This window comes from Myxocyprinus asiaticus, chromosome 41 (assembly GCF_019703515.2).
Source record: "Myxocyprinus asiaticus isolate MX2 ecotype Aquarium Trade chromosome 41, UBuf_Myxa_2, whole genome shotgun sequence".
Taxonomy (NCBI): domain Eukaryota; kingdom Metazoa; phylum Chordata; class Actinopteri; order Cypriniformes; family Catostomidae; genus Myxocyprinus; species Myxocyprinus asiaticus.
This window is the reverse complement of record NC_059384.1, coordinates 29,233,916-29,522,273: the sequence shown is the minus strand read 5'-3', so window position 1 is coordinate 29,522,273 and position 288,358 is coordinate 29,233,916. Positions and strand designations below refer to the sequence as shown.

General features: G+C 38.4%; 1 protein-coding gene and 1 long non-coding RNA gene across 2 annotated transcripts; one reads left to right on the top strand and one right to left on the bottom strand.

Moving 5' to 3' along the window:
• Nucleotides 1–75,359: 75,359 nt before the first annotated feature.
• Nucleotides 75,360–80,128, bottom strand: LOC127431423 (uncharacterized). Its single transcript, XR_007895604.1, has 3 exons — nucleotides 80,059–80,128; nucleotides 75,599–75,634; nucleotides 75,360–75,422 (listed from the first exon to the last, which is right to left on the bottom strand). It is a non-coding gene; the product is annotated as an uncharacterized LOC127431423 (long non-coding RNA).
• A 204-nt stretch (nucleotides 80,129–80,332) lies between these two features.
• LOC127431974 (double-stranded RNA-specific editase B2-like) lies at nucleotides 80,333–262,285 on the top strand. Its single transcript, XM_051682678.1, has 3 exons — nucleotides 80,333–80,644; nucleotides 254,027–254,113; nucleotides 261,062–262,285. The coding sequence occupies exons 1-3, from the start codon at nucleotides 80,575–80,577 to the stop codon at nucleotides 262,102–262,104; spliced, it is 1,200 nt and encodes a 399-aa protein (XP_051538638.1). The 5' UTR covers nucleotides 80,333–80,574; the 3' UTR covers nucleotides 262,105–262,285.
• The last annotated feature ends 26,073 nt before the right edge of the window (nucleotides 262,286–288,358 follow it).

The following is a 288,358-nucleotide window of genomic DNA, read 5'->3' as shown; positions in this document are numbered from 1 at the left end:
TGATGAAGATGAAGCCGAGAGATTGTAAAAAGGTTGATATGGTTTTAGGGATAGTGGGGAGTCGTCCGGAAATAGCTGAAGGCTGGAAGCCTGAGTTGATACATTATCTGATAAAGAGCAAAGATGCTGCCTGTTCTGGATGTGCCATTATCTACAAAGAAGAGGGAGCAGAGAGAGAGAGAGAGAGAGAGAGAGAGAGAGAGAGATAGAGAGAGAGATAACAGCATGATAGTATCATCTTAGTAGTCTATTGATGGACAGACTCCCTTCAGCCCCTTTATGACGGCATTCGCCATTTTCTGCAACTTAAATCGATAATCCGATCTCTGCTGATATGCTGAAGAAAATCTCAAGTACATTTTAAAAAATAACTTTCAGATTACTAACAAAATCAATAATTTTTATGTGTAGAAAGTTGGAAAACTATCAATTTGTCATGTATTATCATCAGAAAAAGGAATTATGGCCACATTAGAATCTCCAACCGTCAGAATAGGTTTCTTAACCGTTAAAGACCAATCAAGATATTTTTTGTGTGTATTGGGGTGTCTTGTAGGCAAAAATATTGATCTATTGTTAGGGTCTATATGTTTTTAGCCCTGTGAGAGTTTGGCTTCCAAGTTTGTCTTGGGGAGATGAAGGATGGGCTCAGGTAAGACATTGATAGGATTCATTCTCTCTGAAGGCCTCTTCATCATTTTCTTCACCCCTCCTTCTGTCTCAGCAGCCTCACCCTCCGTAGGCTGTGGCTCTGTCTCTGCATCTTTTGGTATTTGGGTCAAGTTAGAACCTGGTTTTATTCTTTTATCATTATGCATAATTGTAATTTTTTTTAATTGACTCCGATTACCTTTAACTACATCTGCAAATGCTGCATTGAGCCAAGGAGAAGACTTGTCACTCTTGGTGGTGGTTACATTTCTAGGTATATTAGTGTTTGAGAAGGGGCCCATGATTAAATTAATTCTGTGGAGAGTGGCAAACATTCAGCTCGTCATTTGTATTTAGTTGTGTGTATTTTTAACCTTTTAATCTTCCTTTCATAGGCAAGATCATTGAAAAGGTTGTTTTCAGTCAGCTGAACAAATTCTTTAACACGAATGGCTACTTGAACAATTTCCAGTCTGGTTTCCAACCACATCACAGCACAGAGACAGCGCTCATAAAGATACTTAATGATATTTGGCTAAATACTGATTCAGGCAAAATATCAGTGCTGGTATTACTAGATCTCAGTGCTGCCTTTGACACTGTTGACCACAACATTCTCCTAGACAGATTGGAAAACTGGGTAGGGCTCTCTGGGACGGTCCTCAGCTGGTTCAGGTCATACCTAGAAGGGAGGGGTTACTGTGTGAACATAGGCATTGCCCAATTGGGCCTTACCCTATTTCAGATGTTGATTTGTCCTTATTGCAGGTCTTGAAGACGTTCTAGAAAGGGAATGTTGTTCAGGATACCTAAAAATCCTTTGTAGGGGGTATTCAAGAGGCGTTTTCCCTTTTGAGAGGCACTGAAAGAGTCTTTGAAGCTCTGCAAAAAACTGTCCCCATGAGTATTCACTTTAGTAACAGGTTGTAGGGTTAGGCTTAGATTAGGGTTAGGGTTTAGGGTAAGGGTTGGGGTAGAGTTAGGTTTAGGGGTTAGGGTTTTTACACAGAAACTGGCCCAAAAGTTGTTGAGTGTGTGTGTGGGGGGGGGGGGGGGGGTGGTTATGCTGTCCTTTTCTGCATATCGCGGCGCCGTTTTATGGCGCGTTCCGCATAACGCGGCGGCCCATGCGGCCCCATTTCGCGGCCGGCCCACCGGGAAAAGTCCCGGTTCTCCCAATGGCCAGTCCGCCACTGGTTAAGGGTTAGGGGAACAGTGTAACTACAGATGTAATTAAATGCAGGTACTTTAAATGTAAGTATAATGCAACAACACATATGTACATAATAAGCACATTGTATCAAATGCTTAAGTACATAGTAGTTAAAGACACTTAATGTAAAGTGTGTCCATATTTTGTAATCAGAATTTTGGATTTTGGTAAACCAACATTAACTTTTATTCTAACTCCTAACCTAACCCTAACACTTACTTTTTGCGTGTTCCTCACACAATGCTATCTTATGACATTTAAACACTTTTACTATAGCGTATGACTTAAGACGAGACATTTTCACCCAAAAATGAAAATTCTCTCATCATTTACTCACCCTCATGCCATCCCAGATGTGTATGACTTTCTTTCTTCAGCAGAACACAAATGAAGGTTTATAGGGAAATATTTCAGCTCTGTATGGCCACAGAATAAAAGTGGATGTTAAAGCTCAAAAAATCACTAAACCTGTTGTAAAAGTAATCAATAAACCCACAGCAGTTAAATGAATGTCTTATAAACCAATACGATTGCTTTGGGTGAGAAACAGATCAATATTTAAGTCCTTTTCACTATAATTGTTTACTTCCGGTCACTCTTCGATGTGCGCCCATGAGGGGACTCGGTTCACCCATCGGTTCATGCGCTGGCATGCTCAAATGAAAGCAAAACCTATGAAGCTTGTGAACAGTGTTCTCTTGTAAACAAATCAAGCTACACTTCGCGTCATTTCTCACATGAACATGCCAATGCGCTTACGTCACACGAGAGGCAGTGTCTACCGAGTCCCCTCATGGACGCGCATCCCAAAATCTTGAATTGTGCTTAAACAATGCCGACAGCATGTCTAAATTAACAGTGTTATCAGCGGCCTCAATTCATGCTAAGTGAATTCACTCCCTAAGTATTTGTTTGCAGAGAATAAATCTTAAATCAAGTAAATGTATCTTGTTTTTAAAATGTATACATATTTTTACTGGAAAACAAGACAAACATACTAATGAATGTATTTTTGCAGTGCTGGAGCCTCATTTCACAGCAAGCTTTTGGAACTGGAGCTGCTAATAAGGATGAGAGAAATTTTGCAGCAGTCATCCACCTCATTCCTCTACCTGTCCTTCCTAATAAATAAATAAAATAAAATAATAATCCCCGCAGCAGCTGCAGCAGGAGGTGTAGATTGATTTAGCTGAGTGTGGCAGGTCTCTGGTTATCTGTGCCCTGTTCACCCAAGCCTGCGTTCTCTGCGTCAGTATGTGAAAGTGGGACAGTGAAGGTTCAGTTATGTAACGAGAAGTCTTATCTCCCCACAGCGAGCTCCATGATGCTCCCTCTGCCAAGGATTAGTCACCACACCTCTTTGGGTACAAAAATTACACACCGAAACATGGTACGACAGAACTTTAAAGTTTAAGACAGAACTGCTTTACACCTTTTGATTGTTCTATGGTAAACAATTCATGTAACTACGAACAAATAGTTTACAGAGAAGTTGAGTTTAGTCTATTTCTATTTTGTTTTGTTTTGTTAGCATGGCAATTTGACTATTACATTGCAAATACTTTCAAGTTAAATAAGAGTATTTAATTTATTATGGGCAGAAATGTTGTCAAAATCAATTGCTTAGATGACAGTGTGCCTGTAGATGAAGTAACCAAGTCAGAACCAGTCAAATTTCAAAACTAAATGGCATTAAGATATTAAGGGCCGATGTGAAAGCCTCTAAATGTCAAAATTTCTATTCTTTTTTTTATCCTCCTTTTCTCACAATTTCCACTACTTAGTAGGTCCTCGTGGTGGCACGGTTACTCACCTCAATTCGGGTGGCGTCTCAGTTGCCTCCGCTTCTGAGACTGTCAATCCACGGAGACTCCACATGTGGAGACTCATGCAACTCCCCGCAATCCACGCACAACTTACCACGTGCCACACTGAGAGCGTGAACCACTAATCGTAACCATGAGGAGGTTACCCCATGTGACTCTACCCTCCCTAGCAACTGGGCCAATTTGTTTGCTTAGGAGACCTGGCTGGCTGGACTTGGCTCAGCACACCCTGGATTCGAACTCACGACTCCAGGGGTGGTAGTCAGCATCAATACTCACTGAGCTACTCTACACTGAACTAATCTAAATGTCCTTAAAACAAGATAATACCTTATGGAAATTTTATCAGAACCTAAAAAAATATCTAATGTACTTAAAACATGATAATACCTTATGGAAATGTTATCAAAACCTATTTTCATAGAATAAATCTTGAATATCTTATTTAAATAAATAATCATGAGTAATAATCAATATAAATAAATTTTAGAGATTTGTAATTTTTCAAGTTGTGACAGTTCAGACATTTCAGGGAACACAAAAGGGTAAATTTTAATAGAAACCTACAAAAACATGAGTAAAACAGATTTTTATTACACCATTTAATTTAATATTAAAATATATTTTTAATTAGTTTTACAATTGAATATAATAAAAAAATATTTGAATATTTATAAGTATCATATGTAGATAATTTTAACATAAATACATTTTGAAAATTTCTAGTACCACAAATTAGCAAACAAACACAAATTGTGGTCTTTTATTTCAAACAATGCTAAATGCTTTTTTCACAGTGTTATTGCAAGTCAGGGGGCGGAGCCGTGGATGACTCAGGAGTGGGCGCTGATTGTGGCAGGGGAATGGCCTTCGTGGCCGTGGATGCTGGCTGCGACGGGGGAAAGGCCTCCGCAGCCGTGAGCACTGGCAGCTGCAACTGGGTAGCGGCTTCCGTGGCCGTGGGCACCGACAGAGTTTGGGGAACAGCCTCCGTGGCCATGAGCACTGGCAGTGACAGGGAAACAACTTCCGTGGCTGTGGGCACTGGCAGGGGAACAGCCTTTGTGGTTGTGAACACAGGTAGTGAAAGGGGAACAGCCTTCATGGCTGTGAGCACTGGCAGCGGCTGGGGAACGGCCTCTTTGGCCGGGAGCGCTGGCAGCGGCTGGAGAATGACCTCCATGGCCGGGAGCAACAGGGCCAGATCGAACATCTGGCAGAGCTCCGTGGCTAATGCCAAAAACGAGGTGCAACAAGGGCGTTCATTGTCCCACATGGCGGTTACCCAATCAGTGGCCTTTCTGGTGAGGCACAGGATGATGTAAGCCACCTTCATTCTCTCCAAAGGGAAGGCAGAGGATTGTAAGGTGAAGAACAGAGCACATTGTGACAGAAAGGTGCTGCAGTATCACAGTAGGGAGCTGGAGGAAGGATGTGAGCCTCTGGGTGCCATGGGGCATGGGGAACCACTGAAGCCAGTGGGGGTGTGACTTGAGAGTAACCGGCATCGGGAGAGTTGTTGGACCACCGTGGTGAGTTTAGCGAGCTGCGATGCCATCATCTCCAATGCCTGATTAGATGCGGAGATTTGATAATGTTGATGCCCCAGTGCAAGAGGGCGGAGCGAAGATTAGATTCCTTAGCTAGGTCCATGATTGGCTGGATTGTTCTGTCAGAGCGAAAGTGAGAACAACAGAGACCCAATAGCAGAGGAACAGTTCAAAGGATTTATTAACAGAAATTTAGAGCCGTCACTGAGTAGTGGAATCTTAAGTGTAAGACCAGCTGAAACAAAGAACACTGGAAAGCATCCACTCTCCCGACACGCGGGCAGAGACAAAGTATCCTCCGTGGAACACCACTGACATGCAGCATAGTGTCATGATCAGCGTTCCCATGGAAATGCTAATTCCGCATGCCAGCGGCACCTGAAACACGAGGGCAAAACGTAAACACGCCTTGACCAAAACAAACAAGGAATGATGATGCCACGGTCCTCATCAGACAAAAACTCAACCTGACAAGATGACAGGCCTGCGACATCACTGGAGGGCACACGGCGGTAACTCACGCATGGCGGTAACCAACAACCGGACCCGTGCACCCACACAAAGCAAATACATGAAACACAAGACAGACAGGGGACAATGATGTTATGGCCCCGTCAGACAGAAACCCAACCTGACCAGTTATTAGTATTAGTATTAGTATTAGTATTAGTATTACTATTATTATTATTATTATTATTATTATTATTAACCCACAAAACAATTCATGGAACAGCAAAGATAAAAATCTTAACACCGAAAAATATCAAACCATTGTCTTGGCTATTTAAAACAAATATGACAACTTTCCCTGACCTGACACACACACATATACATATATATATGGGGGGGGGGGGGGCAATCTGGCCATTTCTTATTATTGGAGGGGACTTGTCCCCCTCAATGTATATTGTGGTTACGGCCCTGCCTGTAGGTAAATAAAACTGTGTACATGCAGCTTGTCCTCTGGAGTGCATTCGCCCCTAAGATCGGTGGCTCCCACTTGACCTGAATAGAAGTGCCCTACTTTAAATGAGCTCAGAGCCACTCAGGCCAAGAGCAATAAATATTTAAAACCTATATTTATTTACCTCTATGAATACTCTTGGTCCATCAAAAGACTTAGTTTTACTAAATGTATATAACTTTGATGCCTTACCTGCAACATTGAGAGATGATGATATATATGAGTGATTCCTAACCAGTGGCACATACTTTTTTATTTTAATTTCGCTTTTAAAATGTTCAAAAATATCTATTTCAATCATTTTTGATCACCTAAATCAAAATAATACAAATTGTTTTTATGTCACGGTAAAAGATACCATTCTGTTTTAATAAAATCCATTATAATATGAGTTTAATTACAGGAACACATTTCAGGTTTGGTGTCGATGAAAGGGTACTCGAGTCTTACCAATGGGTCTGTGAGGGTATCAAGGACAAACAATTGGGAAACGCTGTTCATCATCATCATCAGTCCCTTAGCCTTTAGACCGTTAGGGCACCACTTGAACTTGCAGCTGTTATCTCTCTCCACGCCTCTCTGTCCTCTGCCTTTCTCATTGCGTCGCATATTCGCAAACCCGTCCATACACGGATGTTGACCTCCCATCTCTTCCTTTGGCCACCTCTTCTTCTTCCTCCTGGCACAGTCCCCTGCAGGATTGTTTTCGCAAGACCATTGGAACGTATAACATGCCCAAACCACCTCAACTTTCGCCTTTTCACGATAGACAGGAGATCTTCGTACGGCCTGATGGATTGCCAGATTCTGTTCCTCACTTCTTCGTTTGTGATGTGGTCCTTGTAAGAGATGCCGAGGAGAACACGAAAGCATCTCATCTCTATTGCCTGTATTCACTTTTCAATTTCAGCGGTCAGGGTCCACGACTCACATGCATAGAGGAATATTGAGTTGACCAAGGAGCACATCAGTCTTATTTTCGACTTGAGTGATATGTTTTTGTCTCTCCAAATTGTCCTCAGTTTTGCTCGAGCAGTTGTTGTCTGGGCAATTCTGGATATTACTTCGGGCTTGGATCCTTCATCCGTAATGATTGTGCCTAAGTACTTAAATTTGGGGACTATATCTAACTTCTTGTCGCCGATCTTTATGTTGGTGCCAATACCATTGGTGTTGTTCGTCATCAACTTTGTCTTTTCTGCATTAATTTTCATTCCGAAAGCTGTCGATGTTCTGTCTAGCCTTTCCACCAAATTGGTGATCTCCTCTTCATTCCCGGCTAGTCCGTCAATGTCGTCGGCAAATCTCAGGTTCGTCACTGTCCTACCTCCGATGCTTACAGAGCCTTCGTGGTCTTCCAAGGCTTCATTCATAATTCTTTCCAGGAATATATTGAATAGCGTCGGTGAGATTAGGCATCCTTGTCTGACTCCGACTGTCGTCCTGAACCAGTCACCTATGCTGCCACTGAAGTATACTGCACTGGTGGCTTTTTCATAGAACTGCTCTATGACTCTGATCAAGTTCTCATTGATGTTATACAGCTTCATGTTCGCCCACAAGGCTGCGTGCCATACCATATCAAACGCCTTCTTGAAATCTATGAAAACATGGTAGAGGTCTTGTTGATGTTGCAGGTACTTCTCACATATTATCTGGAGATTAAAGATCTGCTCCATTGTGCTGCGTCCTTCCCTGAACCCTGCCTGCTGTTCTGCCAAGATCATCTCTGCCTGTGGCTTTAGTCTGTTCAACAAGATCTTCAAAATAACTTTGCTTGCATGGCATATTAGACTGATGGTGCGGAAATTTGAGCACTGTTGGAGGTTGCCTTTCTTGGGGAGGGTGATAACTAGTGACTGCGTCCATGGCATGGGCCATTGCCCTGTATTTTGCCTGCAAGATTTTGTTGCAAATTGCTAATAGGGCGCTTATTACTGACTCTCCACCTGCTTGAATAAGCTCTATTGGGACGTTGTCCACACCCGCTGATTTCCCCTTCTTTAGGGCTTTTAATGCTGCTTCCACTTTTTCTTGAAGGATGGGGTCGTTCTCAGTGTTAGTCACTGGTTGGACGTTCAGTACCTCTGGATCTCCCATGCTACTGTGCTTGTACAGATCTGAGCAGTATTCTGTCCATCTTTTCAAGATGTCGTGGTCGTTGGTTAGGCACCTGCCATCTTTGTCCTGTATTGTGGTCACTCGTCCTTGCTTCGTGTCTGTCAGATCTTTTTCCAGCTTGTATGCTCTCTTGTTATTGTTTTTACTGAGGTTGTCTTCGATATCTTTACATTGTTCTTCGATCCACATTTCTCTGGCCTGTTTCATCTTTTTCTTTATTTCTTGGTTTACTGTTCTATATGTAATTGCTCCTTCTGTCGTATTCTTTTTCTTCTTTTCTTCTCGCCTCTTGTCACAGAGGTCAAGGATGTCATTTGTGACCCATGGTTTCTTGACTGGACGATGTTTACCAAGGATCTCACTGGCTGTTTCAGTCATAGCTGTGTTGAAATTGTCGATCCACGTGTCCATGTCAGTGTCGTAAACGTCTAGCATTGTAAGCGGGGCAAATTTCCCTCCAATCATCACTTGAAATGCTTGTGCTACTCTTGGATCCTTAAGCTTATCAAGGTCAAACTTGATTCTTGAGGGGCCCTGTTTGGTGACTTTCTTCAAGTGGAGTCTAAAAGTCATCATGACTAGCTCGTGGTCGATTCCTATATAACGGCTTCTGGGAAGCTTCTTGTTTTGGTGATGTTAACACTGGACTTGAAGCGCCTCTTCACCAAGTTGTAGTCTATCTGGTTGTGGTACTCTCCATTTGGGCTATGCCAGGTCCAACTGAAGCTCGTTGTAGTTGGCGAATTCCAATAGTCTCAGGCCTCTCTCGTTATTCTCTGCATTGCAGTAGCGTCCACACATGCCATTCCAGGTCTGACAAGCCTCTTCTCCTACTTTGGCATTCCAATCGCCTTGTAAACCAGGATGTCTTTCTTCGGGATCTGGTCCACGACTTCTTGCAGTTGGCTATAGAAGTCTTGCATTTCCTCATCATCATAGTCTGATGTTGGGGCGTAAGCCTGTACTATCAAGATGTTGAAGGGGTAGCCCTTAGGCGTATGGTGATTAGTCGACTTGATATAGGCCGACATTCCATGGCAGTGTTTACATTGTTCTTGTGCACAAGGAATCCAACACCTTGCTCATGTTTGTCCATTTTGCCACTGAAGTATAGTTTGTGGCCTTCCAGGGTAGATGTTTCCCCAATGTTTTTCCAGCGAACTTCACAGAGCCTAAGAATATTCCAGTGATATCTGTTCATCTCATGTGTTAGTTCTTCCAACTTTCCTGCTGCTCTCAATGTCCTCACATTCCAAGTGCCAATGGTGATGTTATTTCTAGCACGTATTCTGCTTGGTGCTTCAGTAGCATACTTTCCACCTCCGCTCCGGTGCACAGCAAGAGGCGCAGTCCTTGTTAACCCGGGCGACGACTGAGCCGGTATGGTTTGAGATTTGGTTGTCATTTTCATGTGGTGTGTCAAGTGCAAGTGAAACCTGGTGGTGCCCATCCCTCTCCAGGCTTTAACCACAGCCAATTTCCGCCAACTAGGTGGGTCGCCTTGGTTATGAACACGTAGCCGTTGAATTCTATCCTGGAACACTGCCATCTTGGCCGGTGACACGCATCTAGAGTGACCTTCGCCCAGTGGTGCCATGTTAACACCACCCCCTCACGAGGTTTAGCCTGCCTGCTGAAGTGGTGTGGCGCTCGGAGCCAGCACGTGAGATATTTAGGAGATGGATGAGGACCAGTGATACCCGTCCACCCTACTAGGTAAAGCACAGCATGCCAAGCATCGAAGGTACTATCTCTTTCCAGAGCTCCCTACACCATAAACACTGTTATATACTATGAAAATGTGAAATGGTGCTGGTATATTGTAGACACTGTTATTGCTGTTTCATGATCATGGTCTTGATTGTTAATGCACTCTCACTTTAAAGTTAGTGAAATGTGTTATTTAGTTTGACATTTGTGCAACACTCAGCATTTATCAGTCATCTTAGTGATGGGCTTATGTTACTCCAGCCACATACAAAGAAAAATAACATGTGATAACCTGTGAATATGCTGGGCCCAAAGTTGGACAGTAAAAATATTGCTTGGTAAATAACATTTAAGTGTCTGTCTATAATATCCCTACCAGTCTGTCTCTTATAATAACTGTTATCGGAACCAAAGCCAACATCTGAGACGATTATATTCTCTTTTGGGTTAATAGCCAGATCTATGTAATAGTGCATGAAGCAATTGTACTGTACATGAGTTGGTCTGAGAGTACAATAGCGCACTGCTAAAATGATACGATGGGCACTCCATTATCAAAACAACTATTGACTTTGCAACACCAATAACTTTCTGTTTTTCTTGCTTCCTTCTTTCTGCATGTTGAACATGGATCAATGAGTTTCTTTAACAGACTTTGACGTTCATTTTCACTTAATAAATGTAAGAAGATAAACATATGATGTTCTTTTTATCATCTATGACCAAATACTGTAATTCCAAGTGGCTGCTAACATCACAGCAATTTGTTTGTCCATCTATGACTGTTATCATCACTGATCTATGACAATTATCTTGTAAGACATAGATGGATGAAACTCACCAAGACTGTTAAAAACATGTCAGGGTCATATTTCACCCTGATGATAAATTTTAAGAATTTAAGTTGTTAATCACTGATAGAATTTCAATTCATTTTAACATTACAAATATACTTGTGCTAGAAGCACATTTTATGTAAGAATAGATATCACATTGACAATAAAAATATTAAGGACATTTCCTCCACAATTCACATTACCGTAATGCGGAAACAAATCGTATTGTCATTGTTATAATGCGAAAATAGTGATGAAGAAAAAAATGAACTGTAGAGTATTTATGCATGGTTGGTAGTATTTGTCATTAATTTATACTGCTTTAAAACAATTTTTAATGAAAGACTATTTTGTACCATTAAGATTCTTTGCATTGTGAAATGATTTTCATTTAAGCACATTCCTCCTCCCCAAAATTCTCATTACAACATTGCAAAAAATGTAAATAAAATTTTTAATCACCAAGTATTTATATGGTATCGTAGTATTTGTTGTACTGCCTGTAATTTATGTGATTTTTATTTAAAAACCAATGTATTACAGTATTTTTACTAATGGATTACATGTCACGGTTCCAGCATTTGTGCTGGCTCATATTGTTGTTTGTTTTTCTCTCTCCCTCATGTCTCAGAGGTGGAGCCGGCACACGTTATCAGCGTTTCCATTGGGAAACACTGATCATGGCAATGATTTACTCGCCCGTTCCACCTGCTTCTCACTGATTGCAGTCCCTGCTTATTCCTTGTGTTTTCCCTCTTTCTTTGCCAGTTTATTGTTTGCTGTCATGTGTTAACCGTGCTCTCTTGTTTAGTTGGAGACTGCTTGTGTGTCTATTGGTTGGGGTGGACCTGGCCATCCGAGTTGATCAATGCCTGACTCAGCGTTGTGATCATCGTCGATGCCGCACTTTGCCCTCTCAGGCAGCTGATCTTCACCCACGACCCACTCCTTCTACCTGATCATCTGACTCTTTTCTCAACTCTGAGTCCATGCAGGTGGGTAGATTCCGGTGTCAGATAAGGAAAGGCAGCGGCGGCTTCTTAAGTGGTTATGCTTTTTTTGCGGCCGATTGCGCCACCTCTCTGCTTGGAGCTCTTTTTGTTCTTCACATTGTCATAACTCTACTGTCTCCCCTGTCCAGTCTTGTGTTTCGTTGGAGGATGAGCCAGCGGATTTGTCCAGAGTACCGTTGGCGTACCATGACTTGAGCATGGTTTTCAGCCAGTCCTGCGCTATGATCCTCCCTCCTCATCTCCCGTACGACTGTGTTATAGAATTGCTTCCTGGCACCTCTCCTCCTCGATGACAGCTATATTCATTCTCAACTCCCAAGAGGCAGCCAGTCTCATCTGCCCTTCCTCTTCACCCGCAGGGGCGGGGTTCTTCTTCGTGGAGAAGAAGTATGGCTCACTTAGACCCTGCATAAATTATCAGGGGCTGAATGACATCACGGTGAAGAATCGTTATCCTTTGCTGTTGATGTCCTCAGCCTCCGAACTCATGCAGGGAGTGTCCGTATTTACGAAGTTAGACCTACGCAACGCTTATCACCTGGTCCGTATCAGGAAGGGGGATGAGTGGAAGATGGCATTTAACACCCATAGGGGGCACTTTGAATATTTGGTCATGCCTTTCAGATTGATCAACACCCCCGCCGACTTCCAGGAGCTCGTGAATGACATGCTTAGAGACATGGTCGATCGTTTTGTTTTTGTTTATCTTACATTTACATTTATGCATTTGGCAGACGCTTTTATCCAAACATATAAAACTTACAGACTTACAGTGCACTTATTACAGGGACAATCCCCCCGGAGCAACCTGGAATTAAGTGTCTTGCTCAAGGACACAATGGTGGTGGCTGTGGGGATCAAACCAGCAACCTGATTAGGAGTCTGATTACCAGTTATGCGCTTTAGCCCACTACGCCACCACCACTCACACACATGAGTGACAATATTCAGGCAGGTGCTTCGGCGGCTTTTGGAGAATCAGCTGTTTGTCAAGGTGGAGAAGTGCGCTTTTCATGCACAGTCGGTTCTGTTCTTGGGGTTCATTGTTTTGTCCAAGGGATTGTGTATGGTTTCTCATACGATTCTCACAAGGCACTGCAGAGGTTTCAGGGGTTGCCAACATTTATCGGAGGTTTATAAAAAATTATAGCCAACTTGCCACAACCCTGATGGATCTCACCTCCACGCGCACTGAATTTTGTTGGTCTCCGTGGGCTGAAGCCGCATTTTCTAAATTTAAAGAGCGGTTTTCCATCACACTTATTTTAATTACCCCCGACCCTGCTAGTTAGTTCATTGTGGAGGTGGATGCGTCCGAGGTCAGTGTTGGAGCGGTCCTCTCACAGCGCTCTCCCTCAGATGGAAATATGCATCCGTGTGCATAATTTTCACACCACTTAACACCAGCAGAACAGAATTACAATGTTGGAAACTGGGAATTACTGGCTATCTGGTTCGCCTTGGGCGAGTCGCGTTATTGGTTAGAGGTACCGGGGATATCTTTTGTGGTTTGGACTGATCACAAGAACCTAGAGTACATCTGTAGTGCTAAATATCTTAACTCTAGGCAGGCTCACTGGGCATTGTATTTCACACATTTTGATTTCACCCTGTCGTATTGCCCGGGCTCCAAAAACATCAAGCCCGATTCATTATCTTATGTTTTGAAATCGAGCCCTCCACCCCCCCAGTGGATACCATCCTCCCTGCCCCTCGAGTGGTATGCATGGTATCCTGGGAGGCTAAAGTCCGCACTGCTCTACATAACACCGCGCCCCCGCCACATGCCCAGTGGGTAAGCTGTTTGTTCCGTGATCAGTTCGAATGCACGTCCTTCAGTGGGGTCACTTGTCTAATGTTGCCTGCCACCCTGGGGCTACTCGTTCCCAGACGCTCATTAGACAGTATGTCTGGTGGCTATCGCTTGTGCAGGACAATCGCCAGTTCATTGCCGCTTGTCCAGTTTGTGCGACTAATAAGAACTCCTGTAACCCCCCAGCTGGGCTCCTCCAACCGCTGTCAGTCCCTTCGTGACCCTGGTAGCACATAGCCATAAACTTTGTGCAACACAGTTGTTTTGATTGTAGTGGACCAGTTCTCGAAGGCAGCTCATTTTGTTCCTTACTCTCAGCGAGGGAAACAGTGGTAGTGGTCATTAATCACATCTTCCAAATCCATAGCCTCCCTGTCTACATGGTTTCTGACAGAGGCCCCCAGTTTGTGTCACGTTTTTGGGCAGATTTCTGTCGACAGCTGGGGGCTACAGTGGGTTTGCCCTCTGGGTTTCACCCCCAGACAAATGGGCAAGCAGTGCGAGCTAACCAAGAACTGGAAAAGACCCTGCGATATATGGCCTCCCGTAACCCTTCTTCTTGGAGCAAAAGTTTAGTTTGGGTCGAGTGTGCCATAACTCGTTGCCATCGTCGTCTATGGGGTTGACATCCTACCAGTGTAGCCTCGGTTACCAGCCCCCTCTGTTTCCCACCCAAGAGCCCGATGCTCAGGTACCGTCCATTCACGCATGCTGACGCACCTAGAGAGCCACCAGAGAAGCCGTCTCTCATGACTGGCACTCATGATAAAAGGTCAGCGGACCAACACCGGTCTAAGTCCATGACTTACGTGTGCAAGGTTTGGTTGTCGTTTCCAAAATTAAACCCATTTTGCGTTCTAATTTGACCCCCGCCCCATTACAGTAATGAGATTCAGCCATAAAGAATACTGTGAATTACAAAACACAAAAATGCAAAGAATCTTAATGTTCCTGTACATACGCTTCATATTCTATCCAAAATAAAAAATATATTTTCATTTTGTTGTGAGATACGACCCAGTAGTTTTTTTGTTTTGTTTTTTTTTTTCTGTGAAATTTATCCAAATATTATATATATTGATTTTATTATATTAAAACATCAGTTATGGCTGACATAACTGTCTATATACTGACTATAAATGGAGATGATTTAGTACTGTGGCTTCTCTCCCTAGAAGTCGCCATCCAGCCAAGATGACTCAAAGGGCACACCACAGAATGCTCAATGAGGTAAAAAAGTGACAGCTAAATCAGAAGGAATCACTGGAACTGGTTAACATCTATGTTCATGAGTCTACTATACGGAAAACATTAAACAGGTATGTGCCTATGGCAGGACACTTTGAAGGGAGCTGCTGCTTTTCAATAAAAACATTGCTGCTTGCCTGAAGTTTGCCAAAGACCACCTTGACATTCCAAAATGCTACTTGGAAAATGTTTTGTGGACTGATGAAACTACGGTTGAATTGTTTGCAAAGAACACACAGCACTTTGTATAGCGTAAAAACGGCAACACGTACCATGTGGTGGAGGGTGCATCATGATTTGGGGCTGCTTTGCTGCTTAGGGTCCTGGACCATTTGACATCATAGAGGGAAAAATGAATTCCCAAGTTTATCAAGATATCCTACTGGATATTGTCAGAGTGGCTGTGTGCCAGCAGAAGCTCAGTAGAAGTTGGGTGTTGCAGCTGGACAATGACCCTAAACATTGAAGTAAATCCACTACAGAATGGCTTCAAAAAATAAAATCTACTTTTTGGAGTAGCCCAGTCAGAAACCAGACCTTAACCCAATAGATATGAGTTGGAATGACCTCAAGAAAGCAGATCACACCAGACATCCTAAGAAAACGGCTGGACTGAAGCAATTCTGTAAGGTAGAATAGTCCAAAATTCCTTCTGAACGTTGTGCAGGTCTAATCTGCAGCTACCGGAAATGCTTGGTTTAGGTTAATGCTGCCAAAGGAGGATCAAGCAGTTATTAAATCCAAGGGTTCACTTACTTTTTTCATAGCACTATGAATGTGGATGTGTTCAATAAAGACAAGAAATAATATAATTGTTTGTGTGTTGTTAGCTTAAGCACATTGTGTTTGTCTAAACTTGTGACTTTGATGAAGATGAGATCACATTATGACCAATTAATTCAGAAAACCAGCTAATTATATATATATATATATATATATATATATATATATATATATAAACAGAGAAAAAATGTAAAAGAGATCCAGAGACAGTGAGAATGAAAGGGAGTGGGAGCACGTGAGGTGTGTTGAGATTTATAAGAGGAGACAAATAGCCTGTGGGTGATTTGTAGGTTCTTTGGTTTGTGCTAAACTCGCTCCAAGCTACACAGTAGCAGATCATCTAACTCTTTTCCCAAGTGGCACCAGCTAACAGGGCCTGGTTCCTCTGCATGGGTAATTAAGTGAGATAGCCTTGAGGGAGTGTACGACAGCTCCCGTTTGGTTAGCGCTGGTCCTTAGTCGTACTAAACAAATCAAGCGCACATTCACTTACGCTGTACCTCTTATGCTCAGCATGACTATTTGGAATTACAGTAATCCAGTTATGTATTTCAAAGACATCACATCAGCTGATCTTAGTGTCTTAAAGGAAAAATCCACCCAAAAATCAAGGTTCTGTCATTCTAAACCTGTTTAGTTCAATGGAGCACAACAACAGAACTTTTAAAAGAATGTCTACTCTGCTTTTTTCCATACAATGAAAATGTATAGTGACTGTGATGCTGTCAGATGCTACTACCTTTACCTTAACTACACTTTTTTTAGCGTGACAGTAGCTCCGCTATTTTCACAGTAGTGTAGCTTCTCAATTAACACATTATGTTTTCCAATGAGTATCACTGTAGCGTCACAAAATGTTACATTTTTCACATTGTATTGCTAACGCAGCAGTGGATCTGAGCGAGTAATCAAACATGCTCATTTCTCTCTCTCATATGGCAGTGGGAAAACCAAATCATTTAAGAGAATCGGTTCTTTCAAACAGTTTGTGTAAATAAACCGGTTAAAATAATCAATTTACTTGTATTTATTGCCGAGAACTTCAATTTATTTTAGTGAGTCAGTTCTTTGGAATGCTTTATGAACATGAACTAGTTCACATAAATGATTCACTGATTCACTTGAGCCCCGCACAGCCTTAAAGGGACTTTGCACTGTTCATCTCTATATTTTGACTCTAGGGTGTTTTCTAGTTCATTAGTGTATTAATCTCATGCAGTGTACACATGCATGGACGTTGTATTTTGGCTTTGCTATATGCAATGCATAATTTTTTTAAACCAACTGATCTCAATTCAGAAGACTCTGGGCTGTCAGTAAACGGCTAATCTTTCCACGTACGGATTCATGAGACAAAACAACATGTCGCCGACCGCAGTGGAGTTTGCCTTTGGGAGAAACACCAACAAAACTACATCTGGTAAGAAACCTGATTAAGTTTTTACATTAAAACCTGTTTGAATCAAAAGATTAGAGTCTTTAGTTCCATCCAATATGCCATTTTTAGAATATGAGCGATTTACTGTGAAACGTCACGCTGTAAAACACAGTGTACTCTAATGTGTAGTTTAGTGCATTTTTTCCTTAAAAATCCTACATTTACTGTGCATTATTGCACTGAGAATCAATAAGTTAATCCAAAAACTGAACAATTTAGCTCTCAGAGGCTTTATATGGAGTTAGGATGAAAATAAGGTGCATTTCAAACTGTTCTAAGACTATTGCAGACAGACATCACACTGGAGGTTAAGTCATTCAATAAATAGGGAGCAAGGGAGCATCCTATAGCTTTATAATGTAGTTAACAAAGCTTCAAGATACTTTTTGATAGTGGCTTGTATTGTAGCTAACTACTTTTTAAAGGAGTAGCGTCAATGTAATTTAACTATGTTTAAGTTATGAGTAGCTTGTAGTTTGAGAAGCTATAGTTCAAACCAGCAGCAACAGTGAAGGAAACATTATGTTTCGTGTGTTCACAAAGCTATCATGAGCCATATGGACTACTTTTATGAGACTCTTGTGGTTCTTTTTTTGTCCTTTTTGGAAATTGACTGTTGTGGTCCTTAACTGTCATGGCAGAAAGAAAGTCATACGGGTTTAAAAAAATAGAACATATATGAGGGTAAGCAAATCACATAATTCTTTTTTTTTTTTCAAGAGAAGAGGTGATGAGAGAAAGAAAACAGATGAGTAAAGAAGACTAGGAAGAGAGGTGCAGAGTTTGCAGGCAGGTAGAGTTAAATGTGACAGGAATTACACTCATTTGGAAATGCTGTGGTTTTAAGGAGTCCAAATCTCTACCTGTCAGTCTGCACAGCTGAAGGGGGGCCCTCCCAGGGGCTGATGCAGGAGGAAAAAAAAATGCAGATAGGAGGCCATCCTCTTGGATAATCCATACTAAGCACTAATCTGCTGAAGTGTGCTTCAAATCACCTGGGCGCACTTCTCTACATCACTGTAGGCTTTGAAGTAGAAGTGCACAGAAAACGATAATGAACACAAAAGGCTAATCTTACGAAAGAAAAGTAAGAAATGAGGAAATGCATGTCTCCGAGATGACAGATGCAAGGATTTCTTTTATCCGCATGCTGAATCATTACACCTGTCGGCTAGCACTGATGGTACGCTTAAATATGTGGCCATGGCTGAAAGCACCATATTTGAAAAGGTAGGACGGGTTGTTTCACTGAAAGAGTATTAAAGTGTCTATATTCAAGGCTTTTATATTAACCCCTTGAAAATCAAAGGCAGAGACTGTGGCGTTACACTAACACTCCTCATGTGAAATGAGCAGCACCTACATTCATAATTTTGCTGCCTGCAATGGCGGTCCAACGTGAGCTGGGCCCAGAGCACTTCAGTCATATTTCAAATCACAGTACAGTATGTAATGCATTTTGACAAGTAAATTGCTAGCCTTTTTGCTGATATTGTTGCACATGATAATGAATGCTTAGGAATTGCCACAGGAATAATGCACATCAAAGACTGATGCAAATGACATGCTTATAACAGATGACAAGGTGTGGCTGTTTAGATTTGTGAGTAAAAGTTTATGTAGTGAAAAGAGTGATGGCCAGTGCAACAATGTTTTTATAATAGCCATTTGTGGCAAATATTTTTTGTGCACAGATGCCAATTCCCTGAAACCTGGTAACTGGGTCAGTCTCAGGAAACAGTGCCATTTGTGCCAGAAAATTTCAGAAAATATGTTTTTTTAATTTTTTTATTTCATTTAAAAAAGTTACCACTTACAAAAATCGAGAGTTCATGGCAAATTTGCGGCATACTTAAGGCAAATTGTCTGTTGTTGCCAAAGGTTTGCTGCAAACATTTGTGGCAAATCACAAGCTCATTTGCATCTGAAAATAATGAGTGGTAAATTTGTGTCAAGTTTGCAGCTGGTTTGCCAGAACTCTTGATTTTTGTAAGGGACTGCTGAAATATCAGGAAATCAAAAACCTCCGCACACCAGACTTATCACACTGTGAATTTGGTGACATAATCAACAGGAATGCATATTTGATTAACTCTACCCCCTAACCCAAATCCCAACCCTAAACCTTACCGTCAGTTGAGTAAAAAGTAATTTTAGAGTGAAAATGCAACCTCTGTATCATGCTTACTATTGTTTAAATGAATGCAATTACTTCCTGGTTTCCATGGGACCAGAACCAGCGACTCAGAGATTATCAGTAGCGCCACGGGGAACAGTGAACACAATTAAATTGATGACTGATGGGGGATGCCGCTTGTCAGCAATTCAGCAAAATGGGGTCAATTTCAGGGTACAAGAATATTTGGAAGCAGCATGTCGATTTTCTCTTATTATGTTGCATAGAATGGGGAGACCTCAGCAGAGGGACCTGCCTCCATATACAGTGGCAAGAAAAAGTATGTGAACCCTTTGGAATTAGCTTGTTTTCTGTATTAATTGGTCATAAATTGTGATCTTATCTTCACTGAAGTCACAGGTATAGACAACACAATATGCTTATGCTAACAACACACAAACAATTATAATATTTCATGTCTTTATTGAACACAACCCATTAAACATTCACAGTGCAGTGGAAAAAGTAAGTGAACCTCTGAGATTAGACCTGCTTAATGTTCAGAAGGAATTTTGGACCATTCTTCCTTGCAGAACTGAAATCATTCCACAGCATCTCTATTGGTTTAAGGTCTGGCCTCTGACTGGGCCAATCCAAAAGGTGAATTCTGTAGTGGATTTACTTCGATGTTTAGGATCATTGTCCTGCTGCATCACCCAACTTCTGCTGAGCTTCAGCTGGCACACAGCCACCCTGATATTATCCTGTAGGATATCTTGATAAACTTGGGAGTTAATGTTTCCCTCGATGGTGGCAAGAAGTCCAGGCCCCGAAGCAGAAAAACAGCCCCAAATCATGATGCTCCTTCCAACGTACTAATGCGTTGGGATGATGTTTTCATGTTGGTATGTGGTACCCTTTTTTTACACCATACATAGTGCTGTATGCTCTTCTCAAACAATTCAACCATAGTTTCATCAGTCCACAAAACATTTTCCCAGTAGCATTGTGGAGTGTCAAGTGGGTCTTTGGCAAACTTCAGGCACACAGCAATGTTTTGTTTTTTTGGAAAGCAGTGGCTTCCTTCGTGGTGTCCTGACATGGACACCATGTCTGTTTAATGTTTTATTCAAGTCTATTCAAGTAGACTCATGAATAGACATGTTGACCAGTTTCAATGATTCCTTCAAGTCTTTAACTGTCACTCTATGGTTCTTTTTTTTTACCTCATAGAACATTCTGCTGTGTGCCCTTTGAGTCAACTTGTGTGGATGGCCACTTCTAGGGAGAGTAGCCACAGTACTAAATCGTCTCTATTTATAGACAGTTTGTCTAACTGTGGGCATATGAATATCTAATCTCTTCGAGATATCTTTGTAACCCTTTCCATCTTTATGCAAAGCAACAAAGCAAGCAATTGATTGTAGGTCTTCTGAGATCTCTTTTTGCGAGGCATGTTCAACATCAGTAGATGCTTCTTGTGAATAGCATACTCAAAATGTTTTAGTGCTTTTTACAGTTCAAGTAGCTTTAACCCACACTTCCAATCTCGTTTCATTAATTGGATGCCAGGCCAACTCCTGACTCTAATTAGCTTTTGTTGATGTCATTAGCTTAGGTGTTCCCATACTTTTCCCAACCTACACTGTGAATGTTTGAATGATGTATTCAATATGTAGAACATTACAATAATTTGTGTGTTATTAGATAAACAGATTGTGTTTGTTCATTATTGTATCTTACATGAAGATCAAACCATATTTGAAGACAAATTTAAACATTAATGCAGGTAATACTAAAGGGTTCAAAATACTTTTTCTTTTCACTGTATTCAGATAAGTGGTCAACTGTTATTTTTCCAATTAAACTTAAACTATTGCCCAAAATCCTAAATATATGTTTACAGCTTTGCACAGTAGACATTGTTTCTAACCCTAAGCCTAACTCTAGCGTGCTACATTATTTAAACCATGTCACAGTAAGTTAAGAGAGTAAACTGTGTTGTAATCACTCAGTTTCTGTGTGCCTTGTAATAAATCACAAATGGTAACGCTTTACAGTTATGTTCCCTTTGTTAAGGGTTTATAAAGGGGTTACAAATGCATTATAAATCATCGATATGTGGTTGTAATAACATTAATAAAAAGGGCGACTTTTCAAGCAGTCCTTGCCAGATAGTGAGCATTTTAACTTACATGTTATGAAAGCTTAATAAATACACTTATTCATACTTGTATTAATCAAAAACATAAAATGCCATTATTAATGATTTGCCACATTGCAACAAAAATAGATTATTATAGTGAGATTAAAATGAGTCATTCTGCCACAGTCCACTTTCTGTTTATACAAATTACTGTAATGTGACTTTTCATGTCACATTGGTGTCAAAATAATGGTGCTACTCCGAGTGCTGTCCCAACTGAACTAATCCTAGTAACCAAAAGTCCTCTGCAAAAAAAAAAAATGATCTCTTTATGATCATTCACAGCATATATCAAATAATAAAGCCTGATGACCATTAAACCATACTGAACTTTGTGTACATAAGTTTCTAATGCAAACTCCTTAATAAATTCTTCATATGTGTCCACTTTACATTAAGATACATTTTCATAGGTTATTAAGTGTTATGAAGCCTTTATAACACAAAAGGTAAAATGGCTCACTATTTGGCAAGTATTGCATGACAGTTGTCCTTTTTATTCATGTTGTTATAACCGCACATTAGTGATTTATAATGCATTTGTAAATGAATTAATAATTATTTAGTTACTAACTCTTATAAAACAAATTGTCACAAATTATAATTGAAAAACAATATTAATAATCCATAACATTGCTTACTCAAAATGTTTTGTGAACCCTATTACATTTTTGGTGTTAAATGTTACAGGATTGAAATTTTAGAAGATCAGAGATAATTTCATTATCAAATATCATTTTGTGCCAAAGAACATCTTTTACACTACTTTTTTGTTGTTGTTGCCAAGAATAATATTTATTCTCCAATAGATTGATCACTATGATTTTTCCCATAACATAGTGGAACTTTTGAGCTTGATGAGGTCAATACAAGTGTAAATACTGTACACTGTACAACCATGTTCCAAAGCAAAGTTTGAAGTGTTTAACCATTTTGGCCACTGTAACCAGCACTTTCTAGGGAACATGTTTACCAAAAGTGATAATTCAATGTTCACCTAAACTTCTTAGACTTTAACCTGTCTGTCTTTTCCCATTCTGTGGTCTTCGTTTTGGTTCTGTTTATCCAACTTGCAACATGACCTGCACTGATAGTACACCTGGGGATGACAATTGCAAGCCTGTCCACCCTCCACACACCAATACAGAGGAAAAACACAGTGGATAGTGATTGAAAAGTGTCAGCTACACAAGGTTTGTTTTTCTTGGCTGGAACAGCTTGTTGTCTCAGAGTGACAGATGACAAGTCGTTGCCGGGTGCTGACGAGGTAACGATGATTGCGGCAGGAATAATGAAGGGCATGCTGACAGCGAGCATGATTACATTTAGATCTCTATCTCCCCTGCCAATAAACCAACACGGCTGCTTCTTTACCTGCTGAGATTAATTAAATCAAAGATAAAGATAATAAAGGTAATTGCGACTGCTGTCATCATGGTTCATAGTCAGAATCATACTCCTGCTGTTTACACACATACACACAGGGACTACACACATATTCACACACAGACAGGTGTGTAAGCATCAGTAGAAACACACTGTATATGTGCAAGTGTGTAGCAAATAATAATATAAAAATATTCTAAAATAAATTATATATTTTAGTATGTATAAATATAATATAATTAAATATTTTTTAAGGAAAATTATGACTAATATATATATATATATAAAGACTGTACATCAAATACTAATATGTACAAATACTTAATAAAAAATATTTATATCCCATACAATATTGAGAATGAGGTGTCATTTCTTATATTTTCTCTGTTGTTTTTGGGGGTGAAATGTGACCTGGAAATGTTTTCGTGAGATTCACCCATATGTGATACATTATGTTCTAAACACTGCTTATTATGGACTGTTAAGACTTTCTAGATAAAGAAAAAGTACTCAATGCATAGTGCACTTTTTCACCTGTGAGCCATCATCCGGAGAATCTCAAGACTTCTGACTCCGCATCAAAGCCTTATGTTATGAAAGAGATGGAAAACTGCTGCACATCATCCAGCATGAAACAGAGAAAGGATATCATTCCTGTGATCTTCAGTCCACAGAGACCCACAGTCATAAACTGCATAATGATCATATTATAGGCGTCATAAAGCTCTGTTTTTGTAGTCCTGTGAAGCTCGTTAGAGAGAGATATGAAACTTAAAACATTACCCTTGAATAACTTTGGATTTAGAACTTCATTTCTTTATTCTCTTTCTCACATCTTCATTGTTAGCTGGCAGCTTTTAGAATGATTCTTTAATGTGAACATTTTCATATATTTCATCTCTTTCTATTCACAATATTATGTTTAATGCAAAAATAACTTCAGTGTTAATCCACCAAGTGTAAAAATGAGGGACCTCAGAGTGTTTGGGTTCTTTGTGAACTGAATGGACTCTGTTACTCTTCAAGGACTAAGAAATTCTGAAAAACAAAAAAACACTAGTATTAAATGACAAATTAATGCAAAATAGCATTATTTTTATTAGTGGTCTCAAACTTCTGAACCACACTGTATCTCTTCGTGGAGATCTCAGAATTCTTTCATTAAAGTAGCAACTTTATCTCAGATGCTTGTCCTCACACTTATTTTCTCTGGAGAAATAAAAATAAAATACCCATGAGACAATTGTTGATATGCAGTAAAAGTATAGAGCTATAAAAATTAATGTGTATTGCAAAGCTTAGATGCAGTAATTTGGTTTTGTGAGATTTTGATGAGAAATAAAATTTAATATCTCTGACTTTTGATTGCTGACTTGGGCAAATTTGAGCACAGTTTGAGACATTATTGAGGAGACACGTGAGATTACTGGGGTCTTTTTTTTCTGGATAAAAATCTTAGAAGCATCAGTGATAAAGTCTCCATTTGCTCTTTATTTAATCTAATTTCTGTCTAGGAGAAACAACTGAGCTTTTAAAGAGATCTCATTTTAAATTTTTCTTTCCTATGGGATTCAATTAATCCAGACTGATCTCACTGTGAATTCGGAGACAGGAGTTTGAAAGGTCTGCTGCTGAAATCGGTCTGTGCCTGCCGAAGTTCAAATCACTGCCTCCCAGTGGCCAGGGAGACCAGAGCAGATCAGGTGGACAGCCAGGAGACCAAGGAGATGACCTCAAGGTGGGGACAGGGTCAGGAGGCCTGGGAGGTGGCCGCAGGGCCGAGACAGGGTCAGGAGGCGTGGGAGGTGGCCGCAGGACAAGGACTGAGTCAGGAGGCCTGGGAGGTGGCCTCAGGACAGGGACAGGGTCAGGCGGCGGAGCTGCTGTAGGAGTCTCTGGGGGAGCAGGGCCATGGAAGACTCTGGGGACGGAGCCATGGAAGACTCTGGGGACGGAGCCGTGGGAGGCTCGAGACACAGAGTCCTGTATGAATGGGAAACGACCTCCGTGGTCGCGAACATGGGAAGAGACTTGGAAATGACCTCTGTGGTCGTGTACATGGGATGAGACTTGGGAACGACCTCTGTAGTTGTGGGCATGGGCAGAGATTCGTGAACGACCTCTGTAGTCGTTGGCATGGGCAGAGACTCGTGAACGACCTCCGTGGTCGTGGGCATGGGCAGAAACTCGGAAACGACCTCCGTGGTCGTGTACATGGGCAGAGACTTGGGAACGACCTCAGTAGTCGTGAACATGGGCAGAGACTTGGGAACGACCTCAGTAATCGTGAACATGGGCAGAGACTCGGAAACGACCTCCGTGGTCGTGTACATGGGAAGAGACTTGGGAACAGAAACTTTTCTTCTCTTCCCCTCCTCTGGATGGCCGAAGTTGGCAACACTGACTCTGGGACGGACGAGGCTGGCAACGCTGACTCTGGGACGGACGAGGCTGGCAGCTCGTTGACCGTGGCAGGCGTGGGCGCTGGCTCGTTGACCGTGGCAGGCGTGGGCGCTGGCTCGTTGACCGTGGTAGGTGTGGGCGCAGACAATTTTTGAGGTAGGGTCTTCATGGACCTACGCACCGACATCAGTGGCTGATCATACAACTTGGAAACAGGGGCCATGGAAGGCTTCGAGACGGGGGCTGTGGAAGGCTTCGAGACAGGGGCCGTGGAAGGCTTCGAGACAGGGGCCGTGGAAGGCTTCGAGACAGGGGCCGTGGAAGGCTTCAACAAGGGAGCCGAAGACGCAGGTTTTGGCCCGGGGTTCCCACCATAATCCACTGTATAAAGGGAACCGCAAAGTTCCAGAGCCTTCTCCACGTATTCACCGAGAGTCCAGTGAGGATCAGCCGGAGGCATCAGTTCCCTCAGTGCACTATTCAGACCGGTCTGGAAGAAAACCACCAGAGAGCGGTCTGGATAGTGCACTACATTTGCCAGCTCTAAAAACTCACGGACATGATCCTCAACTGGACGGTCCCCTTGTTAAAGGAGCAAAATTCTGATGGCCGCTAGATCCATTTTTTGGTTAGTCTTTCTGTAACGAGGCTGGCGAGGATGGAGGATCTAAGTGCAGCTTTTAATTGAAACAAAAGATGAACAAAGTAACTCAGAATAAAAATGAAAACAAAACACAGGGAACCAGGTACAGAACATGACAATACATGTGAATACTGACAAAGGAAACAGGGAAAACAAGGGCTAAAATACACAGGGGCAAACAAGGGAATGAGGAACACCTGTTGAAACAATCAGGGGAAAACCAATCATAAAATGAAACTACAAAAGGACTACAAACTAACAGGAAACAGGAACATGGGAACTAAACAATCATTTCAACATAAAAGTCCATGCAAAAAACAGGGAATATGTGACAATATCATGTCGCTTCTATGGCACTTTTGCTTCACTTTCACTTTCGTTTCAAGCATCCTTGGCTAGGTTCGAGGCTTGGTCTATGAGTCCAAAATCCAACACTCTATCAGGTGAGCTACCACAGTGAATCACATTGGAATAAGTGTGTAAATGTAGGTGGGTCTGTAATACAAGTGTTAAAGTGTATTGTTTTTCAATGATGCTTTATAGTAAAAGTGTTTTGGTATAATAACATAGCAGGGTGTGAGTAATCGATCGTAAAATAAGTGTTTATAAAGTCATAAACAGCCATAGTACACTTGATTTGTGTGAAAGTGAATAAAACGCACAGATTTATAGTGCCTCTGGTGTTAATTTCACCAGAAAACTGCAGAAAACCGTAGAAAGTGGCACTTAAAACTCAGTTTGCAAAAATATAGTTATAGTACCGTTCAATCTTTGAGACTAGGTTTATTTGTAAATAACGTACAGGATGTAGTCAACAGGACTGCATATTTTATTAACTTTACCCCCTAATCCAATCCCCAACCCTTAATCTAAATGTCAGTGGAGAAAACATAATTCTAGAGTGAAAATGCAACCTCCAAATTGTGCTCACCATTACTTAAGTGAACATGTTTACTTCCTGGTTTCCATGGGCCAGAACCTGTCCAAGAGATTTTGTGTGCAACTTTCTATCAGTAGTGCCAGAGAGAAAGGTAAACACTTTTGATCTTGGCAAATCTGAGTGACATCTGTTCTGAATATCTAGATGAGACACATGTGAGATTCGAGTCTTTTTGTAAGGAGAAGCAGGGGTCTTCAGAAAAGTCTCTATTTGCTCTCCATTTAATCTCATTGCTGTCTTGGAGAAACAATTGTGATATTTAAGAGATCTCATCTGGGATATTTTTTTGCTGTGGGCTGTCAGATAGGCACCACAGTGGTATGGGTGACAGTGGGCATGAGTGTCTGCTGGTACAGAGATTACTCTTTAATGTCTCTTAAAAATGGTTCTTCTCAGGTCTGAGGTGATGTAATACAAAAAACAAACCTCTAGATCTGAACACCCACTGATGTAGTTTTCAGAACTCAAGAGCTTTGTTCACTAAACTGCAGTGCTTTGTGTGCGATATGCGATCAGATCGAATCCTTTTTTAATTTTTTTCATCACTGACATTATAGCTAAAACTGTTTTTTCATCCAGGTTCTGTTTTAGTTCCCCAGTAATTTGCTTGGCTTTTTTTTTTTATAAGGTTCAGGCCATATGGGGGATTTACGTGTACAAAGCTAGACTTTTCCTTGATACCATTAGCATATGGAACATATGGATTTTGACACTTTAGCAGACACTTGAAGGCAAACACATTAGTGTATAAAACACAGAGATGATGACTTGTGAGATAAAACAGTCTTGGCTTGATTTCCTTACATGTGTATAATGGGTTTATCTCAAACTCTTATACTGGAGTTGTCTTTCTTTAATGTTATTAGTCACCAAGAGTGTTTATGCTTATAGAGTTCTATATTTTTGAGTTTTATTGGAATAATATACACTCACTGAGCCCTTTATTAGGAACACTATGGTCCTAATAAAGTCCCGATGTGGTCTTCTGCTGTTGTAGCCCATCTGCCTCAAGGTTCGATGTGTTGTGTATTCTGAGATGCTATTCTTCTCACTACAATTGTAGACAGTGGTTATCTGAGTTACCGTAGCCTTCCTGTCAGCTCAAACCAGTCTGGCCATTCTCCGTTGACCTCTCTCATCAACAAGGCGTTTCCATCCACAGGACTGCCTCTCACTTGATGTTTTTTGTTTTTGGCACCATTCTGAGTAAACTCTAGAGACTGTTGTGCTTGAAAATCCCAGGAAATCAGCAGTTACAGAAATACTCAAACCAGCCCATCTGGCACCAACAATCATGCCACAGTCGAAATCACTGAGATCACATTTTTTCCCCATTCTGATGGTTGATGTGAACTTTAGCTGAAGCTCCTGACCCTTATCTGCATGATTTTATGCACTGCACTGCTGCCACACAGTTGGCTGATTAGATAATCGCATGACTATGTAGATGTAAAGGTGTTCCTATTAAAGTGCTCAAAGTATATATACAAGGAAAATTTGATTAAACATGTTTGAGTTCATTTTGATATCTCTGACTTTTGCAGACTTTGGTCTAAGCACAGATTGTGATATTAAATTAATCTATTTTGTTTTCTCTTTCCTGTAAGATCGAGCAGACAAGCAAAATAGAAATAATACGTTAATTCTCAGAATTATTTTTCTTTTCTTCCTCCCCTTTTCTCCCCAATTTGGAATGCCCAATTCGCAATGCACTCTAAGTCCTCGTGGTGGCGTAGTGACTCGCCTCAATCCGGGTGGTGGAGGACAGATCTCAGTTGCCTCCATGGCTGAGACCTTCAATATGCGCATCTTATCACGTGACTTGTTGAGCACGTTACACGCAATTCTCCATGGCATCCATGCACAACTCACCACGCCCCACCGAGAGCAAGAACCACACATTATAGTGACCATGAGGAAGTTACCCCATGTGACTCTTCCCTCCCTAGCAACCGGGCCAATTTGGTTGCTTAGCACAGTGTTTCCCAACCTTTTTTCTGCCACGGCACACTTTTTACGACTAAAAATTTATACGGCACACCACTATCCCACATAGGCTAACCATCGTCAATATTTTTCCTTTTCAAGAACTTGTCCATGTTTTCTGTCTGTCTTAGTAGCATGTTTACTTGTAATGTTTGGAATTCGTCTATGCAAAAAAAAAAAAAAAAAAAAAATCACATAGGTAGGCTACGCTGTGTGAGGTCACAGGTGGCAAGAGCGCTAAATGGGTAGATTTGTTCTTGCAATGCCACAACAAATTATAGAGATGCAAACTCATGAGGGGCAAAAAAGGTAAGACAATCACTGGTCCACGAACATTTTTTCTGGGGATATTTTTTTTTTAAAGAATAAGCTAAAAGCACCAATTCCAGCTATTTTAGTGATTCAAGTTTATTCAAGTTTACAACTGTGCAGAATTAGCTGCAAAATAAAGAGTATTTTGGTGAGGCTTGCTTCTGTTTCACAAATTTGTTCAATTTTATTAACTGATTAGTTCAGTGACCCCTTCTGGAAATGTCACTAGGTGGTGACAAATGAGCATCTTATGTGCTATGAGTGAGTCAGTGAATCATTTTGAGTCGTTCATGACCGAAATCTACCAAGAGACTTTATAGTGTTTAAGCATTAAAAGAACAAAGAAGATCTATAGTCTTCCTTCAGTCTGAGCATTATTTTTCATCCAAAATAATAGTATTTTGTAATAATAGTCTAATAATAGTGAGTTTCAATAACGTCCTTACCTTCTCCTTTATTAAAATTTGCATGGCTACAAATCTACTGACTTCAGTATAAGAATTATAAACACAAAGCAGATCTACGGTATCATTTTCCTACAGTAGCCTATTTAAACTGCTGAGCATGGCTTTTATCAGAAAAGACCACAATAATAGACAAATAATAATAATTGTGAGTTTCAATAATGTTCTTTCGTCACTGTACAGCGCATTTCACATGAGTTGAGTCGAGGCGTCAACACTCCGTTCAGCGCCAGCGTCAAGCGCCGCACTGCCCTCCACATGACAAGCATTGCAGAAAGCATCATAGATGGAGCAATTTTACGAGTTTGCCACGTAAAAAAGCGGGAGGTGTGCACAATAAACATTGAAAACATGTATTTGGAAGAGAGAAAAAAAGCTTGCAGTTGCTTTGGTAGCAGAAAGTAATAAAATGACTTGTTTATGTTTAGGTCTAAGCCTTTTCTTGGTGAATTTAAATTAGTTCAATAACTGGGGTCTCTGATATTCGTAAATGATAAGGTAATATTTAATTAAAAGAAATTATGAGACATTCAATGTCTCTTCACAAATTTGGACAGTTTTTAAATTTCTTGTTGCTTAGTACTCTCAAAGACATTATTGGTGAAGCAAAAACGTGTGTGTGAAAAACACTTTGATGTAAAGTGGCGTCACTTCATAGATTTCAATGTATTATGCAGCGCTGACACGAGTCATGTGAAAGACCCTTAACGCGTATAAATATCAGTCACTTTTGCACATTAATCATTGCTCTTCATAATCACAAAAGTGACCGATTATGGTTTCAAAATGGCGAATTCCTCCGAAAAGTGAGGAGTTTGGGTCCTTTTTTACATTTTTTTTATGCATTTATTTATTTGGTGGAATTTGATAATTTTCCACGGCACACCTGACAATCTTTGACGGCACACTAGTGTACCGGGGCACAGTGGTTGGGAAACACTGGCTTAGGAGACCTGGCTGGAGTCACTCAGCACACCCTGGATTCGAACTCACAAATCCAGGGGTGGTAGTCAGCGTCAATACTCGCTGAGCTACCCAGGCCCCCAATTCTCAGAATTCTTAAAATAATGTATTTCTCAGAAAAGTAATGTTATGCCATTATTCAAACACAAGCAAACAATAACTTTTTCCCATTGCCAAGTTTTCACCCAAACTTGGCAAAAATAAATATATAATGGGGCAGAAAAAGTCTTTCCTGAATTAGAAAAGTCCAGCTTGAAAGGGTCACTGGTGTCCAAGTCTTTAGAGACCCATGGCTCTGAACACAACATATTTCAAGGTGGCAGGGAGGCCAGTCCGGCAGTTCGTCTGTGTAAGCACTACAGCAGAGAAGAGCCAAAGAGGCCAAAAGATTTTTAGGATGCTGACTCCATACATTCTGTCTTTAAGAGTTTTAGCACACAGAGTGCATTTGAGGAAATACCAGTGTCCTACTTTAAGTAGTGCACAATTTTTTATTACATGCACCAAATGGCATTTACAAAGTGGCTCACATTTGCAAACCATGAAAAATAATATCACTGTTCCGTTTTCATAAAAAATTAATTACTTTACTAAATGAATCAGTCAGTCGCTTTGTTCCAAAACCAGGCATTATAAGTGCTCCTGATGCGAAGGCGGTTCCAAAAGGCAGGCAGAAACGTTATGCTGCCATGTCCTTACTAATATGTTTTGTAGTTGATATACAGTTGAAAACTCAGTTTTCAGTTTCCAACGTCATCGTTTATTAACATATGCAGTACTAGAGAGCGTTTTTGAAAGTCTCAAAGGAAGTATCACAGATTATAGGCAAAGCAGAATATGCTGTGCTAAGATCAATTGAAAAGACATATTAGAATGCAATTGCGTTTTCTTAATATAGTTGGTAGAACTCACACTCGCATGTGATATCCACGATGCCTTCACAGCACATCTATGAAATGTTTCGCATCTCAGTTGACCCAACTTTTTTGACCCAATATTACCAGCCACCTGGATTTTTTACTGCTACCTTTATCCGATTCATGTATACAGTATAAAGGCTATTCACAATCCATATACAGTAAAATTTAAACTGCTGGATTTAAAGTGATTTGAACTCAGAGCACCTCCTGAGATGGCCTGAGATAATTTACAGTGCTCACATAAAGAGCAAAACTGTTTACAGTCCACTGACATAGAGCAGAAAGAAAACTCTTCATATGCGCATTCTGCAAGAAGTGCTTGTAAGCGACAGAGCGCCATTTAAACATCTCAACAAACAGCAAATCAGACATGCGCACTGGCTGCTTTTCTTTTGTCTGTTCTTCAAAATATAATCAAATGTGTTCCTTCAAGTGCAGGTCTTTGTGTCTAAGCAATGACATCTCTAGTCAAATGTCACTTTTGCCCTGTTTAGACCTGGTATTAACATCCGTATCAGGAGATCCAATCACTAGTGGACAGCGCTAAATACAGGTGCAAACAGGGTCTGAAACGTACAGGTCGCTGGTAAGCTAAATTACCAATTAAAGTGGTGGTCTAATGCTGCTCAGGTGATTGAAACGGTCAACTTGCATCACAAGATAGATGTGAAAAGCTACACTCAAACTTTATATGTGCTGCATAATATGGATACGGACACAGCTGCATGTGCATCAGCAAGGAGAACATGACAATATATCATCATATTGACATTTTGAACACAGCTTTACCATGTTCCAGCTGAGCAACTGCAACTGAGATGAATGGCAATGCTAACAATTATCTCTCTATCTGGGTATTTTAGACCTCCTTAGTCAACTGTAAAAATAAATTGTGAGTTTAGCCTACAGCGCTATTTGAATGGCACACAGAGTTGCTGCATATATAGAGCATTCCAGGTCTGTTACATACTGTATGAGGTTCCATCTCGGTTGGGATGCTCCCTTAGAAGGTAGCCTGAGTAGGCAATAGAGAGCATGGCAGCTCACTAGGTTTTGGAATAGTGCCTGTATGTTGTGAATTTGTTGTCATCCAGTGAGCTGCTCATTAGATTGGTAATGAAAACTCTTCCATTGTGTGTCCAGTAGTTTTCCAGGTTTCAGGTTGGACTGTAGTCCCCAGTGTGTAGGGCTGAGGAGAAGACAGAAACATGTCTTAATCACAGAGCTGTGGTCATACAGAAGCAGAGAAACAGACTCATTATCAACAAGCTTCTGTGTCCACCTCCAGACCCCAGGAGAGCTCAGAAAAGGCCCAACCTAATCCCTCAGCTAGATCAGAGCTGGACCAGTTGAAACCCTTCAGCTAATGAGATGCAGCAAAGAAACCCTTATGGTACGTGTAATAAAGTACACACAATAAAAGACCAGGCACATGATAGAAAGAGAGAGAAAAAGAGGGGGCAAAAGGAAGTCTTGTCTCCTCTGCAAATTAACCAGGGTTTTGGAGAGCAGTAACTAAGTTAATTTGAAGAAATAGGCTGGCCCAAATAATATACAGATATAATTTATCTTAAATCTATGTCATTTACAACAACAACCGCAACTACCGCTCCACTGATGATGCCATTGCATCTACAATACACACTGCTCTCTCCCACCTGGAAAAAAGGAACACTTATGTGAGAATGCTGTTTGTAGACTACAGCTCAGCATTCAACACCATAGTGCCCTCCAAGCTAGATGAGAAACTCCGGGCTCTGGGCTTAAACAGCTCACTGTGCAGCTGGATCCTGGACTTCCTGTCAAGCAGACGCCAGGTGGTTAGAATAGGCAGCAATATCTCCTCATCACTGACCCTCAACACTGGAGCCCCGCAGGGCTGTGTTCTCAGCCCACTACTGTATTCCTTGTACACACATGACTGTGTGGCAACACATAGCTCCAATGCCATCATTAAGTTTGCTGATGACACGACGGTGGTAGGTCTGATCACTGACAATGATGAAACAGCCTACAGAGAGGAGGTGCACACTCTGACACACTGGTGTCAGGAGCACAACCTCTCCCTCAACGTCAGTAAGACAAAGGAGCTTGTGGTGGACTTCAGAAGAAAAGACAGAGAACACAGTCCCATCACCATCAATGGAGCACCAGTGGAGAGAGTCAGCAGCTTCAAGTTCCTGGGTGTCCACATCACTGAGGAACTCGCATGGTCCATCCACACTGAAGTCGTTGTGAAGAAGGCTCATCAGCGCCTCTTCTTCCTGAGATGGCTGAGGAAGTTTGGAATGAACCGCCACATCCTCACACGGTTCTACACCTGCACTGTGGAGAGCATCCTGACTGGCTGCATCTCCGCCTGGTACGGCAATAGCACCGCCCACAACCGCAAAGCACTGCAAGGGGTGGTGCGAACTGCCAGACACATCATTGGAGGTGAGCTTCCCTCCCTCCAGGAAATATATATAAGGCGGTGTGTGAAAAAAGCTCGGAGGATCATCAGAGACTCCAGCCACCCGAGCCATGGGCTGTTCTCACTGCTACCATCAGGTAGGCGGTATCGCAGCATCAGGACCCGCACCAGCCGACTCCATGATAGCTTCTTCCCCCAAGCAATCAGACTTCTGAACTCTTGATCTCCCACGATCAAAATACATCAGCACTGCACTTTATTACCCTTACTCTTATATCTCACACCGGACTGTCATAAATTATATCATTATTATATTATGTTCTCTCTTAACAACTGACTATCAACCGACAGCCTGAATGTCAATACAGTACAATACTGTACATTCTATATATATATATATATATATATATATATATATATATATATACTTTTTTATATATTTTTATTTTTTATTTTTATTGAATAATGTGTATCTATATAGTGCGTATTGTATACTGTACAGTGTATGTTATTATTTGTATACTGTTGAGTGTAATTATGTGTATAACAGATGTTTAAATTGTGTTGTGTTAATTTGATGTTATTGTAAATTGGTATATGTCTCATCACTGTCACAACTGCTATGTTGATCGGAACTGCACCCAAGAATTTCACACACCATTGCACTTGTGTATATGGCTGTGTGACAATAAATTGATTTGATTTGATATTATTTTTATTTGATTTGATTTACAGGTGTATCATTTTGCTATCAATAATTTTGTGTGTCTGGGTTTGCTGACATGTTTGGAGGGCTGGAGGTTTGGAGAAATTACTGAGTGCACCTTTAAGTCCTTTTCACAATAACTGTTTACTTCTGGTCGCTCTCCGATGCCTGTCCACAACGGGACCTTCCCTCCAACTTTTGCGTGACGTAAGCGCGCTGACATGTTCAAATGAAAGCAAAACCAATGAAGCTTGTGAACAGCATTCTCTTGTAAATAACTCCAGGGGTTAAGCTGCACTGCCGATTGTATCATTCAGTTCTCACGTGAACATTTCAACATGCTTATGTCAAGCCAGAGGCAAAGGGAACTGAGTCTCATTGTGGCATCGAAGAGCGACCGGAAGTAAACAATTACATTGAAAAAGACTTAAATATTTATGTGTTTCTCACCCAAAGCGATTGTATTGCTTTAGATTACATTAATTTAAACACTGGAGTCATATGGATTGCTTTTACTACGATTGTCTGTGCTTTTTGGTGCTTTAAAGTACTACTATCACCATCCACTTGCATTTTATGGACCTACAGACCTGAAACATTTTTCTAAAAATCTTTGTTTGTGTTCAGCAAAAGACAGAAAGTCATACACATCTGGGATAGCATGATGGTGAGTAAATGATGAGAAAATGTTCATTTTGGGGTGAACTATCACTTTAAGAGATAGTAGCCTACTGTTAGTAGTACTCTTTTGTGAAGATACAAGATAGTAATATTTCAATAAGCGAAATAATAAAAAATGTAAAGAATAAAATATGAGAGAATAAAATATGTTTGCTATTCCAGCAATGTATTTCAAAGCTTTTAAATGTTCAAGATCTTCAGATATCACTTACAGTATATGTCTTGGAGAATGTGTGCTGTGCTTACAAGTATGCAATTTATTTATCAAAAGAGTAAAAGGTCAGGTAAAAATATCTGAGCAAATGTCAAACTGGTAATTTGTATCTTTACACAGCCTTTCAACTCAAGCGTATCTGCACAGGACTGCTGCTGCATATTGCTGTCCGAAATCGACATATTGCTTTCGAAAGTTCATGTACCCTGAAACCAACACCATTCTTTCAAAATACTGACAAGCGCCATCCCCCATCAGACATTTTTGCACCCATTCAAAATATGTTCACCTTTCCATCTAGCACTACTGATAGTATGTTTCATGAGCAAACTCTGAGACATTGGTTGTAGTCTAAGGAAGCCAGGAAGTAAATGTGTTCACATACACAATTGTGAGTGTGATTCTCGTGTTGCATTTTCACTATGAAATGACATTTTTATGCCACTGACTGTTAGGTTTAGTGTTTGGGTTTGGGTGCTTAATAAAATTAGCATTCCTGTTGACTGTAATACATCATTTACAACTAAAAATACAACTAGCTTTTGGCGCCACTCTGTGGACATTTCACCTGGAAACTGGAGCTCGCACATCCGTTCAACAACACTTCCAGCTTCAGTCACTGGGGGCAGTGGTTTGAATTTTGGTAAGCATGGAGAGATTAAAGCAGCAGAACTTGCAACCTATTGTTAAATTCTTTGTCATCAGTCCAAAACTACTCGATGGCAACATCGTATGTTTAGTCCCTTTAACAATCACCAGACCATGGCAAATCACTGCAAATAATCTCAGTTACAACTGAAAGTTGGATCTGGTACTTGGAACCACATTTAGCTGATCATTCAGGTCGTGTGACAGATTATCAATTCCTGTGCAGAAAAAAAAATGTTTTATTTTTGTCTTTTTCTGAGATTATATCATTGCAATACTATAATCATGTTGTCCAGAAGATTGCTCTCAAGAATTTATTTAGTACTGACCTGTGAAGTTTTTATTTTCAGAATTTTAAAGATCTACCTCTCATTAGATGTGATTGTAGAGTGAAAATCACCAGCATATTCCTTGTGTTACCTTTGGCATGTTTGCACGGAGGGGTCAAAGAGCCTCTATATGTCAACCTGTTGCGGCCACGCTAAGGGACCAAAGCTTGTTTAGTGATGTGAGACAGGGAGCATGTCTTTAATAAGCTGCAACAGGGTACTGGCCCGCCGTCTCCTCCTCTGGAGTCAGCAGCACCTCAAGTCGCTGCGAGCCACTCACATCCTGGAAGACCTCAACACTGCAGCGGATGTGCTGTCATGGCAGGTTATCCTCAGGGGAGAGTGGAGACTCCACCCTCAGGTGGTCCAACTGATCTGGAGTCGATTCGGACAGGCACAGGTAGACCTGTTCGCCTCCCAATAATCCTCCCACTGCCCACTCTGGTACGCCCTGACCGAGGCACCTCTCGGTATAGATGCGCTGGCACACAGCTGGCCCCCTGGACTGCGCAAATATGCATTTCCCCCAGTGAGCCTACTTGCACAGACCCTGTGCAAGGTCAGGGAGGATGAGGAGCAGGTCGTCCTGGTAGCACCCTACTGGCCCACCCAGACATGGTTCTCGGCCCTCACGCTCCTCGCGACAGCACCCCCCTGGCGATTTCCCCTGAGGAAGGACCTTCTTTCTCAGGGACAGTGCACCATCTGGCACCCATGACCAGACCTCTGGAATCTCCATGTCTGGCCCCTAGATGTGACGCAGAAGACCTAAGTGGTCTACCATCCGCGGTGGTAGACACGATCACTCAGGCTAGGGCCCCCTCTACGAGGCACCTGTATGCCTTTAAGTGGCGTCTGTTCGCTAAGTGGTGTTCTTCCTGATGGGAAGACCCCCAGAGATGCGCAGTCGGATCGGTACTTTCCTTCCTGCAGGAGAGGTTGGAAGGGCGGCTGTCCCCTTCCACCTTGAAGGTGTATGTAGCCGCTATAGTGGCACACCACGACACAGTGGACGGTAAGTCCTTATGGAAGCACGACCTGATCATCAGGTTCCTGAGAGGCGCCAGGAGGCTGAATCCCTCCAGACCATGTCTCGTTCCCTCATGGGACCTCTCTGTAGTTCTTCAGGGTCTACAGAGAGTCCTCTTTGAGCCTTTGCAGTTAGTTGAGCTTAAGGCATTCTCCTTGAAGGCTGCCCTCTTGACTGCGCTCACTTCCATCAAGAGGGTAGGAGACCTGCAAGCGTTCTCTGTCAGTGAAACGTGCCTGGAGTTTGGGCCGGGCTACTCTCACGTGATCCTGAGACCTCGACCGGGCTATGTGCCCAAGATTCCCACGACCCCTTTTAGGGACCAGGTGGTGAACCTGCAATTGCTTCCACAGGAGGAGGCAGACCCAGCCCTGATGTTGCTGTGTCCGGTGCGCACTTTACACATCTATTTGGATCACACGCAGAGCTTTAGAGTCTCTGAGCAGCTCTTTGTCTGCTTTGGTGGACAGCGGAAAGGAAGTGCTGTCTCCAAGCAGTGGATCGACCACTGGCTCATTGACGCAATAACTATGGCATATCACACCCAGGACGTGCCACCCCTGGTAGGGCTACGAGCCCATTCTACCAGGGGTTTAGTGGCCTCCTGGGCCTTGGCCAGGGGCGCTTCTCTAACACACATTTGCAGAGCAGTGGGCTGGGCAACACCCAACACCTTTGCGAGATTCAACAACCTCCGGGTGGAACCGGTTTCGTCCCGTGTAGTGGCACGCACAAGCAGATAAGTCCGGTACAGCCAGCTGGGTGTATCACTTGCGCATAGTGCATTTCACCTCCCCTGAGCTGAAGACATGCGCCGTTAATTCCCAGTAGTGTTCACAAACTGTGTTCCCTGGTTGATTTCCTCCGAGCCCTGTGGCAGACGACTTTTCGGAGAGACTCGCTGCCAGCCCAGTACACATGCTAACTAAAGCCCTGTGCTGGGGTAGGTCTCCCATGCGAAGGAGGTTACGTGTCGGCCTGGTGCGCTGGCTACGAGGCACACAGTGGTCTGCCCATCACACACCGCCAGTTCATGTAACACAGTTCAGCCATTTGCAGCGTTTTTTATAGGGACCCCTAGTGTCACTACATCGACACAACATCGAGTGAGTGACAGATAGGGAACATCCTGGTTACTTGCGTAACCTCCGTTCCCTGATTGAGGGAACCAGACATTGTGTCCCTCCTGCCACAATGCTGAACTACCCGCTGAAATGGCCGGGACCTTGTCTCGGCTCCTCAGCATAAAACCCGAATGAGTGGTTGCATACCCAGCTCCTTTTATACCCGTATGTCCGGGGGAGTGGTATGCAAATACCACTCGCCAATTTTCATTGGCCTTTTATCAAAGACCAGAGGTGTCTCAGGCTCCCAAGAGTGACCCCTAGTGTCACTACATCGACACAACGTCCCGTTCCCTCCATCAGGGAACGGAGGTTACGCAAGTAACCAGGACATTTTCTATCTCCATCTGCATCACACAGACAATTTTAGAATAATAAACTCATGTCCACTGAAGTCCAGCTACGAATGGCTTCATTTTAGTAGTCTCTGCACTTTAAAGGAATATTTCACCCCAAAATTATAATTCTCTCATCATTTACTCACCCTCATACCTTCTCAAACTTGTATGACTTTCTTTTTTCTTCGAAACACAAACAAAGATATTTTCCTAGATGTATGATGTGTTTATATCCATACAATGCAAGTCAGTGGAGTCCAAAACTTTCAAGCTCCAAAAATCTAGATAATTTATAGTGAATAAAGACTTTAATTTTGGTCCGTTTCTCACCCAAAACTATTGTATCACTTGAGAAGACCTGTATTGAACCACTTGGATTACCTTTATGACACCTTTATGTCCTTTTTGGAGCTTGAAAGTTTTGGACCCCATTGAATTGTATTGTATGGACAAATGTAACAGGAGCCAGCTGGTATGTGATAGCTGTGCAGTATGTGTAAACCTCACTCCCCTGGCCGCAAGAGGCGCACTAGCGACTGACACTAGAGGCTGTAGCCTTTAGCCTCCTCGTTAGCGTGCCCGCCTCCCATGTGGGCTGACGCTGGTTCGAATACCGATCGGAGCAGGTAAAGCAGATCCGGTTACAGTGGTGCCTTGACCCGGATGGGAGTGAGGTTTGGGAGGGTGAGTGTAACGGGAGCCAGCTGGTACATGATAGCTGTGCAGTATGTGTAAACCTCACTCCCCTGACCTCAAGAGGCACACTAGTGACTGATGCTAGGGGCTTTATCCTTTAGCCTCCTCGTTAGTGCGGCCCCCTCCCATGCTGGCTGACGCCTGTTCGAATCCCGCTCAGAGCGGGTCAAGCAGAACAGGTTACACAAAAACGCCTCATACATTCTTCAAAATATCTTTGTTTTCTGCAGAAGAAAGAAAGTCATCCAAGCTTGGGACGGCATGATGGTGAGTAAATTATGACAAAATTATCATTTTTGGGTGAAAGATCCCACTGGAATAGGAACATGTATTTTCTCACACTAAGTCTTTTAAATAGGATGGAATCAGTAACATAAAAATGTACGCTTGTGTTCAGATAACAACAGTCAAGTGAATTCTCTCTACCTGAGAGAATGCTTACAAAGCTCTTGAGTACAAGGCAGCAATCTCAACTTTACACCTGAACAACTTGAATGTCCCTTAATGTGTCAGTCATGAAGGCAGTCACGCGCAGGTCTCAGTAAGGCTTCGTGTTTAATTGCTCCCTGGTGATCATTTGAGAGAACGCATTCACTCGAATCTCAGAAGGTTCTGAGGAATGTGAGCAGAGATGTTTTCTAACATGATATATCACAGTGTGTTTCAAAAAGGTAAATCTTTCCTTCTACCACTGTGGGGAGCAGCTCAGACGACACTTGACTGAACTCAAAAATGTTTAAAAGCACAAATCTTGGCATAGTGACATTTCTCCAGCAATCCAAGTCAAGCGTGATTTATTAAAATGTGTGACACTCACCATCGAGGGATTAATTTACAAGGTTTAACCATGTGAATAGTTTTTGTGATGGTGTGAAAAGTAATATTTCAGCATCACCCCCACCCCCCACACCATGATACCATGATAAAGGAGCTGTTCAAAAACCTAGTGAGTTGTCTTGCTGTTTACTGCCTACAGAGGCAGCTTCCTATTAAGGCAACATCCAAACTGGCATGAAATCTCATAAGTGACTGAAATTGAACACTTTGTCAAGGCAGCAACCCCATAAGTCCTACAAATAGCACTGCTCACACCAACCATACAGGAGACTTGACTTGAGAGTTTGGCATTAGCATGTTGCTAAGCTAACAACACAATACACTAATAAGCATGAAATACATAAACACAAATCTATTTTTAATCAGGCTCCTTTCCAAAACATATGTGAGGCAGCTTTTTAAGACACCACCAGTACACTCCCAATGCGAAGGCTGTTCCAAAATCTTCCCTTATAAAAATCAATGACAAATTTGCCGCAAATTCGCCACTAATCATTTTCACATGCAAATGAGGTTTGAGGCAAACTTGCGGCAAATTTTCCATTGTTGCCAAAGGTTTGTTGCAGTTTCACCACAACCGGTGAAGAGCTGCAAACTTCAGGCAAACATTTGCGGTGAATCGCAAGTTCATTTGCATGTGAAAATAATGAATGGCAAGTTTGTGGCAAGTTTGCGGCTAGTTTGCCAGAACTCTAGATTTTTTATAAGGGTTATGCTGCCTTCTAAGATACCAACATGTTCACACAGGAACTCAACATATTGCTACCGAATGTTCTGGTACCCTTACATCGACCCCATTCCACAGAGTTACTGACAAGCGGCATCTCCCATCCAACATGTTTGCATCAATTCTAATGTGTTTACCTTTTTCTGTTGTGATACCAAAGTTCCTTTCGAGGCAAGCCACTCATCTCAGCAGCCATCACCAAAACTCTTGGTCAAGATTACGATCAGATACATTTTTTCAAAACAGCAGTAAAACCTGACAACAATCTTATTATAAATTGTGCTTCAAAAACACACACACACACACACACACACAAAAAAAGCGCTAACAGGCAATCAAAGAGGTGATTGACTCTTTTACCTGTAAGGCGGGACCTCCTTTTCTACAGCCACCATATTGGGCATTCCAATTTCTCCAAAACATTTTAAAACAAGTTTAATCTCAGCTAAACTTCCTCTGGTGCTACTGATAGCACGTTGTACAAACAGCCTCAGAGACACGGGTTCTGTTACATGGAAACCTGGAAGTAAACACGTTCACATAAACAATGGCAGGTGCAATTCAGAGGTTGCATTTTCGCTCTAAAGGTGGTCTCACACAGGACATGTCTGGCAGACAACATGGAGCATTCTAAAATTTGAAACAGTTGTTTTTTATGAATGTATGCACACCGCCACCGCTTGGCATCTGTAGGTGGTGCCCAGCTCCGACTCCGTAGTCTGCTCGAATTTCTGCTATGCCACGGAGTACACAATGTGTATTTTAATAGACACCTACAGTATAATTAATTCCATATTGAACAGTAGTGATAACATTGTTCAGTCTGATTAAAAGTTTACTTTTTTTACCCTTTATTTGTGTGCGCTGTGTGTTTTTCTCAGAATATGATGACATTGGTAACACAGTAATGTCAAACTTTATTGAGATCAACTTAAATCTCCCGTCCTCTTCTTGTTTGCAGCACTTTTTTGTATTAAGCTGCTGCCTGTGTAGGATGTTCAAAATTGTTCTCATATGAGGTTCCATTCCAGTTAAGATGCTGCAGTAAAAGGAAGCTTCTTATGTAGGCTGCAGACATCAATGAAGCTCTCCATGTTTTAGAGAGTGCCTAGATTAATTTTTATCGATAATTTTCTGTAATGAATGAAATGGGAAGTATATATTTAATTTCATAGAAAATATACTTCATTCTTCTGCTCAACATTTTTCTGGCTTCATCTACCATTATTTTTACCTCCTGGGATTCCCCTATCCGTGAAGGACACTTGCTATGCTGTCTTGGAATTTTGGCCAAAAGAATGTATCTTTAAAGGCAGCATAAGGTTGTTGCCCATTTTTTGGAGCAGCCTTCACATCGGGAATTTGCCTATGATGTCTCAAAATGCTTCCTAGGTAGGCAGCTCACTAGATTTGGAATAAAGCTAATGTGTCTCTGAAGATATTTTGGATCTTTGGCTTTATTTCATATAAACCGTGTTTAAAATAACATCTTATTCTCAAAGAGCTCAGAGACATAATTTGGCTGCAATCTGCTTCCATCAGTGGAAATCGCTGGAGAACTATTAAGTTTGATAGAATGATTACAGTTTCTGCAGTTTCAATTGTTGGCCAGATTTCCTGTGCTTCGGATTTGTTGTTTACCTCTAGAGAGCACATTTTTTAAACCTTCACTATAAATAATTCTTAGATCAAATAAATAATAATTTTGGTTTACTCACTGTTGTGAAGTTCTAATAACTTTCAGAAGCACAAGTAATTAATCTCGATGCAGATTTTGTGTTATAATACAGTCTCTCTTTTTAAGTCGAACAAACATAGCAGGGGAGTTGAACTAATGCCTTTTTGAAGATCTTTATTTCTGAAGGTGTTGAAGAATGTGGTGTGTGGCATTTTAAGATATTAAATGAGTGTATTTTGTCATATGTAATGTTGTCAGTAATTTAAGAGAACAAGCACTTGTCATAGAAAACATAAGTTGAAGCACATCATACTGAGCAATTTAAAACTATTAAAGTATAAATAAAGGGGGAAATTTGCCTAGAACTCTTTTTTTAAAGGTGCACTCAGTACAGTAACTTCTGTCTTTGTATCATCTTGGACTTACACTGACACCTAGTGGCTTGGATGCAGCATTGATTAAAATCAATAGTTTTCAGTTTCAGTTGCCATTATAGAAATTTAGTATTTACAGTCAGCCGTGATTACTTTAATCAATGAGTGAAAGTGTCAAATAACAGGATGGTTACTGAGATTAAGCGAGTAGTATTCAGCTGGTCATGTGATTCTAACATGGCAGCCCCCATTAGAAGACCCTCCCCATGTAGAATAAAACAGCTTTTATAAGGTTACTGATATGACTGGTGTCTTTATCTCATGTGAGTGCTCATGATTTCCTACATACATTGCAAAATTACAATTCATGTCTTTAGGAGTTAAACTTTTTTGATGAGGACAAAATTACTGAGGTCCTTAAACAGGCAACGTGCACCACAAGAAACATACTCTTTAGTTTCTTATAGGGGGTATGAGAGAGTATTTCACCCAATCTTATTATTATTTATCATAGTTGGGTCTGTTTTGAGTATGTGGGTCACATGACTTGGTTCAAATTTTCTGTGATCGTTAAGTCAGCCTGACCTAAAACCAACATGGCCGCCCATGGTGAGGGACTTTGTGATATATAATTACATTTTAATCTTCGGGGGGGGATAATAAAACTTCTAATATTAATTGTAAACATTGTCTTAAGATGCAGAAGTAGAAAATTAAGTCATATGTTGTTCATGCTGTTATTTGGTACTTTCTGAAGTGTTCGTATCCCCTGAGATACGTTGCCAGATTATGGGAAGAAAAGGGTTACTCCACAATATTACACATGCACATGTATTACACTTACACATGTCAAACATGCAACCTTAAAGTTAAACTTTTCTCAGATTTGTTACACACACACACACACACACACACACACACACACACACACACACACACACACATCTCTCTCTCTCTCTCTCTCTCTCTCTCTCTCTCTCTCTCTCACACACACACACACACATATGATATGATATATTTTAAAATAAGAGGGGAAGTCAGAAACTCATAATTTTTTTGCATCAAATAAAACAGAAATATTGATGACTTTGACTTTTTTGTACCTTAATAGGGCAACGTATCCTGGGAGATACTACTCATAGAATCCAAAATATATCAAATATATAAAAAACTTCCTTTGGCTATTTTTTACTTAAGACCAAATGATATAAAAAGTGACATGAAATGATTTTTTGCTAATCATTTTCCACTCTTGCCTGTTTAAGGATGAAGTTAATACAACTTAAGAATTCTTAAATAGTTACGCAATATAAATAGCAAATTGTTACGATGATAACAGATTGTAAGCAATAGCAGCGTGACATTTTAAGTACAAACAAGACATTTATTAAACATTAAGTAAATTAATGCCAACTGTTGTTTTTTTTTTTTTTTTTGGTGGAAATCAGCATTATGCCGCAAATGCTGTTGACTGAGCTTAACTTGTACTGAACCTGGAATATTCCTTTAAGTTCTATAAACACCTCACTTTTAATAGTGCTCAATATGAAAGTAGAATTACATTGATCTTGTCATCTTTGCAACAATTATTTGCAAAGTTTTTCATTTGCAAATGTCGTATGATATCAAGCACTTTATCCATTGCAATTCCACTTATGTATTATAAAGACTGGAATGCCCCTGCAAATGTTTTTACATAGGTCTTACCAAGAGGAGTTTAAGAGAAAGGGTGGCAGAGCTCAGGTACGCAATATGCACTGGCAACACAAACTAACCAATGGCTAAACACTACATACAAGACAAACATGGAAATGACAGCACTTTGGAATTATTGGGAATAGAACAGGTGTCATTTGGTACCAGAGGTGCAGACAGGTTGAAAAGACTAAAGCAGCGTGAGACTTATTGGATACACACATTAAAAGCTCTTTTGTATCCTGGTCTCAATGAGGACATTGATTTTTCTCCATTCCTTTAATCATGGACTGAACTTGTATATTGTATTCTTGTTAATATTGAGGTCTGATTTCTATGGTAATGTAAAAACTGTGCCTGATTCTATGTGTATTTATTTTACTTTTATTTATTTTTTATGGCAATGTTAGTAAGTGTTTAATTTGTTTTTGATTATTGGTGTTAAATAATTTCAGGCCTCTAATAGCTACAACCTGTCCTGTAGCAGAGCACTATTGTGAGACTATTAAGTCACTTCCTGTTTCTCCATTTTGTGACACCCTGATGAAGGCCTGTTTGGGCCGATACACGTTGGTGCTTTTTAAGATGTAGCCCCTATAATAAAGGTTTTTAATATTGAAATTCCAGGTGAGTGCCTGGATGGTGGAGTGTTTTTTTCTTCTTCATGTAACCAGCCCCCTTTCTGGAGCACCCGAGGCCTTTTTTGAGTACCAGATGTGATCTTGGACATAATTTCTTTTCTTTATAGTTTAACATAAGTTGGACTTGCTCTTGGCAAACTTATGGAATACCACCGCTTATGGACAGAGACTCAAGACTGGTAAAAATTCATTTATTTAGCAACCCACCAGAAGAACCATGATTAATCCTATATGACGAAACATCTCCCTGCAGATATATTGCATTTCTGAAGGAAAGTTTACCTTTCGAGAGACAGATGTTTAATTTACCTCATAAACTAAATAATAACCTTTCCCTGGGGTTGTGTAAATCTTTTTGGCAGTTATAGGGAATACATATGCAAGCACAATTGCCACGAAGTTGCATATATTCCAGGAATAGAAGATTACCAGTTAACTTGATGATGTCCTATACATATAATCTGGTTGTTGATGCACGCTCTAGAATTGCAAAGTTAAGCTTTGGTGAGTTCTGCTGAGTGTAGCCACTTTATGATGCAAGTTATCAGGACTTTACAGAGAAAATTCCTGCATGCAGACTTCACTTGGTTCTGTTTGATTACGCCACCAAATGTCATTTTGGAAGATGCCGCACAATAATGTTAATTTAAAAAGCCTGGAATTATTATTTATTTAATTAGCTTCTGAAATGCAAAGATGACCCATCAAAGTATTTGTAATCACTGACAGAGGCTAGGGAGGAATTGGTTTAATGTGTGTATGTGTGGATGTCCTTGTATATTCCAACACTGCATTTATTCTCTGTCCTTTAAATATCTTGAACAAAGAAGATTAAGAAGTGAGAAAATTATTGTTATTCACAGGAACAAGAAAACTAATTTTACAGTTAGCACGTTCAGTGTTTTAATTAAAGGAGAACAAATGTCATTTTCTGGGTGATATACTGAAATGCAGGTGTAATTTTGGAAGATCTCAGGACCTGCTTTTAAGACAGGTGCCAAAAAGAAAGGGCTATATGAAATAATATCTCACCTTATATTTCACCCAACATCATGTAGTGGTTGTTTTATGTGTAGAAATTCTTTCTAACATTCCTGGTCTGATGTTATTCCAATCTATATATATATACACTGTGTATATATATATATATATATATATATATATATATATATACATATATACAGTGTATATTTAAACTTTTGAAAAAACTTAATTAGGGACAAATTTGTTTGTTTTGGAAAAATGACGCAACAACTGCCGTAATTTTTGAAGAAAACAAAATATAGAAATCATTTTTACACAATAAATATTAAAATTATGTTTATTTCACAACTTAGATTATCATAATCTAACATTTTAATAATTGTTATTTTTCTAATGAATTTTCATAGTTTAATATTGAAAGTCTTTCAAATCTATATACAAAAGGCATTTAAAAGGACCAAAAATAAATGAAGGCATGAAGAAAAAAAAAAAAAAAAAAAAAATCCAAATTTGTTTTAATGTGACCTTCACACAACAAAAAGAAAGATTTTGTAAAATGAATACACTGTTGAAGTTGAACCCGAAGTTGAAGAAACACTCTTCCATTGGATACTATTAAACATACTGTACATACAGTGGCAAGAAAAATATGTGAACCCTTTGGAATTAGCTTTTTTCTGCATTAATTGGTCATAAAATATTATGTCATCTTCTTTAAAGTCACGTATAGACAAACACAATGTGCTTAAGCTAATATCACATAAACAATTATAATCTTTCATGTCTTTATTGAACACATCTCATTAAACATTTACAGTGCTGTGGAAAAAGTAAGTGAACCCTAGGATTTAATAACTAGTCGATCCTCCTTTTGGCAGCAATAACCTCAACTAAGTGTTTCTGGTAGATGTGGATTAGACCTGCACAACATTCAGAAGGAATTTTGGACTATTCTTCTTACAGAACTGCTTCAGCTCAGCCATATTCTTAGAATGTCTGGTGTGAACGGCTCTCTTGAGGTCATTCCACAGCATCTCTATTGGGTAAAGATCTGGGCTCTGACTGGGCCACTCCAAAAGAAGGATTTTTTTTAAGCCATTCTGTAGTGGATTTACTTCGATGTTTAGGGTCATTATCATGTTACATCACCCATCCTGTTATCCTGTAGGATATCTAGATAAACTTGGGAATTCATTTTTTCCTCAATGATGGAAAGCGGTCCAGGCCCTGAAGCAGCAAAACAGCCCCAAATCATTATGCTCCCTCCAACATACTGTACTTCATCATTGGTATGATGTTTTCATGTTGGAATGCGGTGCCCTTTTTACGCCATATGTAGTGCTGTGTGTTCTTCCAACACAATTCAACCGTAGTTTCATCAGTCCACAAAACATCTTCCCTGTAGTGTTGTGGAGTGTCAAGGTGGTCTTTGTTAAACCTCAGGGTGCACAGCAATGTTTTTGTTGAAAAGTCGCGGCTACCTTCGTGGTGTCCTGCCATGGACACTGTGCCTGTTTAAAGTTTTCTGTGTAGTAGACTCATGAACAGATGTTAACCAGTTCCAATGAATCCTTCAAGTCTTTAGCTGTCACTCTAGGGTTCTTTTTTACCTCATTGAGCATTCTGTGTTGTGCCCTTAAGTCATCTTCACTGGACAGCCACTTCTAGGGAGAGTAGCCACAGTCCCAAATCATCTCCCATACAACTGTGGACACATGAATATTTAAGCTCTTCAAGATAACTTTGTAACCCTTTCCAGCTTTATACAATGCAACAATTCTTGATTGTAGGTCTTCTGAGATTTCAGATGCTTCTTGTGAATAGCAAACTCAAAATGTTTGAGTGCTTTTTATAACTCAAAGTAGCTCTAACCCACACCTCCAATCTCATTTTATTAATTGGATGTCAGGTTTGCTAGCTCCTGACTCAAATAAGATTTTTTTTATTTACATCACTAGCCTAGGGGTTCACATACTTTTTACAACTAAACTGTGAATGTTTAAATGATGTATTCAATATGTACAAGAACAATACAATAATTTGTGTGTTATTAGTTAAAACAGATTGTGTTTGTTCATTATTGTAACTTTTTGTAATTTAAAACATTTTTGTACCACTATGAACCTTTTATACAACCTGGCATAGCAATGGGAAAAAAAAGTGTTGGGTCAGGAATTAGGACTGAAAAAGAGAGAGCGAGCACTCAGCTGTACGCTTTAAGTTCAGAAGATTTGTGTCTCTGTTTGAGAAAGTTGCATTCTGATGAGATGCCTCGCTCATTATGGCCATCTCACAAACAGATAAACACGGCCAGTCAATGTGCTGCCACATCTGAGATATGGTGATAAAGCTAAATCTTCCTAAAGATTTTAAATTATAACTACGGCAAGAATTGAGGTCAAGAAAATACAGCCCACCTGTTACAGTAATTTCATTTTGCACATCTAATCACTATATATTTTCATAGTTTATTGCTTTGTTTGTTGATCAGATCTGTTTTTTGTTTTTCTTTTAATCTGCTATTTTTAATGACAGACATTTGTAGGGATGGGTCACAATGGATGACTAGTTGACTAGTTGTCTGACAACCGGTCAACAAGTTTTAGATATTTTAAAGTGTATTTTATATTTTTATTTTATGTTTTTAATGGCGGTGCTTTAATTAGTGTGCTAACAGTGTGCTGTGCCACTTTGCATGGTTTTAAAATGTACCTTGAGTCTCCTACGATGCTGTCTTCATGTGCTATCATAATTTTCCTAATTCCCACTTCTGAAGTGGTAAATACAAGTATGTCGCGTTCAAGTGCTTTGTCATTGGAAAAAACTTTCATTCATATATATTTTTTGAGGAACTTTTATTTTGACACCATAAAAAAATATTACTCAGCTTGCGGACAATAATGGAATTTTGGTCAAATGCAAGCTATTTTTATGCTGTAAAAATGTACAACATGCATCAAATGTTGCTGGTATACATAAATGAATATGACCAAAACAGTAAGAGCTAACAATTAGCTGTATTTAGAAAAATGAACAAAACCTGTCATGCAAAACAGAAACCGTCCTCTCCTCCGCCATGTTGAAAGTTTAGGACTCCTCCCATCTTGGAAACTTAGGTATCAAAATTATCTCTGATTTTCCCAGTCATAATTACGACTTGAGGGGTCATTCATGTGCAACTTCTGAGTGGGAAACGATTTACATATCGTATTTATGATCATTTCGATAGCACGTGGAGGCAGCATCAGTCCAGCTGTTTTTAAACACAAGAACTTGTCCAATGTAAACGCCCACTAAGAAACCCAATCAATTTGGGTCAGCTGAACCTAAAACCAGCCTAATTATTTAAAGCTACCTTAAAGGAATATTCTGAGTTCAATACAAGTTAGGCTCAATCGACAGCATTTGTGGCATAATGTTGATTACCACAAAAATGTATTTCGACTCATCCATCCTTTTCTTTAAAAAAATAAAAGCAAAAATCGAGGTTATTGTGAGGTAACTACAATGGAAGTGAATTTTTTGAGTGTTTAAAGGCAGATATGTGAGGCTTATAATTTTATAAAAGCACTTACATGAATTCTTCTGTTAAAATCCATCGTATTATTTGAGCTGTAAAAGTGTTTGAATCATAATTTTTACAGTCATTTTAGGGTTTTGGTGTTTGTTGACTACATCGTCATGAAAACAAAGTTGTAAAATTGGCTATAACTTTACACAGAAAAGATTAGTAAGCAATTTTATCACACTAAAATCATGTTAACACACATATTGTTTATGTATTTTAATGTTTACGGATTGGCCCCATTGTAAATGCCTCAATGGAACATAGATTTTAGCTTTTTTTTAAAGGACAGACAAGTCAAAATTATTTTTTGTAGTAATCAATATTATGCCACAAATGCTGTCGATTGAGCCTAACTTGTATTGAACCTGGAATATTAATTTAAGACTGATTAGTTGACTAGTCATCCAGGCAACTAATGATTACTCAATTTTGAAAATATTTAGTTTTGCATGTCAACAGTCATTTCTTACACAATACTATTATTACTTAAGAATGACTGACATTTTTTGGCCTCTGGAGGGATCTTCTGCTATTATTTTTATCTGACATCTCTTTGCCTTCCAGGCAGGTCTGTCTACGTTTGTCGATGAAGGAAAGGAAATGGGACATATTACTCCTGTGTTATCTCACATCGGCCTGACTGCCCACGTTGTCTGTTTAATTTACCAAGGGTTGAGGAAGTGAAACCTCAGACAGTGTCAGCCCTCCGTGCTCTTTCACAGGACAAAAGACGAGGCTTCAAACACAGGCCAGGCGACTTAACTTGAGGGATTTATACTGTAGCTTTCTTTTCATTTGTCCCTAAATCTAACTCTAACTTTGTCAGACATCGTTTCTGCCCTTTAATACTAACATCTCCCTGCAGACAATTAGGAAATCTTTTCCCATGCCCCTCTATGGAGTTTTTGCACGTTTTGTACTTTAAGTGTAGGCATAATTAAGATTTTGTACAGACATATTCATTTGTAATTTTGACATGTGTATCTTGATTCATTTTTTATCAGACTGCCAAATGATGATTTATTTTTTATTTTTTTATTATTAGATAAAAATGCACGATTTTAAGCAGACGTAACTTTTTGAATTAAGCATGCAATGAGGTCTTGACAACAAGTTTAGATTGTATACCTGTGGTTAAATAGGTGCAGGAAAGAGAAGACCAATAACAATGCAGAATGCATCCTCTTAAGAAAGAGGACCAATCATAATGTTGTATGCAGATGTTATATTTATGTAATCTTTGTCTGTTTTGAATGCTGAACATTTTTTCATCAATATGTTCATTCTGACATATATATTCAGATTTATATTTATATATTCAGACTTATAACTATATATTCAGGATTACAACTATACAAGTACATACTCAGATTTATATTTATATTTGCAGAATTACAACTATATATTCAATATTTACAACTACATATTTGTATGCATGTTCAGGATTTACAAGTATATGTTTGGATTTAAATGTATATATTCAGACTTACAGTTATATATTCAGGATTTACAACTATATATTCTAATTTATATTTATAAATCCAGATTTACAAATATATATTCAAATGTATATTTACATTTTTGGAATTAAAACTATATATTCAGGTTTTAAATTTATATATTTAGATTTCATATATTAATACATTATATATATATATATATATATATATATATATATAAACTCAGCAAAAAAAAGAAACCTCCCTTTATCAGGACACTGTATTTTAAAGATAATTTTGTAAAAATCCAAATAACTTTACAGATCTTAACTGTAAAGGGTTTAAACAATGTTTTCCATGCTATTAATGAACATGCACCTGTGGAACGACCGTTAAGACACTAACAGCTTACAGACGGTAGGCAGTTAAGGTCACAGTTATAAACTTAGGACACTAAAGAGACCTTTCTACTGACTCTGAAAAACACCAAAAGAAAGATGCCCAGGGTCCCTACTCATCTGTGTGAACGTACCTTAGGCATGCTGCATGGAGATATGAGGACTGCAGATGTGGCCAGGGCAAGAAATTGCAATGTCCGTACTGTGAGACGCCTAAGACAGCGCTACAGGGAGACAGGAAGGACAGCTAACCGTCCTCACAGTGGCAGACCCACCTTCGCTGGACCAGACAGGACTGACAAAAAGTGCTCTTCACTGATGAGTCGTGGATTTTTTTTATCTCACCAGGGGTGATGGTCGTACTAGCGTTTATCATTGAAGGAATGAGCGTTACACTGAGACCTGTACTCTGGAGTGGGATTGATTTGGAGGTGGAAGGTCAGTCATGGTCTGGGGCGGTGTGTCACAGCATCATCGTACTGAGCTTGTTGTCATTGCAGGCAATCTCAACGCTGTGCGTTACAGGGAAGACATCCTCCTCCCTCACGTGGTACCCTTCCTGCAGGCTCATCCTGACATGACCCTCCAGCATGACAATGCCACCAGCCATACTGCTCCTTCTATGTGTGATTTCCTGCAAGACAGGAATGTCAGTGTTCTGCCATGGCCAGTGAAGAGCCCGGACCTCAATCCCATTGAGCACATCTGGGACCTGTTGGATCGGAGGGTGAGGGCTGGGGCCATTCCCCCCAGAAATGTCCGGGAACTTGCAAGTGCCTTGGTGGAAGTGTGGGGTAACATTTCACAGCAAGAACTGGCAAATCTGGTGCAGTCCATGAGGAGGAAATGCACTGCAGTACTTAATACAGCTGGTGGCCACACCAGATACTGACTGTTACTTTTGATTTTGACCCCCCCTTTGTTCAGGGATACATTATTCCATTTCTGTTAGTCACATGTCTGTGAAACTTGTTCAGTTTATGTCTTAGTTGTTGAATCTTTTTATGTTCATACAAATATTTACACATGTTAAGTTTGCTGAAAATAAAAGCAGTTGAAAGTGAGAGGACGTTTCTTTTTTTTTTGCTGAGTTTATATGCATATATTCAGATTTACAACTATATATTCAAGATTACAAGTATATACTCAGATTTATATTTGCGGAATTACAACTATATATTCAATATTTACAACTACATATTTGGATTTACAACTATATATTCAGATTTATATATTCAGAATTACAACTATATATTCTAATTTATAAATCCAGACTTACAAATATATATATTTTTGGAATTAAAACTATATATTCAGGTTTCACATTTATATATTTAGATTTTATATACATATTAAATATGAAACATTTAATTTAAGAAGCAAATACAATTAGAAAATAATATAGAAATACATTAAAACATGGGCCAACAATTATGCATAACAAATAACAGACTGTGTGTTACTCACAATTGTGGCAAATGAAGGCTTATACCCAGTCCCATTTTGAGCAGTCTTTGTGAGTCCAGTAGAAGTACTTTGGAAAGCAGTGTTACAACCCTTCATGCATGGTCAGTCATTTAAAATTAAACAAGAGAACCTGATGATTCAGATGATACCAGTTCTCTCACTTAACATTCATGAACATGATTGCAAATCATATTATAATATAGACCACAAATTAATATTTTCTTACCTCAAAACAGTTTTTGGTCCTGACTTACACATCTACTATCACCTCAGGAGGGTGGTGGGCATGTATGACAGTTCATCCCTGTAGCTAATCTCTAATTGGTTAAACCAATGGTGTTACAACACTTCCCCGTCTCCCCTGCAGTGTTTCCTTGCAAGCACTGTAAAAATTACATCTGTTAAACGTGTGAATATGTTTTCACATTAATTAATGTTGCTGTTTTCATAGCACACTGTCATGAGTTGTCATTAATCTGTCAAAGGGACAGGTCTGAATGTCCAGAACACATTTCTAAATGTTTATTACTACCATCTGCTGTTCATATGAAGAAAGATGATTCTCTTCCCTGTTTCTGAAATGTGTGGCTGTAAAGAAGCATATTTGCAAGCAAAAAATAATCCTAGCAACATTTTCCTTTCTACTCCGGTGTATTATCAATTCAGTAAAAGATAAATCGCAATATTTTTAACATAATATAAATGAGATATCACTTAAAACAATTGAATCGACCATTATAAATGTATTAAGAATACACGTTCTTGATTTAATTGTGAAGGATTTGTCGCTCTGTGTTATTCCAAAGAAAATATGATTTGTCTTTGGAATCATTTATCAGAATGTAATAATTTGCTCTGCCTCTAAATTGACCTACCCTTTTAAAGGAATTGTTCACCCAAAATGAAAATTCTCTCATCATTTACTCACCCTTATGCCATCTAAGATGTATATGACTTTCTTTCTTCTGCAGAACACAAACAAAGATTTTCAGCTCTGTCTCCATGCAATGCAAGTGAATTGTGACTAGAACTTTGAAGGTCCAAAAATCACATAAATCAGCATAAAAGTAATCCATGAGACTCCAGGGGTTAAATCTATCACTTCAGAAGCGATATGATAGGTGTGGGTGAGAAACAGATCAATATTTAAGTAACTTTTTACTATAAATTCTCCTCCCTGCCCAGTAGATGGCAATATGCAAGAATGTGAAAGTGAAAGTGGAGATTTATAGTAAAAATAAATTAAGACAGAATTTTGTATTTTGGGGTGAACTATCCCTTTAACTTATGTCAAGCACTTTTATGTTTTAGCCCTTCCCCTCCAACCACCTGGCTCCATTTTGGTATGTAACCGTTTTACTATCCAATCAATTCCCAATAGATAAAATCAAGTCCCGCCATGCATTTTTTATTTATTTTTTTCCAATTTAATATCTTGTTTCACTCTGAAATATGTCACATTACACCATTTCATGATTTTATATAATATTTGAGATCCACATTGAATTGTATTTTTTTTTTTAATTGTCCATTTACATTACTTGCTTATTTTGTAGGGTCTCATGTGAATGTTCGTGGTCTGACCTCATCTCTCTCTCTCTCTCTCTCTCTCTCTCTCTTCATCCCTAGCATCTTGATAACCTATCTGTGATTGGATTATAGATTGATTACATGCCATTCAACATTTTATACCAGAAATCAAGGAGTGAATAAGTAAGAAAAAGAAAGAAAGAGTTTAAATTCAGTGCGATAATCAGTGAGAGAAAAAACGTCTGCAATGGAGCAGAAATCACATGTATGTAACGCTGGTGGTGAATTCTTATACAACTATTATGGAGATGCTTTTTATTTAGCCAGTTATTTGCACTACTGTAGTATAATGTGAATTTATTTAGTCATTTATTTTTTCATTTATTGATTAATTGACTTTTGCAACATGGAAATTTTATCAGAATTACTTATTTAAAAAATATTGTAATTAGTTTTTATTAATAGTGCTGTCGATTCAACGTGTCAGTTTAGTGTGATTAATTAAATCACACTAAATAACGCGTTAAAAAGTAAACGAGTTAAAGAAATTAATAATGCCTCCTTTCTCCTACAGTATGTAAATTCTATAATTTCATGTTTTTACGAGACACATCAGCAGGGGGCAGTCAGCACGCCTCAATGAACCTCACAAGCAGCACAGCAACAGAATGAGAGCCAGTCACAGGATGTATTCATTACAGCTTAACTAAGCACAACAGAATGCAGGGATCTTGTGGCACAATTTTCAAAGTTACTTTTAACTTGTCACATCATCCTTTAAACGCTCAGTTTATGACGCTGAAAACCAGTGAAACATAGACACATACTTACAATTAAAAATAGCACAGGCAGAACCCTAGAGCACATCCTGTGAGAATAGGACAGACTGACTAACTTAGTTTAAAAATAATGGATTGCTGTGGACTTTAGGCTTGTTCAATGATAAGGAAATAAAGTGAACAATAGTATATTGACTTCTAAAGCCACTATTTGTATTGTCTAATAATCAATGCTTTACTCGTCTGCCAAAAATGAAGTATATTTTAATCAGAATATCTGATTATACTTGGAATAACATATAGATTTTGCCCTTATGGAAAGAAATTGTTTTTTATTCACCAAAGTGGCATTCCACTGATCACAATGTATAGTCAGGACATTAATAATGTGAAAAATTACTATTTGCTTTGTAGATCCTTGACATTCTAGCTGTCAGTTTGTCCAGATACTTAGGTGACATTTCACCCCACACTTCCTGAAGCACTTGCCATAGATGTGGCTGCCTTGTCGGGCACTTCTCACACACCTTACAGTCTAGCTGATCCCACAAAAGCTCAATGGGGTTAAGATCCATAACACTCTTTTCCAATTATCTGTTGTCCAATGTCTGTGTTTCTTTGCCCACTCTAATCTTTTCTTTTTGTTTTTCTGTTTCAAAAGTGTTTATTTCTTTGCAGTTCTTCCCATAAGGTCTGCACCCCTGAGTCTTCTCTTTACTGTTGTACATGAAACTGGTGTTGAGCGGGTATAATTCAATGAAGCTGTCAGCTGAGGACATGTGAGGCGTCTATTTCTCAAACTAGAGACTCTGATGTACTTATCCTCTTGTTTAGTTGTACATCTGGCCTTCCACATCTCTTTCTGTCCTTGATAGAGCCAGTTGTCCTTTGTCTTTGAAGACTGTAGTGTACACCTTTGTATGAAATCTTCAGTTTTTTTGGCAATTTCAAGCAATGACTGACTGATGAGTTTCTAGAGAAAGCTGTTTCTTTTTTGCCATTTTTGACCTAATATTGACCTTAATATCTATTCTGTTACACACTGTGGCAACTCAAAAACAAACACAAAGACATTGTTAAGCTTCATTTAATGAACCAAATAGCTTTCAACTGTGTTTGATATAATGGCAAGTGATGTTCGAGTACCAAATAAGCATTTTAGCACAATTACTCAAGGATAAGGTGTTGGAGTGATGGCTGCTGGAAATGGGGCCTGTCTAGATTTGATCAAAAATTACTTTTTTCAAATAGTGATGGTGCTGTTTTTTACATCAGTAAATGTGCTGACTATACTTTGTGATCAGCTGAATGCCACTTTGGTGAATTAAAGTACCAATTTCCTTCCGAAACAGCAAAATTTTTACATTATTCCAAACTTTTTGCCACATATATATATATATATATTAGGGCTGTCGATTTTACACGATAATTCATTGCGATTAATTATATAAAAAATAACATGTTAAATAAATTAACGCAATTAATCATGTCCCTGGACTGTAGTAAGGAAGATTCCTGAGTAACTCTATCTTCAAGTATTACCTGTATTCTCCAGGAGGCAGTAAGCAAAACTTATACAGAGAACAAACCAACCCTTCAGCAGACAACACAACACGAGGACGCATTCTTGCACACAGCTAGATGGAGCACAGATCCGAACTTAGGGATCTCAAGACGTGTTTTCTAAGTATTAAACTACGTTTAACTTGACACAGCCATCTAAAAATGGTATTTTGATGCAACCAAAATGAGACGCTCCAAAAGTATCCATCGACGCAGGTGTACACTGATGCGGCCTTTGAAAAAACTCAGATTTGACAATTTCAGTTGCAAAATGGATTACTGTGAACTGCAGGCCAGTGATTTGCTTATGTTCAATAATATGCAAATAAAAAATATATAGGATTCTAAAGCCACTTTTTGTATTGTCTCATCAACAACGTAATGCATTTTAATTATCTGAATATTCTTTATATATATATATAGTTTTGTAGAAGCGGGGGCGCGGTCGAGCGTTTGCCTGAGGGAGAGAGGAAGCGGTAAGGGTTTCCACCTGGGGTGAATTGTGGCTAATGACTTGTTCTGTGTTTACAGTGAAAAACGGGGGAAATAAAAGCGGCCCAGTCCAGAGAGAGAGGAGCGAGATACACACCAGAGACTGTGTGTCTGTTATTAAGAGTGTTTTGATTTATGCTGAAAAGCAGACTTTTGTTTGGGTGTAAGCTGAAAAGCAATTTCTGTTTTACTGATAATAAAGACTGACTCACGGGACTGTGGAAACTGGATCTCGCTTCCTCCTTTATCTATCCCACAACGAACCTTGTTACACTGGTGCCGAAACCTGAGAAGGAGGAAGGATACGCTACTATGGAGTCATCCTCGCCACTGGAAGAGGTCTTCCGATCCCTCGCTGGCATCCAACAGGCCCAACACCAGACCCTCATGGAGTTGCAGAAGGAGCAGCAACAACGCTTCAAGGCGCTCCTTCAGGCCCAACAGGAGGACCGGCGGGTCTTGCGGAGCTTGTTACCCCAGGAGATGGTGTTCGCTGTGATCCCGGCAGCAATGAACCCCCACGTGATGCTCACCAAAATGGGGGCCCAAGACGACACGGAGGCCTACCTGGAGCAGTTTGAACACACATCCAGAGCCCTACAATGGCTGCGGGTACAATGGGCGGTTCATCTCCTGCCGCTGCTGACCGGAGAAGCCCAGCTCACGGCAGAACAACTGTCAGTCACCACCCTCTTGGACTACACACCATTGAAGAAAGCCATCCTGCAATGGGTCGGCCGCAATCCAGAAGATCACTGCCAGTGGTTTCGTTCACTGACACTGAGCGAGGTGGCCGCCCATTCGCGTTTACACAATTTTCACAAAAGTTTCCGTGATGCCTGCCGGTGGTGCGTGCTGGCTGATGAGGAGAGCAACGGCAATGATATTATCAACATCATGGTACTGGAACAATTCATCTCCCGGCTGCCAAAGGGGACAGAGGAGTGGGTTCAGTGCCACCAACCGGCGTTGCTGGATGAAGTGGTCCAGTTGGCAGAGGACCATATGGCTACGTATCCGGGGGCTGGCGCACCCCGCTTTCTCTCTCACTGCTCCCCTGTTCCCTCCCCCTCCCCTCCTTTCTTCCGCCCTGTTCTGTTCCCCTGGAAATGGGGGAACATTCCCCTGAAACCAGCTCCCCGGCTTCAGGGGTTCCCTAACATGCAAGTAAACCCCGTCTCTCTCTCTCTCTCTCCCTGCTCTTCTCCCCAGGTTGGGGAAACCGCTGCCACAGGGGCGTGAAACTTGGGCCTGTCTGTTTTAGTTGCAGGGAGCCGGGACATGTCCGAGACCAGTGCCCGGTAATAGAGGTGGAGGCGCTGATCCGGGTCCCCGACACCCCACAGACTACCTCCGATCGAGCAGGGATGTACCAGATGTACCTGTGAGTATTAAGGGGGTACATACCAAGCCTTGGTGTATTCAAGTTGTAACCAAACCTCCATTCATCAATGCTTGGTTCAAAAGGAGGCATTGGATATAAATAATCGGGTGAGGGTGAGGTGTGTGCATGGGGATATTCATGATTATTCTGTAGTGACCATCACCATTCTATTCTGTGGCCAAAAGCATAATATTGAGGCTGTGGTTATTCCCCGCCTCACTCATCCACTAATTTTGGGAACCAATTGACCGGCTTTTCAAAAGTTATTAAAGGGACTGTGTGTGGATGGGTCCTGTGATACAGTGAATCGGTGTAGGGTGTGCAAAGCGCTGGTTGAGGAGGCGTTACCTGGACCGTCTGCATCAGCTCCATGTCAGGAGGATGCCATGGAGGCGGAGGTCTCGACTAGAGGACACCCTGTAGGGGATTTCCCTCTTAAGCACGCGTTTGACCAAGTGAAAATAATTGATGGTCAGGGTCTTCCGCCGGGCATTGCACTCACTTATCCGTATTTTTCAATTATAAATGATCAGTTGTATTGAGTGACGCAGGACGCTCAGACAAAGGAAGATACAACCCAGTTATTAGTACCTACGAGCCGTCGGGAAATGTTATTTCAGGTGGCTCATCATAATCCGATGGCAGGTCATTTGGGACAGGAAAAAACACTAAACCATCTCATGGCCCGCTTCTGTTGGCCATGCATTCGCGGGGATGTTTGCCGGTGGTGTGCAACATGCCGCGAATGTCAGCTGGTGAATCCGCCAGCCACTCCAAAAGCTCTTCCGTTGATCGAGGTCCCCTTCGGAAGAATTGGCATGGACCTCGTCGGGCCATTAGAATGGACAGCACATGGGCATCGCTTTGTGTTATTTCTGGTGGACTACGCAACATGATACCCAGAAGCAGTGTCTTTGCACAACATCTCAGCACGTGTTGCGGAGGCACTCTTCACAATTATCTCCTGAGTGGGGATTCCGAAAGAAATCCTCACTGATCAGGGCACTACTTTCATGTCACGTACACATCACAAACTGTATGAATTATTGGGTATTAAATCGTTTTGAACAAGCGTGTATCACCCACAAAAGGACTGTTTGGTCGAACTATTTAATCAGACATTGAAAAACATGATTCGTAAGTTCATGCACGAATATCGCTCGGAATTGGGATAAGTGGTTCGAACCCCTGTTATTTCACTTGTGGAGACCACCTCTCACTGCCACAAGTCACGGAGATTGTCAGGCTGCAAAAGGAATTCTCCGACGTGTTCTCGCCTCTTCCCGGCCACACTAATCTCATAGAACACCACATCGAAACAACCCCAGGGTAGTGGTGCACAGTCGCCCCTACCGTTTACCCGAATATGGGCAGGTGCTGTGAATTGTGGCTTGTTCTGTGTTTGCAGTGAGAGATGGGGTAGATAAAAGCGGCCCAGTCCACAGAGCGAGGAGAGAGATACACACCAGAGACTGCATGTCTATTACTGAAAGTGTTTTGATTTATGCTGAAAAGCAGACTTTTGTTTGCGTGTAAGCTGAAAAGCGATTTCTGTTTTATTGATAATAAAGTCTGACTCACATGGACTGTGGAAACCAGCTCCCGCTTCCTCCTTTATCTGTCCCACAACGAACCTTGTTACAGATTTGTTATTATTTAAATATAATTATTTCATCATTATTTATTGAATTATTGTTATTTGAGGTGCTTTCTCAGCAAATATTTCTGTATGTGATTAATTGTGATTAATTCAATTAATTAAGTGACACACCACTAATTATTTCAATTAAAAATTTTAATCTATTGACAGTCCTAATATATAAATTAATATCTGAATTAGATAGATAGATAGATAGATAGATAGATAGATAGAATTATCTTTATATGGGGGCATTTCTCAACAAATGTTGATATATGTGTGATTAATTTGATTAATTAATTGCCATGTTATGCAATTTATTCAATTAAAAATTTGTATCGTTTGAAATCCCTTTTCAAAATTTTACCATAAAATAATGTTTTTGACAGGCTAAAGACATAAGTTATGCCCGAGTGAATTCATTTTATCTGAACACATCATTCAAGCAGAAAATGAGAAAACACTTTATTGTTTCACAAATCGTACAAATGAAACAACAATGCAGGCCATCTGTTGTGGGCCTCAAATCAGTGAGAGAATGCAATTACCTTTTCTGATGTCACAGAAGGCAATATATGCCAGCTTGCAGACTAGTCTGAAAGCATGTGCAATTTCTGCCAACTTAATAAAAGACAGATTTATTAAAATACAGCACTAAATACTGCAGTTGTATTCACGAGGATTAAGGCACCAGGACAGCATATGGCAAAACATTGTAGTCAAAATGAAAAATAAATAGAAGACAAATACATAAACAAACCAAAAACTCTGTGACTGTAATTTTTTCAAATCCATCTAAAATGCAATGTCCCGCTACCTTGTGTGTATTTTTTCTCCTCCTTTTAGTAAATCCAGAAAAAAATATATTTTGCTGCCTAAGTCCTACCAAGTGTCAGGCAGGATATTGGCGAAGTAGCTTAACATCTTGCGCTTACATTCCTCTCCAAACTTGTTGAGCGGCTTCAGATGTAGCTGTGCTTGGAGGAAGTGGTCTCAAGGATTACTGTCGGGGCGTAAAAGAGGCAATTAATCAGCGTCTCAGAAATACTGTGATGTACCGAGGAACTTCAAGGTCTTTCAGAGTCTTTTCAGAAAGATGATCCAATGCTCACTAATTTGTGCTGAGTGGGCAGAGAGAAAGAGTTGATGGAAAAACGTACTTAATGTGTTTGTGCTACAGATATGTGACTAATTGAAATATGCTGGACCATGCCATCTATAAGCTTCTAAAAATGATCCACAGTGAGGTATCAAAATGATGGGCAAAAACAATGAAGCGTTTGACTGTGCATAATGAACTGCCATAAGCCAGAGGACTTGTAGATGAAAACTACAGCAGAAACATTTGAGCTTTGTCACTTATGTCACAAGAATTATGACATACAGTATAGTGTTTGATTTGTGCTTCTCAGTAAACAGCAATGTATTCCAGTGTTAAATGTTGGGACTCATAGGAAAAAAAACCATGTGACCCGGTCATAATCTCACTTTAGAAAATATTGACCAGTATAATTAAATTAACATTGTTAGGTCTAGCCATTGTTGGCTTGGTCACTATCCTGAAACATTCCCAATCTGACAGATGGATCTTCAGAACAGTTTAAATTGTTTTAATGTGTTTGTCAGATACCCTTAACCCTTGAATGCATAGCTTGGGTCTTTAGTGACCCGGGACCTCATTCCACCCCCTTTACTTCATCCATTTTTTGGAGATATAATAAACCCCACATCCTCCTAAACCTTTATGAATAGTGTAAAAAAAAAAAAATAAAAAAAATAAAAAAAATCAAATTGCTTAATTTCCAAAAGTAAATTGGGTCATTAGTGACCTGATATATGCAATAGTGTCACAATTAGGGCTGTCAATAGATTACATTTTTTAAAATCTAATTTATTACACGGTATGCTGATTAATTAATCAAATTAATCACAATTAATCACATATATACAGTAAATAAGCTCCTCAAATAAAATAATTTAATATATAATTAAGAAATAATTATAGTTATATTTAAATAATTATAAATAAAATATATATATTTTATAAAATATAATTCAGATATTTAAAAAAGTAACACTTTTTTTAGTGTCCTTGTTACACATATTACATGTATTGACTATAGTAATAACAGTCAATTATGCATAATTACAAGCAACTAACCCTAAACCAAACCCTTACCCTAACCCTAAACCTATAGTAAGTTAATGTCAAATAGTAATAATCAGTAATTACTTGTGTAATTACACTGTAACAAGGACACTGAAATAAATTGTAACCCAAAAAAGTTACATTATTGTGGCACATGAGTAAAAGCATTGATAAGACAGCACAAAAAGTTGCTTTAGAATCCAATATATTATTTATTTCTATATTATTGAACATAAGCTTATCATCGGCCTACAGTTCAAAGCAATCCATCTTGCAAATTAATTTGTCAATCAGTCTGAGATTTATAGACCAATCCTTTGGCAACGTCACCACTTACATCACACACGGAAGTGGTGGCTGGAACCGTGCACAAACAATATATTTTTATCAGATTCTGTTGTTGAAAAATGACTTCGAGGGCTCTTGCTGACGGCTGTGGCTACAAGCCATCAACAGAGCTGATTGGACTGAGGAGATCATTTCAACTACAGGCTTTGCAGCAAACATTTATAGAGAACATTATTTCAGGTATCTTGTTAACTCATATCATTATAATAATGGTATAGCTAAGAATATTTGTGTATTTATGATGGTTTTGTGTCTTACTTTCGTTTTATCATCTAATCTGTCAAATCTAACACAACAGTTTGCCGGCTTTCTGCCACCACGTACTGCGCACGCGCTGAAATGAATGGGATTGGTCTATTATACAGGCTTTTCTGGACGCATCTGGACATGTGTCAGATGGACACTTTTGGAGTCTCTCACTTTAGTTGCGTTGCGTCATAGACATCCGTTTTTAGGGTGCTGTGTTAAGTTAAACATAGTTTGAAACTTAGAAAAACATGTCTTGAGATCCCTGCATTCAGAATAGCGCTCCATCAAGTGTTTAAACACATATTAACGCATATTGGTTGTGTCCGAAACCAGGAAAATGCTGCCTCCGGAAGCTGTATATGAAAGAAGGAATGGATCAAGGCACGTCCGAATCTAATGTTTGCGTCACATCCTGTCTACTGAAATACCTTCTTCTGACCTATTTTTGAAGGCAGCATAGATGTGTCCTTTGCTGCCTATGAAATCCCACAATCCTGTGCATGCGGATCCACAGCGGTTGCGCTGAAGAAAAAAAATGGCGGCTGAAAAGGCAGTTGATAGCCAATTTGTGTATAAATTTAAATTTTGATTAATGTTTTTCAACTTTTTATTCCATTTCTAGCAAGAAAGTGGTATTGTAGTTATTAAATACACACTTGGTTATTGCCAAAACTCTCTTGATTTTATTCTAGATTATTTGACCCTTGTGGTTCATTTGGACTGAACGAAGGAGACATGTTACTTTTAGTGGACACCAGATGGCAATAATCATTTGCTGATATCATAGCAACGATGTGACCTTATGCTGCCTCAATAGCCTGTCCAAAACCAGTTTCTGGAGTTACCTTCATACGCAAATGTTGTCTGTTGAGTCATTGACTGATGGGACAGCGAGGCAACAAGACAGCTACCATTGGTTTCGGATGCAGCCATTAGGTGCATCCCAAACCGCGCACTTCTGCACTATTCTACGCCATTTTGTAGTGTAAGTAGAACGAGTAGTAGGTTTACACTGAAAATCCAGCAAAAAGAAGTGTACATAAGTAACCGGATGTTGCACTGTTTCAACAGTCAAAACAAAATGTGGAATGCTGGACAAATCATGCACGCGGCTTGCCATACATAGCGGAAGGGGTGGAGTTACCTGGCTGCGCTGCTGGTCTGATGGATACAGCACCTTACAATCATCCATGTGATTATCTAAGCCAATCCTGTGGCAGCAGTGCCGTGCATAAAATCATGCAGATATGGGTCAGGAGTGGCACGAGGGGGACCTACACAATATTAGGCAGGTGGTTTTAATGTTGTGGCTGATCGATGTATATTTCTTTGTTTATTACAAAACAAATGAGAACTATATTCATCCAGATGACTACCATATCACATGGAATTTCTGTGCAACAATGGTAAATTATCAGTCTCCCTTATGCGTGTATACATACATATCGTCACTGTCTGATGAAAAACACTTATCTCCACTTTTGGCAATTTTGACTTTTTACCAAAGACGGAATATGCCAAATGACCTCTACCTACTGTCTGAATTGTGCATCGAAATGACCAATGAAAAGATGTTTAATCATCTGTTTAACAAGTATCTTGTAAGATTGTTAATGAGAAAAGGAGTTTTTCCATGCTCTTGAAAAATTAGTTTTTTGGAGATATGTGTTTTTCATCAGACAGTGACAATATTATACATGCTATTTGTTACTTAAGGTGGCACTGTTGTTTTAGTGATTGACTTGATTTACATTTGACTGCAATTTGACAAAAAAAGCAATGTGGAAGTAAACTATAGCAAGTGCAACACATAAACAGTATGATATGGTTATTGACATTCGGTTGTACTGAAATTCTCAACAAGTACCTGAGAAAATACACTTGTGTAGCTTATTTGTAGCTCAATATAGCTTATTTTAAGCTCAGTTAGAACAATTTTACACTGGGCATTTTATAGATCCTCTTGTGATAGATATAGATGCCAGGTTTCAAAAGACCTGAGGTATGTAATAATGTTTGGTGAAACACCCATACATTAAAGGGTTAAAGAAATGTTCAAAACAAGTAAAGCTCTGAGAACAGCATCTGTTACATGCTGCCAGTTACCACTGAAAATTGTGTTTACTTGCCCCTTAGTTAGCTAAAAGGATGTTTATAGTAAAGCATTTACAGTGGAAGTCTATTGAGCAAGATATTCCACAGGGGTTAAAAGCAGAAATGTAAATCTTGTATTTTTGTGTTTTGATTAATTCTTCTGTAAAAAAAAAAAATGTTTGGTTTTTGAGTTGTTAAGTTGTCTGCATAAAATGTTTAGGTCTTTTGGCTATTCCGGTGTATTGCCCATAGACTTCCATTGTGTTGTACAATATATTGACCCCTGGAACATTCTTTAGTAAATGCCCTGTCAGAAAACATGATTTTTATTTTGTGAAATCATCTTAAATCTTGTCTTCTCTGATAATCTGTATAGGCCAGCATTTCTATGAAGAACGTTTGCGCTGCACCTGACAGAGAGCGCAAGAATAACACAGGCAAAAACAAATGCAGTTGTACAGCTCACCTTCAGGAACAAAGGCTGGTGTGATTGGACCTGGCACAGCCAGAGCATTACCTCAGGACTTGCTTTTACAGTTTTCAGTGCCCTACTGTCATATTGGATGTGTGTTTAAGCAACACCCGAAACAAGTGGAAGGGAAAGAGCCATTTTTCACACACTTTAACGCCTCGTGAAGTCGCCTCATGTCCCCAAGTTCCTGCCCAGTACTACCACTTGTAAACATGGATACAATTGATTTTTTCTCCTCTTTTTCTTCCAAATTCACCTTTAAACTTTCCTGTACTTCTGTGCTAAGCTTCACAGGCAGGAAATGCTCATAATGAGCTTGTTGTGAAAGGCCAGCTGAAGCAGTTCAGACACTGTCTGTCCCTGTTCACAAAGTGATTTAAATAGGTGAATTTATTTAAACAAAGAGCAGCTTGTTGTTAATGAATTTCAGTCATGAATATAAATCGTGTTGAATATTAAAGGGATACATATCATAATGTTTTAAAAGTTTTCCACTTGTAATGTTAGTAAAGGTTTTGCACCAAAAATAGTTTTGATTTAGAATATTTGGATGACCATTTTTGCACTTTCTCTGAACATTAGAATTAGGAATTTAATTTTACTACATTACAATTTTATTGATAACGTACCTTTACTGTACCTTTAAGATTTCTATGTAAACACCTTCGCATATTAAATGAGTAACAACATTTACTGATGGGTTTGTTGGTACAATATAGTTTGCGCTGCTACATCCTTCAATTGCAGCCTTTGCAAAGCCTACTACGTAATTTTTGTCTTTTATTTTACGTGATTTTTGTGAATCGATTACGTCAGCAAAAAATCTTGATAAATCCCTAAAACAGTTTAGAATATCACCTCACCACCACACTTCAGTGTTGTTGTCCCCTCAGAATGGGCCTTTCTGTCAGGATAAATATATAATCTTTGGCTGTCCTCTTGCAGACGTACCTTTGGCACTTCCAGTCTAAGATGTTAAACACATATTGTTTCGCAATGCCCCCAACCCCCAGCGTTACTCCGGCAATGCCAGCTACATAATAACAGTCATTTTGAATTAAACTTAGTCATCCCATAATGCCCCTCTGTCAGAATGATTATGCTCCACCTCCACACCCCTCTGCTAAAGGAAGTCAATTGTTTTGTGTTTGTGATAGTGCATATGTCTGAAATCATGTGCCTGAGAAAAGATGCAATAAGACTATATTTACAATAAGATTATATTTACTGTCAGTATTTCCCAACCTTGTGACCATGACCCTTTAATGCATAGCTCAGGTCTTTAGTGACTTGGGAACTCATTCAACCCCCTTTAACTCATCAATTTTTTGGAGGTTTGCCCACACCTCTTTAGTATATAGAGCTTGTGGTGGACTTCAGAAGAAAAGACAGAGAACACAGTCCCATCACCATCAATGGAGCACCAGTGGAGAGAGTCAGCAGCTTCAAGTTCCTGGGTGTCCACATCACTGAGGAACTCACATGGTCCATCCACACTGAAGTCGTTGTGAAGAAGGCTCATCAGCGCCTCTTCTTCCTGAGATGGCTGAAGAAGTTTGGAATGGATAGCCACATCCTTACATGGTTCTACACCTGCACTGTGGAGAGCATCCTGACTGGCTGCATCTCCGCCTGGTACGGCAATAGCACCGCCCACAACCGCAAAGCACTGCAAAGGGTGGTGCGAACTGCCAGATACATCATCGGAGGTGAGCTTCCCTCCCTCCAGGAAATATATACAAGGCGGTGTGTGAAAAAAGCTCGGAGGATCATCAGAGACTCCAGCCACCCGAGCCATGGGCTGTTCTCACTGCTACCATCAGGTAGGCGGTATCGCAGCATCAGGACCCGCACCAGCCGACTCCATGATAGCTTCTTCCCCCAAGCAATCAGACTTCTGAACTCTTGATCTCCCACCATCAAATACATCAGCACTGCACTTTATTACTCTTACTCTTATATCTCTCACCGGACTGTCATAAATTATATTATTATTATATTATATCCTCTCTTAACAACTGACTATCAACCGACAGCCTGAATGTCAATACAGTACAATACTGTACATTCTATATATATATATATATATATATATATATATATATATATATATATATATATATATATATATACTTTTTTATATATTTTTATTTTTTATTTTTATTGAATAATGTGTATCTATATAGTGCGTATTGTATACTGTACAGTGTATGTTATTATTTGTATACTGTTGAGTGTAATTATGTGTATAACAGATGTTTAATTGTGCTGTGTTAATTTGATGTTACTGTAAATTGGTACTGTCTCATCACTGTCACGACTGCTATGTTGATCGGAACTGCACCCAAGAATTTCACACACCATTGCACTTGTGTATATGGCTGTGTGACAATAAAGTAATTTGATTTGATTTGATATTCCTCAACTTTTCTCTTCTGTATAGTGTAACAACAACAACAAAAAAGGCACAAAAAAATTAAAAAAATAATAATCTTAGCAGCCACTAATTAGCAACCTAGCAACAACCAAGATCACCCTAGTAACCACTTAACATTAACCTAGCACCTTAGCAACCATAAAACAACATGCTCCAAACCTCTGAATATTTTAGTGACCACGTAGCATTTAGAACACCTTAGCAACTGCATAGCAATGCCATGGCAACCATTTAAATACCCTAGCACAGTGATGTTGAGTTTTGAACGGACCACCCAGAGAACCCTAGCAACCACTTAACAATGACTTAGCAACCACCCAGAACACCTTAACAAACCAGTGGCGATTTGCTAAATTGGTAAGTGCTTTTTGCATGTTATAGCAACATCAGGAGTTTTCAAAGTGTAAATTAGGCTGCTTGAGCAGTCAGTGTTGGATCAAGTTTTGAAAAGTAACCGTGTACCCTGACGAAACAAAATTAATTTAAGCAAAATTTTAATCGCAAATATTATTAGAGAGCTTTTTCTTGGTATTAGACCTCCTTGGTTCTGGCTTTCGTGCGTGGACATGTTTTTTAAATTTCAATTGGTATTATTAGTTGACTGCCACGTAATGTATGATATACTGTGTCTTATTCATTGTGAAACTGTGTTTTCTTAATGGCATGAATCACACTGAAGGCCTAGACTTAGAATGCACGGGCCGTGGCTGTAACAACCACATAGCAACACCCTAGCAACTTCTCAGAACACCTTAGCAACTGCCTAGCAATGCCCTGGAAACCACTTAAAACACGCCAGAGCAGTGGAGGCAAGTTTGGCACAGGAACATCCAGAAAACGCCAGCAACCACCCAGAGCACCCTAGCAACCACTTAGCAACATCCTAGCAACCACCTAGAACACTTTAGCAGCTTGTCTACCTTAGCAACCACATAGCAACAACCTTAAAACCACTCAGAACACCTAAGAAACTGCATAGCAATGCCCTGGAAACTACTTACAACACCCTAGAAAGGTGGTGGTGAATTTTGCATGGGATCACCCAAGAAATCACTTAGCAATGACCTAGCAACCACCAATAGCACCCCAGTAACCACTTAGCAACCGCATAGTAACACCCTAGTAAAATCTATTTGTGTATATGATTATTATATGATTTGAAAATGTGTTTGGTTTCATGGAGTGTAGAGAATTTGAACCATTGATATAGTGTAGCAGATAAGTTCCAATGTGGTGGGTGAATTTGTGCTTCAGAAATGTCTGTGTGTTTGCCTGAAGACAAGAGGTTTTTCAAATGTATGTCTGTGTGTATTTTGTGGTGTGTGTATATGTGTGTGGAGGGTAAGACATCTATGGCTGGCAGATGAAGGCAGATCGTCAGACCCCTTGCAATCCTCATGTGAGGTGCCTCAGCACAAGATAAGACCTAATCCCTCCCAGAGAGCTGGAAAGTCAATATCCACACACACACACACACACACACACACACACACACACACACACACACACACACACACACACACTCATGTTGGTGCGGCTATCCTTATAAGGACTCTCCATAGACATAATGATTTTTATACTGTACAAACTATAGATTCTATCCCCTAACCCTAACCCTACCCCTAACACTGCATTTTTACATTAAAAAAAATAAAATAAATAAAAATCGCTTGTTTTTTAAGTGATTTGAATTATGGGGACACTAGAAATGTCCTCATAAACCACATTTATAGCATAATACCCTTGTAATTACCAGTTTGTAACCTAAAAAATTTCCTCGTAACCCCCCATCCCCCTCCCCACCCCCAACCACACACCAAAGGCTCCAAACCTTTGTCAGTGTCATTTAGTACAAAATCTGGCCAACAAGAAGGTGTTTTGCATTCGTAACATCTCGCATGGGCGAACTTTTAGGAAAAATTCTTATCGGCTGCTAAACACTTTCTTACTGCCATTGGTTCACGTCATCAGTAGGTGTGAACTGGAGCTCCACCTACTACTTTGTTAACGTGTTTCAGTCAGTATTCAACCAGCATGCAAGACCATGTCATGCGATTTATCTACTTAAATACTCTCAAGTGCCCATTCAATCATGCACCATCTGCAGCAAAAGCCATTCACACACCTGCCTAAATAAGATATGCCTCTATCATCATTCTTTTGTCAGTATCATGAATATTATGAACACTCTTCCATAAACCTATTTTTGCAGTAGTATCAGTGTCATCATAAATTAAAACAACAGAGTGTAATCGGCGCATATTATGACTGCGTATAGCATGCTAGCGCATTAGCGCCATGAATGCAGAATGTAAACAAGACAAAGTAAACATTTTTTACAGCACATATATTACTTTAAATCATCATCACTGACCTCATGTGAATTCTACTCATAGAATAAGGTATAAAGTCATTGATAACACACTTCAATGTCACATTAGTTTAGGTTTTACATGTAGCGTCCTCATATTTAAATGCTCCTCTAAACGCCTCCCACAGTGTTGTGACTGGTGTCTGAATGTTCACAAATATTATACTGTTCTTCGGCTGTTTAGAACTTATTTTTACATCTGAACGAAGAATGAAGAAGGACTTCTCCGGAAATATATCAGGGCCTTAAGGCACTATCAGCTGCCATTGTATTGAAACCAGTGAATAGGACTTAGTGAATCTATGCAAACTTTTTTTTCTGTAATATATCGCGATTAATCATGGTACATTAAAACATTAAGATATAATTATAAATATTTTTAATTTACAGTATATTTGGTCTCAAAGAATTTGGATGTCTTCATTTATTTTAATTATGTACATGTTCAAATGTTTTTAGTGCGGATAGAGTTAATTTGACACATTTTTACAGGTATAAATCTTTGGAGCAAGTTTATTTATGCATGTCATAAAATCAGCGCACATGCTGTAATTAAAAGTTTTCTAGTGAACTTTTTAATAATAGGATAGGACATGCATCGCGCGTAATGAATAAGCGTGTACTGCTCAACACAATCAGTTTCTGTGTTAGGATGTGCAGTCGAGTCAAGCGTGTACCTCCTGGAAATTTATATATGCTTATTTTAGCCACAGAAAGTGGGGAAAAACCATTAGTGAAGTTTCATGAAGTGAAATATTTTAACCAGTCAACTATTATTCACAGAAATAAATGCGTTACATTTCCCAGTCCTATATAAAACTCCTCCTTTTTGTGTTCTGCATAAGAAAGTCATTGAGGTTTGGACCGACATGGGGGTGATTACACTAAATGATAATAGAATTTTCTTTCTTGGATGAACTATTCCTTTAATTATTCAATGATATTCACATATTGTTTTGTTAATAATTACCTCTCAAGTGTATCTGTCAGCACTGCTAATTTGATATCGCAAGATAATAACTTGAATTTTACTCTTACATTATGTTATTAAGCATTATGTTTATGAGAAAACCGGTGCCAAGCAAGAACCCTCATTCCACATTTTCTTCTCTCTCTCCTTCTGTTCTGCTGCGAGTATATAGAAACTAATGAATGACTACCATTCCCCCAGGAAGAGTGTTAAATAAATAGTCCACCAGGCACTCTCACAAAATAGAAGTGATCATATCATAAGACATAAAGCATCTGTCATAATAGACAAGACGTTAAATTCACAGCACAATCACAAGGAGTCACACTAAATTTGATTACCGGCTATATAAAACAGTGTGCTACATTAGCAGCAGTACAAAAGGCCATCTCTTATAACATTCAATGTATTTTATGACTCACAATGCCATCGCTGCCGAAGTGTTGCATTTTGTTTGGATCATATCAAATTTCCTTAAACAAATGGGGCTTTTTTTTTCTTTTTTTTTTTTAGTAGCGTCACTGTGCTTTCCTGAGCAGAAAACACAGAATCAGAGGGTACTGAGGGTAGAGAAATATTGTTTTGATTTTTCCTTTCCTAGATTTCACAGGATCAGGAGAAGCAGGAAGTTCCCTGGAGTGGTAATGACAAGACAGACAGAGAAGATGAAGAGAGAGCAGATAAAAATGTAGTGTTGAGAGAGAGACAATGTGAAATGATGAGGGACTTCCTTCAGTGTTCAAGAAAGTAGTTTTTGTGTTGAAAAGAGGGGGAAAAATCTGGAGGAAAAAAAAAAAAAGATTTGGCATGCCACATTGACTTGAACAGAAAATTCTATGCTTAAATTAACTTTTAAGGTTTTGCATGGATTAAAATGAACGTTCGTTTTAGGAGTTTTTAGCATGGGTGTCACTTTGTTTGTGGGGACAAAATTGGCAAAAACAAAAAGTGGGAAGGACATGTCCCACCCGTCCCACCAGTAAATGACGCCTTTGGTTCTTAGTAGGTGTAAGACAAGGAATACACATAGTTAGTGGTACTTGCTAGGCAAACATAACTATTATTATTAAAATCATATTAACATTTATTTCGATTTTTAATGTTTATTATTACGCAGCGCTCTGGAATAATCAATTCTGATAGGTCAATCATGCCATCTAGCGGTCTGATATTTCTGAATAACAACTGCACATCTGGGGTTTACGTCATATCAGACCCTTCATCCGACGGCTGTGACGTAAATTTTTTTAGGTGAAACCGGAAGGTTAATTTGCCATGGGTTCACTCTGGAATTTCCTATGGGTTTTTACAATGAGGTTTACAAATAAAATAAGGTCTGTGGTAAACATTACTTGAAGATAATTGGACATCTTGTTCTACAACATAAATTACACACAGTCATACCTTAATTTTTTTATTTATGCTGCACGAGTTGCTAAATAAGGACTAAAACTACCACAAGCACGTGAGTGTACATGCAGAAAATCGTTGTACTCCTTAAAGGAATAGTTCACCCAAAAATGAAAATGATCTCATCATTTACTCGCCCTCATGCCATCCCAGATGTGTATGACTTTTTTCTTCTGCTGAACACAAACAAAGATTTTTACAAGAATATCTCAACTCTGTAGGTCCATATAATGCAAGTGAATGGTGACCAAAATTCCAAAAGCTCCAAAAAGGAGATAAAGTCAGCATAAAAGTAATTCATAATACTCCAGTGGTTTAATCAATGTCTTCTAAAGCGATCCAGTTGGTTTTGGGTGACAACAGCCCAAATTGTAACTCTTTTTTCACTGTACATCTTGACATCGCAGGCTCAATTTCATGATTTCAAGCTTGATTACACTTCCTAGTGTTTGACACATGCACAGAGCGCTAGATGGCGCTATAGGAAGTGTAATCGAGCTTAAACCATTATCATTGTCTGCTGTCACTGTTCTGGTTCTGGTCACCATTCACTTGCATTGTATGGACCTACAGAGCTGAGATATTTTTCTAAAAATCTTCGTTTATGTTCAGCAGAAGAAAGAAAGTCATACACATCTGGGATGGAATAAGGGTGAATAAATGATGAGAGAATTTTCATTTTTGGGTGAACTATCCTTTTAAAGCAACTTGTTACTTTATTTGTTAAACATGGTGGCTTGAAAATTCACATTTGAGCTAGGACTGTATGTAATTTATGTTGTAGAACAAGACTTCCAAGTATTTTCCAATAATGTTTACCATAGACCTCATTTTACTCAACATCCAAAACTGCCATTATAAAAACCCATAGGAAAATCCCGAGGTATAACATGTGTCTCCAAAATGCTAATTCTCTTCTGGGTTTTGGGACTACAAACAGAAGAGCTCTATTGTGAGATTTTTTACTTCTCATATCACTCTGCAATCTTTACAAGTAAGCTAATAATAATCAAAAAAATCAACTCAAATCAATGTTTCCTGTCCATTTATTTATTTATTTGGCAAGTAGTCTTGTCATTTTCACGAAATAAACACAGACAGATGTGTGACGCAAATCAGAGCCATTTTTAGAGACTAGCGATTTCTTTCTTACATAATAACCTAATTTAGATGTAAATCAATAATTCATGTCCTTAAATTTTTTTATTTGGTAGGTAGCCGTATAATAAGTGGGATAATATACAGTCAGCCGGTCATTGTCACAAAATAAACTGCAGCTTTACGTTATCCCTAAGCGTCCTGTGTTGGGTTTCTTTGATTTTGAATCTAGTTCTGTCTTGTGAAGTTTTGTACCTCAGACATGAAACAAAGTTCAGCACCATGGACAGCGTTTGGGCAAGATAAAACTATCACCAGCTGCCCTTTCTGTCTGCACACTAAATTAAAATCAGACCAGTGGTTCTCAACCAGGGGGCCGGGTCCCACTAGCGGGCCTCAGCTCATTTCCAAGGGGGCCTCAAGATTACTTAAAATTAATTTAAAATAAGAAATAATACAACTTAACTAAAATGCTAAAAAAATACTTTAAGATGTATGCCTACAAATTATTATCAGGAAGTTTCTTGCTGTAACTTCTAGAATCAAAAATTATCCAAGATTAATTAGTTTATCAGACACGTCTAGTTTCGGGTGAGGGGGCCTTCAAATATTGTCTTGGACAGTGGGCCTTGGAGTCAAAAAGGTTGAGAACCGCTGAGTCAGACCACATGTGTACATCTATAAAGCCTTCTGCAGAATGAAGAAAAAGGCAGAAAACTCTGTACTAGTAGCTTGACATAGATTGATATGTGAGGGGAAGAGGAAAATGTCCTCTTGAGATTATGTAGCCGAGAAAAAATGCCAGTTTTTTCATATTTTTTCTTAATTCATGCAACAGTGGAGACTTGAGCCTGTCTGCTTTTGGCTTAATTATTTACTTGCCTTAATTGAAAAGTGTTGTGTGTTCATTCTAATCCTCAGCAGCGGTTGTTCTATGATCCAACTCTGAAAGCACATGAAACATAAGCAGTGACATGCAGTTGTTTCATTTATACAAGTGAAATGAAGTACTGTGATCAGGTGTCACAGTGAATCATTGGTGTTAAGACTGGTGTTAAAGGGATAATTCACAAAAACAGTATAATTCATTTTTTTTCACAATTTAATGATCATTTGCTTACCCTCATGCCATCTCAATTCGTACGACTGACTTTCTTCTGCAGAAAACACACAAAGATATTTTGAAGGATGTGTGATGTGTTTTTGTCCATACAATGTAAGTCAATGGGGTCCAAAACTTTCAAACTCCAAAATGACAAAGTTAGCATAAAAGAAATCCGTACAACTCGAGTGGTTTAATCCATATCTACTGATGAGATACGACATGATTTAGGTGAAAAACAGAAAACAATTAAAGTCCCAGTAACACATTGTACACTGAGAAAAGAAATGTAATTACTAGTAAGATCTACTTGCGAAATAAAAATTAAGGAAAATCTACTTAACTTCATGACATAGTATTGATTAAAGTGAGTAAATTTAACCTAAACATTTTAGTAAATACAATAACTTTTACTTAAAAATATGTTATACAAGGTACTTAAATAAACTTTCAATAAACATCTTATTAGAAAATGTCACGTTTTGAATTTTCCTTAAAAACATATGTTTAACCATATACTCTATGACATACGGAAGCCTCCCACAGGTGCACTTAATGCATGCTATGTAGTATATGAAACAACATCACCCTGCATTACCGGCTATAGAAATGAAGTCTGGAGCTGCGCATGCACACCTCAACATTTGGTGCACGAAACACCATGACGGTGACAATCGACAGCTACATTTGTTTTAATCATGAACAGGTAATTTTGAAAAGAAAATGAACTTAAGACTGCACAAAACAAGAAGTTACCAAATGTAAAAATGAACTTAACAATAAAACTGTGTAAATAAACTTGCAAATAGTGAATCCATGCAAGCTCATTAATTATTCAAGCCCAGTCCATGCTGGGAACACCAGCTTTGAAAAGTTAAGTAAAATGTACTTATTTTATTTACCTGTGAAATTTACTCAAATTAGCAAATAAATATGACAAGGTTTTCTACTTTAGGATTGATACATTATGATACATTGTAAAAAAAAAAATTAAAATAAAATCATAAATACTATTTACTTATAAGCTAGAGCATTAATTTTTACATGTTTGAATGAAGAATTTCCTTAATATTTTCAAGTTCACGCTTAAACTATCTTATTCAATGTAGAAAGTGTTTGATCTTTTCTGCTATATTTACTTCACCACAAAAAAAATTGTGTGTAATACCTAACGAAATTACTTCCTTAAAGTGACCATTGTAAACTTCAATAAGGGCCCTTCATAAGGGATTCAGTTCCTCACTTTGGTTTGGAACGACCCTTCCAATTTTGAATTTGCCCTTAATCTGCTCTATCATCTTTACCTATACGCTGCTCCTGCAGTCACTTTCTATTGGATGAGATGAGCAGTGCAGTGACATGTACATTCTCTAAGAACTGACCTAAAAATCAGTGGATAACCTTCAGTAGCTGTCTGTCTGTCTGCATCAACTGTCCTTCTTTTCCTCTTTCAGTTTGTGTGGCTCTCATTCTTGTTTCACGTGTATGTGCACAAAGAAGGAATTGTTTGTGAATAGAAGAGCTGTACTGGTGTTTCATCCTTCACACACACACACACACACACACACACACACACACACACACACACGCACACGCACACACATACTATGTTTTTATATAATTGTAGGGACTATCCATAGACTTCCATGCATATTTTGGATTTTATACAGATCTAACGATAATTTCTATCCCCTAACCCTAACCCTGCCCCTAAACCTAACCCTCACAGAAACCTTTTTGCATTTTTACATTTTCAAAAAAAAAACATCGTTTAGTATGTTTAATAAGCCTCTCCGGTTTTACTATCCTTGTGGGGACATTTGGTCCCCACAATGTAGTATAAACATGTACACACACACACACACACACACACACACACATACACACACACACACACACACCCTATGGTGTTATCAGGAAACGGTTGCCCCGCCAAACATTCATTATGTCCCCAGATAGTGGCATTGGCAACTTGTCACCCTCATTGATTTCTCGTAAACTGCAATTTACATAGATCTTTGTGGGTACCAGTGTCCCTATAGACCAATCAACACCCTTTAAAGGGATAGTTCACCCAAAAATGAAAACTCTGTCTTCATTTACTTACCTGCATATTGTTTCAAACCCGTATGACTTCCTTTATTTCGTGGAATGTAAAAGGAGATGTCTGGCAAAAAATGATGCAGTCAAAGTGAGGCTAACATTTTGCCCAACATCTCCTTTTGTGTTCCAATTAAGGAAGAAATAAAGTCTGATGGGTTTGGAACAACATTAGGATGAGCAAAACAGAACCGTGTTAACAACCCCTTCACACATACAGGTACTCATGCAAACACAACTTTTTTCCCCCTCTAGCCCTCATGGAAATGTTTCAAGCACAAAAAAGAATCTCAAAGTGACTTTACTGTCAGCAAATATGCCGTGTTTTCAAATGTACTTTCACTCTGTCGCCATCTTTTTTTTTTCTGCAGTAAATGTCACCAAGTAGTCGCACTGCTGGTATTTTAGATGAAGTCTAATGACATTTGACAGGGGAAAAAAAATTCCTTTTGTTTTGTTTGCAAAATGTCAACATCAATGCATGTATGTCTGCGATTATTTCAGTTTAGAAATCTGTCGATCAGCAGATTGGAGGAGGTATTTGCTTAAGGGAGCGACTAAGGTTGGTTCAGGAAGTGGATTTTTAAAGCAGCACTTAAATGTATTATCTAAAAAATTATTTTTATGGTCCTTGTGAACATGGATCAGTTGTCGAATCATCCTCATAACACCTATTGCATTAGATCATATTTGAATATTTTTTATTTTTAATAAAAATAGAGAATATGTGGCAAACTATTAGTTAAAAACTACAACTATCATTATTATTACTATTATTAAAAGTAGTAGTAGTATTAGTAGTAGTAGTAGTATATTAAATCTGAAGTGTATAATCTCTGCAACACTAAACGGAATTGCTAAAACAACATTTGATTTCAAAGAGTTTTCCTTAACACCTCTCCACTTTTCCATTGGTGAAAAAAACAAAAAAAACAGATGGTCCTGAATCAAACTCACATCATTGTTTGAGTCAATGTTGCTGTACTGGCCTGGTCAAAATGCTCAAACAAACAGAGCAATGTTTTGATAGCATTTCGACACAGGTTTTGACACTTTTCGGGGAAATCAACCTATGAATGGTTTACTTATATTTGTCTCTGTATATTAAGCTGGGAAATAATAAATTATTTATGGAAAAAATTACAAACTTCAGATTTAAGCTTGTCTCTGGAGCACTTTAAAGGGATCGTTCACCCAAAACTGAAACTTCTCTCATCATTTACTCACCCTCATGCCATCCCAAATGTGAATGACTTTCTTTCTTCTGCAGAACACAAATTAAGATTTTTAGAAAAATATCTCATCTCTGTAGGTCCATACAGTGCAAGTGAATGGTGGCCAGAAATCTGAAGGTCTAAAAAGCATATAAAGGCAGCATAAAAGTAATCCACAAGACTCCAGTGGTTAAATCCATACCTTCAGAAGTGATAGGATAGGTGTGGGTGAGAAACAGATTAATATATAAGTCCCTTTTTACTATAAATTCTCCTCCCTGCCCAGTAGATGGCGATATGCATGAAGAATGCGAATCGCCAAAAACACAAGAAGAAGAATGTGAAAGTGAAAGTGGAGATTTACAGTAAAAAAGGGATTAAGATATTGATCTGTTTCTCACCCACACTTATCATATTGCTTCTAAAGACATGGATTTAACCACTGGAGTTTTATGGATTACTTTTTTGCTGCTTTTATATGCTGTTTGGAGCTTCAAAGTTCTGGCCACAATTCACTTGCATTGTATGGACCTACAGAGCTGAAATATGATTTGAAAAATCTTCGTTTTGTGTTGAGCAGAAGAAAGTCATACACATCTGGGATGGCATGAGGGTGAGGAAATGATGAGAGAGTTTTCATTTTTGGGTGAACTATCCCTTTTTCTGTATGAGAGATTTGATTCCATTTCCAACCATTGGATTGCCGTCCTAGACCAGATCCCTGTTGGCACACCCACAAAAACATTAAAATATGTTTAATTAAACTTAGAATGACTGATTCTCCCCTGCTGTTAAAAACGTTAAATAAATAAAGTGAGAGAAACACCCCCTCAAATAATCTGTGCTGTGACACATCTGGAGGGTTCAAAGAATGGTCTGACATGCTGTCGATTACCACAGAAAATAATTTTGACTCATGCCTCAGTTTATACAAACAATCAACAATTTTGTTTACGGTAATGCACTCTCAATAGAAGTCTATAGGGAAAGGCATTGCACTGGAAAACATTCAAAATACACAATGTTTTAAAACGCTACTGACCCGTTATGGGGGCATTTTGTCACAAAAGGTCAATGTTTGCTCTGGGCATTTACAGCAGGAATGGTCAATAGCTGTTCTGTTGGAAGACTTTAAGAAAGTGACTTTTAACAAAAATAAACTTACCCTGAGAAATATTCACCCACTGGAGTAAAAAGTATGACAACTTTTGCTGTCCCATGCAGGCAGATCTCACCCTGTCCGTCATTTCATCCCGCATCATTCATTTATTCAGAGATGAAGGCTGAGTGTACATGCCTGCATGGGATGGGATGGAGGAGGTGTGTCATAAGCCATGATGTCACGGCGCCAAGACTCTCATGATTGGCTCTAATTATAATCCGCGGCAGCAAATAGACACGCGTCCTGCATGATTGGATTCAAAGTGGCTGGTGCCAAAAAAGCGCAGGAGCTCCGGCAGCCCGTGCCACTAGCGTTTTCACGCGAGAGAAGGACGCGGCGCTCCCGCTGAGCTGCCAGTGAAGTCATGCAGACTCGTGCAGCACTTTCAAAGCGAGTTATTCAGAGCTTACTATAAGAGTGTGAGGCGGAATAAGGCGAAGCTGATATTCCTCGAGCGCTCTGAAGCAGAACAACTTTTAGAAACATCAAACGGCACAAGTTCTCCTGAATCTGAGTACCATGGCATCGGTCCCCAGCAGCCAAGTCAAATGCAAGTTCAAGAGGAGGAGGAGAAGGTCAAAGCGAAAAGGTAAAGTTGCTCTTTGTCAGAATAGATGTCCTAAATAAACGCCTTTTTTCCCCTGAAGCCGAAATAACGGTGCAGTTGAGCGCAAATCGGCTGGAACATACAGCAATGATGAGTAATGATCATTTCTCCAAAACTGCGCAGCTGTACAATCACATTGACGTCTGGATGTCTACACATTTGTTGATGCTTCAGGCGCGGAGGTCGCATTAGTATCGGTATCATTCTCCTGTCCAAGTTTTTGCCAACACAACAAAGCTCTATTCGGACACATATATATGCAGGCTCGTCAGTGGAAATACTCCGATCGCTCTGTTTATTTCTCGGTTTGTGCTGCATCTGGACAGATGCTTCATTTGCATTGGATTTAGGGACTAGATATAGGCTGCTGTATGTCCTTGTCTTAACCTAACTACAAGATTTGACCTCAGTTTTGCTGTGATTTTAACATCCTGTGACCCATTCAGTCTTTTGTAAACACTGTTGCCAATATATGGGATTTTGATTTTAGAGATGTCTATATAAAATATATTAAACACTAGAACTACACTGTAAAAAGTGGCAGTTGATACATTAAGGAGCTGTTTCTGCCTGACTTAACATTTACAAAAGTAGTTTTGTTGGTGTAACCTCATGTATACAGGTTGATTCAGTGTTTTTAAATAATATTTTTGACTTGAATCAAACCGGTTAATTTAGATGTGCCCACAAGAAGCACAATTTTTAGCTTAGCATTTTTTTCCATTGTATATAACTAATATATATATATATATATCTACTGTAACTACACTTTACGATATTTAAATATGTTCTTTGGTGAAACCTAATGTAGTCAGGTTGATTTAGTAATTAAGTAATATTAAAAAATTGAAATAATTTAAAAAATTTAATAAAACCATTTAATTTATAATGTTACTAGATAAAGTACATTTTTAGGTTACCTGACAAAAATTATTTATTTGATTTTTTTTTTTTTTTTTTTGTACAAGAGTGTGTTGTAGTATAGTTCTATGCAATAACAGAACAGTGAGTATATACTTATTTAAAAAAATAAAATAAAAATAAATATATATATAAAATTATTATTATTATTATTTTTGACAGCTTACATTTAGTAACCATTGGAATATACTGCATTATACGGCTTAAAATAGGAAGTTAAAATATAGCCCACACTGCACTAAAAAATTTTTTGTCAGACACTGTATCCTGAAAATGTGTCGTAACATCTAAATTACTGGTCATGTTCATAATTCAATATACTGTATATTTACAAGTCAACATTTTTATTTAACATGACTGATTTAACCTTAATACATTATGTTACACCAACAAAATAATGGTTTATGGTTATATCAGGAAGTTAAGTAACAACTGCAACTTTTCACTTATGCATATAATACTCACCTGGTTATATCTAAAAGTCTACATGTAAAACAAAGCTCTTTTTCAAAATATTTTTAGGGGTACACTACTGCCAATATAGAGATTAAATACAGTAATTTGCATCCACCGACACTAACAACAGCAACAACCACAATAATGGTAGAATTGCTGATGAATTATAATAACTGTTGTTGCTGTTATTGTTATATACTGTTATATACATCTTTTTTTAATGCAAGCACAGGATATTAAAATATTGTAGAAAGTTAGCGGGCATGCTTGCTGCTCATCTTACATTGGTGGCTGGTAATAAATGGTGGCGTTTGATGGTGGTCAGGTTTAAAGAGACCTCCACCTTTGCTCTGACAGGTTTGCGTGGTGTGCTTCACCCCATCACTGCTTATCGTGTGACCCGACAGGTGCATGGGCCTTGAGCTGGATTGGCTGATAACGGCGCATTGATCTGGCACGTTGCTTGCGGTCAGTTCCGTCTCTTTGCCTTTGCTGGCAACTGGACACAAATTTGCTTCCGAGTTTATTAACATTTTTTCTCACTGTCTGCATTGGTTCATCGCATGAGCACCAGCTTGAACGATCAAAAACTTGAACAAGTTTCCTAAATGTATAACATATATATTTTAAAGAGGAAATCCCCTTTAAAGAATTATTGCTAATGTTACTTTTGAGTACATAGTGATAGAAATATTCAGTGGCCTGCAGCGTGGACGCATTCCATAAAGTGCTACTAGCATTGTGCTATACACATACAGATGTCTGTCGACAACTGCAACTTGACCTGTCACCTAAAGTATTAATAACCCAAGCAGTTGTGAGAACATAGACAATAGCTGTAGTGTAACGCCGAGGCAAATATATTTACATAATGGAAATGACAGAATTGGTCACAGAACATTAAGCATTGCATATGAACATTAGAGGAGAGCGTAAAAGTGTGTGCGTATTAATGGCTAAGCTCAGTCACTGTGAAAAGTGAATATGGGCAGTACATAATGTGACCCTTTAAAATGACTTTTGTTGATGTAACCAAGAAGTCATGTTTATTTGTCATATCATAAGCCTATAGTACATTCATACACACTCGATCATATTCATATGACTTGAATAAAACCAGTTTATTACCATGTTACCACAAAAACATGCTATGAGCAGAAATGCGTTGAATACACTGTAAAAATGTCAGGTAATCTAAAAATGTGCTTCATGTGGTAATATCTAAATTATCAGGTTTTATTTAAGTCAAAGTGCACCAAAAGTTATTTTAAGGGTTGGATCAAATAGAAATATTTTCTTAAGGTAAAAATTTCATGTTACCACTTTTTACAATGTATGCGCTGGCCAGCATAAATAACCGGTTGGTTGTTTAGACCAGGCATCCATCACCATTTTTCTGAGTATAAAGCATTATTATTTTTTCATCATCATTATGATCTAGATTTTCATTTTAGTGGAGACAATACACTTACACTCCTGTGAATTGAGAAACAATTAATCACATAAAACCAGATTACGTCAGCAGATTGTTTTAACTTCTCCCATCTAATCTCTTATAATGGAGATGAAAACATAATACAGTGTCTCTAAACACTCATCTTTTTGAAAGCCAAAACAATTCATTTTATTGTCCTCTTGGCAAAAGGGTGACATTTCAGGATTATATTGACATGGCATTTGACTGTCTAATCCACAGCAAATGCTTCAGATTATTACAGACTGTCCAGTGCATTAAAACCGATGTGTAGTCAAACGCATCTAAGCAGATTTCGCTCATGATGTTGTTAGTTTTTTTTTTTTGCACAGTATAGTTTTTTATTTTTTTATTTTAGAGAGAGCATAATGATAATGTTTGCAGGTAACACACAAGCAAACAATAGGGATTAATCCTCAAAACTGGGGCAGTTCTCTTATTAACATCAAGTATGTACTTGTTTCACGTATTTGGTGCTCAAATCCTTTTGAACGAAAAACTGTGTGTGGAGGAATTTTGTTGACCTGCTTATCTAAAACTTATCGTAGGAAGCATATGGTAGTTGACAAAATGCTATTGGATGTCCTGCGTATGACATGCTGTAAACTATTTTAAAACCGCATTTTGCAATTTGTTTTTATAGTTATGCACACAGCTTGTACTTTCACAGTGCAGGACTATTTAAAATGAACTACTGAAGCAAAACTGTGATTTGAAAATGGTAAAAAAAGGCATACATTTTAGGTCCATGGGCCTTTATGTTTAGTACTGGACTTCTAGTACACTTTTTTTTTTTTTTTTTAACTCTGAAAACTATTTCCTTGCAGAAAGTTTTAGTAAATTTAAATGTTACACACAATTTAGTAAGTAAATGCTACACACAATTCTTGGTGGCTTTCATTAGACCTTCTCAAGTAGAGTTTACTTTGCAATCCTCTTTTTCAAGTTAATGTTACTCACTTTTTGTTTGCACATTTTACTCAAGCAATGTAGCACATGCTTTTAAAAGTGTACTGGCATTTCAATGCTTTTTTTTAACGTACTTAATCATGTACCACACGACACGGAAGCCTTCCACAGGGAAGCTTAACATGCGCTTTGTAGTCTATTGAACAACATCATCTCGCTTTAATGGCGATAGAAACAAGATCCAGAACTTTGCACGCCGACCTGAACACGATGACGGTAACAATCAACAGATAATTTTTTTGATCATGAACAAGTCATTTTGAGTAGAAAATGAACTTCAGACTTTACAAAACAAGAAGTTACCATCCGTTACAATAAAGTCAACAGTAAAACTGGTATAAATAAACTTGGAAACAGTGAAACTATGCAAGCTCATTAATTATTCAAGCCCTGTGCATGCTGGGTACACCAGCTTCGAAAAGTTAAGTAAAACTGACTTGCTTTATTTACCTGTGAAATTTATTCAAATTAGCAAATAAATATAACATGTTTTTTACTTAAGGATTCATACATAATGACACATTGTAAAGATAAACAATCATCAATAATATTTACTTATAAGCTAAAGCATTAATTTGTACATGTTTGAATTGAAGTACAAATGTAGAATTTACTTAAAATTTTCAAGTTCACACTTTAACTTATTCAATGTTGAAAGTACTTAATCTTTCTGCTATATTTACTTCACCACAAAATATTTTATTCAGTGATGTTAAGTATTAAATAATGTATTATCAGTGCCTTGATGTAGATTAATTAAATTTAGCACTAAACTTGTTAAAGGTTAGTCATTCTTGAGGTGTGTGACTGCCCCGCTGTGGCTCTCATAGCACAGTGGGTCTTTCTGTTATTTGTCTCCAGTGTGAATTAACCACAGCCCAGTTCCTTGACTCTTTTGGGAAATAAATGGAGTTAGCCCCCATCTACTTTTATAAAGACACATTTTCATGTTGCGATGGATGGCACGCTTTCTGTGACGGTGTACTTGAAATCAAATGAGAGCTAATATCAGTTGCAGTTATGCATTTTTTTGTTTTTGTTTATTGAAATGAAAAAAAAAAAAAAAGCCTGAGAGACCTCCAATGCCATTGTTACCTATAGCTTGAAATAATACTTCACATTATAGTATCAGGTTGATACTACATGACTTTTCCTAATCTTTTGAGAATTGATTATAAACAAAATTTCAACTTGATAACACATTTAAACCGTATTCCATTTATAAAATATATCATTACTTATGTATGGGGTCTCAGAGACCCTATATACTGAAAAACAAATGCAATGGATTTCACATGTCAAGATTACTGCAGCAGTTGATTATTTTGATTTATTTTACAGTATTTTCCTCCAGTGTGTTTTTTTTGGGGGGGTCCAAACAGAAGCTATTATAATGTAATGTAATATACAACTATTTATACCACGGTCTGTTGAATGCTTGATTCTGATTGGTTGATGGACGTTCTAAGGTGTGCAATTGTTTTTCAAGTAAATGCACAGCGTTTGTTCCAGGTCTTGACCGCATAGCGGTTCCATATCACTTCGCCAAATTATTTCAGTTATTTCAAAGAGCTCTACAGGCTACCACAATGAAATAACCAATTAAAACAAAGACATTGGTTAAGTACATCGGATAAGAATGACAGAAAATGTCTATAATATCCAAAATGTATTTCAATTTCTATTTCATCCTTGGGCTCCTTCTCTCTCTTGCTCTCGCTCTCTCGCTCTCATCTCACCCACACACACACACACACACACACACACACATACACACACACACACATACACACACACACCGTACATGCTACCACAGCAAAATAACCATATAAACAAAGACACTGGTTAAATAAATCGGTTAAGAACGTCAAAAAAATATCTATAATATCCTACATTTATTTCAGTTTCGGTTGAAAAGCTCCCTCGTCTCCCCCGCACTTACGCTCACACACATACATTCATACACACACTGGTTTCCATGTTTTATGGGGACTTTCCATAGACATAATGGTTTTTATACTGTACAAACTATAGATTCTATCCCCTAACCCTACCCCTAAACCTAACCCTCACAAAAAACTTTCTGCATTTTTATATTTTCAAAAAAACATAGTTTAGTGTGATTTATAAGCTGTTTTCCTCATGGGGACCGACAAAATGTCCCCACAACATCAGAAAGTTCTGGTTTACTATCCTTATGGGGACATTTGGTCCCCACAAAGTAATAAATACCCGCATACGCGTGCACACACACACTGAGACTCATACTGTGACCAACAAATAGAGCATCAATACAACAGTTTCTATTATCCGAAATAACTTAAAATATGTGAAACGTTTTATGTTTCAATGTATTTTGCTAAAATCAGCCTCACATAGCTATAATGGAAAGCATTGCGCTAACCCTACCCCCTCTCTCGCTCACACACACACATGCGAAAAGCAGCGCATCCTCTGTTGCTAGTTCTAAAGTGACGTTTTCGAACTAGCAACGAAGGCTTGAGCTGTATCAAAGCTAGATACACTATCAATACAACAGTTTCTATATTATCTGAAATATCTGTGAGAAAAACCCTCACCCCCTCTCTCACACACACGAATTACGCACACACTCGCGAGTGTCAATTATTCCTTACATATAGTTACTGTAAGGAATACCCACCACATTTCTAAAAAGTGATACTACAGATGGTTAATGCTTCAATAATATCTGCCTACTGGGTTGTGATGAGGTCAGAGGAACTTATATAAAAAAAAATAGAGGGTAAAATAACGGGTTAATTTCTAAATTACTTTTCTAATTTTTACACATAGATCATAGTGGTCTCTGGGACCCCAAACAAAACAGTGAAGTCAATCTCAACAGAACATGAGGGTTAAAATAATTTTCATGAGCTTTAGTTAATTTAATGTACAGTATCATGAGAATGTATTCACTGCCTCTATCTGATACTTCTCGTATTGTTATCCTGATGTGTCGGTAAGCTTTCAGGCATAGTGTCATATTGGTGCAGTAATTACCGCATGCTTCCTGAGCTGAAAAGTCCAGTGGTTGTGGCAATACGGTCACGGTGCAGTAACATGGTCAACAGAGAGCCAAACAGTTCTCTGTAATGCTGCTCATAGCAGTATTCCCCATAGCCCAATACGTTGTCAGACTGGAATGAATTGAAGGCTTTGTTGCTGTCTTTCTGTCTGTTTGTTGATATCGCTTAGTTTAACACAATCACAACTGTCTGGTGCAATTTAATAGGACGCAATTACATTGTTTATAGCCTTTGTAAACAAATTTAGCCTTTATTTTCATTTTGTTGATTAATAGTTTTAAAAAATATATATATTTTCTGCACTTTTGGATGTCTCAAAAAAAAAATTTCTGCTTTGGGCCAATATGATTTGATTTAGGCGAAGATTTAGCTCAGGCATAGTCCAGACATCTCACATTGGTTGTCCCGGAAAAGGAAACGCATTTAGTCGTAATCAGATGTAAACACAATTTTGGCCCGAATGCACTTCACTACACTCTTCTCTTTGTGTGCGTTGTTGATAAGCAATTTTTTGGTGAATGCTGGTATAACACCGCTAGCATGTAAGAAGTTAATGAAGGTCGTAACCAGCGGCAACCTGAGACCAGTGTGACAGCAGCATTTGAATTCACGGACTCTTCCCTGATTAAGCATGAAATGTTCCATGGTTTAGGACACGCCGTCCTCCACAGTATACGTTTGGCTGGGGAGAGGAAAAAAGATATTAACACTGAATGGATTCGGCTTACTCCAGAGGGACCGTCTATAAAGTGACCGAAAGAAAGAAATAGCACAGCTTTACACATTAGCATAATTAGTAATTATCTCTTAATAGGCCCTCTTGGCTTCTGAGACTCGGCTTTTCTGCTTAAGGTTCATGGAGTGTGGAATAGAAAAAAAATACTATTTTTATACAGAAATATCTCAATACCACACGTTGAGATAAACATCTGTCTGAGGTGAGATCATTGCAGTAACTTTAATGAGACCGGGTGTTGCAAAAATTATTTTTATTACAACAATAATTGTAGCTGTGGGCTTATTAAGAAAATATTTCCACTTATATCCAATTCATATTATTTTAAAAGGGATTTTATATTTTTATGAGAGAAAATAATAATAATAATAATATATAAAATATACAGTATAGATACATACATGCATACATACATACACATGTATAGGGACTGGGGCTAGTTGTCACTAGGGCTATTTGTACGTTACCATTTTCCATTTATTGTTGTTGCATGAATTGTTTTGTTTTGTGTCAATGTGTGTTCAATCTTTTTTTTTTTTCTGGGCAATATAGGTAAAAAAGAAAAATAGCTTTTTTTTTTGTAGCCAAGACTTCTAGGTATGTGGCTATGCAGCTATTGACTTTCAAAAATAAACCTACCCTGAGAAATATCCACTGGAGTAAAAAATGTCTCTGCTAAATGTAAATTAACCCTCTGATGTATGGCATATGCTATGTGAACTGATCTCCAAAAGTCATTTTTAATCATTCAGGGTGTAATGTTACATGCAAACCACCATTTGTAATAACCTCTGACCCTGACATAATCCTTTATTACTTTTTATATGCCATTGTGTTTCTATGAATGACATTCAACGTGGCTGATGAGTCATGATCAGTGTTGGGTTACTTAAAAATTGTAATCCACTACAAATTACTAATTATTTCTCTAAAATTATAATCAGATTACTACTTAATTGAAAAAGTAATCACATTACTACTTACTTTTATAACACTTTTCCGCTCAACAAATTAAAAATAATAGCAATTCACTATGACTCGTTACGGGACCAAAATGAATGTATTTTACATAAATAATGTTTTAGAAATAAGCATAATCTGTTAATGTACTTGAAAGTAATTATAGTAATTGAAAGTCAGTAACTGTAATCTGATTACAAGAATTAAAATGTAATGTATTACACTATTTTTGCCTAATGTAATTGGATTACACCCAACACTGGTGATGATCTAACTCTAAGTAGCTCTCTGGAATAATTGACATTATCCTCTACTGTAGTGAACAGATGTGTAATTCTTTAAAAACACATAATTTTGGAGAGATTATATTCTTGTTTTGAAGTAAAATGAAAAAAAATAAATAAATAAATGAAATAAAATAAAAATAAGCTTTGTCATTTAATAATGAAGGTAAATGGCATCAGTGGGTTAATGTTATTTAATTATTGCAATACAGACCATTTTGGTAACCGTACTCTTGTCCTTGACATTATAGTGAAAAATAGATATGTAAAATTCTGTCCTGTCTCACATCAACAGAAATAAACACGTCTCTGGCACGAGCCGAGAGTGGACTCTTCTGAACAATTGTGACTGTGCTGGGAGCAGTTATCAGATGATCAGAGTAATAATATTATCGACTATGAGAGCTGAGAGCACAAGCGCATCTCCATAAATGCCTCCTGCCTGGAAAACGAGCACCGCGCTGCTATGTGGGCCATGAATCAATTAACAATGCCCATGAGCGAGAACTACTGACATGATGACTTCTAATATTGTGAAATTAGTAGGTTTGCAGTTATAATACTAATCCTTATACTATTACTAATAACATAATTTATTTATGCTTATAATTGTATAAGATGGTAAACTATTTGTGTTGGAAAAATTGTACAGATATACAGTGGGGAACAAAAGTATCAGACCACTAGTAAAAATGCTTCTGTTTTGCATTTTTGTAATTTAATAGTTTATTTCAATTTATATTATCAGCAAGTTGAGTTGCATAGCAATTATATAGCTTTATATAGCAATTTGAATTAAAAGTTGAATTGAAAAATTACATTTATTTTAGAAAATAAGTATTTGGTATATCCCCTTTCGCTTCAATGACCGCATGCACTCAAGCTGGCATAAACCCCACAATTTTGTGCAAAACCTGATGATCTGAATGTTCCAAAAGTATATTGTGTGCTTTAGTGGAAGAAAGGAAATCAGACTTTTTTACAATAGAGCTAACATGGTCAATGTCACAAATGTACTCATTTAATTAGTGACCTAGAAATAGAGCATAGTCTTAAATATCTTGTATTTATTTTAATTCATGTCATTTCTTTGCTTTAAAATCATTCAAATCTTAAAACTTCCTGGTCTAAAACTTGTGGACCCCACTGATATACACTGATGAGCCAAATCATTATGAACACTGATGCCCATGATGATGCCGTCCACCGTCAAAGCACCTACAATTGGCATGCGAGCGCTAGAACTGGACCTTGGAGCAGTGAAGAAAGTCGCCTGATCCGATGAGTCCTGTTTTCTTTTACATCACGTGGACGGCCGTGTAGATGTGTACCATTTACCTGGGGAAGTGATTGCACCAGGATGCACTGTGGGAAGATGACAAGCCGGTGGATTGAGTGTGATGCTCTGGGCAATGTTCTGCTGGGAAACTCTGGGTCCGGCCATTCATGTGGATGTCAATATGACATGTGCCACCTACCTAAACATTGTTGCAGACCAGGTACACCCCTTCATGGCAATGGTATTCCCTGATGGCTGTGGCCTCTTTCAGCAGGATAATGCGCCCTGCCAGACTGCACACATTGTTTGGGGATGGTTTGCAGAACATGTTGCCCTGGCCTCCAAATTCCCCAGATCTCAATCCGACAAGTCTGATTCACAGCGGCTCCACCTCACAACTCACAGGACTTGAAGGATCTGCTGCTTATGTCTTGGTGCCAGATGCCACAGGACACCTTCAGGGGTCTTGTAGAGTCCATGCCTCGGCAGGTCGGTGATGTTTTGGTGGCATGCGGAGGACCAACAGCATATTAGGCAGGTGGTCATAATGTTTTGGCTCATCGGTGTATACAGTCACACAAGCATAAAGTCTCTACTGGTGTATATTTTGAACATAAGACATTACTTGTTAGCTAGGCATTTTTTTTTCTCTCTCTCTCGTGACCCTACCTCGCACAAGACCAGTAATCTTCTGGAATCCATGAATCTCAATAACCACTTTCATGATAAAACCCTTATTCTGCACATAACTACTGACCACATCCCTGCTCACGCATGTGTCTATCTTGATTATGTTATTATTTAGATATAAGTGTAATTGCGAAAAGGCCTGAGTGAAGGCAATACGAGATATTTGATTTGTCGATGATGGTAGTAGTGAAAATATATGACACTCTTTCATATTCATTATTCCACTTGCTGCTGCCGCTAAATAACGTTTCCCTTCCTCTCACCCTCCAGTAAAGCTGCCTTTATCTATCAATTCCAACATCCTTTAGGGGCCACAAGCGGGGACCGGGCTTATCTAGCAACTCCTTTAAAAGGTGTTTAAAAAAAGCTTCCTCTGCATTAGCTTTGTCTGATTTAATTCGCTGGATTCCTGTCATTCTGTCTTCCTCCACCGTTTCTCGAATTTCTGCACATTTTTGTTTAACGGACATGGGCCATTCCTGTTATGCAGTATAGGCTTCCTTTTGAACTCCATTATGTTAAAAAAAAAAGCCTATACTTGTGTTGTAATTTAAGAAAGCATTTCTATAAATGGGTATACCAGACTTTCAGAAATGGGGACCGGGGCTTGTTGTCACAAGGGCTACAGTATATCTCAGTAACAGTATGATTTAGTGTCAAAAGTCCAGTTGAGAAAATGTGTATATTTTCTCTAGCAGGTTTTGTGTGTTGGTTTATTTTTTGTGAATTCTACCCTACAATTAGACTTTAATTATCATATTTTTGTTATAGCTCTTGAGTAAACAAGCGAATATAATCAAACCACACTGTGACTGGCATACATTCAAGGGTCAACTATATTATTTTTATTGAAAGGTTTAAATTTGTTCTTAGGACAAAGGTATTTTGAAAGACCAGATACATGAAAGACTGGTTGGGGCATGTTGTCAAATTTTTATCGGAGCAGGTTGTCACATGTGTTTTAAATGTCATATACAGTATTTATACCGTATTAATTTATTAATAGCATAATTTGTTACCCAATACAAAACATTGTATGTTACTGGTTTACTGGTTCCATTGTGACAACTTACCCCACATGTTACTGCTATTGAAGTAATGCAAGAAAGGTCAACATTCAATGAAGTGTATCTTTTTTCCTAGGCAAAAACTGAAAATGAAAGGTATGCGGTAATTGATGATATAGAAAATCCTTTGAAATTATTGCCAATTTAAACAATATTCCCAAGAAAACATGCTTTGTTTGAAAGTTTTGATTACAGGACAGGGAAAAGAAGAGAAAAAGAAGTAAAAGCTTGAATATTTATTAATAAATTGCCAGTTTTTCATGTAAGAAGCAAAAATGGAGAGCAAAAATGGCAAAATCCGCTCAAATCAAAGAGTGTATATTTGCTTAATTGATATTTTGTGATAAAAGAAAACTAACTAATATGATTTCTATCTTTAAAAATCGGCGGTTAAATATTTTATCCAATATAACAAGACATACATAATGGGGACATGAAAATGTTCTAAACAGCAATGACCCACGTTTTTGTAAACTTTTTTTTTTAATTTTTCCTCTCGCAACTGTGTTTCAGGCTTGTTTTTTGGCAGGTCCAGTTTGAACAGCTTTGGGATGTGCTGGCTGATATATTTGTATTCAGACGCTGTATGTTGGAATTGCTCATCAATTTCATGTGATAGCCCAGAGTGTATTTGGTTTTCACACAGAGTGAGCGCTGACACTCTCTCGGGGTGAGATTTGCTCTCTCGTTGTTTGCGTACACACTGCCAGGAGTTTGCAGGGATGGGTTTTATGTACTACAAAGCAACACTTTCTCTTTTGTGTGTGCTTACTGTTGTTAAACTACCTGTTCTACTCCAAAGCTGTGTCTGGTCAGCCAGTGGAGGTTTAAGGACATGCTGGACCCTGGGCGACATGTGATATCAGGCTTATAGGACACAGACGGTGTGTTGCTATAAAGAGAGACAGTGTGTGTGTGTGTGTGTATGGTGTTTTGAGGTAGATAAAACATTTTTGCTCCAGTAATATCCAAGCGTTCATGAAATGTATAACGTCTGTGCAGTAACTGTGGTGAAGAAGGAAAGAAAGTTAAAATAATGAATGTCGTCTGCATTGTCTCTAGACTCTGAGAATGTATGGGACTGTAAATTCTTTCAGTTAACACCTCAGGCAAATGTATTTTTTAACTTGAATGTTTTTTGTACTTGTTTTGGATGGCACTTGTTTCTCGCACTAATAATGGTAATTAAAACTAGCAGATTTTTACAAATTAATTTCACATTTGCATTTTCAAATTGAAAAACTAGGAGTTGGAAAATATGTTTGAAAAAAATGACTTGAAAGATTTACTTATTTTATTTGGCAAGTTTTTGCACACAAATTTATACCATTTAAAATTGACTAAGAAAAACAAAGTAAAATCTTCTTAACATCTGTGACTAAATTTAACTTAAACATTTCAGTTAATACAATAACTTTTTCTTACAAATCGGATGCACATTTAGTAAAATTTAAATTAACATTTTCTTGGAACATTTTCAACTTTTCTTATAAACTCTGTACCACATGACATACGGAATCCTTCCACAGAAAAAGCTTAATGTATGCTATGTACTCTATTGAAGAGCATCACCATGCATTACGGGCAATGGAAACAAGATTCCAAGCTGCGCACGCAGACCTCAATACTTGGTGTGCAAAACACGATGACAGTAACAATTGTATGGATCATGAACGAGTTTTCTTTGATTTTAAAATGAACTTCAGATTTCACAAAACAAAAAGTTACCAAATGTAACAGCAAAATCAACAATAAATACGGTGTAAATAAACCATGCAAGCTCATTAATTAATTAAGCCCTTTGCATGCTGGGAAGTCAAATTTACTTATTTTATTTACCTGTGAAATTTACTCAAATTAGCGAATAAATATGACAACATTTTCTACTTAAGATTGATACATGATGACCCAATGACCCATGATGAAAGATAACAAACAATCTTGAATAAGATTTATTAATAAGCTGGAGCATTGATTTTTACATGTTTGAATTGAAGTACAAATGTAGAATTTACTTTTCAAGTTCACACTTAAACTAACTATTCAATATAGAAAGTACTTAATCTTTTCTGCTTTATTAAAAAAATCTGTGTTGGGAATTATTCCAGCAAAGATTCCTGACCTTATGACTTCTATTGTTTTTATGTAATTCAAATGCTATTATAAAAATGAAATATCAGAGAATTAATTATCAGAGAATTCTTGCTAGCACAGGAAGCAACAGTGTGTATTGAAGATAATTAAGTGTTCTGTCAAGTGCAAGTAAAATGCTTCATAATGCTTGTTTTATTTTCTTGTATGTATGAGAGAGAGAGAGTGCAAGCGAGAAAGAGAGGAAAGCAATGATAGTGATTGCTTTATATATAAGGGTGATGATCCTGGTCTGTCTGCCCATCACAGAAAGAGGGTCATTGTGCTGTTCTCGTTAATGTGATGAAGGTTCATTTTAATTTGAAAGGACCGTCAGAACAAGAGTCTTGAATGTGTCGCCCACATGCACGCACATCAGTACAAACACTCATGTGCACACACAGAGTGTTTACAGATTATATTCCAAAACCTAGTAAGCAGTCTTGCTGTTGATGGAATCTCATAAGTGACAAATTTTAAATGCTCTACATAGGCAGCACCTCTGTGCATCACACAAATGGCACTCTTCACATGAAGCCAACATGACTTCACTTACAATAGAGTTTGGTGTTAGCATGTTGCTAAGCTAACAACGCAATGTCTAATTCAGAACATTTCTATCAAGCAACAGATTAATCTGCAGCAAAATACAGTAGAGCTTGATCTGACATACCACATTTGACATCAGTAGAGTTTGGTGTTAGCATTGCTAAGATAACAACAAAAGTCTTATTAATCTAATAAGCATAAAATCCGAGGGCATGTCACGCAGACCGTCTACTTCGGAACGCTTCTACCAAACAACAGTTTAATCTGTGGCAAAATACAGTAGAGCTTGATCTGATGCACCACCTTTGACATCAATAGAGTTTGGTATTAGCATTGCTAAGCTAACAACATAACTCTCATTACTCTAAGCAAAGATATGAGGGCATGTCACACAACCTGTCTAATTCAAAACTTCTACCAAGCAACAGTAAAGTTTGTTTTGACGCACCTCCTTGGACATCAAATAGCATTGTTAAGCTAACAACATGACTGTCAATGCTCTAATAAGTAAAGATATGAGGGCATGTCACAAAACATATCTAATTCAGAACAATTCTACCAAGCAACAGATGAATCTGTGGCAAAATTCAGTGGAGCCTGATTTGACTCACTGCCTTTGACATTAATAGAGTTTGGTGTTAGCATTTCCAATATACATACACATACACCAGAGAAATGGTACCCTCCAAACAAGACATTTATATCCAATACTAGCTTCAAAAGCAATGAGACATCATTATCTATTATTCTCTTTTCAGAGTTATTTTTGCTAAGTAATGCAAATCACTAAAGATTAAGTATTTGGTAGAAGATGTCTCAACTCCGTTATTGCAGGATTACCCTTTATTTCCAGTTATTACTGTTCGCAAAGAGCATATATCTCTGAGTTTGTTTGTCAACCGAGACTCGTTGATTCACGCTATGGCTGTAGGGTGTGGAAGAGGGACTCGTGCATTTAAACATGCGCGTGCATGTTTAAAGTAACTGAGAGCACGCACAAACTGTTATCAATGGGTTCGTGCTGACTGACCCTGCACTCATGTTATATAAAGTGGCTTATAATCAGATTTATATTCACAGATTTGTAGTTTAATTCATTATTTTTAATCGTTTGCCATTTCTATTCCTCTATAACGGTTCAGCAGTTTATAAATACTGACAATTACCATAAATGCTCTAGAAAATTGACACCTAAAAAAATTCATACACTTTCATAATTGTATGTGATGACAACATCACGTGGGCCACAAAAATATGGCAGGCCACCTGTTGAGTACCATGTTGCTAGTGTATTGTATATGCAAAATGGGTGTTGTTTTAAAGCTTAAAATATGGACTTTACAATACATTTGCAATATAAGCAACTCTAAACAGGTGCTTTTTAATTTGCTGACAAATTAGAAGTGTTCCTTGTTCATAACTTATGACATTTTATTATTAACTGTGAATCATACTATCAAACATGCAGTTAAAAAATTGGACAGATTGAAAAAGTTCAAGTTCTCGTTAGGATACAACAAATATTGTCACATACCAAATATACACTCACTGAGCACTTTATTAGGAACACCTGTACACCTACTTAGTCATGTGTTTATCTAATGAGCCAAGTGTGTGGCAGCAGTGAATTGCATAAAATCATGCAGATACTGGTCAGGAGCTTCAGTTAATGTTCACATCAACCATCAGAATGGGGCAAAAATGTGATGTCAGTGTTTTTGACCATGGCACGATTGTTGGTGCATGATGGGCTGGTTTGAGTATTTCTGTAACTGCTGATCTCCTGGGATTTTCATGCACAACAGTCTCTAGAATTTACTCAGAATAGTGCGAATAACAAAACAAAAAACATCCAGTGAGCGGCAGTTCTGTGGATGGAAATGCCTTGTTGATGAGAGAGGTCAACAGAGAATGGCCAGACTGGTTTGAGCTGACAGGAAGGCTATGGTAACTCAGATAACCACACTGTACAATTGTAGTGAGCAGAATAGCATCTCAGAATGCACAACTCGTCGAACCTTGAGGCAGATGGGCTACAACAGCAGAAAACCACGTCGGGCACTTTATTAGGACCATAGTGTTCCTAATAAAGTGTAGTGAGTGTACATGAAGTAAAAGCCCAGAGAAAAAACTTCTAGAGTTTATACGTTGTAAAACGATGTGTCTTTTTGTGGTATTTTTGCTTGCAACTTCATGAAACATAAACAGAATATAAAACCAGCAGATGTTCCCGATTAAAACAATGCTCCTGAGTACAAATACAATATGATAAATACTACCTCAGATATTTTTATTTTTTTTGTCATGCTGGGGGACGGTATCTGGTTACAAAGTGGACCAATCACAGCTCTTGAGGTCTGCGTCAATGCAACGCATTGTTACATTTTTGGAGAGGTGCACATCAGGCTACGCCATAACTGTCATAGCTACGCGTAGCCTACGGTTTCACACATAAGTATAAATCAGCCTTTAAAAGGCAGAATGATTATGCTGCCTACCTTTTTGGAACAGCCTTCACTGCGAGGGCACCCATATGATGCTACTTAGGCAGCCCGCTATGTTTTGAAATAAAATAAAATACACACTACTTTCTCTTAAAAAAAGACTCACCATACCCACACACAGTGTTGCAGAATGGAGACAGGGCAGTGTAATGAACTCTCTGCGGTAGAAGCTATTATCTTGTTGTCACCTGTTCGTGCAATTCTCCCTGTCTGCCACTCTCAGCTTGAGTTTAAAAACTATTGGGAGGCCGAGAGAGAGAGAGAGAGAGAGAGAGAGAGAGAGAGAGAGAGATTGCTGTGCAGAGCACTTTGTACAGCAATGAAGCACTTTACTTTGTGTTCTGTAATAAGTACAGTACTTAACTGAGTAAAAGTTTGAGTGAAAGTCAAGAACGGAATAAAGAACAAGTTCACCAAATGGTTGGTCATCTAGGAATGGGCAACAGCAAATCTCTTGGTGGCCAACTGTGATGGAATTTCTCCACTCCTATGATCCTTTATTGAATTTGAGACCTAGTACGTTGTCCACACTGGATTTGAGGAGCGGGTTGCATGTAATAAATGGCTTGCCATTGAGCCATTCAGAGTGTATGGACGAAGCCTCCACAGAGCACAAAAGGACCCTGGCGAGGCCGTCGACTCGTCGGTCTGCCTCTGTATACCTATCTGAGCTTAGCTGAGGATGAATGGCCACAGAGTATCAGAGAGACGGGGTGAGCGAGACAGGGAGAGCAATGGGAGACGTGGCTCGCTGCCAGATGGAGCTTATGTTGCTAATCTGTGTCTGCTTGTTTGCGCGAGTGTCTCGGAGAAGAGCTACTGACAGGAACACAATTCACTCCTGTCACTGGATCACACCGATAGTGGTTCAAGCTTTGTATTGTAACTGCTTATCAAGTAAGCAAATCTGGACGATGACGTAATTGGACGTTTTTTGCTTTTATTAACTGGGTGTCCTTTTATCTATTTTTATTCAAATCTCTGAAATGCACATAAAAAGGTATATGCTAGCTTGTGGTGGGTACAAACAGTTTCTTTCAAATACATAATTACACTGCATGTTTTTGTTTTTTTAAATCTAGACTGTGGAGTTGTTCACAGATGTATTAATGTGTTTTTTTTTTTTTTTATGCACATTTTGTTTTTTTTTATGTATTTATTTTTTGTCTATGTACACGTGTGCCTGACAAACAACTTTTGCTGTTGTAACATCTGACCAATCAGATGAATCTGGGGCGGGATAAGCATGCAAATAGATAATTTGTGGGTTTATGTCCATATTATACATTTATACTTCATATAAGTGTAGCCTATATTAAACATCTAACTTGCTAATTGTGATTATAATTGTGACTTTGCAAGCTCTGAAATTTAAAAGAGTAGTTCACCCATAAAGGAAAATTCTGTCATCATTTACTCACCCTCATGTTGTTCCAAACTGTGAAGCACATTCTTCTAAAATATATTTAGAAGAATATTCAAGTTTCTCTTTTCCATACAAACGAAAGTGGAAGGGTCCAGGGACAGGCCGTGTTTAGGGCCCTATGATTTGAAAACATGAAAACTATGAAAACGCGGATGGAATCGCGGAATCCAGTCATAAAAATGGAATTAACTATAACAGAATGTCATGGAAATGGACATATTTGGGATAAAATGAATGTATAAATGTTTGTATTAATGACAAAGAGCAGAGCACTTTATTCGATGTGAAGTGCTGCACACATAGACACACATACGTATATATATATATATATATATATATATATATATATATATATATATATATATATATATATATATATATATTTAAATAATAGCCTTTTGCAGTTTAATAAGCACATTATTCCATAGAGTGCTTTTCCGGAGGTGCGAAGTGAAGTTGTCAAAAACATCCAGTTCTCTGCCAAAAGAAAAGCTTCATTCAACTAGATACCTGAAATTGAAATAAATGCAACAGAAATATTTTACTTCTGTATCCACCTTTTTTGCAACCACTGCTTATTACATCTGGTTTGACTTGAAATGTTTCAGCATTGGCAGCTTTTGTGGGGGCTTATTGTTGTGACATTCATTTTGCAGTAGTTTTAAGCCACCTGTAGTTGTTATAACACCCTATAACAGTGCATATTCATCATAGGGATGTGCACGAGTAGTCGAATACTCGAGTATTCGTTCTGTAATAATTATTCGAAAAGTAAAAATTCATCCATAGCCTCCGCTGCTCACAATCACCAGTAATGTTAGTCTAGCTGATAACAACTAAGCGGAAGTGTAGAGCATCCAAGAGGAATTCTTTCGCCGTAATGGCGCCGCCCATGGAGAAGTCATGAAAAAGGTGGATAGTAAAATGTAATATTCAATGTAGTAGTAATAATAATGATAATAATAATAATAATATATCAATAATAATTACATTATATTTAAGCAATATCTCACAAGCATGAGTTTAATTTCTGCTTTCATGAATACTGTGATGCTCTACTGTGCAGCACTGTATTTGACAAATAATAAAATAAAAATAAAAATGAAATTTTGGCTTTTGGATTGTGCTGTGGGGATCAGTATAAAAGCTCTTCATTTGATAAAACTAATGCAATGGTATGTTGAAAATGAATTGTTTTGTTTTCATTTGATTTAAAATTCTATAAATTCATTTGATTGGACATTTTTTAAAGATAAAATGTAATTAAACTTTAAAATCCGTAATTTAGAGAAAATAAAACAGAAAACACAGAGTTTGGGTAAAAATAAAATGGATTTCATAGGGCCCTGCGTGTTCACCATTCAGTTTCTATTGTAATGGAAAAAAAAACAAAAAACAGCTTGGACATTCTTCTAGATGCTTCCTTTTGCGTTCCATGCAAAAAAATAAAGTCATATGGGTTTTAAACATCTGCAAATTTTAATTTTAGGGTTAACTATTATATTATAATATTGGTTAGCACCAAATATGATATGCTCGAACATCAGAAACATTTAATTGTAAGGTTTCTAAGAAGTGTATAGTGTTGATGTGCTGTATTGGTGTGTGTTTCAGAGGCGGGCAGAGTGAAGGCGTTAAGTTGAGCCCATACAGAAGATGGATTCAGCTCTGCTGTATGGGGTCATGATCTATTACTCACGCAGGGCTAATCACTCTCACTATAATTCCACTTCTCTTATTCTCTCTCTCTCTCTCTCTCTCTCTCTCTCTCTTTCTCTCTCTCTCTCTCTCACTCCCTCTCTCCCCCTGCCTCTCTCTGCGGTTTCTCTTCCTCTGACACCGCAGTGCCACACAGGCCTGGAGGTCAGGATTATTGAGAAATAGTGGAAATTGAAAAATCCCGGGTTTTAGGGTACTTAAATTGAGAATATGAAAAGTGTACAAATTTACAATTTATAAAAGAAATCTGTCTTTTCAATTGGTTTATACAGTGGCCCTAAGGCTGCACGATATATTGAATTTATCGAAATATAGCAAATGTACGTATGCATATCGCAATATAACAAGAAGTCTGCAATAACGGAATGATTATAATACTTTAAAAAGTAATATTTATGGCTACTAAGATAGCAGAGAAAGACTGGGCATGCGCCTGTCACTCCAGTCGATCATTGAATGTCTTCTGAGCAAATTGATATGTTTGTGTAAAAAATAAACTGATAATTAAACTGTTATTAAAAATCTTCATTTGTGTTCTGCTGAAGAAAGACAGTCATACACATCTGGTATGGCATCCGGGTAAGTGAATTTTCATTTTTGGGTGAACTGTTCCTTTAATGGTGGCAAGAACTTTGAATCTTTAAAATGCAAATAAATGCAGCATAAAAGAAATGCATACGACTCCATTGGTTTATTCCGTATGATAATCATATTACACCTATCATATAATTTCTGAAGACATGGATTTAACCACTAGAGTCATATAGATTACTTTCAATGTTCTGGCCACCATTCACTTGCATTTTAAGGACCTACAGAGCTGAGATATTCTTCTAAAAATCTTTGTGTTCAGCAGAAGAAAGAAAGTCATACACATCTGGGATGGCATGAGGGCGAGTAAATATGAGATAATTTTATTATTTATAAATAAATAATATTATTTATTATTTATTTATTTTTTGGGTGAACTATCCCTTTAAGGTTAAAAGTCCAGCATTATTTTATTTATTTATTTATTATTATTATTATTATTATTATTGGGGTTTTGGTTGCACAGTTAACTGCATCTGGGATTTCATTCAATTTGGACTCTTGTAGCCTGTGTCTGGGCTGCCCTATCACAGTAAGGAAAGTCTAAGAACTTTTTTTAACTCACGTAATCATACTAGGGCTGTCAAATTAAAATTCGAATTTTGAATATTCGTTGAGTTTAAGAAAAAAATGCATGTAAATGTATTCGAATTTTGGATTTGTGCCCAGCACTGACGATGACTTTAGATCGATCGCATTCTTGCGCTAAAAATGGCTAGACACAGAGCAACCAATACAATTTAATAGAAAGGTGTCTCAACATGCTTTTCAAAGTTCTTTTTAATTAGACACAGCATCTAAAAAAACAGCTCTCTTGCACGAGATGCTGAATAAACAAAAACAAAGCGAAACAAAGACGTTCGTCTAGCGCACGTTTACATAGAAAAATAAATAAATGGTTGCAAAAGCATTCGGTGTGAACAGCCCCTTACAGTTTGTGGAGGTACTTTGCCATTGTGTATTGCTCTCTTATAAGCATTTCTCTGATTAAGAAATTAGGTTTTTAAAACACTTTGTCAGGAAAGGAGTTCAACTTGGAAGTGTGTGTCTGTCTTGAGAGCCTCGCGTTCAGTTCCATTCTGTTGTGTTCCATCTGTTTGAACAGCCCCTGGCCTGGGCTCAAAGTCTGAGCCGCTTCACCTCCGAGTTCAGCCAAATACCACTGCTATCTGGGAATATTGCTACACTACATACACTGTAATATAAAAACTATGTGGTATTTGCTGTTATTATGAAGTTTGAGTGGGGGGGTAGTATACTGTGGCGTCAGTAAGAGTAACACCATGTGAACTATCTATTGAAGCGCCCCCCCACCCCCTCCCCCCCATTTAACATTTGAAAATATGGAACGGCTAAAACTTTATTTTATGCACATAAATGAAATTCTCTTTTTCTTTTAAACAGTCAGATGACTTTAAAATTTTGAAAATATTTAAGGTAAAAATTTGAACTTAGTTTATCTGCCCAGTTGACAGCCCTAAATCATACAGTATTATTATCACGTTGCATATCACATTATCTAACAACTTATTGCAAATTACACTTTTCCTCAATATCATGCAGCCCTAAGTGGCCCCAAAGAGTACTGGACACTTAAAGGAATAGTTCACCTAAAAATGCCATGTTCTCAATCTCATGTTGTTCCAAACATGTATGACTTTTTTTCTTCTTCTCTGAAACACAAAATGAGATTTTTGGCAGAATGTTAGGCACTTACTTAAAAGTCATTGCACAAATGTCAAAAATTGACAAGGATAAGAACTACCTGGATTGCCCTTGAGATGACAATATGGATCCGAAACATGTATTAGTGATTAGCACCAAAATCTTGTAAACCAACTGCAACAGGAACAGTCTTATTTACAGGATTAGCTTCCAAAGCTGTCAGTTTTAGCCATCCAATCACGGAGTCCTCTGATGCGGATCATTTGGAGATCACCGAGCAGTCTCTAGCGGATCGACGGTGTGGTCTGAATTCCAAGCAATCTTGAGGAAACTACCAGGAGACATATGGACTGGCCCATTGTTAAAATGCAATATCATTAGGTTTGGGTCTCAAGAGCTGAGGAGCTAGCAGAATGGATTTATTGTCTAATTTTCACTCATTAGAGTTCCATGATGAACACACTTTTCGCCACACAGAAGAATTTCACTCCATGATTGAAGACATCCTGTCTGTTTCACCTTGTCTATACCTACAAATTCTTCCAGTGTGCTCCCAGCGGGCCAGCGAAAGATTGCAATTTGATCCTATATTGGCGATCCACTGGGGCTCGTGGCCAGCCGTCGAAATGCCCATTATCACCTCCTAAGCAGGTGTTCCGATGTATTGCACCTTTATCACAACGCAGATTTGTGGCAAATCGGGCAATCCATTTTTCAATTTGGTCTCCTGCCTGAGATAAATGAACAGATGTCCATTGATTTTCTCCCCACTGCAGTCACACGCCTTGTTTACACCTGACAGCCACAACTTTATAGCTGAGTGATTATTTGAAGTAACGCGCATTAGCCATTTTTAATTAGTCTGACAATTGGCAAGCCATTTACAGAGCATCTAATTGTACGCGTCCCTTGCACCTCTACTTTCGTTAACCTCCAGTGAAGTGAGTCAGCTGAATTGCTTTGCAATACTCGAGCTAAATCAATGTGACCCTCCACCCTTGCCGAGTGCCTCTCACTACTTATCACATGGCTCTTTAGAGTGAACACTTTTTTTTACGCACTCTTTTATCGACTGACCCTGAGCGCCAACACTTTAGTGAAAAAAACATCCATTTCAACTTAATTTGATAGTCATTATAGTTGCCGCACATTAGTACAACTGTTGCTCATAAGGGCTAGATGTCTCTCCATGATTAAACATACCACTTCAAGCTACAGCAGAGTTTCTGCTAACCACACTTTCCTCTATCTATCCACTCCAGACTGAATGAAGGCTGGATCACAATTCCACGTTCCCCCTTAGTAGTGTTCCATTTGCCAGTTATTTTTGTTTCCTTCTATAACAACATGCAAAGTCCCCAAGCACTTGTCTTGTCTTTGAGTCTCTGATTCTATTTGACAAGATCACAAAGCCCAGAGCGTCTTCACAGGTTTGTGCTCACCAGCTGGTTATTTAGCTATAAATATACACATATAAAACAAGTCTTGCTTGGTACCATCTTGTACTAATAAATGGAGTCAAGTGGCACTCAGTAGATATGCTCTCAAATGCATGCTGTCACCAGTGATTTAATTGAGCCTCTGAAAACGGTCCTATTGTCTTAATGTCTGTGACCCATCAGCCTACAGTAATGTGTGGTTTCTTTTTGTCGTTGGAGCTCTGACAGCAATGACATAGCATATACAGATTTGGGATGTGTAGTCCAACAACCAACTATTTGATTTGTAAGGTAGAGTATTTTATAAAAGAAATTCTAAATGTATAACTCTTAGTTTTAATATTTTTAAATTTGCACCATGTGCATAGTGAAACCCTCTCAGAAAAGTTGTTTAAAAATGTTAATGGATTCTTCTTGAAGCTCTGCCACTATAGCCATACACATGCATGCATGCCTTTCGCTGTTGTGTTAAATTTAGTGCTGTTAAATAATCCAACTTTTTATAAACACATCTCGAGATTCTATTGCATTCCATCTATCTGTTCTTGAATGTATCTTTTGTAAATGCTCCACAAATCCCTTCTATCAGGGTGAGGTGAATCTGAAACCAGCCTTGCGACATGACATGACGTTTAGTCACGAGACACACAAGACTCAATGAGTTTTGATGTTATCAACGTAGCCACCATATTGGATTTCAGAGCTGTCTTTGTACTTTATTAAAGATTGAATTTTATTTGAGAGAGAATAATTACTTAAATTACGAGCTGTTCATCATGCAAATTGATTGTATAATGCAGTCACATGGTCACATGGACTACTTTTATAACACTTTTGGGTGTTTAAGTGTTAAAAGTAGGTCCCTATGTACTGCCATTGTCTTGAATTTAGGCAACAGGACATTCATTCAATTCTTTTATTTTATGTTCCGCAAAACTATAAAAAATATATAAATCGGGTTAAATTTCAGGTTAAATCAACTAGTTGGTGGGTTGCGTCAATGAGTAGTCAACTATCGATTAGTCGACTACTCATTGACGCAACACACCAACTAGTCGAAATTATTTCGTTTTTGACATCCCTAATGGAGGTTTGGAAAGTTGGAAAACCTTCATCAGGCTCGTCAGGTGGCACATGAGGAGAAATGGAAAAAGAGTGGGCCACGAAATAGGACGTGAGTTGATGGAAGGCTTTATCAGGAGAGCCAGGAAAGTGGAGCAGTGACATTCAGACAGGGTCAGTGATGAGAGACCAGGATGAAAATGTGATAGATGACAAACATGCAAGCTTGTCACAGAAAGGTGGGCGGCATGCTGGGAAAGGGGGGCAGCCATGACGTCCTTCATGCAGGGGTCAGTGGACCTGGTCTCCCCGAGCCAATCCACTAAAGACCAGCCATGTACGGGGGAACAGACAAGCTTCGCAGGTGCAGAAGAAAGATGGATTCCAAGAGCTCAGAAGGAGGAGGGAGGGAAAGAGGGGTTAAGCGTTGGGGTAACTGGCTGTCCCAGTTTAGAAAAGGACAGTATGATGGATGGACTGAGGAGGTGGTGAGGTAAAGGAACGAGGTTGTGGAGACAGGTGATAGCACTTTAAAGGAACGCCTAGCTTCTGCTGAGCGTTGCTCAGGTTAAATGCGATGCACTTGTTTATGTCAGGCGTCTATAGAAAGGCAGCACACTCAGGCACAATGCGGAGAGAATGAGAAGGCTTAGAGCAGCAAGGAGGCAAGGGAGGGGAGCTCTCAAGCTCAATTGAGCACAATTACAAGGAAATGACTAGAGGATTGGGTCAACAAAGAGGGCCGAGTGGTGCCGTTATTTGACAGAGCAATCCAGAGGGTGGAAGTTAGAAGGTTAAGGCCTTTTTGTTTGTTGTCTCTCTGCTTTTGTTCTTCTCATGGCCGCAGCCAGTTAGATAGAACTGGAGACAGGAAGCTGGGAGTGATGGGATTAAGTTTGGCTCGTTTGAGGCAAATTGGCAGTTTCAGCAAGCCAGAGGAGAAGAGGAGGGAAGCTGGCGTGCAGGGAATGTCAGTGATTATTACGGGGTGGGCAAAAGTCGCTGCTGCCTTGCTGTGAAGGGGCTGTGAAGCGCGGCTCAACTTCTGCTCAGCTTGAAGATGACAAGCACAGTCTCTGCAGGCTAGTAGTGTGCTCGCAACAAAAGCCTCCGCTGCTTCTCTGGCATCACACCTTCTAACGGTCCCTCACACCATTTCGAATGTGTGTCAGAAGGAAGACACCAATGAACTCCTAGGTCTTCATCTTTGAAACTGAGCAGCTGCCTTTTAAAGGTTGGTCCAAAGTTTATTCGAGTGAGTAAATAACAGAATTTTCATTTTTGAGGAAAGTGTTTTCTTTAACCCTTTCCTTGGCCTTGCAGAACTTTCGGACCCATTTAGAACTATTTTAAAAACAGGTCAAAATGACCCGCAACACCAAGGAAGGTTTAAGTTAGCGATGGACTGGACAAATGGCCACAATTGAAGTGAACACCCTAACAATTACAAAAGAATTAAAAGCAAATGCTTTGTTATTAATTCACACTACAGTTTGGAGGCATTTCAGCATGTCGTATCCCCCCCTGCCTTGAGCGGTTAAAATTCCCTGGCTGTGAAAGTGAAGTCACACGGAAGGGAACAGCATCTGAAACAGATGTTCTCTGACATGTTAGCTTACAGTTCAACATGATCACACGGGAAATCGACATGTTGCTGAACGTTCATGTACCCTGACAAGCACCATCCCCCATCAGCATTTTTGCATCAATCCAACTGTGATCACCTTTTCCTCTACCGTTGGCAGGTTGCATGAGCAAATCTGAGACACCGGTTCTGGCCCGCGGGAACCAGGAAGTAATCGCGTTCACATAAAAAAAAATCACTCTAAAATTGCATTTTGACTGCATGGATGGTTAGGTTTAGGGTTGGAGTTTGGGTTAGGCGGTAGAGTTAATAAAATATGCATTCCTGTTGAGTGTATTACATTATTTACCACAAAAAAAATACAACTCACTTTTTACTTTGTGGACATTTCACTTGGAAACTGGAGCTAAAATGTGCCTATATTGTATGTTCAACAACACTTCCGGATTCCGCAGTGATTCAAATTTCTATAAGCACAGACCGATTTTGGCAGCAAAACTTTGATCTACTGTTACCAAATTCACAGTGTGATCAGTCTGTACAGATTGGCTCCATCTCTGACACTTTCCAACTGTCTAAAACCTCATTCAAAGAACTATGTATTGAAAGAAGGCATCAATAAGAGAAAGAACATTTATGCTGGGCTAGTAGTGCTGGGTGATAGAGGGAGAAAAAAAAGCAGTTGGCGGCATTGCTGATGACGGAAAGTGGGACAGTTGCACAGCTGTGGTGCATTGTCGAGGGACCTCTTACATTGGTGCCAATGCATTTCATTGTAACAGAGAAAAGTCAGGACAGGAAGACCCTGTTGCAGGTTCTCTGTTATTGCCTAATGAGTGTTACTGTGATTTGGGAGTGAGGGGAGTAGAGAAAATGAGAGGGGAGAGTAAAAACGGCAATCTGTTATCATAAAAGAGATAGTTCACCCAAAAATGAAAATTATCTCATTTACTCACCCTCATGCCATCTCAGATATGTATTAATTTCTTTCCTCTGCTGGGTAGAGTTGCACCAGCTGTGCGTAAGGTCTCACGTAAGTTGGGACGTAAAGTTCACTCTAAGGGCTTAGTAACTACTAGTTAGTTTGTAAATAAGTCAGTGCTTAATTTGGTTGCACCACATGTTCTCAAGGCAAGACTTAGCTAGTACGTCGTAAACTCTCCGTAAAGTAATGCGTAGTCGCATAATATGACGTTTACCTGTATTGATCCAATAATCAGCTTTCAAATCTGTTAATAAGCTGTGAATTTCAATTTGATCTTGTTACGTTTGATGTTCAAATCTTGTTTGCTCATGTAACTGTCAGCTGTAATAAATTATATCCACATTAAAATATGACACGTAATAAAAGTAGATTTGATAAATTTTTGCCCTGTGTAATTAACAATATATAGGAACAGTATCTAAAATAAATAAGGGATAATAGATAAATGCTAATACAAAAAGCTGGAAAAATTGACATTTTATTCATTTATTATCATTCATATATTTTGAATGTGTTGAAACTTGACAATGGGCGACGTACCCTGAAAACTGCACCGTTAGATCGGTTTCATGCTGAAGAGCCGCTTAAAAGTGCGTTTTCCTCTCTTAAATGTAAACCAGTGTAAATGTCAACATCGTACTGTTTGTCGAAAAGATTAAAGCCTGTCACGCAAAAACATGAGCTCATTGATGCCATTAAGTGAGTCTGCTTTTTTATTCCATCCGTTACTCCGAGTCTTCCTAAAATATTTAGTTTATACGTAGGGTTACGTTCTACCAAAATTTTATGGTGCAGCGCTCACATATTTACATAGTCACATATTACAACTAGGCTAAGTTGAAACTTATGTATAGCTGGTGCAACCGGCCCCTGAACACAAAGATTTTTAGAAGAATATCTCAGCTCTGTAGGTCCATACAATGCAAGTGAATGGTAGCCAGAACTTTGAGGCTCCAAAAAGCAAATAAAGGCAGCATAAAAGTAATCCATAAGACTCCAGTGGTTAAATCCATGTCTTTAGAAGAGATATGGTAAGTGTGGGTGTGAAACAGATGAGAAGTCCTTTTTTTACAATAAATCTCCACTTTCACTTTCAGATGTGAAACTAAACAAGTGCCACATGTGACCTTCAGATGTGAAAGTGAAAGTGGAGATTTAAAGTAAAAAATGACTTAAATATTGATCTGTTTCTCACCCACACCTATCATATCACTTTTGAAGATTAAACACTGGAGTCTTGTGGATTACTTTTATGCTGCATTTATGTGCTTTTTGAAGCTTCAGAGTTCTGGCCATCATTCACTTGCATTGTGAGGACCTACAGAGCTGAAATATTCTTCTAAAAATCTTTATTTGTGTTCAGCAGAAGAAAGAAAGTCATACACATCTGGGATGGCATGGGGATGAGGAAATGATGAGAGAATTTTCATTTTTGAGTGAACTATCCCCTTTAACCAAACACTAACACTAAACACTAGCTTGACCAGGCTGGGAGACCAGCTACACCAGCTTAAGCTTATTTAGGAGGTAGTGACACACTTCAGCTTTAACGTGTCAACTGTCAGTCACAGACCATCTCCCAGATAAACCTGATAGCTGGAAATAACCGTCTGTGTTAGCCTACTGATGATGATAAATAGTAGTTATAAACATTAGTTTTATTCACACACTGTTTATGTTTATTGCTTGTGAGAGTAGTAGACACTTATGATATACAGGAAGCTCTATATTCTCCTGATTCAGGAAGGTAACTGCGAATTTGGGGTCAATAGCTCATCCCGTTGACCTCAAATATTATGTAGTATAATTCACCTTGTAAGAGCTTTGTTTAGTAATTACCACTACAAGAGCTCATAAATGCCTCTATACCTTTCCAAGCACTTTCTTCAGTTCAAATAGATCAAGCAAGAGTTTATTGCCTTGGTTTGGTGTTTATCCATTCCTTCATGTCATATAAATTAGAGCCGTGTTACTGGGGTTGATTCTCGCAGGCAGTTGGCACTACAGAGCCCTGAAGTGAATGATGGTGTCAATGAATTGCATTGACTGTGCCTGAATATATGGGACAGCTAAGGTGATGACAGATAAACAGGGCCCGAGAGAGAGTGCAGAGAGCCACTCCAGATTCCCATCTCCACGTATTTCACTCTAAATTATTGTCCTCCTTCACTACAGAGGGCCCTTTTGCCTATTTGAAAACCCTGCAGTTACACTAGTGCAGATGTGCATTTCCCTTTATGTGCACAAACCTGTTTGCACAAAGAGCCTTGGGCATGTTTAGAATGACATACTACCTACAATTTACTGAAATAGTATGCAGCTTCTCTGTGTGAGTGAAATACCTAGATGACCTATTACATTTGACAAAATGTGAAGTATCCAACTTAAGAGTACACTGTGTGAAATACCCCACAATGTAATGTGCTGAACTTGACGTTTCATTTCCATTGTGACAATTTAATCGGAAGCAATTTAACCACAATTTTCTTCTTGACTCATTATGTTATCAAACTTCTAAAAGTTGAGACTTTTTTTTTTTTTTTTTTTTTACACAAAACTTGATTAAAAATGCTAAATAACCATATGTATTTCTGAAATGGTAACTGGATTCCACTAGCTGAATTAAACATGCGACACAGTAAGCTGTATGTATTATACCACTACAGTTTGAAACATTTAGCATTGCATAATGAATATGTTTCTGGGGGAAAGTAGTTGATTGGCTCAGTTTGTTTAAGCCCAAAATGTTTCCTAATGGAGTCATCAGGCCCCACTCATTTGCTAATAGTTTAATTGAGTCCATCTGGAGGTGGCTGTGATGGGAAGGCCACCGCCGTCTGAAGGCGCATTTATGGTAATTTGTCATCCTGTATGCAGTGACTGCCGTGCTGTTGCAGGAAAAGAGTGGGGAGGCTTTTGGCAGACCCCCCCAAAAAGCGGGGTAACTTCTTTTCAGCTTAACCAGAGGTCCCTGGCTCAATTTTTGTTATATACAGGGTGCGATTTACCGGGAGGGTGGCGGGGATTTTCCTGCCTCTGTTTTTGATATCCCCCCCCCAACCCTTCTGGTCATTAATTTTTTTTATATCCGGTGGGGAAACGTTTTATCTGTTTTTAGTCAGACTGAAAGCATTTACCATATCCAGGAGTAGATAGTGCTATTAAGGAAAGCCCTATTTGGACGTGATTCATTTTCTGGGCAAATGTCTGACTGTAGATTAATTATTACTGCGGACGTCTGTAATGTTTACTTTCGATTTGCACAGGATAAGGGACTCCGTAGAGATCCCAGAGATGGGTGCGTAAACTCACTGCATTTACAAACTGACGTCACACGTAAATAACCCATCAGAAATTGTATAGCTGTGCTGATTAATTATCAAGATATTAAACATGAACATATGCTTTAGCCTATCTGGGATTATTACAAGAAATTGACTGGAATACCTGGAATACCTACCTAAATACAACACAGCTGGTGACATCAGTGAGCCTGTAAATTATATCTTGAATTAAAAATATGGACAATCTGCTCACATCATGTAATTTTTTTTTATGCCCCTCCCGAAAATATGTTCCAATATGTTCTCTTTTAAATGGGTAAATAAACACTTAATTGCATTAAATGCTTGAGAAAACATGCATATGTGAGAAACAATCTTAAGCTGTTAAGCGCGTAGTCGACTTTTTAAGATATATCGATATATTTTCAAACGAGATATAGGATGAGACAATACCGTTTCATGTTGCTTTACATAACCCATTTCTTCTGTAAAGCCGTGACAGTGTTTTCATCTCTCCTCTCTCATACTCTCACACTCTCCACACAACCCCGCCCCCACTCTCCCTCTGCGTCTGCGCGCAAACCCGGCCCCACTCGCTCAAGTTCTCCTGCAACATGGAGGGAGACACAGCGCCGGTCCACACTGCCGAAGAAGACCTGGTTAGTAAAAAGAAAAGCAATGGTTCAGTTATTTGTAGATGATTTGGATTTAAAAGATCAGATGAGCAGCAAAACCATGTCATCTGTAGCACTTCAACACTTCAGCACTTCAAATCTCTTCCACCATTTACAACAACGCCATAAACTGCAGTACGAAGAGTGTGTTAATCTTCATGGTGCTGCTGCTGCAATTCCAGCCGCGAAGCCTTCGCAGCCTGAAACAAAGCACGTTGCAAGCTTCATTTACCATCTCACATGTGGCTTTGACTTACAACTGAACATTTGCCCACTTCGTAGAAAATACTGAGATCTATATCGTGTATTGCCATTCAGCCTAAAAATACCAAGATATGATTTTTGGCCCATATCGCTCAGCCCTAGAAGCACGTCTTTTTTCTGGTATCGTCCTACATGAGCAATATTTTCAGACACATGGAGAACTTGAGAAACAACAATAATTAAAGCCAAGAGCTCACAGATAGTTTTTAACTGTAACCTGGGATTATTTTACCAGGCATTTTAAAACACTTAAATCTTTATTCTGGCGCGGCCATGTGGTATAAACATCAACAATCATGCCATGCTCCAAATCACTGAGATCACATTTTTTCTCCATTCTGATGGTTGATGTGAACATTAACTGAAGCTCCTGACCAGTATCTGCATGATTTTATGCACTGCATTACTGCAACATGATTGGCTGATTAGATAATTACATGGATGATTGTTGGTGCCAGACGGGCTGGTTTGAGTATTTCTGTAACTGCTGATCTCCTGGGATTTTCACGCACAACAGTATCTAGAGTTTACTCAGAATGGTGCCAAAAAACATCCAGTGAGTGGCAGTTCTGTGGATGAATATGCCTTGTTGATGAGAGAGGTCAACAGAGAATGGCCAGACTGGTTCGAACTGATAAAGTCAACGGTAACTCAGATAACCGCTCTGTACAATTGTGGTGAGAAGAATATCATCTTAGAATGCTATTCTGAGATGCGGGTTGGCGCTGTTTTGGCGCCACGAGGGGGACCTACACAATATTAGGCAGGTGGTTTTAATGTTGTGGATGATCGGTGTGTGTGTGTGTGTGTGTGTGTGTGTGTGTGTAATTATATTATGTGTGTGTGTATATATATATATATATATATATATATATATATATATATATATATATATATATATATATATATATATATTACATACACACACACACACACACACACATATTACCGGTCAAAAGTTTTGAAACACTTGACTGAAATGTTTCTCATGATCTTAAAAATCTTTTGATCTGAAGGCATATGCTTAAATGTTTGAAATTAGTTTTGTAGACAAAAATATAATTGTGCCACCATATTAATTTATTTTATTATAAAACTAAAATTTAATAAAAATAAAATAAAATAAAAGTTTTTGAAATTGATGACTTGGACCGAATAATAAAGAAAAGCTGCCAATAAGTGCCCAACATAGATGGGAACTCCTTCAATACTGTTTAAAAAGCATCCCAGGGTGATACCTCAAGAAGTTGGTTGAGAAAATGTCAAGAGTACATGTCTGCAAATTCTAGACAAAGGGTGACTACTTTGAAGATGCTAAAATATAACACAGTTTTGATTTATTTTGGATTTTGTTTAGTCACAACATAATTCCCATAGTTCCATTTATGTTATTCCATAGTTTTGATGACTTTACTATTATTCTAAAATGTGAAAAAAATTATAATAAAGAATGAGTAAGTGTTTCAAAACTTTTGACCGGTAGTGTGTGTGTGTGTATGTGTGTGTGTGTATATATATATATATATATATATATATATATATATATATATATATATATATATAGATAGATAGATAGATAGATACATAATATATCATTTTTTAAAATAAATTTTTTTACTAGTGAAAGAAATACAAAAATGATGAAGAAAGACACAATATTAAACACCATAGATCACTATATACTGAGTAATTTACTTTTGTAGAGGGGGGGTCAAAATGACAATTTGTGATTTTGATTTTGACATGACTTTTTATGTGAATAAAGGCTTATTTCAAGTTTTCAAAATGATTTGTACTTTTTGGACAAGAGAAACTAGCTTCATACCATGTGACCCACATTTGGTTTTCAACCATTGAAAATATATAAAATTTAACAATTTATTCATGGAGACACAATGAGAGCCCCATATATCTGGTGTTTAACCATATAGGACCTTAAATATGAAGATACCAAAAGGAAAATTTGTTCTACATGAGAATCGAAAAGTACATTAATATATCTTTAATTCTTCTGCAGTTATAGGCACTCAAACTTTAGAAAAACAACATAAAAAAAGTTTTTGGATTTGAACCGTTGGCATATAATGTAAAGAGTGCTGAAGTCAACTGACTTTAGTAATAGACCTACTGTGTGTAAATATAATAATAATGACCACCTTTCAAAGGTTATTTTTTACCTGGAGTTTTGCTGTAAAATAAGTCGAAATTGTCAATTTGACCCCCCTCTACAAAATAAGTATTGATCCACGGCATTTAATATTTGTGCTTCCATCATCTACATTTATCCTCAGAAAAAAATATTAACAAAATAAACTATTTCAGATGGGGAACTTTCAGCAGTTTTGTTAATTTGACATGGAATAACCCAGATGTAAACATTATACACCAACCTGACAACCTGGAATATTGCATTTTCTCACACTATTATTTACTATACACTACAGGTGCATCTCAATAAATTAGAATGTCGTGGAAAAGTTAATTTATTTCAGTAATTCAACTCAAATTGTGAAACTTGTGTATTAAATAAATTCAATGCACACAGACTGAAGTAGTTTAAGTCTTTGGTTCTTTTAATTGTGACGATTTTGGCTCACATTTAACAAAAACCCACCAATTCACTATCTCAAAAAATTAGAATACATCATAAGACCAATAAAAAAAAACATTTTTAGTGAATTGTTGGCCTTCTGGAAAGTATGTTCATTTACTGTATATGTACTCAATACTTGGTAGGGGCTCCTTTTGCTTTAATTACTGCCTCAATTCGGCGTGGCATGGAGGTGATCAGTTTGTGGCACTGCTGAGGTGGTATGGAAGCCCAGGTTTCTTTGACAGTGGCCTTCAGCTCATCTGCATTTTTTGGTCTCTTGTTTCTCATTTTCCTCTTGACAATACCCCATAGATTCTCTATGGGGTTCAGGTCTGGTGAGTTTGCTGGCCTGTCAAGCACACCAACACCATGGTCATTTAACCAACTTTTGGTGCTTTTGACAGTGTGGGCAGGTGCCAAATCCTGCCGGAAAATGAAATCAGCATCTTTCAGCAGAAGGAAGCATGAAGTGCTCCAAAATTTCTTGGTAAACGAGTGCAGTGACTTTGGTTTTAAAAAAACACAATGGACCAACACCAGCAGATGACATTGCACCCCAAATCATCACAGACTGTGGAAACTTAACACTGGACTTCAAGCAACTTGGGCTATGAGCTTCTCCACCCTTCCTCCAGACTCTAGGACCTTGGTTTCCAAATGAAATACAAAACTTGCTCTCATCTGAAAAGAGGACTTTGGACCACTGGGCAACAGTCCAGTTCTTCTTCTCCTTAGCCCAGGTAAGAAGCCTCTGACGTTGTCTGTGGTTCAGGAGTAGCTTAACAAGAGGAATATGACAACTGTAGCCAAATTCCTTGACACGTCTGTGTGTGGTGGCTCTTGATGCCTTGACCCCAGCCTCAGTCCATTCCTTGTGAAGTTCACCCAAATTCTTGAATCGATTTTGCTTGACAATTCTCATAAGGCTGCGGTTCTCTCGGTTGGTTGTGCATCTTTTTCTTCCACACTTTTTCCTTCCACTCAACTTTCTGTTAACATGCTTGGATACAGCACTCTGTGAACAGCCAGCTTCTTTGGCAATGAATGTTTGTGGCTTACCCTCCTTGTGAAGGGTGTCAATGATTGTCTTCTGGACAACAGTCAGATCAGCAGTCTTCCCCATGATTGTGTAGCCTAGTGAACCAAACTGAGAGACCATTTTGAAGGCTCAGGAAACCTTTGCAGGTGTTTTGAGTTGATTAGCTGATTGGCATGTCACCATGTTCTAATTTTTTGAGATAGTGAATTGGTGGGTTTTTGTTAAATGTGAGCCAAAATCATCACAATTAAAAGAACCAAAGACTTAAACTACTTCAGTCTGTGTGCACTGAATTTATTTAATACACGAGTTTCACAATTTGAGTTGAATTACTGAAATAAATTAACTTTTCCACGACATTCTAATTTATTGAGATGCACCTGTACATTATATTCCATAAAATACCTAGATGAAAATCGGTAGAGACTGTAAAAGTAAACTGAGAAAAAGTTTGAGTCATTGTGTAATCATACAGCAATTGAGTGTTGATATACAGTAGATCTGCATTCCTTTGCATGATCATAGGGCCAATGAAAAAGAAGTGTTGAGATAAGTGTTTTATAATGCCTTGTGAGAGTTATTCTCTGCCTTAAATATGTTGCATAGTGTGAGCAGGTATATATCGGGCAAGAGACAGCATGCCACACAGGAACTAGGAAGTAAACATTGTTAGCGCAGGCTGCCGCCCTGCCACTTTACATTCCTAGGTAAAAAAATGTCTTACATGTATTAAAGTGTGGTTTTCTTCTCTGTATAATCAGGAAGTTGATGTAGGGCACATCAAAGGGCCCGTCTATAGAAAATGGCTTTTAGTTGACATGATTTGCTACTTGATATTGCTAACTGGGAAAAGATGGTATAAGGGGGAGGGTCATTCTCATTCTAGAGAGCATGTAACTGACAAACATTTGGATTCGCCCATGAGTGCAAGATGAGTCAAATGATGTTGTTGTTGTTGTTTTTCCCAAAAGAGTCTAGCTGTCCATTTTAAATGCAAGTATCTGATAAAGGTTATTTTTGTGAATATTTAGGGGTACAGTGGCTTATAGACATGGACTAAAAGCCACAAAAGTTTGTAATTCTATATATCTATCAGGAATTTTGCTCTGACACAAATTACATAGATGTACAGTATATCCCCTTATATCTTAAATGTCATAAATAATGATGATAATCATGCCACTGTTCATGGTTGTGCTATGTTCAAAGCATTGCTGTCTTATAATTAGGGTTGCCAACGTATCCCCCATTAGCCGGGACGTCCTGTATCTACATGGTGAAATTCTTACATTCTGTAAAATATCCCGTACTGAAACCCTCCAAATGCTCAAGATTTCCATATTTGCAGGACTGATAAATCATAAATGCATGTCTCAACAAAATTATGAAGTTTAATTTAATGTTTTTGCCTATTTGTTGAGTTGCCTATTTGATGTATTGCTTTTTAATTGAAAATGCAAAAGTTTTAGCTATTTGATTTGATTAAAAGACAATATAATATCTTTTCTAATTAAAGAGCCCATATTATGCTCATTTACAGGTTCATAATTTTATTTGGGGGTCCACTAGAATAGGTTTACATGCTTAAATGTTCAAAAAACACATTATTTTTCTTATACTGTACATTGCTGCAGCACCTCTTTTCACCCTCTGTCTGAAATGCTCTGTTGTAGCTCCTGTCTCTTTAAAGCCCCCCCTTTCTGAAAAGCCCAGTCTGCTTTGATTGGTCAGTTGGCCCAGTCCGTTGTGATTGGTCAACCGCTTAGAGCATGTGTCGGAAATGTAACGCCATTTACCATAACCGAGTTTCAGCTCCCGAGGCTTCCTGAGCAACACTGAGACGAGCATTATGCAGATGTGTTATATGTGATGTAGCTATGTCATGGAAGTAATGGCTGAACTGCAAACCAGGCGTTTCTCAGGAGCAGTGTTTTCTGTGGGAGAGAGTAACTCCCTTTGGCGTGGACTTTGTGCTTTGTAACTTTGCAGACCTTTTACATGCACAAACAGCTATATTACACACCAAAGGAAAGGTAAAATCCCAAAAAGCATAATAGGGCCTCTTTAAAAGATTTTCTGTAAATGCATATGACAAAATTAGATAAACTCACTTCCCATGCTGTTGGGAATATCAGTTTGAACATCATCTTTTGCATGTCTCTATGAGGATTTCAGAGACAAATGTTCTAAATGTACATGAGCTTTTTAACACCCTTGCGGCTTCCACATGGTATATTTCATCTGCATACATTGTCTTCTTCAAGAGCCTTTCGCTAGTACACAGAATAAGATAAAACCAATGCACCTCACCTCTGAAAATGTATCTTTGTTACACTACCCATGTTAAACAGTTTTTGAGCAATGATCAATCTACTGGCCTGCCATTGTGTGGGCTGACTCTACAGCCATGTCTCAGGTTAAAAAGCACTGTTTGTGTGTTTCATAAGTGTACATAAATGGGAATCCAGTCAGAAAAGCTGCATCCATGAGATAATACAGTTACAACATTCAATCTTTTTCTCTCAGTAAGACAAAACCCTCAAAGGTTTCATCTCTGACACATGGGCCAATGAAATATCCCTCTACTACAGGGGTCAGCAACCTATGGCACTATGGCAATGCTGGCACGCTGAGGGGTAATCACTAGCACGCCAGCAACGGCGAGAGAGGAGTAGACTATTTTATTTATATAAATTCCACACCTGCATTCCAATCTACATCATTTTTTTGTGATCAAATTTTTATTGTTATAGAATGTTAATGTACAGAGATCAAAAGTAAGAAATAAACATCATTCTGAACACTTTTTTTTCCCTAGATTACCCTCCCACATCCCCAAGGCGACCATACCCCCCATCCCCATCTCCCAGAAGAACATTCAGAGCATACATAAATAGTCTTAGAAGAGTGCAAATCAAAATCCAAAATACAATAAATAAAGATATAAAAGTAGGAACATGAGACATAGATCTTACATTTTTGAAATTGCATCTAGCCATGTTAAGATAGTCCACTGAGAGGCGCCATGTAACCTTGCCACTGAGAGCTCCATATTCGCAATGTCCAAGAAAGAATGCATCCAGGTGAGTCCACGCTAGAGAGTGTGGAGTTTTCCAGCGCAAGGCAAGCATTTTCTTAGCAGCAGTAAGTCCACAGAGAAACAACTTTTTCTGCGTTTAAAGAGAGAGTGTAAGAGGAATCATCACTTAGAAGCAAAAGTCTCGGACAGCATGATACCTGAAACTCCAAAATGTCCTTGAGCGTCGTGGAAACCTGTCTCCAAAACTCGCTGACTTCAGGGCAATCCCAAAACATGTGCATATATGTGCCTATGCACCCACTTGAGCAAAAGTTACATGTAGGAGAAGTGGAAAGCTTCATTAAATGACGCTTCCTGGGAGTGAGATACATCCTATGAATCATCTTGAAATGGATTAATTGCTGATTAGGGTTTTTAGAGACATGTTTGAGGCTGGCCCATATTGAGTCCCAACATATGTCATTACTGTCTTCTGAGCCAATCCCATAAATATCTCTGTACCAAACGTCTACAACTGGAACTTTTTATAAGAAGCCTCCAAAAACAACAGGTACAGCGACAAAGCCATACCCCTTGTACTTCCACATGAAGTAAGCAACTTATGCAAAGTAAGACGGGGAATACTAGAGCCCCAAGGAACCCCATATGCACGCATGGCAGATCTCAGGCGCAGATAAAAGAAAAATGAAGTGCCTGGTAAATTATATTCTGCACGTAGATCATTAAACATTCGTAAACCATTGTCCCCCCAAACATCAGCCAAAACATTAATCCCTCTATCACTCCAGTCTGAGAAAACAAAAGGTTTATTATCTGAAAGAAGACTATGATTACAGAATAATGGAGAATGAGAATGCCATTTATGGTCATCATGGGAACACTTTGAAGCCGCCCGCCAGATAGAAAGAAGATTTGCTATTATTGGGCCAAAATGCTGTTTAGCACTCTTCAACGGAGTGTTGCAATAAATCAAATCCTGTAGTCTATAAGGTAAAGCCAGATTAAATTCAATCAGTTGCCAAGATACAGCAGAGTCAGGATTCAACCATACCGTAAGAGGTCGTAATGTAAAAGCCCAATGATAAAGCCTAAAGTCCAGAAGTGCAAGTCCACCAGCATCCTTGCAACGCTGTAATGTTGAATACTTTATACGGGGGACTTGCCATTCCATATGAACTTGGAAACTAATCTTTGCAATTTAGACTAGAAATCTAAAGGTGGTGACAGAGGTATCATAGCAGAAAAAAAAATTAATGCGAGACAAAATATCCATTTTGATGACAGAACTCCGAGCTTGTAAAGATAAAGGTAGTGTTGACCAACGAGTCAAGTCCATCTCTACACAATTATATATACCATGGAAATTTTTCAGAGCTATTGTGTGCAGAGACGGAAATATATCCACACCCAAATGTCTAAAGCTGGTTACTATCGGTATAAAAGATGGCAAAACCGACTTAAAGGATGAAGTATTTAAGTGCATTAATGAAGATTTGTTCCAATTAATCTTATTCCCAGAGAATTGGCTAAAACAGTTAAATACTGACAAAATATGATGAATAGACTCAGTTTTATCACGAACATATAAAAGAATGTCATCTGCATATAAAGAAATTCTATGAGAAGTGTTACTAAAAGTGATAGAACTAACCAAAGAATGTTGACAAATTTTCTGTGCAAGAGGCTCAAGAGAGAGTGCAAACAATAGTGGCGAGAGAGGGCATCCCTGACGAGTCCCATGTAATATAGAACATTTTGGAGAGGTGATGCCCCCTGTCATGACCACAGCGGAAGGATTGGTGTATAATACTTTAACCATATTAATATAATCTCTGCCTTAACCAAGGCGCTCCAATACTGACCAAAGGTAATGCCATTCAAGCCGGTCAAAAGCTTTCTCAGCATCTAAAGACAAAGTTGCACATGGTATATCCATTCCACTGGTCACGTGTATAATATGCAATAACCGGCGAACATTATCGGCCGCAAGACGAGATTTAATGAAACCAGTCTGATCATTATGCACCAATTTATTCATGAATGCATCTAAACGGGAGGCCAAATCTTTGGCGAACAGTTTCACATCACTGTTTAAAAGAGACAGTGGTCTATAATTGCCGCACTGAGTCAAGTCTTTATTAGGCTTGGGTAACAGAGTAATAATAGCCATATTAGCACTATTATTAAAAGAACCCACCTGAATAGAATAATGAATCATATTAAACAGAGGCTGTCCCAGCTCATCCCAGAAAGAAAGGTATAGTTCAGGTGGGATTCCATTCCATCCCAGAGACTTACCCCTCTTCATACGTACAAGAGCATCCTTTAACTCATCTAATGAAATAGGAGCATTTAAAGATGTAGCCTCTGCTTCCGAGAGACATGTAAGAGTTAAATCTTGAAAAAATTTATCGCATAAAGTTTTACTGAAGACTAAATCCGACCTATATAAATTTTGATAAAAATCTTTAAACACCCTATTTATACCTTTTAGGTTCAATTTTCAAGCTATTAGGAGATTGAATTGCCATAATATTTGAATACTTTTCACCATTCCTTAATCTAAGAGCTAAAAGGTGACTTGGCTTAGCACCTTTGAAGTAATAAGTTCTTCTAAATTTGTGCATTAAAAACTCAGCTCCATGTCGTAACAGTGATTTAAGTTCTGTATGCATCACCTTTATTTCTTTCTGAACATCTTCAGAGTGACAAATTTGCTGACAATTCTCCAGCCTGTTTAATTTTGTCTCGAGAGTGCCTATTTCCTTCAATCTAGACTTATTTAATTGGGATGCAAAAGAAATAGAAGAAGACCGTATGCAACCCTTGATAGCGTCCCAGAGAAAGCGGGGATCGTCCACCGAACCATCATTTATCTCTCTAAACCAACTCAACTCTTTTTTGAGCATTGCACAGAAATCTTTATTTTGTAACAGTGTGGTATTAAAACGCCAACGTGACGCTCTAGTAGGTGTAGACACAAGAGAGATTTTAGCTGAGACCACATTATGATCAGATAAAGGGCATGACTTTATATCAACACTGTGTAATTCTGAGTGTGCAGCATGAGATATTAGAATATAATCCAGCCTAGAATAACTTTTATGTCTGGCAGAGTAGAAGGTGTACTGTGTCTTTGTAGGGTGAAAAATGCGATATACATCAATTAGACTAAGATCAGACATAAACTTACGTAATTCAATAGATAATAAAGATAGCGTTGGATAATTCTGCATGCACGAACGATCAAGAGAAACATCAACTACCGCATTCATATCTGCACCGATGATAAGAAAACAATCTTGTATGCGCAGTAAAGTTGTAGTGAGGGCAGGAAGAAAATTTGGATCAAAATGAGAAGGGGCATAAATTGAAATAAATGCAAAATTCTTACCCACAATAACTGTTTTAATGTATGATACTCTGCCTTCCTCACAGCTATATCTTTCTAGAATGTTAAACGAAAGCTTTCGTTTTAACACGATCAAAGTACCTCTTGATTTAATATCCAATGAGGATGAAGCGGCTACAAAATAAAACTTGTTAGAAAACCTTTGAACATCTGACTTTCTTAAATGTGATTCTTGGATAAATGCCAAATCAACCTGCTGCCTATGTAAGTAATCCAGACAGGCAGTACGTTTAATGGGACCATTCAGCCCATTTGCGTTCCAGCTAACTATGTGAAGCATTTCTGTAGCCATAAATTAGCTATAGAATAACATAAAGAGACCAAGAAAACAATTAACTGGGCATAAAACAATAAACAGAATGCACCACAGAAATATACACTCTACACAAAGGGAGAAATACCCACCCACCCTGGTCGCCACAACCCACGAGAACACCCAATTACCCACAAAAAAAAAAACAAAAAACAAAAAAAAACATCTCTAACAGAGCATCCACTAAAAAAGGAAAATAATAAAAAAATGAAATATAACAGAAGAAAAAGAAAAACAATCGGATGAACCATTAACCACCTTATGGAAAACGTGACCCCGAGAAGGGTGGCAGACACAATGTTACCACTCCCCACTCATTATTAACATGTTAATGACCAAAATTAGCAGTGAACAAAATCAACAGAGAAGCTTACACTAAAAGGCAAATTGTGACATTTCGTTTACGCTAGACAATCAATCTATAAGAATAAACAAATGAAGAAAGAGAGGAAGGAAAACCTCTAGGGCAGTAAAAGTAATGTCACTTTACCCTTCCTCATTCTCCTGTGTGGCCAAACCACTCAGAAAGTCTTCAACCTCCAAAGGGGACTTGAAAATGTGCTGAGCCGAACCTCGCGTTAACTTCTGCTGTGCGGGGTACATCAAAAAGGTCTGAATGCCCATTTTCTGAGACTTGTTAGTTACCTCCATGAAGGAACGCCACTGGTTGATAGTGAAAGCACTATAGTCCACGGCAAATCTGATGTCTTTCCCATCCACCTTGATTGGAGATTTTCTGGAAGCTCGGAGAATTGAATCATGCTCAGTATAACGTAGCATCTTCATAATGACCGTGCGAGGCCTGCCAGAGTTGTTGGAAGGGCTGATGCGATGAACTCTCATGATCTCCGGTTTAGCATCGGCCAACGAAGGGAACCATACAGGTAAAGATCCTGAGATGTGTACCGTGAGATTCGTGGCTTCTGCGCCTTCCGGGAGATTCATAATACGAACATTATCCCTGCGGCTCTGGTCTTCCAAATCAGCCATCTTTTCCTCAAAGGTCATCAATCTGGCGGCAGTTTTGTCGTAATTATTTTCCACTTTGCTGACCCGGCTGCTCAGACTGGAATATCGATCACGCAGTTTTCTCACCCCATTAGAGCAGCTGGAAAGCTCCGACTGAATATTATCTAGTCTGTCTTGCAAAGTTTTAAACTGTGCTTCAATAAACTGCTGCTGTTTCTCCATAGCAGAAGCGATCATGGCGGCGAGCGACTCCTCCATCTTATCCGCCTCGTGCGCTTGATCACGCTGCGTTTGCTTGCCGGCTGATTTTCCTTGATGAGAAGACATGCTATCGATGCCCAATGTCAAAACATACAACAAAATGTCGAGCAACTTACGAAAAGCTTAGATATATAAATGAAAATTGAGTAGGGTTGGCGGAGTCACAACATTACGCTGCCATCATGCTCACAGGTCACGTGACCCCTTCCAATCTACATCTTGATGTAATCCTCATGATCATGCACCGTGTTTTCAAGAGCTGAATGGGAGACTAAACAAAAAGTTCAAATGTGGCGAGACTTCAGTATACCCAACAGACTTGCGCAGTGCGTGCAAGCCATTCGCGCATCACGAGCCAGCAGCGCCTCACGTTCGGTTAATCGCGTGAGCCCGCTTTGCTTCGGTCAGACTGCGCGGATGACAGCCTACATTCCATGTTTAATTTGTGTATAATATGTAATGTAATAAGGAAAACACCACTATTAATCCTTTTTCACTCAAACTGTTATGCTGATAATATCATTTGTAATGAAAAATAAAAGATTAAATTAAAAAATGGACTCATTCTTCAGAAAATCGTATACATTTGCGTGGTCTTTTGCTTGGCTAGAGTCACTCAGCATGCACTGGATTCGAACTCGTGACTCCAGGGTTGGTAGTCAGTGTCTTTACTCGCTGAGCTACCCAGGCCCCCTCTGAGGGTGTTTTTAAAGATTTTCTGTTGCTCATTTTCTGTTATTCAGTGGCACACCCAAAATTAAAGGCTTTATAAAAAAATAAATAAAAAAAACAGGTAGGGTCAAGTGTTTGCATAATTTTAGACACATTTTCAATTTGTTAATGATATAGATTATGATCAATTCTGAGACTCTCAGCCTAAGAAACTGCTGAAAAAAAAAAAAAAAGCCAGCCAAAAGATACTTTTTTTTCTAGTCTTATTTTCCTCTGATTTGACATTATATATCTCGGGTGTAAATAAGGTATCACTGAAAATCTTTTGTTTTGTTCCAAATCATGTCACTTGTAGCTGAGTAAAATTTTGTGTTCATTCAGCAAAGCAATCGAAAGTTATAGCATTACAAAAAAATAAATAAATAAATATCTTAGTGAACAAAAACATCTCCAAACAAATAAATCATAATAATTGTACACAAGAATGTAACAACCATTTTCCAAATTAACAACATGATTTGCATACGTAAAATGTTCCTGGATCAACCAATCATAGCCCTAACACTAACCTAACCGTACCCCTGCAATCAGAGGGCTATATATACAGTATATACCTATATTAGGTTATTACATGAAAACATTATATTTTATGTAAATTCCTTGTGAATTCACTGTGTTCCTCCACATGGAAACATTCAAATAGGCAGCTTCTCACTGTTGTTTCTAGGTCACGTTATGAAGAGACTGTGTCACCAAATGTCCTCTTGTTTTAATGGGAGCACAATTTGTCAACCTCAGTCATAATTTCACATGTATCTGCAGCAGGAATGGAAAAAGGTTGGCCCAGAGACTCTTTTACAAGCTAATGGAAACATTGCGTTCCATTTTATGGCCACAGCCACTCAATCTGTGGATGTGGTTAAGACACATGGGCATTGTAGACTACTGTTATAGTACAGTCACAACGCAAGAGTGACCTTGGGCTAGTTAGCAAACATGCCGGCTAACATTTAAAGGCCATTTCAGTGATCGCAGCTTTGTTATAAGGAAAGTGGCTCCATTCATCTATTATATGAGATTCCACACATTCATGGGTTTTACTTTTGGCTCCCTTAAATCACTTGTTTCAAACTTATTAGTTTACTGTATTTTATTTGTCTACAACCAGTCTCCAACAATGGGATTTACATGCATCAAAGCAGATGCCATTTTTTCGCTAAAGCAAATTTCATAGCTAGCTTTCCCATACTATGAAAGTGAATGGTGATTGATGCTGTCATTCTGTATAACAAATTTTCATTTTGGGTGAACTATCACTTTTGAGTCTGAGATACCCTCCAAAATCATGTTGAATCTGTTGAAAGTGTACATTTGGAAGAAAGAGTGAGAGTGCAGTCCAGTGCAAATTGCTGCGTGGACATGCATCCCTGTTTTCCTTATCTGCGTGTGTGCGTGCCATCAGAACACAGATGTGCTCTGATTAGGAGGATGCAGTGGATGACAGAACTGCATTAGTGTGATGTATGTGCTGTTAGCCAGTGAGCAGCTAATTCCAAATTTAGCAACTGATTCGCACATGTAGTCACACCTGAGTGTGTGTGAAGATTTAGGGCTCTTGTCACCACTTTTGATGGCTTTTAGAACTCATTTTTTGGAGTCCTGATTTATTTGTTTGGTATCCACTAATTAATTATGTTTCTAGGTTAGAAACAAGCTAAAAAGCTAAATTACCACCATTTGTGCTAGACCGGGCATTTTTTGCACATCTGCATGGTCGAAGGCCCCCAAGGCTCGCCACAGAAACGGCTGACACACGATAGTGAAGGGAGAGATTTATCTTCATTTTACTGACGACACACTCTTGGCGCATTATCTCCTGGAGCGGTGTTGATGAGAATATGATATGAATGAATTACTGATATCTGATTAAAGCTTACATAACACTCTATTTGGATAACAGACAACACACTAAAATATCCCACAAATGTAGGCTTTGTGATTTACCATTTAGAGGAGCAGTTTGTTGGATAGGAGCCAGAGGATGCTGCACGTACCTGCACTCTTAACAGTTAGTTCCACAATAGTGCAAAAAAACTAAAGCACATTAGTAGCTGTTGGAAACAAGACATTATATAGACACTGCTGCAACCACTAGTGAGCTGCCTACCTAGAGAGCATTTTTAGCTACTGACATGAAGGCTAGATTACACAACACAACTTCTAAAAACAGAGCACTTTAAAATACTAGGCATCACACACTTACTGACTGAAAAACGCTACTGACAAAAAACTGGCCATCACATAATGCCAAGTTGATCCAATTACAGCAAATTCACATGGAAACACATGCTCTCCTGTTCTAGGAGCCGCATGACAGATGTAAACAAACAATTATGGGAGCATTTCTGTTATTGTTGCAGCTACTGTGTTCCAAGTTGCAAAAGAAATGTGCAAAGCGCATTTGGGTGTGATCTTGGGTGGGATGACTCGACCAGGGGTGCATTTCCCAAAAGCATCATTAGCCAATCATGGTTGCAAATTCCATCGTTACCAACATAGTTTTTCCAATTAGCATTCACAAACAGCATCTCAAAGTTGTGTGGACATTATTTCAGTTCTCTGAGGTTTCTATATATTTTATTCCATATCTGTCTTTCATGCTGTCAAGACTTTGACCACGTTTACATGCATTTAAGAAAAGCATCATTCTGAAACGTCATGCAAACACGAATGCAGCCGTTTAAGAGAAAGCTCTTTATCACACATGGTTTCTGTCAGAGAACACAGCTTTTATGTGTTTATGTTAAATGCATAAGTGCCATTTATATGTTTTTTGAAGAATGCGTATGTGCTCAAGTGCGATGGTGAACCCCGAAGTTTAATGTAGAAGGAAACCCATCTATTGCAGCGTATGTATCTACACAGTGCATGCAGCTTTCCTATCTTCAGCAGCTTTCTCGCATTAAACGGCATTCAGGTGTACATGTAAATGAGCTTTTATAATTGAACATTTGCAAAAGTTATTACTCCACCCCTGGCGTAACATCATTAACAACAGCTCTATATTGTTGAACCAATTTATTTTGAAAGATGGATGTGCGACATAGTTACTACGGTTTCAGGAAAAAGTTGTGACTAGCTAGTTAATTTCTCCAACGATGGATCCTACTATAATGGTTAAGCAGTGAGTTACGTTGTTGTACGGGAAATGCACCCCAGTATGGCCACTATAGACAGAAATGCAAGTTGAGTGGCTTTAAAAGTAAAGCTCCACACTGAATGCCTGTTCACCATCTCCATCTCTTCAGTTTTGTCACAATGGGATTTTCTGTAAAAACTGTCAATTCCGACTGGCCCAAAGTCTGCAGACTGGAGTCGACTAAAAATGTATGCTAAAATCAATGTTAAAGCTGCGTAGTGTAATCTAGACTTAAGCGGCCAAATGAAATGCAGCTTTTTAAAATACTAAATTTTTGCCAAAAAAACTAAGGGAGCATTGCACATATCCTTCGTGGTTAAGGCAACTTCAGAATGCATTGTGATGAGCTCAGTGAAAATTTTTATCCAAGATGGCAGACAATGGAGGGAAATCTATTTCAAAATTAACATGAAATCAAAAATTACGCCTTTTACATGTTTCTACTCTTTTAACCTGTGCATTATAAAAAAAAAATAATAAAAAATTAAAAAAAAAATTTTTCCTATTCTTTAATTGACTGTAATATCTTGATCCTCCTCTGAAACAACTTTTTCCTTTTTGGCTGACGTCAGATATCCCTCTTATTTTTCAACTCCTGCCCTCCAACCATCTAGCTTTCATTCTGGTATGTAACAACTAGAGGTCGATTTTGCCGATACCAATAACGAAGGTGGTGGAAAAAGGCTGATAACCAATTAATTGGCTGATAATTTTTAAAATCGGTTTATAGAATGTCAAAAAAAATTCTTATTCTTTTCTTGTTATGGTGGGCACAGAAAAATTTGTCCAAAATGAATAACATTTCAGATGTGGTTTATTGTTACACAAAAACCCAATAATAGCCAGAAAAATGAAGATTTGGTGCATAACGTGGGACTTTTAAGTATAAACAAGCCTGAAACACACCGGGGACTCTTATTATGAAAATACAAAATGATGAAAAAACTATCAGCAACTATCAGCATAGATTTTTGCCGATAACCAATAGTTCTAAAGAGCAACTACCGGCATCGATTAATCGGTAAAATTGATAACGGTCTACCTCTAGTAACAACCACCTTTCACGATACAGTCAATTCCCGATGGATAATAATCGAGACCGATCCTACATTTATTTAGTTGAATAACTTGTTTCACTCATAAATAAATAAAATCACAAAAGTAAAATGATCTGCGAACACCATGTCATGTTGACTTTAAATGTATCTATTTTAAATGCAGTACTGAAAATGGTTGATTGAAAACAGTTCCGCTTAACAAAAAAAATACTTTTTCAAACAATAAGTGTGTATGCTATGTCTTTGTGCTTTGTGCTTTTATAAGAGTAATTAGCTTAGCAACATGCTAATGTTAGAGCAAAGTCTTTTTAGCAAGTCAGTCCACTTGGCAGCCATCTTTGGAATGGACCTGGGCAGCTATATTCTATGTAAACAAGTGGCATAAAAGTTCAGCTCCTATCTGAATGGGGACCGAAGTCTCCAAAACAGTTGGTCAAGATTACGATCAAATAACATATTTAAAATCAGCAGTAAAATCTGACAACACTGGTATCATAAACTGTGCTTCTTTACCCCAGATTACGCAAAAAAAAAACACCATTTTACCGGCTTGTATACTGTAGCTAATGTGAATACTCGATCTTGAGTTTATTGACAGGTGATGTCTGTATCTAAAAGGCGATTGGCTCTTTTACCTGTAAGGCGGGACTTCCTTTCTACATCCGGTGACCCTTGGGCGTTTCAGTTTCTCTGCTCGTCTCTGCTAAATAGTCTTAGGTTAGACTCTGGAATTGAGACTCTACTGCACTTTCCGTAAGGAGTGCTATTTGTGTGTCACATGTGATTTACCATTAACGAATTGCTGCTTATTAAGAGCACTTTTAATTAGTCACTTAGGAAGTTCCATTTAAGTTACTATGCTACCTTAGAAAGTAGTGAGCTGCCTATATAGATGGTAGACTCTAAGGCAGCTCCCTTTGGGAAGAGAGCCTCAGACAATTCCTTGGACTGGTTATCTCATTTGTAACCAGGTGTTTTCCTCTGCTGTTTACAGTCTGGTATTTGTCCTAATGAATGCTGTTTAGTCAGGCATACTTCCTCTGAAGCCCTGGAGTGACGTCAGGTCAGCGGTGTCTTGTGGAAGCCCCACTCATCCTCCTTCCTCCCCTTTTGCTGTTCTCCATGCTTTTCCAGGTCACCGTCGTACACTGTGATCATGGCAGTGTCAGCAAGCCAACCGCCCATTACAGACACCAGAATGAGGCTCTGACATTGACACTGTTGCTCTTCCTGAAGGGGCTGGTTTGGTGAGAGATCGACTCTATGTGTGTGCGCATCTGTGCACAAGTATTAAATCAAATTTCAGGCCAGCAAAGGTGTTGCGGTTCAAGGATTGTTATAATGCTGCACCTGCTTGGCAAGCCTGGCTGTGCTGCCTGATGAGCTCGACTTGTTATGTGCCTGTGGAAGTCTTTGTGGATGTACATGTGTGTCTATTTTTGTCTTCATGTTGACAAACAAAATATACTAAGCAGTGGAACACTGTATGGTTTTTGCCCTTATTTTGCCATTTTCTTCTTGCAGGGTCTTGGATCACTTAGTATGACATGTTCAACGGTGGCCGGTTAATTGGCTTTGCAATGAATCTTAGCCTGCATCTGATTTCTGGCAGTGTCCGAAATTTTGGGTTGCATTACTTCAGTCAGACTCATTACACTACACTACCCTTGAGCCTGCGGGAGAAAATCCACCAATCAGAGAATCGCGGCAAACAAAGCACGCCAAAAGAGCTCTTCAGTGATTGCCCACACCCATGATGCAATTGAGTCTCTCTACACTCTCAAACTACGTATATTTGTATATATATATAAATATTTAGCAATAGCCTTTAAATATATTGATTTTATTCTTATAATCAACAACTTAAATCAATAGTTTTATATTTTAGTTTTTATTTTGATTTACGCAATACTTCATGGGATTGTTTATTCACTCTTAAAAAGACAAAGTACACAGTCTTTTTGTCCAATTTTCAAATCTAATTTTTTGCTTCAAATCAAAGTTTGTAACATTATGATTCACCAAGTGGTTGGTTTGGTTCATGGCTTAGAACTCTTATGAAGTACTTTATGGAATCTGTATGAAAAAAATATACTGGAAAAATATTTTCAGAATCAAGACAGCTGAAAATTTAGCTTTATGATCATACTGTGACGAGGAGGAGGGCGGGGCCGGGCCGTGAATGCGCAGGGCCGGCCTCCAATCAGGCTAATCAGCCGAGGAGAGGGACAAAGCCGAGCCGGATGCGGCAGTTCGAGAGAGAGTGCCACACGCAGCTGCCGTGTGTGTTTATGTTTGTGTCTTTTAAGTTTTCATTATTTTGACTGTTCATACGGTTCCTGCCTCCTCTTTTACCATTTTAATCCCTGTTACACATACTTTTAAAATTACCTCAATTTGCTCTGAAGAATACGCAGCCTACAATTTCCCTTAATCAACACATTTTCTTTCCAAATCAGAAGTGAAGCGACTGTGAAACCTGCAAGTGCTGTGTCTGAAAGGACCAGCCCACACAGGGGTCATTGCCAAATTAAACAACACTACGTGAAAGTTGCATTGGGAAATTCTTCACTAATGTGAAGAAAATGTTCAATGTGATGCATGTTAAAAAATTGTAGTGTACACCTACCAATTTGCCATGCTAAACATACTAAGCATGTTATTACTTTGAATTCCCATCAGTATAGACTCTTTTTTTATTGTCCACTCAGAGTGGAATGGTCAGAAGTATCAGTAATAGTACAGATGTGAGTGGTCCGATAGTGGTGATTCAAGCCTCCCTGTCATGCCCTCTCCTGCCACGGCTTGGTTCTTGAGCGTGTTGGTCTTGTTGACGCGTGGCTGGGAGGATTTGCTTGCTGAGGCTGGAAGTCATGCTAGATTTAGAAGGAGCCTGCTGACTTTCAAGTGGCACTGGCAAAATTAACCTCACATCTCAGCCCCAAAATCTGTGTTATTCCCACTCTGATTACAACTCTTATTACTTCAAGCCAGCACACAGTTGGAGGCGGCCAATTCCTCAAATCAGAGCGCTGGAGATGAGGGGACCTTTTTCAAAACCCCATCAGATTAGAGAGGGTAATCATAACACAACAAAGACACGCTGATATTTGCAGTCATTTGTGGAACTGTTGATAGAGGCAGGTGTTAAATTGTTGATTTCTTATTTAGCTGCATGTATTTAAAATGTGGAATATTGTTTTTATGTAGTTCCACATGTTTAGAATCATAATATTGTTTCTTTTCCATTCAAGAGTTTCACAGTATTGAATTAGAGGTATACTTTTGCTGGATGCCGAATTTCACTGCCATAATACAAATATCTCCTGCAAGGTATTGAGTCTTAGGTTAATAGAATGTTGAAATATTCATCCAATTTTAAGAATCCCATAACACTTAAACCTAGAACCTAATGCCAAACAAAAATATACACCTTGTTTCACTTATTAAAGGTGTTTGCTAAGGCAAGTATCACATTACTATTGCTCATATGTAGGGTTAGGGATTTGAACTAACCCCTAACCCAACTGTATTAACCTTGTGTGACCTCATGTACACATGCGTGGACGTTGTATTTTGGCTTCGCAATACGCAACGCATAATTTCAATTCATTTAAACCGACTGATCTCAGTTCAGGTGACTCAGTGCTGACAGTAAATGGTTAAACTTTCGGTGAACGGAGTCATGTGACTTAAAAACTTGCCGCCGACCACAGCTGGTCTGTTTGAGTCAAAAGATTAGAGTCTCTAGTTTCATTAGATATGCCCGTTTTAAAATTTGAGCGATTTATCGCGAAAAGCTATGCTGCTAAACATAATGTACACTAACGTGTACTTTAGTGCATTTTTCCTTAGACATCTTATATTTACTGTGTATTATCACATTGAGAATCAGAAGCTGAAAAATGTATATGGAGTTAGGATGAATAAAATGTGCATTTCGAACTGCGCTGAGACCAGTGCAGACAGACAGCACACTGGAGGTTAAGTCATTCACTAAATCGAGAGCAAGTGAGGATCCTATAGATTTCCTATAAAGCCAAGTGCAGAGAGGTAGCCATATGGAAAAGTACCTCATGCCCACAGTTAAATATGGTGGTTGATCTTTAATGTTGTGGGACTGTTTTTATGCCAGAGGTCCTGGACATCTTGTTCGGATACATGGCATCATGGACTCTATCAAATACCAACAGATAAAAAAACAAAACCTTACTGCCTCTGCCAGCAAGACAGTGATCCAAAACACACATCAAAATCAACACAAAAATGGTTCACTGACCACAAAATCAAGGTTCTGCTATGGCCATCCCAGTCCCCTGACCTGAACCACATAGAAAATTTGTGGGGTGAAACTGAAGAGGAGAGTCCACCAGTGTGGGCCTCTGATTTTGAAGGATCTGTAGAGATTTTGTATGGTGGTGAGTTTTCCACAGACAAGCACAACTCACATTTTCTTCAGAAAATGTAAAAATGTTGTTTTAAGTTTTTTTGTTTTGTTCCTGAAAGTGTTTGAAAAGGAAATGTACCGTCTCTTTGTCTGTTTCTAGAATTCTCTACTTCCATGGATGTCACCCTGAATTAAAGTCAGGCTGCACCTCCCTTTAGGACAATGGCTCCTTGTCAGGATCAGACCGCTAGATTCAGAACAGGAGTCTGCAATAGAACGGGACTGCCTCTGCGTCTGTGGCATTAGCTGTCCAAAGATATTGCTTAGCCTCTGTTTTAAACGCAACAGAAATAAGAGCTGAAAGATCTGTAAAATGTATAACAGTTCAGTCAGCTTTTCAAATTTGCTAAACTAGTTTTAATTTGAGGCCTTTATAGCTACTCAATAAGGTAAAAAATAACTTGTCCATCAAAAAACAATACCTATTTGATTGTACCATCAAATCTTTGGTTATTTTTCCCATTGCTATTTCTTGTTATGTTACATTAAGCACCTTTGACTGGTGCAAGAACCAGCGTGTCCTTCTGCAGAACATTTCCTTCCTAAGGTCATTTTGTATTAGCCCTTGACGTATACACACATGCATGCTTTCCTCTTGTCCCTCACACAGCCCTGCGGGTCTTTGTGTTTTTGTTTTCCTAGCACTAGTCCGATGCCCCTCCTGCGGGCTCCCTCTGACCTTCAGTACCAGCATCCAATGTCCATCACTGTCTCATGCCAAGTCCGCCCACCCCAGTCTCACCCACACACACGTGTCAAGATCACACTCTTCCTGAACGCAGGCCAGGTCCCAGCAGGACTCACGGTTCACTGTCGTGTTGTCGTATTCAGTTGTTAGCCACATGGCAAGGTTCCATACAGTTTTGCAGTTGTAAACAAACATCAACAACAAAGTTCAGAGTACTCCTGTGGCCTATGTCACAAAGCAGGATTAAGCAGCTAGCGAGATAAGTTTAAACTTAGTTTAAGCGAACTCTGAATTTGCGGTACCAGTAAAGTGGATAGGCTTTCATCGGGGTTCCTCACCATAGTAACACATTAAAAACTTAATCACTTTACGTTACGAAAATTGTGAATGCCACCCAAACCCCTTCTTATTAGGATTTGCTGGCAGAGATGCCATGAACATCCAGTATTTCACTTGAAGTTCAATAAAAGCACACTAGCACACCAAATATGTCTTTATTGTGTCTTTTGCTGCAAATAAGTCTTTATTAGTGCATACCATTTACTCATTTTCCAATTGCTCACGTTTTCATTATTCGATAGTGTATTAATGTCTGATAGTATTCAATTATTTTAAGTTAGTCATTTAAATGAATACTAAAGCTTTTAATGTCATTTTTTTTTTTTCACATTTCAAATCAAGCTATTAAACTTTTACAAGCCTGGATGTTCTTGTTGTGGACCTATATAAAGTTATTTTCACATCGATATATTATCACATTCAGATTTTTTTTCAATGTTCCTTCTTACTGTGTAAATGTCTTTAAATTCTTTATAATTTACTAGTGATCCTCTGTGCTGTGTGAATGTATTGTAATTATTCATGATTTTATAGTTATTGTTCGTGTTGTGTAAATATGATTTGATTGATCATATTTTTTTAACGTCCTCTTGTGCTGTGTTATAACTGTGTTTACAATTTCATCATAATTTTCATAAACATCTTCAGCGGAGAAGTAAATCTCTCTGACTCTCTCACAAGATGTGACTCACGCTGATTGGCTGTTCGCTTCATTCATGTGAACACGCACGTGAACTAATCAGAACCTTGGGATCAAACTCTAAATTGATAGAGAAAGTTGGTAACGAGCGTCTTGATACCACTTAACCCAAATGAAGCCAAATGGATTTGGTGAGTTTTGTCAAACTAAAACCAATCCTGGAATCCAGAATTTGCTCAGCATTTTTTGAGAAAGATCCACAGTTAGTCAACAGCATTAGATCCCCACCAGCCATCTTAGAGCTGATGTGTGTAATTTTTTTATGTTTAAATTCTTTCTTGTATCTCAACTTGATACGCATAATCAACTAGCTATACCTTAGCAATTTGTAGGTTGATTACACCTCATAGTGTAACACTGTGGCACTATCAAAACAGTCTGTTTGAATGGTCTGTCCAGGCCAACACAACAACAGTGGCTCGACCAATGGTGTGAGTTTGGGGTGGGATTATCTGTTTGGTCAACCAGTGGAAGATGAGGTAATTTTTATGGAATCCATTTGAAAACAGTGATTTAAATTATTCAAAAATACATTCAAATGCAATTTACACAAAACAATTGCATGAATACTTCTTTACAATGATGAGCATGTTTTTATATTCTGAGTTCAGTCATTTTGATATCTTTTCTGCGGCTTAAAATGACAAAAATTTTAAGTTAAAATATTGGCTTAAAAAGGCAGGGAAACAGTTTTCTTAAATGTTATAGGAATATTCCAGGTTTAATACAAGATAAGCTCATCAACAGCATTTGTGGCATAATATTGATTAACACAATTTATTTTGACTTGCCCCTCCTTTTCTTTAAAAAAGCAGAAATCAAGGTTTCAGTGAGGCACTTACAATGGAAGTGAATGGGGGCCAATCCATAAACATTAAAATACTCAATACTCAGTTTCAAAATTATAGCCACAAGATGTAAACAATGTGTGTTAACATGATTTTAGTGTGATAAAATCAATTTGTACATTCCAATTTTACAACTTCATTTTCATGATGATGTAATGTCAACAAATCCTAAAACGACTGTAAAACAACAATTTAAACCACTTTACAGCTCAAATAATACATGAGTTTTAACAGAAGAATTAATGCAAGTGCTTTTATAAAATTTTTAACTTCACATTTCAAAATTTGCCACATTCACTTCCATTGTAAGTGCCTTACTGTAACCTCCATTTCTGCCTTTTTTTGAGTCAATAAATTTGTGTTAATCAACATTATTCCACAAATGCAGTCGATTGAGCTTAATTTGTATTGAACCCGGAATATTCCTTTAATATAAAAATTTTGTCTGCCAAATCAAAGTCAGGTAATCTAACCAAAATGCAGGTAGTCATTCTGTTGTCATTAGGGATATCATAAAATATCGATATATCGATTATTGATCGACATATTATTTTATCTATATATTTTTGAGCCATCGATTTATTAAAATTAGCCGACATTTAAATTAGAAGCCCAATTTGTGTGCTTTCCCATTCACTCAGTTGGCATTGTTTAACAGTCTGCGTTGGGAGACCACAAGAGGGCGATATAACATTTACTGAAGCTGGTCGTAGTCACGATCACACACACACACAAACACACAGGATGAGCTGATCCTGTGGAGACGCAGGAGATGGCAGTCCAAAGTTTATGAAGGTTTTTGTACTTCTAAGTGACTTTGATTTTACAGGTTAGTGAAACTGGTGTAACTAAGCAAACTGGATGATTAGAAATGGCGACATTTATTATGCAATTTCTTTGTATGTAGCCTGGAATAGGTCTTTCATTCAAGCTGTCAAACCACAAAACAACATACTTTAACAGAAAATACATTGTGTAGGCTAAATGAAAAATACATATACACAATATATCATCCAGTGATGGCTAGAGTAAATAATCTTTGTCCTTTGATAATGATTTGGGTCGAATTTAATGGAAAACTATGTGAGAATTTTGAGCAGCTTCCGGGAGCGGCAGCGGCGGTGTGTGCGTACCTTCGTAGAAAATAATTGTTTCGAATTTTAGAAATGTGCTATGTCATCCGCCAGATGCGTCTAGTGTGCGACCCACTTTAATTTACTCTGCCGCTCAATCTTTACCAAAGCTGTGTTGAGAAATATGTTTGAAAAGACAAAGACTATTGTGCAACGAGCAGCCCTATTTATATCTGAAAAAAATCCCGATATATATCTATAATCATCGGGAAAATCTTCCAATTATCGATGGGTAAAAAAAGGCATCGATCCCAAGCCTAGTTGTCATCAAAAAAATAAATAAATAAATAAAATAAAACAGAGAGGACCCCTTTAGACCCTGTGTGATGTTTGTGAAAAAGAAAATTAGATATTTTGACATTTTTATAAGAGGGTACATTTTTTTTCCTCTTAAAATTCAAAAATTCAAAAACACAAAAAGTCATGATATTTGTTAAAAAATATTTTTTACCTTAAAATATATTTGAAACGTTTCTGAAAATAATGATTAGGTTGTGCATTCACATGTGTTCATGGTGCAAGAAAAAATATTTTTATACTTTTTTTTTATTATTTTTTTTTAATTATTTTTTAGAAAATGCTATCCTTTTTTTTTTTTTTTTTTTATGAAACATGGACACTAAGATTACATTTCTACAAACTTTACACATGTGTTCTAAACTGGAGATTTTTTTTTATTTAAATCTGTTTTTGTTTTTTTATAATTTCGGACAACCTTGTTTTTCAGTGACCGATATATATTGTGAATTGACCACTAGACCGCTGCAGCGAAGGAGGCCTCCAAAGACATTTGCCTAGGGGCCTGGTTGGACCATGATTTGGCCATTGATTTGTTAATGCTTTGATGATCTTAGGGAACTTTAGTACACACATGGAGATTCTAGTCATACTTAATACAAATAATCCACAATTTTCTCCAAGCTTTCAAAGACACCACGAAAATACAAAAAGTCAGTGCTTTCTGTTGGTTCTCCAAACAAACACTCGGAAAATAGACATATCTGTCCTGAAGTTTCGACAAGCCAGAAAGTCCTGGCAGTGGGACGCTCTCTTACTTCTCTTCTGTGTCCTGAATCTGACAGCTTGAGGATATACCTGTAGGCCTAAGCCATAGATTGAATCAATACCCAGAACACACTGCTCTCTCTGTCCATCGACCACAAGCTTTTACATATACACATCTTATATGAATATAGAGGTTTCCTTCCTGTTGTATAAGTCATTCTGCATTTGTCTGTTGTACCACTGTGCCAACTCTTAAGAAGACATATCTTTGACAGATATTTGTTCCTGAATTATGCTTCTTATAAGCATCACCAGGGGCAACACAATGCTAATTACAATAATTGGAGGTGAAGATGGTGGTACGGGCATGAAGCAATAAGTCTGCAGAATATCTGCTCGATGTAATTAATCGAAGGCATTGCCTAGTGTTCACGGCTTCTGGTCACATTTATCTCCTCCGACTCATGATGTCCACTCGTGGTCGAGTAGCGTAAAGGTTTTAGGAGATGGTTCTGCTGGAAGATGTGGAGGCACATGGCTGACAAGGCCATGAATAGTGATAGACTGATGCATATCGTCCTGGCTGATTAATTTGCAGATAACCATATAATGTTAGTTTCAAATTTGCGGCAGCCTCGTCAACACATTTTCTATTTTTACCTACTTTTTAGTGAATTTTGAGGAAATAGTGTGTAAGATAAGTGATTTAATTTTTGAAATTTTGCAGACATCATTACGAGTGAAGCGTGTCATTTCTGCACCCCTAGTACCACCAAGCAGTATTGCAAAAACAGTAAGTTTCCCTATAACACTCCTCCTCTCTGCGATTTGGTTGGACAACAGATGGTTCAGCCTCCAAACTCTTTTGATTGGTTGAGCCAGTGTTGCTATGTCGGGCTGTTTAGGATGTTCAAACAAACAGTAGCTGTGTCCAAATTGCATACTATCAGTGTATGTACTGCATTTGATGAAGAACATACTTCTCGGCCGTTAATAAAGTGGCATGTAGGGGAGCAGTATGAATACATTCCCGGACATACTTAATCTGGGAATGTGGCATGCTGGGAATAATCTTTACTGGCATACATCAGTCATTTGTTTAGCATAAATACATATGGAATGAGTACCAAAAGTTGTTCACTGAAAAAAATAAAAATAAAGTTGGATTGTAAGCTAGATAAATTTGATGCCTGTGTTGTAACAATTTGAAATTCTGTTTGTTGATTGGTTGATATAAAAATCATATTTTAAGGAAAGTCGTGCAATATTTTACGATTTTACCATCGTGTACAAATTAATACGAGTTGGATTCGGGCATACTACTCAAATGTCATAATGCTTCTCGCATACTATATTGTAAAAAAGGATGCGTATCCGGACTTGGGAAGTGTTTACACTTTCAGAGAAATCAACCCAAGATGGCTTATAGTTGTCTCTGCATATTATGCCGGGATAGGAGAAAGTATTTTAACATAGACAAAATGACACACATCACCTTTAAATTCATTAAAGCTAATAAATGAAAATTGATTAATCATCAACATTAATATACTTTACAAGGTGAACAGCTAGAAACAAAAAAATACAAGATGCATATTTTTCTTCAATCAAAGCTTTGTTTATAAAAAGTTAGATTTTTGACTAACAAACAGTTCTGTCCCTTACAAAAATTGACAGTTCTGGCAAACTTGCCACAAATTTGCCACTCATTATTGTCACATGCAAATGATCTTTGCGGCAAACTCTTCATTTTCTCCAAAGATTTGCTACAGGTTCACCATTACAGGTGAAGAGCTGCAAACTTCTGGCAAATATTTGCGGCAAATCGCAAGCTCATATTTATGTGAAAATAATAAGTGGGAAATTTGTGGCAAGTTTTTCAGAACTCTGGATTTTTTTTTTGTAAGGGAATGTTTCAAACATGAAAATGTCAATATTGCATCAGAAAACAATTGCTTGCTGTAGAAGGAAACGTGAAAACATGAAACAGCCACTTAAGTATGTATGTGCATGTAGCCTACTGTTTAAAAATCTTTTAAATAAATACACTTGAGAAATGTGAGAATTGGTATTTTCCTTTTGAATATATTTTCAGTTCAGTATATTTTTAATACATTCAGGCTGTATTTAGTAAGAATTTGTTAATCATTTAATTTACTGTTAATGGATTCATGTTAATAATAACTTGTACAGAATATACAGAGTCATTAAAACTTCACGTTGTAGATTGTGGGATTTTTCAAACCTTACTTTTTATTTGAAATTAAATCAAATAACAACATGCTGTGTAAATACAGTTAATAACATATCTTTACACTGGTTATGGTGAGATTCCAGGTGAATGCAACTCATGCTCTCCCGGCGAGAACTGACGTGATTGTAAGTGTGGATGATACAGGGAGACCGGAGGATCAACAATGCTTGTTGTCATGTTGTACTTTATCAAACTATCATGGTTTATGCAGTAAACATAATGCTCATATATAGAGAAAAGAAGTGAAGGATGTCTGTTTTTTTTTTTCATTCTGTGTTGCTGACATGACGTGACATGCAGTGCACGAGCGGCAGTGCGCCCTCTAGCAGCGGATGACTATTGAAGTTTTTCTATATCTGCTGGCATGAACTGAACGCATTTGTGCTGAAACTGATTAATCGATGATGTATATATAATTAGATCAAATTATTAATGACAAATAATCAATCATCGATTATTCATTAACCTCCCTATTTATTACCATTAAATGAGCCATCCTGCCTTCTAGATATCGGTATCTGCCAGTGGCGGCCCATCAGAAGAGGCAAGGAAGGCCAAGCCTCAATTTATTACAAATTAACGGAACAGCAAAAGTGAATAACTGTTGTTTTAATCATTAACTACGAACATATGTGACTTTTTAATGAAAAAGTATTTATTTATTTTTCTTTCGGATCGGCACGGAACAGCACAATTTCGCCACGAGAACCGTTTGGCCCAATGGCGGAAAAGCGGCTATTGTTTTGTGAACCGTCTCATTCATTGTGGCTCAGTATCTGTCATGGAATATTTATTTATTTACCTCATTTTTGCAAGCTGTAGTAAACGCATTGTGCAGCAATCATACGAATCTCTCATGATTATTGAAGACAGTCTGAATTCACATAGACTGGAATTGTACTGTTCTGTCAAGAAGTAGAAAACAACATATCGGAGGTGTAGTATAATGGAAAGTTAAAGAATGTCTTTGCGCTTCAGCTAGTGTGAATTCATTTTGCTTTTGTCTGGCGCCGGCCACCGCAGCCATTGTTACGCTCTTCAGTGATGGAATTGGATTTTTTTTCTCCATTCCTTCTCTCTGTGGCCTGGTAAGGAACTTCATATGTTGTGATGAGAAATTTAATTAGGACAGACATTCACAAAAGCCCACAGATGAACTTACCTTTTTGTACTGTATTTTTTAATGTTATGATGTTAAAGGAATAGTTCACCCCAAAATATAAATTGTGATCGTGCTCACCCTCATGTCTTTCCAAACCTGTTTGACTTTCTTTCTTTCATGGAACACAAGATTACACATTTTAAACAATTAGACTGGTTGTTCCTTCCCATGCAGTTACACTGAATGAAGACTGAGGTGTTCAAGCTCCAAAAATGATGCAAAATGCACCATAGAATTTTCATTTTTTGGAGAAGTACCTTATAAATGATTCTTGTTTAGCCTGCATTCTTTAGCACAACATGAACAAACTCCCACCTGAGGAGGCTTGGCCATGGTTCAAAAGGCCTTGAAAACTTTACCACTTCGGTTGTTCTTGCTATTGCGACTCTGTGCCATTAGTCTTAATGTAAGATCTTATAATAGACTAAAACATGCTCAGGGTCTTGTTCTCCGACCACCAAAAACATCCTGCTCACAAATTGTTCATGCAGCAAATTCATTATCCTCTGATGTTTGCTGACAATGAATTTTAAATGGCTGCCTCTGCATGCCTTCCTGCACATAAAAGACACACATTTAGCAGTGTGTGTGTAAATTTACTCTGAAATGGCAATGTGGCCTTTACCTCCCAGGCTTTCGCTCTCTCGATCGCACTTACAAATTTAACATGAGTTATTATGGCATTAGGCCAGGTACCAAAATATAGAAAGGTTACAATTTTAATATATTTTTCTTGCACATAATAATCAATTTTGGTCTAGGCGTGCTACAGCTATGAAAATGTATGTGTGCGATATGTAGTGAAAGTGAGCATGGAGCGAAGTTGTGTGATTTTGGCTGGAGCAGGTTTTTTGAAAGTCAATGCAGCTGTGTTTTCTTGCTCTGATCACGTTTATAATATGTTAACAGCAAGTATACAATTGCATGTGAGCAATTCACCATGTGTTAATAAACTCTTAGCAGTCAGAATTAAAATTTCACAAATTCTTTCATGGACATTTTTCAAAATTAATGACAAAGAGGATGAGCATAAGTGCGGACACTAAAGATTTGTTGTTATTTTTTTTTTGAGTGACGAGCAAAGTAATGCAATATTTTTTTCTTTTAGACCATAATATCTGAGTTACTTTTTAAAGAAATAACACGTTGCTTTTGTACACCTCTCCTTTCCCCCGTATTGCGATAAATCAGGAGTAAAAGTGTGCAGACTTCGGGGAGGAGATGTAGTGCATGATGGGCATTGTAGTTCTAGAGAGTGGGAGGCTTGATTACCAGAGATGCACAATAAGGTCGCAGAATGTGTGCGCATGATGGGTATTGTAGTTCTAGAGAGTATGAGCCATTCTTGGTGATGGGCAGAGCACAACACGTTCTCTTTTAGCCCACCCTGAGATTTGTTTTAAAAGCTGCAAAATATTGCTGGTAAAGGAATACAAATTTGAACGCTTCAGTTGTATCCAGTTGTACTCATCATTTGCAGCGGTTGATTTTTTTTTTTTTTTTGTGCACTGGAGCTTACATGAGCACCAACTTTGCTGTTGTCATGACAATCACAGCAAGAGTTAAGAAATGTGTCCTCAAGGCAACATTTTGTCAGAAATGTAACATTCAGGAAGTGAATCAGTGAAACTCTCACGATTGATTCATGTAGGCTGCATTTAAAAGTGTGTAAACGCAAATTTTCATGGTATAATATAGTACAGGCATAAGCTGGAGAAGTCTTCCTGTGGCCATGGCATGATTATACAGTTACATACAACATGGAATGATCACTGACTTTTTGTACATTCGAATTGCTTTTTTTTTTTTAAAGCTGTCCGTAACTACTTCTCTAGAATCAATTTGCATCAGAACTGCTGAAAAGCGTTAATTCATGTGTAAATACATGCTACATTAAAAAAAATCAGTAAACGCGTTTAGGCAGAGGGATTATAAGACTAGCCTTCCACAGGCCACGACATGATACACAGAGTGAAATACTCGATCACTTCACTGACTTATGCAGCCAAACTGCTCCGTGTTAGAGCGCCCTTTAACTAGGAGAATGGGATGAGAAAAGCTGACTCTGGATCAGCGGCTGCGAGCAACGTACTAGATGGTTTGTGTGCGCAGACAAAATGTCTATTTTTTAATATTTGACATTTTTGTTTTATAATAAACATGTAATGTGATTTGTGAAACATACCGTTTTTATGTCATTTTGGTAGCATTAAAAGCGATTTCCATTCAAGTTGTATCAACATGTTGCAGTAGGCTGTCCGCAGTACACACCATGGATCAACTCAAAACAAGCCTGCACTGAGATGACTTAAGTGAAAAAATATTTATTTATTCATCAGACTTATTCCTTGAACAGGTTAGTTTGGCATTCCCCACTGAATTTTATCCTGATTTCTGAAAAACATCTCAAGTTGACTCTGGCATTGTCAATGGGCACCACATATGATGACGTATGATGCAGGTTCAGATGTTGAAATTTGTTGCGTTTGATAATAGGGCTGAAACGATTAGTCGACATTATCGACAACGTCAACAATAAAAAAAATTGCAGACAAAAATTTTCGTTGTCGAGTAGTCGTTTGATCTAATTTAACTTTACATGAGATCACATTAAAATCCAATGAGCTTGTGCTTGAAAGTCCAGACTTTCCAAACAGCTTCAGGTGACGTAGATATTAGGAAATGATAAAAAAATACAAAATAAGTAAATACAGAAGCACTCTCATTGTGAAATAAAGCGGAGACGGAGCTGCCGAGTGGTGCTAAAGCACAGAACTGGTAAACAGGTTGCTGGTTTGATACCCACAGCCACCACCATTGTGTACTTGAGCAAGGCACTTAACTCCAGGTTGCTCCGGGGGGACTGTCCTTGTAATAAGTGCACTGTAAGTTGCTTTTTATAAAAGCATCTGCCAAATGCATAAATGTAAATGTAAATGTTCCACTTAAGCAAAACTTGCATGTCAGAGCGTCTTTAAAGGAAACACCTATGTGAGTCTGTGTTATATCTTTAATGCATCCTTTATTAAAGTTCAAATAATAGGGAAGCAGGTCATGTAAATAAGAACAAACTCCGAAACTGGCATTTCTCTGTATGGTCAGCGCCGCTTCTATGAGTCACGTGAAGTGACCCAAACTAAGAGGGAGAGATTGAAACTGCATCCCAGCTTGTCCCTTGCACGTGCGCACTTGATATAGCTAGATGAAAACGTGATGGCTTGCGACGTATTGAATCATAATATATGTGTCACGGTGTGTATCTTATTGTAAAGAAAATCGACAATACGCAGCTTTATTGAAGTGAACAAATATTGAAGTGAACAAAAAGGTGAGAGAAGGTAGCCTTTGCCCCATTATACACTGCAACAAAATACGTTTTTGATTTGTTTTTGTTTTGTCTTGTTTTCCAATATAAATATCTAAAACTCCTTTTAAAATAATGTACATTTCATTTAGATCTAAAATCCTTAAAACAACATGCATTTACATAAGAAGCAACATATTAGATATTTCAAATAATATATCTTGAATATACGTCTATTTTGACTTTTCTGCACTAACAGAAGTATAAACGTTAAATAATACACTTATATTCAAAATACACTTATAGGAGTATTCAATATACATTCTCTGAAAGCAATTCTTAATATCTTATATGTTGCTTCTCAAGTAAATGTATCTTGTTTTAAGGGTTTTTAGATATTTTTAAATGGAAAACAAGACAACAACACTTGATAACAATAGAATTGTTTGCAGTAAATGTTTTACTGAGTTCAACTTGATTAAAAAGGTTTTTTTTTCTTTAATTCAGTGAATGTCATTTAGTGGTATTTTTAAAATATGATTTTATCCTCTTTAGTGGACATTCACTGAATTAAAGAAAAAAAAAACCTTTTTAATCAAGTTGAACTCAGTAAAACATTTACTGCAAACAGTAAATGGCACAAGTTGAATAGTCGATTAAAAGCTAATGATTAATCGTTGCAATAATCACCCGAATAGTCGAATAATCGTTAGATTAGTCGATTACAAAAATAATAGTTTGTTGCAGCCCTATTTGGTAAGACAGTGGATATTCTTCATTATTCACGTTGGCTGTCATGTCAGTGGAAAAACAAATCATGCATATTCCTGTTATTGAGTCTTTATTATAAATATGACATGAAGACCTACTGACTGTAGACTTCTAAATAGCTGTTTTAATTTATAAAAATGTAATCAAATGAAAATATAACAATTACTTTTCAACATACCATTTTTTTTAACAAATGAAGTGCTTCAGTAAAAATTCTTACAGTATAATCTAAAACACAACATTTGTCTTAATTTTTTGTCAAAAAACTTACTGCACATAAGAACTTAACAGTATAAATTAAAACAGTGATGAAAACTGTTTTATATCTCACAACAGCACTCTTGCTTGTGAGATATTGCTTAAATATAATAATAATAATTATTATTATTATTAATTTATTTTATATAATCCACTGTGATTATTAAAGTGCAAAATGCTGCAAATTAATTATACAATTAAATAATCTGCAGGTGCTATGCATATCACAGTGAATGTGCACTCTCTTCTGTCATGTACTACAACACACACAATATGCGTGATGGTCATAAAATGTGGTGTGTTTGCATATGAGCAGCTTCACATATTCACTTTGAAGTACAAGCTGACTGCATATTTTAGGGAGGCACCGATATGGAATTTCTGGGCCGATAACCGATAATTCACAGCTCATTGTGGCCAATACCGATAAACAATATTCTATAAAAAGTTTTTTTTTTTTTATCCTTTAACCTGGAACTGCTCGCTAATTCATTAAAAGCTTCTCATTTGAAAAATGTGTGTCATTCAAAAGCTTGAAATTTGGACTTGCTGCTATTTAAGGTTTGGCAGATGTAACATGAATCAGAAATGTGACTATATTACAGATGAATGCTGATTTAAATGACAAATAAATGAAAATACACTTGCAGAAATTGTATGGTGCCCATTTATGTGAGTGTTTATTGTAATCCTGATGACTCGCTAAAAGAGAGAGAGAGAATAATGAACTTCAAACAGCTGTGATAATGGATTAAACCAAAATAATTTAACACACACAATACAAATCCTAATCTCTGTATACATGGTGTAATATTTATGATATTAAATAGCAGCCATAATGTGTGTATTATGTATGTGTGCTTATGCGCATCTCATTCACAGATGCATATTTCAGCGCTCATCTGTGACAGTTCCACTGTATAATTTATGAAATGTGAACACAACAATCAAAATGGGAATAGGTAACATCATACGGATCGAAAAGTCACGAGTCACAATGTTAGAAAAGTCTCAACTCGTAAAATAAAACAAGCAGAATCATTTCACTCACAAACTAGTGTTTTTAGCCATCTTGAGTCACTCTGTGAATGTTTCTCTATGAACCGGTTTAGGTTGTTTTGGGGCTTGTTTTAATCGCAGTGCTGTGCTTCAAGTAACAATGTGCAATTTCCCATATTCTGTTAATGTTTCATGAAGTAATAAGCGAAAATGATCGACCCCAAGTAACATACATACATGTTATTGTTGCTTTTTCATTTATTGCCTCATGAAACATAAACGGAATATGGGAAATGCCATGTCGTTACTTACAGCAGATGATCCCGAATTAAAACCAGACCCAAAACAGCATAACAAGGTGGAGAGATGTTGAAATAATCCTCACAGAGCAACATGAGCTTGGCTTTCATTCACACAGACGTGTATTTGAGGCTGCCCGAGTTCCTGTCTGAATGAAATAAGCTGCAGGCAGAGATTCTCAGCTGCAAGCAAATAAACCGTAACAAATTATCAGCGAAAATATCAGTGGTAATTCCATTATTGGCGCGATAATAATATTTTGATTTTCCCAGTTATCGGCCAATAATATATCGGCCGCCGATATACTGTGCATCACTAGTACATTTAATATACAAGGCAGGGCACCGAATTGAGTTTTGTGCTCTGTATACCTGTACTGTAGAAACACTTGTATCGTTGCATCTTTTTTTTTTTATTTTAGTATCAACTTGTGACATCCTTAATATCATCATACTAATGCATCATCCTTGCAACTGTATGGAAATTGTGCAAAAACGATTCCACTTGATATATATCAGCCGGCCGTTATTGCAAAATGAGCCAGACCGGTTGACCAGGACCCCAACGCTGAATGGAGGGATCTTTTATCAACCTGAAAAGGTTTATTTTGTGATAATGACTGGCTGACTGCGCATTATCCCACTTATTACATGTCTACCTACCAAATAAATAAATGGATATGGAATATTGATTTGCATTGACATTATAATGCAGAGTCTGAAATTTCATAATCCCAGTTGAAACGTATTTGGTCAGACTCCAGAGCCCAGCCACATCCATTCGTTTTCTCATTGTTGTGAATTAAAATGCAAGCCATGGTGCATGTAGTATGCCGAACTGCACACAAACAAACACTCACTTGCCCACCACACGAAGCCAGGCTGTTTCTCTCAAAGTGACATGAACCCGAGCGTAATCCTTCTTCTTGGAACCACGGTAGCGTTAAACTAACTGGAATGAGTGCGCTGCGCTGGCTAAATGGAGGGAAACAGCCATTCACAATGTCACCTATAAACTGTCTGTCTTGTAAACTGGAGGATTAAAGTGCATGAAATCCACTTCCTCACGCCCGCTGAGACAAAGCAGAGCTGGCCAAACCACTCAACTCTTGCCCTCAGCAGCTGAATCACTCGCCCCACGGTTCCGTCCTTGGACGGCCATGGCAGCGACATTAATCTCTACGAAGCTGCCCCAGCATGCATTATACAGTATGGACCTACTTACGGATCTTCATTTTTCATGAGGAATTTTTGTGAAGCCTTAGATGCGACCAAACCCGGGCATTCACAAGGATCAAGACAAACAGAGAGTACTGTGGCAATTCATGCCCAGAATGCCCGGCTCTCCAAGTATTTCAGAATTCCACTAACTGAGTCTAGTCAAGGCCTTTAAATCCCCAGGGACCCACAATCGTATCTACAAATCGAAATCAGCATACAATAATACGGCTTTAATAGCAATGTACAGATGATATAATATGACATAACAGTGCATAATCTGAAACCACTTTACTGTAGAGAGGCTTTTAAATGTGGAACGTGAGGTGTTGTAGCCTGTAGGGGTTAGCGCAGTGCTAGCAGTCATAACCAGCCTAATAGCGGAAAGTGAACTCATTAGAGGGCCGTCACCACAAGAGAGAGTCTATTATGGGGATGAGTGGAGTGGTGAAGTGCGGCTTCATTTCCATTCAGCACACGACTCAACGCATGGGGGGGGGGGTACTTTTCAGGGCGCACGGTCAGGCATGACTGGCGGAAGAGATTTTCTCCCACACCACTCCCTGAATTTATCAGGTGAAAAATTTTTTTTTTCCTTTTTGCTTTTCGTTCTTTTTCTTTTCATTTGGTTTTTAATATATTTTTCCTGTGTCATTCAGGTTGACTTTGTAATGTTTATGAATTTTCTTTGTCATATTAAGCAAATTATTTTTTTTCTTTTGTATTTATTTAGTGCAAGGCTGGATAGACATCACTGGATAGACATCTGTTTTAAGATCTAGCTTGCTACATTGCTTAGTGGTCTTTGCTAAGTCAATCATCACCATTACTTTTAAAGGGTTAGAGATGCAAAACACTTTTTGTTCTAAAGACATGAAAACATTTAGCTTGCTGTGCTATTATTTTTATAGCAGGCGTAAGTCCAGTTGCATATAATTTTCATCTGGCAGACGATAAAACATGCAGAACACCACATAGACTTTAATTAAAAGAGAGATATGACTTCAGGGTGAGCTCTTTTGGCTTGGTCTACTAAGCAACCACCTAGCAATCACCCACAATACCCAAGCAACCACATACTAATGTGCTAAAAACAATTCAGAACACTTTAGCAACTGCATAGCCATGGACTGGCAACCATCCTTAACGCACCAGTTTCGTGGTAGCAACTGAAAATGTAAAAGTCTAGTTTTCTCCAAACTGTTTCTCTAAATGCAACCTCCAAACCTTCTAGTAATTTTCTGGCAGGCCATTTAAATATTTTTTTTTTATTTGGTAATCAATAAAACATGCAAAACATCCTATAGACTAATGTTGAAAGAGGGATCCGTGCCATATCAAGAGACCAGGATGTAATTGAAACTCTGGGATAAACTCTTCAGACTTGGTCCAGTAAGCAACCACCCACAACCCCTTACAAAAATCGAGAGTTCTGGCAAACTTGCTGCAGATTTGCCACAATCTTGCCGCAAATTCGCCTTTCATTATTTTCACATACAAATGAGCTTTGCGGCAAAATCTTAATGGTCGCCAAATGTTTGCTGCAGGTTCACCACTACTGGTGAAGAGCTGCAAACTTCTGGCAAACATTAACAGTGAACCGCAAGATCATTTGCATGTGAAAATAATGAGTGGGAAATTTGCGGCAAGTTTGACAGAATTTTTTGTAAGGGACACCTTAGCAACCACATAGCACAAAAACCATTCCGTACACATTAGCAACTGCATAGCAATGGCCTGGCAACTATCCTGAACGCCCCATCTTCATGACAGTGACGTTAGCAAGGCCAAGCACCACTCTTATTTTTTCTGAAAATGTAAAAGTCTAGTTTTCATCAAAGTATTTCTCTAAACGCAATATTCAGACTGTTTGTAATTTAATTTAAGGAACATCTACATGATGGTTCTTGATGCACATTGGAGGAAACATCATCAACAAATCCCCAACACACATTACATTTTTAAAAGTCAGAAAAGCGAACTATTCATTTAACACCTTCATTAAGTTTTGATCCCTGAATATCCTTGAATGTGAAACAATCCTTGACAACCTTATTATGATTAACATATAGAGTGCAGCCTTTGAGAGCACAGTCCCTCTCTAATGCCACACAAAAGCTCTAATCCGCCCGCAGTTCCCCAGTCAGAGCCCATTAAACTACTGTTCTGAGCACCATGGGTAACTTCATCATAGTGGCATCTGTACTAACCCCATTAAAGAAAGCTTTCTAATTAGCCCACACTGCAATGGGTGCTGTCTATAGGCATGTACTTACTAAGGGTGTGTGATGAACCTCGGTGTGATAGTCTTGGATGGGGTTTGTCCTCAGTAATGAGTCCACAGCATTAGGCTGCACGCATTATGCAGAAGTATAAGCATGCTGGGGTAATTTTGGGAGTAAAAATATAAATTTTTTTCAGTGACTGATTTGTAGGCATTGAATTTGACAATGTAAACAAATGCATAATTCATGCAATAAATGGCATTTTTACAAGACTACATGAACAGAAAATGAAATGCTTGTATTTTCCACTACATTTAGCACTGATCGCAGAAATTACTGTTGTCTTTTTGACTTAAAAAAAAAAAAAAAAAAAGAGGAACATTTTGACTTGATATACGTGTATATGGCAGTCCTCTCACTGATCATCTGATGCATATTTCACACAAAACTGGTCTGGCCAATCACATTGGTTGGCTTTACGCAACTTCTTGGAGTCAGGGTGCAACAGTCTATCTGAAAACAAAGTTGAGTATACAGTGTTGATACAATGGCACTTTTGAGGAAGAACCAGTCACTGGATTTGGCAAAGTTTATGGTGTTCATGGTGTTTAATTTACTCAGAGATACTCATAGTTTTGCTAAGAAGCAAGTAAACTAGATATCCACAAGGAGAACTGTATATTCTGCTTATATTATGATTATGTAAATGTTTGCTATTTTGTACAGAAAACACCATGCACATACCAAGATTGCTGTGACATTTTATTTTATTTTATTTTATTTTATTTTATTTTATTTTTTCACACCAGTCTAATATAGAGCTGTTCAGCTTGTAGTCCAAAAACCCGGAAGATAAATTCGCCATGGGTTCCCTCTGGATTTTCCTATGGGTTTTTGAACTTATGTGTAAAATATGGTCTGTGGTAAACATTACTTCTAAGTTCTACAATATAAATTACACAGTCATACCTCAAACGTAAATTTACCACAGACCTTATTTTACACAAGTTCAAAAACCCCATTATAAAAATCCATAGGAAAATCCCAATGGAACTCATGGCGAATTAGACAAAGCCATCGTAGTCACAGATACAGTCATATGGAGTATATTTTGACAGGCTCGCATTCGACTGTACGCAGACACTGAGCGTTCACATGAAAATCGAACTGTACTTTGGGCTTAAGTGGGTGGTTCTTTGACAGAATAAGTTGCATAAAAGGACCAGACTTTTTCAATTGTCAAAATTCTGAGTTTGCTTAGTTAACTGCAAAAACTCCTTATAGCCATTTATTAATGTTTTAATGCAGTTAACGCCAAGCTAAACACATCTTCATTAATTCAAATTTGCATAAGAAGTAGATAATTGAGGCTGCTATTCTTTGTATTAAGTGATGGCTCCTGTTAAATGTGATTTTGTTCTTCAATTAATTAAAGCAGGCATCTGCCTCACATTACATGATGTGTCTTCCAATAGCATTTGGTGGTGACTGCTGAGCCTTCACAGTGTCCACTGGCCTCTTGCTTGTCTCTCTGATAAGCCCGACACATTTTCACCATGACTGCTTGTGAAGTGGCAGGTGGGAAAACATCAGTCATCAGGAACTCACAGGCTATTATCTGAGCCATGGAGAGTTAGCACTCATGCCATCACACACATAATGGGGGTCCTGAGATGGGCTGTAATGCTTTCCGTTTATCTCTCCCCTCTCTTGGCCTCTTTACCTCGTCTGTCCACCTTGTCCTTAAAATTTGTCACTGGTACAATATTAGGTGGTAGCTAAATGGTCAAGGACCTGGGCTTTGAACGCAAAAGCTGTAGGTTTAATTCTAAATAGGGGTTACCTTTAAAAGCTAAGGTGAGCATCACTATTAATATTGCTTATTCCACGGGTAATGGGTTTGTTCAAATCCCTAACCCAGAGTATTAAATTTCACTGTGTACGAATTATATTTTAAATCACGTGGCATGTTGAAGAGAGGTTTGCTATTATGTTTCTACATAGAATTAAGTCTAACAAAAAGTCAACACAGTGGAAAGAATTTAACAATTCTGGGAGTACAGCGGGAATAGCATATAATGTACACTGTAAATTATACCCATTTATGCACACTTATGTAAAATATTGACTGTCCCTCACGTTTGCGTATATGCGCTTGTACATTTGGAGAATCCCAGAGTTTTAAGTAAGAGAGAAACCCCACTATTGCAGCGGAATTCCTCCTGCAGGTTGTGATGGAAAGTTAAGAAAATAAACAAAAACAACTCTGGAATATTCAGATTATGTTGCTTTGGAGAAAGCTGCTTACTGACCGAGCCGCATGTATATGGGAGTAAAGAGTACATGCATGTAAACGGGAATGCCACTTTCTTGCAGTAAGCCTCTTTTTGGTGTCCATGTAAATGTAGTCATAGACAATTGCTGGTAGGCTCATTTGACTTGGGTCACTTAGCAACCACCTAGAAATAACCCAGATCACCCAAGCAGCAATCTAGCAACCACACAGAACACCTTAGGAACTTCTTAGCTATGCAGTAACCACTCAGTAAATTTAGCAACCACCCAGAACACCCTATCAACTTAATAGGAACAAATAAATAAAATTTAGAGCTGAGAGAAAAAAAAAAAAAAAAAAAGAAGAGGGAAATTACAAATATCAGACTCGAACCCACATCACCCACATGAGCACCACAGCTCAACATGTTAGAGCAGGTGCACCAACAGCCAAGTCACAGCCCTGACAGAAACCAGAAATTGGCTAAAATTCCAAATCTGATTTATCACCATTGTGCTCTTATGTGAGACACTTAGTTCCAGGTACAGTAGCTGGCCAGGCAGTTCCAGGCGGACTGTCCTAGCATCTAGTGAACTAATTCAGATGAAAAGTAATAGCTAAATGATGAATACACAAGCTGTTTCAATGTTAACTTTCATTCTAAGTACTCTCTGCCAGCTTTGAGCACTCATCATGTTAGCTGCGTCATTCTGACATGCTCAGAAGAGCTGCTAACAAATCATGCTAGTAGCGCCTGTGTAAGTTGTCTCTCTCCCTCTACACTCAGCACAGGTGGGTGTATTGAAGCATCTCTGCTGCACACTCACCCCATCTCCACCTGTCTGTCCACAGCTGTCCTGCTATGCTACACTGACATTGATCTGAATTCAACATGACTGGACAGCTAGTGCGTGTGTACGGTTGCTGCTTAAGTAGAACAGAGCTTGGCTTCAAGCTTCTAAAATCAATGTGATTAATATTAGGGGTATTTTAGCATTCTCTCCTTATTGGTTTCAAATCCAGGCAGGTTTTTGTATTAGTGGTACATTCGCCTTAGGAAAGAGAGATTTTCCACAAGGAAGCTATACAAGATATGCATAACACTATTGCACTAAGCACTAGCTCGGTTTGCCATGCGTGTGACCATAGAACAAATAAGACAAGACTATGAATTGTGTTTGATAGCCATGCCTTTACCTAAAAGTCCTTGGATTCTAATACCTTCATAAAATGCTTGCAAACTTTAAGCTAGCAACAACACTCCCCCACCCTCTTTCCTTCCTCCCATAACATGGTATTTAATTAAATGCAACATAAATCTGTGTTAGCAATGTGACCTTAGTGAATTCTTGACCTTTTCTGTTGCCTGTGGGGGGTCATACACCCGCCTCTTCAAGTTGAGTGTGAAGACGTAGTCTGCTTTGTCCTCAATGTTTGATCTTTTGCTTGCATAGTAAGACAGTTTACATGACCTCTTAACCCAAGACTTGACCTCCAGGGCATGAGCAAGGACTTTTGAGCCAGATAGGGGGTCACAATACAGCTGCACTCCTACCCGTTACATTACTGAGTTATTATGAAATATTCAGCTCAGTAATAATACCTTAATGGACCTGACCACCTCCACCACCTTGTGTTGTTAAGGGAGTAGCCCATCTTAACATGTCCACTGGGAATGTGTCAACAACTGATCCCCTTTTCTCCTCTGAACTTCCTGCCCTAAAGGATCTATCCATTTCTATGCATTGTTTTCCTGCAAGACTCTGAAGACATGCTTCTTGTAGATATCAGTAAACCAGACTTTAGAGTTGCCTGTTAGGGGCGGTGAGACATTTATAGTCCTGCCTTTGAGTGACATGCTGCGCTGGCCTGTCTGCTTGCAACTATCCAGACTCGACAGATGAGACCTTGTGTAGGTCCTGACATCTGGACAAGCATATCCCAAGGAAGGCCGTATCACAGCTTTAGGACATTACCGAACATGTCACTTAGGGTCTGCCCAGTGACCCCATTTTCCTGGTACTTTGTTTCGGTCCACCTTTCAATTGGAAATGTGAAGTGGTGTTGATTGAATGTGAGCTTCGGGTGCTTCTGCTGAGTGAAGTGTCCTGACCCTCTGGAGGAAGGGTGGAAATGTCTTGCTTGGGCACCAGGATTTCACAATCTTAAAAACAAAGGTTCTTGTTAAAAAAGGGGGATATAAGCCCAGATGCCATAAGAGAAGCTTTTAAAGTTCCACAAATAACTTTTTATTCTCTAGTTCCTATCCCTAACCTAACCCCAGAAATTGATGTTTGTACTTGTGCTGTACAGAATCCAGAAATCAATATTCTGGTCTAAAGAACCTATACTATAACATCAAGAACCTTTTCTCCTAAGAACATATTCAACTCAGGAACACTTAAGTGAAAAGAAAAAAAAAAAAAAAAAAAAACATATTTGCTGAGCCCAAGATGCTCCAAAGAACCATTGAAGAAACATTTTGTAAGAGTTCAACTAGTATTTGTACATATTCTGAAGAAAATGTGAATGGTGTGTGTCTGTGCCATTGTGTTGGGGTGGTGTCGGTGGTTACCTGGGGCATTGCTGTGTGGTTGTTCAAGTGTTCTGAGTACTTTTAAGTTGTTGCTGTGGTGTTGTGGGTGGTTACTTGAGCATTGCTAGGTGGTTGCTATAGTGTTCTGGGTGCTTTTACTCCTGGTTGCTTATTGGCCCATATCAAAAGAGCCCACCCCAAAGTCTCTGTGATATTCTGGCTTTTAGAGATGCCTTGGGTCTCTTCTTCAGTGGATGTCTATGGGATTGTTGCAAAGCCACAATAATAGCACACCCCTCCGCAATAACTCAAGCACAAGTTAAGGTATCTTCCATGGCACAAATGGTGCAGGAAATGCAGGTTATGTACCAAATTACCTGGACCCCAAGAATGATCAATACTAATAGTGATGCTTGTCAACTAAACTTTTTTAAATAATTAAATTGTCAAGGCTAAAAAAAAAAAAAAATCTTATTTGTAACACCCTACACCAACAACAAATGTAAGGCTGTTTAGAGCAATTCTCAAACCCCATTAAGCAATCCATCTGTTTATCAGTTAAACAATGGACCAATTTCTCACATGCAAAAAATTCTAAGGGGAGAAGAAAAATGTAACCAGCATTTGAGCACTTCATTCTCATTCTAATGAAGGAGTCATGACATTTCCTCTCATAACATTTAATGTTAATGAACAGGAACAGGTTTAGAAGCACTGAGCATTCACAAGAACACTTTTTCTCAAACTCTTACAGTCTCACTGCCTAAGAGTGACAGCTGAAAACCTTTCCAGAAGATTGTGGCTCTGCAGCAGCAGGTTATAATTACAGATTAAAGCTTTACATTGGAAGACAAATGCTGCGTATAATCAGGGAGCAGATCTGCTTTTGAAGCCGTCAACAATAGATTGTAATTAACAAGGTAATTGGCCAGAGATGCCTTCGATTTTCTGGGTCCTTCATTTGGTTCTCAGTGCTGATGTGGTTGAAGATGCATTCCTTGTTGTCCAGCATGCTATGAAATGATATAGAAGCCCCATTCATCTGGCCATTTTAAGGGAATAGTTGACCAAAAATGACTATTTTATCATTATGTACACAACAACATGTTTGGGAGATAAGAAATTAATATTTTGAAGATGTACAATACAATATTTTTCTAATATTTGTACTAAGAATGAAAAGTCAAGGAGGACTGTGTTGAAAATCCATGTTTGAAGCTGTATGATGCAATAAAATATCAGAGCGAGAGAGAGAGAGAGCATTCACCCTAAAAACTGTAGCTAGTACTGTAAGTTAGGAAGTAACATAGCTATTTTTATAAACCTATATGAGATACACTTGCTCACTTATTTCCATGGTATTTTGCAGTCTATAGGAAAAGTGTGAAGTATAGTATTACCTTAGATGAGTAGATTGTTGCCTTAGAGACAGAGCATTTAGTATTTGGCACATAACAATTGTGTGCCAAATCTTTTGTATGATTCTCAGTTTAAAGAGCAGTTGAAGCCTTATAGAATATACATTTGTGTAATTGAAATGTGCTGTTGGACAACTAAAGGGAAACTTGTGGCTTTTACAGGTTAAAGGAGAAAAACAGATCCGGCATTGTGGCTCTCTTGGGTTAAAGTGGGCTTATTTCTCATAATATTGAACATGAAGTCATGAAACGAATGGTGGGGGGTTCTTTATTGCAGAAAACAGATTAGCATTGCATGAGCTGCAATAGATCAGCTGATGATTGGTTCAGCCATTGGCTAGAATATCTCGTCTTGAAAACCTTTTACTGATGCCCTAATGCCAAAGTCTAGAGGGGAAAAAAAACATGATTTTCCTTCATATGATTATTGTCAAAAAATGATGGCAACGTTATGTGTACCCTCTCAAGGCCAGATTGCTCTTTAAAACTGTTAAAATGTAATTTTTTAGTTTAAATGTAAAGTATTTAGGTGTATGATTAATCTTGGTTTCAAACTAGAATATAAGCTTCGTTTGCCAGGCAACATGAACAGGTAAAAGAAAGTAACAAGTATAATTGTGCCGATAGTTGCTTTTTGGAACTATCATTATCAGCATAAATCTATGCCGAGAGTTGTTTTTTCTCTGTGTTCCTCTATAGTTAGAACGGGCTTGATTCTGCAGTATAACAGCAGCCTCACTAATGTCTTGTGGCGATTTGCTGTGTTTAAATCTTTTACCACAGACAATATTCATCCATATTTTTATATTCACCAGATGAGGTTTTTTATTGTTATTTACAAGATATTCATCGTGTGTGTATACATACATACATACATACATACATACACACACACACACACACACACACACACACACACACACACACACACACACACGGTGGCCAAAAGTTTGGAATAAAATACAGATTTTTCTCTTATGGAAAGAAATTGGTACTTTTATTCACCAAAGTGGCATTCAACTGATCACAATGTATAGTCAGGACATTAATAACATTAAAAATTACTAATACAATTTGAATAAATTCCAGAACTTCTTAAACTACTTTAAAGAGTTCTCATCAACAAATACTCCACATGCAGCAATGACAGCTTTGTAGATCCTTGACATTCTAGCTGTCAGTTTGTCCAGATACTCAGGTGACATTTCACCCCACACTTCCTGAAGCACTTGCCATAGATAGTCTTGTCGGGCACTTCTCACGCACCTTGTAGTCTAGCTGATCCCACAAAAGCTCAATGGGGTTAAGATCCATAACACTCTTTTCCAATTATCTGTTGTCCAATGTCTGTGTTTCTTTGCCCACTCTAACCTTTTCTTTTTGTTAATCTGTTTATCATGGGTAGAATTCAATGAAGCTGTAAGCTGAGGACATGTGAGGCGTCTATTTCTCAAACTAGAGACTCTGATGTACTTATCCTCTTGTTTAGTTGTACATCTGGCCTTCCACATCTCTTTCTGTCCTTGTTAGAGCCAGTTGTCCTTTGTCTTTGAAGACTGTGGTGTTCATCTTTGTATGAAATCTTCAGTTTCTTTATTATTTGGTCCAAGTCATCAATTTCAAAAACTTTTTTTTATTTTTATTTTTTATTTTTATTACATTTTTGTTATCAGTACTGTATGTTTAGTATCAGTCAATGGCTGACCATTTAAATTAAGAATAAATTCAAATAAAATAAATAGCTAAATAAACATCAGTAGTACAGTTTAGTATCAGTGAAATGCTGACTATTTTAATACTGCCAGTCAATTAGGGGCAGGTTGTAAAACAAGAAGCATTTACACCTGCCGAGTCAAGAGATAATCAGCGGCAGCGTTGTTACACCCTATTCTGCTATACAAGTTCAGGGGAAACTTTCAATGGTGGGAAATCAGACTTTTAAAATACTACATTTTGTAAATGCAACGACTGGAATTGTTCGGTTGAAGGGGGTACCAAACTGCGAATCATGAATAAAACTGTTTGTTGAATACATGTTTACACATTAGCTTTCACTCAGCTGACAAGCAATGAAAGTAGCTATGTGGTTACCTAGTTAGTTATAAGCTCGTTGTCACGGAGAGTAAAAGATGGACTTTATTTACTTTCCAGCATTGCGTCTCATCAACTAGATAACAACGTAGTGTGAAATCAACACTCAAAAGTCACAACTGCAAAAAGATGCTCTGATGTTTACCTTTCAATCTGCAATGTTACTGACTGCACTCACAAACTATAGCTGGCTAACTTAACAAACAGATGTGATAAACATGAGTGACATGGTTGTCAGGGACAGGGTTAACATTTCTATTAGTTATACTGAAAAGGGAAAATGATGGGGTCATTGTTTAATAACTTTCCAGTATGTAATTCATAAACTAGTTAACAACTTATCGTGAAGACACCGCTTAACTTAGCTCAGTTCTGTAAACAGTGGTGTCGGAGGCTGTCTCTGCTGGACAAACTACATTATGACACCAACTCTAAATCACCCCAAGCATTGTTTTCTGCATTATATGTTCTGGAAAAAAAAGTTTTCATATCTGCACATATACGCCGATACGTTATATCTGTGAAAGGCTAATATCGGCCGATAAATCGGTCGGGCACAAATATATAATATATATATATATATATATATATATATACTGTATATACACACACAAAATCCTTAATCTGGTGAATATATATATAGGCTATAAAAAGCTTAATTTGGTAAATACTTAAATATAGAACATTGTAATGGAGACAAGTTTCCATTTCCTGATTTCCCGGTTAATTCTGGGCTTGTTTACAGTTAAAAGTCCCTTTTTTTTTTTTGTACATTGGATAAGTCGATTGCAAACTATCAGCCGATTAACCTGTTATCTGTTATCATTTTCCACCACCTTAGCTATTGGTATCGGCAAAATCCACCATTGGTTGACCTCTAACAAGTATAGTTATCGGTTAGTTCAACCACCAAATTAAAATTCTGTCATTTCTTCAACTTCACCTGACCCAAACCTGTATGACTTTATTTTTTTCAATGGAAAAAAAAATAATCTTTTCCATTCAATGAAACAGACGTTGCCAAGCTCCAAAAATGTCATAAAAGCTCCATAAAAGTATTATAAAAGTAGTTCAGCAAACTCAGTCGGTACATTTAAAGTCTTTTGAAGCCATATGATTGCATTTTTCAAATAGTGATTGTGATAATTTTTTTTCATTTTCATTAGTGATAGCTGTGAGGAACAGACTGAAATTGAATTTGTTGAAAATCTTACAGTCCGATGTAGCTTTTATATCTTGTTTGCACATATTTAAATATGGTGCGTCAAAACCAGTTGCACCAGGTTCGACATCAATGACACCAAGCGCGATTTGGTTCTTACATATTTTGTAACCATTCACATTGTGCCGAGGTTAAATGTATGAAAGTGTGAATTAGAGGTAGACCAATAGTTTTGCCGATACTGATAACTAAGTTGGTGGAAAAGGTCGATAACCGATTAATCTGCCGATATTTTTTTTAACAATCAATTTATAGAATGTTGAAAACATTTAGTAGTTTTTCCTTACTGTGATGGGCACAGACCCAAGAGTCCAAATAAAATCCTAAATGCAGTTTATTGTTCAACCTGCATAACGCAGGACTTTTAACTATAAGTCCGAAACACACAGGGGATTCTTATTTTGAAATGACAGAGACTTGAGTCTGTTACAATGCTCTACATTTAAGTATTTACCTAATTAAGCTTTTTATAGCCTATATATTCACCAGATGAAGGGCTTTGTATGTATATAAAGTACATTTCACTAGTTAAGGTTCAGTATGGAATAAGGTTTATTATGATTCACAAGATATGACATTGGAGACACAATGTATGTGCTGATGGGGCTCGTTTCCATATGCTCACATTTTTCTTTGCATGAACTCAATTTAAAACACTCTATCTTATCAAAATAACAAAATATGCATTAAAGTGAGGTTAAAAATATAGATGAATTTTGTCAGATACAGCAAATCCCCACAAGGTGTCAATGATTGTTTTTATTTCACCTTTGTCGCTGTTATACTGTAAAATCCTCCAGTGCCGGCAACAGAATTAAAAAAAAAATGAAACTATTGCCAAATATTGGCATATATATTTGCCGATAACCGATAGTTCCATAAAGCAACTATCGGCACCGATTAATCGGTTAAACCGATCTAGTGGATATGAGATTTGAGAGCTATGATGGAAGGCAAACTTTTCAGTGGATAACAACTTAAATATTTTGGTCGTTTCCCCACACAAAACAATCATATTGTTTTGGAAGACTTGGAATATAGAGCACCAGCCACTATGATTACATTTATGATACTTTAATGGTGCTTTTTTTTTGTCAGTTTTAATATTACAGATAACTGTGTTTCCTTGGGGTGTATGGAAAGTTTCAGAAATTGCATAAAGCTGCATATCCTATTTAAAAAAAAAAAAAAAATAAGCTCAATGGAGAACGACTCACTTTTGCCATTTTGACCCTGAGTGGATCCACACAATTTAAACTTGACTTCCATTTATCTGCATGAATTTGACTATTATATTATCCCCAAAGCACAATCACTCCATTTGTATCTTCATGATCTACATTCATGCTATTATACAGCAATAATGTGCATTCTAGTTCTTTCTAGATGGACTTACTGAAATATCTGGATATAAAGATCTTATCTTACATTTCCAATTGCAGTCGTTCAGATTAAAATGTTGCCATGGCACTTATTTCCTTGACAACATAGCTGTTTATAAGAGCTCAGCCTGAGAAGTGAAAAAACAAAACATAATTTTCTCTTTTATTCTTAGTTATTTTACCACGTCACGTGCCATTGTTTTAAAGTCTATAAAACATGTTAATTATGTTTGAGACTTCAGCACAATCTTCATAAAAGAGAGCCAGTAAGCTGAAATCAATTTAAACAAGTGTTTATTATGATCAGTTGACTAAAATTTTAAAGGGATAGTTCACCCACAAAAAAAAAAAAAAAAGAAAAATGCCATAAAAACAAACATTTAACACATTTTTATCAAATCTCTTGTCATATTGATCAACTTAACAAAACCTTAAAAGAACTAGCATCTGTGAATTGACTGAGCAGGCAAGGGTGTAAATAATATATAAAGTTTTCTGAATTTAATCTTGGAATTCTGTCATGTTGTCTAGCAAGAAGAAATGCAGCCACGAAGAACGCTGTGCATTTCTGACAGCTACATAGTGTTTTTCATGTAATTGATTTGCACCGCCATTTGTTTTGATTTTTCAAGCTAGGCAAAAGGCAAGATGATAGATGAAATTCTGAGTTTATTCACCCCCTGAAACCCCCCCAACCACGATTCTGTATCTCTCTCCGCTCTCTTTAACCCTCCTCTGTGTCTGAATTTGTTTAATTCTCTTTGATGTTTGCCGTGTGCTTCATTATTAAAGTGTTAATTAGAACATCTTGTCTTATGATGGGAAGGATTTGAATAGGGACTGCTATTTTAATTAGCCTGCTTGTATAGTAGACTGCTTATAAAAATAAATTATGTCATTAGACTTAAGCATACCTACATAAAAGCTGCAGGGGGTTACAAATGTGTTCTTATTTATATGAAGGCTATTTGTCTGCCTGGCATGTGTGTGCATGCACTATATTTATTCTATGTCATCTTAAATTTATTCTAAACTGATGACTTGGTTAAAAACATGTGCATTTAATACATAATTTTCTTATCAATAAGAGTGCATTACAGTACATGAGTATTACAGGATATCACTTATTTAAAGGAATAAATATTTCACCAAAAAAATGAAAATTCTCCATCATTTAGGCTACTCACCCTCATGCCATCCCATATGTGTATGACTTTCAGAGCAAAAACAAAGATTTTTAGAAGAATATCTCATCTCTGTAGGTCCATACAATGCAAGTGAATGGTGACCAGACTTTTAAAGCTCCAAAAATCACATAAAGGCAGTATAAAAGTAATGCATATGACTCCAGTGGTTAAATATACCTGTATGTCTTGAACCTACAAAGCTGAAAGATTCTTCTAAAAATCTTTGTGTTCTGCAGAAGAAACAAAGTCATTCACATCTGAGATGTCATGAGGGTGAGTAAAAGATGAATTTTCATATTTGGGTAAACAGTCGCTTCAAAAAAGACCCTCATACTTTGCTTACTATAAAGGTCATCTCTTCTTTAATGAATGTTCCAGGTTCAACACGTGTTAAGCACTATTGGGACAAGATAGGCTGTGGCATGCTGTCCATTACCACATAAAATAATTTGGACTCTTGCCTCAGTTTTTAAGGACAGATAAATACTGTGTTTACACTAATGCACTTACAATGGAAGTCTATGGGCCAAAACAGTCTGGAGGGTTTAAAAGCACAAATGTGAAGTTTGTATCTTTGTTCATTTTTCCATAAAAATTCTTTTGTGATATTTGAGCTGTAAAACTGTCTAAATCTTCCTTTTAGTAGTAGGACTACTGTTTTAGATGCATTAATTCTGGTTATGCATTACCAGCATAATTCCTCAAGGTGGATTTTTCTCTATGCAAGCATACTAGCTTTACATGGTCATGACAGGAGTTTAAATATTTGATATGATCTTATCCCACTATTCTTGTAACATATATATAATGTTTAAATCTTGTGGCTATACTTTAAAACAGCATGTATTTTAACACTTATCTTTGTCCTATGTATTGCCCCATAGACAGATCTTTGCTTGTTTTTACAAAGTGAGGAACTAATCGAAATTATGTGCTGTGGTAATTGACAGAATGTCACAGATGCTATCGATAGAGCTTAACTTGCATTGACCCTGGAACATATCTTTAAACTTCTTTTATAGGCTGAAGAATAAGGTAAGCCCACTGAGGCTAAAGAATAATGAAAGCCCATTGGAAATCCACACTTAATGTCTTTCAAAATAAATGCGTTTGACATATAGTTTTATCAAAAGCTACTTCTAGTGCATTTAAGGTATACATTTCAGTATGCGTGCATGTTTCCTTGGGAGTGAACCCAAGACGTTTGCATTGTTAGCACCATGCTAAAATCCATGATGTTTTGGCTGACTGCAGTGGAATAAAATTAAGTTACTATCCAATAATAAATCGGTCATTGTAGAAAAAATAGTCACCTTTGAATTTCACGTCCATTATCAACATGATTTCTGCTTAGCCTACTGCTTTTGACCAGACTACTGTCAATGAGGCTCGGCCTATTGGTACACACCTCCCTTTCTCTCTTTTCACATTTATATCTTTTGATAGCTTTATCAGGAGCAGTTCAAGGGTAGAGGTGCTCTGGTGTAATTATCAGACTGATGCCAGCTGTACTCGTGCAGTGTTGTCTAGTATAAAGGCTGCTCAGCAGAGCTGGCTATGAATCAATGGCTAATAAAAATGTTTGCTAAGTATGTCTCTGACATAGAGGCTGTGTTAAAGCGGGTAGCCTTAGGGAGTTCTTCTTTAGCAGAATGTCAAAAACATAAATACACTCAGAAAAGAGAGAGAATCCCCATTATACTAGGGACTGACTGATATGGGTTTTTTAATAGCCAATGCTGATTTCAAAAGAGCAGGCAGTAATGCTAAAATACATGTTCTGTTGTTTTATATTATACAATATATGCTTGTATCATCATGATGGTGCCGTGGATGGCTGCCTCGGTGTGGAGCTCCTCAGTTCTTTTGTAGTTTTTGTTTGTTTGTCCTGTGTTTAGTAATCTTTTTCCAGTCAGTTTTACCAGAGACTAACTGCTGAACATTCGACAGCATATACCAGACAATCTTTTCCTGGTTTTCGAATATTCAGACATTTTGCTGGACATTTTAGTTGGAGGCGCAGCTCTGCTGTTCAAGAGACGCAGGCGAAGGAGACGCGCCGGTGTGCTGGTCAAACTCTGTCGGCACGGACTTCGAACAGCGCTGCCGAGTATTCACTTAGCGAATCTCCACTCTCTTCCTAACAAAACAGACAAACTACATCTCCTCACCCACACAAACAAGGACTTTTCAACCTCTGTTGCCTTGTGCTTCACAGAAACCTGGCTGAGTGAAGCCATTCCGGACAGCGCGTTACATCTGCCAGGCTCCCAGCTGTTCAGAGCGGATCGCATCGCAGAGTTAATGGGGAAAACGAGAGGCGGTGGTACATACTTTTACATCAATGAAAATTGGTGTACAGATGTAACAACGTTAAAGAGGATGTGGGAGATTTCCTTGTTTATACTGGTGAGTGTGTATATCATGCCAAACGCGTGTTTGAAATGCGGTGCTGCAACGGCAGGCTGATCAAATCACAGACACAGAACAACAATACCAGGACTCAGTTATTATTATTCTTGGGGATTTTAACAAAGCAAATCTCACACGTGAACTGCCCAAATACAAACAGCACATTACATGCCCAACCAGAGACAGAAATATACTGGATCATTGTTACACAACAATAAAAGATGCATATCGCTCTGTCCCTAGAGCAGCTTTGGGACTCTCTGATCATTGTCTGGTTCAACTTCTTCCAACCTACAGGCAGAAATTAAAATCAACCAAGCCAGTAGTAAGGACTGTAAAGAGATGGACCAATGAAGCAGAGCGGGAACTACAAGCCTGCTTCGATTGCATGGATTGGAGTGTTTTTGAGGCTGCAGCCACAGACCTGGACGAGCTCACAGATACTGTTACATCATATATCAGTTTCTGTGAGGATATGTGCATTCCTACTAGGACTTATTTAAAGTTCAACAATGACAAACCGTGGTTTACAGCAGAGCTCAGGCAGCTTCGTCAGGCCAAAAAGGATGCTTACAGGGGTGGGGATAAAGTCTTGTACAATCAGGCCAGGAACACACTGAACAAGGAAATCAAGAGTGGCTAAAAGAAGATACTCTGAGAAGCTGAACATTTTTTTTTCAGCTAACGACCCTGCATCAGTGTGGAGTGGCATGAAACAACTCACAAATTACAGGACTCCTACCCCCAACCCTGTATTTATATTTATCCAACACATCCAACCTCTTCTGCCATTTCATTTCTCTGAAAAAAAAATAGAAAAAAAAAATAAATGAAAGAAAAAAAAAAAAACACTTGCACTGTACATAACAGATTTGTATTTCAAATCAAATCAAAATCAAATCACTTTATTGGTTGAAAATTTTACCCATTACCCCAGATTTGTATTTGCACTGTACATAACAGGTAACAGATTGTATTAGATTTGCACTACCTATGTGTATGTGTGTATGTATGTATGTGTGTGTCTGTACATATGTGTATAATTATTTTTTAGTTTTTATTATTATCTATGTCTTGCTGCTGTTTTTGTATTGTACACTGGAAGCTCCTGTCACCAAGACAAATTCCTTGTATGTGTAAGCATACTTGGCAATAAAGCTGATTCTGATTCTGAATATATACTTACACTTATTTACACAAATATGGACATACAGTGCACATTTCTTTATAGGTGATGAAATTGTTCAAAATTGCTGAAATCAAACTTAATTTACACAATATTTACTTAAACATTTTCCGTACAAAAATAAAATAATAAAAATGTGTTGTAAACCATCCTTTTAGTGTTCTGGGCTGATGAACTTCTGCTTTTTTCTAGAAGTAAACAATCCCTTTCTGGTATCCTGGCATGTAAAAGTTAACTTTAAAATTTAAAAGTTACTCCAAAATATTTGAAAACAGGAAATGTGCACTCTGAAATTCCCCATCTCCCTTACAAAAAAAGTAAACTTGCCACAAATTTGACACTCATTATTTCCACATGCAAATGAGCTTGTGATTCACCACAAATGTTTTCCAGAAGTTTGCAGCTCTGCACTGGTAGTGGTGAACCTGCAGCAAACCTTTGCAAACAATGGACAATTTACTGAAAGTTTGCAGCAAAGCTCATTTTCATGTGAAAATGATTAGTGGCGAATTTGAGGCAAGAATTTGACTCTCGATTTTTCTAGGGGCTAACATTGAATATTTAAACACATTTGACTAATATAATTTTAAGGTTTGAAACAAATGTAAACAAATTATTAATGGAACATCCTTCTATCATTATTAACCCTAATTGACGTTCTTTTAACGTTAAAAAAACTGGACATTATCGTGTTTCCACAACTACAATGAAACGTATGGAAAATGTTTTAAGAACATGAATTTACTAGCTGGGTCAGACTTATATTTTTTGGCCAAGCAGGTGAAGTTATCAGCCATGAATCTCAAAATGGCCAAATATCGTCCAATTAATTGGCCTGGCTTGATATATTACTGTAACTACCTTATACCACAGTGACGTCGATCTAGAATAGTGATGCTGGTTATACTCATACAATTCATGTTTTAGTTCGGGTGACATGTAACACTCATTAAACACTTTCATATGTGATACTCAGTGTGGAATTGCAGACAAAAATAAACATTAAAAGAGTCATAGTGTTAAGTAGGACATCATTTGTTGCACTTTTTTGTTCCTAGAGAAACAGTCATAGTGTTTTCACACTTGAATCTAATTTACTCTTTAAGTGGACCAAAAAGTGATCTGAGTGGAAAGAATCCAGTTGCATTCAAACTGTCCCTGGCCTTGAAAGTGGGCTCAGATCTCATGTTGGTCAATTTTAGATTTGAATGTAAATGTTAAAATGAAGTTAACCAGTAGCTCTTTGCATTGACAGTGCACATTATAAGCAAACTGCGTTCAGACCAACTCCTGAGAAGTTTGTTTTGGTGTAAAGGGGTCCGAGTTCTATTGGGGCTTTCTCATTGTGACACATCTCTGACTTTCTTGCTCGATTGGGAAGGAAGAAGTGGGAGCCGGGTGAACAATCCAACGTTATCACTTTTAATCACACACTTGTCTTTGTGTGTCTCTCTCCTCGTATGCCGCTGTCTCCTCTCACTGGAGCATGAGACAGGTGTGGAGCACAGGTGGAACTCATTCATCACTCATCTCCCCTTGCCTCACTCTGCCCAGATGCCGTACAGCCACGCCCCCATCACCCGACTCAGGCCGCCACCATTTCTAGAGACTTGTGGACCTCCACAAGTCTGGTTCATACTTGGAAGCAATTTCCAAATGCCTGAAGGTACCACGTTCATCTGTACAAAAAATAGTACACAAGTATAAACACCATGGGACCATGCAGCCATCATACCACTCAGGAAGGAGACGCATTCTGTCTCCTAGAGATGAACGTAGTTTGGTGCGAAAAATGCCAGCCAATCCCAGAACAACAGCAAAGGACCTTGTGAAGATGCTGGAGGAATCAGATAGACAAGTATCTATATCCACAGTAAAACGAGTCCTATATCGACATAACCTGACAGGCTGCTCAGCAAGGAAGAAGCCACTGCTCCAAAACTGCCATAAAAAGCAAGACTACAATTTGCAAGTGCACATGGGGACAAAGATCTTACTTTTTGGAGAAATGTCCTCTGGTCTAATGAAACAAAATTGAACTGTTTTGCCATAATGACCATCGTTATGTTTGGAGGAAAAAGGGTGAGGCTTGCAAGCTGAAGAACACCATCCCAACCGTGAAGCATGGGGGTGGCAGCATCATGTTGTGGGGGTGCACTGCTGCAGGAGGGACTGGTGCACTTCACAAAATAGATGGCATCATGAGGAAGGAAATTTATTTGGATATATTGAAACAACACCTCAAGACATCAGCCAGGAAGTTAAAGCTCGGTCACAAATGGGTCTTCCAAATAGACAATGACACCAAGCACACCTCCAAAGTTGTGGCAAAATGGCTTAAGGACAACAAAGTCAAGGTATCGTAGTGGCCATCACAAAGCCATGGCCTCAATCCGATAGAAAATTTGTCGGCAGAACTGAAAAAGCGTGTGCGAGCAAGGAGGCCTACAAACCTGACACAGTTACACCAGTTCAGTCTGGAGGAATGGGCCAAAATACCAGCAACTTCTTGTGAGAAGCTTGTGGAAGACTACCCAAAACTTTTGACCCAAGTTAAACAATTTGAAGGCAATGCTACCAAATACTAATAAAGTGTATGTAAACTTCTTACCCACTGGGAATGTGATGAAAGAAATAAAAGCTGAAAGAAAATCATTCTCTACTATTATCCTGACATTTCACATTCTTAAAATAAATTAGTGATCCTAACTGACCTAAAACAGCCAATGTTTTCTACGATTAAATGTCAGGACTTGTGAAAAACTGAGTTTAAATGTATTTGGCTAAAGTGTATGTAAACTTCTGACTTCAACTGTATATACAGTATATACACTCACAACCACTTCATTAGGTACACCTGTACACCTACTTATTCATGTGATTATCTAATCAGCCAATCGTGGCAGCAGTGCAATGCATAAAAACATGCAGATACGTGAAAGGACCTTCAGTTAATGTTCACATCAACCATCAGAATGGGTAAAAATGTGATCTCAGTTATTTCGACCGTGATTGTTGGTGTCTGACGGGCTGGTTTGAATATTTCTGTAACTGCTGATCTCCAGGGATTTTCACGCACAACACTCTCTAGTGCAGTCTCTAGTTTCTCAACTAGTGGGTCGCAGTTCTATTCGGACTGAACAGCAGGGATAGAACAATGCATTGATTCTCCCACTGAAGATTTTTTGGCGGCCGCCCAAGTGATAGAGATTATTTAATAATAATATAATATTTAATGAAGAGATTATTTAATGATAATCTTGCATTCAGCTAAAGGCCTCATCTGCACTGTGATATTTTCGCGGTGCGATTAAAGCATTCACACGAGTGTAATGGTAGGCCTACCAGCTCGCGCTAATGATCTGCTCTGCTCTCTGACTCGCACGCGCAACTACCGGGCTTCCCTCGATATTGCGGTGCGCTGACCTAAAAACTGATGTGACCCAATTCAATTCTAGTGAGACTTTTCTAGTTTAAAGCATTACAGAGGAAGTCAAGTCAAACCTCTCAAACAGTAGGCAGCCCTGACATGCCAAACAGCACCGAGGAGGAAAAGAGCAACACTGTGCTATGCGCTTAAAAAAAAAAGTCAAATTTTCAAAATGTGTTTCTTCATCAATATATAGTTTATTATTATTATTAGCCTACTATTATTTAAGATTAGCTATATTTTCCTAACCATGGTAATGAGGAGCCTTTCCTCCTGTGTAATTCTGTTTGAATGATGTTTGAAATTAGGAATCAAACAGGATAATAATGGGCTCATAGCATATAAATAAATATGCTCTTAAATTTTTAAAAGGGGGGAGATAAAACTTCTTGTAGCTTTTGTTGTTGACATCAATAGCAAAAATAATGTCACTTGATGCATGCCCTTATACTTGAAAACCATGAACAAAACTACATAAGATAAAAGAAAATGCGACTCAGGATACATTAAATACAGGTTATGTTTTTACTATGGTGGGTCGCCACTTGATTTCCTATGTAAAATCTGGGTCCCGGAGCAAAACCAGTTGAGAACCACTGCTCTAGAGTTTACTCAGAATGATGCCAAAAACAAAAAAACATCCAGTGAGCAGCAGATCAGCGGACGGAAATGCCTTGATGAGAGAGTTCAGTGGAGAATGGCCAGACTGGTTCGAGCTGAGAGAAAGGCTACGGTAACTCAGGTAACCACTCTGTACAATTGTAGTGAGCAGAATAGCATCTCAGAATGCATTTTTTTTTCTGTTAATTTCATCATTTGCAAGTTATGCACCTTACGGACCACCTACTTTTGAACATAACTGCTGTCTGTCAGTCATCAGAAGTCAGGGGATTTTAGTTTCAAAAGGGGCCAGGGTCAAGAGATTCCTTGACATATCTCTCTCCTGTCTTCTTTATCATGAGCTGTAGAGCTTCAGTCATCCACACAGGCAGATTAACTAACTAACTAACCACTGAGCCTCAAAATGCCCTTCAACAGAGGCAGGCAGGTGGCCGCCCATACAAATACAACAAATTAATCTAGTCACTTAACAAATAAAGGGCCTGGCTAATAGCATGCTGCCAGAGGTTTATGTCTCACCCTTATAGGAACTTATTTCAGAAAGCAAAAAAAAGCACATTCAATAAATGACCAACAGATGAGACAGCGGTTATCACTTTTAAAAACTCTGTCGTACGTAGAGAAACTGGGCATTCAATGTCAAATGGACTTGAAGGTGATGTGTGAAAGCTAATTTAGCTAATAGGATATAATATTCTATAATCGAACAAATTACACATCACCTTTAAACATAAACTATCAATAATAATAAAACCACATTGTGGGTTGCAGAAAAGATCTACAACAGATGTTGTATCATACAGTGAAATGATTAAATGAGCAACAGTTAGGTCAATCGGCATTTAAGTGGATATCTGATATCAATGTAACTCAAGCTTTTTTCAGTAAAACTTAAACTTGGCAAATGTACTCCTATGTTCGCTGCGGTCTATGAACTCATTGATGACACTTTACATCAATTTGATCTGTTCTCTCCTTGTGTGTGTGCAGAATGGCAAGATGGTTTAGTCTTTGAGGGGTTGTGGTGGTCCTCAAAAAGGTCTTTTGTCTTCGCAAACCACTAAATGATTGTTCTTCCGAGCATATTGTGATTGGCAATGTGTAAAACCACTTAATCAATTTCACTGGCTCGCTAAAAAGTTCTCTTAATTCAGATTTGTGTCTGAAAAACTCAGATGTCGTTCATTGAGTGGATGGTGATATTGCGTGCTTTGCATATGTGACCAAGCATGCCAAGTTGCAAATCCAACCGAGCCATGTCGACATCCTTACTGGAGATCATAGTGTCTGTTGATTGAAGGGCAGAGGTCCTTCTATTTATATTAGCCACCACCATGGTCCAAATACCCCCTGTGTCGCACAGTGTATTGAGTGAATAAGGTTAAGGGGATTGTCTTGGATCTAGGTAATATGCCACATATATTTTTTCCAAAAATGACAGAAAGCACCATAAAGATATCATAAATGTAGTCTATACTAGAGGTAGACCGATATATAGGTTTTACTAATTAATCGGTGACGATAGATTCTTTTTGGAACTATTGGTTATCAGCAAAAATCTATGCCGATAGCTGTTTATTTTTTTATTTTTTTTTTTTGTTGTTTTTATTCCTCACTTTTTTTATTCCTCATCAATAAATACTTACAATATAGAGTATTGTAACAGAGCCAGATCTCTTCTATTTCAAAATAAGAATCCCAGGTGTCTTTCGAACTTTTTATTAATTAATAATAATTTATATTTTTCTGGTTATTATAGGGAATTTGGTTGCACCATAAACTGCTTTTGAGATTCTGTTCATTTTGGTCTCTTGTAGCCTCAATGTCTGTGCCCTTAATAGTAAGGAAACAGTAAGAATTGTTTTTTTCTTTTTTTTATCATTCTATAATTAGATTATTTGTTTATTTTTTTACTATTGGCCGATAAATTGGTTATCTGCCTTTTCCACCACCTTAGTTATCATATCGACATAATCCACTATCGGTTGATCTCTAGTTCATACGATTGAAGCCATATGGTAGCTTTGTTTGATGAACACACCTAAATTCACTGTACATTATTTCAGTTCCAGTCTCATTCTTTTCAATTGCAACCATAGGCTGTAATCAGATTTTAGAGTTGAACTAAAATCACTTCTAAAATCCAAGGACATCCAATTCAGCTTTAATAACAAAAGGCATTTATGGTCGATGAATATTCTCCAAAAGCAGTTTATTAGCACTCAGATAATTTGACTACAGTGAAAACATCCATTGATTTGAATATACCCCCATAGGGAATCCTTTGTATGCCCGGGGGCTGATGTTAAAGCCAGGCTTCCACTTTCGAATCAGTGTTGAAACTCTCTAATGTTTACTGACACCAATGCTCCAGTGGCAATGATCGTCTTTGGTGCTTTCCACCGCGTTTGTCTCGGTGATTGCTGCCAGTGAATTCCATTCAGTATCGCAGCTTGAGAAGCCCATGTTACATATTTCCTTCCTCGATTTACCTGAGCATTTCGCCTGCCACCTCAAGAGCTGTTTTTCTGTCTGCCATCTCTGGTCTGTCTCACTCACGCTTCCTCATTTCTCTGTTTCTTGTTTCTTTCCTCACTCACTTCCTCTATTTCTTGCTAAACACAGCTTAAACCAAAGTCTAGTTTGATGGTTTTAGATGGGTTTTGGGCATTTGTCAACTGGGAAACAAGCTGGCCAACCTGCTAAGACCAAAAAATAAATAAAAATAAAATAAAATAAAAAACAGCTGGTTTTCTTTTTTAAGCTGGTCTCCAGGGCTGGTTTTTAAAGGTTTTTTGGGTACTAGTCAGCTGGTCAGGCTCAGTGACCAGTTTGCTGAAAAACGGAACCAGCTAAACGCCAGGTTGATCAGGCTGGAAAACCAGCTAAACCAGTTTAAACCAGCAAAAACCTGCAGCCCTGCTGGAAAACCAAAGCTTCAACCAGCCTAAGATAGTTAGCTGGTCTTAGGTGGTCTTAACTTAGCTAAGCAGGGGGCTTTGGGCACTTGTCAGGCTGGGAACCAGCTGTCCATCCAGCTAAGACAGAATAAAAAAAGATGGATTGCTGGTCTTCTAAGATGGTTTGCCAGTTTAAGAGGTTTTTGGGGTACTTTTCATCTGGTCATGTTGGGAGACCAGCTGGCCAACCAACTAACCCAGCTAAACATCAGGTTGACAAGGCAGGTAGACCAGCTAGGACCTGCAACCCAGCTGAAAAATAAAAGCATCTTAAACTAGCATAAGCTGGTTTGTTGTTCTCCCAGCCTGGCTGCCGCCAAAACAGCACCAACCCACATCTCAGAATAGCATTCTGAGATTATATTCTTTTCACCACAATTGTACAGAGCAGTTATCTGAGTTACCGTAGACTTTGTAAGTTCAAACCAGTCTGGCCATTATCTGTTGACCTCTCATCAACAATGCATTTCCATCCACAGAACTGCCCCTCACTGGATGTTTTTTTGTTGTTGTTGTTGTTGTTTTTGGCATCATTCTGAGTAAATTCTGGAGACTGTTGTGCATAAAAATCCCAGGAGATCAGCAGTTACAGAAATACTCAAACCAGCCCATCTGGCACCAACAATCATGCAATGGTCGAAATCACTGAGATCACACTTTTTCCTCCATTCTGATGGTTGATGTGAACATTAACTGAAGCTCCTGTCCCGTATCTGCATGATTTTATGCACTGCACTGCTGCCACACGATTGGCTGATTAGATAATCTCATGGATGATTGTTGGTGCCAGACGGCACTGCTGATCTCCTGGGATTTTCAAACACAACAGTCTCTAGAATTTATTCTGAACGGTGCCAAAAACAAAAAACATCCTTTGAGCGGCAGTTCTGTGGACGGAAATGCCTTGTTGTTGAGAGAGGTCAACATAGAGTGTCTCGAACTGACAAAGTCTGTGGTAACTCCGATAACTGCTCTGTACAATTGTGGTGAGAAGAGTAACATCTCTATAGCAATGCTATTCTGAGATGTGGGTTGGCGGTATTTTGGTGGCACCAGGGGGACCTACACAGTATTAGGCAGGCGGTTTTAATGTTGTGGCTGATCGGTGTATGTCTCGAAAACGTATACATTTCAAAGTGTTTCAATGTGAAATGAGAAAAAGAGGACTAAATTTGAAGTTCTTAACCCTTAGCTATTACAACACACACACTGCAGTCCCTGAATCCTACCCACACCACACATCCTCAATGGCTGTTTGTGCTTGCAGAAGAATATTATTCCGCTATCTAATCGTTTTTACTCAACATCATATTCTTCTCAATTTTTGATCACTCAGGGTACGAGAAAAGTGATTTGCATAAACTGCTGCACCATTTCCTTACTGTCATTTCCATTAAAATATAATTACATATGAAGATGTGTTGATCGTGTCAGAGATAATGATAATAAAAAGAGGAAGAAATATGCTCTAAAGTGATGAAAAAGATGAAAACATTTTATTCCATTTTATTCCATTTTCACAGTCTACCATTTCTCATTTGCAATGTTTAAAGGAAATATTAGATCACACCATAACCATTATTAGATCATTATCAGAAATTAAAGGCACGTATATACATATACAACAAAAAAACTCACACACTTACTCACTGCTCCAACAATAATTTTAATCCAAAACCATGTGGTTAACGTTTCGACTCGTGTAATGAGTTCTGAAGAAGGCTCGTTACACGAGTCGAAACGTGAACCAGATGGTTTTGGATTAAAATTATTGTTGGAGCAGTGAGTATGTGTGCGAGTTTTTTGTTTTTGATACATGTATATGTATACACACACTATTCAAATGAAATAATCAGATTAGATTTTTAACACATTGTATGAAAAGCTGCATGCATAATTGGCAGGCAGTATGACTGATGTGCTCACTGTGTGTCGTTCAGTGATTAGCGGAGAGTGAGACATTCATTATGAATTCCTTTCAGGGGTAAAACAGGGCATTTCTAGGACATTCGGTAGGCTGTCTGAAAATCCCCCCTCTCTTCATCAAACCCTCCCTCTTCCATCTCCTGTTAATGAGGTTTATTAAATTACAAATGTTCTTCACACGTTTTAACAAAAGATTTAATTGGCAGAGCTCTATGGGGAATATGTTTTTATAATGCAAGAGCAATTAGCAAAAGTACGGCACCAAATCTGAAGAACCCAAGCAAGTCATATTGCAAAGTTGGGTGTGATTCAAGATGAGTTAGCAGACAGAGAGATGGACATTGTTGGGACATTTTCTGCTAATAAATGCCCGTAAATGGGATCTGTGACCTGACCTGAATGGTACTGTCAGATTTCCAAACCCAACCTGAATCTCAAGTGTGTAAACATGCACAAAACTAGTTAAAAGTCTATCATAAAATATGTCTAATAATAATTTGTTTTTTTAAACTTTAACTTTAAAATATCTATATAAACTATAATATGCTGAATTTTGTAAAATGTATTTAAACATGTAAAGTTTTTCATTTTTAACCTCCTGAGACCTGAGTATGACTGCTGTGTGCATTTTCCATTTCCCTTTTTGATTTGTTACTAGCAGCACCTAATAAACATTAAAAAAAATAAAATAAATAAAACATTTAAAAAAAAATCGTAGATCAAATAGTTTTACTAAAAATTGATGTCTGGAGAGCAGGACTAAGTTGTGAAATTTTAAATAATACCAAGCTATTGAAAGTCAGATTTTTTTAATCAAATTGTTTATGTTTCCAGGAGTGGTTATTCATGTTTTTGAGACGTTAAAGACATTACATCAAAAATTATTTAAATTTTTATAATTAAATATTAATTATGCACAAGTAATGGCCAGCATCGTCCAATCACTGCCAACCATATTTATTTATTTTTTTTTTCCTCCTAATTTGAAATGCCTGATTCCCACTACTTAGTAGGTCCTTGTGGTGGTGCGGTTACTCACCTCAATCCGGGTGGCGAAGGACAAGTCTCAGTAGCCTCCGCTTCTGAGACCGTCAATCCACACATCTTATCACATGGCTCGTCGTGCATGACACCGCTGAGAATCCCAGAATGTGGAGGCTCATGCTACCCTCTGCGATCCACGCACAATTACCACGCGCCCCATTGAGAGCGAGAACCACTAATCGTGACCACGAGGAGGTTACCCCATGTGACTGTACCCTCCCTAGCAACCGGGCCAATTTGGTTGCTTAGGAGACCTGGCTGGAGTCACTCAGCACACCCTGGATTCGAACTCGCGACTCCAGGGGTGGTAGTCAGCGTCAGTACTCGCTGAGCTACCCAGGCCCCCTATACTGCCAACCATGTTATAATAAAACATTGTAAATTCTGAATCTATGTACTGATTACCATTGTGGTTTAAACATCATCTGCAGCTTGAAACTGAACTTTTGATTGGAAGTTTGGATTGAATGCACTTGGCTTCATAGGAAAGCAATAGGATGCTCCCTTGCTCCCTGTTTAGTGAATGACTTAACCTCCAGTGAGCAGTCTGTCTGCACTGGTCTCAGAACAGTTTGAAATGCACAGTATTTTCATCCTAACTCTGTATAAAGCCTCTGAAAGCAAACTTTTTTCTAAATGTGAAAATGCACAGTAAATATAGGATTTCTAATGAAAATTCTGTGCTATTGTACATATAAGTTTGCATTGTTTTTAGCAGCATGTCATTTCGTGATAAATTGCTCAAATAAAAAAATAAAAAAATGCATAATGGATGAAACTAGAGACTCTAATCTTTTGATTCAAACAGGTTTCAATGTTAAAACTTAACTTGGTTTCTTACCAGAAGGTGGTTTTGTTTGTATTTCCCCCAAAGACAAACTCCGCTGTGATCGGCGCCATATTGTTTTGTTACATGACTCTGTGCGTCGAAAGTTTAACCCTTTACTGACAGCTCAGAGTCTTCTGAACTGAGATCAGTCAGTTTAAATTAAATTATGCATTGCGTATAGCGAAGCCAAAATACAGTGTCCACACATGTGGACACGGGGTCACACAAGGTTAAATGCATTTTCAAAATTCTGCAGATTTTTCGAATGTCGAAAAGGTTCACATATTCCATGTGGGCCTGCTTTGCGGTCATCTGTATGGTAGTGTACTTCAAAAATGTTAACAAAAATTGTTTTTAGCAGAAATGGCCATTTAGTGTCTTTATCTTTTTTTCAAGTCTTTATCTTCAGGGAAAACTGTCCCAAAATATTGTTGAGTCATCTTGCGCTCTTGGGTGTATTCAGACGTGTGTCCAGTAAAATACTTTCAAGAATGGGAATGTCCCTCCCCTTAAAAAAAAAAAAAAAAAAAGGGATGAGCCCATAGGTTCCACCCAAATTTGTTTCAATATATAATAAGTCAAAACAGGAAAGAAAACTCTTTAAATGTCAATTTTGCTACTGTATACAAGCATCATTCCTCAGAAATAAAAGCAAATTAATCTAAAGCAGTACCCGGCCAATTATTTAAGATGTATTCTAGCAAAGCATTTGTGTTATGGTACCTTGTGCATTATTTGCAGCTACTTTTGTAATTATTTAAATTGATAGATAACAACCATAATTGTTTGGATTGAGAGTTTATTTCAGATAATTCAGGTTGATTCAATTGTAAAAGTATTTAACATATGTAAATGGTTAACGCACTGTGTTTAGGAAAAATGTGAAAAATAATGGCCTCAAAAAGGTTGATAATGCTCCTGAAAATCAATTACACAGAAAATATTACCCCTTTATAAAATAGTAGATTTCAGACACTGGTAGATACATAGAAAACAGGCCTCATGATATCATGAAAGTAATGTGAATCCATTCCCCTAGTGTTGTTTTTTATTTTTCCAATTGTTTTTATTTATTTATTTTTTGTTACATGTGTGAGCCATTGTTCGTTTGACCTCACCTGACCTACAATAAACACAGAACAACCACCATACCCTTTTCTAATACACACACTCCTGCTGTAACAGCTTCATCATAATAAGCTTGTGCAGAAAACATAATCTCTAAGATGGGAAAGGGGGAATTCTGTACAGTCAAAAGACCCAGTTGATAACTTGCCCCACTTTACAGTTGCTAGTAGATGATGCCAGCAATTCATTTTATATTCTTTTCTCTTTTTTTGTGGTAAAAGGGATGCAGAGCTCCAGGATTACACATGCTCTCTCAAACAGCACATACACACAGTAAAACACACATCTCTCAGTCATCGCTCCCAGGGCTGTCTCTAACCATGACAGATAGATCTCAAAGTCCTATTGATTTGGAGGAGGGTAGCAAATGTACGGGTGGGGGAAGAAAGGTAGACAATGGAAGAAAGGAATGAGGGATGACAGGCTGTCCGGTTCTCCCACTGACAAGTCACACCTCATTACCGGGTCTATAGGTAGAGATGGTGCTCATGGGTATGGACAAAGGGTCAAGGTTTGGCTTGGTAGGTGCTGTAACTACACCATTATAGGGGCAAAAAGCATCTTTCTCCATTGACAGCCATTCAAAAGTAGTTGTGTATTCTGACACAATAAATTGTTTTGTAAGCAATATAAAAATAGCAAGTATTTCATTATATTATTGTAGATATCTGTTGAAAAAATAGCTTAAATCAGGCTAAGTTGGTTAGCTGGGCTCAGAGCCTGACCAAGCTTGATATACTAGTCTGTTTTAAGGGTATTAGATGATTATAGCGAGGATTTGAATACATGTCAGCTGCTCCGGGAGCCCAACTGGCTGATTGGCTGATAGCTTGGCCAGACTGGGAGACCAACTAGACCACCATAAACAAGCTAAGACTAGCAAAGGCTGGTTTAAGTTTTTTGAGCATGGATGATTTGCCAGTGACCAATGTTTTTAGAGAGCTTTAAAAAGCATGACATTGACTTTTCCTGACCGCTGCTTTTGACTTCACAGCTCAGAATAGTAGCCAGTGAAAGGCCAGACTGATTCCACTGTAAAAACTGCAGCAGTAGGTCGAAAGATCTTGTTGCTGAAATGGGTCTGTGCTTACTGAAATTCAAACCATTGCCCCCAGTGGCCACAGCTGGAAGTGTTGTTGAATGTTTTGGCACATGTGAGCTCCAGTTTCCAGGTGAAATGCACCAAAGGTGAGTTGTAAAAGGGAGTTGTATTTTTAGTTGGAAAGGATGTAATACAGTCAACAGGAATGCATATTTTCTTAACTTCTTCACACATATGATCAAACCAGTGTGATTATACTAGGCTGTGCTCAGAGGTGTGCGATCAAATCGGTGTGATCTGCATTAGCGTTGCTGTTTACCAGGAGATAACAACTGCAACAGCTGCTAAAACAGTCTTTTCAATGTCACAATATCTTTTTTATTTTTTATGTTACAAACATTCATATAGCCACAAAAGTACTGGAAAAAAAGTTTAAAGCCATCACCGTTTGAGCTGGTTGTTTTAATGCAACTGTTTTCTGACATCAAAAATAGAATGTATAACTAAAGTCAGTCAACTTGATCCTTCTCCCAGATTGTCGGTCACTCTTTCTCAACACTTCTAGGGCAACAAGATTGGCTAGATTCTTAGAACCATCTTTGCTATGACTAACTCAGAATACCATGCAGCATTGCAATGAAAACAAGATGGTGGCACACACATCTCATTTGCAGCCGGATTGTATCTATCATAATCAATCATTTTAAGCGTGTTTTAATGACATTATATGTTTGATAATATACAATCTGTGCTCCAGTGTATCTGCTGTGAAGTGCAAGGTGAAATTTATTTAAATACAACACGCATTAAAGCTGATATAACTTTTTCATTGTTAAATGTTCGATCAAAGGTGTATTCAGAAAGATGTTCTGAAAACAGTGTTTATTTTTGCAATTCCATTCAATGACGCTTCTGTCACAGAGCTTACATACTTGACCTTTAAATAACTTATGCAGGGGGATTAGTCAGTACTTTAAGAACTCGCGTGCAAAAGTTTAACTCTACTCCCGAGTCCCTAACCCAAACACCAACCCTAAACCTAACCGTCGGTGGAGTAAAAATGCAATTTTAGAGGAAAAAAGTTCAAACTCAGAATTGCGCTCATCATTGTTTATGTGAATTAGTGATTACTTCCTGGTTTTCACAGGCCCGGAACCCATGTCTCTGAGGCTGCTTGTGCATCACACTATCAGTAGCACCACCAGGAAAGTAAACGCATTCGAATTAATGCAAAGATGTCTGATGGGAGATGCCGCTTGTCAGTAACTCAGAATGGGGTCGATGTCAAGGTACTGGAACATTCGGTAGTAACATGCTGAGTTTCCATCTGATCATGCTGGATTAGTCGCGTGGCATTTAAAACTTTTGTGCTTTCCCATGAGAAAAGATGGCAGATTTCAAATTGAGTACTGTTATAGACCTTCTTGGGTATGGGTGGAAACTAGAATAGGAGGTTCCGGTTTGTCTGCTTGGATGCACTAGCACACATACACACTCACACATGCACACTCGTCTTACCCAACAAAAGCATGATGATGGGCTGAATTATGCTGACAGGCTCCAGTCAAAGGAAGGGGGCTATGTCACATGGAGAGAGAATGAAACATGTCTTCATGTCAAATGCCTCACTTTTTAAATGGATGGCCCTGCAATCTTGCCATCAGTGACTTCAGGAAAAAAAAAAAAAGGGGGGCACCTCGTAGAGCTCCACATAATAAATCACCGTAATTTGTTACAATTTTAAAAGACAAATATGACAGGGTGAAATTACTTTGCAGTGCGGCAGACAGTCATTTGCAAATGCGATAAAATACAGGTATAAATCCCACACCAAGAGATGCAACAAATCTGTTTACAGAAGACTGCACATTTTTGAGTCATGGATGATCTCTTTTGATTGTTCCCATGCTAATATGTGCAGATAAAGAAGACTGTTGTGGTGTGATTGTAGGTCTTGCCAACTTCAAATCATTTTGGAAGGCTCCTTCTTACGAGTATGGAAATTGTAATAACATGATGTGCTTTCAGTTGCTTTATATAAGAATATTTTTTTTTCTCTCTCTTTTCCCACATCCCAACTAATTTAATTCAGTTCATGCAATACATATTGTTCAAAAGCAGCTTTACAGAAAATAGAAAGAAATAGAAAAAGACAACATTGTCAATGAAAAACTCTATAAGATTCATGTGCATGTAATTTCAGTATTTATGACTCCATTTGAAAGTCACATATGATATTTATATTTAGTAATAAAAACTAAATTGCACAGTCAACATTCACAATTACAACTTTCTTTGACCAATACCAAATTAGCTTCCGCCATGATTCCTTAATTGACACACCTCCAACTTGCCCCCAAAGTCAGGGCTACAGTTTCCCACTGGTAATAACGATGTTAATAATGGCGTTCATGTGAGCTCATCTCATGAATACGATCATTCTGATTTGACTTGAAGTCAGCATGTGACGTGCTGGTTTCAGTCCCTTGTAGCGAGAGAGAGACCTAGCTACCGATGAAATGGGGCTTAAAGCCACCCATGTTTGTTCGATTTTGCCATTGAGCTGCCTTTTAAGATGCAGCTTGAATAGACCTGCAGTGATGCACGCGGGCGTATGAGTTGCTTTTGACAACTGTGAGAAGCGATTTGCTCTGAGCACAGTACATTTTTACCAGATGCCTTTCGGCACCTGCTATTGTCAGGTAGTGGAAGAGAGAGGCAGAGAAAGGGCCACAAAGGTGAATAAGAACAGATGCTCTGATATGGCCATTTAAGGATAAATCTTACTATAAATGAGTCATGCCCATAGGAAACTTTTTTTATAAGAGAATCATAAATTAGATCTCTTACATATTTCAGATGTAAAATAGTTTGATGCCATGTTATTTTTGCACCACTAGCATCACCAAACAGAATTACAAAAATAATGACCGTTTTCAACAGGATTCCTGAAAAATCCTCATATTTTCCATTGGTCAGACAAGCAGATAATCCCTCCCAAAGCTCACATTATTGGTTAAACCAATGTTGCCATGTCAAGCTGGCTGGTATGTTTAAACAAACAATCTGAACATACCAATTTCTGTTTTGATCGCATCACAGAGCCACAGTTTACACTTTTAGGCAAAATCAACCAACAAACGGCTTACTCATAGTTGTATCTTCATATTAAACTGGGTAGTAGAAAGTATTTTAACATATAAAAAATTACATCACCTTTAAATGCAAGAAAAAGGTACTTCCATATTTGCCACTCAAATAGCAGTATCTAAATGTTTTACCTGAGTAGCAGGCTGGTTGGTTAAAAACTATGGCCAATACTTGGGGACATTTGAGAGTACAGTTGAAGTCATAAGTTTACATATACCTTAGCCAAATACATTTAAACTCAGTTTTTCCACAATTCCTGACATTTAATTGTAGAAAACATTCCCTGTCTTAGGTCAGTTAGGATCACTACTTTATTTTAAGAATGTGAAATGTCAGAATAATAGTAGAGAGAATTATTTATTTCAGCTTTTATATCTTTCATCACATTCCCAGTGGGTCAGAAGTTTACATACAGTTTGTTAGTATTTGGTAGCATTGCCTATAAATTGTTTAACTTGGGTCAAACGTTTTGGGTAGCCTTCCACAAGCTTCTCACAATAAGTTGCTGGAATTTTGGCCCATTCCTCCAGACAGAAACTGAGTAAGGTTTGCAGGCCTCCTTGCTCGCACACGCTTTTTCAGTTCTGCCCACAAATTTTCTATCGGATTGAGGTCAGGGCTTTTTCATGGCCACTCCAGTACCTTGACTTTGTTGTCCTTAAGCCATTTTGCCTCCGCTTTGGAGGTATGCTTGGGGTCATTGTCCATTTGGAAGACCCATCTGCGACCAAGCTTTAACTTCCTGGCTGATGTCTTGAGATGTTGCATCAATATATCCACATCATTTTCCTTCCTCATGATGCCATCTATTTTGTGAAGTGCACCAGTCCCTCCTGCAGCAAAGCACCCCCACAACATGATGCTGCCACCCCCATGCTTCATGTTTGGGATGGTGTTTTTTGGTTTGCAAGCCTCTCCCTTTTTCTTCCAAACATAACGATGGTCATTATAGCCAAACAGTTAAATTTTTGTTTCATCAGACCAGAGGACATTTCTCCAAAAAGTAAGATCTTTGCCCCCATGTGCACTTGCAAACTATAGTCTGGCTTTTTTATTGTGGTTTTGGAGCAGTGGCTTCTTCCTTGCTGAGCAGCCTTTCAGGTTATGTTGATATAGGACTCGTTTTACTGTGGATATAGATACTTGTCTACCTGTTTCCTTCAGCATCTTCACAAGGTCCTTTGCTGTTGTTCTGGGATAGATTTGCACTTTTCGTACCAAACTACGTTCATCTCTAGGAGACAGAATGCGTCTCCTTCCTGAGCGGTATGATGGCTGCGTGGTCCCATGGTGTTTATACTTGCGTACTGTTGTTTGTACAGATGAACGTGGTACCTTCAGGCATTTGGAAATTGCTCACAAGGATGAACCAGACTTGTAGAGGTCCACAATTTTTTTCTGAGGTCTTGGCTGATTTCTTTTGATTTTCCCATGATGTCAAGCAACGAATCACTGAGTTTGAAGGTAGGCCTTAAAATACATCCACAGGTACACCTCGAGTTAGCCTATCAGAAACTAATTGGTTAATTGCCTGAAGGCTTGACATCATTTTCTGGAATTTTCCAAGCTGCTTAATGGCACAGTTAACTTACTGTATGTAAACTTCTGACCCACTGTAACTGTGAAATAGTCTATTAAAAGTGAAACAATCTGTCTCTAAACAATTGTTGGAAAAATTACTTGTGTCATGCACAAAGTAGATGTCCTAAAAGACTTGCCAAAACTATAGTTTGCTAATATGAAATCTGTGGAGTGGTTAAAAAAAAAAAAGAGTTTTAATGACTTCAGCCTAAGTGTATGTAAACTTCTGACTTCAACTGTATGTGATGTGATGATTTGATACTTGGTAAGGAGGAGGTGAGCAGGAGAGACAGAGGTGTAAAAGCGCTCTGAAATATGACTGTAATTCTGCTGGAGTGCATTGAGGATTTTCCTCTTCCCTTCAACAAAATCCCACCATTTCAAGAGATTAACCTCGGCATGTGATAAATGTTAAACTTCTTTTCCCCTCCAATTTCCTTACAGCGTACTCCAGAAGCCATAGCGCATGTGAGATAAAAATGATCACCTAATTTACTCATGCACAAAATACATTTCTGGGGAGCAGAGTAGAAAAGTCATACTGTAGACTCTCTCATTCAAAGCACTGCAAGTACCTGCTGCTTGGGCCGAATGGCCAATATATAATAATTTGTGAAATGCATGCATAATAATTTGTTTTTATTTATGTATTTCTTATGTAGTTGCGTCATTACGAAAGTCCATGGCTACGATTTAAGTCTAAGTCTAAAGCTAGGGTTAGGCTTAGGGTTAGAGTTAAGTCTAAGTCCAAGATCTAAAATCTAAGTTTAGGGTTTGAAGTCGAAGTGTAATTTTTATGGCTATATACCAGCCGGCTCCAGTGTGGGCTTTGCAAAAGAGCGCATAGTGGTCACAAAGGGTGTGTTTGTGTGCACCCTTTTGAAACATGAAGTGACAAATGAGACAGCTTAATGGATTACACAAACACGCCCAGCAAAAGGCCACAAGACCATCCACATCAAGGGCACCATTTGTTGCAAGGCCTAAATTTAAAGTCTAAAGCCCCAGGCTAAGTTTAAAACCAAAGTCTAAAGTGTAAATCAATGTCTAAAGTCCAAGTCTGGAGCCTTGGACCAAATCTAAATCCTAAATCTAACGTCTAACTTTGTTTGAGACTACATTTTTAATCCAGTGTCTAAGCTTAAAGTTAAATTATATGTCAAAAGTCTAAGTCTAACATCTAACTTCATTTTAAGACTAAGTACTAAATCTAATGTCTAAGCCAAAAGCCAAGCTCTATGAATAATTCTAAAGCTTAAGTCTAAAGCCAAGTCTTTAAAGTCTAAGACCCTGTTTCCACCTGGTATTAAGATGCATTTTGGGTGATCCGATCACGTGTTTATCCCTAAATACAAGTCTAAATGGGGTCTAAAATATTTTGTGATTGGATCACAAAAACCACATACAATTGTGGTCAAAATGCATGTGACCAGATCGCATTTGAGGTGTAAGCGCTACTCTGTCCTGCAGGTGTCCCGGCAGCAGTGAAGCGCCGCCCCTCACCTGTCAATCAACCGCTGTGTTTAAACAAGTGTTTAAACTTTGAGGCTTTAAAAGGAAATAACCGTCCAATCTGAAAATTAAACAAAAACGGATACATACACAATCACGAGAGCTTCACGGATCTTCTTTAGTGTGTCTAATATCAACACAAATGACAAGCACTGACTCCTGAAGCTCCTTTAATACAGGTAATATATTAAATAAAGGATAACTGTGCTTGACATGTGGTGTTTGTGCTTAGATTAAATTTCAATAGCATCTGGGAGTAACAGCGCACCGTTTGTTTTGCTCTTTCTTTGTCTTTTCTGACATTGTTGCACTTTATTATCATGCATTAACATACTGACATAATGATTGATGTATGTTGTTATGAAACAGAGACCCTCCCCCTCAAATCCATTCACAAGTGGTCACAGGAGATGCATTTAAGTGACCAGGTGTAAACAGCGATGTGTCTCAACTGACCACATGTGATCAGATAATCTGAGATGCATCGTAATTCCAGGTGCAAAAGGGGTCCAAATCTGAAGACTTTGGCTTTAGACCTAGCCTTTAGACTTCGCCTATGGCTTCAGACTTCGCCTAAAGCTTTAGTCTTAGACATAGTTAAACTTTAGACTTTGGCTTTAGACCTAGCCTAGACCTAGGCTTTAGACTTTGCCTAAGTTTAAAGTTTAACTATGTCTAAGTCTAAAGCTTTAGGCAAAGTCTGAAGCCATAGGCCAAGTCTAAAGCCTAAATCTGAAGTATAACATTGTCTTAAGTCTAAGTACTAAATCTAATGTCTAAGCTGAAAACCAAATTCTATGTATAATTCTAAAGCCTAAGTCTAAAGCCCAAGTCAAAAGTATAACTCTGTCTAAAGTCTAAGTCTGAAGCCTTAGGCCAAGTCTAAAGTCTAACTCTGCCTTAAATCTAAATTCTAAAACTAATGCTGCATTCATGTCGTGTCAGAATACTCAGAGCTGTTCACATCCTGGGACCTCTGAAGTTATTCTTTTCTACTGCCACACCCACAACACCTAAACGACTTTGTTGTTGATAATGGCATAATATTTATCTCTACATGTAATTTATTAATTCGCCTCTATACTGTATATTGTCACAGTTTTTAGGAACAAAGAAAGCGCCAAGTCTAATGTCTAAGCTTAAAGTCAAATTCTATGTCTAAAGTCGAAGTCTAAAGGCATGCTTTTGAAATTGACTTTTGCAATGAAGCTACTGTAAATGTGGACAGCTGAATCACAGCACGATTGTAGATCCACAGAGCATTCATGAAGACTCATAAGGAAGGAGCTTTGCCAAAAAAGATGAAAGAATAATGAACAAAAACCCCCGCAGCTCCCACACCTTGCAAATGCCACCTCCCCCTCTTAATTATGCATGTGGACAAACACTGAATGACTAATTAATGTCCATCAATGACACAACAAAGAAGTCCCATTGCTCCTGTTTACAGTAAACGAGCTCCATTGCTCTTACCCCCTCAAAGCAGAGGATGCTGGGAAGGGACAGGGGTGCGCACCCAAGAGCTGGATATCCTGATACATCCGTTTCACTACAACACCTGTAGTTTTTACCACATAGACTGTCTTTTACAAAGGCTTAACCACCTGTGATCAAGCAATCAATATGCTTGCAGGTTTGTTTTGAGTGAAAACGTGAGTGTTTTTTTTTTGCCTTTGAAAGTCTTGGCTCGCACGTTGAATGCGTGACATACCCTCGCCTTCTGCTGTCTGCTGATAATATGAAGGAGCTGTTGGAGACGGATGCTGTCAGAAACGCAGCTATTAGTATTTGTTGTGGTGCGTGTGCAGTTGAAATGTCACGGACAATCTGCTCGGCTAATGACCTGTATTTGTTAAGGCTATGTTAATCACTTCTCTTTGATTTATAATTCACCGAATCATAGCTTTGAGACCCATCCTTAAATGGGAAAGGTGTGGTTTGAGAACAACCTGTCATTTCTTTATATGTATTATTATAACACATTATCTCCATTACAAAAACTTATGAGTTGTTTAAAAACTGCATTTTTAATGCATCATGAAGGCTGTTCCAAAATGTAGGCAGCAACATTGTTTTAAGATACATTGTTTTGGCCAAAATCTAAGGCAGTTTTGCATTTATCCTCCTTGGATTACGATGTGCTCAGTGAAAAATGAATCCATTATGGCAGACTAAGTAGAGAGAAATTTTGACTGAAAATTCTTAAACTGTACACTTGATACTGCAAAGTATTGATAAAGTAGTTAAGTCTAATTAAAACTGACTATTTTAACCAATATTTGTTACATGCTTTTTATGCTTAACGAAGTAACACATTGTTAGCTTAGCAACATGCTATCATAAAACTCTTGAAATAAACAAAAAGACAGCACCTGCTAGTTTGTCTGTTTTAGGTGGTTTGAGTGCTTTATTGCAATGGTTAAGCTTTTCAGTCAGAATATCACTGTACCTAAAAAAAGCTGAAATAGCCGTGTAGGAGACAAGTTGACAGTAGAATGGCTGTTCAAGCTTGTCAGGTGCTGAGGCGGGGAGAGAGAACTGCTGTTAATATCTTTTAGTAAAGACAAAGTGCTGAAATCCTGCAGCCTTTGCCAAAAAAAAAAAAAAAAAAAAAAAAAAAAAAAAGATTCTCAACTCGTGCTACCGCCTAATGCTGTTGTCTGCTTGAATCAAAATATCCATTGATTTCTGGTGGCCAGATATCTGAGAGGTGGTACAACCTCTCTACCTCTGCTGTTCTCTCTTGTTTTATTCATGTGCTTTCGGTTCATTTGCCAATTCTTCACTTGTAGGTTTAAGAAGACAAACAGTGCAGCAAATCCGTCGGAGCGCTGTTTGACTAAATGACATTTTGCTCCACCGGCATGCTAATCGTGAAGAAAACAGTGGCAGATCAGTGCTTAAGACCACTTTGTCTCAGGGTGAATATTTTGCACCATGGTGCTGACAAGGCCTTTGAAGTGCTTGGTAGAGAAGCAACATTAAACAAACTCTTAGTCCCAGCAGTCCATAGTAAAATGGCACTTTAGAAAATACACTGTTTAGATACCTGTAAGAATGGATCTTGATATGGGAATGAGGGTTTCTTTATAAATGGGCTCATTTCTCCCTTTCAACATAAAATCAAAATGTACCCTATTTACTTTAATACACATTCCTGTTCTTGCATTTACATTTAATAATCTAGCAGACAGTTTTATTCAAAGTGGCTTACAAATGAGGAATTCTTAATCAAAATGTGATTTAGCTTGATTCATAACTGAACATTATTCCAAAGCTAAACAAATGGCAGATCTTTTATCAAAATGAATGTAATAACTTGCATAACAGCTAACCTTAAAGGTATAGTTCACCCTCATGCCATCCCAGATGTGTATGACTTACTTTCTTCTGCAGAACACAAAGATTTTTAGAATACCTCAGCTCTGTAGGTCCACACAATGCAAGTGAATGGTGACCAAAACCTTGAACCTTCAAAAAGCACATAAAGGCAGCATAAAAGTAATACATCAGACTCCAGTGGTTTAATCAAGCTTCTTCTGAAGTGATCCAATCGGTTTTGAGTGAGAACAGACTAAAATATAACTCCTTTAAAAAAAAAAAAAAATCAAAACTTCATATTAGCATTCTCCGTGGCAATCATGATTTCAAGTTCGATTGCACTAGCCTCCTTACTCTAGGAAGTATAATTGAGCTTGAAGTCATGATTGTGCCTAGAGACTCCATTGGCAAAATGTACAGTGAAACAAATATGATTTTGGTCTGTTCTCACCCAAAATCAATTAGATCGCTTGGGAAGACATGGATTAAACCACTGGAGTGTTATCTATTACTTTTATGCTGCCTTAATGTAGCATAGCTGGCAATGATAGGCAGACGAAAATGATGTGAAGTACCCAAGTGCAGTTTATTTACAGTGGCATCCCAAACATAAACCATAGACTAGACTTGACACCAACAATACCTGACCAGAGAGAATGGCAAACATGAGGGCTTAAATACACAGACATGGGTAACAAGTCAACAAGACAACCAATCACAAGACTGAACTAATAATAAGACAACGAACCATGAACCAATGACATTACAGAACTGATAACAAGATAACAAGACTCATGAACACAAACCAATGAGAACAAAACATGGAACAAGAGAGGATCACATGAGGGAACAGATCACATGACATGGCAATGAAACAGGAATTCAACTTTCAAAATAAAAGACATGAACACAAAACATGAAAAAACACATAAACGTGACACTGTATATGCTTTCTGGAGCTTCAAATTTTGGTCACCATTCACTTGCATTGTATGGACCTACAGAGCTGAGAAATTCTTCTAAAAATCTTTGTTTGTGTTCAGCAAAATAAAGAAATTCATACACATCTGGGATGGCATGAGAATGAGTAGACGATGAGAGAATTTTAATTTGTGGTTGAACTATCCCTTTAAGTATTAAACTTAGGTGAGTAGCACTGTTTGTGCACCGTTTGTGCTACAGACAATAATGATACTTCAAACTGTGCAGCTTGTTAAAGATTGCTGTGCTATTACTTTTAAGTGATTGTGGCGTACGATTCTTACCTGATGAACGATAAAACAGACAACAAAATCTCATAGAGTTGCATTAAAGGAAGGACTTGTACCATAAATTATCTAGGACCAGAATATCATAGAGACTTGGGGGTGGGCTTTTTTTACTTGAGCCTGTAAGCAACCACCTGGAACATCCAAGCATCCGCATAACATGCCAAAAAACATTCCAAACAACTTAACCACATAGCAACAAACTAGCATCATTGTGATTAGTTTTGCACAGGCAAACATCCATGAAAATGTTAGTCTAGTTTCCTGTTGATCTTGGAAATAGTCCACTTTATGTAAAAATAGTTAAATGGGTTGAGTCACAATGCTGTATGTCACTGTCTTATGATACACCACACCAATGGTGAGATGGTCAACCAAAGTTGTAAAGGTTCCCTACTGGACCATGGCATGGAAGAACAGTAAAGGTTCAAAATCAGTATTTGTATTTCTACTGTTGATGTCAGAAGAAATGGGCCTGATGCTGTCACCTCCCCCATGTACACATAGTGGCGATGGAAAGCCTGAGGGCAGAGAAAACATTATTTATCATGAGGGAAAAGACTTTCATTTCTAGTTTGTCAGAGTGCAGGTCAGTGATTGTGTGGATGATTTATTACACGCTTGTGCATGACATGAAAAGAAGTTACTCTTGACTCCATGGTGCTTTGTCGGTCACATTTCCAGTTTGTTCTGTTTTCTTCAGGCTATGAATTAGTCAATTAAACCAGAAATCTTAGAGTGGAAAGTTCAAGTAGGACTTCTTGACTCTTTAATGCATTTCACCTTCTTATAAACTATCCCATGACCTTTTGAGACCTCCCCAAACACAGATTCCCCTAACAAATTCCTTGTTCAACTTTTATGGATACAGATAGTGAATAGAGGATAGGAAGCGAACATCTGATGTCCGGAGAGTGCTGAAATTCAATGTGTCAGAGCACATGAGCTAACCAAGTGTTTAACTGGTAAGCATGGTCCAGTTAGCTCCTGCCCCCCTTGGGTAGTTGTTTGTAATGCCTGATCAGAAGTGTCTGTAACTAATTCATTTTGAAGCTTATCATGTAAAGAGTCAATAAATACAGTAGTATCATTTCTATTTATCATTTAGCACAAAATTCAACATTTTCATAGAATTACTTGCCTTGTACTGTGTGTGTTAGCTTAGTACGATGGAGGTTTTGTGGGTGCAAAATGTGTCTTTCTAGCCATTCAAATGTAGCCTTGCATTCTGAATATATATATATATATACACCGATCAGCCACAACATTAAAACCACCTGCCTAATATTGAGTTGGTCCCCCACATGCCGCCGAAACAGTGCCAACCCGCATCTCAGAATAGCATTCTGAGATTATATTCTTCTCACCACAGTTGTACAGAGCAGTTACCTGAGTTACCGTAGACTTTGTCAGTTCGAACCAGTCTGGCCATTCTCTGTTGACCTCTCTCATCAACAAGGCGTTTCCATCCACAGAACTGCTGCTCACTTGATGTTTTTTGTTTCTGGCACCATTCAGAGTAAATTCTACAGACAGTTGTGTGTGAAAATCCCAGGAGATCAGCAGTTACAGAAATACTCAAACCAGCCCGTCTGGCACCAACAATCATGCCACGCTCCAAATCACTGAGTTAAAATTTTTTCCCCATTCTGATGGTTGAGGTGAACATTAACTGAAGCTCCTGACCCGTATTGGCATGATTTTATGCACTGCACTGCTGCCACACGATTGACTGAATAGATAATCACATGGATGTTTGTTGGTGCCAGACGGCCCAGTTTTGTTCTGCAGAGACACAAGTCTTAAAAATAGTGACTCTGGTGCAAGTACTTGTATTTGATGAATGGTTGTGGGTAAGGCAGTGAATGAATGAAAGAGGAAGAACGCTGGTTCAAAAATCTTCCGGCTCCCAGCTGTTTGGGAGGTAGTATCAGAGGTCTGTTCTCGGGAAAACATTGCACACGTTGCATCAAGGCACAGCGCTGCATTTGTTGTGCTGTCATTTAATGAGATCACATTGCTTATCAAGGTTCATTTGCAGTGCATAGACAAAATAGATTTAATTAGTCAACGCCAAGTGCCATGCGCATGCAGCGTTTCCCCACAAAATAATGACATATTTTCTTGTAACCATCAAGTTCTAATTAGAAAGTTGGGTTTATGGAAAGCGTTAAAGTTCTGCAAATGACAAACAAATGTGTTGCCAATTAGACATTGTTGACGGGCATCTATGTGTGACTTTCTCAGTTGTCGCTTTGTTCATTTATTAGTCAGTCGGCTTGGGTTGATTGTCTTTGGGGGGAATTGATATGCTAGTGTACAGCTGAGCCCTGTACTTGGTCATTCAGGCTGGCAGTGACTGAATGGTGCCCGTTGTTGGGCTTTTTATACAGGATCCAGCTCTTGGCTGCCAGCACGAGTGTGTAACTGCAGAAATGGACCACTAGGGGCAGTATACTAGCCTGAATGTGATGCACCAGTTTAAATATGGTGAAAGGTGTCCTTTTGTGTTCCAAAGAAAAGACAATAATAATAGTATGTTTAAAATGACAGGATGAGAAAATAATGACAGAATATATATTTCAACCACGAAATGACTTAACATAATACATTCCACAACATTACATGCTGCTTCATTTAACAGTTTTCTGTATAGATCAGATAGCTTTAAATGCCTAGAACAATCATAGAAAAAGACGTACTGTATATTAGATTTAGTGAACTGTCAGTGCAATATTTTCATGACCTCTTCTAGACAACAATGTATATAAACATCCACAGGCGTTATAAGGTCGAATAAATAGCAAGTTTCATTTTCCTTACTTCAGCACACACCCTATTTTGCTGTGACTGATTTATGCTTTTCCATGACGTTTGGTCTTAATTGCACAGCTACGCGTGTGTGCGAGTCAGATGCTGTCTGATGGATGGCTGAATAAGAGTGTGTGAACCGTCTTTCATTCGCTGGAATCGCTCCTCTCGATGGAGGGAGATCTGGCGTAGCAACATGTGGCAGGTGGTGAAAGAGGGATGGGGTGGAAAAAAAGAAAAGTGGAAAGAGTGCATCAAGCCTCCCTTCCTGAGAATGCCTGCAGCAACAGATACATCAATTATACCACCATGTTTGAGAAATGTTAGCAAATGTCTGGTGTGGTTTGAGATCCTGTACATTCATTTTCATAGGCTGCCTATTCTATTCTGTTCTATTCTGTTCTGTAATTTAGATGGACATAAAAAGAGGGTTCTTAGTCAACATTCACTTTGATTTTATGGTACAAAAAGTGCAATTAAAGTGAATGGTGACTGTGGCTATCATTCTGCCTAACTTCTGTTTTTGTGTTCCACGAAAGACAGAATGTCAAATGGCTTTAGAGCAACCAAAGAGGATAAGTGAATCATAGAAATTATATTCATGAACTATCACAAAGGTTCTTTGCAATTTAGGTTAAACATAGAACCCTCTACTTATCATGAACCAGTTTTCAATCTGTGTGGTTCTTGAGTTGGCTTTGGATGTTGAAAAAAGTTCCTGATGTTACATTAGAGGTTCTATAGATCAGTGTATTGATTCTAGGTATCATATATTAACAGAAGACTATTGTAGGCCTCCATGGTTCTTTAAAGAACTAGTCCATATGGTTTACTAAAGAATAATGGAACTACTTCTATGTCATCCTACAGTAGTTACTTAAAAAGTACATATATGGCATCATGTGGAACTTAATGTTCTAAAATTGCCTCACTTCAAACTTAAAACACTTTTTCTTTTTATAATATGGAACTTGAAAAGGTTATTTTATGACATGATATGAAACTTTAAAAGGTTCTTCTATATGGCATAATATGGAACTTATGTATATTACCTAATAATCACACAGTAAAGATTATTTCACTAATTTAAGTAATTCTGTTTTTACTTAAATTACTTCTTAAATGTTTTTATATCACAATTTTGTTATGATCATTGCTGCTTAAAAAGCATGTTGGGCTATCTAACACAAATTAATCTTATAAAAGCTATGATAGTGTAAAATTGTAAAAGTAGCTAATTTAATGAAAATTTGAAAATAATGCAATTTTCATTTTTCACTTATCAAACAGAACATGTTACAAATGATAGCAAATGCTAAATATATTGAACGTGTTCATGAGTGATTGTTCATCGTTTGTGCACTTGTCTAACATCAATTAATCCAAATGTATAAATATATATGCAATCAAAATTGTTGAGCATTTAAACGAATAAAACTAAGAATAGAAAAATACAGATTTTTTTCTTGACATTTTATTTGCTACTTAATAAAGTGCGCAATGAATAAAACCTTTTAATTAAAAACTGATAAAGTAAAGCTATTGTACATTGACATTCTGATGCCTTTGATGAATCTAAATGAACTTACTCAAACACAAAATATTTTAGCCTATTTTTGAGATGTATTTAATTTTTTTATTTCATTTTTATTAAAGATTACTCAGTTCAATTTGATTGAATTTTGTTATGAAATTGAAATGCGTAAATATTAAAAATAAAAAATTCTGAGTGATAATTTTTTGAGAATTACAGCTCAACCAATTCACAAAATCCAAAGTCAAACCATTCATGTTTTGTGTTATTGTTTACTTCCACATTGTAAAACTTTTTATGGCTTAAACAGAGAAGAAAATAAAGATAAATAATTTAAAACTGTGCCATGGTTACCATATGTTCAATTAATTTACCGTTATGTATAAAGGCTACAGAGCGCTGCAACTGTACCGTCGACAATTAACTTCTGCGTTCATGATTCGCGTCAGGGCGCAAGCGTCAAGCGGCGCTTTGAGCTCCACATGAAAAGCACTTGAATACAAAAACATCTCATTCTGTGTTTTGGTGATAGTTAAGATTGACGTGCTTCTATGGTAATTAAAATGTGCCTTACTTAGGCTGAAAAATACTTGATTTCTGTCACAAGTTACAACGGTCACAGATAGTGTTGAGAGGTCCTTTCGTCATCATTTTATCTCTGACACTGAATCACTGCTGTGTGCATCAGTGTAGTGACTCCAGCAGACACATCGCAAAGGTTCCGCCCTCTCAGCCAGTTTTTATGCTGGTTTATGCTGCATTAATGGTAAATGTGTTTATCGCGATTAAGACAAATCGATGCGTTAAACGTTTTTATTAATCACATGCGTTAATGCATTAATTTTGACAGCTCTTCTAAAAAAAAGCAAAGCTTCAATCCTGGCGTCCTCAATCGGTGTTGTTTTTTTTGGTTTTTTCCTCTCTGTGTTGTTGTTGTTGCTATTGTATTGCATGTGCAAGCAATGCCAGAAGAAAAAACAGTCGATACTAGATAAAGTCATCACAATGGTTCTATTGCAGGTGCAATTGAATGTTGTTCCTCTAAAAAGTTCTCCTTCCAGAAGTTCCTCATTGGAAGGACCTGAACTCTAGGTCAGAAAAGGGGTTATATGAAACTTAAAACAGTTCTTCTATGACATCATTTGGGACTTCAGGTTTCTTCTATGACATCATAGAAGCTTAAAAATAGCTATTTTATAGACCGTATTCAGAGAAGCTCACTGTTTCATTTTAGACAGGAATTCAGTCGAAGCTGTAAAGGGTAGATATAGGTATTATATCACAGATCTTAAAGAGCACCTATTGTGGTTTTTCAAATATTACCTTTCATGTTGTGTGTTATATAGCTGTTTGTGAATGTAAAAAAGTCTGCAAAGTTTCAAAAATCAAAGTGCAGGACAAATGGAGTTATTGACACCCAAAAGAAAGAACCGATTCTAGACTTACTTCCTGTACTAACCTACGTAATTTGGTAACAGAAAACCTGCCTCTGGTCTTCATTGGCTGCTCGCTAACAGCTTTGACCCGCCCTCAAACACTAAACTAAGCGGTAGACCAATCACAACAGACTGGGACATCTGACCAATCAGAGCAGAGTAGGCTCTCTGAAAGGAGGAGTTTAGAATGAATCCTTTAGAACGGATCATTGAAGGAGTTGCTTTTAACACTGGGGAAAAAAAGGTAATGCTGCAATTTAAATTATGTGTTTTTTGACCTTGGATGCATGTAAATCTATTGTATGAGACCTTTAAAACAAAATTAGGCATGTTTAAAAACCATAATAGGTGCTCTTTAAGAAAACAAGACCAGTTAGATCATCTCATTTTAAGTTGTTTTGTCCATTAATGTTTTTGGGATGATGCATTTTCAATGTTTCATTAGCTAAACACAAATGTAAACAGCACTACAACTCACTGTTGACTGTAACGCTCCCTCACAGCATCATTTTTTTTTTACATCAAAAATAAAATATGCCACTTCTCTGAATAAGGTCTTTAGAAACAGGCACTTTTGCTTTGGTAATTCTTATATGGTTCTCTACACTGAATCCAATTTCTGTCTATAAAAGCTAAAGCTGGGTTTCAATCAGTGCAAGTCCAGAAATAGTGTCTGGGGTGAATCTGGGCAGAGGGCTTCAGTTCACCTCCCCACCCGTGTCCTTCAGTGTGCAGAGTTTTGCCCCAAACAGATGAAAAGTGTCTCGGGCAGGCAGTACAAGGAATGGCCCAGCATGCAGCCAAAGCCACATGTTAAAATGAATATAATCTACATCCTGCTATGAGATGATCCCTAATTATGAACCTCTGCCAACATAGTCATGCCTGCAAGCATGCTCTGTCACACTTTCTAGTAACTGAAACGCCAGCCAAGCCAGCTGAGTTTGTTTGACTATACGCTTATATGAGTTTTAATTTTAATCTAGTACATCCACAGTGTATTTAACAAGTATTATTTCCAAGTGACTATTTAATGGTATTTAAACATTTACATTATATTATATTGTTCTATTCTATTCTATTCTGTTCTATTATTCTGTCCAGCTCTACTATTATATTATATTATTCTGTCCTGCTCTACTATTCTATTACATTATATTATGTTGTATTATATTATACACTCCTGCATCTCAGTGGGGATGAAAAAAAATTATTAAGGTTTATAATGGGAATATGGCGACAGGCATCTTGGCTATTTTGAAGCGATATTACTTCTGACGAGAGCTGCAACAAAAAAAAGGTAATCCCAGAAGCGAGATATCTAATTTTCTCAGTTTCTGTCTTTCGATCCCTCAAATACAAACTCACAAACTCTCTTACACTCACACACTCACACACTCACACACACATGCACTAACTCACACACACACGCATAAACACCCAAACGCACTACCTTGTTACTCCAGTAAGTCCTCGAGTAAAGCAGCGCAAGCCTCCGTTGCTAGTTCTGAAGTGACTTTTCGAATTAGCATGACACTGAATCTGTGGCGAAAGAAAGTAGTTCTGCTCATAAGAGCATTTTAGGGATGAAAACCAGAAAATGTCTTGAGATAAAACCCTGAACGATGTCTTATGGTGTGATAACCATGGTATAAGCGGAGTAATTGACTCCGGCCTGTTGAATTGTTTAAAAATAATGCACACCCAAGGTGTAACGCATTACCACCTCGGGTGTGCATTATTTTTAAACAATTCAACGGTCCGTCATCAGTTATTCTGTACTTATATTATATTATATTATATTATATTATATTATATTATTCTGTCCTGTCCTGTTGTATTGTTCTGTCCTGCTCCACTATTCTGTTCTATTCTATTCTATTGTTCTGTCCTTTTCTGTTGTTATGTCTTGCTCTACTATTCTATTCTATTCTATTCTATTCTATTCTATTCTATTCTATCCTGTTGTTTTGTTCTGTCATGCTCTACTATTCTATTCAGTTCTATTATATTATTTTGTTCTGTCCTTCTTTGCTATTCTATTCTATTTTTTCATTAGAAAATGTAAATTACATTAAATTATTATTAAATTATTTTGTTCTGTCTTGTCGTGTACTGTCCTGTTCTGCCCTGATTTTCTATTCTATTCTATTCTATTCTATTCTATTCTATTCTATTCTATACAGTTAGTGGTTGGCCGATATGGTATTGCAATGACCGATACATACAGTATATCTAGAGAGTATTCTTGAAATCAGTTAAACAAGTTATTTGTGAAGTTATTGGTTGATGCTGATAATCTCAATATGCCATAATATTGGCTAATAAAGCAGCCTAGCCGATACAGAAGTCTACCACTTCAGACAATATATACTGTACATACATATATATTTTTCTGAAGTACTTCAGGTGTGTATTAATAGAGTTCTTCTTTTGTTTTTTATTCATAAGGAATCTGATATGTCACCCTGCTATCTCAGTATTCATCTGCCCTGAGGATAAAATAGCTTTAAAAAAAATTGAAATTTTAAATTTTAAAAATGAGTGTGATTATAAATCTAATAGTGCTTTCATTCCAGGAAACCCATGTGCAAACAATGCAAATGCATGTGCATTTAAAGTGATTGTTTATTATACAGCTAATTTCAGAGAACATGTTAGCAAGTGCCATTAGCAGTCTGTGAAGCTCAGCGACGCGGCGCTTTAGCATTTAGCGGGTCTTTAATCTGATGACACCGCAGCTAACTGGAAAATGGGCATGTGATGAACAGAATTTAAAAGAGCCATTTCCTCTGGGCGAAATGACCTGCGATGATTGCTACAGATACTGCCAGTCAAGTACAGTCACCATCATGAGTAAATAACTGATAATGCTGTCGTCAGCACACCCTTTTTTCTGCTGCCCAATTACAGACTGTCCAACACAGGAGCTGAGAGCATGAATGTAGGGAAGAGTGGGGCTAGTTGTCACATGGGGAAGTTGTCACAAGGGCTTAGTAACTTTTAGGAGTTAAAAGTCCAATTACACAAATGTGGAGGGGGTCAAGCACAACAACTCACTCTCTATCACTCACGATAGAGATGGCTGAACATCAAATGTGAGAGAAAGCAAAAGAGTTTTTGGGCACTTTGCTGTATGTCAGTCATGGGACAAAAGTATGAAGTCTGAAGAGTGAAGATGATGGAACAGTTTGCAAATCAAAGATTCTGATATTTTGTTCAAACTTTTGAGAATTAAGTGAAAGTAGGCATGTCCACCAAAACGAGGACTGCTTAAAGACCTAATATCAATTCATAGATATTTATTCTTAAAAGAAATGTTTCTGGTTTAATACAAGTGAAACTCTATTGACAGTATTTGTGGCATAATTTTGACTCATCCCTCTTTTTCTAAAGAAAATAATTGTGTTCACAAAGGCAGATAATTAAAGTAAATGGGTCCAATTACCCAAACATTAATTACACACTGTTTTTCGAAAGTATAGCCACAATACGTGTTAACATTACTCTAGTGTTATAAAATTGCTTACTAACCTTGTCTGTGTAAAGTTATCCAATATTTCAACTTTGTTGTCTTAACAACAAAATCCCATTAACTTTCGCACAATGTCAAGGAAACGAAAAAGAGAGTTGACATGCCTTTGAGATTTCGGTTGTCATAATTGTCTTTTGAACAAGCCGTCATGTTATTTTATGATGTTGCTTTAAGTTTAGTTTTAAATCTGGAAGAACGAAATGGCTCAAAAAAACGAAAAACGAAAAATAACCACTTTACTCATAACAATAACAATAAACATAATGAGTGCTATCGTTGTTTTCAATTATGTGCAACCTGTACATGGCAGAAATTTTTTTGAGGTTTCATGTCTATTTAAAAGTTATGTTTGGAAATTGAGTTTTAAGAAAGTGTGAAGAGTGTGACATCTAGCCCCAGTCTCCCCTATGTTAGTTAAGGCAACATCACATTTTTTGTTCCTCTTTTCTTCCCAAGCAAAAGTGGGGAAACATTTCCAAATTCATTTCAGGTCATTGCGAACATTAAAAGCAGCAAACTTTAAACCATCTTGTTCTCAAAGCGTAACGTTCACCTTTATTACATATCCAGGATTCTCAATGCGGAATCGCACCTTTTCGTAATGTGGTGGTGACTTGCCGGTTTACTTTTTTGGGGGGGTTGGGTGCTTTAGAATGCAGAGCAAGTGGTCATTGATAACCTCCGCCTATCTCTGTAGATAGCACTGCAATCTGGAATTAAATCTACTGATGGCCCTCTCCAACTGTCAATCAACAATCTCGCTTTCTCTTACGCTTGTGTTATTGTGTGAAAGGTTATGTGAAAGACATTGCAGCAGTGGGACATGGGTAAAAACTAGATGATTTTTCAGTACTGGGAACAAACTGAAAAAATACAAAATAAAAGTTTATGTATTAAGGAATACTTTGGTTTAATCTGTACAGCATGATATATTCACCCATGTTTGGGTGCAGTCACCTACTGTTTTTCCTTGCCTGTCACTTGCATGGGTCAACTTAGATAAAAAACAAATAAAATAAAAGTCAACAATTTCCATCCCTTGCTCAATCTACTGAATTGTCACCACAGTCAGACATGAACATCAACAGGTTTGACCAATATTATGTCATTCTGCTTCTCAATTAAGTTTTTCTTGTTTTAATAATGTTTAGATGTTTGCTGATACCATTTTTTTATGAATTCCAAATCAGCAGTTTATTTATTTATTTATTTTCATCAACATGATGTCTAAAAAAATGAATTCATTAAAACTTGAATCAAATGAAAATAGAACCATTAATTTTAAACATAATATTGTACTATTATTATTATTATTATTATTGTTATTATTATTATTATTATTATTATTATTATTATTATCATTTATCAAATGAAGTGCTTTTATACAGGACCTCACTGCACAATCCAAAGCACAACATTGGAGTTCTTTTTGTAAAAAAAAAAAAAGTGCTGCATAACAGAGTATCACAGATGTGAGATATTGTTAAAATATAATACTCTTACTACTGATTTATTATTATTAGTAGTAGTAGTAGTAGTAGTAGTAGTAGTAGTAGTATTACAGTGAATATTACAAAATTATACAGCAGTGATACATTTCTGTCGTAGTTTTTTCCATGTAAATTGATCTTTTATTTTGGCTGAAGCTTTTATTTTGGAGTGAAGCCCTTTCCGTTTCTGTGTGTTTTTGACAATAGCTTCTCACCTCCTGAAAAGCAGGTCGCTACATGACCCAATGTGATTATTAAACTGCAAAAGGCTGCTGTTTAATTAAATATGTAGTCTGAAAATGCCTCGTGCTACAAAGTGAATTAGAGCTCTGCTCGCTGTCATCTGCTACAAACTCATGCTGGTGTTTTATTTTCTGTGTGTATGAGCCAAGCACCTCTAAAAGGTGTCGGCACATCACTGGCTCCACACATTCACTTTGAAGTGTGCAGCACATGCAAATTATAAATTTATCTCTTTGAATCGCATCCTTTGCAGTTTAATAATCACTCTAGGACATAACGTGTTTAATTTGTGCGCTGAATTTTATGGAATGACAAAATTGTACATCAGATGGTATCGGTTTTTGGTACGAGTGCAATATCAGACCCAATTGTGAAACCTCTGCTATCTTATTTCATAGTGGAAATGTTTCTACTTTTAAAACTAATAGCATAGTTGTGGGACTTGTTATTTCAAGAATCAGTGATATCTACAGTATATGTATTTAATCAGATTTTTCTCTCCTCTTTCTCTCACCATGCCTCTCAAATGGATCTTAACCTCACACTGGGACTCTTTTAACAGGTATGTGTTCCATATTTAACCATTTCCCCATTATCCGTGGTCTTCCGTGACCAGCATGTCATTCATGTTGCCACCCCCCCCCCCCATTTTTTTTTTTTTTAACAGTGTCTGTCTGTTGGATTTGGAAAAAAAAAAATGAAATACAGAACCCTTCAGTGGAGTCGGTGTCACACCATGCCTATATTTCAAACTCTTCTGTAGTAATGATGCCTCCCTCCCATGCTTACAGCCTTGTGACACAGTGTATATCACCTTTCAGTATAATCACTTCACAATTCATTACAGTTATTGTTACACTACATGGACATACTTTTAATTTGGGTCACTTCTGTTTATTTAAAAGGAATACTTTGCAGAAAAATGAAAATATTGTTGTTATTCATTGTATTTCCAAACCTGAACATAGAAGTAGAAATGTTTTACTCTGAAGAAACTTCATGCAGCTCTTTTCCATTCAACAACCTTTTATAGTTTATAGCAACCTTGGGTATCAAGAAAATGACACCATAAATGTAATCCATATGACTCATGCACTATATTGAAAGTCATGCAATAACATTGTGTAATGAACTGAGTGAAATGTAGGTTATTTGTTCCCCCTCTGCTGCAGCTCCCTGAGTTTTTTTCCGCATATTTAAACTGGCCCATTACGTTTGGCAATGACAGGTAAGAATCAATGGCATTTGTTGTCAATGATGTAAAATCGGTGCAGTGCCATTTTTTAATCTGAAAGTGATTGCGAATGCTTTGGCTGGAGGGAAGAATGACCTTAATTTCAGTCTGTTCCTCACACAAAGCTATTGTTTGGCTTCAAAAGACTTGCAATATGGTGCATGAGTCTTGTGGAGTATTTTAATGGTGCTTTTAGGGTGATTTTTGTCCATTTTTGACCTTGACAGTCATGGTCACTTTTGACTGTTACAGGTTACAGAAACTGTTGTATGGAAAAAGATATATTCTGCTTAAACATTCTTCAAAACTTCTTATTTTGTGTTACATGGAAACAAAATGCTTGGAGCAGCATGGAACAACTATTTCTTTAACTGCTACAAATTTAGAGGTAAATTGATAAACTTCATTGCAATATGAAATCTCTAACTCTGCAATAGACTGTTGGCTAACTGTTCACATGCTTGGGAAGGGAGTTGGTTTTGGAGAACAAATTTGCTCACCCTGAATGCTGCACAGGGAATGATCCAAATGATTGTAAAGCTAAAAATGTAGAATAGAAGCTAATAAAACAGTTACTTAAATATGTGTCCTTTCAGTAGTTCTGTCATATTTCAATTTAAAACACAATGCAAAGCAATATTAGGTTCCAATGAGGCATAATAGAGTATGGAACCTGAGGTTACAATCAAATTCCAAACACCGTCTATGATGGAAAGTTTGAACAAGCGACCATTATTTACCAAATAATAAAAAGACGTTCACTATTGTGAACCTTTTCCCTATTATTTCCATGCCAGTGTGGTAATGTACTATAAAGGTTGCACTTTAGGAGGACCTTAATTAAAATGGAGGCTTTAGGCATTGTGAGTGAGCTGTAATATATCATATCATTGTGTCGGAGATGCGAGGACACAGATCATTGGCTACTGCAAATGAAGTTAAGTGATTGGGAAAAATATTTCATTTTGGGGTGGAATCAGTCAGTTGCAAGAAATGCAGCGTAGGCTTCACAAATTGCTAATGTCACATATCCCACACCCCCCCCCCCTTAAACTTTATGCTTTTCAACCAAGACTACTCTTATATTGTTGCTGTCATTGTAGCAGTAATGATAGTATCTAGATTTGTACATATTTTTTTTAGGAAAATGTGAGTAGCGCTTGTAAGTGCAAAACTCGGTGCTATGATGTTAGAGTGTTGGTTTCTAAGGCTGTCTAATAAAAATTCAAATATTTGTAGAATTTAAGATAAAAACTAACATTCAAATGCTAAAACTGTGCATTTGAGTTTTGGATGTGTGCCAAGCATCTAAAAGGCATCTAAAAGACACAGAACTTCTGCTCAAGATGCTGAATAAACTACAAAATGCAGCGAAACAGTCAAAGATGTTTGTCTAGTACAGGTTTAAAAAAATAAATAAATATTGGAAAACTGTGTGAATGGACGCAAAAGAGTTCGGTGTGAACAGCCCCTTAGGTGAAAGTCTTTAGCTGTTGCCTCTATTTATTTATTTTTTATCCAATTTAGTTTAAAATGGAATGCACTTTATTTTCAACAGCCATGAATGTTCTTTGCGATAATGTAACACTATGGTTTATATGTATTTGTTACAACTCTTGTAGACAAAGGAAACAATGTAAATTTAAAAATCTGGTGACTTTAAAATTCTAATTTAATTCAAATTTGGTAGAAATTCGAATTTAGTCTCTCAGCCCAGTTGACAGCCCTATTGGTTTGCCAGGACATATTTTGTTGGCTATTTGACATTTTTCTCAGTCAAAAGAGTTTGTCTCCAATTCAGATGATATTCTGCTCCCTAAAAAATGGTCCCTCCATTTTTCAGGTCCCTCCTTTAATGTCAGTAATTCAATCAGTCAGTTAGACCAGTCTTTCTGTTGGTCAGCCATCCATAAAACCCTGACACTGCCTAGCAATGTCCTTACAACCAGCCACAACACCTTAAAAATCTTGCAGAACATCCTGGCAACTGCAACCACTCGGAACACCTTAGTAACTACCTACTAATATCTACATCCTTCTGAACTTCAAATCTCTCTTCAAACATCCCAGGTATTCAGACTACACAAGACGTACAAACTTTAAACTTTAAACTAACCTTCATACTGTCAGGTTAGGCAAGGCTTTGGCAAGTTAATATCAAAGTTTGTTTTGACGAACTTTACTTCTCTAATTATCTTAAAATATTGGAATAGTTTTTCTGAACATTTGATGTTTTGTTTTTTTCTTTTAAGGGAAGGCATTGCGATGAAAACTCATGAAGGTGTAAGGGAGTTTGACTGACAGTTGGCTCACACATTACTGATTGAATCTTGCGCCCGGTCTGCGTCTCTTCCTCTGTGTTTTAGTTGAGCTTTGTTTGTTTGGTTTCGTTTAGAAATTATCTTTGGTTATTACATCGTGTGGAGCCCAAGTTATTGCCTGGCTTGAGAGACATTCCAGCCATCATAGCTTATCCCACCTAAGTATGCATGTCCATCGATTCAAACAATTAATTAAATACAATATTATGGGTAAGACTTGTGTTATCACTACACATTTTTAAATTTCTGTTTCTTGAACGTACAAGTGCCACTCTAGTAATCACTGCTAATTGAATATTATCCTTTGGAAAAGTCTTGATTTAAAATAAGTTGTTCTCAGTTTGCATATCAATTCCATCTGCAAATTAACTCAGTATGTGCCTTTTCATATTCAGAATCTTGTTGACTTTAGATGGCTTTATTTTCACACAGTATTGATGAGTCATTGTCCAAAACCTCCATAAATTCCAGTTAAATGGGAAGTAAGGGAGGGAGAGTTTGGCTGCTATTAGCAGTTAATTCTAAAACAAATTATGCAATTAGCTCCCCCATTAGAATGTAGGCCATTCAAGAGGTCGACACAACCTTCACTTGATCTAGTAAAAAAAAAAAAAAAAAAAAAAGATCCATTATATGGAAGAACGTTGGCACTCAGTACAACGGATCGCTATAACTCTATACCGACTGCCTTTTATTTATAGGATTTTCCATAATGAAGTTTTCAGTGGTATTCGTGTCTTAAACAAAGAAGCAAATTGTCTGCTCGTTGAAGATAATATTGTCAGGGGAGCTATGCTGCAAATTTCTTCTGTCCGCCCCTGAGAGTCGAGGTGGGGATTTCAAGGTGTTTGTGAGAACACTATTCTCAATAAACTGTGTATTAATTACAAAATATAAAGCACTAGCTTAGTGAAACTCATTGTCTTCAATTATGTCATCCTGGTATTTGTTCTTATGATTCAATTTCTGAGCAGTGAAGACTGTGAGGGTTTTAATGTTTTTATTTCCCGTGGTTCAAGTGTGTTTGCTTATCCTCATGTAAAACTAAGACAAAAAACCATGTTGTAAGCTTGTGAGCTGCCTCGATGTCAACTGCCTACATAGGTATTTGCCTTCTAGTTTACACTGACCACAATTTGCAGTGACAAAGTGACCAGTTTATTTTTAGCAAGATAATACACAGAAGGTGCAACTCATATACAGTTGATTCCAATAAAGTTAGCATATTGCTAAGCTAACAACACAGTACTCTAATAAGCACAAAAATACACAGCACATGCAAATATTGGGTGGCATAGTCAATTTTTTATTAGATTGAGCTGTATTTATTGATACTGCAATATCGAGTCATACATATGTTTATAAATATCTCTATCGACCGTGTACCCCATCTCGGATTAATTTTCTCACTGAGCTAGTAAGCATTCTGTGTGTGCCGTATCTATAGAGTTCGAAACCAAGAACCAGTTTATGTTCAAAACCAGTTCCTTTTTAAAAAAATACTGAATCAAATTATTTTAATGACTTTCAGTTCTGTTAACGGTTTTTGAACAAACATTCTTTTGCCAATGCAGACATAACACTGATCTAAAATACTCTGACAGAGTTTTATATTATTTTATATTTATTAATTAAATTATAAATGGTAATCCAATTCATACAAGCCATACTGCCTAGTGCCTACAGTACTGTAACGTTTGGAATTACTTTTGCATTAGTAGCGCTTCTCTAATGCCTTAAAATACTGTCTAGGTAGGAAGCTTGCAAGGGTTTGGAACAGAGCTTATATATACCAAATTATTAATGACCACTTTAGGACCAGATATACGTTATTCTTTTCCAACAACCTGAATAATGCTTCTGTCGGAATTACAGTGTAAAGGTCTGTTCGATAGGGTTTAAGCCAACACTGCAGGAGTAATGAGCTGGTATGTTATCTGTCCCCTCCACAGAGGTAAATATCGCTCTTATCTTGAAATGTTTAGCCATATGTTTAAATCAATGTCAAAAGGGCATGAGAAAAAAAAAAAATAATGAACAAACACACATACACAACACACTTCGCACAGACATCTGAAGTCAAAAACTTAAGAGTTGAGAAGTATGTGAGGTCCGTGCCAGCGTCAGCTCTCAGGGTCTTAAGCATATGCAGACAGGGAGGTTCAGAGATTAGGTCTCACGTTAGCTTAGCTGTCGAACAGAGTGTGCGAACTAACAGTTAATCTTGAAGTCTCGTGATGGGCAAACTGTGGGTATTGCAACCGGGTTGAGTGTTCAGTTCAGAGAAGCAAATATATGCACTTTTATATATATATATATATATATATATATATATATATATATATATATATATATATATATATATATATATATATACACACATACACAAACACACACACACATATGCATGATGCAAATAACGTTGATCATCTCCTAACAAGGCCACAGGTCAAGGTCTGGGTAAATTAGATGATAAGTGAACAATCAGTTATCAAGTAAACGTGTTGAATGCTGGAGAAATGGGCAGGACTAAAGACCTGAGCGACTCTGACAAGGGCCAAATTGTTATGGCCAGATGACTGGGTTAGAGCATCTCTGAAACGGCAAGGCTTGCGGGCTGCTCTGTGGTCCAAGGAGGGGCAAACCACAAATCGGCGACAAGGTGTTGGGTGCCCAAGGCTCATAGATGCTCAAGGGCAATGAAGGCTATCCCATGTGGTCTGAACCAACAGAAGGTCTTCTGTGGCACTAATCACAGAAAATGTTTATGATGTTATTGGAGGAATGTGTCACACAGTGTATCACACCCTGCTGTGTATGGGGCTATGTAGTCATAGACCGGTCATAGTGCCCATGATGACCCCTGTCCACCATCAAAAGCTCCTACAATGGGCATGTGGGCGTTGGAACTGGACCTTGGAGCAGTGGAAGAAGGTTGCCTGGTCCGATGAGTCCCGTTTTTCTTTTACATCACTTGGACGGCTGTATACGTGTGCGCCGTTTACCTGGGGAAGTGATGGCACCAGGGTGCACTGTGGGAAGACGACAAGCCGTTGGAGGGAGTGTGATTCTCTGGGCAGTGTTCGGCTGGGAAACCCTGGGTCTGGCCATTCAGGTGGACGTCAATTTGACACGTGCCGCCTACCTAAACATCGTTGCAGACCAGGTACACCCCTTCATGGCAATGGTATTCACTGATGGTGGCCTCTTTCAGCAGGATAATGCGCCCTGCCACACTGCACACATTGTTCGGGAATGGTTTGAGGAACATGATGAAGGTGTTGCCCTGGCCTCCAAATTCCCCAGATCTCAATCCGACTAGTCCGATCCACGGCGGCTCCACCTTGCAACATACAGGACTTGAAGGATCTGCTGCTAATTTATTTATTTATTTCAAATATCATGAATTTTTGATTTTTGTCAGTGGTTAGTTTGCTCAGGGTTACACCAAATTACCTGAACAGAATGTGCCTATTCATAAAAAAAATTAAAAATATTGATATTTAATTATATGGAAAAATATATATTTTTTAAACTTCACACAATCTTGAGGGTCTAAAAGGGTGCTCTTTGTTTTATGTTCTTTTTGTCACTTAACAGAATGGCTACCTACATGTTGGTTACACCACATGAAAAACATGATTTACTGCCTTTTTTTGTTTTTTGTTTTTTGTTTTTTAGAAATAATAAGATTATTCTGCACAACTCATCCCAGCATTTATTTTTCCAATAATTTCATCTTCAAATGAGACTTTGATTATTATTAATATTATTATTATTATTATTATTATTATTATTGTCTGTTTGTCTCTTGACAATTGCATATGACATTTTTTACTTTTAGCCCCAGAAAAAAATATAAAAATGACTTTGAACCCAGTAATTGAAAACATGTTTATCATAGCAAAGGTGTGTTCATGTAATTGTTTTGTGTGAATTACATTTGTAATGTATTTATGAATAATTTAATAGATATAGACAAAAAATAAATTTAAAAAATGAGTGTCATCACATCATCTAACCCTTACCATAACCATTAAGTACCCCTATAATCAAAGGAAAATGACTGATTCATAATACTGTTCAAACCACAACCCTAGCCCTAAGTCTAAATCCTAAGCCTAACACTAACCTTGAAATCTAATTGGTCGATACAAATGTTTCAAAACCAACAAGAATGTTGATTCAGAAATATGTCTTGCTTGGAACAATCACAGCAAGCATATGGGTTGATATAAGTTATTTTTATTAAAAAAAAAAAAACAAGTTGGTAGCCCTTAATAAACCACAATTTCCACAATTCCCCATTCTTGGCTTTTTCCTTGCAGTTGCATGAGTAACCAAAGCTCTTTCTTAGACATGAGATGTTTGAATAGCGGAAGTAATGGTACTGACCTCTCATCGTATTGTTTTGGGTGATAAAATGCCGGCTGATAAATGAGACCTAGTAATTGGATTATGATAAAAGGTTTCCAGATTGCGGAATGAATGGCCATTTGAAATTGAATTAACATTCTTAACGATAGCGGAAGGTAATGGTTAAAGCCGTGTCTATTCACTCTTTTGTTCTAGTCCCTGAATCAAATGGTATGCGTTAAAATGAGTCTTTCCTTGCTTATTGCTGATGTAATTATTTGTGTGACCACTGCATACATGAATTATGTAAAAGAGGCAGAATATTTTAAAAGCAGTTTTAGTGGCCTTTGGGAGTCCTTTAGCACTGGCGACTTCCTTGTACCTCATTATTGCGGCATAAAGGCTTTCATTTGGTCCCTTTTCTTCCAGAGATACCATTTTTGTGGCCTTTTACAAATTTAATATTTTTACAAGATTAGCAAAGAAATGACTAGCATGCCTAAATCACTTTTAAATAGTGACAGAAGTAATGTAAGAATGTTTTTGAATATTACTAACCTTTTCCTATTAATTCAGACCAATTGGATTTAGGGTCTGAATTACTAAAGGCAGGTACAAAAACACAAACTTGATAGCAAATCCAAGAAAATATGTTAGCTGACCTATTAACCTACTCAAGGTTTTTACTGTGGTAAATACTTAAGTTTGTGATTTGAAATGGAGTTTTGTTTCCAGTGTAAATCTTTGGTGTAATGGCTTAAACGTGTAAATAATACTACATTTTTTCGGAGAATTGTGAAATGTCCTTTCAGACATTTTCACATCGGCTCCAGTTTACCTACCCTTGTGACACAACCAGAGGCGTGTTGCGTCAGCAGTGTGGAAGACCCAGGTTTGGATCCTGTGTTGAAACCAGGAAGTAATCGTGTTTCCATAATCAGTGGTGAGCACGAATTGGAGGTTGAATTTTTCCCCCTAACATTACATTTTTACTCCACTGATGGTTAGGTTTATGTTTGGGGTTTGGTTTGGGGGGGTTCAGATTATAAAATATGCATTCCTCTTCACTGTATTACATCCTGTACAGCTGAAAACAACTTGCTTCACAGCTTGCTTTTGACTCCCCTCCGTGGACATTTCACCTGGAAAATGGAGCTCACATGTGTCAATACACCCAACAACAGTTACCGCTTTTGCCACTGGAGGCAGTATTTCGCATTTCAGTAAGTGAAGACCAATTTCAGCTCAAGAAAAGTCAACCTACTATTTCTGATTTCACTGTCGGATCAGCATATAAATAGTATATTATATTTATGATACTGTAAATATATGTGTATATATATACAGTATATATAGTTTTTTTTATAATAAATTCATTTTATTTTATATATAGGCTTATAAATGGTCATACTTGCATAATACCACATACATAAGTGTAGGTTTATTCTTAGTACCTATAAAGCGCACATGCTATTTGTTGGATTGAACATAAGCACATTTTTGTGAAACGGGGCATTTTGGGATTTGTAGTTTCACTGGAATAATCATTGTTGATGGGCCATTTTTTAAAAATATTTTCTTCAGCTGAGATGGGGTCAGCTGAAAAGGTATTGTTTTGGTTTAAATTTTGCCATTATTTACTTGTTTTTCAATTACCTATTTGTTGAAACTGTGCAGATGTTTCCTCCACCTTCTCAATATCTCCTTAAGGCTGAACAGATGATGTGATTACTCCGGCTGGTTTTTCTGCTCTATACAGCTAAAGACAGGAGGAGCCAGACAGAACGAGCAATGTGACAGAGGGTGCAAACTATTCATGTTTATTTTAATAGCTGTGTTTATATTTGAAGGTTTTGAATCTTTTCAATGTTAAAATACATTGTCCAATGCCAGCTAAATATGCAGAGACAATTATAAGTAAGCCATTTTTCGGTGGATTTCCCCCAAAAGTGTAAACACTGTGGCTCTGTGGCACTTATTTAGTGTAAAAATGGGGCTCTGTGATTTGCGAAAACATGGACGGAATCACAGAATCCAGTCATAAAAACAGAATTAACTATAAAACGCAGAATGTCACAGAATTTGACATATTTGGGATGAAATTAATGTATAAATGCACAATTAATCAAATCATGAAATGTCCTAGTGTGATGATTAAACCACAAAAGGCTGAGATTTAATTAAACAAATAGCCTATACGGTCTGCATGAACTGATTGCTTCAACAGTAAGTGAATGTGAGAAGCTACTGCCTAAACACTAACCGCATCATCAACATCACGTGCGTTCTTTGTGTGTATTAATGACAAAAGAGCAGAGCACTTTATTCACTGTGAAGCACGTAGCATATGCAGACTATATATTTTTCATATAAATATTTTTCATAGCCTTTTGCGGTTTAATAAGCACATTAGCCCATGTAGTGAACTGCTGTTCTGGAGGTGAGAAGTGAAACTATCCATTTAAGCATTAAATACACACAGTGCACCACAATTTCAGAGTGTTTCAGAGCCTTGTTAAAGTGGATTGAAGTTAACCTAACCCTTAATGAATTAAGATGCAGGGTTTTAATGCTGAAATATCACACCCAAAAGTGTTGCAACTGTTGCACTGCCCCTAGGTGCACATGAGCAAAAACTGGAGATTTTTCAAATCTTACACTTCTGAGGCTTCATGCGCCAGCTGAGCAAGTGTCATTGACATGAATGGGAATACTACCAGATAGCTTTCTCCATGTATTACAGACCTTGTGTATTTCGCATATTGCGTGCCCTTTTCCCATGTCTACCAGTGTTTGTTCTTCATGCTGCCTGCATTGCATCTGAACCTGCCATTAAAATGCTGACCTGAGTGGATAAATAATCACCTGGTGCCAATTATCTTTACACACTGCCAGTTAATATTCACTCCCTCTCTGCATCTCTGCATGTTGCTTCCGATAAACGCCACATTTGTTTAGAGTCTCTGTACATTCACACCTCCATCACCCTCCTCCCCTTACGCACAGCCGCGGGATGCACAAGTTGGGAGCGAGTGTGAAAGAGAGAAAGCTGTAACATGTTGTTAACAATTACTCAACAAATTATACTGAATCTCATTAGACTAGAGTTGCACCTTTTAACCTTGTTGGCTTTGCCCGAATGAACACTGGCCCCAGAATGCATGTTGGGTGATTAAAGGTGGATCAGGTGGTGGCAAGGCCAAGATCTCTAAGATGCAAACACATTTGATTGTGTAATCTAGTTTAAATTACTAATATGACATCTTAAAACGGGATGAGAATATGCTATTTTTTTTATTTATTTATTTATTTTTTTTTGGATGAGGAACTGCTTCACTGAAGCTGTTCAGACATGCCATTGAAACATGCTTATCTGTGCAAAGGTTAATGAGGAGTGGTGCGGTGTTGGAAAGTAAGACACAACAAAGACGCCGTTGCTCATATCAGCTTGCGCACATGCCGTGGAAGACTGCAGGCATCGCCAGGCACACTGGGAAACACTGATATGATTCCTGTCTTTCCAAAAGCATCTTCAGTTTGACTAATTACTTTTCTGCTACTCTAACTATGCTGATTTTTGATTATAGGCGTGATATGGAATTCAGGCATTTTAAATGTGTGTTTTTGGAGTACACCGTGTTCTTATCAGGTGCAATGCAACTAGTTTCCAGCAAAATGTAATTTGTCTATCTACACTGAAGCTAAAATGCTGTGCAACCAGAGCCAATCAGAAAATATTTCGTTTAGTAGAGCACAACAGTGACCGCCTTCCAGCTGTCTTGGTTCTGGAAGTATTTTCCCATTCATTTTTTTTTCAATTTAGGTTTCATAAAATCCTTTATAAACAAGTTCTGAGCCATGAACCAAACCAACTAGCTCCGAGGTGAATCACAACGTCACAAACTTGGATTTGAAACAAAAAATGTTTTTGAAAATCTAACTAAAGGACAAAGGTACAAGACTGTGTACATAACAACTTTCATGAGGGAATGAACTACAAACCCATGAAGCATTATATGTAATCTAAATAAAAATTATGTAAAATATACAATTATTCATGTAAAGTTTATACGCAGAGATTACAAACATAGAAGATTATACGCATAGAAGCTTTATAAGCATAGATTCTAAGCATAGCATCTATGTTTTTTATTTTTTTTATTTTTTATTTTTTATTTTTTTTTTTTTATTGTGTGCTAATTCCATGACTGCTGTCTATTATTTTGAATGGTGTGTAAAAGCAACTTTAATAAATATCAGATGGCTGCCGCAATTACATTAATCACAAACAGTGGCCATTCATTTGTTCTCCGTGCACTTGTCCATGTGCATGATACGAGATATTTGTGTTGGTACTCCTGGAAGTGTCATGTTTGCAGTGATCGGATCTTTATGGCGTTAAGATCAATCCATAATCACGTACAATAAATTGGATTTCAAGGATGTTTACCTTGTTGTCATGATTAACACAGGCTAACGATTGGGGCAAATTCTGTCATGTGACACTACATTTTTGCATTAATGCCAATTTTCTCGACAAAAAGTGTTTCCAAATCAGTTTTTTGTGACATTTGATGTATCGACATAGAGTTTATGCGCTAGAGTCAAACGGAAAAATATTGTCAACACTTGTGAAATTTTAGCGATAATTTGCATTTCCATCAGCTTAATTTTGATGCGCTAAAACTTTTTCCGCCAAAAATCTTTGGATGGAAACGTAGTTACTGATAGTGAAGTTCATTGACAGGATATCAGCTATTTAACATGTTTTTTATTTTTAATTTTTTATGAAGCTGAAGTAACAATGACTGATGGCTGCAACAGAAGCATACATTGATTAACAATCAAAAGTTATCCTTAAAAATCTATTTGTCTATGGTGAAAATGAATGGGATTTTTACTTCCAGAACCCGACTGTTGCACTCTATATACAGTTCAGTCATGCCAACTCTCGGAAAGATTTAGCATGTGAATGTGGGTGTGAACTATTGATAGGATATTGGTCTTGGTGGATTAGATCTGCTATGCTGCTGCTTCTGCAGAGCAAGTACGAAGATTTGCTACTGCTAGAAAAACACATACATACGGAGTTAGTATGTGGACATGTTGCTTCTGCTGCACAATGAGACAAAACGCAAGACATGCTGCTGCACACATAGACATAAACAATCCCCAACAAAGCAGGGAAGCTACACGTAACACAAAACACAACCCCTTTTTGGTTTTCTTAAGTTTGTGTAAATGTACTTGGGGTATTTTTTATTTTTTATTTTTTTCACATTCATTTCCCACATGTCTTTTACACATATGTGGTCTTGTTTCATGAATATAGCATATACATTTTTCACAATCTACCTCGAAAAAAAGAAAATGAAATGTTACAACGTGCCCCGCCAGGTGAGGGGCACATTGTAAAAAAACCATATAACGGCTTAAAATCCCCCTTTAACAACTGTATCTGATCTAATTAAAAAGCCTAGAAGATAAACTAAATTTTCATGTCAATAAAAGCAATTTATTAACTTTGTCATATATAATATAGCAATAATTTTGACACTTGACAATAAATACACAATAAAGCCACAGCACTGACCGAAATAATGCATGGATTGATGACAAAACACACACACACACACACACGCACGCAACTGATAAATAAAACCACAGATCTTACAGTGATGTCATGAAGAATAGACACAAGTAGCTGAGAACATGAATTGAAACAAGAGCTGCAAGAAATGATTTTGGCTTGGAGTCGTGTGGTGCCATGCGAGCGTCGGACATGTGAACGGTGAGCTCTGCGCACTTTGCTAGATTTTAATACTTTTTGTGTCATAATCGGTGAGATTCAATACACCCTGTTCCATAACTGTTGTATGAAGACAATATGTAAAATAATTAAAAATCCTCAGGCTCTGGAGACATTAAAAGACACTTACATGCTCAAGCTGACACCCCTGACAGGGCCGCAGACCGGAGACTCAGTTTGGATGGTGCGGCGGGAGAGATTCAGTGTCAACTGTCGAGCATGTCGGCAATGCTGGCGAAGGTCGTTGCTGACTTGGAGGAGGACGATTGGTCGATCGATCACTGCCATGGAGACAAAATTCTCTGAGGTAGTTACAAGAGTTGGGGACATCGAGAAATGGATGGATTATCTGGAGTCTTCGGAGAGGGAATTAGCTGCTAATCCGCTAGCGACCAAGGTGGATTTGGAATGTGTTTGGGAAAAGTTGGAAGACCTTGAGAATTGTAACCGGTGAAACAACATCCGAATTGTTGGAATTCCTGAGAACGAAGAAGGCAGAGATATGGTAAAATTCCTAGACGAGCTCTTCCTGAGTCTGCTCGACATAACAGGCCATAAGCAGGAAATCAAGCGAGCTCACAGTTTTCTGGCTCGGAGATCTACTGAGGGAGACAGGCCCCGATCAATTCTGGCCAAATTTCTGAGATCATCCGATAAAGTTCTTGTGTTACGCGAGGCGAGGAGTAAAGGAAGGCTTTCTTGGAAGAACTACAGTATTTTCTTGTTCCCAGACTTTGCGAATTCGACAAGAGAGAAATGTGATCGATGCAAGGAATGCAAGAAACTCTTACATCAGCGGAAGGTTGCTTTTGCTGATGTTCCCAGCCAAATTGAGAATAGATACTAAGGATGGCCACAAAATATTTACATGCCCACAGCAAGTGATGTCCTTTATGAAGTCAATGGAATGAGTAAGTTATTGTGTGATGCTCTCGATACAGCCGGGTGGACCTGACTCACTGAACATTTATATGACCATCCGAGGAAACTGGGCACCTTCTTTGTTTCTTTTTGTGTTGGTTCCGCCTAGAGGCTGCAGTTTGTTTTGTGGAATAACACTCCTTCGGGACAGTTTGTGGATGTATCTGCACGTTTTTTGTGCTTATGCCTCCTATTGGATGGAATTTGTTTTGTGGAATATTTCTTGCAAATCATTAGAGTGATTAGGGCATCTGTTCCACTCATGCAATAGCTGAATGGGCCGGCTCACTGAACATTCGTTTGACTGCCCGAGGAAACTGAACAGCCTTCTGTCTCACAAAATTTGTATAGAATCACTGGACTCGAGCAATCCAATGGCAAAGTTGTTGCGGGGACTCTCGTAGGCGTACATGGACTGTTTGAGTTTAGAGGGATGGATGCCAGTTGGCGCTGTCGTGCATGGGGTTAATGCGCACGTTTTTCTTTTTTCTGTTTTCTTTTTTTTTTTTTTCTGGGGGAAGATCGAGGTTTGTTTGTTGCTCTAATTCATGGGAAGACATGGGGTGAACATGTTTTATTTAATGCTGGCTCAACTAAGTGCAGGGGAGTGATTACACTGATAAGTAAACATCTACAATTCAAATGTCTCAAACAGATTAAAAATAAATTAGGATGAGTCATTTTTGTTTTAGCTGAAATTCAGGGGCAATGGTTGATTTTGGCTAATATTTACGCACCTATCGCTGATGATCAGGGCTTTTTTTATTTTATTTTTATAGATCTTGAAGGAATGTTGCAAGCCGCTAGCACCCCTCATGATATAATATTGGGAGGAGACTTTAATCTTTTGATGGACTCACTCCTTGATCATAGTGAAGCAAAAGTGCGTAAGCCCCTTAGAGCAACATGGATGCTTCACAGGATGTATAAAAATCTTGGTCTTACAGATATTTGGAGACTTTTGAATCCATCTGGTAGGGACTATACATTTTTTTTTCTTAAATCCATAAGATTTATTCTAGAATAGATTTTTTTTTATTTATATATATATATATATATATATATATATATATATATATATATATATATATATATATATATATATATATATATCTTAAGTCCCTCATTTCCTCTGTTGTTGATTTGCTCAATTAGAAACATTTTAGTCTTAGATAATGCCCTGGTGAATTTAGAGGTGTTACCACTTATGGAGAAAAGAAAATCATATAGTTGCTGCTTAATGTATCCCTTTTGCAAAATCATTAATTCCAACAAATGCTAAAGGCTGAAATCAATGTCTATATGGAGACCAACTGGACCTCAGTATCTTCTGTGGGCATGGCTTGGGAGGCACTTAAAGTGGTTTTTAGGGGTCGGATCATACAGTATGCCTCATTCATCAAAAAATCCAAAGCACAGGAACTTGTGGAGTTGGAAGGGAATATTAAAAGTGCCGAGGCAGAGCTGAAGTGCAGAATGTGGTCTGATAGCCTCAGAGAATTGACCCGATTGAAATACAGATATAATACTATTTTGTCAGGGAAGGTGGAGTTTTGGCTAATCAGGGCAAGAATATTTTGAGTCAAGGGACAAAGCAGGGAAGCTTTTGGCTAGATATATAAAGCAGAGAGAGTCTTTTTCTAACATTCCCTCAGTGAAATCTGCTGGTGGTGAAATATTTACCTCAGCCATATATATTAATAATGTTTTTAAAGAATTATATCTTGATTTCTATAGTTTCACGTCTTCGTCTACTGATGAAGACATAAGAAACTTTGTGGAACCATTAGAACTCCCTAAATTGACGAATGAGCAAAAAAATTCTCTTGATTCTGAGATAACCTTGGAGGAGCTTGGCAAGGTAATTAAGGCCTTGCCTACAGGAAAGGCTCCAGGCCAGATGGTTTTGCCGCTGAATTTTTTAGATCTTATGCTGCAGAATTGGCTCCACTTTTGTTAGAAGTTTATACGGAATCATTAAAGAATGGAAAGCTTCTGCCAACCATGACACAAGCCTGACGGATCAGTCTGATTCTTAAAAAGGACAAAGATCCAAGCGAGTGTAAGAGTGACTGTCCAATTTCCCTGATCCAGCTAGATGTAAAAATATTGTCAAAAATTCTGGATAACTGATTAAGTAAAGTCATGACATCTCTTATACATATAGATCAGGGGGGTTTATTCGGGGCTGCAACACTTCTGATAACATTAGGCGTTTCATCAATATTATGTGGTCAGTGGTGAATGATCAGACTCCAGTCACGGCCATCTCACTTAACGCTGAAAAGGGGTTTGTTATGGTAGAATGGGATTATCTTTTTAAGATTTTGGAAATATACGGGTTCGGGAATACTTTTATTGGATGGATTAAGTTACTTTATAGACACCCGATAGTGGCGGTACAATGAAATGGATTAATTTCATTTTATTTTACTCTGGATAGGGGCACTCGGCAGGGTTGCCCTCTTTCCCCATTATTGTTCTGTCTTGGCCTGGAACCATTAGCAGCCACAATAAGAAGGGAAGATCATTTTCCAGGGGTGGTGGCGGGAGATGTGGCGCATAAGCTTTTACTTTACGCAGATGATATTTTATTATTCGTCTCTGATCCCATTAGATCTATGCCTTGCCTCCATAGAATTATTCATTCCTTTTCTAATTTCTCGGGATACAGAGTCAATTGGTCTAAATCTGAAGCTTTGGCTCTGACAGCGTACTGCCCAGTAATGGCTTTCCAGCCAGGCGCCTTCCAGTGGCCCAAACAGGGCATTAAGTATTTGTGCATTTTATTCCCAGCAAATTTGTCTGATATAATTAGTTAATTTTGACCTCTTAATAAAAAGGTTTTCAAGCGATGTGGGCAGGTGGGCTTCATTACATTTATCTATGATTGGGAAGGTTAATGTTATTAAAATGAATTGTATTCCAAAATGTAACTACCTGTTACAATCTCTCCCTGTAGATGTCCCCCTCTCTTATTTCTAGCAGTTTGTTAGCATAACAAAGACCTTCATTTGGAATGGTAAGCATCCTAGATTACATTTTAATAAGTTACATAGTCCGATTGACAAATGCGGGCTAGGCCTACCCAAGATTTTGTTTTATTATTATGCATTTGGTCTCAGATATTTGGCTCATTGGTCACTTCCACCTGAAAGAGCACCTCCCTGGTTTTGCATTGAATAGGAAGTTTGTGCCCCTATTTTGCTATTGCAAAGCCTTTCTATAAAAATAATCGGAGAAGTTAAGTTACACTCCGTTATCTCGCATTTGCACTCGGTATAGACAAAAGTGTCCAGAGTGTTTAATTCTGACATTTATTTAAATGTTGCCTCAAGCATATGGCTGAACCCTAAATTATGTATTAATAAGTCCCCTTTCTGCTGGAAAAAGTGGATTGTGAGGGGGGGTTACTACACTCGGTGGCCTGTATGAGAGTGGAGTGTTGAGATCTTTTGAAAATTTGGTTCACCATTTTGGGATTCCCAGATTTCAGTTCTATAGGTATTTACAGCTGCGCCACCTGCTTTGTATTGTTTTTGGGAGTAGCACCCCCCCCCCCCCCCAAAGTGGCAGATACTCTGGGAGAGGTGATTACTGCTTTTGGAAAAGGTTCTAATTCAGAGTCTGGGGGACGGAGCTTCAACTTCTCTCAAGAGATTATGGGAGAAAGGTTTAAATTTGGTATTGGAGGAGGGAGTGTGGGCTAGGATTCTAAAAAATGTGCATCTAGAGATGCAAGGAATCACCTTGTGCAATTCAAGATTTTACATAGATTCTATTAGAACCCCTCTAGATTGTATAGGCTTGTTCTTAAAGACACACCCACCTGCTGGCGATGCCAATCAGAAGATGGAGACACAACCCATGTCTTTTGTGGGTGTGTTAAGATCCAAGAATTTTGGTTGAAGGTTCAGAGTTGTATGTGTGATGTTGGGCACTCACATTTTATTTTGCCCCAGACTCTGTATTTTGGTTGATGGGGTAGTCATAAATTTGGGGGATAAAGATATAAAAAATTGGGTTCTTACCAGTATCATGATTGGCAGACAAATTATTTAAAGGGGTTGGAAGTCAGACTGACCGCCATCATTGCAGGAGTGGTGTGCGGAGAGGGGGAGGGTGGCAGCTTTCGAGGAGGTGGCAAGTAGAAGGCTGGGATTTGGGGACTCTCAGGGAGGGGATGTGGAGAGAGAAGTTTAGTTTATGTATGTTTATTATATTATTATTTTTTTTCTTTTTGTGTGTGTGTGTGTGTGTGTGTGTGTGTGTGTGTATTATTATATGTGACCACAGGGGTGTTTGTTGGGGGTAAGGTTGGGGTTGGTGATTGGGGAGGGATATTAGTGGGGGTTAAATGTTAAATGTTGATTTGATGTGTATGTATTGTGTTTTTCTCTGTTGTGTAATTTTGAATCAATAAAAAAATTTTATTGGAAAAAAGAAATGATTTAGGCCTTGATAATAAAGTTTGCTGCAAAATCGTGTAGATTAAAAGACTTGGCATAAGAGGTTACGGCAATCCTGAAATAAAAGGAAAGCTGATGCAAAATCGCAAAACGGTAGTCACAATTGTAGAGTAATCATGGATTAAATACAAGCTTGCAGTGGTATTATAAGGAATAATTCATAGAGTTTGCTGCGAAATCGACAAACACTAAAGCTTGCTAATGAATCTTTAAGTAAAAACTTACCTGAAAATGATGGCTGTAAAATGATGTTAGTGAAGTGCTTGCAATGAAATAAAAATAATTTAGATCATAAGTCTTGCTGCACAATAATGAATTTAAAAACAAGGACTCGCTGCTTAACCATGAAAGAGCTTGTTGTGTCATCATAAATTACAAACAGGAGAGTTCATATTGAAATGGTAAAGAATTTGAAAACTTGCTACAACCATTTAAAATAAGCCTTGCTGCAAGAAATCATGAATTAAAAGAACAGCCACCAGCTAAATGCATATAACAATTGTTCCCCCAAAAGAGAATAGAGTGAAACGTATCTTTCAGAGAAAAACTCACGGCGTGCTGCAGAAAAACCAGCTTAACTGCAATTGAGCCACTGTGACGAGGAGGAGGGCGTGGCTAGGCCGAGAGGATTCAAGTCTGGCTCTGAGTTGCCCAGTCAGCTGGAGAGAGATAAAAGGAGGAGCCGGGGACGCCAGAGAGAGAGAGACAGAGATGCACACAGCAGTGTTTTGTGTGTGCGCTTTTGCTATGTTTCAGTTCAGTGTTTTAGGTTGAATTAAAGTCTTTTTGATTGTTAATCCGGTTCCTGCTTCTTCCTCTCCCGATGAACGAGAGGCTTGTCTGCCACACTGGTGCCAAAACCCAGGACTGGAGGAAGATGCGTCGTCAGAGAGCCCTCACCGCTGACAGAGTATCGTGACGCCGAGGAGAGGAGTGGTTCGATGTTACTGGAGCGGTCCGCCAGGGGACGGAGGAGCCGCTGCCATCCGCCAGGTAATGGAGGACCCGCTGCCATCCGCCGGAAGGCAGAGGAACCGCTGCCATCCGCCAGGGGACAGAGAAGCCGCTGCTGGCCACCAGGAGGCATAATGTTATGTTTCAGTTCAGTGTTTTATGTTAAATTAAAGTCTTTGTGATTGTTAATACAGTTCCTGCTTCCTCCTTTCCCAATGAACGAGAGGCTTGTCTGCCACAGCCATTTAAATAAAACACAAGGAGAGAGACACAAATAATTGGCTACCCAATAAGTCAGAGAACCAATCAGCTTACGCCATGCGAGCCGATTGGCTTAACATGTCACATGTGAGCAAGCCGATTGGCTAACAGATAAGTCAAAGAACCTATCAGCTTGCACCACATAGAGTTGCATGGCTGAACTTTGGTCATTTATGTGAAGATTTATTTTGGACCATTAAGATTTCACTGTGGGCAGGGCTACCCAGTGTGACGCCGCAGAAGTAGAAACAAAGAAAGTGACAAAATGTTGTGTTGTACATTGAAACTGTTTCGTTTCGTCCTAACCGGGCGTGACACAACTATAGTTTCTAGCAAAATATAATTTTTGTCTCCACATTGAAATTAAAATGCTGCTCAGTGCAAGTCAATCACAGCCAATCAGAACATATTTGAATATACAACTATGAAGAGCAGGATTTTGGATCAATAAGAATTCACTGTGTGTGGCACTTTGGGATTTAAATTCCATGTGAATTACCATTGAGATGTTAATGTAAATTAGATTTGATGACAATCTAGTTTGTAATAATTGTCAATAGCTCACTCCCAAACATTTTTTTAAATAATTTATATGGCCATTATTAAAGGAAATAATCAATGTAGTAACCCAGAAATCCCTTTATTTTCTGTATAGAGCCTTAGCAGAAATGCTGTCAGTGAGCATGTGTGTACATGCACGGTCTTACTCCGATTATACTTAATAAGCTGACAACATCATTAAAATGGCTTAAAAGGTTTTCCCTTATCAGGGTCACCATAATGAATGCTTTCAGCAAAAGCTGATCAGTGCACACATGTTTTTGTGCATAACCCCAATATTCCGTGCATGTAAACACCTTTACCTGCATTTTTATCGGATTACCCAATGTGCACAAGTGTTGTGTATATGACCGTTTAGGTTTTGACATCAAAAGCAGAGAATAACCTGCAGATTTTAAATTTAATGTATGATTTTTATTTTTTTAATAGGATGAGTTTTGGTAGTTATCAGTGTATTGGCGTGAATGTAAAGAATATTCTTTCAGATATCCAATGTTTTCAGAAGTTCAGCATTGATACAGATTTGGTGTAAATAGTTTTGGTACAAAAAACTGTTGGCAAATGTTTTATATTTGGTGTCACTGTATTGAACTTGGTTCGAACAAGCCTTCAACGTAAAGACATTTTGAGTCATCGTTGGATTATAGGTAGACCAATAAATTTGTTTTACCGATTAATTGGTGGTGATAGTTGCTTTTTGGAACTCTTAGTTATCGGCCAAAATCTATGCCAATAGTTGCTGTCATAATGTTTTTTTTCTTTTTTGCATTCCACTGTTTTCCTCTGGTAGGCGCTGGAAGATTCTACAGTAAGAATGTCTTGTTTCTAAAGTATAATAGCGGCCTCTAGAGGTGAAATAAACAATCACTGACTCCTTGTGGGGATTTGCTGTATGTAAATCTGTCATTATTTACCATATTCATCCATCTTTTTATCCTCACTTCAATGCATATTTAGTTATTTTGATAAAATAATAGTGTTCTAAATTGAAGCGAGGACATGCAAAGAAATATGCGACTACATAGAAACATGTCCTGTCAGTACATACATAGCCACATTTCCACTATCGGGCCAAATGAGGGCATGCTAGTGCGTGCCAGGGCCAGTTGCTTTCCCACTGTCACTTCCAGGGTTTCATCGTGCCACCTTGGGGCTTTCTTGGGGCCAGTAGCCTTTGGCACTCTGGTTACCCTTGGGCCAAACAAGGCCAACTGGGGAGTATGGCAGGGTCAATGTCAAAGGCAGAGTTTCGCCGAACTTGCCAGGTGGTGTATCCAGTGCCCAATGGTACAGGGTAGGTAAAATTAAAAAAATTGTCGGTACAGTACAAATCCGTAAAAAAAAATGCACAATGGACAAAGTGGTGGTTCGAGATCATGGATTGTGTGCTTGGACATTGTCCCATTGTTAGTGGAGAAGCCACTCAGGACACCATAGCAGTTACAGTCAGTGAGTTGTCAACGCTAACTTATCTTGCTAGCTAGCAAATGTTTACAAATAATATAAACTTGATATTCTAGATAACTAAAGTAGATTAAATTATACCTCTGCTTGAGTTTCTCTCTTGCTTGTGAAATGGGTGGGGTGTGTGACATAGGCACCAGGGCGGTGTATTAAGGGCGGGCTTGAGGGCAATGCTGCGGGGCTATTGGCGCAATGGTGGGAACGCACTTGATATTGGTCTCGCAGCTCGAGGTCCGAGGCTATTGGCCCAGGCTGGCCAGTTGAAAGCCTTGGCTCGCACTGGCCCGATAGTGGAAAAGCGGCTATTGTGCCTCCAACTTCATATCTTGTGAATTATAATACAGCTTATTCCTCATTAAACCTCATCTGGGAAATATAGTAATAGTAATAGTATAGTAATAGTAATCGTAATCTCAAATTGTAAAAAAAAAAAAAATACTAGTTTTAATTAAATTACCCTTACTCTTTGAATTCTAAAGTTGTTATTAATAAAAACATTTAAGTGGTCCTATAAACAGTACTTGAAATGTCACATTTTGGAATCATAACTCAAATATTTACATTCTTTAAACTTTGGGTTCGAGTACTACCAACACAAAATTATCAAGTACAAAATTGCGGCTGTGTGGAATACCCGTAAGCCCTTGCTCTTGAATAATTTATGTATATTTGGTCAAAACAAGGGAACTTATGTATAAAAATAATGATTTTTCATTTTATTTTAAAATGTATATACTGTAGTGATATGTTTTATCACTGTTGTTGTATTGTTGTAGCTGGTTGATAATTGAGATTTTTGTGAAGTCATCATGAGGGTGATTTGGAGCCTGTTAAGTTTAAGCCATTCTTCTTTACTCAGTTGTACTTTACAAAAGTGCAGACTTAAGTGCACTAAAAGTACTGAGTAGAATCCAATGTGCCATATGGCTAACCAAGAGTCCAGTCATAATTTCCTTTACACTCTATAAGACATGTTATAACCCAATTTAAATAATTAAATCAAAACAATGATACTTTAATCACAGATGAGTTAAGTTTACTTGTAACTAGTCAATGTTACTTAAATTAAGTTTTGTTTACTTGAGCTAAATAAATACATTAACTTAGAAAAAGTATGCAAATCGATTGCCTTGAACAATCTAAGGTAAACTAATTAGATTTTGCAGTGTATATATAAAACACTTCATCTTTAATATAAAGGCTATAAAGAGATTAATTTGGTAAATAGCCTACTTAACTATAGAGCATTTAAATGTAGACAAGTTTCTGTCATTTCAAAATAAGAGTCCCTAGTGGGTTTTTTTTTTTAGGCTTGTTTATAGTTAAAAATCCCACATTACGCACCAAATCTTAACAAATAAATAAATAAATAACAAATCTGGTAATTATTGGAATTTTGGTTGGGCAATAAACTGCATTGTTTTTAACTATTGTAATAGCCATTGACAATAATGGCTTTTACTATATTTTTGATATGGAAGTGTGCCTTGATTTTCCATTTTCCTTTTACTTTTTTGAACTGCATCTGGGTTTTTATTAATTTTGGAATCATATGTCTGTGTCAGTTATAGTAAGAAAAGACTAAAGAAATGTTTTTAATTTTTTTAAAATATTGGCCGATTAATCGTTATTGGCCTTTTCCACCACCTTAGTTATCGTATTGGCAAAATCCACTCTCAGTACACCTCTACACTGGATATAGTGTGTAACTGCTTAAAAGTCCACAAGAGAATTGTTTATATGGTCCCGTTTTAAGTTATAAGTGTAAGAGAGAATTGTGAGTTGCAAAATTGTGTTACTCATTGCACTGGGAAAGTAATCGTCATTTCTCTCATGGAGTGTATACTAGGTTATCTTTTTTAGGCTATCTTCAGTATATAATAACAACCTACCTCAAATTAACCGTGAAACGAATAGTTTGAACTGTCTGGCTGGAGGGAAGTGGGCTGTGCTGTGACAAACAGTCGGAAGAACTATATTGAGTTTGGGAAGGGTAAAATTAGAGTCATATGTGTCAGCGGCAGGGACAGATTGCTGTAGCCCAAGCATTTGGTGTGTGTTTCTTATGCTTGGCAGTTGCCTGTGTCGAGGCGGCCAGCAGGCGAGAGCAGCACGCTAATTGAAGTGGAGGTAGCGGTGGCTTGGGGGCCATGCCTCAGTCCCCACCACCTCCATTGGCTCTGCTCCCCTGAGGGGCATGAAATTGTTTTGTGTGTCCATCTCATAGTAGGTAGGACTTCAGTGCTGGAAGCACCTCATGTATACACGCATACATACTCATTTTGTACAATTATAAGCTCTGTGTCGTATGCCTGCCAGGCATAAAATAGTATCTCTCTTTGAGTCTAAGCATAGCTCATTTCACACACAGAGGGTGGGTGCTATTGTCCTTTGTAGCACCTTTAATTGTGCTGTGTAAAAAAAGGGCATTTTGTACTGTATGTGGGCAGAATCAAGAGCAATTATTTACAGTCAATCAACTAATGTTGTATTTTCACTCTTTAAAGAGTAAAAATGCAGACTGAGTCCTTTTGAAAAATGTCCCTTGTCTGATTTTTAAATAATAAGGACACGAATAGTGATAGACCGATATATCAGCCAGACCAATTAATTTGATGATATTTTGCCCTTTTGAGATTATCGGCATCGGAAGAAAACCGTGCCTTGGTCAATTTATTAACAAAAATGTATATATATATATATATATTTTTTGAAAAAAAGAGGAAAATTTATTGGTGATGATGTTGCCAATAGATTATCAGTATACCGATAAATCTTATCAAAGATTGACTGATAATCAAAATTTACCAACATTATTGTCGATAGATAATGCACATTTTAAAATATTTAAAAATATATATTTTTTTGGATATTGCGGTAATGTTGTGTAAAACATGCATGTTTAATTTCTATCATAATATTGTTATTATAAACACAAACACACTCCTATAAATCTTAATATATAGTTATAAATTTGAATATATACTTGTAAAATCTGAATACATAATTATAAATCCTGAATATAAATATATTTGTAAATTTGAATACATAGTTGTAAATTCGCTATGTTATTAAATCTGCTTGGCTGATTAACAAAAGTGTTTGTTCCTATTTTTTTTATAATAAAGGTAATGGCCATTATTTAATTTTAATTGTTAAATCTTTATATATATTATATACTGGCGACCAAAAGTTTGGAATAATGTACAGATTTTGCTGTTTCGGAAGGAAATTGTTACTTTAATTCACCAAAGTGGCATTCAACTGATCACAAAGTATAGCCAGGACATTACTGATGTAAAAAACAGCACTTTTTTGCCTTTTTGATCAAATCTAGACAGGCCCCATTTCCAGCAGCCATCACTCCAACACCTTATCCTTGAGTAATCATGCTAAATTGCTAATTTGGTTCTAGAAAATCACTTGCCATTAAGTGATTAGCTGAAAGCTATTTGGTTCATTAAATGAAGCTTAACATTGTATTTGTGTTTGTTTTTGAGTTGCTACAGTATGCAATAGACTGGCATGTCTTAAGGTCAATATTAGGTCAAAAATGGAAAAAAGAAACAGCTTTCTCTAGAAACTCATCAGTCAATCATTGTTTTGAGGAATGAAGGCTATTCAATGCTTGAAAATGCCAAAAAACTGAAGATTTCATACAAAGGTGAACACTACAGTCTTCAAAGACAAAGAACAACTGGCTCTATCAAGGACAGAAAGAGATGTGGAAGGCCAGATGTACAACTAACAAGAGGATAAGTACATCAGAGTCTCTAGTTTGAGAAATAGACGCCTCACATGTCCTCAGCTGACAGCTTCATTGAATTCTACCTGCTAAACACCAGTTTCATGTACAACCGTAAAGAGAAGACTCAGGGGTGCAGGCTTTATGGGAAGAATTGCAAAGAAATAAACACTTTTGAAACAGAAAAACAAAAAGAAAAGGTTAGAGTGTAGAAACACAGACATTGGACAACAGATAATTGGAAAAGAGAGTTATGGATCTTAACCCCATTGAGGTTGTGGGATCAGCTAGACTGTAAGGTGCGTGAGAAGTGCCTGACAGAACAGCCACATCTATGGCAAGTGTTACAGGAAGCGTGAGGTGAAATGTCACCTGAGTATCTGGACAAACTGACAGTTAGAATGTCAAGGATCTGCAAAGCTGTCATTGCTGCACATGGAGGATTTTTTGATGAGAGCTCTTTGAAGTAGTTTAAGTATTTTTTTTATTTATTTTTTTTTCATTGTAATAGTAATTTTCCACATAATTAATGTCCTGATAACACATTGTTGTGGGGGTTGTGAGGTGGGGGGTGGCCAATTCAGTTTGGGGCAGGTGTGTTCAGCGGAGGTTGGTGTGCTTGTTCGCTGGGCTTGCGTCTTTTTGGCCCAGACCTGGCAGTGAGGGAGATGAATGGTCCCCTACACCCGCCACACTAAGTAATACGGTGGATGATAAATCACTGCTTGCATTGACACCAGAATTGGAATCAGGAACCAAAAAACTAGGAAAGGCCCTTTTGCTGGTACATAGTCATCTGTTAAAATGCCATACCTGAGGCCACACAGGGTATTCCCTCTTCAGCCTCTCACTTAGATTAATGATGGGAAATGAGTCGGGGAATAGGGACCTTCTTATAACACGACCTCTCTGTGTTTATCAGAAGCTCTGGCTTCTGAAAAACACTCTTGCGTTGCACTAAAGGGTGTGCTGGGTGGGCATTTTTCTTTTTATGTCAGTATTCCAAACATATCCTGACGCTTTCCAATCAGTAGGTCATAAGCTATTATAGTCATATATTTTAAAAACTATTTTGACTGCTAGGTTTAGCAGAATATTAATACAATTCCTAAAATTCAGACGCCAAAGTGAAAGTGTCATATTGATGTGCTGTACCATTACTGTGAAATTGAGTGAGTGCATGCGAAATACTTGTCAATGATTATGGACCCAATGTAAGAGAATGATGATTATAACTAATTTGCCACTGCTTTATGCGGATGCTGCTCATTTGCATATTTTACCCAGGTGTGACAGTCAGTGGAATGGGATTATCTGCGCAAACATGGACATTCATGTAATTCAATTTCTCCTAACAAAACATCCCCTTTGGAAATTAAACTTTCATTGCAGTCACAAAAAAGAGACAGTTAAATGTTTCTTTTTGTTTGCCTCACTTTAACACAGTCACTCTGCTCTCACTCTTTGCAGAGCCAAGCTACAATTAATGTTTTTTTTTTTTTTTTTTTTTTTTTATTATGAATGTAAATGTTTTGTTTCTTTAAATATATTTAAGCAATATTTCATGAGCAAGAGTGCCGCAGGCCGTAGGTAATCACAACAGTGCTGATTTAAGGCCATATAGCTCGATTGTGAGTGTGATATTGCTTATATACAGCAGTTCAATGAACAAGTACATTTTAAAAAATTAGGGAAAACTGAGTACGGTCACAAAAAACACATTTGTGCATGGAACTACTTTCTTACGCCACAGATCAGAATCTGCCATTGCTGGTTCAAAACAAATTATGCGTCCAAGCCTCTCAAAAACATCACTTCAGAACTACTAGTATCACAGCTTGGGCTGTTTCTAACATGTTATTGGAGAAACAAGGATGTGTGTGTGTGTGTGTGTGTGTGTGTGTGTGTGTGTGTGTGTGTGTGTGTGTGGGTGAGAGAGAGAGAGAGAGAGAGAGATGGAGTGTGTGCGATCACCTGTTGATGATGCTGTAGTCTGTTAGTCAGCTTTCTGAAGATAACGTAATTTTGGTGAAATTCATCCTATTTTCTCAGTGGAGAAATAGTCATCCAAGCGGGGGTATTCCTCCCTACTTCACGGTAGCCATGTGCAAGAGTCATTCGCTATAGAAACCACAATCTTCTCCGCCATTTTGAACAGTATTTCCTCTCCAATGTGGAAACTCCGGTAAGAGGTAAGCACCTTGAGTTAGTGTAATTAATCAGTCTGTTGTGTCTCTCAGCTGTGATGAGCCTTAATGGTGAAGTTGTTAAAGTCGTTTAAAGCTATTTCCTAGCTTTAGTAGTGTAGTAGCAATATGAGCAATTGCGGAGTGCTGTTGAATGTAAACACTGAGTGACACTGACTCACTTCACGTCACCAGCTGGCTCATATTACGCACAGAAATGGTCTTTTGCCTCCACCTGCTGGCTAAAATATGTAATGTCACAATATTAAATGTTAAGAGACAGATAGCTCTTAACACATCTTCACTGCTCTTACACTTTAGTTTAGAACCGCACGAAAACGAGCGGAGTGATACACACAGTGATGTGTCCGAGTGCTGATGGTGTGAGACCATCAATACTCATAGAACATCTCACGTCCAATCAGATTCGAGGACCTGAACTAACTTGTGTGTGTGTGTGTGTGTGTGTATGTCACACCATCAGCACTCGGACACTTCACTGTGTGTATCATTCCGCTTGTGTTTGTGCCGTTGTGTATATATATATATATATATATATATATATATATATATATATATATATACATATATATGTATATATATATATACATATATATATGGAGAGATGGAGTAATATATATGTGTGTGTAATATATATATATATATATATATATTACACACACATATACATACACACACATACAACAGTTATATATTCAAGAATTTATAAGCTGCTCTTTCCCATACAATGAACGCATACTGTGACAAGGGGCTGTCAAGCTCCAATGAGTACAAAAAAGCACCATAAAAGTAATCAATACAACTTGTGCAGCATATTTCAGGTCTTCTGAAGTCAAATAATAGCTTTGTGTGAGGAACAGATTGAAATGTACACTGGAAATCTTGTAAATGATGACAGTATTTAAATTTTTGAGTGATCTATACAGTACCTTTAACAAATGAGAATTGTTATTGTACAAATCATCCCTCTCTGCTTGGGAAATTCATAACTCAATGCCTCCACCGGAGCTTACCTGAGGTCATAATGGAGGGATCAGAGTATAAAGTGGGGGCGGAGATCGGGTCAAGTCTCATTGTAGAGGAGCATTCTATCAGGATTCATGTCATCGTGGTCGATGCTATTGCCTTTTTTCCATGCTTTCACACTGACAGTTTTCAGTTTGCATTATTTGCTGTGTGTCGACAGTTTGATTTATCCCATAGTTTTTCCAAAAGATGCTCCAGTTTGATTTAATTATTACTGTATTTGTGGACCCTGTCCCAAAATGCTAGCCTTAGTCTTTGCGATCCTTCTCCAAGACCACATTTGGTGATGTTATGCCGCATGGACTGTATGGTAGTAGTCCGCTGTGAAGCTCACCTCAGTGGGGTATCAGCAAATAACGCTCTCTTGAGAATTGCATGGGATATGTGACTAAAGCTCACAGTTGATTGCATTACTTTCACATTGGCGTACTGCTAAGCTAATGACTCAAAACTCAAAATAAAAATATATAGCACACAAAAATATTGGGAGAAATGGCATAATTTTAAGTAGATTTTAATCAAAACTATTTTTAATTTATCATTTGTGGTATCAAATGAATTATTAGTTATTATAATTATAATCAAATTTATTTTGCCACCTTAAAAATGTTGTTGTTTAGCTAGGCAGCTATAGATTCTGGAACAAAGTCAATGTCTTTTCATTCAAAGTTATATTACAGAAAAAAGTTCTGGAAGTTAATGAAAATGTACATGTGTCAGAGGTACCAGCCTTCGTTAGCTACATTAATGTTCCTTTTGTTAAGGGATTATAAAGAGGTTAATAAATTACTAATAAGTCATTTACAAATGCATTATAAATAATTAATATTCAATTATAGTGACATGCATAAAAAGGGTGACTTTGATGCAATGCCTGTTAAATAGTGAGCCATTTTACCATACATGTTGTAAATGCTTAATAACACTTATTCAACATTTATAACATTTATAAATTAAAATGTACCTTAATGTAAAGTGGACCCATATGAAGAATTTATTAAGGAGTTTCCAACATTATAATACTATGTGTTCAGTATATGAATGAGCATGAAGTGTTTTTTTTACAGAGGACTTTAAGTAAGTAGGACTAGGTTAGGACAGCACTCAGTGTAGCAAACACAAGTCAAGACACAACAGTAATTAATATAAAAACAAAGCGTTCAGTATAGCAAAATTACTTAATCCCTCTTTTTAATATCACTATAATAATCTATTTTTGCTGCATTGTGACAAATTATGAATAAGAGCATTTTATATTTTTGTTTAATGTAAGTATCAATAAGTATATTTGTTAAGCATTTATAACATGTAAGTTAAAATGCTGACTATGTGGCAAGAATTGCATGAAAGCCACCCTTTTTATTCATGTTGTTATCACTGCAGATCAATGATTTGTAAATGACTTATTAGTCATTAGTTAATCTCTTTATAAATCCTTAATAAAGGGAAAATTAATGCAAGGTTTTATTGCCTTTCCTCTTTGAAAATGTAGCTTATTAGAAAAACACTAGTCAGTTTTGTAACTCTGGTTGTTAAAGGTAGGGTTGTTGGTGGTAAACTTGCAGGAGTGATACAAATACTTTATTTATGGTTAATACTTTCATAAGGAGGTGAGAGGTGCAGAGATGGATCATGGTCCTGCGAGGCCCTGGGGCACCAGCCTCCTGGAGGCCCCTCCCTCTCCACTGCCTCCACATATGCATCATGCATGGGAAGGAATATTAAGCGAATCTTGATATGCCATGCATGTCACATTTTTGTGTCTCAATTTAGAAAATGACTTCTACTCACTTTTTTTTTTTTTTTCATGCAGTACACTTAATGATATTTAAAATAATCATTAAATAACAAAGCAGGCTCAACATTCATGACCAAAACACACACAGACACACATGCATACACTAATGCCATAAGGAAGCCAAGTGCAGATATGCTAAAATACATAATTGTTTGTCATATATGATAGTTTTATTATAGTGTTATGTAAATTCGTTTTTTTGTTTTTTGATAGAGCCTCTGATTTGGGTTTACAGGCCTCTGTAGGCATGTCGTAGCTCTGAGAAGCTGTTGAGGATCCCAAGGAGAGATAACATGGCTAGCACATATTCAAGCACTCGTTGTCTATCTATATAAATTTGTATTTGCAGTGCCTCATTTCTGAGTGTTGTGCCACTGCAGGCCTCTAAGCCTGAGGTCCCCCAGGGCCCCAGGGATTGGCCCTATTGGCCCAGTTCAAAATCCATCTTTGGAGAGATGGGGACCACCATAAATCAGAATGTTTCAGGGTTAAAGAGATGACTGTCTACATTTATATAGGTCAAAGACACAGAGATAGGAGACAAATTGTCCTCTGCACTTGAAAACTGAAGTTGATACAGAGCTACACTACCCATGGGACATATGCCTTTTGTGTAGCACTTAATTGGATATGAATATCTCGCCTGGTAATGTCCATGGTCAGCTTACACTCAAAATCCCATTATTATCTTGTATATGCATCAGAATTGTCCACATGAAAGAGGTCAGTAATACTTCAGCTGGATAGCAAATACTCATCGGAGACGTTCACTTATCACAGTACTGTTCTTAACCTCCCATTGCCACCTGCTTAACATTTAAATTCAACACTAAATGCCATTCACAATCCATTTTATGGAGCTTATTAACAAATCTTGGGTGTGTTTCATGTAAAACAATATAACTTACTGCTTAACCATTATAGTACAATGCATTGTTGGAGAAATTAAGAAGCTAGTCTTGACTGTTTCCTGAAACCGTAGTAACTAGGTCGCACATCCATCGTTTGAACCACGTTGGTTCAACAATATAGAGCTGTGGTAAATGACGTTACACAGGGGGTGGAGTAATAACTTCTGCGAATGTTCAATTATAAAAGCTCATTTACACTTACACCAGAAAGCCGTTTAATAAGAGAAAGCTGCTGAAGACAGGAAAGCTGCATGCACTGTGTAGATACATACGCTTCAATAGATGGGTTTCCATCTACATCAAACTTTAGGGTTCCCCTGACGCACTTGAGCAAATACGCACATGTGCACTCTTCAAAAAAATTTACGCAATTTATGCGTTAACATAAACACATAAAAGCTGTGTTCTTTGACAGAAACCATGTGTGATAAAGCGCTCTCTCTTAACAGCCTTTAATCCCTTAAATGGCTGCATTCACATTTACGTTATGTTTCAGACCACCGCTTTCTGCAAAACCCCGAAATAAGCCGTTTTCTTAAATGCATGTAAACATGGCCAAATTGTTGACAGAATGTAAGATTTGTGGTATATGGAATAAAAAAATATAGAAGCCTCAGCGAAGTAAAATGATGTAGTTTGCAAATGTTCTTCGGAACCATAGTTTTGGAGAAACACCAAATCGTTGAAAACTATGTTGCTAACGATGGAACTTGCAACCATTGTTGGCTAATGATGCTTTTGGGAAACACACACCAGATAGATTATTGGTAGTTTTCTTCACAATGCGCCTTGTAACATCCATAAGAAAGTAAATAGGGCAATTGTGATTTTGTCCTTTCACAACCCATTACACTTTCAATAATGTGAGTGAAACCAGATATTCAACGAGAAAAAGATGTAGGCTGGGACTTGATTTTAGCCATCAGGAACTGATTGAATCATGAAGAGTGGCCATTCTATACCAGATTGGAGCCGGACCTGTATACACGTTTGTTAAAACAATGCCTATAGCTATTTGGCAATTGGTTTACAGTACATTAAACAAAAGCCTGCACAGCCTATGAGACATCAGTCGAAAGGGAAAGTTGTTTCTGAGGCGTAGAAAGTTCTTAACTTTTGATGAAAGATTACAAATAATTTTTTCTTCTTTGGAACAACTTACACTCATAAATCATGCACAATAAGACCAGGAACATGCATTAAGAAGGGTCCATTTTTTATTTCACTTGACTTTAATGCTGGCTGCATTTATGCAGATCCTGTTTTGGAACTATGCAGGAATAATGAATTTATATCAGCTGATTTGGATGTGAGAATGTAAAGAGGCACCAGTGAAAATTAGAGCATGCATCTTGTCTGTTTTTGTATCCTTAAGCCAACTAAATGCAAAATGGCACCAAAAAAGCATTAAAAACCCTGCTTTATTTCATCAAGAGAACATTTTTTTTCCCATTTTCTCTATAATTTGTTGATTGTGAGTGGCCTTCAGATTCATTCTCTTTGAAAGCAATTACAGTGGCTTGTCCAGAAGCATCGGGAGTATTCGCGTACATTCCTATTTCAAGCTCTGCTGGAATGCGACGTGTTGCGGCAAACTAAAGTAAGTGTGCCCTCAAGAGTCTGTTTCTGATCTGCGTCTCCCGGCATGATGTTGGAATAGAGAGCTCTTTATAGGTTTTTTGTTTTTTCAGGCTGTACTCATCTTAATGTAGCCATATGATTTCTAGGGTTCTGAAAATAGCTCTGTTTCTTTTGCCTTCAAAGGAAGAAGTAGGAGATGAGAGCAAACATAAGTCAGGTGAGCCACAGTCAAAGTGAAATAGCTGTGGCAAATGAGACCCTTTCCACATCTTCAGGCTCTCTGCTAATGGCCCTGCTCTGCTTTGACTGCTGATGACTTCTAAATACACATTATGACATCATAAGGGCCGCACAGCTTTGATGTAGAACTTAAATGATGTAGAATAATAATTTGACAATATTGTCTTTGAAGGATTGTCATGATGCATTTAATCATGTTTAAAATTCCACAACAATACATTTGGTGAAATTAAAGTGCCCAAATTAAGTACATTTTAGAGATAATGTGAATAAGACCATTTATGAAGCATTAGGCGATTATTTTGTTAGATGTCGACTTTATAGCCTTCCAAAAGATTTTCACAGGCTATGTTCAGAATGGAAAACTATAATATATTGTATAGTTTAGTACTTAATGGAAACCAAAATAGAATGTGCAACAACGCATTATGCAGCAATAAATGTTTCAGACAGTGGCGTGCTACATTGTTGTCATGTCTTCAGCATGCAGCATGTTTAATTCAGCGAGTGTCATCCAGTTATCATCTTGTCAATAAAATCAGTTGTTTTGCATTTCTTATCCAATTTTGTGCAAAAAATGTCTTAACTTTTGGCTTTCCAATTAAATGAGTTTGGAAAGAAATTTAAAAAATTGTGATTCATTCATCAAGTCAAGTGCAAAGCATTGTGAGATATGGTATTGTGTACGATGTGTTGTATACTGCACATTTTAGCAAATGTCATCAGGGTATTCCATGCATAAATTCACATACTGTGTACAGTATCCATAGAACATACTGCAGAAATACTAAGAGTAGTATGGTATTTTAAACAAAGCCTTAGAGTCATGAGACAGAAATATGAAAAAAAAAAAAAAAAAAAAAAAATTGCATCAGTAATCTTGAAAAATTGTTAGTAGAAGAAGGAACAGCAAAAGCCTTTTAAGAGCCCCACTATGTGAAACTGCCGCAGTTATATTATTCAAGAGACTTTGTGAGCATGTGGCTAAATATGTTTATTCCTGTAATTTTTGCTTGATTTATCATTTGTTTGATTAGTTGAATTTGTCTCTATATTAAAGTAAACAGCCTGAACTATGCTCTCACGTGATACTATGGTAATTTAGCAGAAATCTGTGTGTACATTTTAGCAGTGTTGGAACTGCAAACTAATTTTTCCATGAATTGGTTGAGCTGGTTCACAAAACCGATCTAACTGATTCATTCACAAACCAGACTAAATTGGTCTGATTCTCAGGTTAACAACTCATTCATTCATTTGGTTGTAGAGTTAACAACTCACTAATCAGAGAAGCATAATTTTCGGATGTGTCCAATTTGTAAATATACAAATTCTCCGAGAAATTATGAGTGAGCTGATACTAAGATAATTTTGAAAGTACAGGTTTGACTGGTATGATGAAAAGTCAGGCCCGCCCAGAAAAAAAAAAAAAATATTATCAAAATATAAATAACTACAGTCTTGACCAGCACAAAATAGGTATAGTTTTAAAGCTTAGAAGCTCTACTTTACAATACAAGTAGGCATTATGATGAAAACTGAACAAGTGCTTTGAAGTTTGCAGACAAATCAGAAGTGTTCCGTTTTTATAACTTAGTTATAATTTTGCAATGTACGTATTATTGTAATCTGTAAAAACATCAAACTGATCAAATAACCATGTGTCATATGTCATTGGAAAGCTCTCAAAGAGTAGAATACAACCAGCCTATTTGTTTAAAAAAATAGTGAGTAATAGCTAAGTGTATGTCTTTGACTTTCATGTTACATGTAAACAGTTTTTGCTTATAAGATGTGTTTTCACTTATACCGAAAAATAAACAGAACATAAATTATGTAGTACGTTGTCCAACATCATGATACGCTAAACTAATTATATCAGGATTCAGATCTCAGCAATCAGAGGTGAAAGTCATCCAAATATGGGCAGAGAGGATCGCTCTAATTACATATGGCCACCAGGAGATGGCGCCAAGGACATGACAGAGACTCAATGATGACTCAAATGACACAGAATTGAACTGAATGAGATCTCATTACTCATGCATGCATGCTTTCGAGAGAGTCAAGTCAAGTCAAAATTTATTTCAAGAGCACATGTAAAAGCAACAGAGTTGCACCAAAGTGCTATATAGTAAAATGTAATATATATAAAAGAAAAAATCCAGGAGCAAATATGCAAGTGACAACATTAATAAACAACATGCGGCATACAAAATATACAGCGCAATAAACAGAATACAGTCTGTATAATTAAAACTTAAAACACTTAAGCTAAGAATTATCAAAGACAGAGAATACAGATAAGATTTAAGAACAGATTTAAAACTAGCTAGTGAAAGAGCAGACCTCACGTGAAAGGGCAGGCTGTTCCAAAGTTTGGGAGCTGCAGCAGAGAAGGCCCGACCACCCTTACTTTTACAGCGACAACAAGGGACAGATAAGAGAAATTGATTACATGACCTAAGTGCTCTTTGGGGAGAGTAAGGAATCAAAAGGTCACTGATGTACTTCGGTGCGACACCAGATAAAGCCTTGTACACATAGACAGCAATTTTAAAATCAATTCTATAATTTACAGGAAGCCAATGAGAGCATACCTTTAGTCATTGCTGTATTTGTATGTGTAATTAGTTCTTATGTAAAATGATTATGTTTTATTTGTTTGGAGAGGCATTTGGACACTAAGATAAATTATTTTTGTAATGTTATAAATTATGATTGCTTTGTCGTATCAACACAAAATTGTACTCGATTACAGATGACATGATTGGGAACAAAATGAAAGTAGTTATTTGATGCCACATTATTTACACCAAGTGAAAAACGTCACTATAACAAGAAATCTTTAAAAACAACTTCAGGGCTTAAAGGGTTAAAAGATAAAAAATTATGTCATCTTTTACTCACCCTCATGTCGTTCCAAACCTGTATTACTTTCTTTCTTTCTGTGGAACTTTGAAGAATGTTCATGCTGCTCTTTGTCATAGATTGAAAGCATTTAGTGACCAAAAAGTGTCAGAAAAGGAGGAAAAAAGCACTAAAAAAATAAATAAAAAATAGACCCCATGTACTATATTCCAAGTCTTCTGAAGTCTTTTGTTTCTTTGTGTGAGAAACAGACCAAACTTTTAGTTGTTATTCACTGAACATCTACCAAACACCCCCCCCCCATCTACCCCCCCTCCATGCTCTTTCAAATTTCGCACGTCTCATAGCTGAACATGACGTCAAATTTGCATATGCAAAAATGCGAATGAGATTGAAATTTATTATATATTTACTGAACATATTTTCCTTAATTGTGTTGCAGCCAGAGTAGTCCAGTCAAATCACATCAATTTTGTGAGTAATGTTTCAGGTCGTTAATGAATGCAGTGTTTTGTTTCGTTTTTTGTATAGGAAAGGGAACCCTATTTTTGCAATTTCACATCCACATTAACTGCTGATTTACCTGGTCTTTTCAGAAGCATGCAGTTTATCTTAAATTATTTGTACAAGCACATTGAAAAGGTTTGTCACGTGTTGTTGTACGCCCATAGTTAGCACCACAGCACATTTTGTTGTCTTACAGTTTGAGGTAATTTTATAAAGGCAAAGTGTGTGATTTCACCACTAGTGTCATTAAACGAAATGTCTTTAAAAATATTAAAGAATTGAGTCACTAAATGATGCTCATTACAGTGATTTTACTATGGGTAAAAGGTGTTTTTATGTATGACACAATCCTCGATCTGCCATAGATGAGACAAACAGATAGTCCCGTCCCAAACTCATGCCATTGGTTGAGCTAATGTTTCTGTGTGTGGCTGATAGGGATGCTCAAACAGCAAAGATTTGTTAGCACCACAGTGCTTTTTTGTTTTGTTTTTTTGTTTTTTCAGGGTTATCAACCTACGAATAGCTTACTTAGTTGTCTCTGCACATTAAACTGGGATAGTGGGAAAGTATTTTAATAAATTGCACTATGTCAAAACATCAAAAGATGTTTAATTAATGAAATGTAAAAAGGTGTTTTGAAACAACTTGCTATTGATTTTTATAGCGTCTCAAGTTCCCCAGCGCCTCTCTCGTTTTTAACAGTGTCGTGTGCAGGCAGCCACATCCTCCTGCAAATATGGGCCGCCCCATAATTTGAAAGTCTCAATGTATCAACATCAAACACTTCTTTAATTGACTCAGAAACACACTTAGTGCACTGCATGCGATTGGAAATGGGATATTATGAACTGTCAGTTTGCATTTATCGCAATTTTTGCTCTGGGATTTGGGAAAGCAGTGGAGAACATGAACAGGGGTGGAGAGAAGCGGTAAAGGGCCATTTAAAGGCTTTATCTTTGCCCACATACACACATACACATACATTTTTTTGTCATCCGATGTGAAGCAATACTGCAGTTTTTATGCATTCTGTGTCCATTAATGGCTAAAAAAAGGCTTAAAAGAGGTCAGAAGTCTTCTTTTAGCATATTAATAGTAGCCATTATGAAAGTAATCTGATTAGAGCATGAACCGGCTCATTTTTAAATGGTCTCTAATATCACTGCAGCATTCACTCTTGTTCTATACAGATGAAGCTAAGGGAAGAAACTAAACCCTACATGTCTTTTGGAGGGTAGCTAACTAAAATAAGTTGCACTACTTACTGAACTATATTTTTTTTTAGTTGTTTGACAGTAGCTCATCTCAAATAGTCTAATAGTAGTTAAATAGTGTAGCATTACCAGTATCAAGCACTTCTTCTTTAAATGCTATATTTTTTCATACAGTATTAGTTATATAAAATGGGTGTTTTCAAGTTGTATTAGTGTAAATTATCTTTAGATTGAGATAACTGAGGGCTTTATTGTTTGTGTCAGATAAACATTGCTCTAATTGCAAAAATAAATGATATAGTATAATCTGTTTACACATGTTGAATATGTATGTATTTTAAAAAATATAATATATGTCATATGTTCGTATTAAAAAGGATATTGCCCCTTTAAATAGCTTCAATGCAGTTAGCCACATTTTGTTAGTAGCTTGTAGTGAGTGGAGGACTAGGACACTTAAAAACTAAATTAAAAAATCAATGATTAATTTATTAAATTAACGTAAAAATGCAAATAAATCACTTTTTTTAAATGTACATTAATAGAGTTATTTACAACTGTTTTTTTTTTTATTCATGTTTTAAAATGTAGTTAAATATAACAAATATTAAAATTAAACAAATAAATAAATAGACATATTTATATCTGTTTAATTAATGTTTTAAAATGAAGTTAAATATAACAATAAAATAAGCATGACTAATGAATTAAAGTACACATAAAACATTAATTAAACAGTTATAACTATGTCTATTATTTTGTCTATTTAAAAAAGTGATGTATTTACATTTTTATGTTTGAATTATTAAATTGACCATTAATTTCTTCATTTAATTTTTAAGTGTCACTCCTAGTCCTCCATAGTAGTGTAGCTAACTACTTTTAGAAGGGTAGCTTGTCTGTAGCTTAACTATTTTAAATAACAAGTAGCTTGTAGCTTGACACACTAGAGTTTCATAAAAGCAATTCATCAGACTCCAGTGGTTTAATCCATGTCTTCTGAAGCGATCCATTTGGTTTTGGGTGAAAACAGACCAAAATATAACTCATTTTTCACTATAAACTACAGCTGTTAACTTGGCAATCATCATTTCAAGCTCGATTACACTTGGTTTAGCGCCATCTAATGCTCTGCGCATGTGTCAAACGGCAGTAAGTGTAATCGAGCTAGAAATAATGATCGTGCCTAGAGACTGCCATGGCGTAAGATGTAAAGTGAAAAAGTAGTTACATTTTGGTCTGTTCTCACCCAAAACTAATTGGATTGTTTCAGAAGACCACTGGAGTCTTATGGATTACTTTTATGCTGACTTTATCTCCTTTTTGGAGCTTTTGGAGTTCTGGTCACCATTCACTTGCATTGTATGGACCTACAGAGCTGAAATATTCTTCTAAAAATCTTTGTTTGTGTTCAGTACAAGAATAAAGTCATACACATCTGGGATGGCATGAGGGTGAGGAAATGATGAGAGAATGTTAATTTTGTGGTGAACTATCCCTTTAACACAGTTTTTCACCCTGGGGAACTGCATGTGATAGGCTCCTTTATGAAGTATTACTTCTCATTTTTGTTTTCTACATGCTTTTTCCCCTTCATTTTCTCCGCCCTGAGCGAGTCCCTGGCGAGTGCCGTCTGAAACTTATGACTAGCCATGTCTACAGAAATCACGGTGCAACCAAAGCATGGCAGAATGACAGATCGTGCCTTCAATATGTACTGACAAACAAATTAGTGAGAAGATGCATAACAGATGTGGTGGGCGCCGTGGTACGGAACAGCCGACAGAAAAAGAAAAAAGACAACCGCGCCCCATCTGGACCAGTGTGGGCCCAGCGGCCCGCTCATTCCAAGTCCAACAAAAGAGACGGGACATGGCGGGATTACTGCACATGTGATAATGACAGGCGTGAATATATGACATCTCTAAATCAGAAAGAGAGAGAAGAGAAAAGAAGGTGATGGAAGTACATGCAGATGGTTATTGCAACATAAAGAGAGTAGAGAAAACAAGAGCAGAATGCATGAGACATGGATTGTGCAACATTCATTACTTAATTTGAATTAAAGCAGCAAACAGGATGTAGATTTAAAGCTGTTGTGTGGTGATCTTTTTCATATTCAAACTTAATATGTAAAGTCAACTATGAGAAAGTGATTTGTAGGTTAGTTTCACCTAAAAGTGTTACTTTCAGAACACAGTTTGTTTGAGCAGCCTGTCCAGCCTGACACAGCAACATTGGTTAGACCAAGGGTGTAAATTTGGGGCAGGACTATCTGATTGTATAACCAATGGAAGATGGGGGGAACCCTTAGTAGTGAGAGATGTGTTAGACAGAAGGAAAAAAGCGAGGGTTCGAGAGTGAGAATGTATCATTGTTGGATGGTGGGTGAGATTGACACTGAGAGGAACAGTAAACAAGGAAGAGATGCAGTTTATCTGAGGCTAAGTGTGTCCACCAGATGGAATAAAAGATCTGATAATTCAGCATGATGTGTGGAGTCGAGTCTCAGAGGTGATGGGATTGAGTGTGTGGACTCGATTTAGATTATAAACGAACATTGTCACATGCAGTAACTGTTCATCTGCTAGACAACACTGCCAATGTCTAGCTGACTCACAGGTGCAGCTACTGTTAGCAGTGCCGCATGGCAGTGAGGTGGTTATTACATTGAGTCCAGTGATACTTGTCTGTTTATTACAATGCTTGCAAGGCAGCACTGTATTGATATTCAACACTACACCTGGTCAGAGCTTGTGTCACTAACCCTTAGTATTAAACTTCTGAAATTAATTCAGCTTGAAATGTTTAGCATACACTACCAGTCAAACATTTGGTCACATCTACTCTTCCTTTATCATTACTATTTTCCACATTTCAGATATTATTATTATTTTTTTATTTTTTTTCATTTTTCACATTTCTGATGAGAAGCGTCCTGAATGTCATGATAACGATGCAGCATTTCATTTACACAGAACCAAAGCTAAAAACCTAAACTAACCTATTCTTTTGGTGCCTTTCAAACACTGCTATTTCCTTCTGGAAGTGCAAATCTATTTTAGTTGATTGTTAAGGGCATTACTGCATCTGCTTGTCCAATCCAAGCTTCATAGAAGTTGTAGCTCTTGGCTAACTTTATAGTTCTGCTGAATGTCTAGCGACAGAAGCTATAGTTGGATACCAATTTCATTCTCCCCAGCACCTTCAGATGAAGCAGCCCGCGGCATGGTGCCGTTATCTGCCTCATCTTGTCCTGACTGGCCATGCCATCACAACCATCCATGATAGAGTGATGGACAGAGAAAGAGAGTTGATCTCTGGAGAGCGGTCAGGTCACCTAGAACATCTATCATACAGTCAGGCTTTGATTTATATTTATCACAGCTGACATCATTCTGGATGTGCCATTGCAATAGTTCAGTCACACACGACTTTATTTGATTTTACGTAGCATTTCTACAAATGATCATCATAAATTCATGTGGATGATTCTTAAATTAGGATTTTAATCCTAATATTAAATTTAATATTATTAATATTAGAAACTTATAATAAGTTTTTTTTTTCTTTTTTTTTTTTTTTTGCTTGTTCCTAATTTTTAGGAAGAGTCCTGAAAGGTGAAAATGTTTCAGAATTATATCGGGCATGTCCCCAACCCAGAGTTATAAAGAGAGTTCAGATCAAGGATCAATCAATTCTACTTGGCGGTTTTAGTATAATTTAGTTCATATATTTGCATTTGTTATTTTTGGGTGCAATTTGTACTTCTTTTTATAACAAAGAATTGCATTTATTACCATCACGTCAAGCATTTTGGACACATCTCTGCAGCAGAGTGGCAGTTTTAAAGTCAGATTTGTTTTTAAAGATTTGTACAACATGATCTGAGAGTAATTTAATTAGGTGTCAATACCAAATTAGTATTTGAGAATTTAGATTCAGAAAGTGAATTGACTAATATTAACCTCCTGAGACCCGAGCGTGACTGCTGTGTGCATTTTCCATTTCCCTTTTTGATTTGTATCTAGTAGCACCTAATAAACAAGCAAATAAATAAATAAAATCTAGAGCATATAGTCATCCTAAAAATGTATGTCAACATATGTGGACAGCAGGACTAAGTTGTGAAATTTTAAATAATACCAAGCTATTGAAAGTCAGTTTTTTATTTTTTATTTATTTTTTATCAAATTGTTTGTTTCCAGGAGTGTTGGTTATTCATGTTTTTGAGATGTTACAGACATTACATCAGAAATTTGCATAATTAATTCTGATTCAAAGTAATGGCCAGATCATCCAATCACTGCCAACCACGTTAAAATAAAATGTTATATTATAAATTCTGAATCTATGTATTGATTACCATTGTCTCATGTCTGCCAAACATGTTGAGTGACCAAACATCATCTGCAGCCTGAAACTGAACTTTTGGTCAGAATTTGGGAGTGAATGCACTTAGCTGCATAGAGAGCTATAGGATGCTCCCTTGCTCCCTATTTAGGAAGTCTCAGCACTGATCTCAGAACAGCTCAAAATGCACCTTATTTTCATCCTAATTCCATATAAAGCCTCTGAAAGCAACATTTTCCAGCTTTTGGATGAACCTATTGATTCTCAATGTGAAAATGAACAGTAAATATAGGAATGCATTTACTAATGTTAATGAATAGAACTGTATTGTACAGCGATAACAAATGAAATATAAAACAATTTATATTAAAATGAAGTGAAATGAACCACAGATGTGTTCAAAATAACTAACATGTTTTTTTTCAACTTTTGAGGGAATAATGTCCCAAAATCCACATATGTGGACATCATGTTTATCAGCGCACTGACGTGCGAAAAATGGATTTTTTAAAGCTGCATATCAAACGAAACTAGAGATGCTACTCTTTACAGCCAAACAGATGTTTCTTAACAGAGGCATTTTTGTTGGCTCTGCACCCGTAGAAGCGACTTACGGAAATCTACATCATTTTGTTGTGTCACGTGACTCGGTGTGGCAGAAGTTTAACACTTAAATGACAGTTTAGAGTGTTGTGAACAGTATTCAGTAAGTTTAAATCAATTTCAATTATGCATTGTGTATAGCGAAGCCAAAATACAACGTCCACGAATGTGGATGCGGAATCGCACGAGGTTAACTAATTTGTAATGTTATCAAACTCAAAGGTTCAGCTTTTTCTCAAAAAGTAAAAAAAAAGTCATTATCGTCACACAAACATACCAAATCAAAGGTTGATAAAGGCCATGATCCATCTTTATTCCAGGACATGTGATAAATTGTTTAAAGAGCACCTATTATGGTTTTTCAAATATTATCTTTCATGTAGTGTGTTATATAGCTGTTTGTGAATGTAAAAAAGTCTGCAAAGTTTCAAAAATTATTGTTATTGTTATTGACACCCAAAAGAAAGAACCGATTCTGAACACCTGAAACGAGTCGTTAGTAATTCCAGACTTACTTCCTGTACTAACCTACGTAATTTGGTAACAAAAAACCCGCCTCTGGTCTTCATTGGCTGCTTGCGAACAGCTTTGACCCACCTTCAAACACTACACTAAGTGGTAGACCAATCACAACAGACTGGGACATCTGACCAATCAGAGCAGAGTAATCTCTCTGAAAGGAGGAGTTTAGAATGAATCCTTTAGAACGGATCAATGCTAAAAAAGGTAATGCTGCAATTTAAATTATGTGTTTTTTGACCTTGGATGCATGTAAATCTATTGTATGAGACCTTTAAAACAAAATTAGGCACATTTAAAAACCATAATAGGTGCTCTTTAACAGATGAAACATCATTTCAATAAGTTTCAGTTTTTCAAGATTTCAAGCAATCAAAAACATCCTTAAAGGAAGAATCACCCATAACTAGATTTTTACATTTTCTGAACAACATGTGAGAATTGCCACAGACCACCCAATTAGATATTACAACGATATTTATCTGCCGATTTGATATGTATTGCAATTTTTTAAAGTATTGCAATTCTGTAAATATTACGATTTAATGTTATGATATATTGTTAACACTCTTTTTTTTTTTTTTAAAGGAAGACATGCTTACTGAAGAATAGTTGTGTCTGACATGACTATTGTTTCACTCTGTAATACAGAATTTGCAGGTAAAAGGCAGGGTTGTGAGAAACTACCAATTTTGATTATCGTCTAGTCGGTCCGTTGTTTGAGCTATTAGTCGACCATTCAGTATTAAGTAAGGAACCCATGTATAATTTGGCTGTATTTAAGTCTGAGAAATTGTGTTAGTGATGCTTCCCTTGGCAAACAACACTAATTAACAGTAAGAGAAAAGCATACAGAGTACACGCAGTCATTACCGTTAAGGTCTTTTTTTTAGCTTTTCAGGAGTTGGAGTTAAAGAAAATACACCCACGAAGACACTGTCCCAATCAGGTGCTAATGCAGAGTGACACAACCTAACATTTATTTATTCCTCCATTAACCTGCTGCCGTGGAGATATTACACCAAAAGACTTTTACAATAAATCCAGCAAATGGGTTTTTCCTGGTAGAGTGGTATACAGTAAATGTGAGGCTGAGGTGTACATGAGTGTTTTCGCTGAGGTTGTGAGCTAACTGTGTGCCACAAAGAGATTTTGACAGCAAAGAGGATACGTAAAGTATTTATAAACAAGGGTGTTCTTGGAGTTACATTATTGTATGCCATGTGGCATCTCATCTCCTATCATGAAGTAGTGCGGATGTCGACCTTGAAGTTTAACAACAATATTGTTTCTGATTTTTTTTTTTTTTTTATTAAATTAAAAAGACCCAAATCACAGCTAATCCTTGTCAACCCTGTTCTTGTAATATTGGTCATAAGTGCATGCTTATGCGGACATCTACAGTTAAAAGTTCCATATCCTACACGTTTTAGTTTTAACATTTTATTATTTTCCCAAAAGTCCCCCTATAATGTTATAATAATGTTATAAGGTATCTTGCATCAAAAATATAATTTCCCTTTTCATTGTCATAATTTGAGTGACATTTCTAGTTTCAACATTATTTGAACTTCAGACCTTTGTGTTGTTAAAGAAGTCATGAAATGCTCTTTTTTATAGTTTTATTATCTTCCCTAAAGTCTACTGATAATGTTAGTAATGTTTATTTGCTTTAAAACAGTCTTTTAACTGTCCCATCCTTCAATAACAGTTCCTTTGCAAAGCTTGAATAGTTTTATAACTGGTTTACAAGCAATTCACACTGATAGTTGAAAAACATTCAATCCACGCTAAAATACGCTGAAGACACATTGACATGATGCACATACATAGTCCAAAGCACAGTGTAAGCTAGACGAACACACATCCAGTTTCCAGTATCATTCCACACTGAAATGTACATTGCCGGAAACACATCTAAGTCAAAGATGTCCATCCAGCGTATGTTTTCTTACACCAACAATTAAAAATAGCGCAGATGGCAGAGAATGGATTCTCATTTTTAGAGTTGTAGCTTGACATCGTGTCTTTTAAAAGTGGCCTGAGATATGTATCAAACAGTCAAAGACATCTGTCTGTGCATGTTTAAATACAAAAATAATTGAAAATAGTCCAGATGGGTCCCCTTTGGTGTTCAGGAATAGTTAGGCCAGAGTAGGCCTTGCTTGTCCTTCTCTCTCAGTTTACGAACTGAAGCACCAGTGGGCGGGGCCAAGGATGCGTTGATGTAAAAGTAGGTGTTGATGTTTTTGAGCTGTTGAGGCGATCATGAATTGATGAGCCCCCAAATTACATAGGGAAGTCACAGAAGTAGAGAACGTAGATAAATTTTTTTTACTTGTAGTTTTGCTCCAAAATCATAGACGAAAATTGACATTTTGACTCCCATTTACAAATTATTGGATTACTCAGGAAATGTTGGTCCATTGCATTTAATATTTCAGCATTTGTTATCATTTGTTTATTATTTACCAATAATATATATATATATATGTATACTGTATATACACACCTCTGGCTTATGTACAGAATATTCTTTACTTGATGTTTGTATAGTTTTAGAATCTGCCCTGTAATAACCTCAAACGACCTCTAACTTTCGCCCAACCAGTCCCAGATCAATCAGAGTTTAAATTCCACCAATTTCCTCATTTTCCATTGTGAAACATAATTCTAATAAGCACAAAAGCTGATCTCATTATGTTAATTTAATTGTGTGTTGGATGGGTTGGGTGTGTTCACAGCTGTAGTGGGCGGGTGATTAGGATTTGTGCCTGCGGACAGTGGTGTAAGCAACAGCAAGTATACTAAACCTCTGTCCTTGGCATGAAACAGAGTAACACATGTAAAGCAGATGGCCAGTGCACTATGTCTTCTGTTGGCGCTAATCAGGTGCTAAATATTACTCCGTCTGCTCACGCAGCCAGATCCTGGAACACACAATTCTCTCGATTTCACACAGCTGTGTTGGTGTGCTGACCCTATTGTTTCCCTTAATACATGTTCATGATTTAGTTGTGCACGATTCATCAGAGCACATATTTCAAAATCTAATCTTTCATCGAAATGTAACTTGCTCCTCCTCTGAAATGACTTTCCTTCTCAGTTGATGTCACAGAGGCTATGTGGGTGGGGAAAATAATCTAAACCAACCTTTTTTGTGTACTTTTGCACTCACATATACATATACTGTACATTGATACTCACACACAGATGGTTAGCAAACACACTGCCAAGCTCCAGCTGAGCGATCTGATAGAAATACAATTCCATGCACAGTGGCGAGACAATGCAGCCTCCCTCATTTGCCACTTCACCAGTGTTTAATCGGTGGTCTCCCAGACAGAGTGAGTGATTGAAAGAGCGGGGGAAGAGAGAGAGACAGAGAGGGAGAGTCAATGATTTCCCCACTGCCTTTTTGAATAGACACTCTAGTGTCTCATCTGACCTGACGGTTATGAGAAGTCGCGGGTCGCTGTGATTGGCTCATTACCTCTCCTCGCTTCTGATAGCTAGGGAGGGTGGGCTGAAGCCCCTCTAATCTCCTCTGAATTGTATGCCGTTTCTCTTTTTTTTTTCTTCTGCCTCATGTAGAGCTGGTGATATATAGAATATTCACAATATATTTGTGATCGTTTTGTTGGTGGTATACAATTATACAACACATTATTATTATTATTATTATTATTATTATTGTTAACAAAAACTAAAACAAAATCTTTATGAAAGCATTGTCATTTACTGATTGATATATATACAGTTGTGCTCAAAAGTTTGCATACTCTGGCAGAAATTTTGAAAATATGACTGATCGTGCAAAAATTTAAGGATAGTGATCATATGAAGCCATTTATTATCACATAGTTGTTTGGCTCCTTTTTCAATCATAATGATAACAGAAATCACCCAAATGGCCCTGATCAAAAGTGTACATACCCTTGAATGTTTGGCCTTGTTACAGACACACAAGGTGACACACACAGGTTTAAGTGGCAATTAAAGGTTAATTTCCCACACCTGTGGCTTTTTAAATTGCAATTAGTGTCTGTGTATAAATAGTCAATGAGTTTGTTAGCTCTCACGTGGATGCACTGAGCAGGCTAGATACTGAGCCATGGGGAGCAGAAAAGAACTGTCAAAAGACCTGCGTAACAAGGTACTGGAACTTTATAAAGATGGAAAAGGATATAAAAAGATATCCAATGCCTTGAAAATGCCAGTCAGTACTGTTCAATCACTTATTAAGAAGTGGAAAATTTGGGGATCTCTTTATACCAAGCCAAGGTCAGGTAGACCAAGAAATATTTCAGCATAGGTAACCTCAGGAGAAATACAGGCTGCTCTGGAAAAAGACGGTGTGGTTGTTTCAAGGAGCACAATACGACAATACATGAACAAAAATTAGCTGCATGGTCGAATTGCCAGAAAGAAGCCTTTACTGCGCCAATGCCACAAAGAAAAAACAGTTACAATATGCCTGACAACACCTTGACACACCTCACAGCTTCTGGCACACTGTAAATTGGAGTGATGAGACCAAAATAGAGCTTTATGGTCACAAGAAAAAGCGCTATGTTTGGAGAGGGGTCAACAAGGCCTATAGCGAAAAGAATACCATCCCCACTGTGAAGCATGGTGGTGGCTCACCGATGTTTTGGGGGTGTGTGAGCTCTAAAGGCACAGGGAATCTTGTGAAAATTGATGGCAAGATGAATGCAGCATGTTATCAGAAAATACTGGCAGAGAATTTGCATTCTTCTGCATGAAAGCTGCGCATGGAACGCTGTTGGACTTTCCAGCATGACAATGACCCTAAGCACAAGGCCAAGTTGACCCTCCAGTGGTTACAGCAGTAAAAGTTGAAGGTTCTGGAGTGGCCATCACAGTCTCCTGACCTTAATATCATCGAGCCACTCTGGGGAGATCTCAAACGTGCGGTTCATGCAAGACGACCAAAGACTTTGCATGACCTGGAGGCATTTTGCCAAGACGAATGGGCAGCTATACCACCTGCAAGAATTTGCAGTATTGAACTATTACAAAAGACTGCACACTGTCATTGATGCTAAAGGGGGCAATACACAGTATTAAGAACTAAGGGTATGCAGACTTTTGAACAGGGGTCATTTCATTTTTTTTTTTGTTGCCATGTTTTGTTTTATGATTTTGCCATTCTGTTATAACCTACAGTTGAATATGAATCCCATAAGAAATAAAAGAAATGTGTTTTGCCAGCTCACTCATGTTTTCTTTAAAAATGGTACGTATATTAGCAATTCTCCAAGGGTATGCAAACTTTTGAGCACAACTGTGTGTGTGTGTGTGTGTGTGTGTGTGTGTGTATATATATATATATATATATATATATATATATATATATATATATATATATATATTAGGACACTTAAATTTAAGATACATTCTCTTAAAGCAAGTCTAAATATCTTATATGTTGCTTCTCAAGTAAATGTATCTTGTTTTAAGTATTTTTAGACAATTTTAAATGGAAAACAAGACAACAACACTTGATAACAATAGGATTTTCTGCAGTGAATTTCTTTACTTAAACTTAATAAAAAAATAAATTAAAAAAATCCATTTAATTCAGTGAATGTCATTTAAATGTATTTTTAAAAGATGATTTTGTCCTCTTTATTGTTAGTAAGCACATTTAATACAACCTTTTAAGTCTGGGCACAAGCTGAATAATCGGTTCAGAGCTAAAGATTAATCGTTGCAATGATCACTGAATAATATAATAATTTAGTTGCAGCCCTATTTTACAGTGGAGCATGTCCAAAGCATTGGAATTATGATGGAGCATGTCCTAAAGACTTGTTAATACCATGGTATATTTATGTGTGTGTGTGTGTGTGTGTGTGTGTGTGAAAATTTCATATTTGTACATATGTTTTCTGGTGGCCACAATCTATTGACATCAAAGTTGTATTTATGTTAGATTGACTTTGTCCACTTTAACTCAGCACCAAAATCACCAACAAACCTAGTCACTTTAGTAGACTTGTAGTATACTGAGCTCTGTTACCTGCACAATATACTCTCTCTCTCATTTGTGAGATGAGACAAACTTTCCATTTTATTTCCTCTAGGCCTCCCGATGATGCTTGGTGTTACGTCAACCATATAACCTTCAATGGCTGCGTACTGATGGGAAAGCACTGAGCTTGTTAGATACCACTGAACTTTGAGAGACCTCCACATCATTGCACAAAATCTGTCTCAGCAATTTTTGTGATTGGTTGATGACAGTGATAGCACCACCCATCTCTTATTCATGCCCTCTTCTCTCCAGCCATCATTCAGTAAGTGACACGCAGGAAGTGTACAATGGAGTTAGCGTATCTCCCCTGCTATGTGCTGACATTCACACTTTGGTTGTGCTATATATGACCTATAAATCCTACACCCTTCTGATGGAGGAGAGAGAGGGTGTCTTGACCAATGCTTGGGAAAGCAAAATAATTGGATTTCTGCTCCTTATCTCACTCAACACATTACGAGTTGTCAAAATTCCCTGCTGCCAAAGCTTAGTCACGTTTCAGTCAAGCAAGAAGGATTGTGTATGGCTGGCTGACAGGTGAAACTGTTTTAGATTGTGTTTTTGCTCAGCATTGGGGCAGTAGTGTCCGACACGTGACTTAGACTCTCACATGACGAGAGATTTGGTGGACTGCACCTTCATGAAGTTACCACCCTTCTGAATTAAACACCAGCTGGTTTTCTGGTCTCTCAGTCTGAACACCTGAAAAGTGTCCTAAAACCACCCAACAGACCAGTCTGACTGGGCTGGGAGAACTGCTAAGACCAGCAAACCAGCTTATGCTGGTTTAAGCTTGTTTTCTCAGCAAGGGATGCTGCCCTGCCCTTTTGTCTTTTCAATTAGTGTATACTAGAACATATACTGCCTGGCCAAAAATTTCATTGGACCGCCTTTAGCTTTGATTACGGCACACATTTGTCATGGCGTTGTTTTGACAAGCTTATGCAATGTCACAACATTTATTTCTACCCAGAATTGCATTCATTTTTGGCCGACATCTTGTATTGATAACGGGAGAGTCGAACCAGTCCGTAAAGTCTTCACCAGCACATCCCAAAGACTTTCAATGGGGTTAAGGTCAGGACTCTTTGGTGGCCAAATCATGTGTGAAAATGATTCCTCACGGTCCCTGAACCACTCTTTCACAATTTAAGCCCGATGTATCGTGGCCGCATAACATTGCTGAGCCTAGACCTGACCAATTGAAGCAACCCCAGATCATAACAGTGCCTCCAGAGGCTTGTACAGTGGGCACTATGCATGACGGGTGCATCGCTTCATGCGCTTCCCTTCTTACCCTGATGTGCCCATCGCTTTGGGACAGGGTAAATCTGGACTCATCAGACATCATGACCTTTTTCCGTTGCTCCACAGTCCAATTTGTATGCTCCCTAGCATATTGAAGTATTTTTTTTTTTTCGATTAGCCACACTATCAAGTGGGTTTCTTGTGGCCACACAGCTGTTTAGTCCCAATCCTGTAAGTTCTCGTCACATTGTGCATGTGGATATGCTCTTACTTTCACTATTAAACATAGCCGTGAGTTCTACTGACGATTTTTTTAGGATGTGACTTCACCAAGCATTTGAGTGATCTCCGATCACGATCATTCAAGATTTTTTTCTTTCATGAAGCTGACGGTTCACCACTATCCTTCCAGGTTTTAATAATGAGTTGAACAGTTCTTAACCCAATTCCAGTGATTTCAGCAATCTCCTCAGTTGTTTTCTTTGCTTGATGCAGGCCAATAATTTGCCCCTTCTGAAACATTAACATCTTTTCCACGACCACTGGATACATCTTCCTACATGGTTGTTTAAGAAATGAGAAGCTACACACTGCATCAGTTAGGGTTAAAAAAAATTGTTGCCAGCTGAAACATATTAATCACTGCAATAATGATCCAATCATAGGCTCTTAAGTATCTTCTTATTTAAATCCAAACAGTGACTTTTTTATTTTTTATTTTGCCAGGCAGTGTACATGCCCATGCACATATACAGGAAAACACTGATGAGAACCGATTAGGGAACCGTGTGATGACTATTTTTTGCATTTAATTTTAGCAGTGAAACTTTTATCTTTTTTTTTTTTTTTTGCAGAACACTGCATTAAGATTCATAATGAATAATGCATCAATGGTATTTTCAGTTTTAGTAGGGTATGTTCAAGATCATGGTCAGGTCTACAATAATGCATTCATATAAAGTGTTCTCTAAATAGTTTTTGTGTTTGGAAGAGCCATTCTAATTGGATTTCAAAAGCCTCATAACTAGGTCAGAATGCAAAATAGTTTAATCAGAATTTGAGTTTGTTATTATCCTGTCTGAAATAATCAGATTTCCAAAAGCAGTCACATGTCCCACTCTGAATCATTACGCCTTTGGGACTGTTCATATGGCCTCGTGCGAGAGTACCCCAAATTCACTCTCACTCTCTCTTCAGTACCTCTTCTCTACACATATAACCCTTTTCATCCTCTTTTCCTTTTGTCAGCCCATTAAAATTATTGATCATTAGGGGATGCTGGGAAAGGTGGGATGTAATTATGGGACCAGGCAGCTTTGTCAATTCTTCACAGTCTGGGTTGAGCCCGACAGAGTCCTTAATAGGAGTCTGCAGTGTTAACAACACACACACACACACACACACACACACACACATACACACACACACACATACTCACACACTTGGATATAGAGGATACTTGGCTGTGAAGACTGTTTGGTTTATCAGTATTCTCAAACCATGATGAGAAAGAACCACCAAGTTCGTGTATGATATGAAAACTAGTATGTGCTGAATTTACACGTGGTTTCTTTTCCTTTTTACCTTTCAGAGAAGATGAACATGTTGTCTGCACTGATCGCCCCCTTCAAGTACATGAGCCCAGCAGCCAATAGCACAGAAGACGAGGACACATCGAGTAAGTATGCGCTTAAGTTTATCTTGCCTACAGTATCTAGACAGCAGTGGGTCAATCACAGGGTGTCCAAGATGATGGAAAAAGAAAAATATTGTTTTATATATGACATTATTTTGTGTAAATATGTAAATGTCAGTCTGTCAATCGATTAACATGTTTAATCGAATGAATTAAATGCTATGGTGAATAATTAATTGAATAAATCACAATTAATCGCATATGTAAATATATGTTGAGAAAAGCCCTTAACAATAATTCAATATAATGATTAAATATTTATAAAAAATATATATATTATAATAGGGCTGTCAGTCGATTCCAATTCCTAATCAAATTAGTTGCAATTAATCGCATATGTAAATATTTGCTGAGAAAGCCCCTCAAATAATAATATTTTAATATATAATTATTAAATCATTATAAATATTTATATTTAAATAATTTTACATAAATTATACATATTATAAAAAAATAATAATTCAATTTAATAGTAATTAAATTGCAATACATTATTGAACATAAGCTTATTATTGGCCCACAGTTCACAACAATCCATTTTGCAATTGAATTTGTCAATCTGTCCGAGGTAGACTTATTATAAGGGCTTTTCTAAGGACAAGTTAATGTACACATGCGTCAGACGGATGCTTTTGGAGTGCCTCACTTTGGTTGCGTTGCATCATAAACATGCAGTTTAGCTGTGTCATGTTAAACGTAGTTACCTAAAATTAAAAAAACACTTCTTGAGATCACTGTGTTCGAATTTGCGCTCCATCAAACTGTGTTTGAGCACAAGAACACATTCTTATTTTGTGCTGTCGGTGAGTGTGGTTTGTTCTCTGTATAAGCTGCACGTTGCCTATACATTTGGAGTTTTCATTACTGCCCCTGGAGAAAACAGGTGGTACTTCAAGTTTAAATTGCTCCGTTGGTAGGAAAATTCCTTATTACGGGGACATGATTAATTGTGTAAATTTTTTTCTCACTGAATTAACAGGTTAAATCGACAGCCCTAATTATAAATATAATCATTCATATAATTAAAATTTACTGCATTGATAAGACAATACAAAAAGTGGCTTTAGAAGGTGATATATTGTTTATATCCATATTATTATTATTTATTTATTTTTTATCCCCAATTTGGAATGCCCAATTCCCAATGTGCTCTAAGTCCTCGTGGTTGCATGGTGACTCGCCTCAATCTGGGTGGCGAAGGACGAATCTCAGTTGCCTCTGCGTTTGAGACCGTCAATCCACGCATCTTATCACGTGGCCCAGTGAGCGCGTTACCACGGAGACGTAGTGCGTGTGGAGGCTTCACGTTATTCCCCGTGGCATCCACACACAGCTGACCACACACCCCACCGAGAGCGAACCACATTATAGCGACCACGAGGAGGTTACCCCATGTGACTCTACCCTCCCTAGCAACCGGGTCAATGTGGTTGCTTAGGAGACCTGGCTGGAGTCACTCAGCATGCCCTGGATTCAAACTCACGACTCCAGGTGTGGTAGTCAGTGTCTTCACTCGCTGAGCTACCCAGGCACCGGCCATATATATCCATATTATTGAACATAAGCCAATTATTGGCCTACAGTTCACAGCAATCCATTTTGCAATTGAATTTGTCAGTCTGACTGAGGTAGACTTATTATAAGGGTTTTTCTAAGGACACATCAATGTACACCTGCGTTAAAAGGACACTTATGGAGTGTCTGACTTTGGTTGTGTCGTGTCATATCACAGCGTTTTTAGGTCGCTGTGTCAAGTTAAATATATTTTAAAACTTAGAAAAACGGCCCAAGATCCCTGCATTAGGAATAGCTCTCCGTGTAGCTGTGTTTGACTGCAAGAATGCATTCTCATCTTGCACTGTCGCTAGTGCCAAGCAAGCCTAAGTGTGGTTTGTTGTCTGTACAGTTGTGTGTTGCCTATACAGCTGGAGTTTCACTTACTGCCCCCTGCTGGAAACTCAAGCTTGAATTGCTGTAATGGTAGGAATATTCCTTATTACGTTCTGGGGACATTATTTTTTGATGCAGTATATACAGTATATACATTATATTAACAGTGTTATAAGTATTAGTATATATTATAATAAGTTATATATTTGTAATAAGTTATGAATATTTTAGTATTTTTATTTATTTTTATTATACTTTAAAATAAAATCTGCCAAATGCATGTTTCTTTAAATGTAATGTTTGTATCCATGTTGGTTTCATATGTTTTTGAAAAATCTTTATATCATATTCAACAAAAATTAGAGTGTAATGTTTAACTTAATATAATACTTAATATATTTTAATGTCAGATGGAACATAATTTTATCTACCAGGAATTGATTGGATTGTAAAAAAACAGCCGGATGTTGGAGGGGACTGGCTGAAAAATAAGAGGGACTGTTGGCGTCAGCAAAAAAGGAAAGTTGTTTTTCACAGCAATTTATTATATTTTGATAAAATAATAAATTATTAATGTGTAATGATATGTAACAATGAATCGTTTACAATAACACCAGGAATGTGTAGTTGGAAAGTAAATAAGGTCAAATTTCATAGTGAATTTAATTCAGAAGCTGAAAACAGGTTAATCATGGACAAGAGGTTTATTTTCTGTATGAATTGCATGTTTAATGATAAAAAAATAAAATAAAAAAAACATCACGTAACTGACCCATTTACAGTGTTACTAAAAGAGCTAAAAAGGCAATACTGATGCAATTTCCAATCATTTTTAATTCACAGTTTAGGCTGGCATCCATGTGTTTATATTCTGAAAAAAATAAAATAAAAAAAATAATTTGGTTCCATCACAACACAGTTGGAGTGTGAAATAGGCTTTAATGTGTGATCAGACTTTCACATGCTGAAATCTCATAACCGTCTGCTCGCCTGCATTTTAAAAGAGCGTCTGCTTTGCATTGTACATGGGTGAGGTGACTTGTACCTTCTTTAAGTATGGACTCCAAGTCAATTTTGTAGGAAATTACAGAGCGATTTGCCAGATAATGCCCCATTTTAGAGGATTTGTCCTCGGATTTTGCAACAGTTCAGTAAGACGGCCTGTCTCACAGGAAACTTTTAGGAGCAGCTGCTTTGGGCAATGGGGAGAGAATTTATTTAATACATTATTGTGTTAGAACTGCAAGTCTTTCTATCTGATTATGTGTGATAACAGCATAGAGTTTCTGTAGCATTCATTGCTGTGAATTCAGCCAAAAATATGCTGCAAATTAACGTACGATATTCCAGCACAAAAATTAGTGATGGGGAGTCTTTTCCAAAAGAATTGATTCCTCGACTCTAATACAGGAATCTATTCTTTTGTTGGCTCAAATCAATTAATTATCGTTCTTATGAACCAATCACATCCTCTACAAACACCTGTTGGTTGGTGGGACACTCATTCATCATGTGCATTTGAGTGAGAGATAATGTACGTGCATGCAAAAGAGAGAGGGGGTGTGACAGATTTAAAAACTTTCAAACCTTTGTGTAATATAACATCACTGCATGGGGCAGTGGTTGGGGAAGTGGGTCCTTCCAATTTGTCTAGTTTCTGTTTGAAAATTAAATAAATTATTTTCGACCCAACCTGTTTCTTGTTATTTTCCCTCTTAAAATTGGATATAAGCAGCAACTAGGGAATGACATTGTTATCGGCCATTTTGAGGTAAAGTTACGCAATGTCTCTAAATTAGACTAATTTGAATGGTCATACTAAAAGTGCGCTTTTATAATAGCAGAAGTTTTTGTCTTCATGTCACACATTTTAAAAACTCTTAAGAGAAAATAAAAACTACATTTAGTGCACGATAAAGACTGCAATCTTCACATCGCCAGAACATATGGAATAGGAAACACTATTACCACTATAAATACTATATATCTAAAAAGTACAGGTAAACTAGTGATATTTTTCAAAGCAATAATCACACCAAAATATCTTAATTAAACCCACTGCTATTTAATCCATTGAGGTCGATTTAAAAAAGCTGCCATTTTGAAATGTTCACGTACCATACTGTACATTCCGTTTAAAAACAAATCGGTCCAAATTAATAATTTTCTTATTTGAGTACGTCTCCATAGTATGCCTAGTGATAATTATTGAACTGAATCGCAGGGGTGGATTTACGATTTCTGAGGCCCCAAGCAACCAACCAACCTGTGGCCCCATTTCAAAAATGTTTGCTTAAAAAATGACATACAATTGATTTTAAATCATAATTTTAAATTCATCCTATCAGCGATTGTTGCCAAGTACATTCAAAACGTTTAATGAAATAAAAATCTAGTTAAAGATAATTAATGTATGTTTTCCAGTTTTTCCACAATACAGTGAAAAAAAGCAATATATATATTTTTACAAAACACTTTTCCCCCCTTTTTTTTTAATGAACAGGGTGTGCGAAACCTACTACTTCACTCACTAACATTTTGGAATTCAGTTGTTATTTATTAATATTATAACCCAACAATTATTTATCGTTGTCTAGTTTGTCAGTATAATATGATACAGTATTATTTTTTATAACTTTGAAGATTTGTTGTATACAATAGTAATATATTTCTGTCTTATTTACATTTTCACCTGGAGGCTGCAGTGTATTGTTCACCATGTTGCAGACGGCTGTATTTTTTGTAAGCATCGTAGGCAACATTCGTAACAGTATTGTAACAGTAAACATGCATATGGCATGGCAGCCCCTCAGCACTCTAGAGCAGAAGGGGAAAAAAACATTGCCGTTTATCAAGCGCTGAAAATTTGCTTGGTGCAGAACAATCTGGAATAATGTTAAACAATGTAACAGTCACCTTTTTGCAACCTGAACTTGTTCAGAACATTAAATTTTTGTGACACCAGTGCTAAAAACAATCTAGATGCAGCGCAACGAATGAAACAGAACGCAGGTGTCTCGACATGCATTTTTGAGACCTGATGTTCTTTTTAACTTGACACAGTGTCTAAAAATGTGCCGGTCCTGCATGAGACACTGAAGAAACTGTCACGGTGCAACAGCCAAGGACATTCGTCCAGCGCATTTACATAGGAAAATAATGGAAAAACAGAGCAGATGCATGCAAAAATACGTTCGTTGTGAACAGTCCCTCATTCGCATGTATCTGTGAGTGAGAGCACGTGGGCGAAATAAGTTCAGAAGGCCTGTATATTTTTTCATAAATTACAAACCCCAACCCAAGATCCTACTTGAAAAACTGACCTGAACCCAGCTGACCTCTAATGTGAACCGTTCTGAGAGCGCTGACAACAGCGTATTCACGTGTGTACCAAGAACAACATGTTACCCCTCCAGTGGTAATTGCGGAGCTTTCCTAACGGGGTGGGGCCCCATGCAATTGTGTGGTTTGCATGGTGGTTAAAACCGCTACTGGTAAATATGCATGATTTGTTTTTCCATCGGCATGGAAGCTATCTAGAGTCAGCTTCTCCCGTTCCACTAAAGCCCAAAGTTTACTTCGGTTTTGATGTTAACGCTTAGCGCCTGCAAACAGTCGAACACGAGCCTGTCAAGTCTACTTAAATTTACTGTGCATGCATTCACAGGCGGTTGGCACTATGACTGCTATGTGATACTGGACTATTTCTCCTCAGGAGTTTAAACACAAAGATTTCTTTATAGTCCTTCAGACTTGAGTTAAATAAATGCAATTATCTCCAGACCTTCTCACTCACATGCTCTTGACTTGCACATCCACTGTTGTTGTTTTCACATTCATCTCCTATTGTTTAGCGGCGATTTACATCTTCTTTTAGCGCTGCTTTGTGACAGCAACAGCTCAAATGTGTGTTGCCACCTTGTGGTCCCACAAATTAGTGCAAATAATTCTAGGCGCATATGTATTTTTCACGTTCAAAGACGCACAGTTAGAAAAATCGGGCTGTGGGTGTTCATTTCTCGAGCACTCTGCTGATGAGGAAATTTGCATCACATGTCCTGAGCATCCGCGTCTGACTGAAGCATACTTTGGGCTTTACAGTTTGGATTTGGATAGGAGAAACTGGCCAGCAGTTAAAGAAAAACTTCAACTTTATCACGGAGCAGCAATTGGACACAGTAAGAAGTGGATTAAGCGAGCTATATAAGAGTGAGAATTAATGATGAAACTAATTCCATTGATTTTCCACTCATGCCTGACAAGCATTTTTAAGGGGTTAAAATATGTCACTTGGGAAGGCACTGCCCACTAATGGCCACCCCTGGTGACGGCCATGAATTTTGACACTCTCCTGATTAAAAATAAATGGAGTCGAACGGCTGGAGTCGGAAATCGGAGTCAACTCCAAAAAACTCTAAATCGAACACCCCTTACAAAAACCTGCTTCTTATACACTTACCACCAGCAATCCTGTTTAACCAGGTGGTAAATGCATGGAATAGTGCTGTGCCAATATTATTTAAATTAATTAATTGTCATTCTTTTCGGCACAAACACACTTTCTTTCTGTGCAAAATAGAACACGCCTTGTTCACAAAATTAGCGCAATTCCCTGTCACAAGTACCGCAAAGTTTGCTGCTAAGTTGTGGGCAAATAGAATTTTATTTAAGAGAGATTTTCTATTGAGCATGGGAGCAGTTAGTCATTAAATGATGATCAAATAAAAGAGTGTTATTATCACATTTACCCATGTGTGCATTATAGTCGAGAACACTTTTGGCATTTTATAGAACTGCCTACGTGTGTGATTGTGCCATGTAAATTGCCTTTATCAATAATGTTGTGGGTGCATTTGTGTCATTACAGGATTTGAATAGTTCCTTTAGTAAACCAGATGATAAAATAATGCAGACAGCATGTGCAAAAATACAAAGCTATCAGATAGTGTTAATCATTCTTAGTAAATTCCCCCCATTGTGTTTTGTTTTTGCAAAATTAGTTCCATTGTAATAATACACAACTGTTTCAAACTCTCTTAGGCACCAGCAGTGCTGAAGTCAAGGAGAACCGAAACACGGGAAATCTCGAAGATTGTGCCATTGTACCGTCAGACTGCCAAACACTCTTCCTGTCTGATTCACCCAGGGACAGGGCGTCTGGCCTCAAGCGAAAACGTCCATTAGAGGAGGACAATAACGGACACTTGTGCAAATTGCGGCTGTGCTGCAAGAAACTTACATGGTCCGATGCACCAAAGAACGCTCTGGTTCAGTTGAACGAGCTTAGACCGGGCCTGCAGTACCGGATGGTCTCACAGACGGGACCGGTACATGCACCACTTTTCTCCATCGCTGTAGAGGTCAACGGATTCACGTTTGAGGGTACTGGGCCTACAAAAAAGAAGGCTAAGATGAAAGTGGCCGAGATGGCCCTCAAATCCTTTATCCAGTTTCCCAACGCCTCACAAGCTCACTTGGCCATGGGCAGCTTGAGTAACCCTGCCACCGATTTCACCTCGGATCAGGCCGATTTCCCGGATACACTATTCAAAGGCTTTGAGCCTGACGGCTGCCGCTCTGCAGAGAGCGAGCTGCTTTCCAGCGCACTCCGACTACGCCACACCTTGGACTTGATGGTTGTACAGGCCAGACAAGGAGATCCCTGCCTACCCCCACCTCCCGCTCCAACTCTGCCGCCCCAACCCAGCCCTGTTGTCTTGCTCAATGACCTGCGGCCCGGCCTGCGATACGCCTGCCTGTCAGAACGTGCCCAGGGCAAGCAGGCGCGACACAGCTTTGTCATGGCTGTGCGAGTGGATGGAAGGATATTCGAAGGCTCGGGTCGCAGCAAGAAGCAGGCAAAGAGGCAAGCAGCTTTGTCCGCCCTGCAGGCTCTCTTCAACATCAGACTGGCACCTGAGGTGAGAGCGGGACACCGGCCCAGCAGGATAAAGTGCCCTCATTTGCCCCAGGTGAGTGTGCCAGTTCAGCCGTTGGCAGCCCACTCGTTCCATACGGCGGACCTTAATAACCAGAGCAGCAGGAATGCTGGGATAATGAACAGCCAGCCAAGACTTAATTAAGAGGGAGGAGATAATGTTTGGGGAGGCATGGGGCAGTACAGATAGATTATAGGAGAGAGGTTAGGCTGTATAGCCAAATGAAAGGTGGAACCGTTTTGTGTTAGCACACTGGCTTTAACATTTACTTTGGGCAGGACAGGGTGGCATATCTAGTGTAAACACACACATGTGTGTGTACTCAGGAAAGCAAAAGGCCCAAAGGTAAACAGAATCTATTCACAGATCTATTCAAACGGTAAAAGGATGTAAATGAGGCAAATTATCATTCGGGAACCCTCTGACTCTGGAGAGAAAGCCGATGCTCCAACAAATGAGGTTTCTTTTTTTTCCAACTTTCATGTATTAATAGAGCTAAACTGCAAAAGTATTATTATTTTGTGCAATCTCTAGTTTTCTCATGTATCACATTAAACATTAATTCAATCTGTTGCCCAAAGGAGATTGAAAAAAGCACAGAGCAAATCGACAAACAATCCTCAAACACATTCCTCTGTTATTTAGTCAAATACGTAAATAGCAATCAGGCTGGGGAAATAGTCTTTTTTGATCCCTGGTCCAAGTTTGTCTTATAAATGGAGTGAAAATGTCTACAACACACATGATTTTATACATGCACTATATACATACATGGTACTTTACTTGGTACGTTACTTGGCTACCGTAAACAGCTTACAATAGAACTATTACTTGGTGGAAAAATTTATTCTGATTTATTATCATTATTATTAAATGTAACTGTTTATTGAAAATTGCTGTCTTTCATCATGTTGCTTTTGCCACCATTTTATGAAAGCAATAAGCCAAACGAGGCTGTTACAGTGATTTTTCCATGATTAAGGGAGTTTTAGGCACTCCTTCTAAGAAGACACCCTTTCGCTCTTTATGTATTAATTAATTAATTTATATTATTTTATTTTTTTCTCAAATTTAAAGGTGAAATTTCTGTAGCACTATTGTCACCAAAGGAACTGTTTCATGTGACGTCACAAAATGACCGTGCCGCCATGTATGTGACCAGAAATCCATTTATCTTCAGTGTGCTGTGCTGTGGGATGCGGCAAAAGTCGGCTAAATTTTTTTTTCTCTTTATAAATCTTGAAAAAGTGACACTGCTCTTTACTTACCAGAGCCAACATTTTCTTTCAAAAAAGTTTTATCTTTCAAGTGGCACGGCTTAATTTCACCCAAGTCAAGTGGCGTTGAAGGGGGAGAACAGGGATAAAAACACTTGTGGGTCTTTGCTCATTTATTCAGACATGTCAGTTATCTGTACACGTGTCTATTATATTTATACTATCATCAATTCGGATACAATTAAACTGGAAATGCACATAGGACGATGTTAGATTCATAACACCTAGCCTTTATACATGTATGTGATGATTGTAACACATTATAATAATAATAATAAAAAAACACTATAATGTCAATATATAGAATGCATATATTTAATGTGAATATACTAAAGTTAGTCAATAAATAACACATCATAAGATCATAAAGCACAGACTTTATTCACACCACCAGACTACAATGAAAACATATCATTCATATACACTAATATGCCTTGGATGCTTTCTGTGTATTCTTCAAGAGTTAAAAAAGCTCTTACATTCATACAGACGGGATCATCACAGATGTTATGTAATAGTGTGACCAAATCAGAGCAGAAAACAAAACCGAGCTGAAACTCGGCTATGGTAAAGAGCATTACATTTCCGACACACGCTCTAAGCGGTTGACCAATCACAACAGACTGGGCCAGCTGACCAATAAGAGCAGACTGGACTTTTCGGAAAGGCGGGCTTCAAAGAGACAGGAGCTACAACAGAGCGTTTCAGACATGGGTGAAAGGAGTTGCTGCAGCAATGTACAGTATGAGAAAAAATTATATTTTTTTAATATGAGCATAATATGGGCTCTTTAAAAATCATTCACAATTGAATGTGGCTAGTCAGTTTATTGCATGATTTCTGCAACTTGTTTTGTTGTTGTTTTCTTCTCCCCAAGTGTGTTCATCAATATGTGTGTCTGCCTGTAAGCATCAGCTCTCATTTGTGTAGTTGTGTGTATCTGCGAGTGTTTCTCACACTGTATTAGTATTCAGCCCTCTTCCTGCATGAAGCCGACAGGGAGAATGTTGTCTTTCCTCTCCAACTACAGCAGCCAAACAACCTGCATATGTTTGCCGGAGAGAAACTACTCCTTTCTCCTGCTCGCTACGCTCTTTAAAAGGATTAATAAGAGGATTTGCCTCACCAGTTTAGTTCCAGAAATGCACTTGCTTGTGGAAATTCTTGAAAGTCAGACTGCTGCATTAGCTGTTGAGTCTGAAATTGTGACAGATACATGCACACGAAATGAGAAATGTTTCTCTTTTTCCATCACAAAATCAGCCAACATCATCTGGCCAGTGAAACACGTGGTTGTGCATGTGTGTGTGTGTGTGTGTGCTGTATGTGCTGTGTGTTTTTGTGAGTGTGTGATGATTTCTCAGTAGTGTGCAGATCTGAGGGTTGGATGGCGCTCACACCAGCGTCCGTAGGGTGTCTTCCTGTGCCATAGGGCGCTGCTGATAGCAAATGCTGCCAAATCTGCCACTGTCACACTGCTTGGTGCGATTTTTCTCTTTCTCTCTCTAAAGCAACTGTGGCTTCCTTTAACAGCATTCATTGCAGCAACTAGTTACAACAGTAACAACATAATTGTAGTTGGTAATGGTAATTTAATGATACCTTTAGAGGTAATGTGTATATCTTTTTTTTTTATGTTAAAATACCTTCTCCTATCCCAGCTTAAAATGTAGAGACAACTATAAGTAATGCATTCATGAGTTGATTTGCCTGAAAAGTGTAAACACTCTGGCTCTATGGCGCTATCAAAACATTTTGAGCATCCTGACCAGCCCGACGCAGCAACAATAGTTCAATCAATAGTTTTAGTTTGGGGCAGGACTATCATTTTGTCGACCAATGGAAGATGGGATTGTTACGGAAACCTTCGGGGAGTCTTGTGGGACACAGTAGATATTTGTACAAATTATTTTTTTTATATTTCAGTAAATGATTTAAAGTCTCATTTTAAACTAGAACAGCAAAAGTGTTGTTTATTATAATTGAATATACTCTCATGAAACCTTTCAATGTCCTGGTCATATTTCACCCAGAAAAAAATCAAATAAAATAATTTGCTCAAAATTAAGTCAAAATTAAGCCTATTGTTTTGAGCTTTAAGATGTTTTGCATTGTGACATTATTTTTATGACAATTAAGCACACCCAAATTCTCATTATTATTTTACAGTAATGTCAAAGTAACAATAGTAATAGTAACAATTCTAACTCATTGAAATTTTTTACTGTTACTGTTAAAATACTGTATTACAGTAATGATAATCTGATGAGAATCACCTTTGAGAATAATGGGAACTACTGAAAGGTTCACAGTACGACAATGAGAATTTGTGGGTAAATGTGCTTTATTGTCATAAAAATAACATCACAATAATAATAATAAAAAGAAATCTCAACTGTTTTACAATAAACTTAAATTTATAAAATATAATATTTTATTTATTCATTTATGTATTTATTTATTCTTGTGAAATGTGACCCTGACATGTTTTTGCCCATGTTTTTGTAAGAAATATCATGGTCTAATGCAAAAATGATCACACATTTTAGCCTTTAGGGTTGCAATAAAGCAAATAAGATTGAGAGAGAGAGAGAGAGAGAGAGAGAGAGAGAGAGAGAGAGAGAGAGGGGCCATCTTTGTACCAAAAAAGAAGGACAGGGAGACTCTGGTGGGTGGCAGGAATTTCAGGCAAAGACGGAATATTCTATAGGAAGGGCAACAGCCACAGCAGTTTGTGATGCCCCAGGCAAATATGAAAAATAACTTGCAGGCTACACTTCTCCACCTCCTCTTAAATGAAAAATTAACCATCATCAAAGCTGCATGCCTTGTTGTCCACATCCCTATGCCTCTTCACATCTCTAAATAATGACACACTCACACACATGCACAAACACACACACACACACACACACACACACACACACACACACACACACACTGCCTGCAGGATTTACATGCATACCCTGTGAAAGTCAATATAACATTGAAGTAGTAATATAAAAACCAGGTATGAGGCAAGACTTAAGTCACCCCAAAAATATCCATCGATCATTGCATCATAGTCCCCTTGTCTTTTCTTAACTTCATTTCCAGCTAATAGGACATGCATCAAGAATTTAGAGAGCGTGGAACTGTATGTATGGACCTCACAAACATGTTCCTTGCCCTTCTCACACGAACACTTTGTCAGGATGTCACCAACCCTGCATTTTCATCAAGATTCCTCTGGTGTCAGAAGTATAAATGCAGGACAAACTGATTTGGCATCAGGAGTCAGCCCACGTTATGAGGTAGAATGATTGCGGTGCATGGTTAGGTTGATTGGCCACTTAATCTCTCAGCACAGTCACACATATCTGCAGCGTTGCCAAGTCAACGCACAGACCCTGCTAAGATAGGAGTAAGCCAGAGTCTGGAGCTTAGGGACACAGCTACGGTCACCACAGGTCCCGGCCGTTGTCACTAGTGCCATTGACCTTGGAGCTCAGAGCATTTTACTGAAAAAAAAAATGCTGCTAAATCACAATCACAGTTAAATCAGGATTGATTGAAATTAGACAGTTCTGCTTAGCCTAATGTGTTTGAATTCAGCACCTGGTATTTAAGAGGAAAGTTTTATAAAGTGGGATCACACAAGGGAAGATGATGTTAAAACATGGCGTCAGAAAAGGGAGGGGCCTGTTAAAATGGGTGTGGTCAGAATGGGGATGGGGAGTTTTTATAGGGTGTGGTCTGAAAGGAGTGGGAGTGTAGAAGCAGCGTCAGTAAACAAACAGTTCTCAGTTTCCATTGTCATTGTACAAATTTGCTATTCTCAAACCATTATTTATTTTATTTTTATTTTATTTTTTTTAATTATTTTTCCAATTACAGGGCATTATTGACATAAATTGAATAATACTGCATTCACATCGTCTTAGAATTACTTTAATTACCAGATGTAAACTCGTAGAACTCAATTCGACCCAGAGCTATTCACCTAAGAAATTATTTGTTTCTATGGCAAAACTCAATGCCAAAATGGATCCACGTGTGGCTTTGTTGTTGAGTACAAACAAAATATTGAATTACTATATTAATTCACCTCTATATGTTCTTGCAAAATGTTTAAGAACAAAGAAAGCCTTACAGGTGACAGTGGCTATAATCAAATAGAAATATATGTAAACTACCTTTAACTGTTGAGTCTGCTGCCATTTTGGTTCTTTTTACATGACACAATGCTTAAATCAAAGCTTTTATAGAATTTTGAGTTTATAATTTTGTGTTCCACGAAGACATTAACTGTTTCTACAAGTCGAAATCTTATAATTACAGTTATTTCGACATGCCGTGAGTGCACCTGGTAAAGTTTCAGCTGGTAATGTGATTTCAACATGGCGGCACTCATGAATGTGCACCCAACACCATATGTAGAATAAAACAGGTTTATCTTTAACATTGATATGACTAGAGTCTTGTTTGTGAGTGTGCATCATTTTAGACAAACCTTTCTATTAAAAGGTGTAGCAATATGCAACTACATGAAAGTGCAACTTTTAAAGGATGGGGTCAAATAGGGAAAGGGGAGTGTTAAAGGTTGGAATTACAAAAGAGATGAGACTGTTAAAGGGTGGGGCCAAAAAAGGGAGTGGACTACTAAATGGCAAGGATAGAAATGTTAGGCTACTATTAAAGGGCAAGGCTAGAAAAGAAAGTGGACTGCTAAATGGCAGGGCTGAAAAAGGGAGGGTACTGTTAAAGGGAGTGAACTCCTAAAAAGCAGGGGACTGTTAAAGGCTGGGGCCAGAAAAGGAAGTGAACTGCTAAATGGCAGGGCCATAAAAGGGTGGTGCCAGAAAAGGGAGTGAACTGCTAAAAAGGAGGGGACTGTTAAAGGGTGGTGCCAGAAAAGGAAGTGAACTGCTAAATGGTAGGGCTGGAAAGGGGAGAGAACTGTTAAATAGCAGGGCCATAAAAGGGAGCGGACTGCTAATTGGCAGGGCTAGAAGAGGGTGGGGTCAGAAAAGGGAGTGAACTTCTAAAAAGGTGGGGACTGTTAAAGGGTGGAGCCAGAAAAGGAAGTGAACTGCTAAATGGTAGGGCCAGAAAATGGTGGGGCCAGAAAAGGGAGTGAACTGCTAAATGGTAGGGCCAGAAAATGGTGGGGCCAGAAAAGGGAGTGAACTGCTAAATGGTAGGGCCAGAAAATGGTGGGGCCAGAAAAGGGAGTGAACTGCTAAAAAGGAGGGGACTGTTAAAGGGTGGGGCCAGAAAGGGGAGTGAACTGCTAAATGGTAGGGCTGGAAAGGAAAGGGGACTGTTAAAGGGCAGGGCCGTAAAAGGGTGTGGACTGCTAAATGGCAGGGTTAAGAAGGGGAGAGGGGACTGTTAAAGTGTGGGGACAAAAAAGGGAGCGTACTGCTCAATGGCGGGGCTAGAAAAGGGTGAGGCCAGAAAAGGGAGTGAACTGCTAAAAAGGAGGGGACTGTTTAAGCATGGGGCCAGAAAAGGAAGTAAACTGCTAAATGGCAGGGCTAGAAAAGGTTGGGGCTAGAAAGGGGAGTGAACTACTAAATGGTAGGGCTGGAAAGGGGAGGGGACTGTTAAAGGGCAGGGCCATAAAAGGGAGTGGACTGCTAATTGGCAGGGCTAGAAAAGGGTAGGGCCAGAAAAGATAGTGGAGTGCTAAATGGCAGGGCTAGAAAGGGGAGGGGACTGTTAAAGGGCGGGGACAGAAAAAGGAGTGGACAGTTAAATGGCAAACCGTATCAGAGAGGAGGAATCTGAGATGGGCAGGTTCAATTTATTTAATATGCTCAAAATCATTGGCAGGTATTTAGGATGGAAAATGGCACAGTTAACACTGTCAGGCTACATGAGCCAAAGTGACTTTCTATATTATTGCATGATTATGTACCGAGAACAATAAGAATCTTCAATACATACAACAATACAATAATATACAGATAGAAGTGAATCTAGGATTTTTGATGAGGTCTTTTTATATTTTGTCTGGTAAGTTTCTCATGCCTTTGAGATTTCTCATTGAGGAACGGACTGTTATAGGTGCCTTGCGTTCTGCTTCATTGAATTACGCTGCTCTTTTGATATATGGATGCAGAAAGTATGCATGGACTTTGACTAATCTAGCATGGTAATTTCCTCAGCAGAGTGAATTAAGACTGTTTTCATTCACGTGAAGGTGACCTTGTCCACCAGCCTGCCATTTGGTGATTATTCTCTCTCTCTCTCTCTCTCTCTCTCTCTCTCTCTGTTTTTAACCCACTGACTTAATCACACCAGATATAAACAAGCCTCCTGCAGGCATGAAGCAAAAATCATTAATTAAGACTGCCACAAAAAATTAGAGATTGCAGGATGGTAAGAGCGAGGGAGAGAATGCAGATTGCAAAGTGTGAAAAAGACATTATAAAGATAATTGATTTATATTATCAGCACCTACTCTAGACACTGTTAGAAGATGTCTATACCACAGGCACTGTTTATTTGTAAAATTGGTCACTTCGATAGATGTCAGACACTATGGCCTACTATGTGCATACTTTAGACAAGTATGAAGCAACCTTGCTACTTCTAGAACATAAACAGACGTGCTGCGGTATAACTAGAAATTCATACAATCCCCTTGAGCAGATCTAGACCAGTGGTGCTGGCGAGGAGGAGTGTTTTAGAGAGAGAACTCATATCCTGTTACAGTGAACCCAGCTTACTTGCAAACAACTGAGACTTTTTAAATGGTTAGACAAAGAGAGAGTAAGCAAGTTGATAGACTAACAGATTACATGTCAAGGGATCTAAATCATATTAGGCCATAGAGTATGCGAGCAGATTGGCTAACAGATTACATGTTCAAATGACTTGTCAGCTAGTGCCATGTAAAGTTCCATGACTGAACTGGGTTTGCATACTTGCATGAAGTATGTTTATTTTTCTAACAAAACAAAAAAGTACCAAAAAGTATCAAAGTGTAACCAATTATTTTATTTTTTTTATGTACCATGTTAGTACTATGTTTGTTTAACACACTATCATAATATCGTGATATTCTTTGGAATTTCATGTAAATATTGCGGTATATAAATATGGTAGTTATTTAGTACCGTGGTATATATTAAAGTACTATTGCCATCTGATATCATAACTGTACTATGCATGGTATAACCACAGCGATGTTTGTACAGAGAAGTGGTCAGATACAATTGAAATGTTTAAAACTTAAAAATAATAATGCTTATATCTGTGTGTTCTTTAAGAATAAAATATTTTTTATTGAGTTAAAATTAATTGATTTGAGTGTTATTTCTGGTTTTCTTGTCCTTAAATGATAATTTTTCTAAATATAATGTGTGCACCCTACACCTGAAAGGTTAGCACTATGGTAAACTGTCTCATCCTCATGCAAAAGATGACCTATAAGACTTCTAAATCTTCTGTCAGTACACACACACACACACACACACACACTGCAAGGGAATGCCCTGAATTGAAAGAAGGTGTGTAAACGTGGAGTGTGTTGAATTACCTCCCTCTGCCCCTGTAATAATCTGTTTTACGATTGATAGTCTTGCATACACACACACTCAACATCTTTCACACCTGATGGTCTCCTGTGAGCAGAGCGCATGCTCATAATCACCTCCCAATGAGACGCTCACACTTCATTAAAAGCGTAATCAAGTTCATTACTGTGCTATAGATGCTCAGCTAGCAAACGGGCTCAGATAAATCATAGACAGCGTCTCGGCATGTGTGTGGGGGGTTATCTTGCCCAACCAGCTGGAAGAGTAGAGGCCAGAGAAACCTTTCTGAGCACATGTGGCCTTTACATAACCTTGCGGATATTGATGTTGTTTATCTGTGTATACAGTACTTTAGTTAGTTACTCCTATTTATCAGCACTCTAAGTTAGGCAATAAGTGCTAAACTGTTGGCTATAAACCCCTATGAAGCCTGTATTCCCCTCTCTCCAGCTATCCTCAAGAGAAATTAACCCCAGTGGCTTCAGTGTGGGTTACCTGGAACCCAGAAACAATGTGTTTTATAGTTGCGAAACAACAGTGAAATACAGTTTCAGTTTCACCCATCCTGTCACTTACAACAGAAAATAATTTTGATTCATCCATCAGATTAAAAATGTGTTTACAGACAATGATAGGTCAAGCTCTTAAATGGGTGGAACATTGCAGCAAATGGACAGTTATTGACCTTTGTAATGTCTGTTGTAACACATTTATTTTAGCTATCATAATTTTACATTTAGCCCAATTTGCATTTTTAATTATTGCAATAACAGTTCTGAGTCTGGTCAAATGTTTTCGTTTGGTAATTTTTGCTATTTGATTAGTATTTTGAGGTTTTGGGAGCAACTTTGCAGACTATGGTGCCTTGATCCCACCACGGAAGAAAAAAAATGACTTCGAGATATAGTTGCAGTTGCAAAATATAAACATGCAATTTTGAAATAAAGTTGAGATATAAACTTGAAATTACAAGAAATAAACTCATATTCGCTAGAAATGAAGTCGCAATTGTGAGATACACATATGAAAAATATAGTTACAATTTTAAGATATAATCTTGCATATATGAAAAATAATTGCAATTGCAAGATATAAGCTTGAAATTATGAAAGAATAAACTTGTATTCGCTAGAAATAATAAATAAATAGCAAATACGAGATAAAGTCGCAGTCCTGAGAAATAAAGTCATAATTTTGAGATATAGAGTCGCAATTTCAAGATATAAAGTCACAATTCTGAGAATTAAAGTTACAATTTGGGCAAAAATGTCAACCATACCATGGAAAAATTACGATTTCAAACTTATTTCAATTCATCATGCAGCCTTGATGGGTATTATAACGTAATATAATATATCCCAGAGGTCAAAGTCTGCAGATTTCAAAGCGTTTTGAATGGTTTCCCCTCATGTTGTAAGTGTGCTTTCCTAACTCTCATGTCCATAACAAAGAGATGTCACATCCATAACGCTGGTTTTTCCCCATTTATGTGAAAACAACAATGAATAAAAAATAAATATTACATGTTCCTAATGTTAATGTCAAAATGTATTTATAGAGCACAATTTATACAACAGACGTTGACCAATATGTTTTACAACAAAATCTATAAAACACAATTCTACAGTAGAATAAGACTTAAAAAATACACGTAAAACAGTTAGACTAAGCACACATTAGACAACATTAAAAGCCAGAGAGAAAAAAAAAAATGTTTTTAGCAAAGATTTAAAAACCGACAACGTCGGAGCAGATCTTATGTGTATTGGCAAACTGTTCCAAAGCTTGGGTCCAGCTATGGCAAAAAACTTTCACAACTTTGCTTCAGTCTACACCTAGATACAAAAAGCAGTTTTTGAGTCCTTGATCTAAGAGCTCTGGAGAGATTATATATAACAAGTAGATCAGAGAGAAAAGATGGAGCTAAGGTGTTTAAGGACTTATAAACAATTAAGAAAAATTTTAAATCAAATCTGAAGCGGACTGGTAGCCAGTGTAGTGAGGCTAAGATAAGTGTAATATGTTCACACTTCCGAAGACCTTTCAAGAGTCTCACCACTGCATTCTGGACCATTTGTAGAATGACCAGAGATGATGAGTTTATTCCGTAATACAGGGAATTACAGTAGTCTAAACGAGATATAACAAATGCATGGATCACTCTTTCAAAGTCTCTTGTAGAAAGAAATGGCTTAACTTTAGCTAAAAGACGTAAATGGAAAAAAAAATAGATCTCACAACTGAATTTATATGTTTGTCTAATTTAAGTTCGCTGTCATATAAAAATCCCAAAATTCTTTACACACGTTGTAGCTTGGGAGGCAAGGTGGCTTAAATTAAAATTGCGGGTAGCAGTACCGTCAGTGGGACCAAACAAGATCATCTCAGTTTTATTTTCATTTAGATTTAAAAAGTTTGAGGACATCCATAATTTTATGTCCTTTAGGCAGGCCAATAAAGGATCGAGAACATTTATTCCTGTGCGTCTCAGAGGCAAATAAATCTGGGTATCGTCAGCATAACAATGGAAGGATACACGTTCCCTATCTGTCACTCACTCGACGTTGGTGTCGATGTAGTGACACTAGGGGTCACTCTTGGGAGCCCGAGACACCTCTGGTCTTTGATAAAAGGCCAATGAAAATTGGCGAGTGGTATTTGCATGCCACTCCCCCGAACATATGGGTATAAAAGGAGCTGGTATGCAACCACTCATTCAGATTTTCTCTTCGGAGCTGAACGGTCATGCTCACTGAGCTGAATACTACTGTTCATTCACCTCTGTTGGATCTGACGGCGCATTTCAGCGGCTTCTCCCTCCTCTGCACTGGTGCACTGCAGAGAACGCCCCTGGGCGCTTCGGCAGAAAAACTAGAGAGTATATTTTCTGAAAGAGCATTTTTCCCCTCTAAAAGAGTATATATTTCTCTAAAAGAGCGCACACACGGAACGTCTTTTTAAAGACGTGTCTTTTTAAAGATGCTTTTCCGATTGTGTGTTATTCCTGGTTGCGCTCGTTATCTCTCGCCTTTTAACGGTCACGATCACTGTCTTTCATGTCTGGGCACTGCTCACGCAGAGGCAGCATTCATGGATGGTCATGTTCTCATTGCGAGAATATGTCCATGGCAACGTTGCGGTCGCGGCTCGCGGCTCCCGCCTCGGTCCTTTTACCCACGGGTTTGAGGCCAGCGCAGCTAGCACTGGGGGCGATTTGGGGACCCCAATGGGACCGCCTCCGCCGGGTATCCCCCCCGCGGACCTCCCATTCCCCAGCACGCTCGTCCGCCCCGATCGGGCTTCAGGGTGAGTCCTCCGGCTCGTCTCACGGCGAGTTCGACCTCTTATTCGGAGCCCGCGAAAGTGATGAGCTCTCGAGCGCAGCATCGGAGAGCGGGCTCATCCAGTTGGAAGCCTCAGCTGGGCTCCTCCCTTCGGGTCGATCACCCAGTCACAGGCTGACGCGGAGATGACGACATGCTTTCCCGGGCAGCTGCGAGCGTCGGTTAGAGTGGATTTCACCGCTCTTCCCTGAACCCTCGCGGCTCGGTGATTGGTTCCTGGGCTCGCGGCACCGCTCAAAGCCACGCCCCGCTCCTTTCTTCCTGGAAGTGCATGAAGAGCTGGCTGACAAGGTAGCGGAAGGCACTTTTTACTGCCCGGTCCCGATCTTTTCAGCTTCCCCGCTCTCACTACCCTCGATGGTGGGGCGGCCAAGGGTTATTCGGCAATCCCTGTGGATAAAGGCGCTCACGGTGCACCTATGCCCGCAGAGCGCCGCTACCTGGCACGGGTGCCCAAAGCCCCCGTCCAAGGCCTGTAGGTTTACGTCGTCTCTGACGGCCAAGGCCTATGGTGCCGCTGGACAAGCTGCCTCCGCCCTGCACGCCATGGCTCTCCTGCAAATCCGCCAAGGCACTAAAGGAATTGCACGAGGGTAGTTCCGCCCCGGGATTGATGCAGGAACTGCGCTCGGCGAACAACCTCGCTCTCCGAGCGACGGAGGTCACGGCGCAGTCTCTCGGGCGAACGATGGCCACACTAGTAGTCCAGGAGCGCCACCTTTGGCTCAACTGTGGTCGAGATGGGTGAGGCGACAAGACACAATTCCTTGCTGCCCCCATTTCCCAGGCAGGCCTATTCGGCGACACCGTCGAGGACTTTGCCCAGCAGTTCTCGATGGTAGAGCAGTAGATGGATGCTAGCCGGCATATCCTGCCCCGGCGCGGCTCAAGATCCCGCACCCCATCTACTCATCACCAAGGGCGTCCCCCTGCGGTGACTGCACCGGCTCCGCCGCAGCCCGCCCCTTCGGCCTGGCCCCGGCGTGGAGCCCACCGCAGGAAGCAGACGCCACCCGTCTCGCGGCTGCCCAGAACCCGTGAAAGGCTTCAAAGCGCCCTTGAGACGGGCGACCCAGGGACACCGAAACCCGCTGCTCTGGAGCTGGTAAGCAGATCTTCATCTTTTTGTTTCCTTTTGCATTTAATTGCGCTGCGTGCCCAAGTGGCTGCAGTACTCAAGAGCTCAGCAAGAGTGGTTTCCTTGTTCCCTGGGTCACGTATCCGGTGTGTACGGCTGGCATCATGACCACCGTCCACCACTCCATTTGGCAGGTTGGCGCTCCAGCGGCGGTCTCCCGCCCTGAGCGCCCAGCTGTGGCACAAATCCGCCCTGATGTGACAGTCTCCACGGGTCACGAGGACAGGCCTCTTCCTCCCCCGTCCCAGGCTGTTCCGGGGGTGGTCACAAGGAGCCAGATAAGTGCTTCGATGTCCTCGGACTCAGCACGGCCACAACGTTGTGTGGCACCTCGAGCTCCGCCCCGCCGCGAGGCCCCATCTGCCGGTACATCCGATGACGTTGTCCCTTTGGTCCCCCTTGCGCGCCACTTTTGAGATGATGGGCAAATTCGAAATAGGTCTATAATTTGTTAAATCAACAAGATCAAGATTCGGTCTCTTAAGGGATGGTATCACTATAGTGTGCTTAAAGTGATCACGTAGGGTACTTGTGTTAAGACATTTATTTATTATGCAAAGAAGACTGGACCCCAGAGTGTCGAAGAGCTGATAAGACGTGAAGGGATAGTATCATGCAAACAAGATGTAGGCTTAAGTTGAGCAATAATTTTCTGAAGAGTAGAAAGAGAGATGGATTCAAACTCACTCCAACCAGCAGTACAAACAGGGGGTTCAGACAGATCATAGGCAGCTGGCAGGATCTGTGATCTCTGACCAGCAATCTTTTCAACAAAAAATCTGCAAAAATTCTCACAGATTGTTGCAGATTACTGTTGGTGTGCTTTACCGGATGGAGTAATTATAGAGTTTATTGTAGAAAAAAGAATTCTTGGTTTATGACAGTTCATTGCAATAATGTCAGAATAATATTTAGTCTTTGCAGCTTTTACCGCTTTCTGAAAGTTAGACAGTGAGTCCCTTAGAGCTTCATAGTACATTGTAGTTTGTTCCATTTTCGCTCAGCTTGTCGGCACAACTGTCTAAGAGAACGTGTGGTAACATTTAACCATGGCTCAACTTTAGGTTTAGGGTGTTTAGGTTTTAATGGTGCAACAGAATCTAAAATGCTTAAACAAGTGGTATTAAACAATTTAAAATGATCATCCACACTTAAATGGGGCAAGGGGCACTCCATCATTTGAGAATCACTGGCTTCTTTATACATCAGAGAAAAATCTTCACTGGTAGTGCGGCTAAACGTTCAGGACCATCGGACAGTGGCATGTGATTTTTCCTTTTGAACATCAAGAGAGGCATTAAAAATAAAAGGCTTATGATCAGAGAAATTAATATCACAAATCTTAGTATCAGAGACATCTAAACCATTTGATAAAACCAGGTCTAACATGTGGCAAATATGAGTTTGAGTAGGGCCATTCACCCAATGGGTAAGATCAAATGAATCAATAAGATTTAAAAATTCCTTAGATAAAAAATCAGTTACACAGCAAACATGAATGTTGAAGTCCCCAAGAATTAAAAGTCTATCATGAATTGTTATTCCACCTTGAAAGTCCGCAAACTCATCGATATAATCCTTGTTAGGTTTTACAAAAAAAAAAACAATGGATTACAGAGTTCATTTGAAACAGTTGTAATTCTAAAACTATGGAAAGCATCTGTCAGTTAGGTTCTTAGGAGTCAGTTGTTGTTCTTAGGAGTGTCAACCCTTCTACATTCTGTGGCTGTTATTATTTCTGGATTGTGCAGTTCAATTCACAGAGTTTTTACAAAGTGCGTGGTCTCCCAAAAACTTGTCCATTTTTGTCACATACTTAATGCAAGCTCATTTCCTGATCTAAACTGGAAAAAAAACTTGTCCAGACTAAAACTTTTTTGATGTCTGGACTCTATCTGCAGGGGTCTATGATTTTACATAAACATTTTTGATATACTGGTAATAAGTACTTTATATATGAATTTAAATTTCACATTTTCACAGAAAATGTCACATCCATAACACTGGAATTGCCCAATTACAAGATATAAAGTTGCAATTGCAAGATATAAAGTCACAATTACGAGAAATAAAGTTGCAGTTGCGAGATATAAACTTGCAATTGTGAGAAATAAAGTCACAATTGCAAAACATAAACTTGAAATTACGAGAAATAAACTCGCTACAAATAAGGTCGCAATTGCGATATAAAGTTGCAATTACAAGAAGTCTCAATTGTGAGACATAAAGTCACAATTAAAAGATATCAAGTCGCAATTCTGAGAAATAAAGGAACAATTGTGAGATATAAAGTGACAGTTGCAAAATATAAAGTCACAATTGCAAAATCTAGTCGCAATTCTGATAAATAAAGTTGCTATTAAACTAAAAAAGTTGAAATAAAATTGCATTTGCGAGAAAATTGAGAGATACAGGGTCTGTTACAAAACCTAGTGAGCTGCCTCTGGAGGCAGCAATTTAATACGTTATAGGTGCACTCTCAACACAAAGAGAAGGATATAGCTGCAGGCATTGCTCCAAAAAGGGGCAGGAGCTCTGAACCGCTCTGAACCCATTAAGGATATAGGGATCCCCTCACCTTACCCTTTCCCTAAACTTTACCATGAGTTGAAGTGACACCCCCTTTTGGAGTTGCTGCAACCCCCTTTTGGGATAACCACGCCACCTTCTGGAGTAGCCCCACACTCTCTTAGAGATTCCACCCCCATTTGGAGGCCTACGGCCTGCAGCTGTACTTAGATGCGAAGGCTGTTCCAAAAGGTAGGTATCTTAATTATGCTGCCTCTTAAGATATCTTGTTTTTGCCAAATTCTAAGGTATCATTGTATGTATCCTTCCTGGAGTATGCGATCCCAGAATGCACCGTGATGAGATCGGTGGAAAAATAGATCCAAGATGGCGGACGAAGCGAGAGAAATTTTGGTTAGAAATATACTTATAATCCATTCAATACTGAAAACTATTGATAAAAATTACATTAATATAATAGAAAACTGACTATTTAGCCAACGTGTGTGTGTGCTATGCGTATTTATGCTCATTAGAGTATCGTGTCCTTCCTCTCGCGTCATCTGTATTGAAAGCTGTTGCGAGTCGTGTTTCCAGTGCACTGCGTGAGGAGCGCTATTTGAATGACGTGTGGAGTTGCCGCTTTGTAAAGCCTTCCAAATCTCTCACTTATGAGGCTCCATTTCGGTAAGGATGCTGCCATAGAACGCATGTTCCTATGTAGGCAGGAGACAGTGAGGAAGCTCACTTAGTTTTGGAACAAACCCATGAACTAAAAATTATGAAAAATATACAGACGCAGTTGTAAGATATAAAGTTAAAATTGTTCTTTTATTCCATGGCGGGATCAAGGCACCATAGCAGACACACACAAACACACACACACACACACACACACACACAAAATAATAATAATAAATCTCAGTATCATTAGGTAATCTGTGCCTCCCCACTGTTGAACAGCACCAGCCGCCACTGAACTCCACCCACAGGAATTATTTCAGTAACGCATAACCAGAAGTTCATCTGCCTAGAACAGTGTCCCAACATTAAAAATGACTATTTAGACAACTTTACAGCTTAAATAATACACTAATAATTACAGATTTTGCTTGTCTGTCTGTTTATTAGAATTTATGTTAATTGCATTACTTTGTTATTACATAATGAGGGATGAGTCGAAATTATTTTATATGGTAATCATTTGTATAGATCTACTACAAAGCACCAATGAACGCCATTGCCAAGGTTTATAAAGCAAGATATAGGTATAAAATTATCATAATAACCCAAATATCATTAATGAAATAACATTGTGCTTCCAGCCAGAGGATATAAAAATGTTTTAAGTATGGTGGGAACGTCCATGCGGCCATGCGACCATACATATATATACAGCTGTAAACACGCACTTGCATGAGATATGTATTCATAAAACAACTGTCAGATAGACCACATTTAAACAAATGACAAATGACCACTGCTTTCACACATGCCCAGTATTTCAATGCACACATGCTTTCAGGGTCTGTCCTAGCACAACACTGTAAGTGTGAGTGCTGTTTGTCTACAGGCTAGAACTGATCTCGCATGGACATATGAGAAATGAGCATGTAAAGAAATGGACCTAAAGAGTGGAAAGGGGGTTGGGGCAGAACAAAAGACCTTCAAGATTAATTAGGCGTCAGATTGGTTGTGGGGCACAGGCGCTTTGCGCATTCAAAATGTCCTCTCGGCCTGTTGGGTCATAATTAAGCCCTGTGCAAGCACAGGTACAACATGCTTGTTTTTTATTTTTATTATTTATTTTTTTTAATATAATTTCTCTGAAAAAGCAGCTTAAACTAGACTAGGTTTGCTGAAATTAGCTGGTTTAAACTGGTTTAAGCCGGTGTCTAAACCTGGAAAAGCTTGTGTTTAGCGTGTTTAGCTCGTCAGCCAGCTGGTTTTCCCAGTAGGACACCTGGACCCCTGCTTGGGGGAAAAAAATAATAGGCTTAAACCAGCCTATGCTAACCTTATCAGGTTTGTCTTGTTGCTGGGTTTAGATGGGCTTTGGGCACTTGTAAGCTGGAGCTGGTCTCCCAACTGGAAAGTGACCAAAACCCCTCTAAAACCAGCCAACAGATTAGCCTGACGAAGCTGAGAGACCAGCTAAGAACAGAAAACCATCCTTGGCTTGTTTTGTTTTGTTTTGTTAGCACAAAGCTTGGCCATGCTGGCAGACCAGCTAAGACCAGAAAACCATCCTAGATGTCCAAAACCCCTCTAAAACCGGCCAACAGATTAGCCTGACTAGGCTGGGAAACCATCTAAGACCAGAAAACCATCCTAGGCTTGTTTTGTTTTGTTTTCGGGTTCAGGTTTTTGTTTTGTTTTGTTAGCACAAAGCTTGGCCAGGCTGGCAGACCAGCTAAGACCAGAAAACCGTCTTTGTTTTGTTTAGTTTAGATTTGTTGTCGTAAAGCTTGGCCAGGCTGGCAGACTAGCTAAGATCAGAAAACCATCCTAGACTTGCTTAGCTTTGCTTTGCTTTGTTTTGTTTTGTTTTATACAAAGCTTGGCCAGGCTCGCTGACCATTTAAGACCAGCAAACCATCCTTGACTGGTTTTGTTTCGTTTTTTTGTTAGCACGGAGCTTGATAAGGCTGGCAGACCAGCTAAGACCAGCAAAGAGCAAACCATCTTTTTTTGCTGGGGTGCAGTATCCAAAACACTATAAAAAAGACCAGTATACTGTATGTTGAGATATTGCAAATGTATTCCTCACAGCACGAGAAATCGCAGAAGTCTCTTGTTTGTAATTGATTGGTTCTTTGAGTTTTCGCTTTGCAGTGTCAATTCTGCTGGCCATCGCACTGTATTCAGAGCAGATGCAAATGATTGTGCATTAACTTTCCACTGAATTCAGGTCCCATAAGAGTCTTTGACCTCATTCAGTTGTATTTTTAGTTGGGTTTGGCATTTATTTCCGTATAGTGACATGATAAGCAGATCAAAGATGTCAGAGATGATACAAAAATGGGAGAATTATTGGGACACCTTTCAACCTTTTGCATTATGTTATTTTCTGAGGCAGGAAGTCTCCATCTTTGAATACTGATTGGTAATTTAATATGAAACAGGAGTTATGGGCTTAATCTTCATTCCTGACCAAGAATATTTGCACTCACTTTGAGAGAACATTTTGATATTCAGAACATGGCTGATATGACTCACTAAGCAATGTCCTACATTTGAATTAATAAATTGTTTTGTGTTCCAAAATGTTTCAGATGCATTAGAATTAATGGAAGGAAGTTTGACAGTTTATGTGGACTATGATGTAATGACTCACTCCCTGAAGTTGTGTAAGAACCTTAAACTTTCCTAAAGGAATAGTTAACCAAGAAATGAAAATTCTGTCATTTACTGACTTCCGTGTCAATCTAAACCCATAGGACTTACTTTCTTTAGTGCAACACAAAAGGGGAAGGCAAAATCTTCATTGCACGCCTTTGCACGGAAAATTTGAATATATACAAGTGTAAATTAGATTTGGAAGCAACAGCAAAGGGGAATATGTTCATTGAATAACCTTTTAAATTTAAGATTGTTCCTTGCACAAAGCAAATCGTATGGCTTCAGAAAACCTGGTATATAGTGCACAAGTCATCTAAACGTTTTTTTTATAGTGTTTTATGATGCTTTTTTTTTTTTTTTTTTGTCCTTTTTGGAGCTTGACAGTAACGGTCACTATAAAATGTAATTGAATGGAAAAAATCAGCATAAAGATTCTTCAAAATTTCACCTTTTGTGTTTCACAAAATATAACAGCATACAGGTTTAGGATGACATGAGGGTGAGTAAATGACAGAACTTTAATTTTTGGGTGAACTATTCCTTTACACTGCAGCTTTTAGACCAATGTGTTAAGTCATTGGTGCTTGTCCATTTTATGAATACATTTATAATAAATAAGTGAAGCTGTCAGGGTGTGCCTTTTAAGAATCCTTTTTTAGCCCTTTTTGCATTTCAAACACCTCATTCACATGTACAGTGAAGGCATTTGTGGTAATATGGTTTGCCTCACCACCTCAGCAAGTACAGGGAAAATCCATTTTCTGCATTTCTAAAGAAATATATCATGTGCATTGACGTGCCTCTCTTTACGAAACAATGACATTCTGAAACCTCACCTTTGCTAATGGAGATCATACTAGTGTACGCACCCCATACAGAATGATAAATGGATAATGACTGAGCACTTTTAGCGGAAGGAAACCAGAGTATCTGTGCTGTACCTTCCGCCAGCTTCCTCTGGTGGTGCTCTTTTGAATTCGCTGATTAAAAGCATAGTTCACCCAAAAATGAAAATTTGTAATTTATCACGCTCATGTTGTTCCAAACCATTATGACTTTGTGACCAAAATAGTACAGTGTGCATTGGCCTTAAGACACTTTAGCGAGAGTGGACTTGAGCTTCTCTGCCTATGCATGATATGGTAACTGCCATGACAAATTAGGGCTTTTCGATTTTTCTGCAATGGCTCTAATGACAGTCATAAGTGTCAGGGCACTATTAGGTTTGTGGTACACTGGGTTCTGTCGTTCCCTGTTCTATTGCTTTAACCACCCACACAAAGCCATTAACCACCACGTCAAACATCCGCTGGAAGCAGAACTCACTCTCAGAGAGAGCACAAGTTTGGGTTAGTGAGGTTTGAACACAACAGCCAGATTTACACATCAGGTAACACCTTCCAATCATAGGTGGGACCATTGGGACTGTAGAACAGACTGGCTTGTGAACAAGCACATATTAGAATGCAAAGGTTATGGCTACTAACAATGACATGTCCCTGGGTGATTCACTCGAAGAGAAATAGCGAAAACAAGTGATACCGTAATTGACTTGCCGCTACATTAGAGTAAAGCAGGCTAGTTAGCTATTAGCAAGTGGCTAATGAAGAAAATGTGTTGTTTTAATGATGTTGAAAAAGCAAGGTCATGAATTGATTTGCAGACTTAATAATTGTGTGGCACAATGTGGAAAGTGTTAGCTCACAGGTTAGAGTATGGGGCTATTTTTCTGTGTGTGTAACAGTATAGAGATTTCTGGTTGTTTCTGCTATGGAATTTGAACATTTTGAGTTTGTGCTACATAAATGAATGACATCTCAAATCGTGTGGCTTGTTAAGGAGAGGTCTTTTCTAAGCAATCAGTCTAGCAGACAATAAAACAGCTCCATCAAGCTATGTTTTGAACGCAAGAACATTGTGCTGTCTGCTGAAGTGTTGGTTTGTTCTCTGTATTAGCTGCGCATTGTCTATACAGCTGAATTTTCACTTACTACACCCTGGAGAAAATGTGTACTTCAAGCTTGAATTGCTCAGGAATATTCTGGGGACATGATTAATTGCATTAATTTTTTGAATGCGTTATTTTTTATATATAATTAATCACACTGAATTAATGCATTAAATCAACAGCCCTAAATTTCATGTATGCAAAAAACCATAATATCACCAAAACAAAATTGCAAATAAAGCCATGTTTCCATCCTATATGTTCAAAAGAACAAAAAAAGAACAGAGAAATTGTAGCCACTGTGAGTCTTTTAGTAATAAAATACTTGCGGTTTAGAGCACACAGACAAAACACTAAAGAACTGGTCTTATGTCTGGGAGCGACAGCATGTCACACAGTTCTGGGAGCAATATGTGTGTGCGTTCCTCTTTCCTTAAGTCTTTGCCATGCGAATCTATAATATATTTTTCAAAAGTGTTTATAAACCTACTTTTCGGCGCCGTTCAAGTTTGTATTAGACTTATTTGCTCTGTAATCTCTATGCAGGCTTTGGATTTTAAGGACATCATTATTTCAGGATGATCAAAGCAACATTTCAGATGCGATGATTGGTCTGCTGGTTAGTCCAGTTATAAATGAATGATTCAGTCACATTACTTTTTTGATGTGCATCTTGTATTCCTAATAAATTCGGTAGGAGTTTATTCGGTAAATGTTTCTCCATCATAGTTCATCATATGCATTTCTTCTTTTCGAATACAAAATGTATCCACCTCAAGCGAGCGTATAAGGCTTTTTTATGTGCATTTTGGAGAACCACCCACAAGCAACAGGGCGGCAAATTTTTCACAGGAAAGCACCTCACATTTTCTTTAGCAAATGTAAAAATCTAATTATTTTTATTGTTTATGCTCTTGCTTCCAATTTCAGTTTCTACAAATGTTTGTGTCATCCATATTCATGCTAAAATAAGCCTCCTGGGATGTAAGGCTATTTTAAATCTCTTAATGGAGACATGTTGAGTAGAGCATGAGAGAGAGATTAACATGACATTATTTGAATGATGAATCACGTTAATATTAGTTGTGCCCTCTTTCCGTGTGCCCTTTACCTAATAATTAACTTCAAGATTATTAGTCCTTATCTGAAAAAAAATATATTTTTATTTGACTATTCTGTGTTTCTACATCGCTAGTCTCATGTAGACGGATTTGACAATCTGCATAAAGCCTGGTCTACATTGCAGCTTATTCTGGCCAAATCTCAGTACATAAAGGGCAAGAAGAGAACCACTTCTGAATGCGCATGATCTTTGATCCCTCAGACGTCACTATCTTAAAAAACATCATTCATTTGTAATGGATATTATGAACATGGGCTTGGGATTACTTCAGTAAACCTTTGTTAGTCAACACCACTCGCCGCTGCATCCACAGATGCAAGTTAAGACTTTACTATTCAAAGCAGAAGCCATACATCAACACAGTCCAGAAGCGCTGCCGACTTCTCTGGGCTCGTCTCATCTTAGATGGAAAGTAGAACAGTGGAACCGTGTTTTTTGGTCCGACGAGTCCACATTTCAAATCGTTTTTGAAAAACACAGCCGTCGTGTTCTCCGGGCCAAAGAGGAAAAGGACCATCCAAGCTGTTATTAGCGTCAGGTCCAAATGCCAATGTTTGAGTGTGTTGCAATCATCTGATTTGAAATTACTGTACATTTTTAAAAAAACGTCATGGTTACTGGTGTAACCTCCGTTCCCTGATGGAGGGAACGAGACGTTGGTGTCGATGTAGTGACACTAGGGGTCACTCTTGGGAGCCCAAGACACCTCTGGTCTTGATAAAAGGCCAATGAAAATTGGCGAGTGGTATTTGCATGCCACTCCCCCGAACATACGGGTATAAAAGGAGCTGGTATGCAACCACTCATTCAGGTTTTACGCTGAGGAGCCGATATAAGGTCCGGCCATTTCAGCGGGTAGTTCAGCGTTGTGGCAGGAGGGACCAACGTCTCGTTCCCTCCATCAGGGAACGGAGGTTACACCAGTAACCATGACGTTCCCTATCTGTCACTCACTCGACGTTGGTGTCGATGTAGTGACACTAGAGGTCCCTATACAAAACGCCATAAGGCTGAACTGTGTTACGTGAACTGGCGGAGTGTGGTGGGCAGACTTGCTGTGTGCCTCATAGCCAGCACACCAGGTCGACACGTAACCTCCCCCAACACAGTTATGAGTGTCGAACGGCCCTTTTTGGGGACAAGTCGACTACCCAAAGATAGAGACAGGCTTAACCCAGTCATGGCCTCTTTTCCCCTTCTCTTTTTCCACTCCCTAAAAAAGAAGGGGGATTATCCGACTGGGCCACCAGGTCTAGTCGGGGGGTGTCCCTCCCAAGGGGAGGACACCACGGAAACCACACCTCGCCCCAAGAGGGAGGGGGGGGTATTTAAGTGGAAGAATACGTCACATGGTCTTTCCAACCATGTGGAGACCCTTCAAGGTAGATCCTGCCCAATGGGGGAGGAGTTACTACAACATGGAGACTGGGGCAGAGGGGCTCTGCCCAAGGAAGACGCAGTTTGCCAGCAGGGAAACAAATTAGCGGAAGATATAGATCGCATGGGGTTAGTCTTACAGGGAACCGCCACATGCGGAGCACCTACCTCAGAACCAGGCTCTTAGTTAGCGCATGTACTGGGCCGGCAGCGAGTCTCTCCGAAAACTCGACTGCCACAGGGCTCGGAGGAAGTCAACCAGGGAACAAATTTTGTGAACACTACTGGGAATTAACAGCGCACGTCTTCAGCTCAAAAGGAGGTGGAAGGTGCTATGTGCAAGCGATACACCCAGCCGGCTATCCCGGGCTTATCCGCTTGTTGCGTGCCACTACCTGGGACGAAACCGGTTCCACCCGGAGGTTGTAGAACCTTGCAAAGGTGTTGGGTGTTGCCCAGCCCGCTGCTCTGCAAATGTCTGTTAGAGAGGCACCTCTGGCCAAGGCCCAAGAAGCCGCTACACCACGGGTAGAATAGGCTCGTAGCCCTACCGGGGGCGGCATGTTTTGGGCAAGATGTGCCATAGTTATGGCGTCAACGAGCCAGTGGGCGATCCTCTGCTTGGAGGCAGCGCTTCCTTTCCGCTGTGCACCAAAAGCAGACAAAGAGCTGCTCAGAGATTCTAAAGCTCTGCATGCGATCCAAATAGATGCGTAAAGCAAGCACCGGACACAGCGACGACAGGGCTGGGTCTGCCTCCTCCTGGGGCAGCACTTGCAGGTTCACCACCTAGTCCCTAAAGGGGTGGTGGGAACCTTGGGCACATAGCCCGGTCAGGGTCTCAGGATCACGTGAGAGTAACCTAGACCAAACTCCAGGCACGTTTTGCTGACAGAGAACGCTTGCAGGTCACCTACCCTCTTGATGGAAGTGAGCGCAGCCAGGAGGGCAGTCTTCAAGGAGAGTGCCTTAAGCTCGGCTGACTGCAAAGGCTCAAAGGGGGCTCTCTGTAGACCCTGAAGAACTACAGAGGTCCGCTGAGGGAACGAGGCGCGACCTGGAGGGATTCAGCCTCCTGGCGCCTCTTAGGAACCTGATGATCAGATCATGCTTCCCTAAGGACTTACCGTCGACTGCGTCGTGGTGTGCTGCTATGGCAGCAATGTACACCTTCAAGGTGGAAGGGGACAGCCTCCCTTCCAACCTCTCTTGCAGGAAGGAAAGCACTGATCTGACTGCACATCTCTGGGGGTCTTCCCGACAGGAAGAACACCACTTAGTGAACAGACGCCACTAAAAGGCATACAGGCACCTCGTAGAGGGAGCCCTAGCCTGAGTGATCGTGTCTACCATCGCAGGTGGGAGACAGCTTAGGTCTTCCATGCCCCATCCAGGGGCCAGACATGGAGATTCCAGAGGTCTGGGCGCGGGTGCCGGATGGTGCCCCTTCCCTGAGAAAGAAGGTCCTTCCTCAGGGGAATTTTGCCAGGGGGGAGCTGTCGCGAGGAGCGTGAGGTCCAAGCACCACGTCTGGGCGGGCCAGTAGGGTGCTTACCAGGATGACCTTCTCCTCGTCCTCCCTGACCTTGCACAGGGTCTGTGTAAGCAGGCTCACTGAGGGAAAACGCATATTTGCGAATGCCAGGGGGCCAGCTGTGTGCCAGCACGTCTGTGCCAAGGGAGGCCTCGGTCAGGGCGTACCAGAGCGGGCAGTGGGGAGGATTCTTGGGAGGCGAACAGGTGCACCTGTGCCTGTCGAATCGACTCCAAATCAGCTGGGCCACCTGAAGGTGGAGTCTCCACTCTCCCCTGAGGGTAACCTGTTGTGACGGCGCATCCGCCATAGTGTTGAGGTTGCCCGGGATGTGAGTGGCTTGCAGCGACTTGAGGTGCTGCTGACTCCGTTGGAGGAGACGGCGGGCGAGTTGTGACATACAACGAGAGCGCAAACCACCTTGGCGGTTGACATATGCTACCATTGTCGTGTTGTTTGTCTGAACTAACACGTGCTTGCCATTGGATCAACAGCCGAAACCTCCGCAGGGCGAGCAGAATTGCCAACAACTCGAGGCAGTTGATGTGCCAATGCAGCCGCGGACCCGTCCAGAGGCCGGTGGCTGTATGCCCGTTGCAAACAGCGCCCCAGCCCATTTTGGAGGCATCTGTCGTGACCATGATGCGCCTGGGAACCAGTTCTAGAGGAACACCTGCTCGTAGAAACGAGAGGTCGGTCCAAGGGCTGAAAAGACGGTGACAGACCGACGTAATGGCCACGCGGTGTGTCCCGTGGCACCATACCCGTCTCGGGACTCGAGTCTGGAGCCAGTGCTGAAGCAGCCTCATATGCATCAACCCGAGCGGGGTGGCCACCGCCGAGGATGCCATATGCCCCAGGAGCCTTTGAAAAAGTTTCAGTGGAACCGCTGTTTTCTGTTTGAACGCCTTCAAACAGGCCAGCACCGACTGGGCGCGATCGTTCGTAAGGCGCGCCGTCAAGGAGACTGAGTCCAACTCCAAACCGAGAAAAGAAATGCTCTGAACCAGGAGGAGCTTGCTCTTTTCCCAGTTGACCCGAAGCCCTAGTCGGCTGACGTGTGAGAGCACCAGGTCCCTGTGTGCGCACAACACGTCTCGAGAGCGAGCTAAGATTAGCCAGTCGTCGAGATAGTTGAGAATACGAATGCCCACCTCCCTTAACGGGGCAAGGGCAGCCTCTGCGATCTTCGTAAAGATGCGAGGAGACAGGGACAGGCCGAAAGGGAGGACTTTGTACTGATACGCCTGACCCTCGAATGCGAACTGCAGGAAGGGTCTG

Excerpts from the sequence above, each read along its gene's own strand:
- LOC127431974 (XM_051682678.1), top strand. The coding sequence starts at position 80,575 with ATGGCATCGGTCCCCAGCAGCCAAGTCAAATGCAAGTTCAAGAGGAGG. Across the intron at positions 80,645-254,026 it reads GAGAAGGTCAAAGCGAAAAG|AGAAGATGAACATGTTGTCT; the intron begins GTAAAGTTGCTC and ends TTTACCTTTCAG. Across the intron at positions 254,114-261,061 it reads AGAAGACGAGGACACATCGA|GCACCAGCAGTGCTGAAGTC; the intron begins GTAAGTATGCGC and ends AAACTCTCTTAG.